Source organism: Aphis gossypii, chromosome 3, assembly GCF_020184175.1.
Source record: "Aphis gossypii isolate Hap1 chromosome 3, ASM2018417v2, whole genome shotgun sequence".
Taxonomy (NCBI): Eukaryota; Metazoa; Arthropoda; class Insecta; order Hemiptera; family Aphididae; genus Aphis; species Aphis gossypii.
The window spans coordinates 18,175,450-18,436,837 of NC_065532.1; the positions used below are offsets into that span (position 1 = coordinate 18,175,450).

Consider the following 261,388-nt stretch of genomic DNA (forward strand, 5'->3'; position numbering starts at 1 on the left):
AAGGTGTTGAACTAGCTATCAATTCAAATCCTAAATATCTTGGCGACTAACGTATTCCTAGATAGATCACTAACATATAAAGTACACTGTAAAAAAATAAATAAGAAAATAAATACAAGAAATGGATTATTACGTAAGCTAATATTGGATCTGGTTGGGGTGCCGAACCTCGTGCATTAAGAGTTACAGCCTTAGCACCCTGCTTTTCAATCGGAGATTTTGCATGTCCGTCATTGTGCATGTACGCAAAATAAGATAGATACAGCTTTAAATGAAACATGCCGCTTAATCACTGACTGTCTAAAAAATACACCAGTAAACAAACTATGTACTCTATCCGGTATAGCTCCACCCAAAATTCGACGATCCGTACAAGTTGACTGGGAACGTACTAAAATTATTAATGACAGGTACCCAATACATAATACATGGAACACAAGGAAATACATACTGACTTAAGTCAAGAAATAGTTCTATAAAAAGGACAAAATGCATTATGAGAACCAGGCGCGTACACAAAAAAATATTTTGGGGGGGGTTTTGGTTTTAAATTTTTATTCTTATGTAATCTAACCTAAGGTTATAAATAATAAAACTTATTTCCTGAAATTTCGGGGGGGGGGGGTTTGAACCCCTAAAACCCCCCCTTGTGTACGCGCCTGATGAGAACCCCCAAAGAATAGAGAATCGAGAGATGGAGAGAAAAAATTGGAAATGAAACAGCGTTGATATAATGCCAACAGAAGACTTAACACCTGAACACAATAATAAATCGATAGTATGGAGAAACTTAAACCACCTACGAACCAAAATGGGACGATGTAAAACCAATCTAACTAATCTTATTTTTTATTTAAACAAAAACATGAATATTTAAATTTTTATTGTTGTCATAATAATTACTAAAATACTTCTAGCTGAACTAAATACCTATACTACCTACCTATACACATATTCAACTCATATTTTTTTTAGTCGAACTGAATGATTATAATACCTACACCGTGTTCTCTAGAGAAAATTCTGTAGTGGCTTAAGGAAGAGATGGATCAAAACTGGACTTAATTTGAAAACAAATATGGAAAACTAGGAAAACGACACATTAGTTGGAGATTACGGACCAACTAGTAAAGGACCATTGGTAGTGGAATCTAGGGGATTGATGGACACGCTGTGCAAAATGAAACGCGTCAACTCGTTTACGTCTCTCGATTCGGACGAATGAAACAACAGCTGAACAGCCAACAATCGTTTACATACAAAGAAGAAGTCAAGTTTGACTGAATAATGGTAAATACCGTATTTTACGAAAATTCGGTTGTGGCGTAAGGTACAAGGATTTGAGTTTTAATACATTTGACAGAATGTCAAATAGTGAAGACGGTATAGTCATTCAGTTCGACGTCTGATCCTACAGTAGTTGACGCCATTTACGACGGCGCCATCGCAGCAACACAGCTTTCATGACGTGTTACTGAGAATTCTCCTCCCTACTATTGACATTAAAGATCTACGTTTTGGTGATGTTTCTGCTTCTGGTGTAACTACTTCCGTTGTTAGTGCTTCTGATGTTACTGGTTCTGGTTTTAGTGTTTTACTGCTTTTAATATTTCTGTTTCTAACGTTACTGGATCTGATTTGAGTATTTGACTTTATCTGTTATTACTACTTCTTATTATTCCAGATATCATTTTAATGGTATTGACTATTGATAACTTACTGTAGTACATCTACCGTCTGGGTTGTGAGTGGTCTAAACAATATTTAATTCGTACGGGTATAAACATATTACATTAAATATCGCCAAGACCATAAAAAAACTGCATTACGATTTTTTTAGCCACTCTATTTTTTTTTCCATTGAATATAATACCTATGTATAAAATATCCGTTCCAACTTCATAATATGACATTTTTTCTATTTTTAATTGTTTACACTCAATTCGTCAAAATATTACAATCTAATAAATAATATATTATGTATTTATAGAAGTTTATTATATATATATATTTTATAGTTTGTAAAATGGAGACATTACACATTTACACGTAATACCTCAAATATAATAAACGAATACAATCAATACAATCGGTATTTATATATAATACATTATGATGATAAGATTTTTTAAATTTGATTTTGTTGTAAAACATGTATATTATTTATGTTTTATTGTGTAGAGCACATGATAATCATTATTTATATCATTTTAATTTATAAATGGACATTTATGAGTTAACAACCTACACTTTAGTAAGAAAGTATAGTGATAATAAAGTAGTAATAATAAGCTATGTTGTATGAATCAAGTTACGTATGGACAGAATGACTGCGCTCCACACAAATGAATGAGTGATTATCTCTTGAAAAATGACAATATCATAATTTTGTTTTGCATTTCATTGTATAAAATGGTGGGGATTTTCAAACAAAGTTAGTGATGGGTTAAAAATAAAAACATTTCTTTGCACCATCAGAAATTGAAGGAAATTTACGCCACTGATATTCTCCATCTATATACACTATATAACAATACAGTATTCTTGCCTTCTTAGTCTTGCAGAATATTTAAATATTATAATTAGCTAAAATTAAATTTTAAAACAAATAATAAATACTATAATTTTTACCCAGTAAATCATATTTTTAAATTATACATTGGAAAATAAAACTTCCTTTTTTTTTTCATTTTTTATACTAAAAACTGAAAACTCAAGATTCAAATAAAATTGATTTTAGAAACCTTTTTTTCCAATTTTAATCTAGTTAAATAAAATAAAATTAATAAGTTCATGTACAAGTTTGATATGAACAACAAATGTTAATGTATAAATTTATAATATTGAAATGAGATTTAAATTTTGTAAATAAAATGTATACAATTATTATCTCATTTTAGAATAAAGATTCATGTATAGCTATATTTTAAGCATTTTTTGACACAAATATACAGGTCATAATAAATTCAATATACTATTAATTCATTAATTAACCAACTTTAATTTATAAAAATAATTTACCGCTATCCAATTTCTTTAAATCTAATTCAAAATCTTTAAGGGTTGACTTGGTTTACTACACACAAGTTAAACCCTTAGTTAAACTGTCTTCTTCTTTATTCACTAATCTTGGAAATCTTGGATTAATAATATTTTATAAAAATATAGATATTAAAAGAAAATTTACATAACTCATTAAAACTACTAACTTTTTTAAAATAAATTATAAAATTAACTAATATTAATTAATAATTATATTAATATTAATAGTTGATCATTAGAAATATAAAGATCAATGGATTTGAGGTAGTATATTTTATTATATTGTAGGTATTCAAAAACACAATAAATATTTTTTTTAAGTATGTATATATTTTTTTGAACATTCAAACATTAATAATACTAAATTCCAAGAATTACTAATTTCTACCATGTCTAACCATTATATGTATGTTTAATCGGTCATATTACTTGTAATAAATAAGTTTAATAGTTTTTAAACTATACAAATCTTTCATGTTTTGTGATTGTATTAATGAAAACATTATGTAAACAGTAAACATAGAATGGAATGTAGTTTAATGATTGACCACTGACAAAATACACAAAAGACAATATTTGTGAGTTAACCCAGAATTTTGGTTGACAATAATAACTTTATGATAAACTTATATGACTTTGGTCTTTTATGAAGCAATAAAGTATCGGTAAACGAAGATAGCAAGCACTCCCATTGTCAAAGGCAGCAACCATGATTTCCAAAGACTAAAAAAAAAAAAACATGAATTACTATAATACAAAATATATATGTATTATTCATCATAATTTATAATAAATAGTTTAAAATAATGAGATAAGTATAAATATTGTCATGTCAACAAAATTAACATTATTTTTCTATTAAATATTTAGTGTAGGTATTAAAACAAACTATTACAATAAAATTCTTAACTACATTAAGTTAATAACACAAGAACCAATGTGAACACAAATAAACTTGTATTAAAAAAAATAAAACTAACATGTATATTATATACATCAAATATATTTTGATAACTTTTATCATTTTTTTTTCTTACATAATCATAAAATATTATAAAAAATAAATGCTAAGATATCAATATTATTAATTAATGAATAACACAGCAAATCAGACATAAATTGTTAATTCTTTTATAATATTATTGAACACATAATGTGCTAAGAAATATAAATTATTATGAATCAAAAATAAAGAATTTGAATAATTAATAGGTCAATAAAACTTCTAGAAAAATGTCAGTAACGACTATATTAATATGTCACAGCCAACAGGAAATGTTATTATTTTTTATTCTTATATTAACTTTGAGTTATTAGTGTTATTACTTATTACTAATATATGGTAAATGAACAAATCTGATACTACTTTTAAATTTAGTTCACACTCAAATAATACACATAAAATATAGTTGTGATTTAAATATAATTGTAGGCTAGTTAATATAATAAGAAATAATATACTTGAATATTGCATAATATTGCACTAATAATTTTTGCTCAAAATACTTTTAAAACAGTGGCAAGTAATATTAAAATTTATTTGACTAGCATAAATAAAATTTTTATAAGTACAATTTATAATTTATGTAAAAACATATACCTAAGTATTTTTAATTTTGTATACATATACTATGTCAAAGGCTTGTAAACAAGAGTACTATATTGAATTATTACTTATGCTCTAACGACTATGATTGTAAACAATTATTAGTTGTAAGTTATAACGTATTATTAACCATGTTGATGTAGAAATAAAAAGATATGTAATCAAAATATAATTGTTTATTTGTATGTCCCACATAGTAAAGACAATATAATAAAATAGTCATGGGTTTTGAATATAATATTTATAATAATATTCTTAATTTTAAAAAATTAATTATTATTCTATAAAAAAAAAATGTATAAAATTTGTATATAGAGAATGAACTACCAATTAATTTAATTTTAGCACTTATCACCTATAGCAGAAGCACTAAATATTATTAAGAGGACGCTATAGGTACCAGCATGTATTGTTTCTGTCTTATACATGCGTAACATAGTTAAAAACTGCTTTGCGCGGGACAACTACTCCCTCAATATTTATACCAAAATTACCCAAATTTTAAATCGCATTGAGAAGAACTTTACCAGTATTTTAGAGTTTTAATTTTTTTGATAACATGAATACAATTTAAGTTTTCGGTATGAGAACTTAAGGTTTTTTCATTTAATTATTAAAAATTATTGGTTACCACTATCAAAAAAATTAAAACGCTACAACACAGGTTAAGTTCTTCTCAATGCGATTTAAAATTTAGGTATAAATATCGAGAGTGTTAAGTATTCCAGCACAAAATAGTTTATTAACTATGTAACGCCTGTATAAGACAGAAACAACACATGCGGATATAGCGTCCTCTTAATTCAATTTAAAAGGTAGGTACATATATTTGTTAGAAAAAATTTAAGTAATAACTCAAACTTCAATTTAACTTGATTAAAGCAACAAATTATGTGGTTTGTTAACAATAAATTCAAACTATGTTAAGTAAGTTAATTTATACACCCATCAATATAATTTCCTTAAACATAACCTAAATGTCTTCTTATATTTCATTTTTAAACATATTTCTTAAAAAAAAAACTTAGTATAATAATACAAATTAATAAAATAATACCCAAACGAAAATTCATTTTCTTTACACATCGTACTAACCTAAAATCATCTCCAGATGCACTTGATGCTGCAGGTGGTGGTTTCTTCACGGGTTTCTTATTTTTTCTTTTATCCTCCTATAATTAATAAATTAATTGTTAATTTTCTGACATATATTAATTATTACAATTAAATTGTTTTATTTATTAAAATATTAGTTTTGAATAATGATTAATACAAAACTACAATTCAATAAATATGAAACAAATAAATAACTAGTTTCAAAAATATCAATACTAACAGCTAAAAAAATAAATCTTTTTAGATAATATTACATACCCAAAAATCAAATGTCAATGTATAAGATATAAATGTAACTATTTTTTTTTTATTTTTTGTAGTTTATTCAAATAAATAAATTTTAATAATATTAATGTTACTGTTTGTTTAATGAATACTATTTATATAAATGTAATACTTTTAATTAATTAATTTACCAAAATTAAATAATTTTGTTAGTAAAATTATTATATTGAAAATATAAATAACCAACCACTTTTTTATTCAAAAACATAGTAAGCTAATTTAGTAACACTAATAAATTATGGAATCTAACATTTTGCCAATCTACAGGTATTATGGAGAGTAAATTTAAGTCAGACATTTAAAAGTATGTAATTAGGTATTTTCAGATGTTATAATAATTTTAAATACAAAAAAAAAACGCTTAAGTAAGTTAGATTAGGTACATATAATTTCAAGAGTTCTGTTATAAAATAAACAATTAGATTTAAAATCAGAATTATTCTTTTCCTCATCACACTTATATATATATATATATATATATTGCAATATACAATGACACATACATAACTGTATTACTTATTGTTGTTTACATCAGTAGTAGGATAAATTACCTTTAATTTCAATACAATAAAAGTTTATTGACCCCTGTTTATCTCTAACAGACTTATTGGTAAAATTAGGAAGTATAGTACTTCAATTAATGACACCCAGGAATTCACTAAAAATTACAATCAGAAATCTATATTCATGAAATCAATATTACGATATTAAATTATTGTTAAGTCATCTCTGTTTTGCATCACCATAGAATATAACAAATCAAGTAAACACATTAACATACCAACATCATCAGCGATCCATAACCACATACAATTTGCCAGCTACCAAACACTGTTTGAAATCAAGATAAGAACTCATTAGTCACTATTAAAATGTGCAAGTTATCAAACAATGTTTGTCCTCGAAATTTAAAAAAATACTGTTTAGATACTGGGTGTAGGGTAAAAAATGTGCATACAAAGTGGAACCAAAATATTATCACAATCAGCACAATATCATTGATCAAATGTACGTATATTTAATCAATGACAATACCTATTCAATATTGCTATGACAAGAACACCTACTTCTATGAGTTCTCCGATCTTGTATTTTTGCATGACTTCGCGTGCGTCGCTCGAGTGTCCGACATCTTCAAACTCTTCGGTTGCATCCTTGCCGGCTTGTTCCAGCAGGACTTCTTCACCACCGGGATGCTATAAGCAAAAACAAAAACACAGATTAAACAATGGATTAATTATCAAAACCGACGGCTAGACGACGTGTACCCGGCGGAACACAACCGGGATGGACGTGACTACGACAACGGCGGTGGACGTACGTCATTTAGGAATTCTGTGACATCGTATATGCAATCGTCGATCACGATCCACGGATTGGTAGCGTTCGCATTTGCGGCAACCTCGGCCAACGAGTACTTTTTCACTTCTTTTTCGGTCATTGTGATTTAGGGGTAATTATCGCACAGCGGTGTGAGCTACGAAAGTGTGGAGCGCGAAACACGAACGCGTGACGGGCGAAAAAAACGAGAAATTAAAAAAAAAAAAAAAAAAGAACACTAACAACGCCTACAACGCCGACTGTAAGTAATAATATATTATTTTTATTCACGTTATCGAATACCGACGTCGGAATACACGGCGGACAAGACCTGGGTTAGTCGGCTAACGAACGAACGAACGGTGCTCTGGCCGCGTTATATCAATAGGTACGGATTGTAATAATTACGTAGTTAAAAAACGGGAACGGGCAATGAGCGACGACCAACGGTAATATTGACTGAAATAGACACGAGTACACGACGACCGGAGTACCGGACCGGTATTCGTAATTCGGTACACGGTAATGCGAATCGGTGGGAGTGGTAAAAACTACGAGTTGAGAGGTGATTGCGCCGACCACTGCCGCGAATCGACGTCGCAGCGGTTTGTTGGTGTATTCACGATTAATGATTATGACGTGCGCGGCTTATCGGCGGGCGATTGCGACTTTTATCATCGAAATTGATAAAAATAAAAAGATTGGTAATACCGTTGATTATAAACATTATTATAATATTATTATTTATTTTCAATTTTTCATAATCAATGATAAATACTCCCCGGACCCCTGTTACCGCGAAAAACGTACTAATTGTAATGTTAGGGTGTGTGATTTAATCCTTAAATCGAGAAAATCATTCACCAGTCACCGAGACGATCAGCAATATTAACATTAATTATCGTAATCGACAACAACAAAATAATAACTATAAATTATCCTTATTTATCTTATTTATCCGCGATGGTAATAGTATCACTGAATAGATGTATAGTTAAATCTATTCTGAGATACTGACATACTGTGATAGTGGCATCGTAGTAAGCTGATAGTTGTACTTGTATTTAATTCATAGACCATATATTACTAACCAGTAACCTTAGTATAAGCCATAAGTTTAGGTTATTTATTTAGTTAATAGTTATATAGTTGATAGTTGATACTGATTAGTGATTTTACTATTTTAGTAATTACACTATTACATTTATAATATTATACACTAATATACTATTAAATATAATATTATACAAATATACAATTAATTAATTATATCATAAGTCCATAACTATAAAAACCGTTATTAAACATTTTTTTTTAGGTCCATTCAATAGTAACTAGGTACCTATTACCTACACAACTAGAAATGGGCAGTATTAAATATATTTTGGCACATTAGGTATACCTATGTTAGTTGTAACTTCAACTTGTTACCATGAATCGAATCGAGTCGTATCGGTATAGTTATGTTTTTCTTTTTTTTCTGAATTTCTGTTGCATTGTTAATATTATTCTTATTGAATAGGTATTAATTAACCTGGTTTATACCGTTGACGAAAAACGTGTTTCTATTGTGCACCACAAAAATCTTACTAAAATATTATTTGATGAGTATATCTATATAGTTAATTACATTATATTATTAAGAATAATAATACTTATAACTTATAAGTTATAAGTATACAATGCCATTGCCGAGTCAACAACTCGGGACAACTGCGCAGTGCGCACTCGTTTCGATCCCCTCCAAACCCACCGCCGACAATAGGGTTGCCCTTGACTTCCTCGAACTAATGAATGATGAATGATGATGCGATTTAAGTATTTAACTGATTTCAGACTTCACTTCTTCAGTAGTCACTAGACAGTACGAAATATGGTACGTTAATGAATTTATGTTTTACATTTGTGAAAGAAACTTTATCAGTTATCACTTAGGTACGAGTTGCTATACAATGTACCCATACTATTATAATATTTAAGTATTTGTGTACAATAATTATAGTTAGGTAGATACTTAATCAGTACTTATTAAACATAATAAAATGTATAAATTAAAAATTAATATTTTTTCATGAATCAGTTATAATCAACATTCATGTGTTGAAAAGTAAAAAGTAACCTATGGGTTATGAGTTATGACATAAAAGATCTTACTGAATCTATTGACGAATTATTATTACATAAGAGTCATACGTTTTAGACCTTTGATTTTATAAATTAGATATATTTATTAATTATAGCTGATTTTACACAGCGTTTCCAGTTGCAAATGTAATAATTAATAATACCAGTGAATTGAGTAAATTAATTATTCTGTCTTAAAGTTTAAACTCCGTTAAATATAAACTTGACCACCCCCGATCAAGCATCTAAACTCTGTAAAAAATTCCATCAAAAACTATATTGATAATCATTCAAATTTTCTCATATAAAATGTATCCTCTACAGAAAATATGTTTATTTGTAGAGTGATATTAATGGATATTTTCTCTAATCATTTGATCCTCAGGATCTTCTTATAATTATTTTTGTTATGACATTTAATTATTGTATTACCTATTACCTAACCTTATTGTATTACCTAAAGATTTTGCAAATTCAATAAAAAATATGAACTATAGGTACAATATATGTATATTTTTAACACTTTCATTGGAATGATTTCAACTAAAAATAAAATGGGGGTCAGCGAAATATTAAGTATATCTAATTGAGCAAATGAAAATTGTGGGCTTACGCTTACTAAAAAGTAAAAAGTAAAAGGTGTAGAAATACTAAAGAAAATCTACACGATTGAGCATAATAAATGCTGCAATGTTGCCGTTTGAATAATAATTAATATGTGTTCATTATTGGAATGAACTTGAATATTTGATATTATGTAAAACAACTCTGGGTCTATATTATACAACATATTAATTAAAAAAATTACAATAATATTATATGGTTATTTAATTAAAAAAACGATTGCATGGGTATACACTACGTAATAATGACTCATTATTCCATTCAAGAATAATAATAGTAAATATATAAACTAGATAATTTTGTATTGCTAAGTTAAAAATATACTTAGTTAGAGAAAAATCATGTTTTATTTTTTTATTCTAAAAAAATAATAAATTTTCAATATTTTTTAAATTTAAATACTAGTTGAAAACTTTTATTTATTATTATAAACTCTAATTTTATTTAGGTAATTGTAATTTTATAGTACCTACTTATAACTTATTACGGTATTGCATAGTGAGGCAACGTTTAAAAATATCTATGCGACTATGCTCAATCGTATTGCTAAAAAAAAGTATGCCCAATTATAACTTCACTTTCCCACATTCCTCAGCTCATCTTATCTTTAAATTGATAGTTAATAGTTGTCTATATAACTAATTAACTACTATATTGTTTATTTGTTTAAAATTAGATTTTTAAATATTCGAAGTTTCAGAAATCTATTCTACTTAGTATAAAAAAATTTGAAATACATGTTGTTGTTCAAAAAAGTGCAAAACTTAAAAGTTAAATGTAAAAGTAGTTGTTATTAATTTACGTCATTCTTACATTTTATATAATAATTATGTTTCAATAACATCCATGTATCCTTAATTGAATTGTGCGTTAACTGGTCCACTTAAATGGTTAACAATCCTACCTTGGAAAAAAATTTGTTATAATATATCATCGCTCCAAACTAATCCTCTCAGACACGGCAGACACGGATTAAATATTGTACATGGAAATCGGTTAGTGGATTTAAAGGTTGTGATTTGGAATATAACGAGTATGTTTAGAACTAGTGCCTACCAAAACTGGGTTATTTATGTATAAAGGACATGTATCGTAAATATAATAATATAGCTAAACTGTATTGCTATAAAGATTAGATGGACGAAGGTAGGAAAAATACAGGTCTTGTATTATGTTATTTACTTTTCAGAACTGAAAGATAGATAATAGACGTAATTTCGGAATTTTTTTGACAATACCTACATGAAAATATAAAGCTATATTATATGCATATGAAATATGAATTCAACATAATAATATCAGATTCAATAACAGTTTTAAGTCTATTAAAATTTGTTAAAAAATAAATATTGATATAGGTACTATACCTAATACCTATGTCCTATATACATAATTATAATATATTCTGATACACAGTAATAGGTACGTTCTTGTAATACATCCCATGACGCAATATTAAAATTACATAATTAACTATATTTTTTTTTGTTTAAATAAACTTGAAAATGCAAATATTTTTTATTACAATTCCATGTATCAATGATGAAGGATAGTATACTAATCACTAATATAGTACCACTGTACTTACCTATCTAATATGTATGATAATAACTATAGTTTTAGTGTAAAAAACCATAATATAAATCTAAACATCTTGATCTAGAAATGATATGCAAACTGAAATCTTTATAAAATAAAATACTTGTATATAAATTATGTTTAATTTCAAAAAATATACTCTAAATATTTCAATAGTTTTAACTTAAAAATAAGATATTATATTATATATTGTAAGCTAAAAATCTAGAGTATAAAATAATAAATTTATAGACGATGTTTAATTTCAAATTAACTGGCATAATACATCAATGTATTTTTATAAAGGTATAAATTATATAGCTATCAGGTACCTATACTTTTAAGTAACCAAGTTTGATTCGTGAAGGTCAAATACCAAGGCTATACTTAATTGCTTAAATACGGTGTTTTTAATTATTTTAAGTTATAACGTATTAACTTTATAATTTATATATCTATGTTATACCTATACTAATGATACCTATGAGTCTAGTTATTATATTATCAATCATTTATTTTTTGATTTACTTATATTAAAATATTTTTGTACTTACGTTAGCATGACTAATTATTAGAAATTTATATTAGAAAAATTCCATCATTTGTAAATGCAGATACGATTTTTTCTGGAGGGGAGGGTTAAAATATATTTATGATACAAATTACAAGTTGTTAGTACTAAACGTCATTTTTATTTTGTTCTAACCAATATGAAAAAGATAAGCTTATCAGAGTGTGTTTGAGAGCTGGACTAATTTATGGCAACTATATTATTCTGTAGCTTGAAATCAAGCGATTGAGTTTCATTTTATGGACAAACTGACGAATTTGTACAAGGGAGATGACATATATGCAATACACTTATGCAAGAACTATCTAATAGGAAAGACTTACAGCGTAAGAACTAATTTAAATGTTATCAAAACATTTTTATGTCGTCTATATCTTATGTATTTAAAGTTATAAAATATTATTATTTATTATTTAATAATAAATATTTTTGTTTATAAAATAAATAAACCATGATTTTTTATTAAAAGCAATTTTATATTTTTGTTTAGGTTTTACAAAGGAACTGCGTATTTCAGTTAAAGATTTCTGTTTTTTTTGGGGGGGGGGCTTACAAACTCCCTGTAACTACGCCACTGCCTATATGACATAATAGTATTATAATAATTAATAATATAAATTATAATTTATAATGTATCTGAAGTTTTATGAAAAAAATAGTTTAACATATATTATAATATTGGTATATTAAATAATAGACTATAAACAAGTTATTAAATATAAGTCTGACATTATATTTTATCTATGATCTTTATTTACAAAAATTTTACCAAAAGTAAAAAATTTGTTAATTTATACTTATTGTATTAATAATTACATTTTGTTAATAAATGTTATAGTTTTGACAAATATTGCGCCTAATACCATTCACATTAATAAGTTGTATACATATATAAATATAATAGTTAGGTATAGGTACTTTTAAATAAATATTTTTAAAATTTCATTGTGTAGGTATAGAAACTATAATAATTTAAGTAATGATCATACAATAGCTGTTTCGACTTTTCGAGTATTTATAAAAAATATTTTTCGAATAATAATAAATATCGCTTAAAGAAAAATCATTCTCTATTTTAAGTGTGAGTATATCCAATGTTGTCAAAATGTATAGTAATCACTAATCACTCATAAAAAATTTATAGGATGATTTTATAACAACAATTTTTAATTATTATGAAAAATTGTGTTACATTTTAAAAATGTATAAGTGCAAATTAAAAGTTTTATTAAATTTTAATTAGGTTCAGTAATTTATCATATTATGTGTCATTTTGATGCATTTACCTAAGCTTTAAACGCTTATGAAAAAAAATTGTAATTACATACTTCGAATATTTTTTAGTTGTGTTAAAAAAACTAACTACAAAAACAAAATTGATTTTGTTAAAAATTAGTTTTATATTTATTTTTCGATTAATTTTTAGCTTTTTCCGATTATTTTGAAAATTATGATTAGTTTATAATATTGTCTCACCAAAAGACTAACTAGACCCAATTTTTTTACCGGAAACTATCCTCGAAGTTGGAGACTGAATACCAACCACATCGTTGTATAGCCAATATATTTATCGATCTACTATCAGAATTTCAGAATTTAAAATATTATTACAAAATATGAGCGATGAACATATTAATTTGTATTATTAGTTCATTTCATTATCTGTTCATTCATGATCCATATTTGTATACGTATATCATAATAAATACTATATCATCAGTTAGGTACCCTTGATGATAGACGATAGTCGATAAATTATAGTATGAATGATCGATTGTTGTTACACCGCTGATACAATACCTAAGTTAAATCAATTGATAAAATTTATTTTCATAAATTGCAAACATGGATTAAATAGATAGGTATTAATACATTAGTGATAAAAATTATGTATAATGGTAAAATTTAAAATATTTTAGTATACGTTAAGCATTTCATTATTTCAATATACATTTTATTTTTAAGTGTATAGTCTAATCGACTATGGATAATTTAAACACTTAATAAATGATAATTTAATTACCTAAGACGTTCAATTTTTTTTTATAAGTACCTGCAGTATTATACCACATTATTATACAATCTTATAAATTACAGCTTATTAGAGCTTCTTATAACTATATAAACAAACATCTAACAATAATTTTAAATAATAGAATAATGGATATTAATGTATAATAATTAATAACCAAAAATCAATCAAATATTGTATTTTAGATATTGTTTTAATATATAATTAATTTTTAATTCTTAAAACAATGTATAGATAATACATACATACAGTTGGATTGCTTACCACGCAAGCACATAGGTAAAATAATAACTTGAAGGTTGTACCACATAAAACCGTATGGCATGTATATGTTATTTATTATTCAGTTAATTCAAATTAATTATGTATTAATATTAAATACTAAATAGTAATAGCTTAATATTTCAGCCCAAGGATTTTGGAATTTATAATATTTAACTACTTTAATAAAAGTACGGTTTAAACAATGACAATGATATTTTGGTCAATAATAAATTATCAACGAGTACTTATATTGTACATACAGTCCATACAGAACATTATTATTAAAGAATTTATTCCATAAATACTGAAATATTTAATTTTATTAATTAAAAATATTAGTATGAAATATTAAGTAACAAAATTTATGAACTTTGTGGAAAAGAAAGTAGTTTCTTTTTCAAATAGCGAAAAATTAAAACATTTCTAAGCACGTTTATTGACTAGATGTAGGTACAATAATATTCTATCACTTGTATTTATTTTGAAACTGCAGTGTAATATATTTAATAAAATCAAATAATAACAATAATAATACTGTTATTATAGTGTCACCTTAAGTAATATGTGATATAAAACCTTTTTTCATATATATTATTTATATACGTATTTAGAACTATAATAACAATAACAATTATATTATATTTTTACCATATAAATACATATATAATATGTAACCTAATATAATAACTCACCTCATCTTTTGAAGACAATTTTCCTATTTTTAAATCGTTCATTAATTTATAAGCTTCATCTGAGTGTCCTATACTATCGAAACACACTGTTGCATCTGTTCCTGCTGCTTCAACAAGAACTTCTTCACCTCCTGGGTGCTAAAATTATAATTTAATCATGATTATATTAATTTTTTTAATAATACTAGTATCATTAAAAAAACCTATTATATTATAAACTTAAAGATAAATTTAACGAATTCATAATTTTTAAAAAAAGTAAGAAGACGCTATACCCACATGTGCAGTTGTCTTTACCTTATACATACACGCGTAAGATAGATAAAAACTGTTTTGCGCAAGATAACTTTACTCCATTGATATTTATATCAAAATTACCAAAATTATAAATTGCATTCGGAAGAACTTTACCTATATCATAGCGTTTTAATTGTTTTGAAAGTATTAACCAATAACTATTAATAATTAAACAAAAAAACTTAAAGTTCTCAAACTGATAACTTTAGTTGTATTAATGTTTGTACAGTGCAGTCATTATTGCAACTATTTATATCAGCGTTTCTCAAACTGAGGACCGCGACCCATTGGTGGACAACAAGTCAATTTTTAGTTGGTCGTAAGAATTTTATTAATTTATTGTATAATATTATAATATTTATAATATATTCTAAGATATTTATATGATGTGTTATACTGTATAAACATAAACTATATATTATATTATAAGGTGCTAAATGCTAATATCAATCACAGCTACAGGAAACAAGTACACTCTACGCATACATTACAAAGCTATACATTTTATGATAAAAAGTAAAAAAAAAATTTTGATTTTTTAGAGCTACTTTCTGTAAAAGTGAAATAATATGGATTATGATAGCTTTTAGGGTTAAATTTGGGTTGTGGACCTAAAAAGATTGAAAACCACACTGATTTATATTATAAGTGTCTACACCAATAAAGTATCACTAATATTTCTATTTAAAATATTATGAATATTTACCGTAATTTAAATTAATTTGTAATAAATGTTAGTCATAATTTTGAAGATATCTACTTAAGATATAGGTATATCGTATATACGTAGACAACACTTACAGTTATATAATAAGTATCAGTTTCTAACTCGTTGTGTTACTTTCAACATTATATATAAAAAAATAACATGACATAAATTTATCATGAATTTAAATTTAAGTGTCTACTCGGTTTAATAACAATATATTTTTTTATTAGTATCTATAACATTTTGCTATAACTATATTTTTAATGAATAATTATTAATTAATCATTTGTTAACTTGTTGATCAATAATAAATTATTAGTTCACGTTAATTATAATAGCTATAAATATATATTACAGCATACTACAGTAATATTAATTTTAACTTATAAGCATAAACAATTTATTCGTATTAAGCACGAACTACTACATGTAGTAGTTCGTGGTATTAAGCTTTTAAGTGCAACAGATATCAAACAAAGAGATCATAATATGAAAGCAAAGACTTTTCAAAAATCAAAATAAGATTACCTAATCGTAGTACTTATATATAATTTGAATTATTTTTATTATTGCCTATTCTATTAATAATAGTTAGAGCAATTTTACAATAATATACGTAATTTACTTACTATAAATATATAATAATAATAATAAATAGATAAATAGGTAATTCAAAAATAAACCATTGCATACGAAAACCATTCTGAGTTGAGACTAAGTTGGCTTTTTTATATCTTTGAATATTTTATATTAGTAATATAATTATTATAATTGTCTATTAGTAACTATAGGGCGTTTTACTCCTTGCTTTTTTCACTTAACCACCACTCTTCGGCCCCAGTATACTCCCGAGGGCTATACTCTGCGATACAAAGGTTTTCATTTTGTAATTTAATAACTATTATTTAAAAGATATAAAAATAAAAAGGTTGGCAAGTGAGGACTTACTATATACTCTGTTATACGCTGGATGATCAGTAGGTATTATGATTATTTAAAAAATAGCATTACGCTGTTCAATCATAAAAACTACATATTATAAAAATACATTAATACACCGGTGATTATAATTTATATTTTATATGGCTGGTTTATCAATTATATATAATTTTAAATTCTGAACGAAGTGATGAATGTATTATGATTTTACAATGATGTGTTTTTTTTTGTGTGTCTGTGTACAGCATAACTAGTCGAAATAATGTTTTATTAATTTCAAACTTTGGGGGTGATTTCCGATGGCAAAGTGAATATCCTTGGTGCATTATAGAAGTCAAAAGTAAACATTTTCCAATAGTTTTCAAAAAAATCGAGAAAAACAAAAAAAAAGTGACGGAAAAACGGACATTTTTACCAAATCGATTTTTTTATATAGTTGTAACTCAAAAATTAATCACTGTAAATACTAAATTTTCACCAAATGTTTATGTTAGTGTTATCTAAATACAGTTAAATTTTGACTTTTTTTGAGTTATTTATAGACCACTGAAATTTTCGATTTTTATGCGAATTTTTTTTTGAAGTGTCGGTAAAAAAATTTTGGATGACCAAAAAAACTTGAAAATTTTAAACAAGGTTCCTTACGAGTTTTTATTATTGTAGCTAAAAAAATTTTTTTTTATAAGCGTTTATAATTCAAATTTTTACGCAATCTGCAGTCGAAAACGCGAAAATTTGCAAGTAAATTTGAAGCTGAAAAATCATAAAATTGTTTGTGTTAATAACTAAGGATTAAAAATACAACACTAAGTTTTCCTTCAAGTATCTATAGAGGAAACTCGAAGCATCATTATAGGAAAAATTTTAAGTGTGTTTGAATTTTAAATTTTTAAGAAATATCGTAACGATAACGATTTATCCTCAAACGATTTTAAATATTTGTTATTATTCAAAAAATATAAACTTGAATATTTACTACTATTTAAACTTGAAAATTTCACCAGTTATTTAGATTTGGCATTTTCTTTACATAATTTTAAAAATATTTTGACTTTTTCCGAGCTATTTATAGACAACTGAAATTTTCAATTTTTCTGAAAATTTTTTTTTGAAAAGTCGATAAAATTTTTTTGGCCCAATAAAAATACTTGAAAATTTAATACAAAGTTTATCGTAAGTTACTCTTATAGCGATTTAAAAATTATAAGAATACATAGGCACATTTTTTTTTTATTAGCATTTGAAGTTCAAATATTGACAAAAATTCGTCAAAATCATGAATATTTGCAAATTATTTTGTAGGTATAATTCATAAAAATTTTTACATAAGTAGCTAAGAGTTGAAAATTTAATACAAGATTTTTCATTAGTTTAGCTTACAATAATTATAAAAGAACTTAAATTTTGGTGTATTCAGGTCATTAAAACATAAACCACCTTTTACACCAACCACTGAAAATTATATCCTACGCTGACAAATCATCTTCGTTCAGAATCGTTTTTCGTATACAATAATGATAACCATCATTAGATTCAAATTTAACACTCCTATAATATATAATAGTGATCCACACGGTACCTATAATGTACAGCAGAGCGGTAAACCACTTACCCGCTTTTTTTTTCTTGTTCGTTGTATCTAAATTTCGTTATTATATATTTTACCATCGGTATCTACAAAGCTACCATCGACTCGCATAAAATGCATTCAATATAGGATTCTCGGTCGGTTTATTATTATTATTTTTTTCTAAATGTTTTATATTGTTGTGGGAAATTATAATTTGCATAATTTATAGTAATTTTGTGTTTTTATTTGATCAGTAATTTCGCCAGGTAGGTATCTATTGTGCATAGTTAATTTTATATATCTATAAGACTATGATTTTATTATATTTTATTTTGATAACATTAATAAGTATAATATAAATTGAACATTCTTGTTTTGTGCATTTAAATTGTATACATTTATTATATTGATTGTGATGCTGTTAATATTCAAATTATTTTATACATTATTGATGGTGCTTAAGAATAATTTCAATTTATTGTATTGGTTAAATAAATTTTAATTAAATTCAATTTATTACATCTATTTTGTTAATAGCTACTTATGTCCATATTTTTTCTTCAAAAATCTAACCTATTATATTTTACAATTAAAAATGAATACTATATTAATATTACTCAGCGCTGTAATAGTTGATTGGAATATAAATAATTATAATAAGTAATGATATTGTATAAAAACCAACAAATACAATACACCATGTATTATATAATTTATTATAATCAATAGGTTAATAAATAATATTTATAATAAGATCATGTTTTAAATACGATATTTATAGGTATACATATAAAGTTATATCTTTATTACTTTTAGTCAATTCTTTATAAAATTGTCACTGCAATTATTACAGATACGATGTTTATAATTCTAATGTATAATATAATACCTACCTAATTATACATCGTAAAATTATAGTGTTGTAAATTATGCATACAATTTGTTTTATAATATACGTAATAATAGGTTGGCATATACCTATATAACTATTTATTTATTAAAACGATTTAAAATCTATATACATAAAAGTATATAAGAAGTAAATTTGATTATTAATATTGATGCATAAATGGCAGGCACTCAGTGGTGTCATTTGATTTAAGTATCTAATAATATTTTATAATTTAGCGATTTCCAAATAATATGATAGTATGTGAGTATATGAATTTATGATTAATATGTAGTAGTCAGTACTCACCACTGTAATGAAATTGGTAATATTATATACATTTCCATGAATGCTGATCCAAGCATCACTAGTTGTTTTATGATTGGATACTGTGTTAGGAGTGTAACAATGTATAGACATATTTGCAATATTCTTATTATCAAACGTAACTTTATAATGACTGTGTATATATTATATATACCTATATTATATACTTATCTAACAAATTTGTTAAAACATTAAAATTTAACTATACATTTAAACAACATATTATATTACACATTTAGAAATCGAATTTGCCGTGTGGTACTATAGCTACCTACTAACAAGTATTTCATGTTAACATCAAATCATTTGAATACAATGTACGAGTTTAGGAAGTGTCGATCCTCTAAACAAAGCATAGAATATACATAAAATTATGTGTATGTGCGCTGAAATATTTACTATACGTAGTACCTATATAGAGTAGATTAGTAAGCTTAATGTATATATTCTGGTACCTAATAATTATCATGTTAGCCGTTGAGTCGATATTAAACTATTTGAACCGATATGATTAATTAATCACGGATTATATAATAACCATAGCCAAAAAAAATAAATAAAAGTATAAAGATATATTTGGTGATAAGGAATTTTAATAAAATATTATTAATATCTATAAATTGATTTATTATTATTATTATTATTATTATAGTTTTATAGTGATATTTTTATTCCATTCGTTTTAATATAAGATTGAACGGTTTGAAATAAATAAAGTTAATAATTTCAAATTTGTACTACGCTGTGCCTATATCATATGCGTATATTTATTAATATTCACTGAATATTATTCAGCTTTATTCAATATTCTTATAATTAATATTATTTTTATTCGTTAAGAGAGTATAGGTCTTGGTCCCATGTTTATAAGTCGACTCGCTTAATTTATACCAATATCATCCTTTACTTTATTTATATATAATTTGTGTATTTAAATATTAAAAATTAACAACAAAAAACACACTATAACTCAATAATTTAACATAATTCTTTGTTATTAAAACAGTCAATTTGATATGTCAATTGGAAATTAAAGTTAGGTACATCACTTATATATAGTATATACTATATACACGTCAGTTTTTGAATTAATAGTGATCAACTATAAAAATAACTAATAACTAGTTACCTATCAATTTAAATTTAACTTAAAATCAATATACCACCTAAATAATATACCTATCATTAATGTTTGAAAGACTATAGTACCTAGTATCTAGTATCTACTTATTAAGCATGGACATTGGGTTTATACCATACTGTCTTGTATTGAATGCTACATGCTTGTACATAGCTTATAAATAATAAATACTATTCATAATCAATGTTACTAACTACAAGGCTACGTGGGTTTGTGCTTATCATAATAACTTGGGCGTATGTTTGGTTATCGATTCTAAAATTATAAGGAATGAACTTTATATACATAATATGTATATAATATATTATAAATAAAAAAATAGTTTTTGTAATCAATAATCAAATAATATCTACAACTTTGTATATTATACAATACAATTAACATACCTATCTAATTTTAATATTTTCGTTATGAAAATAATTCATAAAGTATTTTAAAAACAATTTGTTCTTACCTCTAAAGTAGGTTTACAGGAAACTTACTATACTTGTACAGACATGTATAATCGCATATACGCATATAATAAGTTCATCAAAAATATCTGTACCACTGTATATGTTCTATGCCTGTATAATAAATAATATAAAGTTTAAACAAAAACATAGATATAGTAGATAGGCCGGTAGTTTATTATTCAATATCGAAACATAAATTGTATAGTACCAATGAATATTGTATAGTATGTTTTATAAAGTTTTTTATAATTACATAAACAGGCGATAGCGTAGTTATACTTTAAATTTTTAAGTTAATCTTATGAATTTTAATACAATATACCTATGTAGGTACCATGTATGACTATACTATTTATTGAAATTCTAAAAATGAGACATTGTAGGTATAACATTAAAATAGCGATCATCATACATAGTAATCTTGGGGCATGGTTTAAAATTGAATTGCTACTTATAGATATAAGTATGGATACGTTTCAAATGTGATTCAGTGTTTGAAATAACCACAATAATATATTAATACCAGTAACACCAAGTTAGTTAGCATCACGGCTTTAGGATCCTATCTAAAGCCGTGGTTAGCATAGTTGATTAAGTATACGATCGATATAAAATAAAAATTTGATTTTACTGATATTAGATCTTATTAAGATACTTACATCTAAATTATAATGTACCATGTACTTACGGGCTACGATATTACAATACCTACTCATAAAGTCATAAATATATTTTAATTTACGCAGACATATTTTACGTACTTATAATAATATTCTTATTCATTTTGCAGTAAGTTCGTTAAAATAATTATAAATTAATTTAATAAACTTAAATACTCAATAATTAAATAACCTTTGTAAACTTGATTTCTAACATTGAACATAATTTATTAATTCTCTTATTTATTTACAACTATAAATGTTCGAAAAAAATAGTAAATCTAGGGTCCATTGACATATTAATAATAACAAAATTGACCTGTAGGCTGTAGGTATAATACACCTAACGCTAATAAAATTGAATATATTTGGGGGTGTAGTTGACGAGAGGTCTAAAGGGTTTTGCTAATTTTTTTGTATCACTGTGTCCCGCGGGGATCGAAATGGCAAAAGGACGAAACAGTACGCAACAGTCAGTGTTTACCATTTTGAATATTAATAAAAGCCAAAGAGGTTATAGAGGAAACGAGATCACAAAGTGGGTGACGTCACCGGGGTCAGAAAACAACTGATTGATACTTGCTAGGCAAAATAAAATAAAAAAAAAATTGTTTAAAACAGAAATATATTTCTGATACATATATAATTATTATTTTTTTTTTCAAAATACGCTCACTGGGCCACCACCGTCCATCACCGATCATAACGCCTAGAAAACAACAAACGAATAACAATAACAATCGACGTGCTCGTACGTTGTCTGACGAGTGCGATATCGAAAAAAAATTAAAATTTTATAAGTTCAAGATACCTACATTTTTATCAAAATTGTATTGCTGTTGAATTTTATTGGAATTAGCTGTTGCGATGGACTCGGATGAGGATGCATTAAACGATATAGACTCAGGAAATGAATCTAGCGGAGATGATGTGGATTTTGCTATGGAAGTTGATGTGCGGCACGAGCGTGAAAAAAACCAAGATGTTGATGATTTTCCTTTTGAAGTTTTGTCCACAGACAATATCGTACAACACATGATTGATTGCATCAAAGACGTGAATACTGTGCTTCAAGTAAGCATAATGACAGTTTATTTTAATAAATGCAATACATGACCTTGTTTTAAAGAACTATAATTGTATATACTTAATATATTTATATATATATGTATATACCTTTATAAGATTAGTATTAGATAACTTTTACAATTATAGTTTTAAAGATACAATTTCTGTATAACATAATATATATTCCATTAATTTTAGATGCCTGCTACAACTACTCGCATTTTGTTGAATCATTTTAAATGGGACAAAGAAAAGTTAATGGAACGGTTTTATGATGGTGACCAGGATAAATTATTCTCTGAAGCTAGAGTAATAAATCCATTTAAAAGAACTCAACCGATTATACAGAGGGTAATGAATTATTTTTTTGAATAATGTTTTAACAATGCATTTTAGATTACTTAACTCGTTCGACGCCAATTTGACATACGTGCGTAAAAGTGGTCCATTTACATTACAAAGTAATGAATAGCTGACATAAATTTCAAATGTATATGGCTTTAACCTTCTTTTTAAAGTCATATTACTAGACAGACTACTGCATATCAATGTGTTGACACTAAACTACAGATGCCCATTTAATCTTGTCAATTATGTGTTGACATTGGCGTCGAACGCGTTAATACACCGTTCTTGGTATTGAATTTTTCAGTCATATTCTTTATTATTGACTATTGTATACTTTAGTATTTTAGTATTATTTTGATACTTTTTGGTTATCATATTCCTTCAGCCAATTGAATGCTTCAAAAATTTTCATTCTATTTCCATGGTATTAACTTAAGTTTGTCATTACTTTTTATTATGTGTGTATCTTATGAAGGGATATAAGTTGTTATTTTCAATTATAATTTGTATTTAATAAATTTTTACATAATTTATTACTTGAGTAAATATACAATTAATAATTTTGTTTTTTTGACAACACAGAAATTCAGTTATGTAGGAATTTAACATAGACTGAGTTCCTAATTGTTCTTTACTATGTTCTTTAGTCGATCTTCATGTACGTTTATTTGTATGTGCTCCACTAATCAAATCTACAGAATTATATTTGTAATCCATTTGTATGTATTAAAATAAATATTTAACAGATTGGAGTACAATAACGGATTCAATGTTTTTGCCAGTTGCCAATTGGCCTATTTACTGTTGGAATACGATTATCAAAAAGTATCTATTATTTAATTTTATTGTTAACACGTTTTAATTAGCTTATTGTATGCTATAATATACTCATGTTATTAGTTATTAAGATAATATTATGTTTTTTGAATTAAAAAAAAATTATGATGTCTTCCAATTTTACTTGTTTATTGTTGTCATTGTATAGTATATAATTTATTATATAGAAGTGAATGGCATTTAAATTGTATTACAGTAAATAAATTTAAAAAAAAAATACAATTTTTTAAAGATCATTTCATTGTTTTATTGTAAGTATAAAATGCTAGTATTAAATACTTTAGACAATGGCTCATTAAATTAATTTTTAATAATTAAAAATAATGTTTTTAAGTTAGGATAGGTATGCATTTGGCATAACATAATATATAAACTGCAATAATGATAACTTCATTGACAAATAGGTATCTATCATAAATTAAAATTTTTAAACTAATCCAACAGTCATTACTCATTAGTGATTGTATGATACATTTTATGTGGTGCAATCAAGGGGTGGTAATAGAGTAGTATATTTTTAGTGTAATTATATTATTGTAATGTTATATACTGTTAAACAAATTTGATTTAATTTAATTGGTTATAGTAGCTTGACTAATCATTACTTTTTGTTTTGTACGTATTTTCTTACAGCCAACATCTACACGCAGTAGAGGTACTCCTGGAATGGAAGATTGTGCTATTTGCTTTGTAAGGCTTCCAAATAATGTAAGTTAAATATTAAGTTTTATTCAAAGCATTATGTAACATTTTTATTTTTTATTTTTTTTGTTCTTGTAGATGATGACAGGATTAGAATGTAATCATCGATTCTGTACTCAATGTTGGACAGAATATTTAACAACAAAAATTATTGAAGAAGGTGTTGGTCAAACAATTGCATGCGCAGCAAGTGGTTGTGATATATTAGTAGATGATGCTACTGTTATGCGATTAGTCAGAGATCCAAAAGTTCGAATGAAATATCAACATCTAATTACTAATAGTTTTGTTGAAGTAAGTTATTTCATCTCTATACATTTAATCTTCTGTACCTTTAAACATTTTAATTTTGTTGTTTTAAAATAGTGTAACAGATTATTACGTTGGTGTCCATCACCCGACTGCAATAATGTTATTAAAGCCCAGTATATTGATTCAAAACCAGTGATGTGTCGATGTTTGCATGTATTTTGTTTTGTGTGTGGAGAAAATTGGCATGATCCTGTTAAATGTAATTTATTAAGGAAATGGATCAAAAAGTGTGATGATGATTCAGAAACTTCAAATTGGATTGCAGCTAATACTAAAGTAATCTTTTTAACAATTATTTTGCCAATTTTAGATTCTAAGTGACCTATGATTATTTTATTTGTCTAAATTATTTAGTCAAGATTTTATTGGGATATTGCAGGTCATTATTAAGTTTTTTTAAACTATTTGAAACTACCATCATATATTGTTAAAAAATCATAAAAGGTGTCTATTTGATAGCTTAAACGCATTTAATTTATAATTTTTTTTTAAAAAATTTTCAAAGTTAATTTAAATCTCTCTTTTTATTTATTTTGATAATATCTATTAATAGTTATAGGCATTTAACTAAATATAAACATAGAAGTTAAAGGTTAGATTTTATTTTATAAAAATTTAAAATAATATATTTTTTTAAATACGTTTAGTTGAATAATACATTTATAATTTCTCTTTAGATTACTAATTAAACTATCATTTACCTATAAATTGTTTTTTTTTTACTACCAAATATTTACATAATACAAATGATATATTTGAATGAAATATTTTTGATGGGCCATTCCTTTAAGACATTCATATCATAAACCTTTAATATTACATATATATAATATAAATTAAGATGTTTAACCAAGTTAATATAGTTATTTTTAGGGGTTTCAATAAATTATTAATATAAAACACTGTTATCTAATTTATAAGACTTTTAAAAAGTATTATATGTTGTATACCTACTCTGTGTATGTGAGTGTATGTGAGAAACATCACATGGCAACTGATTTTCGTCTAGTTAAATCAGACCATACCACAACCTTAATCCCTAAGTAAATTAATTTTTGATGTAAAATTTTATTTCTGTTAATCTGCCACAGATAAATGTCTTATGCAAACTAACCAATTGTTGAAATAATAAAGTGACATTCTTAATAGTGCATCACTTGCTGTATATCACTCATACCTATTACTACTGCTGAAGTTACTCTTATATGAAATGAAGAATAGTAAAAACAAATACTGTTTATTTTAATTGTATTTAATGCTGGATAACAGTCTGTTTTAAATTTTAAAATGTAAATGGATTTAAAACATATTGTAATATTGATTTTATCATTTATAAATGACCAGGCTATAAATTACAAAGTAGCTCTTTTAACTATCAAACTATCTCTACAACTTTTAAATTTGTATATATTTTAGTTTTTCACATCAAATAATACTTAGAGACTTTTTATTCTGTATTATACTTTCTTTTATTTTACTAACTTATAATATTTATCAGTCATGTTAATGTTGCATCTATTGTTCTTGCTAAATCCAAGTAGTAATATTGTCATTGTTAATGTTTGTACATTATTAAAATGCTAAAATATGTCAATTTATTTAAAATTGATTAATCTTTAATTTAAACTTAAATTTTATAATTTAAATTTATATAAGTTACTATTTATTATTATTATCAAATTGATTATAAGTATTTTTGTCATATTTTTAGGAGTGTCCTAAATGTAATGTAACTATAGAAAAAGATGGTGGTTGCAACCATATGGTTTGTAAAAATCAAAATTGCAAAACTGACTTTTGTTGGGTATGCCTTGGTCCATGGGAACCACACGGATCTTCATGGTAAAATTAAGAAAAAATAACTTTTTTTAACTTGTCTATTAGTATTATTATAGTAATTTTAATATTTTGTAGGTATAACTGTAATCGGTATGATGAAGAAGAAGCTAAAGCTGCCAGAGATGCTCAAGAAAGATCTAGAGCTGCATTACAGAGGTATCTTTTCTATTGTAACCGTTACATGAATCATATGCAATCACTGAAGTTTGAACACAAACTTTATGCTAGTGTTAAAGAAAAAATGGAAGAAATGCAACAACATAACATGTCATGGATTGAGGTATTAATTAAATTAAAATATATAATATTGTTTTTTTATTTTAAATATCTATTATAATTATCCTATTAAATTATATAAACCAAAATAATTCCTATAAATTACATTTTAGGTACAATTTTTAAAAAAAGCTGTTGATATATTATGTCAATGTAGACAAACACTTATGTACACTTATGTATTTGCATACTATTTAAAGAAAAATAACCAATCAGTTCTTTTTGAGGTAAATCTTATTAATTATATTGATTTAACAATCTAATTATTGTCACTAAATTTTAGTATTTTTATTACATTAGGATAACCAACGAGACTTGGAAAGTGCTACTGAAACTCTGTCAGAATATTTAGAAAGAGATATCACTTCAGAAAATTTAGCTGACATCAAGCAGAAAGTTCAAGATAAATATCGGTAATAAACATTTTTTTTTTTTAATTAAGATGATTTTCAAATATTAGTAAATTCTAAGAAATTGTATTATGTGTTATATTAGACAATGATGGTTAAATTCTAAATATTAAATTAACTATAAAAAATTTAAAAAAAACTTGTAAGTTAGATGTTAGTAAATCATTTTAAATTTTAAATTTTATCACCTAATATATTAGGGAACGGTTATGACTGTGAAATAAAGCATCAGTGTTGTCGAGCACTATCGCATCCTGTACCAGCTGTTCTCTAGTAATGAAGGCAATAAAAACTTACTACTTCCTCTTCTCTAGTAACACGCAATAGTTATGCAAACTGCTTTGACCATGATTGAAAAAAAAAGAATCCTGGTTTGATTTTAATATTTTGTATGTTCTTTGATCACCAAAAATGATTCTAAAAGTATATAACTCATAAAAAAGTAGTTCATAAGTTTCATAAGTAATTCATAAAATATAAGCTTTTGTTTAATTAAATAAATATATATTTCATGAAATTCACGAATTCTTAATTATTTATAATTAATTTATCCTTTTAAACTTCAATTTTCGTTTATTTTTTACCTATCACTTTTTTACCAAAATACTAATATAACCAATAGAAAACTTAAACTAATTTTATTATTTTTAGTTACTGCGAAAGTCGGCGAAAAGTGTTGTTAGAGCACGTTCATGAAGGTTATGAGAAAGACTGGTGGGATTACACAGAAAAGTTGTGAACTAGTCACATATATCTGTGATATAAAATTAAGTATACATACAAAATACAACACATTTACACAAACATGTTTAAAAAAATTTTAACTACCATAAATCATATATTATATATTATATATATATTTATGTTTATGTACTAATAATTATAAGTCAAAAATTTAAAAATACTGAACAACTTAAGCTTTATTTACTATGTAATTTTTTAGTAATTAATACATTTGTAATTTATGTGTAGCATTGTCCTCGCTGTATATCTTATATTATGAATATTATTATTAATTTTATTTTTAATTTTAACTTAAGGTTTTTTGGCCTTATTTCCATTGTTTCAATATTGTTGTCGAGAAAAAAAATCATGTGTATGACATAATCTTTTTAATCATAAGTTTTATCCTTGATAGAATAATTTACATCTTTAAAAATTGCTCATTATTCTATATAAATATTATATAACTAATAAAAATAACTAAAATCTAGTATCTAATAAAAATAAATTGTATATCAGGAAACCTAGGACTTGCATTGTCCAATTAAAATACATTTTTCTCGAAACAGTTAAAATTAAACTTAAAAATATATTTTCAGGGTACTCACTACTGTGATAATATAGATTTGAATTGGAAAGAAGTGTACTTGTATTAGTATTCTTAAAGTCTTGTTAGTATTTTGATTTTTTCATGTTAATTTAAATTAAATTTAAAAAAAAAAAAAAAATGTTTTATTTTGTGTTATTTTGTGATAGCTTGGGCTTTACATTTTATTTTCAATTTTTCTTTTTGTTTACCCAATTTATAACTGAATTTAATGTTGTACAAGGTATAGTGTGTTATTATATATAGTGGGTATTCTATTAAAAAACACCAAGTGACATTTTCTTAACTTAATGAGTCCAAATTTAAATTTAATTTGAAGTGTTTTTTAATAACATATATACTGCAGTAGGTATTAACATTTGAAATATAAAAGATTGTTTTGTAAAATGAAATATTACTTGATATTTTTTAGTTGAACGCTCACAATATATAATATTTTTATCACTGTTTCCTACCTGCTTCCAATATATTTAATGTATGAAATGTCATTATAGATTTGTGTAATAATATATATTGTAGAATATAAAATATTTATTCACGTGTATAGAAAATAACTTACAACTAAAATTAGTATTGTATTTTTGATGGTGCATTGAAACAATGTTTTCCATTTAAAAAAAAATTAAAATTTTCTATTGGATATAAATAATTTATTTATTTTTATTCTAAAAAATGATTACAAATATATTTGTGTTGTGTTAAATGTAAATTATTGTATTCAACTGATAAAATTCTAATTTTTAATTAAATGTTATTAATTCAGATTATAAGTACATAAACCTTTTATTGTGCTTTATGTGTTTATTTAAATGATGGCTAATTTTATGATATTTTTTTCATTGATTATATAAAATATAGTATATACCATATGGTAAATTATGATTTATTTTTCATTTAGATTTTTAAATCATAGTTCTTATTGTTAGTTTATTGTATTCATAAGTATATACACCAGTGTATAGATAATATGATTCTCATTCTATTTTAGTTAAAAATATTTTTTTTTAGTTTATATACCAGAGTATTTTTTTATATTCTTTCAGTTTATAAAAAAAAATTATCCTAAATTCTGAAAATACATTTTAACATTTTTTATATCATTGGTCCTACTTTAATATTATTTATGTTCAAAATTGTGATACAATTTTTGAGATAAATTAGCTTGTCTTCCAAATATCCTTTTATGTGTATTTAAGTGTTGTAATAACTAACAATGTTTTTCAATTTAATTTTAAGATCATAGAAATTTTAAATTACATTATTACATGAAACTTTATTTTAAAAACATGACAAAGTTGTATTATTAAGTATCTACTTTAAATTGAAATAATTGGAATTGCTTTAATACATTATAATATAACATAGGGGTATTCAAACTATGTTGCAATTCAAGGGATATCATAAGTTAAAGTATTTGTTTGAGAAGCAGTGGCACAACAAAAGAGAAAAAATAATAGTGATAATTGCGTTTAATATATTGTTTTGTTCCAAACTTTTAATTTTACTTTTCTATATACTAATATAATTATATTTGTATCTGATACAATTGATGTATTTATTGTATTTTGTTATTAATTATAAATAATAAAATACTTTCTTTTTGTATCCTTAATAATTAAAGAGTAAACAAAATGTGAAAATAGGAACAAATTCTAGGATTAAAAAGTTTGAATACCTCTGATTTAACTAATAACTATATATATTTATAGTGCTAGTGTGTTTAATTTGTAAAAGTACTTAAAATTCTTTATATACTATGAACGATTATTTTGGTAGATTCAGATTAAATATTATTTTAAATTATAAAGTTTTAAGTAATAATGGATTATGTCTTATGACATTTATTTTGTCCCGTGTTTGGTTATATTTTTTATTGTATATATATTTATGTATGATTAAATCGGGATTTTAAATTGACTTTTTTCAATAATCCCAAAATATTTTTTTTCTTAAATTCAAACTATTTTATGACTGAATTTCTGTTATTAATATTTTGTTTAATGCATTTCAAAGTATTATACATCTTAGATAATATGAATGTATTAATTTTACAACATTGTGTTTTTATTTTTGTGGTATGGCTTACCTATGTGTGTAAGTAATAACACGATAAGCTGTAGATAAAATGCTTTGATTTTCAGCTTTAAAAGTGGTTGTTGGTAGCTTATTGGATCTAGTTTGTACTTTAATGAGGTAAAAATTAAATATTTATTTTCTAGTGCTTTTTTATAATTTGGAATAAAATTAAGGAAATTAAATTTCAAATTGGAAAAATTAGAATTTGTATGCATTCCCAATTGTTGACAAAATCGATAAAATTAATAATCACAAATACTTGAAATGCTCAGCAAATGTTTCTATTAGCATTTTCTATTTATAATGATATCTTCAAAACATAGTAACTCTTTTTGAACTGTTTGAAGAAATGAAAAATTTCTGTCATTTCTATTTTAAATTTTGAAAAAACGTCTATACTTTATTATTAACTAAAGATTAATATTTTGAAAATATTAATGCGAGTCATGAGATACCTACGATATTTTCTAACATTAAACTATACCTATCCATATCAGAAGAAATATACCTATACTAATATTATTAGGCTCCATAAGATTTTGTGTGAAGACTGTTTTATCTTTGCTGAGATTATTGTTATCGTGTATTCGTCATTGATTTTAGTGATTTTACAATGATCTGTGTTTTTTTTTGTCTGTGTACTGCATAACTAGTCGAAATAATGCTTCAATTTCGGGGGTGGTTTCCGATGGCAAAATGAATATCCTTGGTGCATTAAAGAGGTAAAAAGTACCTAACCATTTTTTAAAAAAATCGAGAAAAACAAAAAAAAAAATTGACGAAAAAACAGAAATTTTTACGCAAAACCAGTTTTCGACCTAATCGATTTTTTTATATGGTTGTAATTCAAAAACTAATCACTGTAAGTACTTAAAATGTTCACCAAATATTTATATTATCGTTATTAATACATGGCTAATTTTTCAAAATATAAGTTCAAATATTGACAAAAGTTCATCAAAATCAAGAATATTTGCAAATTATTTTGTAGGTATAATTCATAAAATTTTTTGTATAAGTATAGCTAAAAGTTGAAAATTTAATACAAGATTTTCCATAAGTTTAGCTTGCAATAATTATAAAAGAACTTAAATTTTGGTATATCCACTATTCACACCATCAAAACACAAACAACCTTTTTCACCAACCACTGGAAATTTTATCCTAGGCTGACTATATAGGCTCTCTAGTCTCTACTCTTTAGCTACTACTTTAACTGCAAATCGGGAGATCCCTCGTCCCCTCCAGTCATAACCGACGATACCGCAATCGCCGTTGCACCATGAGATATACTCTATAGTGAATAGTCTATATAAATATATTATACTGCAATTGCACGTCCTGACGTCATAATAGGTATAATATAATATCTTTACAAATATTGTGCATGCATCGATGGATCGCAAACGAATGGTGTAGGGATTGTGATTTTTTGTAGTCCACAGTCCACACCTCCACACTTCATTTTTTCTCACCAAAAGAACATTATCGTCTTAAATCAGGTAAAATTTTTTATAAATTATAATATTATTCTAATTATAGTTAGTGCTTCATAGTTTTACTAAGTACTGCGTTTGAGTACGCCGTACATACACATCTCGAAATGCTTAAGCACTTATTACGCTATATAATATTATTTGAAATAATAAATCGTAGATACATTATAATTAAAACGCGAATTTGTATAGATTTGCATTTTTTTATTTTTTGCTAAATTTTTTCATGCATAGGTATTAAAGATTTTTAGCATATATTTAGTTGGTTTTTTAATATATATGAATTGGTGGTCTAATAATAATATTTTATGTTGCATAATGTCACAATGCACACATTACTTTTGCCATTTAAGGTAGGGTTGACTTTTTATTTTTTTAGAACATTTATAAAATTAATATTTAGAATTATTTAGTAAGAATTTTAAAGATTTATTTTTAATGAATTTTGACGTTTCGTTCATAATTATGTGTCAAAATTAAGAAGCTATTTACATTTGAATTTTGTATTTAATTTCTAAAATGCCATCAAATCACGACAATAAAAAAAAAACGACACATAATACTATAATATTAAGTATGATTGTACATTGTACTATGCTATTATTGGAACGGTTTTTAATTTTTATCTTCTCAATAATTTTACTTAGTCTTAATTATTTATTTTATAATAAAAAATTATAAACACAGATCATACAGTACTAGAGTAGATAAATAGGCAATAGCTAATATTATACCGAATTGTTGTAAATATTATTTTATACAGCATATACAATAATTATTATTTCAATTTTTATACAAATATATTTTTCAATTTAAATAATAATTAATAACTTACCTACTTTCATTTTTTTTTTTTTTAATCATCTGAAAATTAGACATACCATTTCTAAACACTAAATAAAAAAAATATAAAAACATTGATCTAAAAAACGTATATGATTTAAAATGAATATGTCCATTTTAAAATGTATATGAATATAACAATACCAATTCATATCAATTATCAATAACATATCATTGTCATATTCAGTGGTGTAATAATATATTATAAATAATTCTTGAAAAAATTTACGTCTTTAAAGTAGATACAAATTGAAATTGTTGCATTTCTGTTTTAGCTTTTAGGTAAGAATATTAGGACATTAGGTATACAATACTTAATATTTTTTCATATAAATTTAGAAAATACCACGGGTGGCAAGAAATAAGAATCTGATATACCTATTCTATACCATGGTCCATTATCAATCGATAGAACCGCATAGATAACAGTTGTCGGAATACTGACAAAAACTTACTGTTCACTGTATGTTCACTCGAGTTCTTGTAAGTTGTAAGCTTGTAAATTGTGATCTTGTCTATGGTGAACTTTACCGAATAAGCTTTGATGAGCGGTTAATTAGTAATTATTAATAAGTTTATTTTATCCACACTATTTTTTATTAGTTACCTCTTTTTGAATTAATCCATATTGGCGAAGTATAGTTTAATGAAATAAATGTAACTTCGTTGTATGAATAATAATAATAATAATAATAAAAAAAGAATTAAAAATATTAAATGTTCTTTAAAATACTTGTAAATTGTCGATTTTTGATAAACGTCTCTCCTCAAGTTTGATTTTGAAAATAATCGAATAAGTACTTTATTTCATACGTAAAGATAGCTAACAGGTATGTTCTCACAGTAATTTATATATTTTTTTTTTTGAAAAAATTAATTCCTTTGTTTGTCGAAACAGAATTGATTATAATTTCTTACATATATATATTGTACTTTTAATTAAAGCACATAATAATAATATTGTTAGTCAGTTGAAAATAAGAAAAAACATTTTCTATTTACTATTAACTAGTAAAATAATTTGTTATTAGCTGTATTTTCCACAATTATAACAACTTAAGAGATTACTAAATATCATTTATTATTCTTGTCTTCCTTTTGGTATTTTTTATTATTCAAACAAATAACTAATAACTTTATTTAAACTTATTATAAAATTGACTATCTAGCAGCTAGTATTTAATCTAAACGTCCAAAAAGTTAACATTGTTAATATAAATCTTGCTGTATGGTAATTAAAAACTATTTAATTTCAACTGTAAAGCTAAAAACTAAATTGTTGAAAATTTTTTAATTATATAAACTGATGTAATGATTAACTAAAATTTTTATTATGTTTTTAGATTAATTTAATAATGGAGATATTAGCTTGTCGACGACCTGTTCTAGTGAGCATTTTAAAGAATCGGAAACTTATAAAAAGGTGTAATACATACAGCCATACTCAACAAAGAAGTATAAGCAATATTATGCTACGTAGAATGGACAGGAATCCAATATTTAAAATAAATAATCCACAGTTATCAAGACATTTTGCGATGATGCGTGTTTTAAGTTCAGTTCTAAAATTACGATATTTAGTTATTGGCAGTGCTGTTGGTGGTGGTGTATCTGTTTCAAAGGTATTGAATACATAATTAAATTTACTATTACCAATTATCATTGTTGTTTATTCATTATTGGCATGGAATGGCCGGCGCACACTGTCATAGCTCTGTCATAGGCAGGCATCTTTTCTTGGTCAAGTACCTGTCTAGAGAGTGAGGCACTGCCACCTTCTTACTCAGAAGGCAATGGCAAACCATTGCACAATAAAAACCTTCCCTAGTATATAACAGTTCAAATATCCAATTGACTATTGTCAAACTAACCTATAACACCTAAACTTATGGTTGTTACGCCTAAAGGAAAAAATTACGAGATTGCTATAATTTGTAAATTGTATGTAATATTATAGAAGTACCAAGAATGGAAAGATTCATTACCCGATTTAAGTTGGCTTGATGATATTTTTCCCAACAATAATGTAGCCAATACTATTCAAACATCATTGAAATCAATTATGGATACTATGCAGGATATTGATTTTGGTAAGACCTTAAAACTGATGTTTTGTGGAAGAACTTAAATTTGTTAAAATCTGAGATAATCTAGTGTTTAGACTGTACAAACAGTTCATATTGTATGTTATAGACTCTTCAAAATCTAATGAAAAATTGGGAAAATTAAAGGTCTGGCTTGATTCTCATATTGACCAAGCATTTAAGGCTGCAGAAATAACTGAATCAGATGACCAATGTGAGTTTTTATCTGCAAGAAAATGACAAATTACTATCATAATTTTCAATATGTCTAATAGCTTGTTAGTGTTTGTGAAAAATAAGGTATTTTTATTCCCCTTGCTTTATTTATTTATTTTTAAAAATTTGCTGTACAAAATTATGCACTTAATCAAATTTAAAATCAAGTAACTGCTTCTAATTAATACATTTATAAGTATGAAGTTAAGTTATTTATAATTGAATTTGAGAAAATGTGCATGTTCATTTGAATTACATTAAATTCTTATAATATTTCATTTTTGTGACTTATTTAAGTTCTTCCATTTGCAGTTGTATTTTCTCTTTGTTTCATTTATTAGAAATTTTTTTTTTAATACTTTATTTACTGCATCCCATATTTATTCTTTTTTAATATATATATATACATATATGTATAATATGTAATTTTACTACGACTGTCTTGATATAATATGAAATGTGTGTCAATATAAAATATTTTATATAATATATAAAAATTCCAATTAATGTTAGATTAGTTACATTTAGTACCTATATATATTATATATGTATATATTCTATTTAAAACAAAAATAGAAAACATTTTTAAACATACCATTCTTTATTTATTATATTTAGCTAAAATTGTTGAAGATATATCTCCCATTGTTACTAAAGCTGCAACACCAGACTCTAAAGATTACAAACAGAAATTGGGTTAGTAGATGTTGTTAAAACACTTATGATTTGTCAAAATTTTACAATATATTGTTTTAATTAATTAAATTTATTATTTTAGAAATGTCACAACAAGAACTTATAGAAATACAGTTAAAGTATCAAAAAGAATTGGAAAAACTAGAAAAGGAAAATAAAGAATTGCGAAAAATACTTTTACTTGCAAAAAATCATAAAATGAATATGAGAAAAGTTAAAGTAACTATCAAAAACAATTCCGATTAGTTTTGTTGTTTATCTAAAACAGTTATGTAAAAAATTATACTTTTTTTATTTAGAAATCATTAATAGATATGTATTCTGAACTACTTGATGAATTGAATGATTACGATTCAAATTATCAAACTCAAGACCATTTACCCAGAGTTATTGTAATTGGTGATCAGAGTTCTGGAAAAACATCAGTATTAGAAATGATAGCACAAGCAAGAATTTTTCCTAGGTAATATAAAACATTTATAAAATTATTTTTATACAAACATTTTACATTGCTATCTTATTGCATTTTTAGGGGTGCTGGAGAAATGATGACCAGAGCACCTGTTAAAGTTACTCTAAGCGAAGGTCCATATCATGTAGCACAATTTAAAGACAGTGCTAGAGAATTTGATTTAACTAAAGAATCTGAGTTAGCTGAACTCAGAAAAGAAGTAAGAGTTTTTGTGTAATTTATTATTATATCATACTAATTATTAATTTTTGGCTAATGCAATCCTAAACTTTTTAAAAAGGTAGAAGTAAGAATGAAAAACACTGTAAGCCGTGGAAATTCTGTGAGTAATGAAGTTATTTCTATGACTGTCCGTGGTCCTGGTCTTCAACGAATGGTACTTGTCGATCTACCTGGCATCATTAGTGTAAGTTACACTAGTCTCTATTTATTGATCAATTATTTATTTATTACGCATTATATTTATTAGAGTGTAACTCAAGGCATGGCACCTGATACGCGAGAATGTATTCGTCAGATGACTACAGCACACATGTCTAATCCAAATGCAATCATTCTCTGTGTTCAAGACGGGTCTGTAGATGCAGAGAGAAGTAATGTTACAGATTTGGTATCTCAAATTGATCCACAAGGTCGACGTACTATTTTAGTTTTAACTAAAGTTGATTTGGCTGAAAAAAATATGGCCAACGCAGACCGTGTATGTAAAAAGATTTTTGTTATCTGAATTTAAATATATTTTCAGTGTTCTTGCTAAAATTTGTTTTTTTTTTTTTTTTAATTTTATAGGTTAATAAAATTCTTAGTGGTAGTCTATTTCCTATGAAAGCATTGGGATACTTTGCTGTTATAACCGGTAAAGGCAGTCAAAATGATAGTATTGATAGTATAAAAGAATATGAAGAGAAGTTTTTTAGGAATTCAAAGCTATTCAGGTAGAATTTATAATACTTTTGAAGAATTTATTGTTACTGATTTTTGTTCTTGTCTTATAGAGATTCCATTGGCATTTCATCACAATTGACAACACGCAACTTGAGTATGGCTGTTTCTGATTGTTTTTGGAAAATGGTTCGTGAAACAGTAGAACAACAAGCAGATTCTTTTAAAGCGACTAGATATAATTTGGAGACAGAATGGAAAAATAATTTTCCAAGGTTATTGATAAAAATATTGTAACTCTCATAAGTCAAACTAAAAATATGAATTTTTTACATTGACTTCACTTTAGATATTTAGAACTTGACAGGGACGAGTTGTTTGAAAAGGCTCGGGGTGAAGTCTTAAATGAAGTAGTAAATCTTAGTCTTGTGTCTGTCAAGGATTGGGAAGAAAAACTCAATGCTGAACTTTGGAACGGCATTTCTCATTATATAATTGAAAATGTCTACTTGCCTGCAGGTTATTCAGTGAATCAAACCAATAGTACCGGTAATAATAATAATAACAATAATAAAACTAAAAATTGTTAAACTTTATTTTATGTTATTGTATAGCAAGTTTCAATACAATGGTTGATATTAAATTGAAGCAGTGGGCAGAGGAGCAATTACCCAGAAAATCAATTAACATAGGTTGGGTTGTGTTGAAAGATATGTTTAAAACAATGTTTGAAGAAAATCAAAACCAAAAACTTCAAGCATCCGATGAAATTTTAGAAACTTTAAAAACTGCTGTTATTGATGAAGCATTGACAAGGCATTCTTGGGAAGACAAGGTAAAGTATTATTGTTAATTTGTGACTTTTCAAAGGATGAATGAGAAAATTTAAATATTTTTCATAGGCATTAGAAATGCTACGAGTGATACAATTGAACACTTTAGAAGATAGGTGTATAAAAGATAAACATAACTGGGATCAAGCAGCCCAATTCCTTACTAGTACTTTGGAACATAATTTAAAAGTAAAAAATTGGTTTCTTATTATTTTTGATGCCTTACAACGATGTTATTTGATAATTTTCTATAGGTAACTGATGACTTATTAAAAGAAATGGCTGGCCCTTCTAACTATGAGAAATGGTTTTACTGGCAAAGTTCTACAGCTGAGCAAACTAAAAGAAATAATATTAAATACGAACTGGAAAATTTATTGCGCTCGAATCCTGTAATTAAATTATTTATTTATATTATATTTGTAACAAAATGTTTTTTTCTTATGCCACATTATTGTGTTTAGAACCATAGTAATTTGTTAAGTAAAGATGAACAAATAACCATAAGCAACAATTTGAAACAGAAAAATGGAACACCTTATGAACTTGATGATATATGGCAAACGTGGTATTTAGTGTATAGGCGTCATTATTTCAAAACAGCTCTAGAAAATGCACAAAATATTAAAAAACAATTTTACCACTATCAAGAAACAAATGGAGTACAGGTAAACACTTGAAAATATAACATTATTTATGTGTGTTATTAAAAGTAAAAATAAATTAATGAATGAAAAAAAATTTTAAAATTTATATAAAATAATAAAAATAAATAAAAATAAAAAAATAAAATATAAATATATAATATATTTTATTTTTTTAAAATTTAAAATGGTGAATATTTATATAAAAATTTTATAAAGTGTCATACTCTATCTAGAATGAGATTGTATCCCGTTCGCGACAAGTTTTTGTCAGCAGTGATCAGAAAATGCTCATCCATTGCCCCTATTGAATCTACCATCTGTATGTCTGTTTGTGATGCTCATTTGTATAAGTTGACCACTGGGGTATAATCTCATTCTAGATAGAATATTCTATTAAATAATTAAAAATATTGAAGACTTAGATTAAAACAATATGATAATTGACCACATTGCATAAAAATATTTCTTATTCGCTGTGCAGATATGTAAAGTGTGATTTTCCTTAAGATATGCTACATGTATATAAAATGTAATTTTATAATACAAAAATATGTTATGTGTGCAATATGTTTAGAATGAATATTATGATATTGAAATGTTTTGGAGAATAACACGTATGATCAAAGTAACGGCCAACGTCTTAAGACAACAAATTACAAACAGAGAATGTATATTTTAAATTTTAGTTTACTTAACATGAAAAAGTTAAATTATTCATATTAATTTTATTTATTTTTTACACTAGTGAGACGTTTACATAAGGAATTAAAAGAAGTTTTGGATGAGTACAGCCAAAATAATGAGATCAAATGCAAACTGTTGACTGGTCGCCGAGTAACTCTAGTCGAAGAACTCAGTGAGTGCATTAAGCTATTTTAAAGTTTAGAATATTTTTTTTATGAGGTTTTTTATACTTTAGATAAAGTTAAACAAATCCAAGAAAAACTAGAAGATTTCATTCAAGCATTGAATAAAGAAAAATAATAATTTAATGTTGACTTAATATAATTCTGTTTTAAATTCGTGTTGTACATTGTTTATTTCCTAATTAGTTAGTGACATTTAAAATTATCGTGTTATTATATTCCAATTTGTATAAAACTGATTATTATTTCGTAGATACATACATATAAATATATTCAATAGTTGATTGATGTACTGATAATACTATAAAACATTTATTGCATGCTGTTTTTGTATATATTTGTAAGTTTGTAATACAAGCAAAAATCTCTTCAATAATTTTATGTTAACAATATGATTAAGCATACATTTGGGCAATAATTCATATTAGTATTAGTAGATAATTAAGAATTATTTAATGTAAAGATTTTTTTTTCCATGCAATCTCATATAAATTATTATAATTATGTATGATAAATTTCAAATAGTCAGTAGAATATAATAGGTTATAACTTATTATAGTCATATTTTCATTTGGGTAGGAAACATCAAACTTTTAGTGTTTTCTTTATGTCTTATAGTGTAAGAAATAAATGGCTTTTAGGCTTTTAACTGGTATATTATGATAGAAAATCTTAGTACCAATATTATACTGATGAGAATTAAGAGGACACCGTACCCATTTGTATTATCTCAGTTTTTCATACATACAACATAACATAATTGCGTTAAGTAAAATTAATTTTGTCATTGGCTTTAATATTAGAGCAATCCCAATTATTAAAAATAATATAATATTATTATTTAAGCCTTAGATTCTAAGGGTTAGGTAACTCCATAGATTTTTATTAGTTTAATAATTTTAAAGTTACAACTTCAAAACGTTTATAATAACTCACTTTTAAATTATTAATTTAATAAAAGCCTAAGAGATGATGGAGGTCACCCGTGGCCGAGTGGTTTGAACTAATGTTCTGGGCTTGATTTCGAGGTAGCCAAAGGGCATTTTTGTGTGTGCTGGCATCAGAACTCCGGAGCAAGCCGGCCAGTAATTACTAATACCCCCACTGGGCCAACTCCTTGGGTAGTTAAACTTGTCTAGTTCTTAACACCTTGACATGTGAAATGGGTCCAGTTCCCAATAAGTATGATGTCACTTGGAAGGTAAAAAGGAGGATGTAAAACAGTTGATATATATATTTTTTTATAAAAGCGTATGAGATGCCTTAGGTAATATTCTTATCATTAATTTTAACCTAACAGATATTACTCCAATATTAATACTAACATAAAATGGATTCTGCTTAACACTAATTTGCTATTGTTGTATGTATACAAGCCAAAGACAACACATATGTATGGATGCTTTTTAACAATTATTTCCTTCAAAACTAAAGACACATGATGATTTTTAAAGAACTTGAAAGTTTGGTTTTGCAAACGAATTCTTAAGAAACAGAATGACCTAATAATAAACTCATTTATCTTTTTATTATATCTGTTCTGACCATGAATTGTCTAGGTTTGAGTTCTAGGTTCCCTATGCATACCCTTTTAAATTTTTTTTTACTTTTCATTCGTGATGTTTTGTATGGTTATGGATGCTTATTATTATTAAAATATAAATTAACATAAACAATTTGGGGGTACTAAGCACACCAAGGAATTAAACCTTCATTGTATTTAGTACATTATTTAGATTTGTAAAAAATGTAATGATTAAATGAATACACGTGTCGAGTGACATGCATGAAATAGTTTCAGACCACTATGATTTGTGAACTACATAAGATATAGATCTCTTATCCCTAATTTTTATTATTATAAAATAAAAACTAAAAAAATTATACTAAAAATCAATTGGAGAAATAAATAGTGTATAGTTTATTAAACACAATAATAAAGCTAAACATTAGTTACATCCATATTTAATTCAATTTCAAAATGGACTTATATATACATATATATATTTATTTTTTAATGCACTGAGGACATTGTAATGGTATATTATTTATAATCTATAAAATTTGACTATAACATAAATTAAAAGACTAGTTACATTTATAACTTACATAATGGATTTAAATATAAATATTAAATAGTAATAAATACAAATTAATTAAAATCAAATAATATATTTTTAAATAAGAATATTATGAATTAGAATAAAAATCAATGATTTACATTTAAAAGTAGCAGGTGCAAAAAGAAAAAATATATTAAAAATTAAAATTGTACACAACTCACAAAATTGTTATGCCAATTATGATATTTATTATTAATATTAAAAGCTTTGACACAGTGATACATACAATTAATTATTGATGGAGAAGTGATAGTTTTAGAATATATCTGTTTAAAATTGTATAAATTAATTTCATGTTGTATTATCAGATAAGGAAACATTAGTAGTACTTCATATTATTAAATAATATAGTAACAAATAGATGGGTAATTACTAATACAAATAGTAAGCCTTCATTAGCAAAATAAATATTAATTGAGAGGAAATGAAGGTGAAAAATAAAATATACAAAAGTCAGTATGACACTATGATAAATTTTTGTTTTCTACTAAATATTTTATTTACATTAAACCAATGTATTGCTTTAAAAGATTGATTTTCATGGACCTTCACCGTAATATAAACGAACAATATATTATGATAAGAAAAATCAACGGTGTTACTTAACTAAAATTTTATAAATGTCTAATTTGTACAGTTTAATAGCAATTCAAATAGTGTTATTCATCAGAAAACAAATGTTTTGTTTTAACATTTATAATAAAAATTCAAATGGCTTAAGAATATGAATTAAATTACATTTGTTTTATTAAATTTATACATTTATATTTCCAATATCAAAAATATATTGGTATTCAAATTTAAAAAAAAGTATTTCTTACATTCTATTATTGTAACATAAATTGTACATTCTTTGTTTTGTTAATGTAAAATTCTTATTAGCAACGTTTCCATTTTCTCTGTTCATAAACTGAAACAATCCAAACACAAAAATGTTAATCAAAATGATAAAAATAATGTAGATACAAGTCAGTCCATTTCATCTAGGCAGTTATTGACTGCCATGCCCACGCCCCTGCCAAGATGAAACAGATCCTAAATTAATGCCGCACATAAAATCCCTCGAGTTTTGCACCAAAAGGGTGAATTATTCAATTGTTCAGACTAGAAGACATAATACAAACTAATATTAAACATAAAATAAGGGAAGTTTAAACATGCTAATAATGTCATGTAAACATAATATAAGCAAATCGAGATTTTTGAGAATAAAAAAAAATTAATGGTAGGAACATACCTACGGTTGGATATAGTGTTGGGCCGATGTCGATCTGCCAATAGGATAAGATACCAAAGGCTGCGAGTTAGTTGGCTGCGGCAGGGGCGGCGGGCCAGATCCAGATACAACAGGTGGTATCTGAATTGGAGCCATGGAGACGGTAGCTATGGACACGGGTGTGCCGGCCGCAGCCACCGCCGCCAAGCTGACTGGGACTGTGGTCACGGTGCGTATAGCGCTCACCATTTGCTGGGTGCTGCGTAGGGGCGCTTGTTCATTTATGCGCAGCTGTGCATTTTGCTCCAACAAAAATTCGTTAGTCGCTTGCAATTCCTCATTGCGCTTTTTCAACTCAGCCACACGCTTGCGCAACATTTCCACCTCATCTTGCAACAGCCAATAAGGCTGTTGATGCACAGGCCCAGGTGGCGCGGAAAAGTCCATGTCGCGATTGGGGAATGGGCGCCCTAGCGGCATTCTGTTGTCAAATTCGTAGCGCCTACGCTTGGGATCGGGCTCTTCATCAAAATCAAAGCGTCTGCGGAACAACTCATTACCGAAGTTAGGTGGCATCGCTGGCTGGGGTGAATTGAAAGGACCATTAGGACCTCTAACAGGTACATCAAGTGGTTGATCTACATGACGAAATTTACAATGAGCTTGGCTACGATGGCAATTGCCTTTTAAATAATCTTTACAAATAGGTATATCATCAGAAGGAGGCGCACCAGTTATTTCAATTGTTCTCAACACTTCTGGTGCCATACGTCCGGTCCGATTATAATACTCCTCATCCTCTCGAGAACAATGAATGAAACGGCAGTCATGTCGACTACACTTGCCATTTTGAAAGTCATGGCAAAATACATATTTGCGCTTATCCTCTTCGACAGGAGGATGAAAAAATTTGCAAGATTTGCCTCTATTGCACACATTGCGCATGAAATCACGACATACATTGTCATTTGTTTCTGATTCCTGATCCTTTTTCCCCTTCATCCCTGCGATTTCAGACTATTATACAATTTTGTATGCACTTAGCATTTCAAAATCTAAAATTTGGTTTAATACAGCATATCATAACTATTTAAATTTAATTATATTATTTAAATAATGACAATTATTATAGAATTAGTCTAATTAATATTTTTAGAAAATTATGGAAACAAAATTAATAAACATACCAGAAAGTATTTGAAGTTTAAGCATTTCATATCAAGATGGTCAACGAAAGAAAAAAAACAATTCGTAATAAGTCTAAATCTTGAACATTTTTGCAAGCATTATAAATACCAATTACCTACCCAACTTCAGTAAATCATTGCCAAATAATAATTATTAACACAGTTAATAGGTATAATATATACTCGCTGCGTAAATACTCAATTTATCGGCGCAAATTACGCGCAGTGCCAATGGAAAATTCGATGGCCGGGTAATGCGCGTGCGACGTTGGCAGTTCATAAAATCTAAAATATGTATGTGAAAATATATTTGAACGACCGGCGTTGGACAGTTGTAGATATCGCCCAAATGTCCACTAAAACTAAAGACAAGGTCTCTAACAATTGAAGCGGCTTAGCGCGAAATGTCGTAAACGACAATTAGGGAAAGTATTGTGCATAATAATAATAATAATGGAACATTGTAATAGTTGTTAATACTTTACCTTTTGAGGATTATTTTTACAAAAATTAAACCAAAGTTCCAATTAATTATAACAATGTACAAACACTATTATTACTGTACTCAGATCAACTCTATTCTTTTTCTATATAATATAGAAAACTATGTAATTAATTTATAGGTAACTTAGTGACAGTTAATACGGTTAACTCGAATATCAAAACTTGAATGTTTACTTAAGCTCAATTAGTGTTTTTACAATACAAAAGTATAGCGTATATTTTTTATACCACTTTTAGTAATAATAATAATTAATATTATATTAAACTCAAAATGGAAAAATAATCAATGACCTTTGGGGCGTGGCTTAGTAAGATGTAAACATTTAGAGTTTTTGTTCCAAGTAGTCCTGGAGGAAAAACGAAGATTTTTTTAATTCGTTTAAAATAATATTTACCTATATATTGTATCTGTGATATTAACTATTTATCTTGTTCTTCTTTTAAATAATGCGAAATATATAGGTAAGACTAAAGTGATTTATTACAGTGGCGGCGCGAGGTAAAATTTATATGTGGGCGAAGTAGACGAGGCCCTTTTTTTAAATTTTTTTAATACACATTTAAGTAACAATAGTTATTTAATAAATATTAAGATTTACAATTTTTTAAAACAATAAACTCTAATTATTAACCTTTTATTTGCAAAGTAGTCAATATAATTTTATTTATACATAATTATAAAATTAAATACATATTTTTTTAAATTAATAATACTGTTAGAAGTTTCATTTTTTTTTTATTTACAAGAAATGGACTTTTCAGCTTTTTGCTTCACTAAATGTTTTAAGTATATCTTCGTAATTTAAATTATTTGCAATTTTCGTTTCAATGGACAAAACTGCTAATGCTGAGAGTCTTTCCTGTGTCATTGTATTTCGTAGGTAATTTTTAATTATTTTAAGCTTCGAAAAACTTCTCTCTGCTGAAGCTGTACTGACAGGAATAGTAAGCATAATTCTGACTGTTATATAAACATTTGGATATATTTCTTGTAAATTATTTTCTATTATGTATTTGATGAGTTGTTTTGCATCCTCAATAAAGTCTGGTAGACTTGAAATTATGAGTTGTAATTCTTCGTATAATTCAAATGATTGAATGTCGCTCTTTTCACCCTCTTGAAGAACTGTACCTAAATCACAACAATGCTTATAAATATCTTCTTTGGAAATGGATCTTAAAATATTCATATCATAAATAAAACCAAAATATTCAAAGTATTCATTCAATGATTTAAATCTCCATTTAATGTCATGTAGAATTCCATCAATCATGCTGTTAAAAAAGTCAACTCTAAACTTTTCTTCACCATTCTCTATAGGTTCATCAGTGTGTTCACTGTTCATACCTAAACATTTTTTTCAATATATTTAATCTTGAGATTGAAAATAAACTAGCCATCTGCGATGTTGAATTTCGCCATTACTTAATTTTCTTGTATAGTGGAAGTTAGAAAAATGTCTCTTATTACTGTCTAAAAGATAATTTTCATCGCAAATATCTAGCATCTGTTGTGGACCATGTTGAACTAAATCGTGACGCTGTGAACCTGATAACGGAAACACCCATTTCCCTGGGTCTAAACTCATTAATGGTTCACTTAAAACAATTTCTGGTTTGTGCATCTCTAAATCGCTAATATTATTTATATTAGAGTTAACACAAAGAGTAATGTAATAACGCAAAAATAAAGAAATTAAAAATAAGAATAAGTAAAAATAATATTAATAGTAAAGGTAAAAATATTAATATGTTGATTAATATTTTTATTTTTATGAAAAGTAATTGTTTGATTTAAGCGAAGTAGTTTAAATAAATTGTATCGGCAATCACAAGGGACACAAGCCTTGAATGATTGCCTCAAATATATTTATAAGTTATTAGAAATTTATCGATTATTTTAGCCTATGTTTTATCACTTTAAATTTGCGGAATCACCTTCCTCCTGATGGTCGGAGGGTTCTCGAGGTCGTGCTTCGAGAACGATCAAGTAAACTCTATAATACTATTATTATTTAAAGATGGATGCGCATGCACCTTACCTTGTCCGCAGCTGTCTATGGTTGCAGTCGACGTAACAAGGATAGAGTTTATTGAATTTTTTAGCACTCAAAAAAGAAATAACTAAACACTTTAACAAATTTCGTTATAGAAAAAAGAAACAGTAAAGTTGTCGTAGGCAATGTCCTTTGAGTGGTTGCGTGTAAGTCTGCTGTGCTCCTGCACTTGTCTGTTTTAGTGGTGCTCGTGCACTTATATGACGTTTTGGATGTGCTCGTGCACTTCTCGCTATGGAGGGTGCTCATGCACTGATGAGAGGAGACGATTTAGGCCAGGTCCGCCAGAGCCATCGGCGGCCCGATCAAAGGTGTCGGTGTCCCCAAAGAAAATTGTCTTTTTCCCTGGTGAAAGCGACCCTGACCGGACCATCCCCCGTCTCCGGCGGCACATGAAAGAAGTTGCATGTGTTGCGCTGTACCGTTATAATCCCGTACAGTGTCCTGTACGAGACTAGATAATAGGAATCGTTCCAATCACCAGTGACTTGATTTATTGGGGTTATTTTAGATTTTATTACATGCGTGCGACAACTCGACCGTTATATATTTTATTAAATGAAAATAACGACTTTACAAAAATCATGATATGTAGAATTGAGCATATCATTACAGTAATTTCTTTATTTTCAAAAGTATTTATTGGCGGAGAAGTTTCAAGATCAGACTTAGTTTCAACTTCTTTTGTCAATTCTTCATTGTATTTTGAAATTTTATTGGATAAATTTCCTTCATTTAAATCCATTTTGGCATTAGGTTCGTCTAAGTCTGTAGTTGTTGATGTACTGGTTTTGTTTAGAAATTTCATCATACTAGTACTCATAGCTTGGTTCACTTGCATCATTTCAGCTTTTCTCTTTCTTTTGGAAGCACCAGATTCCCATTTCTTCCGACCAGTATTCTCTGTCTCTACTAGATCCAGACATGATACCTACATATGGATAGTTAATTATATTTTAATAATAAATTATTATGTAATATTTATAAAATTATGTATGAGAAGTGTTAAATACAAATAATATTCGATTACAAATTATAATTATTTACTAGTTCTTAAAGTTTTAACTAATACTTCCAATACAACATACTAAAATATATTATTTCCATACTTCCCTATTATAAAAAATTATTATTATATATCTATTTTGTCACAATAAATCGTTTTCCATGCTGGTTATGTTATTTTCATATTATAATAAAATCATTTTATAACTAATATCATAAAACAAAAAAAAAAACAATGGAAAATGTAAACACAATTAATAAAGTTTTATACTTACAACTTAGGTACGTGTGGTATGATTTTTGCTTCGTTAAATATTATTAAATTGAATATAATTTTCGGTAATCGATCGATACAGAAACGAGGATAAAACACAACCAATTGAACTAACAACAACAGTCAAAATTAAATTACGTTATCGAGTGTAGATAAAATCGGTTCGCTGAATCGGTCAGTCTGGCCCCGATAACGCGGTTTATATATTAATTATTGAATAGTCGCGGTCGTTTGCCGATCGGCAACCAACAAAACGCATAGTGTGATCTGGTACTTTTAGTAATGACTAAATATGACGAAATATAACATTTATGCTTATGATTTTTTTTTTTACAATAAAATAATTTCATGGATACAAAAATTTTTGTATAGATACTTCTCCCATATTTTTCTATGGTTAATTATTATAAGTCCCTTTGGAACTCGAGGCCGTGAGCAATGGTCCACTCCGCCCACGCCTAGCGCCGCCAATGAGTGATTATCATAATTCAATTAATTTTGCACCGGTGGAAATTTAATACGTTAAAACTGTAAAGAGTTAAGATCGATAAGCCAAAGTGAAATAAGCCGAATATACTTAATCAAAAGCCTACTATAGACTATAAGTATGTATTATACATACGGACTGGGATACAATCGGCCCACTACCTATTCTGAAAAAAAAATCGCTCCTATAATTAGAAAACAAATTCAAAAAGCAACTATTTATTAACACATATAACATTAACATATAAATATTAATTATAACCAGAGCATATATTAATGCAATATAAAAATATAACATTAAAAAAAAAAATTGAAAATTGAGTGTATTATTATAAAAACCACAACGATTACCTATAATCTACGTGTAAAAAATATACATATAAAAAAAGAAGTCCTGACTGATTGATTCGCAGTAGTCAAAGTACATTAAACACTGTGTGTAGCTTAAGACTGAAATTGTTCACGGTAAGGGATGGCAATAAGAAAGGATTCTCCGAAATTCGCATTTTAAAGAGGGGTTCACACAGGTATTTGTCGGCTGACGAAAAAACAAATATTGTCTTGTTTGTATATAGGGTTGTCACTGGTTACAGAAAACAAAATAGTAGTCACACGATTGGATACAATAAATTTTAGACCTGTACTCTACGTTCGGTCAAAACCACTGTCATCGCCACTGCCGTCCAAACGACTTTGAATTAAAAATCATACACGTTTCAACCACGTTTGAGACAGAGAGTAAATCCGAATTAAATATTATTTATTAATCTGTAGCGAGCAACACCACCGCCACCGCCCCTTGCGGGTTCGATGTAGATAGTAAGACGGTATAATATAATAACATGTGTTCGATTTGTGATGTAGGTCGCTGCGTACAGTATTATTTTTTTACGTCGCGTTTCCCGGGAGACGCAGTGTTGTTTACCTGACACGAAATTTGGACCAATCTTCGTATATCTATATCGTATAATTTATAATTATAATTATAATTTATAATTTCGTATAATCAACATCATGCACTCAATGGACGACTTCGGATCAATATTAAAGATGATCGTGGACGAGTCGGTACAGTTCGCTGTGGCCGCAGCGAGCTTGTTAAATGTGTTATGGTCCGCGGTGATCGTCACCGCAATTCTGACAGAGAATATCCTCAACGTGGCCATTGAAGCCACGACGGACGAACCCTGTCGCCAACCAAAAACGTCGGTCCGGTTGACTGTGATAACCATCTTCGCGTTGGGGCTGTGGTGGACGTACTTCGGTATCGTGGTCGGTCCCGTGTGTTCTGTGATCGGTCGACCCTCGGCCTCGATAATCCGAAAATTGCTCAGGGCCGCCTGTGCAGTGGTCTTCGGATGACGTCCAGTAATTGAATAATTTTAAATCCTTTTAATCTATAAAAAAATATTTATTTATTAGAATATTTTCTACGAAGTTTTTTAAATAATAAAACAAGGAAATTAAATTTATTAAATTTATTTTTATTTTTAATCAAATCGTTTAAAAATATGGTCGATTATTTCTTGTCTGTCTATATTCTAAATACTTATATCTGATAAAATATAATGATTATAATATACCTAATATATTATATTTCCGTTGTATGTTATTTTGTTTAAATAGTTACGTAATATTTTTAGACTTGTGCCAAGTAATACGTACGTATTATATTGTATCTACTACTTATATTAAAACAATTTATACTGTTTCATTGACTTGGAGGTAGGTAGGTATTCAATTATGTTTAAATCGCCGAACTCGTGCGGACATCATCTGGTTTCAATAAAACAACTATATTCAAAGAAAACAGACAAGAAATAATCGACCATATTTTTAATAGTACAGTCAAATTAGACGAAAAAAGAGGTTCAGGCGTTCAGCTAGGAAAAATTCCCACTATAGCTGAATTTTGGTACACATCTTTTATACATTGTTGTTGACTTATCTAATATATCTCAGTCCGCGGTGTAGATCATGGCTAAATAACATGGTATGTTGTCAAAATCATAGATATTAAAGAATGAATAGGCCATCGCTATATTAATCGTATAGAGGGAAGTGTGCCGGAATGGGGAAGAGAGAAAGACAGATTTTATCAATGCCTCTCACTCTAGCAGAGGTCTTATCATAAATTATATTTTGTGAACTTACATATTACACTAATATTATAATATTGACAAATAATGAAATAACAAATAAAGCTATATCTTATACTGATCTATGAAATAAACACTGAGATAGATAAGAATATACTGGAGCGCGGACTCGCCACTCGCCTATGCTCGTATCAAGGTGTATTGATCAATACACCTTGGCTCGTATGTTACGAAAAACGAGCCGACGTATTTTTCGTTACCCCCACTCCTTTATGGCAAGAAATTGAACTGCCATACCAATAACATTGAAAGACTACACATTTTAACTTGACACAATTCTGGGATAAATGGTCGTATTACGTTAACTTTGATATCAAAATTTTTGTTTATATGTATACTTCAAACTTGTATTTACAAAAAATAAAAACTCTGAACATTTTTATTTATTTTTGTAATAACTCAGGTTTTTTGAGTGGGAATCTAGATAATAAAATTAGAGTTTTAATTGGAAACTAATTTATATTTTATTACAGCAGTTATAGAATCTATTAATTGCAATAAACAGCATTATTTTAAATTAAAAAATTAAAAATATATTTATCAAGACTACCTACATTAAATTAAAAATATAATAATTAGATAATATATTATTCACCTATGGAATTGAATAGATTTTAATACAAAACCATTTTTATATGGAAATTAACTTAAAGTCTCAATTACCTTATATAATTAATAAAATGTTATTAGTAAATACACAAAACAAAAATAGTGAATACTATGCATGAGATAAGCGTATTAGATTTTATAATAGTAGTCTAATATCTCTAATAGTTAGCCATAGGCAGGGCCGCAGCTACACATTATTCTAGGAAGGGCAAGCTCTAATTTTGCCGCCTCTCTTTCCATCACTCAGCCCCAATAATTTACATATTTTGCCGCCCCTAAAAATTTGCCGCCCGGGGCAAAATACCCCCCTAGCCCCCCCCCCCTAGCTGCGGCCCTGGTCATAGGTACACAACATCAGAAAACAATGCCTTTATTATGATAATTATTTTTATTTATTTCAATTATTTGAAATTTTTTACCACCATTTAAACATTTTTTAAAATTATATACAAATGACATCTATTTTATTTTATGTTATTTTTATTATGATTAATCTCTTATAGATACTTCAAATGTATATTTTATACCTATAGTTTAAAATATTTGGTGTATTATTTTATTAAATATTATTATGATATAAAAGTATAATATACAAATTATTAAACGAATATTTTATATAAAATATATTATAAATACCTATGTCAAAAAAGGGTTACATAATTAAATTGATATAAAGGTACATTATAAAATTTAAAAAAAATGTATTTAGTTGGTACTGGGCTTTTTTTTCCATGATTCATTATAAATAATATAAATTATAATATGGTATCGCATGACGAGGATTATACTATTTATACTACAGCGTGGGCAATTTTGTTTTTAATAAAAATGTTGTTCAGAGTTTTTATTTTTATTTTTTGTAAATACAAGTTTGAAGTACACATAAAAACAAAAATTTTGATACCAAAGTTAACGTAATACGACCATTTATCCCAGAGTTGTGTCAAGTTAAAATGTGTAGTCTTTCAATGTTATTGGTATGGAAGTTCAATTTCACAATTCCAATTTCAAGTTCAATGTTTGCGCTCCTGTATATTATTTTCTATCTCAGTCGTGGAAATAAATGAAATTATTAATCCTATTAATCCTAATTCTGTTATCTATTTGTGTTAAGACGTCCTGTCGTTCTCTATAACCTCAAAATATTTTTTAATTCATGCCCGTATGATAAGCACACAGATATATAAAAATATATCTGTGGATAAGCACAAATGGCCTATCCATTCTTTAATATCTATGGTCAAAATCACGATGTAGAGAACATCGAGATGTATATTATACTATATAGTTTATATATCCCGATGGTAGAGAAGAGAAGAGAAGGTGATAACACTCCGTGAAAAAAGTGGCTTATTATTTTCCGACGGCACTATTTTAGTTAACACGAATACCACCAGGCACCGCCACAGTACTCGAAGGCCGGTTACGTTAATTATTTCCTATTAAGGTGCATTGAAAATGAACTTTATAATATAATAATATTGTTCAAATTTCATAATTCATATGAAATATGAATATATCATACTAGCAAGTTGAAATAAATAAAAATATTATATATGTATAGACACGAATTAATAAAATAAATATTTAATAGACTAAACAAAATGTATGAACATTTTTAAATTTAAATTAGATAATTACTAAATAGTTCCACAATATATTATTATAATACGGTACTAATAATTTTGTTTAAACTATGATAAATTATTTGTACATGCAATACCTAATTTTAAGTTATTTTCAAGATATTGATATTAATGCTTTAAATATTATAATTTAAAATAAAAATTATTAATAATATTATATTATATTATTAATTATAGTTACTATAAATAATAAATAACTATTATTATTTATTATGTTAATTCAATTTTAATCTTTTGTAAAAATATATAATATTATTTATATTTGCATAGTTTGTAAAAAATACTACCCAAATCAGGATATAATTTATAAGTCATAAGTTATAGGACTCATAACGCTCATTACTACATGGATAATAAACATTTACTTAAAAATGTTTTATGCACATGAGAATTGTACACAATTGAGACAAATGAAACATTTACAATTTAAATTAAAAACAAAATAAATATATTATAAGTAAAGCTAAAAAATTACATTAAAAACTAGGTATTTGACATTTTGTTGTATGAACTATTATAGGATATTGAACTGTTAAATATTTGGGAAAGGAAGATTCCACGTAAAGACAAAAAGAATTGTAGTAAGGATTTTGTTTGTGCACTTCATTTTCAATTAAATGATATTGAAATTATTACCTTTGTAATGATTTGTGTATTGTTAAATACAATATTGCTATACTTTCCAACTGTCGACAACTAGGCAATTAAATAAAATATTTCATATACCTACCAATAAATATGCATATAATAATATTTTAGATATATTGAAATATTTATGAAGAGGTATCAATACAACGTAAGTATTAAATTAGAAGTAAATATAATAAAGTAAGTATATTATATAAATAGTTTTGAGTTTCTTGCAAAATATAGAAATTATTACCTTTGTAATGAGTTGTATACCTACCTACTGTTAAATGCAATATTGCTATAATTTCCAACTGTCAACTTATATATATATAGGCAGTTGAATAAAATGTTTCATATACCATTATAATATATGTATAGGCACACACAGGTATTTTTTATCTTAAATGAAATATTTATTTATTTATACATTACGATTTAATGAAAATAATGCATTATTGCATAGTGGTTATAATGCTAAATTATTGAAATATTAAATAACAACCGGCCTTCGATGCTTGTGGTGCCCCCTGTGGATATTATTTAAACTAAAAAATTGCCGTCGAAAAATAAGCCACTTTTTTTCTTTCAATCAAGTCGAGTGTTATCACCTTCTCTTCTCTACATCGTGGTCAAAATCATAAACTAAGATAATATGGACTGGTAACGATCTATTCTGGTCGGCGGGTGGTAGTGGTGCGGTCACGTTTTAGTACGTAGTTTCTTAGGTGGGGGAATTTAACGGGCCCCAGCGATCCTAGGATTGTTTATCGTAACTAATACAAATCCGACGTCAGACCACCGGACGGTGGTCGTGGTTTAAGTTTTTCAAATATTCAATTTCAAACTGGTTGTCTAACTGTAATAAAATTTCGAAATTAATAGGTACCTATGTATATTGTAACATTAGTATAATGTTTATTGTGTATTTCATATTAAATAACATAAAATAGCAAATTATTCTTCAACTTCATTAGATAAAAATACTTAAATAAATACAAAAGTCAAAAAGTTAATATTAAAAATTTTAAACTTATATTTTATTCTGTCATATACATAAATAAATAGGTGTTAGGTACCTATTTGTTAAAATTTATGTTTAACAAATTATAGTAATCATAGATTTAATGTTTAACTAATTTTTATTTTTTTTTCAAGAAACTGCTTTTTTTTAAGATCTCTATTTTGTAATGCTGTGTGTTGTCTCATTCTCATCGTTATATAATATGTTATAATATATGTCATGATTTCTGTTTTATGTTCAGAACATGGGAACCCAGTTAAATGTCCATTTTTCAATAACACATCATCAACATAGTTTTGAAAAACATGTTGACTATAAGAATATTTTTCAAAAGAATCCTCAATTGCTAAATTTAGTTTAAAAAAACCTTGGTTGGGATGTATCAAACCTCCTTTAGATTTAATATTAGTTAAAGTTGCCTCAGATATTGTTGAAGAGTTCCCTGCTAAATATATAAGTATAATGTAAGTTTGTGTGTATACCCATTTTAAAATTGTTTTTATTTACATTAGCTTAATATCTAACCTTTAAGAATTGCCATTATACAATTATTGCATTTTGTATGGTTTGATATTTTTCGACTTACATATCCACATAATATATAATAAATTATACACTCTTTTACAGATGATTTACAGTAATCATGGTCAAAAATGTCATCAGCCTCCCACATATCACTATTTACAATATCATCAATTCTAGAAGACAATTTTTGAAGTTTTGTGAATCTCAATGATTTCATTGATTTTTTAATTCGCCCATTTTACCAGAGACACCAAGCTCACTCCACAACCTTCTGTTTGTTGAACTTGCATCATTTACTACACCATCAATCTTTGCTCCTGTATTCTCAAGAAGAGCTATAGCTTTTATTACCAATTGAGTAAGTACAACACCTAAAATTATCCCCATGATTTTGATATGACTAATGTACAACTGTTATTTTTCTGTTTTAGTTACCTTTTACTGATCCTTTTGATGCAAATACTGCAATTGGCTGAGTGATATTGGAGCCCAAGCTCTGGAACATCAATACTAGGCCGTGGTCAGCTTTTAGACCAGAATTTAAATTTGAATTATCTTCACTAAAATCCTCTAATCCACAATAAGTTAAGGTTTTGGTGTCAACATTAACACTTTCACGTAAAAACATTTCATCAAAAAGAAGAACTCTGTGTTTTTCAGTATCACTTAAAAGACTCATTTTAGTTTTGAACAATTTAAAAAATTTATCATCAAAGCCACAATTCGATTTGACCATTGTTAAATAGTTACGTGATAAGTTAAGAATGCCCTCGATGCGAGTAATCAACGTGAGGAACTCCTCGTAAGTCAACACTTGTTGACCGATAACATGTTTAAGGTGATTTTTAACGTTTTTGATTCCGGCCTCCCAAATGCCGCCGAAATGTGGCGCGGCAGGCGGGTTGAAGTGCCACGTACAAGATAAATGCGACGACAGACGGTCTTGGGCCTTGGTATCGCGAAACAAGGTTCTAAGCTGCCGCGCGGCGCCGACGTAATTCGTGCCGCAATCCGAGTAAATATTTGACGGAATACCACGTCGCGCGACGAACCGATGATCTAGAGCCGCGAGGAAAGCGTCGGTGCTGAGATCGGTTACAATTTCGAGGTGGACGGCCTTAACGGTCATATAAACAAATAATGCTAGGTACACTTTAACCGATTGCGCATTTCGGCGTGGATGCTCTTTAACGAGGAACGGTCCCCCGTAGTCCATGCCGACGTGTGAAAATGGTCGATGACGCTGCACGTGATAAGATGGTAGATGGGCCATAATCGGTTGAGGGCGGACAGCTTTATGACGGGTACACGGGACGCACGCAAAAATAACACGTCGAATTGCGGCGCGACCCGACAAGATCCAAAACTTTTGACACAACATTGATAGTACCAATTTTGATCCGCCGTGCAAAAATGACAAATGGTAGTGGCGAATGATCAACTCGGTGAGGCGTGAGGACCGCGGTAACAAAATCGGATGCTTCGCATCGTAACTGATGCCGGAAAAACGCAAGCGGCCTCCTACTCGTACAATATAGTTGTCGTCGATGTATGGTGCTAATTGTGCCAAATAAGGTGGCGTTATCATAGATTTGTTTTTTAACGCTTTAATCAGATCCGAAAAATAGTGTTGTTGTGTACGCTGTACGACGATTGACAAAGAGCGTTTTCGCTCGGCAAACGTAATAGGACCGACGCGGAGCGGTTGTCGTCGTAGACGATGAGACAGATAACGCGAGACGTAACATAGTACTCGTAACATTTTTTCGAATGACGAAAAGCGACTAATGAAATCCAATGATGACGGATGAACGTTGACGGCTAACGTCGCGACGGTATTTGGCCGAGTTTCGGGCAATTGGCTCGGGGCGAGCGTGGCAAATTTGAACGACGGCCATTGGTCTTCAGAAAGTCGTATGAACTCCGGACCGTTCCAATAGATAGACGAAGACAGCATTGATTTTGGCAAGAGTCCACGGGAGGCTGGATCTGCGGGATTGTCGATCGTTGATACGTAATTCCAGTGGCAATCCGGTAGTAAATGACGTATTTTGGCGACCCGATTGGTCACAAAAATTTTAAAATGTTTTGGATCCGATATTAGCCACGACAAAACAACTGACGAGTCCGACCACGCTCGCAGACGAGATATAGACACCTCGGTAGACAACACAGATCGAACGTGGTGAAGTGTCTGAGCCAACAGCAGGGCGCCGCATAGTTCCAATCGAGGTATGGACAGCGATTCGTCGGCGGCGGAGCTCTTCAGGGGGGCAACCTTGGTTTTACAGGTGATGATTTTGACGGAGATATCACCAGCGGCATTGACGAACCGGAGATACACGACCGCTGCATATCCTTTCATCGATGCGTCCGCGAAACCCAAAAGCTGAACGTCCTGATGATGGATAACGTCGATGTGACACCAAATAATTAAAAATATCTTTTAGCTAGGGTATGTTCATTACATTTTGAAACCACAGATTATGTAAAACCACAAATTCAAATAGTTCTTGGTTATTGTTTGCGCCGAAGCCGCTCCTGCGATTAGTGCGGTCGGCGGCAATGACTCGCGGGGTGCTGGGATAGGGAAGGGTACCCAAGATATTACAATAATAATAATAATAAATGAAGTATAATATTTACAATAATAACACATACATACAATAGTACAATCGTCCCGTCCGCTCGCCGCCTTGCGCTGTGGTCGCACTAAACCGCGTGTGAGGACTGCGGACAACGCGTTTTATTGTTAAGTCGTTGTTCCGCCTTTGTTCCTTTTCGGCCCTACACCTTGTGTGGCTGTCCCCGGCACCGGACATTTTTTTGGCTTTCGTTTGTCTGCCTTCTGCGAGCTGGCGAACAGGACATACACTTGGACTCGCTCGCCGTCTATGTACCTGAGGCTTTGTCCAACCAACCCGGCGTGCACTAGATGGGTAGCCATATCGCCACTTGTCGGCATCTCAGTGAAGAAACTTACGCGTGCAGGGCCGGATGAACTATTCTAACGTCCACAGCTGTGAACTCGCGGTGTGTATCGGCGGTGCCATATTGGAGCCAGGTCGTATTCGTTGTTTCTTGTGTTAATATTATTTATATATAGAAATATTGTGTTAGCGACAATTTGTTTGTTTCTTTTTTATTTTTTATTATACTCTAACTGTACTGATATTATCTGTAAGGGCCGAGGTACAGTGTGCCCTGGATTGGTCACACTGCACCTCGCGCCCACGTTACCGGCACGGACCGCGACGTCGAGCCGTCCAAAAGTCAGTCTTATTTTTGTAAAGGTCCGGCGACGCCGTCATCGCCGCTGCGTACCTCCGTACAACCGTTTGAACAGATTCTTACTCGTATCGAAACGAGTCCGTTTGTACTTTAGATTGTGTTATTTTTAAGTGACCGGTGACGCCGTTTACCGACACCGTGTCCTCCGGGAAACCGTTTTAAATGTTATAACAAATATAATAATTATATTTGTTTATTCTATCCGAACTAAATAGCTTGTTTTATTTATCTATTTATCCTGACCAGTCTCTGTTCTCCTTTGGGAATTATTTTTCTAACAATTGTCTATTGTGTATCTTACTGGGGCGCCTCTGATTGTACTATTGTATGTATGTGTTATTATTGTAAATATTATACTTCATTTATTATTATTATTATTGTAATATCTTGGGTACCCTTCCCTATCCCAGCACCCCGCGAGTCATTGCCGCCGACCGCACTAATCGCAGGAGCGGCTTCGGCGCAAACAATAACCAAGAACTATTTGAATTTGTGGTTTTACATAATCTGTGGTTTCAAAATGTAATGAACATACCCTAGCTAAAAGATATTTTTAATTATTTGGTGTCACATCGACGTTATCCATCATCAGGACGTTCAGCTTTTGGGTTTCGCGGACGCATCGATGAAAGGATATGCAGCGGTCGTGTATCTCCGGTTCGTCAATGCCGCTGGTGATATCTCCGTCAAAATCATCACCTGTAAAACCAAGGTTGCCCCCCTGAAGAGCTCCGCCGCCGACGAATCGCTGTCCATACCTCGATTGGAACTATGCGGCGCCCTGCTGTTGGCTCAGACACTTCACCACGTTCGATCTGTGTTGTCTACCGAGGTGTCTATATCTCGTCTGCGAGCGTGGTCGGACTCGTCAGTTGTTTTGTCGTGGCTAATATCGGATCCAAAACATTTTAAAATTTTTGTGACCAATCGGGTCGCCAAAATACGTCATTTACTACCGGATTGCCACTGGAATTACGTATCAACGATCGACAATCCCGCAGATCCAGCCTCCCGTGGACTCTTGCCAAAATCAATGCTGTCTTCGTCTATCTATTGGAACGGTCCGGAGTTCATACGACTTTCTGAAGACCAATGGCCGTCGTTCAAATTTGCCACGCTCGCCCCGAGCCAATTGCCCGAAACTCGGCCAAATACCGTCGCGACGTTAGCCGTCAACGTTCATCCGTCATCATTGGATTTCATTAGTCGCTTTTCGTCATTCGAAAAAATGTTACGAGTACTATGTTACGTCTCGCGTTATCTGTCTCATCGTCTACGACGACAACCGCTCCGCGTCGGTCCTATTACGTTTGCCGAGCGAAAACGCTCTTTGTCAATCGTCGTACAGCGTACACAACAACACTATTTTTCGGATCTGATTAAAGCGTTAAAAAACAAATCTATGATAACGCCACCTTATTTGGCACAATTAGCACCATACATCGACGACAACTATATTGTACGAGTAGGAGGCCGCTTGCGTTTTTCCGGCATCAGTTACGATGCGAAGCATCCGATTTTGTTACCGCGGTCCTCACGCCTCACCGAGTTGATCATTCGCCACTACCATTTGTCATTTTTGCACGGCGGATCAAAATTGGTACTATCAATGTTGTGTCAAAAGTTTTGGATCTTGTCGGGTCGCGCCGCAATTCGACGTGTTATTTTTGCGTGCGTCCCGTGTACCCGTCATAAAGCTGTCCGCCCTCAACCGATTATGGCCCATCTACCATCTTATCACGTGCAGCGTCATCGACCATTTTCACACGTCGGCATGGACTACGGGGGACCGTTCCTCGTTAAAGAGCATCCACGCCGAAATGCGCAATCGGTTAAAGTGTACCTAGCATTATTTGTTTATATGACCGTTAAGGCCGTCCACCTCGAAATTGTAACCGATCTCAGCACCGACGCTTTCCTCGCGGCTCTAGATCATCGGTTCGTCGCGCGACGTGGTATTCCGTCAAATATTTACTCGGATTGCGGCACGAATTACGTCGGCGCCGCGCGGCAGCTTAGAACCTTGTTTCGCGATACCAAGGCCCAAGACCGTCTGTCGTCGCATTTATCTTGTACGTGGCACTTCAACCCGCCTGCCGCGCCACATTTCGGCGGCATTTGGGAGGCCGGAATCAAAAGCGTTAAAAATCACCTTAAACATGTTATCGGTCAACAAGTGTTGACTTACGAGGAGTTCCTCACGTTGATTACTCGCATCGAGGGCATTCTTAACTTATCACGTAACTATTTAACAATGGTCAAATCGAATTGTGGCTTTGATGATAAATTTTTTAAATTGTTCAAAACTAAAATGAGTCTTTTAAGTGATACTGAAAAACACAGAGTTCTTCTTTTTGATGAAATGTTTTTACGTGAAAGTGTTAATGTTGACACCAAAACCTTAACTTATTGTGGATTAGAGGATTTTAGTGAAGATAATTCAAATTTAAATTCTGGTCTAAAAGCTGACCACGGCCTAGTATTGATGTTCCAGAGCTTGGGCTCCAATATCACTCAGCCAATTGCAGTATTTGCATCAAAAGGATCAGTAAAAGGTAACTAAAACAGAAAAATAACAGTTGTACATTAGTCATATCAAAATCATGGGGATAATTGTAGGTGTTGTACTTACTCAATTGGTAATAAAAGCTATAGCTCTTCTTGAGAATGCAGGAGCAAAGATGTTAAGTATTATTAATATGAATAATAACATAAACGTGTGTTTGTATTCTTTTATTGTCGACAATATAAATCGTAATGAAGTACATTATATTTCTACTCTAATGATCGATGGACAGTCCCCACCGATCGTAATGTGATATTTATGCTTACAATTAATATAAATGTTTATAGTATAAAATATTATAAATGCTGAATATGCAACAACTCTTTCCTTAAAAAAAAATTAGAATTAATTAAAAAATATATATAAAGTATTTGTATATTAATTAATAGCTATGTTAGTATTATTTTTGTATATAAATGATTTAATTACATTAGTCATAATCACTTGGAGAATATCGCTGAGGCGGTTTCCTAGATCTAATTGGTCTGGGTGTTTTATATATTATTGTAGGGTCTGGATTTTGATTTGCACACACTGTTTCGGCATTTTCAATATTTTCGTTTATATTTCTAGTGGGTGTAAGTGAAATAGAATTACTCGCTGGTGTCAGTGATTTATCAATAAGTAATTGATCATTATGTCTTTTCCAAATAGTTCAATCATCGAGCTCATGTGTATTGCAACTAATGGATTTAATAATTTTACCTTTTTGCCATTTATTGTTATTATTTCTACAATGTGTCCCGGGGCGAAGTGACCGGCCGCCGTCATATGAAAGTATACCTAAAATGACGAAGAAATAACCTTTAAAGTGGGGGTCTAACTCTTTTTTTTTTTGAGTTATGGGCAATTTAAGTTTTTTTAAACCAAACAAAAACTACCACGGATTTTTTTATGTTTCTCCGAAACTTTTCAACATTTTAACATAATTTTTTTTTTGTTTTAAATCTATTTAATTGTCCTTTCAACCAACATACGCAGTTAAAATCACAAAAGATCTGTAATGTTTAGCTGCGTATAACTCTGCGATTATGAAAGATATAAAAACCAAACTTATGAGGTAATCAAGCTATTATTCTGTAGAATAATACACAACCAAAATAACCCATACTAAATATTGAATTATTTTGAGTAATACGAGATTTATTTTTAAAAATTCCAACTTTTGATAAAAAAATTTAATTTTTTCAATTTAATAATAATTATTTACATAAGTTTGGTTTAACTGCGTATGTTGGTTGAAAGGACAATTAAATAGCTTTAAAACAAAAAAAAAATTATGTTAAAATGTTGAAAAGTTTCGGAGAAACATAAAAAAATCCGTGGTAGTTTTTGTTTGGTTTAAAAAAACTTAAATTGCCCATAACTCAAAAAAAAAAAGAGTTAGACCCCCACTTTAAAGGTTATTTCTTCGTCATTTTAGGTATACTTTCATATGACGGCGGCTGGTCACTTCGCCCCGGGACACATTGTATAATCTCTAGCTAAGACATTATCGCCTGTATTAAATGATACGGTCCTATTACCACCATTGTTTATTTGTGATATTTGTCGTTCAATGACTACTTCACTTGTATTTGGAATTAATTTGTCAAATTGTAAACGTGTTGACCTACCTAACATTAGCTGAGCTGGTGTTTCTTGTGTTGTCGAATGAGGTGTATTGCGGTACATTAAAAGAAATTTATTTTATTGGGATTGTGCAGTTGAGCATTTTTTAAAGAAATTTTTTATTGTTTTGACTTCCGATTCCGCACTACCGTTTGATTCCGGGTGGAATGGTGCGCCAGTCATGTGTCTTATGCCTAGATTTTTGCAATATGCTTGAAATTCAAAACCTACGAAACATTTTGCGCCGTCTGATGTAATTGTTTTTGGGATGCCAAATCGTGCTATAGTTTCTGACAATTTTTGAATAACAATATTCGCTGTCATTGAATTTACTTGAAATACTTCTAACCATTTTGTGGTTGCGTCAACAATGATAAAGAAATATTTATTTTGGAATGGTCCGAGAAAATCGCAATGCACTCTAGTCCACGGTTTTTCTGGCCATTTCCACGGTGATATAATATATTTGGGTGGATTCTGTCTGACATTAGTAGGTATATTTTGTACGTTCTATCCAAGTTTTTTAGCGGTGGCAAGGGGCGAATTCTACATAAATTGGTTTTGTTTACCGTGGGTACACAAAATGTTCATTTTATCCACGTGAGTAAAAATTACTCATTTTTTAAATAAATAAGAATTTTGATTAGGTTAATAATCTGTTTTTATTTTTTGTTAGTTTACAATAGCCAATTACAATTACAATTTACATTTTTCTTTAAATATTTTAATATATATAATTTACACAAGTTTTCTTACTTCTCTAGTAAAAGGTACATATTCAACAATTCGGTCATGAATTAATAAACAATATGCAGATACACCCAAAAGTGGTTTTGATGCCTCAATCTCCAATTGCACATCTACTGATGAGGCTGTACCTGAATCACTCTGTTTTGAAGTATCGATAACTACTATGGGGGCATTTTCTAGGAAAGTTGAAGGACTCAACAGCGGATTGCGTATTATTTTTTCGTAGTAGGATTCTTGAAATGATGTATACATATCATATAATATTGAAAAATTGTTTTTATTAAAATCAAAATTTAAATTATCATACGGATAAGCTATTGAATTGAGAAATACTTTCACGTTTGTTAGGTCACATTTATCAAATACACTGCAATCTTTTGTTATTTGATTTTTTCGACCTTTTTGTAAACCAACTATAATAAATCGTGGTTTTTCTAATTTTGAGGCAGTTTTTAAGTTCCATACAGCTTTGGTGGTGGTTCCCAGTTCGGGATACTCAAATGTTTCAAATGATCTAAAAGGAATAAACAAACTTTTTTCTTTTTCTACAAGTTTAAATAATTTTAATCTTTCTTCATCGTCAACGGTGATATGTGGTACCTTCCACACTATTTTATTTAAATCGACTGCACCTGTGGTGACACTTCCTTCGCTTTTTACATTTATGGCATTTAAATCACTATGACGTCTTCGCGTTAATATTAGTTCTTATCTAGAATTAACTAATATTTTTTTAAAATCTTCAAATATACCTAACCAATATTTCAGTGGAATAGATGCACTAAAATCACCCACATTTTTCGTTGACCTTGTATCATTTTTAAAAGTCCAACCTGCATTTTCATAACAATAATAGTCAACTGGGGTACCTGATAGATATCCTTTCAATGAGCTAGTGATACCAAGAACACGTGTACTATCTACTTCTATACCATTGATTTCTAACCGTATTTGTTCAAAGAGATATGAAAAACCATTATTAGAAAGTACCACTTTACCAGCTTCTGATATTTTTCCCTCCAGATATAAAAAGCTTTCATGTAGATACGGATAAACATCTGTTTGTTGAATTGATATACGTATTTCATCGTTATTTTTAAACGAGGTAGTATACGGGGTATATGAGTGAAATTCAATTTTTGTAATTTTAGAATCTGTTTCATACTGTGAACTGATATCTAAAATATCACTCTCAGGCATTTTGTTTTAATGTATATCCTAAAGCTTGTAAAATTTTTTTATTTTCAATAGTTAATTTTAGATTCTGAACGGAGTGAAGATGTATTGATTTTACAATGATGTATGTTTTTTTTTTGTTTTTTTTTTTGTGTCTGTGTACAGCATAACTAGTCGAAAAAATGCTCCAATTTCAAACTATGAGGGTGGTTTCCGATGTAAAATTGAATATCCTTGGTGCATTATAGAGGTAAAAAGTTAACATTTTCCAACGGTTTTCAAAAAAATCGAGAAAAACAAAAAAAAAAATGACGGAAAAACGGCAATTTTTACGCAAAACCAGTTTTCGACCAAATAGATTTTTTTTATGGTTGTAATTCAAAAACTAATCACTGAAAATACTTGAAATTTTCACCAAATGTTAATGTCAGTGGTATCTGTATATAGTTAAATTTTCAAAAAATGTTGACTTTTTTTGTGTTATTTATAGACCACTGAAATTTTCAATTTTTTTGAGAAATTTTTTTAAAGTGTCGATAAAAAATTTTTGGATGACCAAAAAGTTTTGAAAATTTAATACAAGGTTCCTTATGAGTTGTTTTTATTATAGCTAAAAAAAATTAAAAATCGTTAGTCACAATTTTTTTTTATAAGCGTTTTTAGTTCAAATTTTTACAAAATCTGTCGAAAACGCGAAAATTTGCAAGTAATTTTGAAGTTGAAAAATCATAAAATTTTTTTCTTTTATAACTAAATTTTGAAAATTTGGTACAAGGTTCTCCATACATTTTTCTTCAAATATCTGTAAAAAAAACTCTACCGGATTCAGACAAAAAATTTTTATGAGTGTTTGAAATTTAAATTTTTACAAAACCGCGTTAAATAACGGTTTAGCCTCAAACGATTTTTGATATTTGTTATAATTCAAAAAGTATAAGTCGTAGATACTTGAAAATTTTACCAGTTATTTAGATTGGCATTTTATTTACTTGATTTAATTTTCAAAATATTTTGAGTTTTTTTGAGCTATTTATAGACAACTGAAATTTTCAATTTTTCTGAAAAATTTATTTTGAAGGGTCGATAACATTTTTTTGGCCCTTTCAAAATACTTGAAAATTTTATACAAAGTTCCTCATATGTTATTCTTATAGTGATTAAAAAATTATAAGAATACATAGGCACAATTTTTTTTTATTAGCATTTGAAGTTCAAATTTTGACGAAAATTCGTCAAAAGCATGAATATTTGTAAATTATTTGAAGTTGAAAAATCATAACATTTTTTGTGTTTATAACTAAGGATTAAAAATACAACACTAAGTTTTCCATAAGTTTACCTTCAAGTATCTATAGAGAAAACTCGAAGCATCATTATAGGAAAAATTTTAAGTGCGTTTGAATTTTAAATTTTAACGAAATAGCGTAACGATAACGATTTATCCTCAAACGATTTTAAATATTTGTTATTATTCAAAAAGTATAAGTCTTAGATACTTGAAAATTTTACCAGTTATTAAGATAAGCGTTTTCTTTACGTGATTTAATTTTCAAAATATTTTGACTTTTTTTGAGCTATTTATAGACAACTGAAATTTTCAATTTTTCTGAAAATTGTTTTTTTATGTGTCGATAAAATCTTTTTGGCCTTATCAAAATACTTGAAAATTTAATGCAAAGTTCCTCATAAGTTATTATTATAGTGATTAAAAAATTATAAGAATACATAGGCACAATTTTTTTTTTATTAGCATTTGAAGTTCCAATATTGACAACAATTCGTCAAAACCATGAATATTTGCAAATTATTTTGTAGGTATATTTCATAAAAATTTTTATATAAGTAGCTAAGAGTTGAAGATTTAATACAAGGTTTTTCATAAGTTTAACTTACAATTATTATAAAAGAACTTAAATTTTGTTGTATTCAGGCCATTAAAACATAAACCACCTTTTTCACCAACCACTAGAAATTATATCCTAGGCTGACAAATTATCTTCGTTCAGAATCGTTTTTCGTATACAATGATAACTATCATTGGATTCAAATTTAACACTCCTATAATATATAATAATGATCCATACGGCACCTAATGTACAGCAGAGCTTATGCAATGCTTTTTATTAGCATTTGAAGTTCAAATTTTGACAAAAACTCGTCAAAATCATGAATATTTGCAAATTATTTTGTAGTTCAAAATTCATAAAATTGTTTGTATAGGTAGCTAAGAGTAGAAAATTTAATAAAAGATTTCCCATAAGTTTTGCTTCAAAAAGCTATAGAGAAAATTTTAAGAGTCATTATAGGAAAGGTTATGATTTTTCAACTTCAAAATTACTTGCAAATTTTCGCGTTTTCGACAGATTTTGTAAAAATTTGAACTAAAAACGCTTATAAAAAAAAATTGTGACTAACGATTTTTAATTTTTTTTAGCTATAATAAAAACAACTCATAAGGAACCTTGTATTAAATTTTCAAAACTTTTTGGTCATCCAAAAGAGGTGTGGTTAAAAATGTGTTGTTGTTTTTTAAGGTTAAATTATAAAAAATATATTCTGTGAATTAAATGTAAAAAAGTTTTGAAAAATAGACAAAAATGTATAAATAAAAATATTAAAAAAATGTATGTATAAAAATATTAAAAAAAAATTATAGAATAGGTAAATTTTTGATGCACAATTTTTTTATATAATCTATGGTAGTTATTTTATTTGATGAAAATTCTCGGATAATGTTTTCAATGAGCTCCCGTTTTTTTGTTGGTTTTGGTGTATTTACACCACTTCGAGCTTTAATTTGTGTTTCGGATTGTATTCCGGTTAGAATGTCAATAACCTTAAAAATATTAGGATGAGCAGAATTAAATTCGTTGTTGAATCTGCTGTGGAATGATTCACAGCCATTTCGGTCAAAGCAAGGGAAGATGAACATTCAGCCCACATTTCAGGAGGAAAACGACTATCTGACATCATATAATTTTCAAAAATATAGTCGAACACTTTGTCTACTTTATCGTCTATCGGTTTGATAGCCATTAAATCATCTGTAAAACAGTTCAATACTTCTGACGGTGGTAGGTAAGGAACGCCAAATAAATATTTTAGAGATTTTCTTATTTCAGAATCTTTGTTTCTAAATTCTGATGCAAGTCCAACTGACTGAATCTTCCGCCACCAACTTTTACCCAAATGGAATCTACATCCCTTTATTTTTACCGATGGCCAACTTTTTCGTATTGCAAAATGAATAGCCTCTTCAAAATCTGCGAAAACAACTTGTGGGTCAATGTAATCACACAATGCTGAAAAAGCTTTTCCGTAGGTAACCGAGGTTTTATTAGGCAAAAAACAGTAAATCAGGGGAAGATAGTATCCGTTATGTAAAACATGGATGGTAAACATTTGGCAAAAAAATTTTGGACAACACTTAAAAGCGCCATCAACATAAATACTACGGCTATTCTTGAGAATGTTCAAGTTAGTGTTACATGTAAGAATAACAATATTTGATGTTGTATCATTATGAAATAAAAAATTCTCGCCTGTCAAAGTCTTAATACCAATTTTATCTAAAGCATCCTGCGCTTCCTCTGTCGATTTAGGTAATTTTGGTAGTAATTTTGAACGTGCATAATATACTGTCTTACGAATAGCATTGACATCTTGTGTGGTCAAAACATGTAAATCATTAGGTACAAGTTCACATCGGAGAAGTTTCGCGGGCCTTTTGTGCAAATTTTCTTGCGCTTTACGCTTTAAGCTATTGCTAATCTCCCTCCTCCTTAAAACACTGACATCTAATTGCTCATGGTTATGGTCCAGATGTTCATCGTACTTTTCACCAATACTTTTTTGCTTAAAATAAGCCTTACAGCTACGTGTTGTACATTTCCAACGCGTTAGAAAAACTAAAAAACAACTTTTCCTTAAAAAACAACAACACATTTTTAACCACACCTCTTTAGAGACAGTCCTAAGTCTGTATGAAGTGGGAAGGAATTTGTGTTGTAAAAAACAAGATAATACCCGGATTTTACCTGATAGTAAAACTTTTTTCGATGGGAGCCGTTTGGGTGTTGACTTGTTCGTAAAACCTTTTTCGACAGGAGCCGTTTGGGAATTGACCTTTTTGAAAACGGGTGCCGTTTAGGAAAGTCGGGAGCCGTATGGGCTATCCTGACCAGTCTCTGTTCTCCTTTGGGAATTGTTTTTCTAACAATTGTCTATTGTGTATCTTACTGGGGCGCCTCTGATTGTATTATTGTATGTATGTGTTATTATTGTAAATATTATACTTCATTTATTATTATTATTGTAATATCTTGGGTACCCTTCCCTATCCCAGCACCCCGCGAGTCGTTACCGCCGACCGCACTAATCGCAGGAGCGGCTTCGGCGCAAACAATAACCAAGAACTATTTGAATTTGTGGTTTTACATAATCTGTGGTTTCAAAATGTAATGAACATACCCTAGCTAAAAGATATTTTTAATTATTTACCTTTTTCTATAGAAATGAAACATAATATTAATCATTGTTTGTGATTATTATATGTATTTTATATGCAGTTGCTCTTTAATTAATTATAAGTTTCTATGTTTTCTTACCCCCTTTAACATTTATCTGATCTCCTTTTCCACATAAATCAATCCATTTCTTTTGTAACTCTTTATCTTTAGGAAAGCTAAGGAGACGTGGTGTGGGAATAGTTTTTTGGAACGCTTTAATACGACTACCACTCTTACAACCTTTGACGGAACACTGAGGCATATTTAAACAATATTAAATAAATAAAACTAAATATTAGTTTAATAATAAGAATATATTATTACAATTTACAACATTAGAATATTAAATTAAACACAAATAATAAAATATGCAAATTGTATACGTAAACAATTCATAATAACCGAACGTAGAGTACAGGTCTAAAATTTATTGTATCCAATCGTGTGACAACTATTTTGTTTTCTGTAACCAGTGACAACCCTATATACAAACAAGACAATATTTGTTTTTTCGTCAGCCGACAAATACCTGTGTGAACCCCTCTTTAAAATGCGAATTTCGGAGAATCCTTTCTTATTGCCATCCCTTACCGTGAACAATTTCAGTCTTAAGCTACACACAGTGTTTAATGTACTTTGACTACTGCGAATCAATCAGTCAGGACTTCTTTTTTTATATGTATATTTTTTACACGTAGATTATAGGTAATCGTTGTGGTTTTTATAATAATACACTCAATTTTCAATTTTTTTTTTTAATGTTATATTTTTATATTGCATTAATTGGATTACTTTTTTAATTAAAATTTCTATAATCAATGGACACACTAAACAAACAAAAAATAATATTTGTTTTTCGTTAAAAAATAAATCCCTGTATGAGTTCCTCTATAAAATGCAAAATTTGAGGTGCTAATCGCCACTGTGTTAGTTTTATTATCATACATATTATATTACATTTGTGTGCGCCAATCGCCAAAAAACATTCTTATATATTTGTATTATATTATATTGTTTTATAGGCGCTAATCGTCACCTATTTTTTTATATTTATTATTGTATTGTTTATAGGTGCTAATCACCTTATTTATTATTTTTGTGTATTATTTCAATTATTAATTTCGTGTGTGTGTGTGTGTGTGCAATTATTATATAGGTGTTTTTAGGTAGCGGCTGGCCAGCAGTGCACCGACAATTCTGTGAGTTATTATTACCATTATTTTTTATACATTATTGTTACAGCTCTAATAGCTGATTATTATCATTATTTATCATAATCTTATTATACATTATTATTTTATTATTGGTTGTGCCGAACCGGCAATCTTTATATTACATTTTTATACATATTTTTACTTGTTGGGCCAAAAGGGCCGTAAATTTTATTATTATATTATATCTTTTACCACACCTACAATTGCGTTACCATTTTTGTAGAGTTACCTATCCGTTTTAGAATTTAAGTTTTACACACACACAATAATACACACTTGCACACACCACTGCACACTAGCACTCTTTGGTCTTGCTCGGCGACCCCGTCCACTTCCTTAGAGTCGCTATACACACATACACACACATACACAGGACGGTCGGTGTGCAGCGCACGAAGTATTTTGGTGACCGGGCGCGCGTATTAGCATTATATGCTCCCGGCCCGTTCAATTACCAAATTATATAATAATTAGTTTGTAGGCATAATTTATTATTTACTTATTTAATTTATTTTACGCTGTATAGAGAAACTGAGAATTTTGGAAAACCAGTATTATGTGGAGATGTTTCAAGCCAGAAAAAAATCTTACGTAGGTAGGTATGCCGTAAGGACAATTATTGAGATGAAAATTAAATTACATTATAATCAATCTTATTGCCTATTGGTTATATTTCTTGTTTAGTTCCGGGATCAAACGTCCATAGAGGATCGTGCTGTAAACACAGCGCTATTAAGACGAGCTATTGAACAGCTCAATGAGAATAATGACATATTGAGATGTCTCAGAAGCATGGGGCAAGCCAATGCTAATTACTTAAGACGCCAAATCGGTCCACCTCCATCACCATAGCCTTCATCCCAGTGGCGTAATTGAGAATGTTTCATGGGGGGGGGATCAAAATAAATTTGTATGGCAAATTATAATAATTAATTTGACATAATAATTATTGAATAAACTGCAGTGACTGCAATTAAATTTTAATACAATTTTTAACTGGTGTTTATTTAATTTTGCATAATTTTAGCGCGAGTTGTAATGCTAATTATAATAAGTGTACAAAATACGTCATACATATTTAAATATTTTGTACGATTTTAAAATATTTAATTCCGGGTCTAATAATGTTAAGTATTTTAAATAATTTAAAATTATATACTAACGTCAGATCCAGCCTACTTTTAAAAAAAATTCAATAGAGAACTATTACTGATTAGTTGATGGTAATTTTCTTTTTTTTTGCTCCATTTTGCTTTTAGCGTACCTATACAAATATAACTGACACTGTGACTATTAGAAAATGACACTGTGTTACCATATAATCTGTTCTAAATTAAGTACAATGTGTGGCAAGGCACCCAATGTTTATTAGTAGATAATAATTAAAATGAATCAGACCTTATATTTTGAAATCATGCTTGCAGCGGCTTATCGTTAAGACGTTAACGGGTAAACATTTATAATAACCGGGTAATATTTAAGGTATACACAACTAAACATTTTTTTTTTTTTTTTTAGTTTCGTAATAATTTATAAGTTTGTATTTGAAATATTTGTAGGTATAAGACAATATATAATTAATACAGCTCATGGGGGGATCTATCCCCCATAACCCCCCCGTAATTACGCCCCTGCTTCATCCTATATTTGTTTACATTATTTTTTCAAATTAATATTTTTTGACGGTTTAATTGACAAAGACAAACAACCAACAATTATTATTTTAAATTTTTACACAATTTATATTTTTTGACGATTTATTTGACAAACAACGTAAACGACCACATAATTGATACATTTTTTTATTTATTAAAATATTCAGTGCTTAGAACAAAAGGAAACATATACTTACAGCTAGCACCTTCATTAGTAGTTTTGTAGGTTATAAGTTATAACTTATATTCACAGGGCCGGTGCAAGCAAATTTTTATATGTAGGCAAAAATCAAAATTTCCGCCTCTTGTTTTATTATTTTTTCTTATATGCCGCCTCTATATATAAATATAAATTTTGCCGCCGCAGGCTTGTGCCTACGTTGCCTACGCCTATAACCGACCCTGTATATTCATGAACATTAGAGTAAGGACACCGATTATAGCCGACTGTACTGAAAAAACTTGGTCTCGAGACCCAAATTTGTAGCTTCTACCAGAGCGCGCTACAAAGCAGTAGTCATACTGTTGTAACATTGGGAGCATAGGAAATTACGTGATATTTTGTTATTTTATCCTAAACTATTCAATTTGTGAACAAGTATTATAAAATATAATTTAAAGAGCAAATTTGTTTTAATAAAAACAATACAAATTTACATAAAAAGGTCTTTAATATATTAATTATTTGAAATAATAATAGTATATCTAGGACTAGGTACTCTAATGTATTTTTTCCTAATATATGATTTTATTATAATTATTATAATGTATTATTTTATTTAAGATTTTTCTTATTTTTATATAACTTGGTTAAAAATTTACAATAATTTATAATGTTATAATAGTTGATCATTTATAATTACTAAAGAAGAAAATTTAATTCAAAACTTCAAACAATAGCGTGAAAAAAATAATACTAACATCATAACTACATTTATTTTTCAAAACCAAAAGCTGTTTTTATAGGTTTATTTGGAAAATTTAGGTTCATATTCTAATTCTTTTACTTAATACATTTTCACCCTTGAGTATAAGGTCTATGGTTCTGAGACGGTTTTGATCATTGATTAACTAATCACACCTAAATCGCCAACCGGCAACCGTACAACCATGAACTACTACACAGAAGTGTACCACTACATTCTAATAATATTGATACACATAAAGTATCAGATGATTTCAATAAAATATTGAATGATATGAACAGTATTTTAGTTCCATTTAATTGGTCAAGGATTCTCCCTGCTAACAAAAAAATGGTCATATTTAGCAAAGTATTTATAAATAAAGACGTAGAACTACCTTATTTTGAAAGATGTGTACACGAAGATATGACAATTTATTGAATGCAGGTATTTAAATAAAATTATAAATAATTATTCAATTTTGAATCAGTCAAATATGAGAGAACTAAATAATATTCAAAATCTGATTTATAATTTTGATTTGGCTAACATGTGTAGTGGTGTAAAAATACCTGAAGACAGAAAGTACTTAACAAAGACAACTTACAAAGATACATCGGATAGTTTCAGATACGTTAATTGCTCATTAATTTTAAATACAACAGTATCAAATCCAATTGATCTTAAGGCAATTAACAAAAATAAAAAACCAAAAAGTTGTAAATTTTGTAAAAAAATATTGAATTTGATAAAAGAAAAAAAAACTAGTTCACCAAGGTTAAAACGAATACACATCCAAGTTACTCCTAGCAAAAAGTTAAAATTAAAAGCCCTTCATAACCGCAATAAACTTAATACAGAGTAAAAAAAAAGAATTCAAAACAAATTATCTAAAATACTCATTGAATTTAAGGAATATGATACAATAGTTGAAAAATTAATCAAAAACAACACTCCTCCAAATCACTTGTCTAAAAGAAATATTTGCTGCAGCAGAAAAAAAAGGGCCCTAAAGGAAATAGGTATACTGAGGATTGGATAATGTTGTGTATGCTAGGTACTCCATATCAGGTCTCCATCTTCCCTCATTTATGAGAGAAAATATATTACTCCCCGTGCCATGTATCGGGTCCATTAGAAATTATCTGCAATTAATTAAAACATCTTGTGGTCATTAATAATCGTAGACCCATAAGTAAAACATTGTTGGAAAGGTGATAATTGTTTCTATGTTTTGTTGGAATCAGATATTTAAAATTGTTTTTTTTTTTTTTAAATCTATGCATAATTGAATATTTATAAAACATTATTTTGTTAGGTATGCCATAATGCTTACTTGTTAATTCTATCTTCAGAAATCTGTTTCCAACTAAACATATTATATTATATATAAATAAAAATAACACTCCCACGATAACGTCCGCTTCCGTAATCCCGTATGGCCTAGAATATAATTATTACAATATTCAATAATAATAATATTATTTTAATATTTATTATTTATTTAAATGTTGACTACTTATATCATGCCAAATATTGTGTAGTTTAATAAACCTCTAGAGCGCAGCAAAGCACCTGTTCCGGTTTGCTCCGTAATAAAAGCATTTTTGTAAGTATGTGTTTTCAGTTGAGTTGCAAGGGCCTGGTTTAAACACAGAACGGTACAACTGGCAAGTATTAAGTATGGTAATAAGTAATACCTAAGTAAGTGTCTATGTGCTAAGTATGTAGTATACTGGTCTATGCCGTATAAGGCTTATATGAATCATAGGTAATAAAATTATTATTTTTGATAGGACTCGACATTATCAGATCCAGACTCTCTATGGACCATAAAAACGTATAAGATACATGGAAATCAAGTGCTAGTGCCACAGAGTAATAATGTAAATAACAATAATATTACTCTATGGTGCTAGCAGACTTTTAGTACTGAAAAAAACAAAACACTTAAGATAAAGCTTTTTTAAAATTTATGTATTAATTTAAAATTATTGTAACAATTAACAGCAACTGAAGTTAGTCTAAATATGAAAATTTCAATTACATTTAAATAAAGTTTAAGAAGTAGCAATTTTTTTTCCACTTATTGAGTTAATCTTTTCTAAAGTATTACTCAATAATGAACCTTTTTCTTGTTTGAATTTAAACATGTGTAGTAAAATATGTTCTACTATTTCAGGAGCAGTTTTATTTTGTCCATAATAATCTATAAATTCACCTTCTGGATTAACCAAGTACATAATGATTGTATGATCAACCTGAAATTATGAATACAATTATAAATGTATAACTAATTCTAAAAATATAATAATTAAATATGTGATCATAAACTCACAATATAATCATTATCGACGTCTTTTTTTCCAGGGCTATAATAAACTCTATATCTTTTACACACTTGCTGAATTTGATCTGATGTACCACTTAAACCAATGAATTTTGGAGAAAACTCCTTAATATATTTATCTACTACTTGAGGAGTATCTCTGTCTGGATCTACAGTGATGAAAATGCCTTGAATACCTGTATTCATATCTTCTTTTTCTGAAAAATTGCAAACATTACTATGGTAAAGTTATCATTAAAATAATGTTTAATTTTATCATATAGTTACCAAGATCATCTATAACTAACGCCATTTTTTCTAATTCATCAGGACATATATCTGGACAATGACTGAAACCAAAATAGATGAGCATCCATTTCCCCAAAAATTTTTCACTTTTTACAACATTGTTGGATCCATCAATTAACTCAAATGGACCCCCAATTTGTGCTTTTCCTAACTGACGTTTTCTTTCTCGTCTTTGTTCTGAAAATATAAATATTTTTTTTTTAAACATTTTACTTGAGTTATAAACAGATAACATAATATTAAATAATGATATAATTTTAACTTAATCAATAAATACTTTATAAATAAAGAATAGAAATGTAGGTATTATATTTTTATTTTATTTAATAAAAATACAAGTAGCTGGCACAATGACAGAAAATACATGAAACTATCTTTAACATTTAAAATACTATAAAAAACAAAAATATAAATATCACCAAGTACAAACAAGAATATTTAAATTTAAGTTATATTTATGCAAAGTTTTCAAATTGTTTTGGAAATAAGTAAATGTTTCCAAACTTTTAAAAATAAAATATTAAATACAATTGTAATCAAAACATAAGTTTGTATGCAAGTTAAAAATTATCAACACTTACTTTCTTCTTGTTCTTCTTTAAGATATAATAAGTATGAGACCATACCAGCTCCTAAAACACCAGTAATTCCAACAGTTTTCCATGTAACTGGACTATCTTTTCCAAATATGGTTTTTTTACGTTTGGGAAATTCAACAGGTTTATTTAATCCTCCTGACACATTACTAAAGTTGAATTTTGAAATTTGATTAATTTGGAACTATAAAGAAAATAATTACATTTAAGAATATTTAAAAACATAATTAATTAATTAGAAATTAGATTTTACTATTCAAATATTTGAAACTATGGAAAATAACAAAACAAGATAAAAACAAATAAATAATAGAACAAATATATTTTACTCGTTGAAAAATCCTTCTGGAACAAAATGACATGACTATTAGAAATTTTTAAATAAAGAAATATAAATACTGTGAAAACTTATTTAAATACTTGAATCGAATTTTATGATTTTGAACTTCGTAAAAAGATCGTATTAACACATTTAGAGAATAATTTTGTTAGGTCCGTTTTTTTGAATGAATGTAGTAAAGTTTAATTAATTACAACATATTAAGAGCCATTAGAAGTAAACAAAAGTCAAAAACTCGAAAATAAACTTTATATAATTAAGAGTTAAGGACTCGAGGTTAGACAATTTTTTGTCCACAAACCACGAATGGCACGAATAATAAATATTACCTATTATCACTTAACAAGACTAGACAAGACAGATAAGACTTGCTTATCACTAAAAGAACACCCGTGGATTAGAGGATTTTATATTTTTTATCAATATCTTAATAATTATACCATAGAATAAAGATTAGACGCCGACGGCCGGCACGCCGCATTCGCCATTCGGGGCTCGGGTACGGCACGATCATTTAAAATCGTTTGTTAACCCCTATTTATGTTACATACTATGTCGAAATGTTCCTCGTCATGACATTGCGATAATACAATATTTTTTATAATTAAATTTACATTATCTTAAAATTTAAATAATTATACTGTTTATTATTATATAGTAACAAAAATACTTTGCGGCATAACAGATCACTTACTATAATTATCTTTATAAAAGCGAGTAAAATAAATTAAATATTAATGTTGTACCTGTTCAGCAATAGAACAGTATAATAGAAGAGTGACTATACATAATTAATCATATCTAAATGTTGTGAAAAGGTAATGTTCTTTCAAAATCTATTTGATTTTATGATCATCATTTAGCATTATGCTGAAAGCGAAGTTTAATATACAAGTTTTTGAAAGTTTTTGAATGTTGTCATATTGTAGTGTTAGAAATGTTATGTCTAATATTAAGTTGACTCAATTGTATTTAATATATATAAAATATAACTCATTTTAGGATATGGATTGTGAGCTTACAATTTGAGAAGACTGGTTTTAATTCTTCCAATTTTCTAATTTTGCTGTAGAAATAATGCGCAAGATTTGTTACAGACTCCAAATAATATAATTATTACTCAACCTATTAAATTAATAAGTCTTCTTTTAGAATGAAAATTCTTTACTGTTGATTATTAGTTAATTTTAATTACGTGTTCCTTAACATTTTTAATTTCATTTAAGAATTGTGCTGAATGAATAAGATATTGTTTGTATAATGTTTATCAAGCAGCACATGATGTTAAAGTTGGTTCAGGTCATAAGGTCATTAACATAGGATACTATGATGTTGCCAATGGTGTGTTGGATGATTTAACTACAACAAAAATATAGGTAATATGATTATAATATAAAATCATAAAAGTTTTGTTCATAAATACAGTTAAGGCAATAAAAATACAATTGATTTAATAAATGAGACAAAACTATTTATTTACATAATTTTAAATTGTACAATACAATGAATTGATTTAATAGGTACAAAATATTATTTTAAATGTTTTACATATCCATATAGTTAATGAGAATTTGTAAATGATTTATTCGTGTAACATCAGTTTTCAGAATTATTTTGTTTCATTCCAAGATAATATCCTGAAACATATTAATAACAGACATAAATAAATTATAATTGTTCTACTATAACGGATTGCTTGAGTAGTAAATACTTAAGTCAAAATATATGGTAAATATTAAGTATTTTTAATAGTATTTTGTAATGTTGGTCATTGGGAAAATATTTTTAAATAAGAAATTAATACTTATTGTAATTACATTTTTAAATTTTAGATTCTGAGTGAAGCAAGAAATGTATTGGTTTTACAATGTTTATTTCTTTTTCTTTTTTTATTTTGGAAATACTTTCTTTTCCTAAACTTGCTCAAAAGTCAAAAGTATCTATCTAATGTAGCATCTTTTCTTAAAGGTAATCTTAATAGGTTCTTGAGCTAGTATTTTAAAGAGATCATTTTTAAATTTTCGAAACGATACTCAAAATAAAAGCAGTTAAAGGAGAAAAAACATACGATTTCACGATTTTATAATATTAAATAATTATGGACAGTATTTTCTACCAAAAGTATTGCTTCAAATGAAAAATGACAAGAGACATTTTTTGTTGGATTTTGTTCCTAACGGTTTAAAGTCTGGAAAATTTTAGCTATTTTTGAGCTATTTAAAGACATTTTAATTTTGGGAGTTTTTTTGTTGTTGTGATTTAGTTAAAAACATCCGTAAAAACTTGAAATTTGGGTTGCTTACTTATAATATAAGCCTTACCTAGACATGGTAAAGTTTTCAAAACATTTGCGGGACTTGAGATTTTTTTAGAATTATATAAATATTTTTGATAAGTACCTACTAATTTTGTATTTTAGATGTACCTATTTATTTATATTGTTATATAACAAATTATAGATTGTTAATAATGTAATACTATCCAGCAAGCTTCACTCAGAATTGTTTTTATTAGCAATGGTATACTGTTGCTCACAGATAAAAATTAAATAACCTTGTGTATCCCACCTTCCCAACTTCTCACTTAAACCAGTTACTGCACATTCAGAATTTTTTTTTTTTGGTACTTAAACCAAGCATTTTTGTTGGTATGTAAGTTAAAGTATACTTAAAGAATTTTAATAAAATAAAAGAATCGTAAAAGATGTAGGATAGAATAAATTTATTTTTAGATTAACTTAACATATTTTTTAAAATGTAGCAAAATTTTCAATAATTTGTTTAATGAGAATAAAATACTAATCTAATAATCAAACTATTCCAACAATTTTAAGTGTTAATATTAAATAATGCCTTGTTTTTATAAAACAGTTTTATAGTTTATAAATAGCACTTAATTCTTATCAATAATTGAATGATTATATTAAGTAAAAGTGAAAAATAAAGAAGTAGGTAATTAATAAAAATCAAAGAGTATCTGCACTGCATGCAGATACATAGGTACATGTATATGTCTTGTTATAGCAACCGGTTGCTATATATAATACCGTCTCGACTGGTAACATTCTCTGTGCCCCATAAATTAACAGAATGACCCTCAGCCATAAGACATATACATGCCAAAACTAATAATTAATAATAATAAATTAACAAACCAACCAGTATGAAATCCACTCATATAATATGACATGAGCATTGATGTGAGAGCTTCTCTTTCAGTTTTAGGTAAATTTTTTATACTGTCTGGTGGTGGTGGGGGTGGTGGAAATAGTACTTCTGTACCCTTAAAATAAATAAAAACATTTAAGTCACTTAGCAAATAATGTTACTATATGATTTTTTATGTTTTTCTAATTATTTTTTTTTCAATACAAATTTTAAGACAATTATTAAAAGGATTTATAAATTAAATATATCATACCTCAAATCCGTTTGTTGGTTCAGTTTGATAATTCTTATTAGCATTAGTCTATAAAAGTTAAAATAATATACAATTACATAATGTTCAATCGATATTAAACTGATTAATTATGCCCTATGTACCGTTGTTGTAGTTATTAAAATTGAGAAAAATATAATGAATTATGCTAATAGAAAGCCTAATTCATTATATTTTACCTAAATAACAAACATCCTAAAAATATTTTAATATTAAATTTTATGGATAAAGTGTTTATAATACCAAACCTAAGTACCTAGGGTAACTTTAGACCGGACCCTAACTTATAAATCCCACAAAGAAAGATTATTTTATAAACTTAAAAAATAAATTATTTACAACCAGTCATAACCAATTGGAAAGCTGATGCGGGAACATAAAAGAATGTAGTACTTAAACTATTCTGTTTAGTTGCTAAATTATCTAGTGCGGATACATAGTGCATGAGCAAAGAAAGTTTAAAAAACTCCATTTTAAAATGCTAAACCCTTATTTGAGTTAGGACTGATGACATACTAAAAGAGGGGAATACTAAATATGTAAGTGGAAATCAATATGGGATAAACAAAACATAGTAAATAAAGACCCTTGTTCAATTACATAAATTCTACTGGGTCTACACAATTAATTATTCAATGAATGGATTTTGCACAAATCATAGATGTGCCTAATCCCTTAAAAAATGGAAATTAAAATTCAGAAAAATGGGATAATGAAGCTGGTAGGCAAATAATCTTGGATATCCCTGTGGAGTATAGCTTACACTAAATCAAAAGGAGCTTGTAAGACCTTCATAACTTGAACCCATATTTGGTCACATGGCTCAAAAAACTCTGAATTCAAAATTTATTATTCACATTTTACAATATAATTTTATTGAGTAGTTACCAACAATAACAAATACTCCTATCTAATTTTATCGTATTTTATCAACTATGAATATATGTATATATTTATATTGTAAAATAAAGATTATATAATATTTAACTTACTTTTTTCTTTGGTCTGGTTTTTACACTAGACTCGACGCTTTCCTAAATTATTAAGCATCAACACATTAAGTAATTAAATGATAAAATACAATTTAATGTTATGTTTATTAATATGATCAAGTTAAATATGTTATTTGTATTTTTTTTTAAATGTTGTAGGTAATATATATTATAATTAATATATAATTATCAAAAAATTAGTTCTAAAATAACTTAATGAAAGGTGTAATGAGAAATGTACTAATTTTGGAATACAAATGATTTACATATTTTGTTCTTTAGTTGAAATATGAAATATATAAAATTACCTTAAGATTTATACATATTTAAGTAATAATAATAACAAAAGAAAACAAGTAACTAAAATTGTCAATAAAACACACATTTGAATTTTAGAGTTTGCAAATTGTCAGTACTTAAAAATTTAATAAGATGGTATAAGAGAATATTGTCCCTTATGTGCTATCATTGTTTTAGTTATACATAGCATGTTATTTTTAAAGAAAAAAACATAATTGACATAATAGATACTATTTTTAAATTAAAATTAGATAATTAATTCAAAATTTGAGTAAATAAATTCACTCAAATATTAAAATAGAGTAAATAATAATAAATAATTGAGTAAAATGATTTATTCTTATAGATATAGATTGTAAGAAGACAACATTTTATGTAAACGTTTTCTATAAGATATTAAGCAACTTGTAACCTACCTATAAAATAAATTAATAGACTCGGGAAAATTAAATAATATAAGCAAGTTAAAAATATCATATATTAACAAAATTAAATCTAAACAGGTATACATTTTAATAATACATATTATATAAATATTTTTGAAATATAAATAATTACTTTGTCGTTTAAACTCAGCTCTGACATTGAATCAATAGGGGGTAGTTTTGCCTTGGCCTTCTTTTTCACTTTTTCATACTGTCTGTCATAACTATTGATGAGATCTGAATCATCAACATCGGTGACCTATAAAAGTCACAGAAATATAAATTATGGTGATTATACAGTAGGGAAACTTTGTAATATTCAATCCACTTACTGAATTTCTGTTAAATAGTTGAGTATTTTGGCTTTCAGACATGATTTATTGCAAGCGTTTAATGTGATAGGTACTACACACAATATTGAAAGTCAGAATGAAAATGAACAATGAAACTATTTTCAAATATTATTTAAACGAAATTGTAGTATTTTGCTGTTATCAACCGGCAGTGATGTACTAATAATAATATCAAGTGGTCTTATACGGTAGAAAGATGGTATCTGCATAACCTACAAATAATTGATAAAGTCTTGGTTAAGTGAAGTATGTTGTACTTATTTCTGTAAGTCTGTCTTCTGTGGTATTCACTATTCAGTATTTCAGTCTTTACTACTATAACTGAGTGTTGTTGAGTAAACTTTGAACCGTATTTATATGTTAATATTATATTATTAAGGAAATAAATAGTTTTTATAAATTTACTTTTCAAAATGGAAAAACTAGTCAAAGTTAAGAAACCTACTGAAGAGGAATTAATTCATAACACTTTTAATGCCTTACGAACGGAACAAAGACAGCTAGCGACAAAATTATCAGAAATTGAGCTTGATCTCAATGAACATAGGTTTGTCAATTTATTATAATATTATATTATACTTTTTTTTTTTAACATAATATATTGGTTATAAATATTATAATATATTAATTTTGTTTTAGTATTGTTATCGACACTCTAAACAAGTTGGATGATGAAAGAAAATGTTTCAGACTGATAGGTGGAGTGTTAGTTGAAAGGAAGATTTGTGATGTTCTACCTACACTAATTAAAAATAGAGGAGAAGTTAGTTTTATATATATTTACAAAGTTCTAGTTTTATATTTTCAGCTATTAATATTTTTTTATTATAAATTAAAAAAAAAATAATCTTTATGAACATGGACTTACAATTATTTGATAATATAATGTTTTTTGAAAAGAAGCTCAGTATTTAAATAATTAATCATAATTTATTAATATCTTGAAAAATATTTTATTAATATAAAGAAAATGAATATTTATTATTGAATGAGTTTACTTGATGAATCATAATCCCAAAATATAGACAATTTATAATTACAGTTTTTAATGTTAACACTTAAAACTTTGTTATTTAGTAATTCTTACTCTTTAACTTAATTATACACCATGTTTTTTTTAATTTAAACTGGATTAAATTCATATATTCATAATCATTGTAAAATATAGTAAAAGATTTGTAGTTATTTTAAAATTATTTATTAATGCATTTTTAGTTTTTTTTTATAAATTTCTCATTAATCATCATTAATTTTAAGTTACATTTAAACAATAGCCAATTAATAGTTAACAAAAATGGGCTGTAATAAATTAATTAGTTATTAAATCTGATAATAATTTAATAATATTTATGATAATTATTCATTGACTTAAATTTGTTTTAGATGGGTAAAATTGTGAAAACATTGAATGAACAATTAACTAAAAAAGGAATTGAAATCAATGATTTCAAGAATAAACATAACATACAGGTTAGAGGTGGAATTACCCCGATATCAGAGGAGGTAGAAAGTCAAAGCGATGAAAAAAAAGCTGATCATGGTGGCTCAGTAATTGTTAATAATGTTTAATTTTACTATAATATTTTAATGCACTTCTTATTTTACATATAACTACTTTTTGGTGAGTGTATTGTAAAATATATTGCCTTATGTAACACTCAAAATACTCAAATTAATTTTTAAGTAAAAAAAAAAATGAAGAATTCACCTAATTTTGATTTATTCATTTTTGTATTAATAAAAGTTATTATAAGTTTATTAATAAACATTAACATTTTAACTAGTTCAGTTTTTGATTCTTGTATTATAATTTTCTTTTTAGAATATAGAATGATATATTGTATACTATAGAAGCACATTTATCTTCATTGATCATACAATGTAAATATTTAAACATAATCGTTAAAATATTTTTTATACAAATATACTACTTTAGATTCTATATTAATTATCATTTTTTTATTAGAGTGGTCAGTGGCCTAGACAGGAATTTTTATTAGGGGCCTAGGATATATACATATACCCCAAAAAACTAACTACATCAGTATCTTTGTTCATAAGAGAGATATATATTTTTGCTTAGAACAGACAAAATTTAATAATAATGGCAATTAGTGACTAATTCAGGGTGGTTAGGGGGTTCTAATCCCCCCCTCAGTAAAAGTAATTAAAAATAATTATAATTTGTAAATAATTTTCTGATAAGACTTGTCCTTTGTAGCCTATTTAGATTAAACTTAATGATCAATTGATGTGGCGCTCGGTGTCCAAAAGTCACCACTACACGTCAAAAATAAATATCTTCATGTTTCAGCTTTTATAATCAGTGTTGTAAAATAGTAATATATGTTTCATGTATGATTATAATAAAAATAATTCCCTTTTTTTTCAATCTTCCCCCTCCTCATCACCAAAATCAAATCTAGATATATGCCACTGATAGAAATAAATAAATTTAGAATGAGATACAAAATTTATTATTTAATAATAGATTATTACATTAATATCATATTATGTTATTATATGTTGTAAACATTATAATTATACTTGCATGAAAAATAAATGATTAGTGTGATCATGATGCAATTGGAATTCCGAATTGATATGTATTTTCACTGTTACTTATTTTTTATCACAAATATTGACAACATTATTACATGCTCCATAAATTTATAAATTATATATATATATATATAGTAATGGAATTACTATGTCTATATTTTTTTTATATCACATGTATTTATAATTCATAATAATGATAATGAATTATTGTATTTTAGGTGACTTCAAAGTTCAAAGTATATTTTATTTTATTCTTTTAGCGTGCATGATAATATAAGGTGATTATTTCAAAAACTATTAACATTTTTAAAAATATTTCTTTTATATATAAGCATGTGCACAAGAGACAGGTAAGGCACCTTGCTCCATTGTGAGGTTTTTCACCCCCGAGATCTTGTCAAAGTATTTAATATTTAAAAAAAATATTTTCTATGTGTTTTATGTGAGCAAAATAGGTACTAAAATAATATTGTACTTTATTATACATAATTTTATAATGTCTAACAGTAAGACAGCTTCAGCAATAGTTACTGGATTATTTTTGAAAATAATGGGTGTGCTTTAATGCCATATAGGCAAACAAGTATAGCTATACATAACTTAATTTCAAATTTGAAAATGAAATTTAAACTTCAAAAGTTATTATTATTATATTTAATGTAATTTCTTATTTTTAAAAAGGTCATTGAAATATATTATGATATTTTTATGTTTAAATGTATAATAGTTTAATCAATGTATTTATTATACTTAATTTGGTATAATATAACTAAATAACTACATAACTACATATATATTTTTGTGTGAGAATTAATTTCAAAAATCATCATCGTTATCTTACCTCAAAGTCATAGTTGAAAAAAATTATGAGAAGTCCTGACCTCTGAAGCTCCAAGCTATTGCAGTTAGTGCTTCCTCTTCTGTTTAAAGGATTGTGTATTTTATGTAATTTATACTAAAATAGAACAAAATTTTCTTTGAAAAATATATTTTTAATATTTTTATAGTTATAATTTTTAAATCACAATATACATTTTTATTTTCATATTCTGGAGCAAAATATTTTTTAGAATATGTTCTTTGTGTCAATACAACTTATACAATTTTATTAACATGAATAAATATAATATTTAGAAATAAAACTAATAATAAGAGTTAAAATTGTTTATTTAAAAGTATAAAAATATTATTTTATAATTTAAGTATATATTTTGAAGTAAATATTTAAAGATAAGATACTAATATTTTCATTCAATATAATATTTTTAATATGGTAATGTGTTTTGTCCCAATCAATTTGATAGATTGCTATTAAATTGTTATTTTTGTTATTTAATAATTTATATAATTCTTAAAAATTAAAAATATTATAACACAGCAATCAAAATGAGCACTCTATGTTTATTTCTGTTGTATGATTAGTTTTCACATTTCCTATAAGTTATAAGTAATTATAATTTATAGTTTATATTTATGTTAAAATAATGTGAAAAATAATAATTTTACGGCATTATGAATAGGCAATTTAGATACATAACTGCAGTAGGTCCGTTTTTTGGATATTGTATTTAAAATTTAAAAGAATTTATTATTATCCGTTTAATTATATTTAAGTATGATTATCAATATAAATAATAGATGTATAGTATAACTAAGCATAAGATTAGTCAATTTAATATATAATTTATATGTATAGCTATAACATACCTAATATAGTAACTGGTAATATGCCTATTGCCTAGGAGACAAACGAATTAATACAATTTTAGGTACCTAGTACTTTTATAATATTAAGAATAAAATGACTTGAATAGTTATTTTTGGTATGATAAAAAACTTAACTGACCTTAAAGTTAATATTTTAATGGAAATATATTATCCGGAAAGATTCTTCTTATAAATCGAAATAATATTACATCGAACTTAATAAATAGCTTAAAAAATACATAGTTAAAATCGTGTATACGGATAATTAGATACCTATATTATAGGTAAATGTTGATTTATTATAAAATATAAATTCTGATAGGTCCATCGGTTTTTGCGGTGACCACGGCGGTCGGGTGTGATGTGAACGCGTTTGACTATCGTTGAAATCCAGTGAGGTCTTATAAATCAGCGGGGTTTATTATTCGACCGCGGTAATTAATCTGCTGAGGGGTATCGTGGACATTATAAACAATATTGAGTATGAACCGCGCGGGTTTACAGCTGCTATATACGCATTAAGGCGGGTTCACAACTTCCCGTGTCGTGTCGTGTTCAAAAGTTGAGCTCAGCCCAGCTCTCGGTAGATCAAAATATTGACACATGGTTATAAACGAATGATACTATTGATACCATAATTACAACGGCCAATCAGAATACGATACAAGAACGGACAACGGACGACGTAGCTGTAAACCTGGCTTAACGGACAACAATATATAGATATATTATTATACTTTATTTAATAAATTTTATTAGCGATTTGTGACTTGTTGTGGGTTACCACTTTAGTCGATTATTCATGACAGTGTACATAAATATTTACCTACCTATAATGTTTATGAAAAACAGCAAACGATCGTCGTCTGCAGCCGTCTAATCTACATCATGTATATAATTATTACAATGAAAATATGTTCGTTTCGACGTCGCCATTTGCGTGAGTACAATAATATAATTATGCGTACATGCGTGTATATTAATATATATATAATATATATAGATATTATATAGGTACGGTGGGAATCACGAACTTTTTGAAATCGTGTCAGGGGCACACATTAAAATTATATTTATTATGGATAGGTATCTAATAAATATACACGCATCGATTTCAAAATGTTTTGTAATATAATTCACCATGATAAATTTATATTATGTACTTAACTACAAGTATTAGATATTTTTATAAGTTCAACATAATATTTTACATTTGTTATTCATATTATATATTACATATTATTAGGCGCTTATTGGTATACGATAATAATTATAAATTTATGACTTTTTTCAAGAATATATTTTATTTTATGTATACTGAATTTTTCAAAAGTCAAATAAATGATATGGCAACGTTGCACGTAAATTCATTCTCAATCGTATTGTTTTTTGGGGTCTGCGGTATAAGTTCTTTGTTAATTTTAAGTGTTCTCAATCGTTCGGCCAAAAAGGTATAACGTTCTCAATCGTTCGATTTACATAGCCATATTATATTGTATCAAATATCAATTAAAATGTAAGGCATATTTGGTGATGCCAATAATTATCGATGAGATGACTATCATGTGGTAGTGATAGGTGGTGGTCATGAAATTCAAATAGGTACGCTGCCTGTATAATATATACAGGATGTTCACCAATTAAGGGAACACTGAATTTTTCGGCCGGATTTTCTTAGAATAAATCGATATTTTTTTTTACAAATTGTTGGTATATAAATACACTTTTTTTTTAAATTTTGGTCTGCGCACGCTCAATAAAAACTTTTTTTTTTGAATAGCAACACCTAATTTGAATGGTATTCGGATAGTCCTATTTTTTTTAAGAAATTTTGATGAAGGTAGCAACTATGGTTCTAAATTCAAAATTGACTGAATAAAAGCCATGTCAATTTTAATAAATATAATACATTTCTAAAAAAAAAACGTACAAATATTCAAAAACTAACCAATAAGAACTAATTTTAAATGATTTTATAAATTTTTTGAAATAACAAAAAAAAAATGTATTATTTATTAAAATTGACATAGCTCTTATTCAGTCAATTTTGAATTTAGAACCATTGTTGATACATCATAATTGCTTAAAAAAATAGGACTATTCGAATATGGTGTTCAAAGTAGGTGTTGCTATTTAAAAAAAAAAGTTTTTACTGAGCATGCGCAGACCAAAATTTCAAGAAATTTTGAAAAGTATCAAAAAATGTGTATTTAAATACCACCAGTTTGTAAAAAAAAATCGATTTATTCCAAAAAAATCCGGCCGAGAAATTCAGTGTTCTCTAAATTGGTGAACACACTGTATATTATAAATTTATAACATTATAACTACTATTTATAACTACTGTTTTTAAGAAAAATAAAATATTATTATGTACATTGTACAAACATATATTTTCGCACAATTCATTATAGATTCATATCTATATATATACGCCGGTACACATGTACCTATATTATATTATTATTATCCATACTATAAACTCTATACCTCGATAATTTAACAAATTTCTACGTAATATTTACATACCTGCAGTGTAGGTAATAAGTACCTATGTGATATATTTCAGACATTTTCAGAAGTCTATAATTTTTAAAGTGTTATCTCAACAAAATAATGCTGATAATATTATGTAAACCACGATTATAAAGAACTTATAATCGTGATGTAAACAAATTTCACGGAATAAAATATGCACTTGTTGTATATTATAGGCACTTACACGGCTATACGTATAGATAGCGTGCCGCGGTCAATTTCGAGAATGAATTCCAACCACCGTGCCGTCAAATTAGTGAATAATTGCTACGTATTCGGAGTAAGTGTTTGATTTATAAATAATTAACAACATTTCTCGGCTTTGCCCGTGTGCAGTTTTGAATACAGCTATTTTAAATTTTTAAATATTTATATAATGATATATAACTATATAAATACTATAATTTTTATAATTAAATAACTTAACCTACTTATAAAAAAATCGAAAAATTATTCAATTTTATTGCGATATCAGAAACTTGGTACATAGATAATATATAATTTATAAATTTCTGTTGAACAGACGGTTCTTATATATATATATAAGAATAACTTTTAAGCCTTAAAGATTAAGGCCCATTTATAAATTGAACGTAATAATATAATGAATATAATATATACCTATTGCAATGATGTTAGGTAGGTATAGGTATACCTACTTATACCTATTGCAATGATGTTAGGTAGGTATAGGTATACCTACTTATACATATATCATTACGGTAATCAAATTCATCAACTCTATTTTACAAAAAGCAAAAATAAATAAATAAACTCAATTAAAATAAATTTATTAATTAATTAATTTTGTTTTAATTAGTATTAGTTAGGTACAATAATTGTCGTGTTTATATCTGGGAAACAATATTGGTATAAAATATAAATACTATAAAAGTAGTGATGTATACCTACCTATATCAGAGGTGGCCAAACTTTTTTTGGTCTGCACGATCTACTAAAGATATACTTTACCTTTGAGGATCGACTTCCATAGATATTTTTTTTTATTATTGAATAACTATAATTATTAAGAAGCATATAGGACACGTGGCCCTAAAAATAAATTCTTACATGATTAACTTTAAAATTGTTCGCGATCGACTGTTTGGCTGCCCCTTGGTATAATACATAATATATATTATGTTATACTATATACTGTATAGTATAATATGAATTATGAATATTGAATAGTGAATACCTTATACCTATGTCCTATATGTATACTCTCACACGCGCGGTGCGTCCGATATGTTCCAGGCGCGGTTATATATACCTACCTACGTTTAATAGATATATTAATATATTATACCTGTATTTTGGGATCCATAACCATAATCAACATTTTAGTGACCCAAAAATAAAAATATTTCAGATAAAAAAAAATTTTATTTATAAATTTATTTTTTATTTTTTTAAAATACAGAAATAAAAATGTTATTTGTGTAAATAATTTTTTCTTGATTTTTGGGAAGCAAACTAATTATATTGCAGCGGGTATTAATTATCTCCAAAACATCACTCTCTGTACACAAAACCATAAAACTATTTAAATTTTCTTGAGAACTGCTTGTTCTATATAGGTACTTGTTTTTTATACGAGCTAATTTGGAGAATGCTCTTTCAGCCAAACAATTTGCAATATGAATGGTATAGTTTATATATAGGAAACGTTAATGTATTAGGTATATATATAATAATATAATATGATATAAATTTATATCATTGCAAATCTTTGTATTTTGTCTTATAATAATATAATATATATATTATATACCAGTGTACATGTTTCTTTTGATTTACAAAATATACAGCTATTATTATTACTATATCCAAATATTTCTGATTTAATAAAAAAAAAACGTACTATTGGACACGGGCCTACTATTTTTTAATAGATATCCATTGTGGGCGATGGCCTCCTCTGCACCCCCTTAATCCGGACTTGCATATATACCTATAATATATTTTATTGTCATAAATTATTTGATCAGTGATCGTATACAACATTTTATACAATTCATATTTTTAATAGTTTTCTGTTTTCTATCAAATAATTGTTGACAAAAATGATAATTATATATACCTATTAGGTATTATTTCATATTTGTTTGTATTATACGATACCTAGGTAAGGTCGTACTATATATAGATGCATGAGCTTATATTTTTAATAATTTTCCATGTGTTGTATACATACCTATAAAGACTTAAAGTATTTTATCTAATAAATAATATATATTGTTATATTATCAATTTTTCGTTTTTGACAGAAAACGGCCATCCCCATCAATTTATGTAGGTACTTACCTATATTATTTTAATATACTATATTATAGTAAAACGAACGAACTGTATATAGGTACATATATGCACTGCAGTATTATAATATGAGTATCTGAGTACCTATCTCTCTCTCTATATACATATATACCTATACGCATATATACACCAATATAGGTATTATATATTATACCTGCACACTCTATACCGAACTTAAGACACTGCTGTTGCTGATGCGGTCCGCAGGGATGGGATTTTTTTTTCATTTCGATATTGTTTATATTCTGGTGCGATGGTTTGTTCAGGGTATGTGTAATACTCGTAATACATGTGCAGCAGGGTATATACGCGTACACGACGTATATATTACGTATAAATAATGAAATAAAAAAATAAAAAATGAAACATACGAGTATTATTATTATATTGTTACACACGGCGACGATCGACGTCCGCGTACGGTGGTCGCGGCGTGTGCGCTCGTCGTCGCCGCGGCCGAACCGAACGTATAGACGGCGACGGCCACAACGGCGGCGGCGGCGGCGGCGGCGTATAGAATAATAATAATAATATTATAATATAGGTGTGGTTGAGCGCTACCGAACACGGTTTTTGTTTGTGGAAATCCCCACCCGAGTGTATCAATCACTGCGCCGAGCCGTCCGCCGCCGCTGTAACCTATACGGGGCTGTACGGGATACGCCCGCTCCGGATTGGCCGTGGCCATGGCGACGGGCGGCTAATCATGGGCGGGGCGACGGACCAAGGGCGGGTGCGCGGTACCGGGAACGGAAGTTGGGAGTCGGGACGCGGGATAGCGATAAACGGGAGGAGGGCGTCACCGCCGCCGCGGGACCGGGGTGGGGGCCCCCGGCGGGCGGGCGAAACCTTCTCGAGCGGCTCCTCTCGCCCCGCCGCCGCCGTTGCCGCCGCCACTGTCGCGCACCAGTAGTATTCGGCCGGTCAACGATATTCCGATGATCTGACGCAAACGATATCCCCCCGAACCGACACTAACACGCGCGCGCACGCATCCACGCGCACGCACGCAAGCACGCACGCACGCACCAACGTATCGTTTCGTATCATACACACCGCCGTTCGGCCGTATACAGTCTACACGTACGTCGCCGCGACGACCGCACTACGTCCGTTCGTTGTAGGTATAATATACCTACTACACAGTCACTATATATTATTATAAAATATCATATACGTTAATATTATTATTATATACCTACCCGTCCGCTCGCACTGTATACGCTTACGTTCGCCGCCGTAATAATAATCATCGTACGTATATTACTCGATCGTATATATTGTCGCGTTGAATCTGTAAAAAAAAAATACGTTTCGACCGCGTTTAACCGCCGCGTATAGTATAATATACACACCCGCACGAGTCGATACACTTAAACTATAAAGTGCCGCCTGCTACGTTTGCGGTGTGCGTTCCTGTCGCGCGGGACACTGCTGCAGGACATAATTCTACCGTCGTCGTGCGAGACTGCGATTGTATCGTTTTACGCGCCGCAGCGGCATAATCGTCGTCGTCGTCGTCGCCGTCGTCGCCGCGGCTCATCCGCACAATATTCCGTCGGTTCCGTGACTGGCGCGTGGCATGTAGAGCGATGGCACTGGGCATATCTTCGACGCCCACCGACTCGTCGTCGGGCCGGGGATCGCCGGTGAGCCCGATCAGCAGCCCCGTGACCCCGCTGGCCACGCGGCTCGCGCCCATGCCACCCATGGTTCCCAACCCCATGTTCGGGTTGCCCATGCTAAACTTCAGCGTGTCGCAGGTGGCCAGCGTGTGCGAGACGCTCGAGGAGAGCGGAGACATCGAACGGCTGGCCCGGTTCCTGTGGTCGCTGCCGGTCGCCCATCCCAACATTGTCGAGCTAAACAAGAGCGAGGCCGTGCTCCGGGCCCGGGCCATCGTGTCGTTCCACAGCGGCAACTATCGCGACATGTACACCATACTCGAACACCACAAGTTCACCAAGGACTCGCACGGCAAGCTGCAGGCCATGTGGCTGGAGGCCCATTACCAGGAGGCCGAGAAGCTGCGCGGCCGGCCCCTGGGCCCGGTCGACAAGTACCGCGTCCGCAAGAAGTTCCCGCTGCCCCGGACCATTTGGGACGGCGAGCAGAAGACCCACTGCTTCAAGGAGCGCACCCGAAGTCTGCTCCGCGAGTGGTACCTCCAGGACCCGTACCCGAATCCCACCAAGAAGAAGGAACTGGCCCAGGCTACCGGACTGACGCCCACGCAGGTGGGCAATTGGTTCAAAAACCGTAGACAACGCGACCGAGCGGCGGCAGCCAAAAACAGGTAAGACTTTTTTTTTTATTTATTTACACTCGTATAATATTCATATAGTAGGTATTGTATATACGCAATAAATGAACCGTTCCTTGTTATCACGATACAATAGTTATACATATATATAGGTAGTATTATAATAGTGATAAATGTTATTAGATTATGAATATATAGGTATATTATACAGGAATAACTCTCATAATTATACATTTTATTACGATAAATATTTATATATATATATGATATATACTTATTATAGAATTTATTTTTAAGAACTACGGCCATCTCCGCTCGTTGATTATTATATATAGACAGATAAAAAAATGTGCAGATTATAATACCTATTATAATAATACGCGATTCGTATTTATTTATTTGGAAAATTATATATTATATTGGTAGGTAGGTATAGATATTATTGGTAGTAAAAGTAAAAATATTTAACAATCGATACCATCAATTCTATACGTATATAACATAATATAGATAAATTACTAATAGGTATATGGTACTTCATTAATATAATATTATACATTAAATTTTATTTTAAAAAACCCTAATATAAATAACTTACTTATATTTGATGCGATAAATAGGTATTATTACCAATATAAATTTATACCTGACATTATTATTACTCATACGTAAAATAATTTTAAAAAGTTTTGATTAAATAAACCTATTCTATTAATTCGTAAAGTATATTAGTATATACTATATAATATAATAATAATTATTATATAGTTATTATAATTAGTTTTGAAAATTTGTCAGAAAATCATAATCCCCGATAAAAAAAATGTATTTTTTTTTTAATAATAATGATTCTTATAATATATATAAAAAAAGTATAAAACATTTAACTTATTTATTCAAAAGTCATATAAATACAGGTATATATTAAATTATGAAAATACTTACATATATACGAGTATCAATAAACATATTAATTTTTATAAATTTCCGAGAATCTTATTCAATGAATTTTTATATTGTTGTTTTTTTCTTTTATGACAATTAATGTTTTATAAATTTAAAATTCGAATTAAAAAATTTTTAAATCAAATAACAGTATTATAATTGGTATATTTATAAATGTATTTTGTTTGATAAACATTTTTGGACCGATTTATTTTCATTAAATGTAATTGATTATAACATACCTAGCTATAGGACCTATGTAAATTATGGTATTTAGTGTATTGTTTTATACGTTTCAAGCTTTCAACTATATATAATAATTATTATTTAAATTTCAAAGCTAAATATTTTTTAACAAATAATTTATACTTAAGACAGATTTATATAGACATGCAGAAGACATGTTATATTAAATAAAAATTATATTAATAAAGTATAGGTATATAACGTATAAATAATATAAAATATATTTGACTATTTGAATTATATATACAATATTTAAGTACATCGTAAAATTATAGCCATTTAAAAAGTATAAAATTACATATTATATATTCATAGACGTGCGCAGACATTTTTGTAGGAGATGTCAATATAGCTAGGTGTATTTAAAAATAGATACATTTTTAGGAGGTAAATATAAGTACATAAATAATAAAAAAAAATTTAAATTCATTTTTACACAACTATAAATATTAGAAAATAATAATCAAATCATATTATATGTACTAAAAAAATATAATTTTAACTTCGAATTTTTTAACTATAAAAAAATTAAAAATTAAAAAAAGAAAATTCAAACTGAATTTTATCACAATAATATTATAATATGAATTTAATTTACGTACGTAAGATTTTATTATAGTAAGTTCTAATTTACGGTTAAAAGGATGTACATTTTTATAAACTTATAATCATTATAACAACTTCATAATTTATTTGTGATAAGTACTCTATAATATCATCATTGCATTCAAATTTGTCTTGCTTTATGTCTTTGATTTCATGTGTTACTTCTTAATTTTGTTTTTACCAATCTTAGCTTTGGTAAAAAGCTTTTTCACAAAAACAACATATGACAGAAATGGTAGTAAAAAGTTTCAACGCTTTATGTACTATGTACCTACATTTACAAAATTAGTGTTGATGTGATATTCAATTTTTCAACTCCAAACTCCCATTTATCATTATCACTAAAATGTATTTGATGAAAATCACGATTAAAGATATTATCTATAGCCGTGATGAAAATTAAAATAATTAAAAAAAAAACGTAAGCTTAACTGTAAAATTTCATTTGATTTCTGTTCATAACAATGTTTATAAAATATCTCACTTTAAAAAGTAAAGTATAGAAAACAGTTCTGTAGGCTGCAGCTAGGGACGTTATAGGTACCTATATATAATGGCATACCCGACTTCCCCCTGTGATTATATTATAATGTAAACTATATTACATACTTACATAATTATAATTTTATTGTACAATATAATGTATATTATTGTATAATATAATAGCTGGTATTAAAGTATAATATACGAGTATTACAACATTTAGTTATATCTATAAGCGAATATACCTACTACATATTATACTTGTTATATATTATATATAATATATTATACTTAATGTTTTTTGCATTTATTTTGAAAATTAAATTTTGGAATATTGACCATATAATTAAGTATTTAAGTGTATTTAATAGTTATACCTGCAGTACCTAGTGCAGTTTTATTATTTAGGTACTATATTATAATATAGCATTATTATTATGTACTAATAATAGGCCATAATAATAATACACGTGCCTATTTAATAATATTCTGTCATTTTTTTATAAGTCAACCCGTTCCTATTCATATATATGTATGTATATGTATCTGTATAGTGTGTACCTATATAAACTCATATAGACGTAATATTCTTATTCAATATTCATTGTATATTTACATTATATATACGATAGTCACGTTAAGATTGACCAAACATAAAAAATAAGAAAAGTAAACTGGTTTTTATTTTTATGAACGAATGCGAAGTTTTTTTTTTAAGAATGAGTGCAGAGAAGGCTGCAGGTGGTAGGTAGGTAGGTACATTCAATATTATAGGATACGATTTATAATAATACATTATAATAAGATGTGCAATCGTGAGATAAATTAATAACAATATTATATGAATTGATACGATAACTTTTAGCTCCAGTAAGTACTACGCGAGTATATAAATTATATTATTGTACTTGACTATCGCGAGTATATCGACTATACAATGTTAAATGATAATTTAAAATCCTAGCTTTGGTAGAGCCGGTATAAATGAATAATTGACTGATGAATGTATTATACTATATGGCTACATCACCAATCGTCTAAGTAGATGTCCGTTATTTTGACATATTTTATCCGATTCCTTATAGTTCGACTCGAGCCGTTCTCATAATATTTGCGACCTATAACTATGCAGTGTACAATATTTAATAATACAACTAGTAAAATATACTACCTATAATAGTTTAATATATAATACTGTAGTTACCACACATACACACACACGTAATGATTGAATGTAAAAACTACCAAGTCATACTCGAATATATATAATATATATGTATTAATTATCACTCAATTAATAATGTTACCGTACATGTATAATTTGTAAATATCAATCGTGTGTGTTTCATTATCGACTACTCAATTCATATAGGTAGGTATATTATATTATATTGAACATTGCAATACTACGTGTAATAATATATAATATTACATAATAAAATCTTGCATATACCAGGGAGGATTGAACGACTGTCATGTACAAATTACATCGAACCTGTTATGCGCGCACCGACCGAAAATAAGCGCTTTCGTTAATTGACACACCACATTTCACCTTACAAGAATATTATATAGTTATTACTATCTACCAATATAAATAATATCTAAATATATACCATATGTCCATATATATGTGTGTGTACCTACACATATACACTTATTTATGTACGTATACCATATAATTTTACCGAGACATTCGACGCGTGGACTTAGGTATATTTTAATATTTGTCATTTTTGTTTCACTTAATTTTTGAGAATATTTATATTTTTATTCGTAAAAAAGCGTTTGACGGGTAGTCTGAGCAGCTAAAATTGGAATAATGATGTATTCCATTGATTATATTATTGTAGTATATGAGGTTGAGTATATGTGAAAAGATTTTAATATTTTAATTTTTACAATAATATATTTATTATTGTACCATCTTTATTGTACGCATTATATTATGTTATCCCGATCGTACATGTAGATAATATTATCCGATCCGCGTATCACGGACCACGGCTGGCGTATGAAGTATAATACAAGTCGGTTCAACGGGGCGAAGGTTCCCTACATAATAATATTATTATTATAATATATATATACCTATAGGTACAGAGTGGGTGCAAATAACTGACGCGTGCACATGTTTTACCTATAATTTTATAGACATATCGCACTCTATAAGGATTATAGAGTAGTTATAATACGTTCGTTTTTACGGATATCTATCGTTCATCACTCAATATGATATTATAAATGATATTAATAATATACGCAGACACGCAGTGACATAATATACGTCGATTCATTCGGCTTGTACGTAGTATAATATATATATATATATTTAACAATAATAATAACAGTTTAGCAATAACGCATGAAGTATATAATTAATTTTCCAACGACGCGATAAAGTCGTAAATATACGATTTAAACTGTCGTCGTTCGGAGAAACGTGTAGAGATGAGACTAGACTAAATAAATTATGTACCTATCTAAAATTTATTTAAGGGATATACGTACAAACAGTTGTTATAGGGCTACTATTTCGTTTCCTGTTCTCGACGATTAATATATTTAATAGGTCTACTTTCTACTTTCTAGATATAGGATAGGATAGGATTCTATTTATTTACGATCGAATAGTGCTCCTTTAAAAATTGTTTTATTTATATTTTCGAATTCAGCAGACGTTGATTTTTTACTTTATTCTGCATGTAACAAGGTTGAAATGGCATATATAATGTACATCACGTTTGTATGTCTCTAGTGTAATATATAATATATATTTTATGTAATACTTAAAACGATTACGAATTGTGATTATTATCCAGTAGTTATCTCTTTATATATAATTATACGAATATACCTACATAAATAATATCGATATACTCTACATTAAAAGACATATTTATATATGTGATTTTAAAACAGATATATATACTGCTGTACCTATGCCTATTATCTGCAGTAGATACCTAACCTATACATATTATATTATAATACATAATGTTCGCGTGATTTACAATCGTCACGAGTCTCAAATGACTTGAAATGCTCGCGCGCGTGCTGTTGTTATTTCATTGCAATACCTGTATATTATTATAATTGATCCATTCATTTCAATTTTCAGATGCTAATAAAAGCGCGTAAGATATTATGTTTATACTTTTATTTTTATAGGTACCTATATATGTACCTACCTAATATTGAGTTCTAAAAGACTAAATATATTTGGGTTAAATACTTGAATATATATAATATATATGTATATTGTATATAGTATACGCATATAGACTAATATAATAGAGTAACAGCGATATCTATTGTAGCGTATTTATATGTTTATATTATATATTATTGCGTATATTCTTAAGCCTCCTGTGATGTAAACCGCGTAATATTACATTCACTATACACTACACTACATTACAACTACACTAAATGTTTATATACTGAAAGTATAAGTTATTTTTAATTTAAATTGTTTTATTCAGTTATCATTTTTATAAGTAGTAAAAAAACATAAACTTTTCATCATTTTTTTTATTTTTTAGACTGTCTTGGTAAAATAGCAAATTTACATCTTATCTACATATAATTTATCAATCAAATTTAATATAATATACTTCATTATTACATATAACGTGTAGTGGGTATGTGTACAATGTATATAGATACTTATATTGTCTAAATAAGTGTTTATATACGTAACACTAAACAGTGCAGTAGTAAACATATATATATATATATGATCGGAAAGCTTTAAAACTATTTTCATGGGTGTTCCAGTGGTAGGTACACATTATGTTGACTGTTTCCTGTATAATATATATACACATATACCTACCTACCTATAATATATATTGTTTTGTTTGAAACATACAATTCAAAACATCATATAAAAGCTTTCTTCTTATGTGTATATTATTATACCGTGCATACACTTATATATATATATATATATATATATATATATGTAAAATAAAGTGTATTTGTATATTTAGGTATATATAAGTACATTTACGAGTGAGTTGTTTACCCACGTGAATTTGGGAGAAAAATGTAGATGTATATGTAGGACGTATATATAGGTTCATGTATACATCTACGCGGGCAATGATGTATGTAACTATAATACCGCTCTTGCTCCCGCTGCAGTGTATACCTATAATATAATATTTTTGTTGATGGTTGTTGTCTGTGTATAATAATATTATATACCTACTGTACAACATATAATATATATTATAATGTTTGCGTGTGTATATAATGTGTACGACCGTGGACCTACACCACGACGAAATACAAACATAAGGCGACCAAAAGAGGACACATTTTTGACGAATGACGACCGTGAGAATCGTGTATACCACTTTTATTATATATGCCAACGATGATGATGACATTCAATACCATAATATATTATTATTATTATTATGCGAGTGTGTGTGTGTGGTGTCATGTGTGCGCATACGCCACCTTTTGTTTTATACATATATATAATTTATATAGTTATATTATATGTTATAATATGTACATACCCCATCGTATACGTGCGACCCAGTGGCTGCCGCTGCCATCACCGTCGCTTCTGAACCTATATTGATTTCACGCGCGTATAGAATGTATTTATTTGGACGATCGTCTTCTCTACACGTGATATAACAACAACAATAATAATAATAATAATTTTGGGCAGTATTTTCGAAAAAAAAAATAAAATAAAAACAAAACACGCGAGATGTGATACGAGTTAGACGAATGCGACATGATTATATATTATATACATAGAATAATAATATAGGTATAATATTTAACTCCGTATATTATACATAAATAGGAAATCTAATTACGTATAAATAATCAAACCTAGTTATAGAGCGAACCGCTGAATGTATAGGTATAAAATAATGTATATTTTATAATTCGCTTATTATACAGTTATTACAATCTTATATGATCATGCGTGAGCATATTATTATATCATTATATAGGTACACATAGCTTATAGGTTATTATATTTGAAGAATATCAACCGTTCTGTGATAAAAAAATCGCTATTACTATAATATACCTATGTTCTGAAAAATCATATAAATACATATGTAACCGTGTAGGCTTATCTAAATCATATTGACTTATAAGTATATAATATAATATGTATAATATACGCGCACGATAGCCGTAAATGCGCGTACTCATATACCTAGTATATTATGTTTAATCGAAAAATCTCATATAATATATATATATATAGGTACCTATACCGTGTATTATATACCATAATATTATACATTTTTAGGTGCCGCAGACGTACGCACGCTGTGCGCGTTACTCGATCTCGTTCTATACAGATATTTATATGCGCGTATACCCTGTAATTTTTGCCTAGGCCATTGTCCGTGCGCGCGCGCGTTATCACCGCGGATCAAACGGTGGTACAACAGTAGCAGCTGCCCTCGGGTGTCAAATTCTGCGACCATTATCAAAAATAACACGTGAACGCGCGTATATATTCGTATTATATTATGTTCGTACTATTTTACTACGCGAGTATACATACATAACCTACCAATATATATAATATATAATAATAATACGTATATAATCCGGACGCACACACACACTCAATAAGTATATATATTATATTAAATAAAGGTATAATACCCTCTCGTTTACATTGACATGTGGTATATAAATGTATTTTTGTGAGTGTGTGTGCGTGCACTGTATATATATACATATAGGTACGACGAACGCGTATATATAGTACACATTATACATATAGGTGTGTATATAATATGTATAATGCATACTGCGAAAAAAATTCGATGAGAAAATGCGATTAGATAAAAAAAAAAAATAACAATTCAATATAATGTATATAACATATTATATATATACCCTTGTGCAACTTTATATTATACGTATTAACCCTTTTTATAATGTCAACGATAGTCTATTATATTATATGGGTATCACCTATTATTTATTGTTATATTATCATATTATATGTTATACATATTATAGGTATATTATAAAAATTATTCTGCAGTTAAATCTTATAATAAACGCCTTATGACGCCTATATTTAGTTTCTATTGTCGAAATCGTTACGAAATTTATAATATTATATACCTAATACCTATTAAGTATATTATTATATTATTGTAATAAATACAATATTATATTGTTGCTGACACGATAATTATGTATACTTAAATATTACCGATAGATAAAACGTACGCGATAAAATATCGTTTATAATATCATCGAAAGAGTTTTATTAAGCGCTTATACACGCGGATTATGCTGCAGTTATATAATAGATGCATTGTATACAGACATACTCGATTCGGCAAATTTGTATTTGTTTCATAAATTTGATTTGGAAAAAGTAGATTAATCTCATGAAATAAAGTTTATCGTTGTCGGTTTTGATTTTGAAATTAAAACAAAATCTTTAAGTGTTAAAAATAAGTCGTGCAATATAATAATTTTAAGAATAAGTGATATTATTTATTTTAAGCGTATTTTCGAAAAATGAAGATTTATTCGGTTATAAGTAAAAGTTCATGAGTGGAAATTTTGAAATACTTAAATTCATAATAAAATCGTTAAACTATTAAATTTAGTATACTTATTATAAATTATAAATAAATATATTATTGATAATACAATATTATATTATAATATAATGAACATTTTGTATGATATTAATTTTGAAGTTAGAGGATGAGTAGTTACAGACTTCGCTCGATCTTAATTTATACTAAATTCGTAATACATAACTCATACTTTCGCGATCTCCACTTATTATTAGCTTTAGTGTTAGAAACACACCATATTTTATAAATTACAAAAAAAAACTATAATAAAATACGTTTAAAATCTTTTTCCGTCCATCTGGTTTGGACAAAGTTGATTTGACGAATTAAATTTTAAAATATACTTAATGTGTATAATAAATAATGATAATACAGATACCTACGTGATTCGTGCTTTTATACTATATACGTATCGATGTCTCCGAAAGCGGAGCGGTATACAATAAAGATAGGTACTCCCATTTAATCTGTATCGAAGTATAGTATTACACAGAAATCTACATAAACTTGTTTATTCATTAATATATGCGCGTGTCTATATAGTTATACAACTCACGCACAAAAATCAAAAATACGAAAACGGGCCTAGGAGAAATTTGGGATCTCGCGTATAGCTCTGGGTTAATTATCAAATAAAATAATATTAATAATTATAATAATTTCATGCTAATGTTATAAAAATGAGAAAATATGGCTTAATATGTTCGTGGTCGTCGTAATATAATATATAGCTAAACCTGTCAATAGGTACTCTGTGTAATACTCTAATGCGGCGTCTTTAGTCTTAAGGTTAGTAAATTATCGTTGTGACGAGGCGGTAAAGATAATAATAACGCTAGTTATTAATTATTATTACCTATATTGTGCTGTAGGGTGAATGTTATTATATTGACATAGTGTTATTATGGTTTCGATGTTTTAAAAATCAATTTTTATATTGTATAAACATATAAATGGGTAAATTTAATGTAAAATAATTAACCAAATAAATGTACACGGATCATTATTTGCTATTCATGTATACGAAAACCCTCGTATTATCATAATATATATACTAGAAAGGTCATTTAGCCAGTCAATGATTTGTAGATTTTATACTAATAAATATATAATATTAATTTGTGCACCCGCTTAAAAAAAGCCAAACAAAAAACAAATTGCGCAGGCTTGTCACCTCATATGTAAAATGACAAACCAGATCGATGAACTCGATGGAGAAAAAAAGTTCGCCACGCGCGACGCGTTTATTATTATTTATTATTGCGTCGTCCGAACAGTGATCTGCCAAGTGTCGACGTTCAATGCATATAATAATAAACGTGAATGTTGTAAATAATATTGCGCAACCATTTTGTCGAATTAATTCCGGAATTTTGCGCTCGTGCAAAACGGCTGCTGTAGCAGCAGGCGTAGGTATACGGTTACGCCGGCGGCGGCGGTGAGTCTGTCGATCGCGAGCACTCAGCCGGTCTTTAACGCGCGATAATAATAATAATAATAATATCAATGATGAATGATAAATAATATAAATCATATATGTTTTGCCGTCATAAGAATATATGTAGGTATATAGTATATAATTCAACTAGAATGTTACCCTCTTTTTTTCTTCAAAATGCAGTTCTTCTAAATTTTTTTTTGAGAATTTTTAAAAAGGCATTTAATGTTTAAATTATTGATATACTTTTTGTACTACTAATGGAATGTCCTGTGGAAATGGAAATATGAACTTGTGTTTTTAAAATGAGAACTTCTTTTGTTTATATAATAGTAAATTATTTAGTGCATCTGCAAAATAAAAATTCAAACGAGCAGTTTTTGAGTTACCTAAATATTTTAAATTAAGGATAATAATATTATAATAGGTTCACGGTAATAATGGGTTTAAACTGTTTAAAGGATATGGGGACTTTGGTAAATTTAAATTTTAGTAATTATTATTAATTGATCAACATTATTTTATAATTTTTATAATCCATGATATACATATTATATACTATAGATTCAATATGTTACAACAATTTTTGTAAAACTATTTTAAATAACTATTATCCTCTAGCATACAGTCATTTTAATAACAGAGAAACTAAATTCGTTTTAATTTTAAATTGATAGGTAGATTAACATTTTCAAAATAAACAAACGTGCCTACTGCTTATAATATAATGTCGTGTATTATACCTACAAGTAAAAATGACGAGGGGCTCAAACATGGTCCGAGTGTATTTAAAAATTCCAAAAATCAAAATATTCGAATAAATTTACTATTAAAGGAAAAACAAACTGGGGTTGAGCATATAGAATATGCAGGGCGAATCGACTTGTATATAATATACCTATTATAGGGCGTATCGGCGACGACAAGCGCGGACGTATAATATAGCACATGTGGGCCAACTACACAATGTACATAATATGTATTAGGTATAGGTAGTATAGGTACTTCTATAATATAGTGGTAGGTACCTACGTCGTCGCATCGTATATACCGCCGACGATGTCACCGCCGCGGGACCGGGTATCCGGTTACGACCAGCACCGCGCGCACGCAACAAGTCTATCTCGTTTACACGGCTCATTGATTCGGGTTTTCCATTATAGTATAATATTATACTTATGCCGTGTGTTCGACGCACGGCGGCGCGGGCGATACACGGCGACGCAACGGTATTATTGATCCCAGCGCGCGTTTGCTGAAAAAATAAAAACCGGTTGGCTTTGTGTCTCGGGCGGTACGCCGCCGCCGCAAAGTCGTCGTAACCCTATACGCGCGAGCGCGCGCTTATCTATATACATATTATAATAATATATAATATTATATTATATATCATTATAACCGGCGTGCGGTGTCGCAATGACGACAATAATAATATTATTATATTATCGAGATGACCTCGATTTCTCGGCAACAGCATGCACTTGCGGTAGTCGCAGTAAAAAAATAAACCCATACGTTCGTCGTTCCAAAAGGGTTATGGCATAGCCGATGTAATATAAACGAGCCTATATGTATCGTCGTGAATACGCGTACCTACCCCTAGCTCTTTCAGTCGTCTCTTCGTGCACCGCGTTTTATTCGGACATTCAAAGGCACCGAAAATATTATAGGTAATAGGTATACATCGCTTTTTCTAATTCGAGTTACTGCAGGGCGAAAATCAGTTACTTTTGAGACGTTTAACAAGCATATATTATAATTCTTAATCAAATTTTCGTTTCCTCGTGCGATTTTTAAGACTGTATAATATTTTGAACGACACCGCGCTACGGGTGCAGCGTACAGCCATTTGCAAAAACTCAAGTACATATTAAAAAAAAAAAATGTCACTTTTTAGTGCCTTTTAAATTTTTAATTGATGAACGCCCCCACGATGTATAAAAATATACTAGCAGCAGTTGACTTTGCAGTGACGCGTTGTCGTCGCCCATGACAGATGTGTTACGTCTTACGTCAAAATGTAAATATATGCGCTACGTATAGTATATACTTAATATTTATATGTATAATATTATCACGAAAAGCGTAAAAAGGGGCCAAGTGAGCATAATATATATTTAGGTAGTTGAGTATAGTATATGTCGTGTCTCCGTTGCATAGACAGACCTCGTCGTTGGTGGGCGAACGCGTGGTATATCGTACCTGCTAACCTAACCTATACCCGTACTAAATGCGACGGGTGTCATCCCGCGTGGTACACATATTTATATATAAGTATACAATATACATAATATAAATATATGTGTACGAAAACGTTGTTTTAATAGTGACAGCCGCACGCCCCCACAACCGGATAGAAATATAAAAAAATAAACGTTCTATAGATAGCTTGCGTGCATATTTTTTCAACATATAAATGTACAACATTTTAAGTGCACGTGATGCGGTCTATGACGGTCGATGTCCAAAAGTGCGTGATGTGTATTAATTATATTATAGCAGTGCATATTCGGAACTCGTAGAACTCTCAATCATCTATTACCAATCAAAGTAATCGTTTATTGAAAAATGTATTATGATTTTTAAAGACCCGCGTTGATCTATGTGCTCCTTCCCAAATTACATTTTCACCAAACACTTGTGAGGTACCAAATCGTGTGCAGGGTTTTGCCGATACCCTGAACGAAATTGTCACCACAGCTGATTTCTTCAGCTGTAGATAACAATATTGTTTTATATTAAAGTTTATAAACGTCCTATAAAGTATAAATGCAGCGTGATACTATCGTCGTATGTATAATTGCGTAAACGCGAGAAGAGCACATAATATTATAATATATTAATATGTATTATGTATATACGCACTCTAATATAATATATTATATTTCATGTGATCTCGGCGTGTCACGTTATATACTTACTTATAATATTATGTAGGTATTTCTCTCGTGCACCATTCCATTGATACGGTTGTCGGTGGCGGCGACGGCGGTATACATTTCAACACTCTGCATCGTCCGTCACCTGGACAGAACTATTATTATGCATATTATATCGGTGTATAATATATATTATGTATATCATATTCTACTCTCCAAGTGTACTCGTGTATAGGTCATATATACGTATACTAAGAGTGTAATCACTCTCAGCTGGAGGTCGCGGGTGTAATAATACATAGGCATCTAAGTATGTAAGTATAATATACATGCAGTCGTAGTCGGCGGCCAGTAATTAGCCAGAACCGACGATCGGAAGAGCGCACCTCACGCTGTGCCAAACCCGTTGTAGATTCGTCCGACGACACACACACACACTCATTATAATAGTATAATATAATGCTATATTTACGGGTATGTATGTGTGTGTGTGTGTGTGTGTGTATAATATATATATAGTCATATTATAGGGGTTGATGTAGTACGCTATCACATTACACTCCGACAACAATAATCCGTGTTCCTGCGAGTAGGTAGGTATATAATATACCTATAGGCAGCCTCCTGCTGCAGCTCAATATTATTTAGACTTCATAGTTTATTTTATTATACCCCATATAGGTTATAACTTATAATATACTCATTACATTTAAGACCGCGGGAAAAGGTACGATGATAGTCGATTGGTTACCGACAGCGTGCCGAATAAATTTAATAAACAATATTATATTATGTATACAATATTAGAATCACATATTCGCAATTCGCATGTATAAGTATATTGAGTAATATATGGTTACATATCGTGGGCTTGTCAAAGCAACGTCGCTCAAGTGATGTAGTTATTGTTAATATTTTATATTTTTATCCATGTTTAATGACTATATAATAACGTAAAATAATTAGGTAATATTAACATATTGTACTATATCAATCAAGTCTGATTACGCAATTGGCTATTGGTTAATATTATATTCTTCATTCTGATCACGGATAATTGAAATTGGTCCTTTGCTATGTTGCGGGCCCTATGCGTTCGAGCCGTTCGAGGATTCGAAAATTTCAATAATAAAAATCGATGTTTATATAATACACACATTTTTATTCAAAGCGAAAATAATGAAAAGAAATCGAACTGTCATAATTGATATAATTATTAATTTCCTGTATCATCCGCGTATAAACAAATAATTTATTATAGTAATAATAATTTTATTTAATATTCCCATGATAGTCATCGTTTCCTCGAGTCATTTGATTTCTTCCTGCATATTCGGAACTCTATTGCGTTGCCGCGTAGGACGCGATTATAGAACCGTCGGAAAATCAGAATAACCTTCATACCCTCTCCAATACACGAAACCTTGTCGCCTAAAAGTCTAGCAGAATTATGTATACACCACACGATAGTATATATAGTAAATAAGTATTTTGTTGTCTTATGTCGGAGGTATTGTCAACGTTACCGCATTATTTTGGTTACAAAAATAACCCACTAATATAATGTTATAAATTATAATATGATTGTACTTATAGGATTATCATTCATTATTTTTTATAAACCTAATTATATAGCATCTTTTTTATAAATTTTTTAAGTAATAATATCACTTATTTGTATAAAAACAAACAATTAGGTTATGGTTTCGATTGTGAAGTGTACATTTTTCTCTTCTCACCCCCTATAGTATTTTATATCCAGTTACGCCACTGAACCTGTACGCATTATACCTATATGTTTTCGACCGCGATCTTTGCAACGAGATTGTCACGTTGTGGGCGCCGCAGACTTCCGTTTCGGCGGCGGCGGTCTGACTGCTGCTGTGGGCCATCTTGACAATGGCCTGCGGCGGAGGAGTTCGCAGCCGCCACCGCACGGATGAGTTTCTGGTGGCGGCGTTTCGGGTTACACACACGACGCACACACTTCTCGTCGGACCGGGTCCATCTGGTTTGCGGTCATCGCGGCGGTATACCTACGTATAATATAATACACTAATACAGCTTTTGTACCGGGGCGCATCACAGATGTATGTGTAGGTTATAATACACTATCGACGCGTATTTTTATACATATAACGACGACAAAAAAAAGTAGGTAGGTAGGTACATAATATATATTATAATATTTTATCGTTTGGAAGACGAACAAAAACCTCGTGTCGAAATATAGGGGACTTTATCGATGGTCGACGAACGATATAATATATTGTATTATATTGTATACGTCTGTGTGATGTTATGTAAGTAGGTATTATAGGTATATAATATTATAGTATATAAGTAGATGAATAATAATTCGCGTACGTATATATATATTTTATTATATAGCCGATAGTTGGTTAGCCGCACGTTCTGTTATACGATATTATAATACATATATATAATATTATATTGTATTGGTCGGCGGTCGCGGTGCGTCGTCTTTGCCCCGGTCGCCGTCGTTAGCCATTACTAGTGGACCGTGCGCTATAATATATTGTATAGCATCTCGCGTGCTTGTTCGCCGCATATTATTATTATCCAACGCCAAATAGACGACAACTCATTTCCTAAGTTTTTTTATTATATAAACTATTTTACGTCTCTAACCCAACCAAATATACACGTTTAATATAATACATTTTTTTCATTCATGGTTTGCTCGACTTCGCATCACGTGGACCGCGGTATCGTTTATCTATGCATATTATTATAATACACACTCTCTCTCACACACACACACACACACCTGTTTGAGTTAAGCTGACACACAGCGCATATTCGTGGTGGTCTGTCGCGTATGTCTATATATATAACATATATATATATACCTTGGCCCCTAGAGCGGTCAATATATGGGTTTTTGCTGTACATGCATATCTATACTCAATACGTGTGTGAGTTGTGTATATAATACGCGCTAAGGTTTATACATACATATGTATGTATATAATGTATAAATTATAATATATTTGTATTGTACGCCATTGACGTTTTTTTCGCCAATTTACATTAATCAGGATTATATCGTTTAAAATATCACGTTAGACTTCTTATACATATGGTATATTAGTATATTAGTATCTATAGATGAATAATAAGAGATTAGTTTAAAACCGGCCTACGCTCAAAACCCGTAAAATTATTGTAAGGTAATAATTGATTGAATGTAGGTAAACGTGTGCATAAAAAATTGTCTTGATTTCTATATATTATATTATATGTATACAATTATTTATATAATTATATTACATAGATTGTCTGAGAAAGTTTTAACAGTTAGTATATAAAGTTACACACGCGCGTTTATATTTTATTAACATGATGCGATAAATATATCAATGCCAATAATGCTAATTATTGCCTTTATTATTTTTTCCGTTGTATACCGTTTGTCACGTTTCATTTGTAAGTTATTGTGCTATGCGTAAACTGATTGAAGTGCATAATATTCTTGCTAATTATAATTATAGATATGGATATGTGTTTATCTTTGTGTCATCAACACTCGGAAATGGAAAAATGTTTCATAACACGCTTTATAGTTTATAGTATAGTTATTATCAATCTTCATATTTATACTAATGTATCTAATTTAAAATATGAAATTGAATCACATTATAATACATTTTGTAGAAATCTGAATCTGATTAATACAAAAAATTTATTTTTCGTAATTCGTATAAATATGATTCAGAGGGAGGGAAGTTTAAATCCCCCCTGGATACGCCATTTTTTATGTGTATATTATAATCCACCCAAGGATAAGGACGCAGACGCACAGCAAACAAATCAAATACCCGCTTAATCGTTGATAATAATCATTTATTGTTGTCGTCGTGTGATATTTATTGTTGATAATAAAATGTATTATTATACTGCACACGACTACCGAACGATGGCAAGGGAGACGACGGTGATCGGTGGGCGGGATGGGCAAATGGCCTGCACTCGACGGCGGCCGATCAGGAGGATATTATCACTCTTGTACTCCCCGTCGAATCCGTCGCGCCAAGTCATTTACTGCCAGTAAATTACTGCAGGAACGATGTGCGAAGGCGGCGATAGTGACTATACGACGACGATGAACTGATTATATATTGTATAAATAATTTTGGCCGCCGCACCGTTTCGAGTGTTTGTCAAACAGACGACACTGTCAAATTTTAATTGAGAGTCGTCTGCATTATGTCTTTGTATAATGTGTTTATTATTATTATTATCACATCGAGTTTGGACTTATGCCCTTTAGCAGTCGACGGGTTTTTAGCGGTGACGACCACGTCATTATATATTTAGTCGATTTACACACATGGGTCAATAATCACATGAATCAGTCTCTCCACAATATAGGGTTGCTTTTTAGTATTATTTATATTATTTACAAATATACCTATATACTTTTTATTGCTAAGATGCGTATAGCACACATTCGTCGTAAATACCTTTATAATTTAATTGTTTTGAATATTTTTTTATTGATTTACTCATACTAAATACTAATATTATTACATTCAAATACTGTACCTACACCACATATTACCTATACTTATGTTGTACAATATTACACGTGTATATATATGTATTTATATAATGTGTAATGTGTAACATTTGAAAGTTTATATAACGATTGTATTGAAATATTATGAATATACCTACTTTCGAGTTATCACCAATCTAATGTATTCATATTAACTGTGGGTAGAGAGCCAATTTTGAGTTTAGTATATAGTATATTATAACCTTATATAAGGCCCACGGTTTGTCATTCCTTGGTTTAGGTCTATTTAGGGTAAGAGTGTTGTATTATATTTAAGTACTATATTCATTATACATAATGTATAGTTTTACGAGGTTTTGACATATTATATTATCCATAAATATAATAGTATAATACTAAATTATAGTTTATAGTGTCGATGAAAATCCCATTAAAAGTCAACTGGGGCGCATGTTATATAATATTGCAGTCAGAATTTTAAAGAAAACATCAAAAGCCCTTAAACTGTAAACCCCTCGCTGTGACCGACACGCGCACTTATTACTTATCCGTGGCAGGCACCTTTGATGCCCGCTGGCTGCTTTAAAGTAGTTTTAATTCTTATTTTGGGTCTTTCTATAAATTTCGTAGAATGCGCTTTTCCTTCGCCGCCGCTGATTTTAATCGATCATACGCAATTTAACTAGGTACCTATAAGTATAAGTATATAATATATATATATAATATTTATATACTCTAGAAACATAAAAATATATTTATCTATATCCAATGTTTTTAATCTTTAAGAAATCACTCGTTTAGGCTTCAAAGTCAGTAATACTCCAGTATTTTTAAATACTCGAAGCGTTGGTGATATGATATAATTATAATTATAAGTTAAACATGAGTAAACGACATATGATTAACATTAGGTATTCTGTGCGTTACAATAACAAATTAGAAGTTTGATGCTTTTTTCATGTGAAAATTATCAAAATTATTAGACTAAATGCATTATAAAATTTATTATTTTATTAATTAAAAAATTAAAAATTATCACCCTACCTATATACCTACTTATTTAATATAATAATATAACGTTTAGTTGGAAATAATAAGGAGCAAAATAAATACGTTTTAATTTGTTTTCACTGTGTAGTGAGCGAATGTCGAACAAACGTCGTGCTAATAATGGATATTATTAGATGTAGAATACGACATTTATTGCAGTCTTATAAAATATACATCATGTTGCACGCAGTACGCGAAGAAAAAGGAAATTGTCACTGTGGTGTATAGTTATAATATATACACGACATTTTTTTTTATATCCTTTTCAAACCTTTATAAATCAATTTTTACGACCACGATGACGCGCGCCTATACACTGCAAGATCGCGGCGCGTTGCTATGGCGAAACATCGTGAGCGCTTCCACCCCTTTTACATGTAAGAAAATACGAATATACATACTTAGCTCTTTTATCGTCATCGTCTCGCATATATAGGTGCAACTGAATTAACACAAAAGCAATGATTTCTGAATTTTCCAGTCGTAAAACAGTTATAATTTTTCCCATCATGTTTTATAATATTATGCGCTACCTAGGACCACTTCTATATATGAAAAAACCTTGGTGCCACAATGCACATGTCACATACCACCACGTTATATGTTGGGGGTATATTATTATTTATTATTATGAATATTCTGTATACTGAAGGGTTGAAGTATAGATAATTTACAATTTAAATTTATACAAATTATTATAAATTACACCATTTTTAAGTAGATACTGATAGATTAAATAATAATAAAGTATATATGTATGTACTATGTACTCTGGTGGAAGATAATAGCAGAGGTTAGAGACTCTGTAATTAAATACAGCACTTTTCACTTTATTTTTTCTAAAAATCTTGGGCATTTAATCATTCAATTTATAAGCTTATATATTATATAAATCGTATCTACATCGTAGACATTATACACCTATTTGGTAATGTTTAAATTCCAAATACAGTAGGTACCCACTTCACTAATAGTCAACAGAATACAATTTTATATACCCAAGTAATGATATATACTAGGGATAATCTTCTGAATTTTCTCGATTCCGTCTAATCCCAACAATCTATAATAACGAATGGACTAATACAAAGAAATAACTTTAAAACGTTTACAGCTAATACTGGTATTGGAGAAATCCCAACAGTTGCGATCAATATACATTTTAAGGTTTCTAATATTTTACCATAAATAGAGTTTATATACTGAGCGTTTCATATTGCATATTATGTGTAAGTAATTACGTATGTAGGTGCTGCGAGTCGTCCACATAAATATTACAACAACAGTTTGTGATTTAAGTTTTATTTTTCTTCGTATTTATCGCCCTGTATTTTACTATACTTTGTATAATATAGCTTGTGATCAGTTTTCCAAACACCATCGTTTATTGTTTGTGGCGACGCAGGTGCGGTTTCCGGATTATATAGTGTATACGCGCATATTACACATAATATACATTATACACACATATATATATAAATTATTACTATTATACTGCCGCAGGTTCGACGTGAGATTCATAAATAATAATAATATCCTTTAGATATTATATATGCAAATTTGACACAATGGCGGTGCGTACATATGTATACATATATCTACATAATATAAATTTCATATAATATGGCGACGAATGCGGTCGCGAGAGTTACGGGATGTATATAATATGAAGTATATGTATTATAACATATAGTGTACTGCACACCAGCACACAACACAAGTATTACTAATATTTTTGTTGCATCTATGTATGCATTATATAGTTAAGCGTACATCCTATATTATATAAGACATGTTTGTTTAATATATAAACAAATATATATATTTATATAATATGTATATAGGTACCTACCCATATAATTTTAGTATTATTTTTCATTTTTTTTACCGGCATATAACGAAACGAGAACGAACCGCGGGTTAAGGGAATGGCGATTACGTGATGGGATGTATCGGGGGGTAGTACGTATAACTCACCGCCTGTTATGCGCGTGATATTACAAAATGTATGTGTATGTACACACGCACACATATTTATATATGCTATACTTATACATTATGTACATGTATATGTGTACCAAGTAGACCGTTACCCCGTACAGTGTACGAGGGGCGTGACTATTGTGTCATCCCCGTCACACTGATTACGGCAGCAACGACAATAATAATTATTGCACCCCGTCTTGTGGTATATATAGTGTAAGGTAGTTATAGTATGGACGGGCGGTCGACCGGATAACGATAATAATAATATTATATATTATATATGTATATATATGATGTGTATTACAATGTAATCATCGCATATAACAATTTATAATACAACGTGCCTATCTATGTGTATAATCGTCGGGGAAACTCACGGGGTACATTTTGTACATATGCGCATAAATAATATACGGAGTGATCCATTTAACCTAAGACATTTGTTATTTCAGAAGACACTAATAATGCTTTTTTAAATATTTCTTTTACATCGTTGCACGTCGTTATTAAACAACATTTATGAAAACAATAATGTGTATTTTTTGTTATTTTTGTTATTTTTATCATTATTATTTTTTAAGTTTTTTCTCGAATGCAACACATTTTTAGTTTTATATTCCGAAATATTAAGAGTATTTCAATGTATAAATTTCAAATTTTGAACAAGACGTCAAGACGTATAAAATAATATAATATACTTTTTTAATTATATAAGTGTTAGAAGTTTATATGAGCTGAGTAGTAGAAAAAAATTTTACGGGTTACTTCTGTATTGGTACTAAACTCCGCTTACTAAATTTTTAAAATTTAACGATAAAAATATTATAACGTTTGATATAATGATACTGTCTTGCGTTAGTTGAATCACCTGGTGTAATACTCCTGTGTGTATATATTATTTAGAACAAAATAATATAATGCATTTTTCGGATTATATCAAATCGGTTGTGGTCCGTCGCATTCGTAAATTATCGTTGAAATATATTATGTACCTTTTTATATACCCATATTACAATCGGTGTTCGAAATTATTCGAGGGGAACAACGCAGTCGACATAATAATATATTACCTATAGGCTATAGGTATACAATATAGAGACGCGTATCGTACACACACGAATTACTTATTTATATCGAAACTATTTTGCGATTTTGACATTATTAATAAAATTTCAAACGACCTCATTCATATAGATATATAGTGTATAGTATAGTTAGTATATAATATAGTTATCACGCGTGGTATGAATTTACGGTGAAAGCGTATGCACGCGGTTATTATTATTGAATGTATATTATTATGTATAGCGCCACAGTTGTAGATATTATTTTGGCGTTAATATAATTTATTACACACACGCGCATTGCGATTAAATATATGTGCAAACATATAACAGTTTTGCAATGAGATATATTTGATCTAAATACTCATGTTTATCGTTGTCAATCTATTTTTTCCGTCCTACATAAAAAAATTAATTAATTGTGCTGGTGTTCGACATTTTCGGTAGGTAACATAATTGCATTGTTAACTATATTGTTGTTATTATTGTGAAGTATCGTGTTAGCACTGTTATCTAATTATACTGAAATACAATATGTGTACATATCGTTAGCCGAATGACAATCCGTTTTGGTTAAAAGAATGAAAACTTACGCCACTTATGAGGATAATAATATATATGATTTTAAGTATATGACTTTCAGTACATCGTACATGGTTGTGCGCGCATGGGTTATGATATATGGTACTGTATAAATAAAATAGTTCATACACTCAGACAAAAAAGGTTTAATGACCTAGATATATACATATTATGTCGTGTAATAATATTATTATTATTATTAATAATAATAATAGTAATGCAATACGTACAAGTATATTATTTAAACTTTATATATTATATACTGTTGTGCATTGAATGTAATGCAACGGAAGAGGGATCCTATTTGCTTTATAATAATAGTTGGGTGCATGAGTATTACTTATTTGTAAAATAATGACGAGTGACTTAAAAGAGAAAAAAACCTTCACCGTAGTCATACATTTCGTCTAAAAGTGGCAAAGTGCATTATATCCTGTACAGATTATATAGTATTTGTGAAATTTGAGTACCTATCACATGCATTAAGCATCTCGTACAACAGTAAATAATAATAATATGTGTCAACCATTTGACTTTGAAACAAAATAAATTCACTCCTCGCGCGTTTATATATACGTAAACGATCGTCAATGTTAACATTAACGCAAGCACAGACGTATATGTTAGTCATTACCTTATTATACATAGTAAAAATGAGTCATTGCGAAAATGTGTGACAATCCATAATACACTCGTACTTTTAATTTTTAGAATAAGAACAATTTATGCAATATAATTATAGCTCGGTGTAGATACTTCAAATTATATTTATGACAAATGATTTTATATCGTAGTATAACTTTATTATTCGATGGTCATTAACATTATTTGTCTACAAGTATGAGAATTATCGAGATTTTATAGCGTTGAAACACGTTAATATAACCGTCTGAAATAGCACTATCTAATTTTATTGGACTTTATTTTTACGTGGATAGAACTTTTTTTAAAAAACTTTCTTTAATATCAAAGCATTTTGATTGTGAACTTTTTCTCGAGTACAAATTTTGTTCTCAATTTATTGGACATTATTGAAGTACTTTTCCAAATTTTGTTAAAATTAATTTTTGTTTATAGAGCTTTTCTTTATTTTTGTGATTCATTTTATAATAGTATAACATAACATTCTAATAAATTAGTCTTGGCAAGGCGGCCTTCGAGATTATCTAATTGATATTTTTGAATAACGATAATATTACCCATACCTATATGTATATTATATATAGTCAATGAAGTAAATGATCGGTAGCAGAAGATTATTGATTTTCGAGTCCGAGTCTATTATATCCTATAGGTAATGAGTAACAATTTGTTGCAAGAATTTAGTACAAAAAATTGTGCAGTATTCGCGTAGCTCGTGTAGGTGCAGTAGTATATATACACATATTATATATTACACGATGATCGACGTATACGTATATAATGTATATTATACAGAATGAGCCTAGGTGTTATAATATTAATGCCCTCAGCAGTGATGTAAGGTCGATATTGGAGAAAACGCTGCGGCTCGTCCTGTGCATGCAGTATATATACATTACCTACAACGATTGCAATAATTTAATCGTTTTGTTTATAGTATAATATAGGTATATAGATACGTCATTCGCACGTGTCTATCGCGGTTTTCGTGACCATTTAGTCGCCGGCTATCTGTACATTCGTAGACGTTTCGTGTTTTTGACGATTTTTAATTAAACATTTTTATACTTTTATTATATCTATAATATGTGTAACAAACACACGATTACTATTATATGAAGGTACCTATATAGAGATGTGTTTGCCCGCCTAAGTATCGATTGGAATTGATGTGCAGTGTTCAAGTGTTAAGTAATATTTTAAATTTGTTATACCCCTTGTAGCGGTAAGCCGCGGCCGGACGACCACGGCGAGATAAATGATGTTATATCGAAGAGGTGACAAAGAGAAAAATTACTCAGAGACTGTATTAGGGCCCGGCGGCAGCGGCAAATACAGATGTTATAGACGGGGAAAAAAACCATCCAAAACTGTTAAAAAAAAATAATAATAATAATGAACGACGATCCCAACACCTCGGTGGCAATAATAATATTGCTGTACGGTAATGTCCGCCCGTTGATGAACAACAATCAGTCAACCCGTGAGCGCGCACCGTCGTGGCGGCACAGCTCCTCACACATACGGACATCATCGCGCGCTTCGTGATGATGATATTATGTGTCATGACTGCTCGGCCGACAGAGCTCATCGCTCAGTCCAACACCCTTCGGGTAATTGAGTCGTCACAACCCGAACGACTATACGATTCATTATTTTGGTAGTTTTTTATTACCGATTTGTTTACGGTGTTAAAAAAACCATATAGGTATAGGTATAGAAAGGTATATACGAAAATTAATAATCCCTCGCGGGGTGTGGTGTCCAGATGTCTGCTATTAATATATATATTATATCTACGACTATATTACTATAAATTATTATTGTTAGTTAGAGGGGAAAAAAAATTAAGCGGTGGCGATGTACAGGGTGGCCCACCCTGCATGTTTTTCCGTTTTCCAATAGGGTTAAACAGGAAATCGGAAAATACGGTGACCTGCCTGTATGTTTGCAGTATATAATATACTTAATACTTATATATATATATATATATTATATATGTGTGTGTGTGGATATTATAATGTAGCGCACTTGTATTAACTGGCACGCGTGGGCGTTTCATTAAAAGCCGGTGACGATACTATAAATAGGTATATAACGTCTTTTGCTTCGAAATCGTTTTTTTTTACTGCATTTAACTTTTTTACACATTATATTACATGACATTATCCAAGAAATAATATTAATCGAAACATTTCTGTGACGAAAGTCAATTGAATATAAAATAAGTTGCGTACCTATATAGTATATATACGTACTTATAATAATGATTGTAAAACCAACCGTATACAAAGTAATCCAACACCGTTTAACTACACGTTAAATCAAGTTTTCTTTTTGATTACCGAGCCTTTTAATAGAACACCCGTAATGGCTTATAATATATGAGCAGATGGTTTGTATATATTATTACCGTCTGCTGTCAGAGAAGTGAATTTCGTGTACCAATAGTTATTATTATATTCCAACCGCCACCGCCAAAACGACAAATATATGGGTAAACGACGAGACTGTGCATGTGAACTTTATCTGTCACCTTTCCTGTACCTACGTAAATGAATAAAACCCTTTCTTTTGAGCCGCGTAAAACTCAGCTGACAAGGCGAAGGCGACGTTGGGGCGTAAGACTATATATTAAATGCGCGCACCCTCACACTGTATATAGTATATACACGCGTACACCTACGGTGTTGGTGCAGATTGCCAACGCCTGTTATCACATTTCTCATTTTCTGGTAGCCCTCCTAATGATATCTAATACACAATTCTCTTTGTAACAAAACTCTCTTTTGTGCGCCGCCCGCCCGCGTGTTTGTATCGAGAAACCTAATTATAGCGGTCCACGCGCGCGATCTCCCGTTACCCGATTTCCCGAGCGATCTTTCCGCGCGCTCACCCTATTATATATTATACGCACGCACACTAATCATCGTCTATACATATTATATACCTTTACGTCCGCGGACGTCATCTAATCTCGTCGACTCTTTGGGCAGAAACGCTTTGTCTCCACGGGTATAGGTATATATACGAGTAGTTGAGTATATAATTATTTCTGTAGTTCATATACGTATATATATAATGTATATTATACAAACAGATACGACGAATACGCCCCGATTATTATGCGTGTATTTGTATTATTTGTTAATATTATAGAAATAAATTTTAATAATTATCCACGCGAGTCGTATGCGCGGTCACGTTTTAATAACTTTGAAATACTTACATATAGTGCAGTGACACACTATAATGTATAGCCGCGAATTACTATTATGATTTCCGTTTGGACGGGTGTGCGGAGAACCGACCGAATATGATACCTTTAAAGGAGTATTATATTGATTATAATGTTTATAACATTATATAGGTGCTTATAACCTATACATGTTAAAGAGCTGTAGGTACATTCCAGTTTCAAATTTGGAATTATATTTTTGGCTAAATTGGTCTGATAAAACGGCTATATAGTTGATATTAGATTTTCCTATTGTTACAGCTAATCCACATCATATATTATTCTGGCTATATGAATTATGTACACCATAGTATGAAATGACTATTTTCATACAAAATATAAATTATTCGTATAGGTCATAGGAGCTGGCAATCGTTGATAGTTACTCGGTAGCGATATTATTTAAAAATAATAATAATATGAATATTATAAGAAAAATTGGATTGAAATAAAATACTCGTATATTAAATGAGTATTTACTATTTTTAACTTTTTTTAATTGACGTTTGATGATCAAAAATTTGTTTAATGAAAAGAAAAATGTTTTTTTTTATACTCGATTAAGATATATTTTGGACCAAATAAAGTGTAAATTTGTGTCTGCGTGTTACTCAACTGCAGTAAATCTGTAATACTTCTATGTTCGCCTATTAGTATTATTTGACGTGGAAATCACTAAGACAAAACACACACCATTCGTTTGCCACAAGGACAAGGGGGAAAGTGGGGATCGAATTGCCTTTAAAAATATCTTAGAATCTTATGTCTATTTACAGAGTTAAATAATTATGTTAAATTTTATTCGTGAAAATATCGATTTTAAAATGTGTATAATGATTAACTAATTTAAGATTTTACAAAGATTAGTGATTATAGACTTTAAAAAACGACTATAAATTTGAATATCATAGATTAATATTGCTATAACAGCAACTGCCGTTGTTTTCTTTTGATTTGTCTTGACTTTACTGACCACTCCATTACTTCATTTCACAATTGAAAATGATGATCACACAAGAAGAAACGCGTGCAAAGAAAAATATTTTTAAACAAACTATACTTTAGACCGACTTGCCACAATGCCACAGAGACATTTCCGAGTTAATTACAATGTACATATTATGTATATTGTATATAATATCCATAAATATTTATACATAACATGTACATAGTGTCTGTGGAGCGGTGTTATCGCGTAGACGGACACACGTGTGCAACGCGTTATCATTTGCCCGGGACTGATTTAGTCGGTGCGTGCCGGAATCGTAAACTTTTTATAGACACACAATATAATTATATGTACTTATACCTATTTTATAAGGTCTATGGCCGGAACGAAATGCTCTGCCCAAGAATGCTCGCATAACAGTCGTATAATAGCGTTCCTATACACCGATCTGTAATATCATGTAATAGAAACTGTTTATGACGGCATTTTGAGTTTCAATTTTTTTTTTTTTGCGTTTATTCGATAAAGCTAAAGTCTGCGAGTCGCACTTTCTCTATAATAATAATAATAATGATAACAATGTGAAGGTATAAATTATAATTCGACGACAGACGGTGATATTCTAGATGCTTGTATACATGTAGACTGTGGCTTGTTGCTCCGTTGTCATTCAGGCGCGTAGAAAAATAAAATCGTTTACACATTATTACGCCGTCACTGAGCTTTCGTTTCTTTGTCTCGTTTTAAACGCGCGGCTCCCTTTTTTTATGTATATGTATATAAATATAATATACAAACGGGGTCGAGGCAAGGGGAAAAAAAGTATGGTAGGAAATTAAACGAACGGCGATTTGTTTGCACGCGAAATTCAAATCCAATTTCTGCGCTCACGAGGGCGGCCGAGCTGTATCTATGTATGTATATATACACACCAAGCTCGACACAGCGGCGTTGTATTATATAATATACACAAACGGCCGTTGATCAGGTTGGTTTTCGGTCCTTTATATATACTCTGGGTGTATTACTACTACTGAAGCCGAACAATATTGTACACGCTTTGGATTACTTTTGCTGATCTTCTTTGCCGGAGGGAATAACGAAAAAGGCGAACGCGCGTATTATACGATTATTATTATTATTAGAATCGTATGTATATAATATAATAATACAATATATATAATATATACGTCATGACAGCCGATGGTAATCGAATTCTTTTCGTCTCTCGTCCGCACACGCGCCCGTTGGGATAATATTGCAGTCGTCGATCGACGGTTTAACAAATTAGTATTAGTTGACCCGAATTTCTCGATTTTCGTCTATTATTTCTCTCTCTCTCTGTTTATGTTTATATATATGTATGTATGTATGTATGTGTGTGTGTGTGTGTGTGTGTGTGTGTGTGTGTGTGTGTGTGTGTGTGTGTGTGTGGAGTATAGATACTTTGACAACGGAGACGGATGGGTGTTATTGTATATACGCTATGTCGCGGATTGCGATCATTAGTCGACCGGCTTCGATCATATTATATAATTATGTAGGTATAATAAATAATGATAATCATATAATAGTATAACGAAACGATATAATATATTGTATGCGCGGCAATTTCTCGCGTCGGACCTGCAAATGAACACGAGCACGCCATCGTTGTTGTATGTACACCGAATGTGCATGTATAGTGTATATCTGTTATTAATAATATTGTTATATACATTATACACGCGCGTCTCTCGAAACCACTCACTTCGTAATTATTCTCTCTCATAGTATCTACTCTCGAACACGTGTATCACATCAAATTCACTTGTAGACTTGTGCAGGTATATAGTTTCTGCCTTCGATGCGCGTTATCCATACTACCAGTAAAAAATAAAATGCTAGACTCGACGTAATTTTTTGATTTTCATCTTTATTTAATGCAATACACTAATAATGCTACATTGCAGTATAGCACACATAATCTATACCGAGTATATTATATACGTCATTTGTTTCGCTGTCGACGATTCTGTAACCGGTGGCTCAAAATATTATACACTTTTCTTTAAATTAAGTCATTATACAGATATACAGTATATATCGTCTCGTAAGCCTCCATAATATATTAATCATTTTGGTAAAGTCCATTGGAGCGCGCGTAATTTGTCAATTAAATGTTATAGGTGCCGCCAACCATCATACAAGTATTATAAAACGTATCGGTGTACAATATATATGGTATATATATTATATACGTGTATATTATATTTTCTTTTTTATTCGAACCGTCAAAACAAAACCGGTTGGCAGGACCACCTTATCCGACAAACCTTGTGAACACTAATGTGAAATTATATTTGTTAATCGATGCAGTAAATATACCCTTCTGAACCGTTCAGTCAAAAAAGGTAAAAAACTCATTAAAATCGAACAACGTTTCGGAGGTAAATAATATGACTCATTTAATAATAATGAAATGAAATCTTTTAATTAACGGCCATTAATTATAAGTACAAGGTATAGAAGTAAGAGAACGAAAACTCGACTACACCTATATTATCTTTTGCGTAGATAATCAGAACGAATATAATAATTATGCGATTTTGATGATCAAAATACATATTATAATAATATCAATTTATACATACGAGAAACGGAATTACGCATTTTTAACGCGAGCGGGTTGTGTATTGCGCGACACACACACCAGGAGTTAATACTTCGTGATTTTCTATAAGGGGTTGCACACAATATACCATATTAGCCGGTTATTATATATATTATATTGAATAGAGGGAATAATTTCGATATAACATTATAACGTAACATACTGTATTTGCATAAAATTATGACAAATACGGCATTATTCCACCGCTGTTGACTTACATATTATGTATATTATACAATACGCATAATATTATTCCACTATATGACTCCGTATAGAAAATATGTATAATAAAAACGATTGCTCATAAAATAATTATGTATCGTTTGAAAACTCCTCGGCCCTTGGGCGCTGTATGTATATATAGGTATTATACATTATATGTAAATCATAACCGAATACTCGAAAAACGAAATAATCTTTGGTTTTAATAGTATTATAATAAAAGTTTAATATCATATAATTTATACTCGCACATATTTTCGTGTGAATTAATTTATCGTTATACGTTATCAATGGATGATGAATTTTTTCCTATAACACAAACCGGCTATATATTATACAGCATTATCATTAACATATATTAGTTGTTGTGGTTGATAAATAGTACAGGTATTAAGTATATTATTATATATGAACTGCAGCAATCCTTTACTCGACAAATCGTTTTCATATTATGTATATGATACTTTAATTATATCACATGACGTATAGGTAACATAGTTTTAGATAATATTATTCGTATATATTTATAATATAACATATTATTAATCAATTTTTAGCATAATTTTCTATAGGTCGTATATTATAGAGCTTAACAATAAACCTACATTTTTAATTAATAAAATATAAAAAATAAATATTTTTTTTTGAGATAAGCACATAAAAACACTGTCTTTTTACTTTTTAGCATATTTTAGGATTTCCTGGAATAATTGAGAATGATATTTGGCTTATGTGTACTATAAGAGGGTTACTCGCCGTTTTTAATATTGTGCGTTAGAGATTAAGTTATAGTCTGACGCTTTGCAGTTATTTAGTGACAGTATAGGTATTTTGAAATCTAGGTAAAGAGTATTATTTAAAAATTAAAATGTATAGGTAGAATGAAGCATTTAAATTTTAAGATTATTGCTTGAGGTCTTTGGATTGGGATTTTTGAACACAGTTGTTTTTGGGAATTTTGATTTTGATCTTTCGTTGAATACTGTAAGATCAATTTTTTTTTGGCAGTAGATATCATTTATAGAATAATAATTTTCACGTTGTTTGAAAATAAAACACGATAAGATTTATTTCGGTATAAAAAATATTGAAAATATGACTCAATATGACCCTATACCTATATTATTATACAATAATGTAAGTATCAATAATAATTGTCGCTCGAGCTTCGCAATAATGTTCGTTTATACCCTATATAACAATAGCCTATTTATATATAGACATAGACAATGCCGAAAGGCCGATTGTACGCTTAGTTTTGCCGACAGCGAAAAGGGGTGAACACTTAATTGTTTTGTCATTGCTGCAGTAGTGACGGTAGTGATGGTGTGGCGGCCCGGGGTAATAATCGACCGACTTATACGGACAATATTATACAGAATCGAGGAAAAGAGACGGAAATAAAGACGACTCGGAGAATAATGTCTAAATTAAAATCAATAACGCAGAAAGACCATTTTCGTAACGATGACTGTACAATAATAATAATATATATTGTATATTAAATATCTCTTCGTGCCGTTCGAAATACGGCCGTGGAATCGTTTTCGAGTTTTCGTTTTTGTGTGTAATCATAATACGCTGTATACTTTTAAATCAGGGAATATTGAATTTGAAATGATTCGACTGGAAAGTCGACTCTGCCGTAGCCGGGGGACAAAAGACGCGGTGATGAATCTCGTGACTTGGAACAAATTTAAGGACAATGTAAAAATAAAAAAACCGGGCATAAAGAAAATGAAATAAAAAACGAGATGAAATAATACGAGGGGAACAATATGCATGTGAATCTTGCGTATTGTTGATTTGAATAACGAGTATTATGTGGAGAAATAAATTGGTTATTTATTTTGCTCTCCTTTGCTGAGCGCGCACAAAGTCAATTTCGCCGCTACTCCCCCAAAAGTAACTCTTTTGATCTCAGAACCATATGGGAATTTCCCAATCGAATGTACTTCGTCGCGAACGCGTATAAAGTGTGTGCATATGTGTATCTACTCGTAAAATCTGGATTTTCTAAATAAATCTATACATACGGTTACTTTCGATCGTGGAATTATTATTGTCGTCAGTGAAAAATAAATTTCAAAAATATGTGATTTACCTATATAGAAACTTTATTTTATCGCCTTGCAGACCACGTGTTTGTTACAGTAAAATATGTACAAATTAAAATATTATACATTTATATTTATAATATTAGTCAGGTATTATCAATTATTATTATTAAAATTGTTTTCAGATATTTAATTAAATTTAAATATGAATGTAATGTGTACAATTTACAGTGCCTATAACATAACTTTATAATATAATTTTACACATACTCATAATATTACTGATATGTATAATAGAATAGACGTGTGGTCTAAAACCGTTTACATACACTAAATATTATATTTATAAAGATATATTCATATATTATTCTACTCGTATTGCGGTATATCGTATGACAATAAGATTGCAAAATATCGGACCCCGCAACAGTGTATTATATCAAAACAGTATCAAATACACAGATCTAACGAAACAGTTTTACCTTTTATGGCCCATATATATTTTATGTATACACGATATAATTGTTTGCGTGCGCCGAAATAATAAGTAGACCACCACACTGCGGAGGCGGAACAATAGTCAACGTTCCTATATATATATATTATATATATAAATATACAGATTTAAGATCGATTAGATATATTATTATTAGATATATATATCTATGGATACGAACAGTTTCACTTTGTGCAGCAGAGTGTACAAAATGTCATTTGTGGTCCGAACAAAATAAGGTAAAAATGCAACGTTTAAAGTCTAAACAATATGTACCTACCTCGCGGACGTTGTTATATTGTTTATCTGGCCTCGAAGATCGGTAAAATATTATTGAGAACATAATACGGCCGTGGCGGTGTTTTGCCGGGATACAGAAAACTGGTTTTCTTCTTCAAACGACGATGTCGAGGGCCGGAAGTATTATGTCAGGTCCAGTTTTGATCAAACACACAACAAAGCGAATATATATTATATACATACATGTATGTATATATAATATTATTGTACGGCAAGCCAGATGAAACAACAGTGGAAAAAAAATATCGAATTACGATGACGGCGTAACATCGCAAAAATATGGTTCCTCTCCCTCGCCCACAATTCACCAGCACACTAACTCTCTCTTGATGTAGTGCGTATATAATATATTATTATATTAGGTATAGGTTTATATATATATATATTATATCATCTTCTTTGGCATATTGCACATTGGAGATCTACAAAATTGAAGAGCGAAAATCAAACGCGCGTAAATTTCGATTTGTCCCGCGAACAATGTGGCGCCGCGTCTGCTCCGATATATTATATTATTGTCTCTTTCAATATAATATATATATATATTTATGTGTGTGTGTGCTTATCGGGAACCTCTTGACCAAAAAGCTAAAAGGCGCCTGTACTACACGGCCAAAAACAACATAGACTGTTTCTTTATACACACACACACACACACACACATATATATTCGAGTGTGTGTGTGTGTGTGTGTGTGTGTGTGTATATGTGAGTGTATTTATTTTTCCCTCGCTGAGACCACCCTAAAAACACACACACACACATACACACATAGAGCGATGCTACCCTTGATACAAAACAAACTGTACGTACACACGACTCTTTTTACGTCTTTTTATCGGCGCATACGATGATGATGATGATGGGACCCTACTCGCCGACGCTGCGTACAGCGCTCGCGATGCGATGACTTTTCATGTGCGTTTCGGAGGGAAGTAGAATTTGTTTACGTGAGAACCGTGGGAGTAACTCCCGGGCTCGGCGCTTTTTACATGTTGAACGGCGGCGTATGTAATATGTACATAAAAATCGAATGGTCCGCGTGCGTTGTATATCGTGTTACAGCTGGCACCGCGTCGTCGACGATCGCAACGACAACGCGGAAGAGGGATTTTCGACGCAAATTACACATTTCGTACATAGGAAGTAATGTAATTTGGACTTTGACGATGTTTCGTATGCGCTCCGGCTTTTAACTGACCATGAAATCGACTCCCCATCGTAACCAGCTCGCATGATCTGCTGCAACCAGTATTATGTTCAGGTACAATATAGCTATATTTAAATAGATAAAATGATCGTATATTTGCGTATATATATGTATATTATATTTAAATAAATTATAAAATCGGGATTCAAGTGCCATCTGAGGTAGAAATTATAGCAATTTTGATAAATTTTTGCATAGTCGTTTAAATTAATTATATATTTCTATCTAGATTCTAGAAAAAATTTTCGTTGAGATATCTTATATCTATACCTACCTATAGATGAAAAAAAAATAACTTAACACTATACATTGTATGTAATTCCAGCAGATGTATAAATGTATAATGCGTCGGCCTTCAATTAATATCTATATCTTGTATTTTCCTTGCAGTCGTATACTACATGTAGGTATAATACTTATTTAAAAAAAAAAATCGATTTTATCACGCCATCGTCGCAGTCACTGTTATAAATCGACACTGTCCAGTCTCGTTTGTTATAGGTACTCGTATATTCTATAAAGACACTCAATTACCTTTTATGGTTATTATTATGACTTATAGTGCGTTGAAATTGATTATAACAAATAAATAAATCGCACGATACTGCCGCATGTTTACACCGTACTTTCGTTTTTAGTGTTATATTTGAAAGTATACGCATAAAAGGCATGTTATATTTTATTAACGTAGGTATATGAAACATTATTATTTTATTTTTATTATTGGCAATCGTCTGATTTTAAAGTGGGTTTGATGTTAATACAATATCATGACGGTATAAAAATCAGCTGCTGCAGTTATACGCCTACAGCATATAATATATTATATACGTAGATAGTATACCCTAGGTATATATTATAGTTGTACATATAATTAATTTCCACTTGACTCGGTATACGAAATTAAAAGGAAAAAAAACTTCTTAAACTTGCGCCATTAAATGCGCTTGTTATCTCTGCAGAGGGGAGTTAAGAACTCGAAATTGTTTTCTAATGACGATCGTCTTCTATTCACATCCCGCTTCTTCGAACGTGGGTTCGTTTCGGTTTTTATTTTATTTATTTATTTATTTTTTTTGTTTTGAAAAGTCTCTTTATTTCTGGACGGACTACAACTGGCGCCTGTTATTCGCGCAAGTCATCGGGTTTATACAAAAATAAATATTGGTTTCACCCGGCTTATACACACACGTATACATACTACATAGGTATATAATATAATGTTATATATCCTCGGTTCTCTGCCGAAACCGGCTACGTCATTATGGTATAAAATATATATATGAAATAAATAACGGATACGTTCTGAATTTGAAGTACGTATTATAACACGAGTTATAATATATACGTAATAATATATTGTATAATTTAAGTAATGGTACCTATACATAAACATAATACGGGGCTCGACTCGCGTATATATCGCATAGGTAATTGAGTTATTTTTAACTGTGTATGTGTTAAAGTTAAAAACAAAATAAAAACTTGAACGAAATGAAGTTTGCGATGTATATATAACGTGTAGGTACCTATATACACGGGCGAGTGTGGGCGAAGAAAAATTGTTTGACAACTCCTTGGATTATTTGTGCCTTCGTCGCGCGTTACAATAATACGTGTAGCCGTGTAGGGGAAAATACACTGACAAATGACGAGAATGACTACGACAACGACTCGTACGTGTATGTGCGTATAGTATAATAGTAATAATAGTAATAATATTATAATATTATATTTACCACTGCAACACGCTAGAAAATCGTCAATGTCATCGTCGTTAAATAAACATGGCACCGGTAGTAATATAGTAGTCATAGCAGTGATGGTGTAGTAGTACGTATATAGTACCTATATATATACTATATAGCGTTGGCGAGTCGGAGTCATTAAATTGTCAAGTGTTTTTTTGGTGGGCGGGTACTTGGGGGGCTTGCTCGTCGTCGTCGTTGTCGTAGTTGTCGTATAGTTGCCACCGCGCCGTGTCGGAGTGAAGGCTACAGCAGTACACGGAAACGCTTATTATATATATACGTATACAATACACGCCTACCAGGATCGAGGCGGGAATGAAGAGGTAACCGAAAGTAAAAAAAAAAAAATACGAAATTAATAACAACGATATAATGATATAATAATAACGAAAAGGAATGAAAGAAAGGAAGGACGGAAGAAAAACAGGAAGGAATGAAAAAGAAAATAATATGTATTAAAATTCATATTTTCCAATTACTGCTGCGCAAAAGCGGCCAATATTAATCTCGAGTAAAAATCACATTATACGGTATATAATATATACATATACATGCGAGTATCTATAAAAAATGAATACTCACATATTATACGGTACCTATTAATATTGTATGCGCATTATGCGAACACATTGTGTAATTTATCAATTATCATCATCATATGGTATTATAACGATGCACTCGTGTCGTTGGTTTTCATAAATTATATAATCGGCGACAGCAGCGACGGTCGTTATAATAATATACATTATAAATTATTATTGTACCTACCTATACAAAAATGGAACAAATCAAAATGTGACTTTGATTGCCGCTATACATAGTGTTGTGAAAAGAAGCGGAACAATTATTATTAAAAAAAAAAAAAAAAAAAAAAAAAAATGAAAAATGAAAAATATACCATATTTTCCTCCCTCACGATACTTGCGCATTTGCTGCAGGGTCGTCAAGGGATTTGTACTTTATTTTTGTTATTTCAAATACCCTCGAGGTATGCTCACACACACAGACGTGCAATATACTTGCTGTGTATATAATATATATACGTATATACATTCAAGTTGAGCTACAGTGTCCGGCGACCTGCAGAATATTACGTGCGGCGATCAGTGATAAAACGGTTTTTCTTTGTTCGATTCGGGTAAAAAAAATAGCCGAAGATGCGGTACTATATTGTGTGTGTATACTGTATATATAGAGAGAGAAAAGTAAGTAGCTACGTACCTACACGGTTTATACGCACACAGATATATAGAGAGCGATGGTAAAGGAAACTCTATTCGTGTCATTAAGGCAATCGATTTCAATCTATTTTGTTATACTTTGAAGACCGCAACATCTTTTATCTATTTATATATTTTCTTCGGACGCTCTTTAAGCCCGACTACACCGTATAATAATATGTATACTCGTACCTATATTCACTAACTCTATACTGCAGCACCGATCTATATATATATATATATTATTAGTATATTATTATATGCCGGAGCAGTGTATATAGTATGTGTCCTGCTGTCGACGCCGTCGTCGATAATGTCGAGACTGTCGTGCATTATGTGTTTTTGTATTCTCTGAGTAAATAGAGCGCGAAACGGGCCAAGGGGTTACGCGCATCGTCGTCGGCGGGGGGAAGTGTTTTTGTACGGCCGATTAGGCGTACGGCGATTAAAGGGCGAGGGTGAACGCATTCAAAAGACCGTTAACTGGATAAAAGAGAGTGTACGAAAACATAATAATAATAACAATATTTATTATATACACTATAACACTGTATTATATACCTATACAGTACATAATATTATATTATATGCGTGTGTTTTATGTGTATTATACATTTAAACTGTATAGAGCTGATTGTGACAGAGAGTGAGAGAAAACCGTGATTTGACAAATACGCGCGTGTCGCGTAGTGTGTCTGCGGGAAAATTCAACGGCGACGACAGTGCATATCATTCCGCTTAATATAGATACGCGTGTTATATAGTATACATTCTTAGTACGTATGATATTATATTATGTCGGCGGCACCGGTTTTGGGTTATGATTTCGAAAATCCTTTCTACCCCTGTCCGCAGATGGTTTACCGCACGATCGTGCTTAATGCGTGTATCAATAAAGATATTATAATAAATAAATAAATATAGATCCGCGCAATGACGGTGATGTAACGCCAATAATGGACATCTCTCGATTTTAATATGTAAATGATTATAATTTATAATATATATTATGCGCTTGAAACTGACAGTGCAGGACAATAATAATTTATATTATAAATGAATAATACATTTTATTGATTGTTATTACAGCTGCTGCAAATGATGATAAAATAATAACCCGCATACCACATAACAATAATTTGTGTACACACGCGTTCTCGTTGTACATACATAACATATAATATTACTTTTTATACGCGTTCTGCAGGCGATCGTTTAGTATGTATTGACTGTTTGTAATTTGGACAATTTGGTACATCATACGATATATTATGCTTATTGCTTATATAATAATATAAGGTCAAGAGTCAACACTGACTTATGGGTGGGCCGTGGGCGACCATTCGATTTTCAGCGAATCTTATTTGTTTTTTTGATTGGAAATATAACTCGCCTTATCCTTAAATCTCTCTATTGAGACTTATATGAAATACGATTTTAGATTCTGAGTTTAGCGGAAGAACGTATTGATGTTACAATAATTATGTGTATTTTTATTTTTGTGCCTGATAATACTTTCTAGTAGACAAATACTCCTCTGACCATTGACTTCGATGAGGGTTTCTGATAGAAAATTGAATTTAGTTGGTATTTTTGGGATGTATACGTAGGTATAGTTTTTAAAATAATGGGAAAAAACTAAAGTAAATATTAATATATTAAAATTCGGTTTTACAGTACAATTTTATGTTTATTTTTATTGATGTTTTATACCGAATACTTAATCATAATAATAAAAAAAGGGGAAAATGTTAGGGAGACATAAATTGAGTCTAGGAAGGGAATTATCTCATTTCACACTGTGCTTTTATTGTGGCGGCTATAAACTTACTAAAAACAATATAATATTTTGTCTAACTTATAATAATGTACGCGCGTTCTGTGTTATAGTGTGTAGTGTGTACTTATTATATTATATATACACAACTGCAATAACTTGCAAACCGATTGGCGATTATATAGCTTAGACAATCGTTACACGGTACCTATTATAAGCGCGATCGTTATTGAGGATAGCTCTATCGATTTCAGAATCGATACGCGTGCGTATGCCGTAATTTAATATATATTATTATTAGAATATAATAAATAGGTACACCGTACTATATAATATATACTTATGTATGGAAATAAAAATCGAGACTCACGTGAACGGGTGGCGGCCGAATTGATTGATATCAACATCAACAATAATAATAATAATGATGCGTGGGCTTTTTTTTTTTTTTTTAAACTGTAGCGATTGTATTCGCATTAAACGTGATTAGTGTGTGTATTCGGCGGCAGTGGCGGCGACATCGGGTAGCGTTGAGGGGGCGGCGACGACGGTGTGAACAGGGGACGACATCCTTTCAAACAAAATCACCGTCGCCTTTTGTGCCCCGCTATATACACACTTCCTGTTTATTATAATACGGACGTTCGTATCCGCGAAAAAATTTAATGGGTTATTGACGTCCACCGCGTTGTCGTCGCCGCCACCACCAGGTCCGTCCGCATCCATAATATAGCGACGGCGGCGGTGTGAAAACGACATATTCGCCTGCGAAACGGCGTACACACATAAGTTATTATAAGCCGATTTCGGTCATGAAACACAATATAATAATATGTATAGTATCGTGCGACCGCCAAACTAAAACATATTGTGTAGGTACACGTCACTATATATACGTATAAGCAAACGGATAATTATTTAACGCTTCTTTTAACATATTTTGATGAGAAATACAATTATTATGGACAAATAACAAAAAAGAAATTTTAAAAGTATATCAAAGTATATCTATTGATATTGCAAAATCATAATATATATGACAGAATTCATCAAATTATGTTGAAGTGAAGTAGTTTAAGGTGACGAAAAAACACTAAAATACAACTTATTTAAACTCTAAAACAGGCGAGTAAAAACGTAAATTATGAATAAAGTTGATTTAAAATTCCAAAAAAAAAAATTGATCAAAAATAGTATCGCCGATTATGATGGAATTTATGTTCGTTTATCAAAATTCAAAAGTTATTAGTGCAAGTCGAGTTAGTACAATATATATTATATTATATACCTACTTTTACGCCGGGTAAAAAAATTTTACTAATGGATTTACACGCACTTGTATATATATTTATATATATATATATATATATGTATACACAATAAAACAAAAAAAAGGTATAAAATCTGTGGTATTTACAATATTGTTCCTGCAATGACGATATAGGACGACATACAACGCGGGTCATAAATGTCCATTAAAATATTAAATCCCTCCCCGCACGGAGACTACGCGGGCACTACGCGCGGTATAAAAATTATTTTCCGTCGAATCTCTTTCTATATTTAAAAAAAAAACACATAATCTGCACTATAGCCCTCTCTAATACGTATATATGCTGTAGATACGGTTTTTACTATACGGTCGCATATTGTGTTTATATACTATACCTACCAACAAATCGATATAAAAATATAAAATAGAGTATACACGATAATAATTAATAATGACCATACAAAAATATATATAAATAATATACTTATGTTATTTATTTGTAATTTTTTTTTGTTTTTTGTTTTCGTGCCGCACGCAGGATGCAACAGCAGCAGTTCGCCGCCCAGTTGGCGCATTCGGGCGGCCGGCACTTGAACCTCCGGCGGTCCATGTCGCCGGGCGCGGCCAGCACCACCGGGTCCGAGTCGAGCATCAGCCTGGGCGCCCCGTCGCCGGGCCCGCCGTCCATGCCGCCGCTGCCGCTCCAGTCGCTGCCGCCCCCGCCGCTCCAGCTGACCGGCGACCCGCCCCGCATCGGCCTCACCAACCCGTCGCCGTGCACGTTACCGCAACCGCTGGCGCTGCACAGGCCGTTCACGTGATACAGCCCGCCTCACCCGCCGATCACCGCCGGCTGGTGACGCGCCTTCCGCCGACGACGCGCACGGTTTGATTTGTTCGTTTTTTGGTCGTTTCGTTATTTTCTCTCTCTCTCTGCAGTGGCGTCTCATCGCTTTACGACGACGATGACGACAACAACAATAATAATAATAATAATAATATCATAGTCCGACGTCGTCTTAATGCGATGACGACGATGTTGCCATTTGCCGTACAACGCGTTTACAACATCTTAGGCGATATCGTGTCGAAACCTGCAGCTGCAGCACAGATATTATAACACAATAACTAGACAGTCCGACTAAACGCGGCACGACAAGTCGTATGCGATTTCCACGCCCGATGACGTCCGTCATTTGTCGTCGTCGTATATTATAATAATATACCTATATAGACACTCCGTATTTTATCATTATAAACGGTGATGGCGTGGCGAACTCGATGAAAAGACTTCAGATGTTTTAATCATAATATTACGCTGCTCCCACCAAACACTTGACGAACATAGGCGATCACGGGTTTATATGATAAACTACTATATAATAATAATGAAAACAATGTTTAGTTTAGTTAGTCAACTATAACAGCGATCTGCCACTCATCCGGTTCGCTAAGAGGCGGCTCTTGGTTACCTATCGTCTCCGCCACGCCACCATCACCATCACCACCATCGATATAGGTATCTAATCTATATAAGTATCATAAAATAACTTTACATCAACTATAGTCTTATTGGTACCCTTGTCGTAGTAAAATGTTTTTATTTTACTATTAAATTCAATTTGCAGACTATCATTATTCATTATAGTTATACATATATGTAATTGCTATTACAATATTAGGTATGACTTTGTGATCATAAAGCTGAAAAAAAAATTCTAAGCGTAATATATTTTCTATAATTCGATAAATAATTATACCTGTAGATATATAGAGCAAATTACTGTATGGCAAATATATGTAATTAAGTTACTTTATTTAAAAAAAAAGTTTTAACGATACAACCACAATTCGGTAGTTGTCAAACGATGGATGTCAGGCAGATATTATAATTTAAAGAGTTTCGACTGTCTAGTTATAAATTTGTGGTCGATAAAATTATTGGTCGACTTGCGTACGAGATTGCCGAAAACCAAAATCGAAAATTTTTTAGCGGTATACCCCTTTACCCACCATTTTATATACATAATATTATTATTATACATTTATTATTATTATTATGATTATTACTATTATTATTATGATTATTAAATTATTATTATTATTATTATAATAATTATACCTACATGTTGTAACACGCGTTGTACCGTATTTGTAAAAATAAAAACATTTTTGTCTTTTTACAAACTATACAATATTATAATAGATTAATCATTGTATTTTTTTGTCGGACGATACGATCGATGATATAATTATACGTCAGATACGTATGATTTAAATCTGTATAAATATATATTATATAAACGCCCTTCGACTATTCGTTTTATATACTTTAGAGTCTTTGTCTGCAGTGTATATACCTATATTATATGTATGTATATAAAAATATTTACATATTATAACGATGACTTTGTTTCGAAACGATATCAATGTATGATAATAATTCTAGCGTGTAGAATTGCCGAGAGACTTCGCACTTTAAATTATATTATTATACTTTGTACCCCGATCATATAATATTATTATGAAAATATATTATAATCACAGAAAAAATGAATGACCCCGTGTATTGTAACCCTCGATAGGTACATTAATATATTTATACCTACCCTGTTAGGACGCTTATATTATACCTATATAATATGTATATATATTATATATATATATATATATAAATGATTACTATTTAGTTTATAGAATTTTGTAAATAGAAATTAATTTTAGTTCGTTTAAACGGTGCAATTAATATTATATAATTTACATAAATATATTGTACAAAAACTATTCTTTATATTATTATTATTATTATTATTATTATATTATATACATACACGTAGAAACTGATATATAGGTATATATATACATGCGAGAAACATATTATGTAACTTTTTTTTTCAATGTGTTTAACGTAATAATCAAACTTATTATAATATAATATTATATATGATATAAAATTATTATAATGTAATAAGGCTCATATGGTTATTATACGAATCATACGTAGTTTTATTTATTTGTGCTATTTCTCGATGATTTTGTGCGACGCGTAGTAAATAATATTATTGTATCGATTTACTGCGATCACACTGCAACGGAGCTGTTTATTAAAACAAAACCGAAATATATATTATTATTAATTGTTTGTTAATTATGTCTTTATTTTATTTTTTTATATCCATTCCGCTCGTGCAATGTGCACACACTCCGAAACCTCTCCGCCAAACAATCGCCTAGTCGATCGCTGCGCTGTAGTCCTAATTATTATTAGATATAGATTTTAATTTTGATTCAAAATGGACCCTTTATATAATAAGTCATTCTAAATAAAAAAAACCTATTCTTTTTATAACATATTTTTCGTATACTTTGATGTAAATGCATTTTCTTATGATCGTTTGATGCATTTGGTGAACATTCCGAGCGAAGCCATGAATAAAAACTTTTTTTTAAGTGTTTTATGTTTTTAATACACAATTTGGTGGATAAAAATACATTTATGTATTTTGAATTTTTTACTACACAAAAATGCGCTCCTCAGTATTATAAAATATACTGTTTCTTGTGATAGAAAATTTGACAACTTGTGATTTTTACTATAATATGTACTATGATTGTTGAATGTTGTACTATATTAGTAGTATACCTATTACTTATTGTGTGGTCGTCGCTCGGTGTGTATCGTGTAGGAAACCGCACTGCATGCACGCGGACACAAAGCAGCGTTTGTGTCTTGTGAGTGACACTCCTGGAGATAATTCATCGAATTCCTGGTGATACGTGATTTATCCGAAAACGAACGGATTACACTGGATGAATAATAATAATATTGTATTTGGACGCACATATATCACTCGTCCAAATTATACGCATGTCGTATGATATTACATTATTATAACATTATAGAGTGGCTTTATTCGTTATTATTATTGTTATTATTGTTACTATATTATATTATTCTAATATTGTTATTCTTTTTTTCGGGATTTCTCAGCAAGCTGTCAGTTTAAGGAACATTACAATATTTATGGGCTACCTATGCGGTCTGCTACAGGTAGGCAAAACATAAAAATAGGTATATAATAATATAATAGCACACAATATAATAATAATATATATCATTACTATTATTATTATTAAGATAGAATAACGGTCAAACGGAAACAAATATATATAGTACGCACCTGTCACCTGCGTGGTCGGCGTGCAGCGCAAATACTCGCAACACATTATTGTAAGTACGTGTAGAAGCACATATAAATCGAGGTTTTCGATACGATCGAATTAAAGTGAATGTATTGAAAAATAAAAGGGATTAAATAAAATAATTTGATAAAGGTCGTTGATGGAACATAATCGTATAACATTATTATTACCTATTATTATTATTGTAAGCGTGTTTGGTGTTTATATAATATGAGGCGCCAATATGAATCTGTTGTATCCATAAGACCATGTCGTCAAGTATACCTTTGGATACACGTACCTATATAGCAAGTAAGTATTTTGTAAAATTGAACATCGCATATTTGATCAATGAGAACAAAAGGTATTTAGTTTGTTAAATTGAGCTTTACATTAGGTTTACATTAGGAGTAGGAAATAAGTATTCGATTAATATGAACTTTTGAAACAAGATACGAGAGCGATACCATATAGTCTAAATAATATTCCCATATATTTATTTATTCATTTTGTTATATTTGAAATATCATACTACCTATATGTATATTATATTTGATTGATGTAATTTGTTTTTGTTCGAATTCGTTTGGTTTGACAATTTTATTCGCTGATTTCCTGTTTAAGAGCTTATTTAATTATAATTTATTTTTAATTCGTATATAAATATATATATTCGATTTTGCAAGTCAGTTTTTTGTTATGATTATAATTAAATCAATGTATTTTTTTTATTTTAAACATGCTAAATCAATATTTTTTTAACTAAGGCAGCTATATTGGGGTAATACGTCATAAATCATTTTAAGAACTTCTATGCTTATAATATATACCTGCATTGTTCGTTTGCACATTTCTCACCATTTATTGAATACAGAAGATGTTATACACACGAGTACCTAGGTACTAGCTAGTAGCCAGATAATATTGGGTTGTTTGAACGTGATAAAATAGCAGTTACAACTAACATGACATAACAACCTAATCTATTAGCAGAGCCTCAGAGGTAAATACCTATAATATTTGTTTTTTTACAAACTGTAGGTATACTTTCGAACGAGTTATCGTTTCGACAATATTCAAAGAACGGTTAACTTACAATTTCCGTATTTGATAACTAATTTTTAATTACCTAGGTATGCGTTAAATGGATGGAAAATAGAGGAGTTCTGTGGATTATAGAGAGCTATAATAATATTATGGTACAATAGTACAATGTATATAATTTCTTCCGTTTGACAATAAATCGTTGATTGAAATAAACTGAAGGAACAGGTACTGCGACTGTACCTACTCAATTTCCAAATTGTTTCAGAAACTACGTAGATATATAAGTAATGTATGAATACAACTCACTAAAAAAATAACTTTTAGGAATCTAAAATACGTTCACTTTATATTATTATGTAGAACGTTGTATACTATCTTGTAATTAAAATATGATTGCATCAGGCCACTTCATAGCTATAATACTTTCTCGTTTCGAACTTGTTATTAACAATACCTAAATTTGACGACCGCGGTTATTGCAGTCAAATTTTACTCCCAGAGAATGTTAACGTGCCGGGTAATAGTAACATTTTCCTCGGATACCTATATAGCCGAGACATACCAATGATCGTATGATAATTTTACCAATCTCTCTGGTAAGATTATCCCAGGAGTAAGGAATATGATTTTCTTAGATGTACATATTTAATTCCCCCTCAATAGAGTGTTCTGTTAAAGATTTTTTAATACTATTCAACATTTACATTACCGCAAATAATTTGTTAAATTATAAAAATTATCTTAGAAGTTTTTCCATCGTTTTGATCCTATATATGTGATAGTATACGGGTGGATTTTACGGCAGAAAAAAAAACAAAATGTGAGATAGATAGATAGAGAAAGAGAGAGAGAAAGAGAGAGAGAGATACTAAGAAAATAATAATAATATATACGTATATAAATTAAGTAGTTTCTACGAAGAGATCGTGCAACATATATACGCGTATACATAAAAAAATCTGTATTTATATATAGTTAAGCGACGTCGTTTAATGGGCTTTTAACGGATTTCGTTTCGGGTCGACGTCGTTGTTATTTTTCCGATTTTTTTTCTCGTTCCCCGTTATTATTATTTCTCTTTAATACGGATTAACCGCGTGTTAACGGCTGCTGCTGCTGCCGCTACCGCCGCCGCTGCCGCCGCCGCCACCACATCCGCAACAGTCGTGTGTGTATGTATACATGCGTTCGGCACTTATTTAAAGGGCGAGCGTAATATTATAATACCATCGGTGGCTGCTTATACATACATATTATACGACGCGTATTATGTGCATATACGTGTATAATATTATATATTGTACAGCAAGCTAGTCGGTGTATTTATAATGCGCGTACATTTCTCGTGCGCGCAAAAACAACAATCTATATATACTGTATAAAGCTGTGGTGTTAAAAAAAAAAATTCAGCGAGAGGTGTGAATTCCATTATCGATACACACATACACAAACACACACACCCACCCACACCCACACACACACACACATACTCTGCATATATATACAGAGTGATTCATCAAGCACGCTCACCCCTTTTCACCCTTTAAATTATAATATATATGCAGTTATTCTGCAGTATATTAGCTGATTTTTGGGATTTTTTTAATTCCATAAAAATCATCATATTATTCAATTTCTTTCAGATTTTTTGCACTACTTTACAAGCGTTTCTTGGAGAAACAAACTTTTGTGTTTCGCGAACGAGAACCCTCTTTTTATACTGTATAAATTATTTTGTATATCGTTTTTTTGAGCATTTTCGTGTATTTAAATTAAAATTCCAACGTGTAATTTTTAATTGTTAAACCTTACAGTATACTGTAAATGATGAGCCCATAATAATGTGTTTGGATGATTTGGGGGCTATGGTGATTTAAAAATGTTTGAAATTAATATCAATTTATCTGCAATATTTATAATTTATAAAAATCATCCAAGTGATATAAATACTAGATTTAAAATCCATCTAGTAGTCTAGTACCCTTTATATTCAGAATCTTATAGTTTGTATTAAACGATGATAAGTGAAGTGCCAGTCGCGTAGTGTATGTTCTATTTTAAGGCAGTAAATGGATGTCTCTTCACGTTTTCTTGTTTTGTTATCTTCGGAGTATGAATAAGGACCATAGATAGGCAGGTTCATTGAATTATTGTTTGGTCCTTTGACTGAAAGTTTGTGTCGCATTCTTCTTCTAACTGGTATAGTGTGTGCACGCATCCATTTAAATTGTTTTTTTAACGTCCGTGGATAAATGGACTGATTATTATAGCTCGTTTGTTGACATAAATGTCCTGCTAGTAGCTGATGATCTGTCCATTTTGTATAATGTGTTTGCCAGTGAATTTAAAACTAATGTAAGTGTTTTTTTATTTTCCTGTCGAAATAAGAACAATTGTAATGGACGTTAAAATAATTTGACTTTCAATCGGCTACAATTTTATGCTTTTTACTAAGCTGTACGTTGACGGATCACGTCATCGGTCATCTTTTACGAACAAAAAGTGAACCCGTATTGCGGAGAACACGGCCAGTCGAAGTGTTTCAGGGCCCTGACCAAGATTTTAACAATCAAAACAATATAAATATACGTAAAGTATTTTATTTCTTAAAATAATTTAAATTTCATAACTTAATATTAATTTAATATTTGATATTTCTACAGAACCTTTATACTTTAATATTGTACTCATAAGAACTATAGTTTAATTCTAACTCCATAGTCCATGTATTAAAATATGGATCGAAGCCATACAGATAGATAATGATCAATTTAAGCTAAACATTTTTGCTATTTTTGATTTAAAAAAAAAATTGTCTTTTTTCATCTATTTACATCCATCATTCTAATATGATTTTGAGATTTTCGAGAAACTCAAACACGACAATTTTCCTCGATTTTTAAAAAAATACAATCACAGCTGGTACACGTAAATTATTGTAGGGAGAATTGACATTTAAAGGGTATGTAGGTAGGTGTATATATTGTGCACACGGCGGCGTGTATAGGCTTCCCATTTATTATTAAGTCATAATATTATTATTTGCTGATATAAGCTTATATAGACATAAACACGTATAAATACACACTCGCATATATGTATTTACGGTTTACGCGGGTCGACGCGATGGCGACGGCGTACGTGTGAAATAAGAGCTGCCGACAAGCGGCGCCAAAATCCTACAAAATCCCTCCTCCCCCCTTCGTCCGCCACCTTACCAGCTGTTTCACGCGTTGTAGCTTTTAGCCGGCCGACCGCAAAAGCCTTTTGCATCACCCTATCCCTCGACCACATAAATATCACCCCGTCCGGTACCGTCAGCGGGCATTTTGAAACTATATATAATATGTATGTATATATTATATTATATACAATATACATACCTACACTGTAGCTGTATTTATATATAAATAAATATAATGCCAATGCGCATGAGCGCCAGTTGCGGTTCGAAATCACTTAAAGGCCAATGAGTTTCACTACCTTTTATGTGTGTACAGTATGCATAATATGTATTTTGTCGCCTCTTTGTCATCACACCTACTCCACTGCAATAATGGCGTTAGCGTTATTCGAGTGCAACAACCGAGTCGCCCACGCCAGATAACATAATATATTATTATTAAAAGTTCTATTTATATATATTAACATTTCCGATGTCATTATAATATTTAACAAAATACGTAAACGTTAAAAGCTGTACTAATATTCATTTTATATTTGATTCGAATAATCACACTAGTTGATACCCAACAGCTATGACCACTACACGTTTACAATTCAGTTAACTTTATGGTACCTATATAATGCAGGGCGCGTACACCTAGTTTTTGTCCTCATAGAATCAGTCAACCGCCAACTATTAATATAATATACGGAGCGATTTTCTAACTTAAAACATTTATTTTATCAGAAAACTTACTAACTTTTTTGAAAATATTTATTTTACATTATTTTAAGTCGTTGCTATACAACATATTTGGAAAGAAACATAATATCAAGTATTTTTTGGATCTATGAAAATCAAACTTTGTACGAGTAACTTATGAGTTATAAATATTCAAAGTTTATTAGATGAGAGGATAGTAGTGATACAAAATTTTTTGGAATACTCTTATTGCATACCACTTTTCCCTCGACTTTTATAAACTTTGAACACTTATAAATCATAATCTGTTCGTCCAAAGTTCAAGTTTTATGTACCAAAATACTCTATAAATTATTTTGATTAGAAAAAATAATTTTAAAAGTATGTTGTAATAATTAAAAAAAAAATGATAACGATAAAAAATAATAAAAACTAAAAATATCGTAAAAAAATATTTTTTAAAACATTAATAGATTTTTTTAATTAAGAGTGTTTAAGCACATTAAATAAATCACTCAGCTTAGCAATATACTGTTTGGTCTCTTCTTTAAACTTTTAAACGTAATCTTTACATTCCTATATATTTAAATACTTTATAAACTATAACGGATATAGTCATATAGTTATCAGAAATTAAACTTTTAAAAAATATACTTACACTAATCAACTTTTTCATAAATCGACCTTTACTTCAGCTAATCTATTAAAAAACAAAACAACCTTTTTCTTTTCTTTTTTAACTTTTCACTATGATTGCAGGTAAATCATTAGACGTAATACGTTCAAATGATTTTTGGATCACTATTCTTTGTTTAATAATAATTATAATACCTAAAGCAATAATGTTCTAAAATCATATTTGCAAAAAAAAATTGTCATAAATTTATAGAATATAAATCATGGTTAATTAATGTAACTATATAATATGGGAGTTTTGTCAAAAAAAAAAAAAACCACCACCTATACTACTTGGTATACTTAAATCATTATAACAGTGTTACGAATATCGGAATATGTTAGATATAGCTAAAGTAATAACATGCGTGTGGTTTTCTGAAATAGGATGATTTGTAGGACACTACTCAAATAAATGCAAATTGTATATTATTTAAATAACTACTATTGGTATGCTCTTTTTTTCATTACATAGGTATATATTATTATGCTCCTAATTTTGTGCAAATCATGTTTTTTTATTAGCTGTTTTACTTATTTCCGTGGTATATCTACTAGCGTAATATTGTTCATTTTTCATTATGTTTATTAAATTTTATTGAAAAAAAACCAAATTTCAGTTTTTATTTTTATTTCTTTATAGTAAGTGATCTATATACACATACCTAGCTAATCTTCTGTAGCGGTTGTACATATTAAAATATAATTTATACTTTGAGAGGAGTGTATTTGAAGAAGGGGATTTTTAATGTCCTATATAAATAACAAAAATTGCCTTTAAATATTACACCTAATAGTATAACAACATTTTAAAAATTGCCTTTAAAAAATTGTTTTTACTATAATGCTCAATACAAATTATTGAAAAAAGCTATTTGTATTATTTAAATTTAAATATAACTTACTACAATTGACACATCATACATTTATAAGTATTTAGTATATATATTATATCTGCGCTGCAATTGATAAAAACTTAGTTTGTCAGACCATTGTGCAGTCAGCGCTTTTGACCTATTCGTATAAAATCCATAAAAATAAAAATAAATTTAAAAAAATTCAAATTGCAAGTTTCATTTTTAAGTTCTTCATCGATGTATGAAACATGTTTTGTGCTTGAATAGCAACGTTTTAGAACGTCCAAAAAAACAAAATGTTTTTATTTGCATTTAAATCCGCACTCCGATAGTAATATTATAATAAGCGGTTGATCCCTGCAGTATAAAATGACGCCGATGTCGCGGTGGTGGTAGCGGCGCGTGACGTCTATATATAATATAATCGCGAAGTAATCCCTCGACCTTTATTATATAAACGGCGACGATTTCGCGATGAATTTAATTCGATTCGTATCTTTTCCGTTACTTTGTCGCGCGGTGAATATGATTTTCCACGAGGTTTAACAACACAATCGATACATCCCTCCCTCATACGCATTCGATATAAATATAAAATTACACTTTTATACTCGTATAGTCGTATATATTTTTGGTAGAAACTATTTTACTTACTTTCAATACATGACCTAAATTGCATTCTTTACTTCTACATGATTCATCTTTATGTATATTAGTTTCTATAGAATATTAGCAAAGGATGCAACACCTATAAATTAAAAATTCCATTATACCTAACATTAGCATTTATTGTGTAATATATCATTCGCACGTATAATAAAAGAATACCATATTGTATGTTTATGTTATAATTATTAATACAAGTATTAATAATAGGTATGATTAGATATATAGCTACTTTATATATAATAGGTATATTATATTATTTTGTTGGTTAATCACAAGTGGTATTTTCTCGACCATATTATAAAGGTAAATATTACTTAAGGCCGCCGCCGTTTAATACGTAATTGTATATAAATATAATACGTAGGTATTATATCATACGTATATAAGTACCCATAATATTATATCTGATTTAAATATTTCTTTTACGTTTTTAACCGTCGAGAATTTCAATTTACAAATAATTGTTCGTTTAATTTTTTTTTTTTTTGGTGGGAAGGGAGAATTATACAATACAATGAGGTAATAGCAATAACAGATAACAATATTTGATACTAATGGAATGTATACGACGATAAAAAAAAAAAATAATAAAAAAAACTATATAATTTGGGCACAAACAAAACTGCAGTTGCAACAATTCGGTATATTTACGGCGGGCGATTCGCATTTTTATCTTGGGTTTGACCTCTTAAATTTATTACGGTATTTTTGACTTACGTATCTACGGCGGACGTCAATAATAGGTACTAATAATATTTAGTAACACTAAATATTGTGTCACGATTATAATCATCTGTCGTGACGTATCCTGAAAAAGTTGAGCTCGGCTCGACTATGTAGTCCGCTGGTATAGTGTACCTCGACTAGTATAACAGCTAATCAGAGTACGATAAATACCATTTAATACGACTGGTGACATAGCTATGATTCCGGCTTTACTCTCAAACGAAAAACGCAAAATTTTCCGTCGATTGTAAGTATAGTCGAAGAATAACAGTAAATGGATATTTATTAATTTCAGCCAAACCATTTCGCGTGCAGTATTGCAATATGTGACGTAGTGACGACATATATTTACGAGACGAGTCATAAAATCGAAATAATAAAACACAGAAACCAATTTTCTGATCATTTCTTTCTTACAAATATCATCACGATCAATTTCCACCAATTAGGTTAGTATTATATAACAATCACTTTTTTAGTTACAATATTTTTAATTCTCACTGTCTTATTGTTAGAATTTATATATTTTATAAGACGTGTTTATTTTTACATTACAAAGCGACTACTGTACACCTATTAATTATTTTAATTTAACAAAATTTTAAAAGTGGCAATAATACGGAGCAGCCGGCCGATTTTTTTCGCTCAGAACGTATAAAATATGTCTTTATAGCGCACACTGCGGTATAATGGCGTATACTTATACTATAAACTCATCTACATAGACACGTAATATATTGTGGTGTATGTGTCACGCCGTCACTATTATAGAACACGGCAAATCGTGTTTTTTTCCATGCGTATAAATTGCATACAATGTTTGAATTCGACAAATCCGTTCGACACGGTTGACGTATTATCATAAAATATAATATTGTTTTTCGTGTGTCGGTCTTCTTGACGACAGCGGAACGGCAGAGCGGCGGTGGTAATTCGAACGGACGTTATTTGCAACGCGCACACGACTCGTTTGATATTTAATTCGCAGTTCAGTGTAAGGTTCGCGCGCCAAGACGAGTATTTTTGTGCAGAAAATCGTTTGGCTTCGTTCACGGCGAATCGATTTTCGCGGTGGATGACCGCGAATTATTATCACAATATTATTATTAGATTTATGCATCGTAACGAGGAGATAAGGCCTTGACAGAGATTATTTCCATCGAATGTAGCATATAAAGTGTATATGACGTGTATAATAATAATATAATATGTACCTACACATTTTTTATATACATTATTACTAAACAATAACATTAATGATTCCTTATTCTACTTGGTCAAATTACTTTTGAAATAAAAATTCATAATGTCCGTAATAATAATCTTTTTTACATTCCACAACTTTCAAAAAATTTATGTATATTTCGCTTGCTTATTATAATTAAAATTGTCTTATCTGTTGGTAATAGATTAAATAACATAAATCAGCGTTTAAATATAGTATCTACCTATACAAAAATGAATATCATATTAATTTTATTACTTAATAATTGTGTTTTCTTAACATATTCCTTTTGTTACATTGACTTAAGATTAGACATTTAAAATGTAATGTTATAATTAATACTATGACGTTATAAATTATAAATCATTGTACTAATCATTGTGTCTAACTTATTTTGTGCTCTGAACAGCTGTCCGTTTTTAATCGATCAAATAAATATATGAAAGCGGGTAGCATGGAATACTGCCGTTGTGGGACCATCGATCTTTGGTTGTAAGTATAACTATTTACTATATAGTACCTATTATAAGAAGAAAATATATAATATATAACGGATTTCGTTTATGATGTATAATTGGTTGCTATCTTTACATCGTGAGACTGTAAAGTGATGAACCGAATTTATTGCGTTCGCTCGAGTCTAAATAGCATAGACCTTATAAATACAGATATGTACTAGGTGTTCAATAAGTTGGAAACTTTTAATTACTGTATGCATATTTTAATACCTACATATAGATTATAGAACCATAAAAGATAACACTAATATTCATTATTTTATAATGTGAAATATTTAATAACCTTTTTAGTTAAATCATATTATCGTTTAGCACTCTCCATCAGACTTATGAACGTTTCCAAACTTATTAAACACTCTGTATAGCTTATAGACTTAATCCCCGTATCGGAATAGATAAAAGGGATGGAATATGGTGAGTCTTAGAGCATTAACTTAGATATTATTTCTACACAGATTGTTTATAAACAGATCGTAACGCTATAATATATATATATTTATAAATTAGTTTCTTGTATTATATTCTCTAACAATTCATTTTAACGATTTATTTTAATAAGATGTGTTGTACAGTGAGACAAAAATACTAATGTATTTCTACATTGCCCTAGTTATCGATTATTAAAACATTTAGTTTGATTGTGATAATTACCTACCATTAAATTATTATATGACTTCAGCTATACCTGTACTATTAATATATAGATGCAGCGTAGGCGCATAATGTATTTATGTGTCTAACCACACAATATTTGATTTCTAGATCCGTTCCTGCTTAATATCGGATAAATAATATGTATTTGTATAACTATTATAATAAAATCCTTCATGAAGTCTTATACTTACGTAAATATGTATACGCTTGTTGCTTTCGCATAACTAATTTCGCGGTACACGACATACGAGATATGCGAGTACATATAGTCTCCACCGCGAACACTCGTCAAGTCTTAGTAGCGTGCTATATGGCGATGGTTCGACTGGAAATTCCATTATTGAATTTGATAATATATATACGTTATTATGTTATACGCTTACATGCCTTATAATCGTGTATTGGTGCGCACGCGGTCCTGCTGCGTCGTGACATATCTCAATCGCACCTCTTGCTAGTATAAAATATTTACTCGAATACCTTCAATATGTATATTATATTATTATACACAAGACGTCCATATAAGATAATAATATACACTGCACGCGTTACGTACGCTTATCCGGACGTTTTCAATATAACATACAGGACGATTCACTTGCAAACATATATGATGTTCACTCCAATTTTTTCCTTGTACTTATATTATAATGATGGAACATTTAAATTTTGATTTTTACGATATTTTAAGTATATTGACCTCGTTTTTAATCATATAAATGTTTCATTTATTTAAGAAGTGAGTTCTTTGGCGATACAAATGCCATTTTTCAAAAGAGCTTTCGAACTTTTTTTACTGAACATTATTGAGAAAATGATTTCTTTTTTTTTTTGTTAACGTTAATGTATCCAAATCGAAAAATAAGGATAATAGTAATTTAAAATGGCTTTGCAAAAACATAAAATCGACTAAAATTTGTGTCCAGTGTATACTATAGTCATGATGGCTAGTACAGGCACAGTTCGTCGTTAGTATATCGGTGTTTGTAATTAACTTCCGACTGGCTAAAGAAAAAATCAAGGTGAGCGTGCTCGGTGAATCGCCCTGTATATTTTATCATATAAGGGTAGATGATGCGATGCGAGAACATATATATCACTTTGTGGTCTTGCGATGTAAGTTTGTATACAACGTATCTATAAGACGTACAATGTATAATATTATATTGTTTGGTCGAGCCATCGACATATTGGCGTTAATAATAATAATAATAATAACGCATCTCGCGACACCCTCCGACGATCCATTTCGGTTCGATAAACTATATATATTATATTATATGCGATGTGTTTACAGCACACACTGTGCGTCTTTATACCCATTATAATATATAATATTATACTTGATGAGATCGTTCCGCGGATTTTATCACTTATGGGCGAGTGGCACACGTGAGGGTGATGATTATGATGATGATAATAATAATAATAATAATAATATATAACATTTTAGTAAGCGTGTGTTGTAGATGAAGTGGTTTTTCGGTCGTCGACATCATACAATAGGACGTGTTTTTCTTGTCACTCGTTGAACACATACACACACACACACACACACACACACTGTTACACGCGCGCGTCAGACGCACACACAACGACGAGTCGTATAATATAATGTGAACATTGTCGCCGCCTAGAGGAATGATAATCCGATGGATTTTCGCTCTCGCGTAAGAAATGCGTCTTTTATATATATAATATTGTGTGTGTGTATATAATATAATATACGCTCGTTGCACCTCACAGGCATGCTGTTCGACGTCGTCGTGAATTACTTAACGCGTAATAGTAATGTGCTGCTACAGTATTATATCGTAATAATAAGGCGATGAGGTGCATTTTTTACATAAACCTTATACTTATTGACTGGACCGTTGTGTAATCGAATCGGATCCGCGATAGAGGAAAGTATACGCTAATAAGCTATAATAACTATAAAAATAATATATATTATAAAAGCATACAAGCATGTAATTTGTTAAAATCCTATAATACTATCATTAAAATAATTATTCGGTAATCTTGGTTACCAAAAAGTTAAAAATTTGAAGGCTCAATTTCACTGTCTTCACTCAAAACCTTTTTTATCATATACAGTGAATTATAACATAATTTTTAAATTCTAATTTAATACATCCATTACAGTGATCAACTCAATGACAAGAAGTATACCTACGTATACTAGCTCGATATCTAAACTGTACAGTTTACACTCTATTACACAGTGTACAGCAGAGTGGTTAATGATAATTTTTCACTTTTGAATCTCCCTCTTACAAAAAAAAAGTAAGTACAAACTATATTACATTTTCAATCATCAGTTTCTAATCGAAACATTATTTTTACTAAAAAACTAAACTAAAAAATTTAGATAAAAATATTTTAAAAAAATCACCTTTCGTTGTAAAATCAAATTACTTAGTTAAGAATTTAAATAACTGTAAAATCGACTTCTAATGTAAAGCTGATTTTTAACTAAACTGTTGGTTCTGTTGGACGTAAATTTACTACGTGGGTCAGGCGGGTCAGCGATAAAGAGAGGAATAGATAGTGCGCTGATATCCTTTTGAATTTTATTATATTTGTTATATATTGTCTAGAATAATAGATGGAACATTCTTATTGCTGCACAACATTGTATAAAATATAAAGGTACCTATTATATTTACATTTTCTATAATGGTGTTTTTTTTTATAGTTAAGCATTAAATTTCGTAAAAGCGTATTTAACTTTCCTACTCGTCCCTCTTCGCCGGTGAATGTTAATACTTTATACTCTATAATATGATGATTCTATATTTCTTATATTACAGTAAATTGGATGACTACAGCATTCAATAACGATCATCGGATGATGGACGTACGTAATACGTATTATTAAAATTACTTCTCTCATTATAATATATACATATCTAAATATATATTATATATATGTATGTACAATAATATTATATTTCCCATCTTGTGACAAGCTTTCATTGCCAATACAAATATGACAGTGGTTTATTTCTTGTGGTCCGAAACGGGCTTTTTTCTGGACTGAGTGTCTAAGTCGAATGAACGATCAGCATCAAAACAGTTGATACGAGTCAGTAGTGTATATATATTAGTAAATAGACGGGCATCAGGCCAAAATATTTTTCTTTATAGATTATATTATATAATCTATAATTCGGACGATTCGTTATAATGATATCAAATAACCCAAATGTATATGTTATTGATAGCATGCTGAGCAAATTAATTTTAATGTACACATATTTTTGTTTTAATTATTTAAATAAACTCGTGGAAATAATGTTCATTGGACACTAGGCAGGTTAGTCGTATTGGGTGATATCGACAAAATAAAATTACATAATAATATAAAAATATATAACGATGCATACATGATCATATAAATGCTATACTTAATACTATATTATTTATATGATACGGTAAGGTGATAGGCAGATAGTTATTTATCTCGAAAAGTAGATTTGTGGTGACAACGTATTTGAAACGTAAATTGAGGTAGAGTATAAGATAAATAAATAAAATTCTTATTGATACATGATCAATAATGCAGATTTCACAAGCTATGGGATTTACAAATACCGTTTGTAGTTAACGAATTAGCAACTATATAGATACTACAAAAATGCCATTCCAAACTCTACCTAATCGTAATCCCCTATTATTTTTCTCGTATATCACTAATAATTACTATCTATAACAATCCGACGAGAAGGCTATAAAAATAAAATAACTATGAGACATTATTGAATAAAATTAAAAGAAAATAAGGATTTGTAAAACGTAAGAGGTATACCTACTGCCTTTGATGAACGGTTTCCTCGCTCACGCCATGCAATATATTATTTTATTATCATATTAACTTATTGTGTTTATCTTTTAATAGACTGCGAATAAAGATTTATTTAATAATAATAAAAAATATACGAAGTAGAAATGTTTTATGCCTAATAGTTTCTCGTGGATAATAAATAATATATTCTGGATATACATTATACATATATATATATTATATAAGCTGATTGCGTGAGATACAACATTATTTGTTTGAATGCGTGTGTTTAATTTACTATGCGTTGAACCCCTTGAAACATACGTGAGCCTTCAGGTTTATATGTTGGAAATGCGCTTGAGACGTGTGTTTTGTATGCACAAATTTCCATAAGCAACCAATGACGTTTTGTTTGTCTGGTTGTACCCATACAACGCACTCGAACACCAAACAGAACCCAATTACATTTTTTGAACGATCATCCTACAATCCTCCGCAAGTTTATTATAAACAAGTCAAAACATTGTACATAGACATCAGTGGAAAATTCCGGAATAAATAATATTATCTCATGAACGTTGAAAAAAACCATAATGAAAAATAAAAATACCCAGGTAGTTGACTAACTATATACATCACACGCTATATATATATATATAGGGTATACCTTTAGAATATTATATATAAACTGCATGTAATGGACAAGACAATCTAAATTATGTACCTATAGCAAAACGGGCCATTCGATTTAAAATAAATATAATAATATCAATTTGACAAACATAAATATTACAATAATGAAAAATATTAAACAATAACTAGTAAGCAATTTGTTTTGAATAATATAGGTAGGTACATTGCCACAACATAGATACAACAGTCCTTGCTAAAAAACCACAAAACCAAATACAAAAATCAGATATCAAATATATTAATACATATCCACTTCAATATTTGGGAATTGTTGTGCCTATACATAGGATGTTGGTACCTTATGGCTTATACCTATATATTCAATCATTAATCAAACAAAATATGTATATATATTATATACTATTTATTACTATCGATCAGTACACGGTGCTTACGCCTAATAGGTATAAATACTCATAATACAATCGGTAAGTTATGCATGTATTTTAACTATTAATACGGTAACAGGAGTTATACTATAATTATATGTCCTGCATATGCAACAGCAATAACAGCAATCATTATCATTGTATTTTCCAGTGACGTTCCTGCAATATACGCTAATTTCGAAATATTCAAAGGACGATAATGATATACATTATCCATATTTACCTGTTATACAAGAATGACCCACACAACATATCCCTGTTGCATTGTCGGGGTAATTGAACAAGTAACTAATAATATCATATATATATTTATAATTAATATACAATCGAGTTGCAAAAATTCGAAAAACTTGAGAACTCCTTTTATTTTTTTAGTCCCCTTAAAATTCTCGTAACACTTGTACAACGTATTACATAATTTTTCACGTTAACTCGAAAATAAAATTGTGATAAATAGTTAAGTTAAATTCATATTACCTACAAATAAGTAACTATATGTATATAATTATATAAATATATCAAATATTAGTGATCCTAAAATTATGAAAATTATGAATCACAGAGAAAAACATAAGATACTATATTTTAACCAAATAATGTAACCATTAAAAACTAGTTGTTATTAATTGTCGAATCTTCTTGACATTTATATGGTTTTTGGAATAATAATAGTTTAAAATTAGTATGTTACCTACATGTTTATCACTTATTTATTCACGGAGGAGAACTGCGTAGCTAAAAAATTAGAGAGGGTACAATAATTTATTCACCAAAATCAAAACCGTATAACCTAATCGTTTATTTTACACAAGTATTAAAACTCTACAGTTTATGGCTTTGAAAAAAAAATCGTAGGTTCTCGATATCTTAAAACAAATTAAATACATAAAAGTTCAATACAAAAATATGTGTTAGGTACCTACTTGTTTAAAAAAAAAAACAATGTCATAATTTATGAAATATTATTATTGGTTTTTTTGTATCCCAAATAATAAAATAACGTTAAAAATATGTCAGCATAATATTATAATATGATATATAACAACATGAGAATTATTGGAAAATACCCAAATGTAAATAGGTATCTATTGTTTTTTTAAATTTATTTATTTAAATTATGACAATTTACAGTCTGCTCAGGAAGACATACAATACGCACAATCAGTAAGCGTGCAGATGCGAGAGAAGGAGCTGTCAGCTAGGAAGGTAAGTACATATACGTACTTTATATACAATAATTTAAGGAAAAAATATTTTTATCTTAATCGTAGATATATGTTAAGTTTATCGCATTCTTTCTTAAATTTTGAAAACGTGTAGTGAAGACTCTTGTGGTTGGAAAATCTTTTTTGAGTGGAGGAAAGGTTGGATAAAATCGAACCTTGTCTACCATACTCTAAAATCACACCACTGCGGAGTGATTTTATCGGCGATTGCAGGTTTTTCCACCGTGGAAAATTATACATTATAAATTATATACACGCGATCTTTGTATAGTACGTTAAACAGGGTTGAGGTAACGTTTTCAACGTATATTCGTATAGTAATAATAATAATATTATATTAAATATAATACCTATATACGTTTATACGGCATAATATTATATATATTATATTGTGACGAACGGTATTCGACGAACAGAATATATTATATAGATAGAGAGAGAGAGCCCTGCAAAGCGAGTGAACCGCGCTCGCGATATAATAAAATATATGTATAGACTTTCCGCGGTCCCGTGACTGGTGTATGCGCAGGGTGTATAATAATAATAATATTATATATTTTCCGTCGAGGTTTTCGCTATTGATCCACGCGGTGGCTGGCGACCGCAGCGCGTATTTATATTATATATACATTGTATATACTATATATCTACACATAATCGCGAACACGGCTCTTTCGTCCGCCGCCGCTTCTTCTCATATTCGTCGTCCTATAGTCGTCGTCTTCTTCTTCTTCTTCTTCGTCTTCGTCATTTTCTTCCTTTTCTTCGCCACCGCCGCCAACTATAGAACCGCGGTATATAGGTACGCAGTATAATCTCGCCGGTTCCGTTTTTTCCCGGACCAATCAAGCGGAAAAACCACGCCCATCGCGCACACGGTGCACTTTTTTTTGCTGTTTTTATATTTTCTTTTCCCATTTGTATACATACAGTACGCACACGTCACACACACACACACACACACACTCGTGTGAACATTCTTTTTCGCGTTATAATTCCGCGTGTATAGGTACACGCGTATTCGATCTGTGAGCAACATATAGCTTCCGTGTGGTCCAAATATATGACGTAAATATATTGTAGGTATATTATATAATAATAGGTAGCGTATAGGTACCATCTATACGATATACGATAAGTGATAGAAATTCTCTTCAGTAAAACAATATAATATTATCACGACCAAATGCAGACGTATTTCGAGTATACACTAGTATGTATAGTTTATGGTTTATACTGTACGCGTATATTGTATAGATACAGTAAACAATATGCAAAGGCGATCCATTTAACGCAATAGGTGTGTACTCACATAATATTGTTTCAAAAAATCGTATAAATATATTGTATCTAATTATGAAATGTAGTACTATAATATCGTTAAAAACGAGCGATTAATATACATTGCGAGTATGATATATCTCACCAATAAGCCCTCAACATTATATATGTATTATGTAAATTGTAAAGTGAAAAAAAATATTGAGGTGTGGCGTTTTACTAAATCTGAACTAATATAATCGCCGTACAATAATAATAATGTTAAAAATATTATATTATCGCCGTTTTTTTCGTAACAGATCCAAAAATGTGCGAATATTAGTTAGAATAAAAAAAAAATATATTTATATAAATCGCAAAAACAAATACCGTTTCGAAGTTCGAACGATAAAAACCTATTTGTTTTTTCTTACGAGTATTTTTAAATATTACTTATTATTTAACAAGCATATCTGGTAGTTGGGACATCGGTGGCTTTTGTTAAAACGGGCATTTCGAAGTCTACTGGGGAAAAATTTAATCAGAGAAGTGGTTTTTATTCGCCTTTGTTATAGAGTACCTACTACAAAATTAAGAACGCGATGATGTACGCGTGAAATGTGCGTTGTTGTCAAAGAACTGCGTGCTGTGATAAACGTTCTTCGTTTTACAATTGTGCGTATTTATTATTTTTTTTAGGTATGAATGGTTTTTGCAGCTTTGATGAAAGTTTTAATAAAAGAATAAACTAACTTTTATCCTAATAAATTAAAAAAACATTTTTAAAAACTATTATCCTTATTCTATTCGGTTTCACAGACCGGAAATGTCTTTAAACTTGCAGAACCTGAAAATTAATTGAAGAACTTTTAAAATTTAATTTAATTAAACGTACTTATACGCTAGTACGATCTTAACAATAAACTGTATACAATAATAAAAACATTTTTTTTAGAAGTCTTAATGATTTTACTATATTATATTTTGGTACTGACCTCAAATTATTTGAATACTCATCCATTTATTGATATTTCTATACAAATCACAATTTTCTCTTGCACACACTGCTTAAAAAGTATGTTTATTCTATTCACATAAATATTATTTTTCAATAAAATTCAAATAATAACCAATAATTCCAGTGCAATTATAACGGACGTAAAAGCATAATATGAATACTTATTTTTTTGGGGTTTTGAAAACTTAAACGATGTGACGACTATAATATAATATTATATATTTATACCATAGGTACAGCAAAATATACTTAATATTAAATACAGAAATATATTTTTCGTTTATAAATTATTCATAGCGCTATGATGGTCATCAGTCATCACTAATCACTATAAATTAAATACTCCATTGGGTAGCAAAAAAAAAATTGTAGGTATTTTGTTTAATTTTTGAAAGTGGAAAAATTTGCCACCCACTAATATCTAAATTCTGTGATCCTATATGGCTATATATACCTAATAACACTTTATAATGTTTATATTTAAATACAGTTGTATAGTTTCATGTCATTACAATACTGTCAATATTTAAACTCGAATTTTTGATTTAAAAAAAGTTAAACAAAAACTGCACATTTTTCACAGAATAATAATTAGGTATTTTGTCTATATCGGCATATCGCGAGAACAAAAAATCATTTTGACTTTGATATTTTTATTTTTTACTATAATTCATGAGATACTGCTAAAAATAAACAAACCGCTTTCGTCAAAATGCATTAATGATAAAATATATCGAATACGATCAATATGCGTTTTTAAATTTCAAAATTGTTATGATCTATAGTAAACCGATGCACTATTATTACTTAAAACATGTACGGGTTAGTGAGAATATCCCTCGATAACCCTTAGAAACGCCTGTGAACTGAGAGTGTAACTCAAGTACGTATCACACGCGCCTATTTTACGTATATCATATTGTGTTTATGTCATGTCTATACATGTATACTGTGTGTGCATGCTGTATATTGTTGAAAACGATTGTACCTGTATAATATTATAAATGAGTAGGAAAACCGCATACAAGTTCGTGTCGATTCGATGGGAAATACTTAAAAACGTCGCGCGGTGGTTTTGGGGGCGTGAGGTGCTCGTTAATTTGTTTGGAGAGGATCCCACCGCCGCCGCCGCCGAATCGTGAAGCTCACCATAAATATTTAGATTTGTACGTGATGTACGACGCGCGGCAAACACGCAGCAGCACTCGGGGCAGTCGGTCGGACGAGAAGTGAAAACGGGGAAAAAAAAGAAAAGAACAACGGCCGCGGAGTGTGAGAGACGGAGGCAGAGAGAGAGAGAGAGAGAAGAGAAATGACTACCTAGCGAGTTCTCATTCGTCATCGTCGCGTCTCCTGTAGCACTCCGTGCTACCGTCATCCCCGTCGTTCGTCGCACGCGTGTACTTTTATATACCTATATATTATTATTATTATTTTAAGTACACAACCGTGGTATGCCGTGGTATACCGTGCGTGTGCGTGTCGTTTTATATTATGCTTTTATAGACACGATAATAATATTATAATACACTCCATGACTTCCGACGATTTTTTTTTTTTTTTGTGTGTGTTTGCAGTGTTTATAGGTAGGTAAGTACTGTTGTACTACTGTGTATCGTGTATGTATATCGTGTACCCGACTCCGCACTCGAAAGTATATTGTACGTTATAACGATGATTGTTTTTCGTTCACAACAACATTTCATAACAACAATAAATATATTATACAACGTTTATTAGACTCTCAGACATCGAGTATATATTGTGTGTGTTTGCGCGGGCTGCAGTATTTATATATTATTATTATTATTATTATCATCATCATCACTTCGAGTACCGAGCGTGATAAACATACATTCGGCTCTCTGGACGGCCCGTCGACAAACAAAACGGATGTGTGTGATGCGATGGATTTTTGTGTTTATAGTCTTATCGGACTTTCGTACACGATTTATATACATAGGTATACGCCGAATTTATGTACACCTTTCACACTTTTTTTCATTTTTTTCCTCTCTCACTCTTATGCTTGCGAATAACTAAGTTCAAACGAAGGTGCGTATTCACGAGTCACGACACAATAGGTACATATTATTATTATAATAATATAACCCGCGAACTGTCCTATGTATCAGGTCGATCAGTAATATACCTACGTGCAGTAAAATCGTCAATAAACAATTGGCAGAATGTTGATTTATTATCCGTCGATTCACATATTATGACTTATGATACTATATTTATTTATGTACAAGTTAGCGTGTACGTAAAAAGAGATCGGTACGGCACCACGGCGGCCGACCACCCGGACGGTCGATAATTTTAATATGTAAACGCTTCCGGTGCATCGACAAACATCACTATACAGCACTGTACGTCTTTATATATATACGTCGAATCGATTTATCTCACCAGTCATCATCATATTATATTTTCTCGTTTTAACGACCGTCAACGATCCACGCGATTGCTTCGCGTTGATTATTCGAGACAGGTGACCTATATTATTTCGTGAAAAAAAATATTTAACTGCAGATATAAATATAGACACCGAGATAACGCACGTTCCGCCGCGCCGGTCACCGACACTCGTCCCGAACACACCACACTATTCAGATCTTAAGAACATTTTTCTTGAAAAATGTAATACCTAAATGGCCGTTAACGACACGCTATTATATTACTCGAGGGCAGCCAATTTAGTAATATCTACGGGAGTTGCTGGAGAAACTTTGTCCCCATTTAGAATGAAATGATGACATATTTCAAAATATCTCCACCCACGTATTGTGTATATAGCGTGGCATTACCGTGGATTTTGTAAGACCATATTCCGAGAATTCCTAACGACACTATTTACTAAAGAAAATCAATTTCCTTACGACAGATGGTGGATAGGGGGGGGGGCGAAAAACGTTTCCCTAACGCCTAACCCCCCTAGGAGATAAATTATGACCCCATCATAATGTCTTGCGAATGTTTTTCACTATGGTGTGACATTATTATGGGAATTTGTGAGACCGTATTCCCAGACATACTATAATAAGAGTACAACACGTACCTACGTGTCAATTATTATAATAATGTCAGTTTAGTATTCCGCGATTTCCCGGGAAACGAATAATAATCGGGAAAATAAATAACTCGAGTAGAAAAACTATATTTATATCTATATAATATAGTGTACGAGCATAGTAAAAACACGCATAATATTATAAACGATATATTTTGTCACGGTTTCGTATAAACAATGATGATAATCATAAAAATTAAAGACCATTTCGTCACGCTCATCATTAAAATCGGCGTTCATAAATATACGTTATATAAATATACTCATTCGCACGCTAAATAACGACGAAGAATATTATACGAGAGACAGCGCAGCGATGATAATAATATATATATATGTATATAATAACCGCAATAATAATATTATAATAAATAATAATAATCATTTCGGCTCACGCAAGCGAGAGACACTGACTGCGCTGTGACGGCGTGCGACAAGAATTTCAAGACCTGTCGACGATTTTCTCTTGAATATTTCTCGTCGCCACGTTTCGAAAGAATAATAACGACGATAATAAAGAAAACGAAATCTCGATTCCATTATATTACACGTACTTAATATACCTATATTAAAACGTCAGACACATTTTTGCGGCATTTCTTATGTGTACATTTATAAATATTATACAGAGTGATTATCCGAGTATACGCTCAGTGCTCACCGACTTTTTTTCTCTATTTTTTCAGTTATTCAAAATCTGATTTTTGAAATTTTAAAATATATTTTGAAACCATATTTTTAAATTCGTGAGATATTTTTACTCGAGGAATGTCCTATGTATGGAGATACAAACTTCTGTTTTTCAAACAACACTGTTAATACCTCTCTTCTGCTGATAATAAGTAATGATAATTTTGATGTATTTTAACGAAACTAAATTAAAATTTGAACGAGTATTTGTGAGTTATTTAACATCATAGGATAATAGTAAACTCGTGATAATAAGTTTTGAAAATAAGAGAGCTATGGCGTTTTGAAAAATGTTGTAATTATGTACATCAAAATTTATAAATTATGAAAATGGTCCAAGTACAGTAAGTACTAAATTTAATATTATAATATTATCTATTTTATATTTTTGTAAAACCATTTTAAGGAATTATATGTAAACATAATATAATTAATAACTAAAAAACTACTCTTTAAATTTAAAAAAAAAAAATGTACTAATTATTAGTAATACTGACATATATTAAAAAAAGGCATTCATGTGTAGTCACGGAATTTTCGCACCACAGCAAAAAAGTATACATTGCGTAAAAATCACTACAAAATACTGACCGTATATGTCGGTATACCTATAATATTATTAGATTTATAACACATACCTATCGGAGTTTTATTTTTATTTTGGGTGGATCAAAAAATACTTTTTACAAAAGATAGGTGCGAATGCACTCTCTTCACCGCCTCACAATAATGACGGGGATCCGATGTACAATACATTTACTGCACAATATGACATTTTATATATTTTTAATATTATATTTTCGCACCCGACGACGACATTCTTCTGTCTCCCATCAACAAACCCCTCCACACACCCAAGTACCATATAATACTTTACTATATATATAAATATATATACTACTTCACCGTTTGCCGGCGAAATGTTCACAGTGGGACGTCTTCTAACGTTTACTATACGCGCATACATAAACACAATATAATATATGTATAATATTATATTGTGTGTCCACAAGTGCTCAATATTATTATTGTACATGTATATAATATTATCAATGAACTCGGCGGCGGGCGTGTCCACGCGGCGTGTTGTTTGTGAAAGTCTATATTATGGCGAGCAACAGCGGTGGCGTACACGTACGTATTATTATTATTATTATTATTATTATTATGTAGACCTTTGTGCGACCGGATACGAGGTCGCGAGGGCTTCGCGTATTGTTGATACTTATTGTTCCTGTTTCAGTTTAAACGCCTAAACGCTACTGTGTTTGTAACTCTCTCATACATACGTACACTGCAGTTTTATGCCCATGTACTATACTATATATGTACATGTGTGCTGGTGTTAGTGCTCAAGCGTAAGTTGTATATTATATATTATTATACGTCATGTATAACTGGTGTAGTAGAATATTGTAAATATTTGTGTGATGTTTTTAATATATAAGTAGGTTCACTAACAGGTATATGTATGTATAATGTATATATTGTATACACGCCGCGGTGGACACTCGCGAAAAATGTCCACCTTGCGCACGTAGTGAACGTATTATTATATAGGCGGTTTAGGGCCTTAGGTATATTATTTATTAATATACAATCGTATTATACCTATCACACATCAATAGATATATTTATATATTCACCTCGTGTTTTCCTTGAGTAATGACTTTTGGAATTTTTAAGTATATTTAAAGACCCTATTTCAATATTATTTGAGAATTTAGGTATTATTTATTATAAGAAGTGTGATATAAACTTATGTTTTTCAAATGAAAACCCACTTTTTTATTGTAAATAGTTTAGTGAATATTTATTTTGTTTTTTTGACAATTTGTATGCACATAAGTACTTAAATTCAAATTTTAAACGAGTCATTTCTCATTTACTAAAATGTTTATGTACAGATACTAAGAACAATATAGTCTTTAAAAATGTTGATGGATTCATAATAATTAGTAAAATTTTATATTTTTTTTTAAAATTTTATATTTTTCTAAGCCCCCATAACTTCCAAACCCATCATCATGGTTTGTAAACCTCCATATTAGTTAGTACACGATAATGTTAAATAACAAAAAATACTCGTTCAAATTTCGATTTCGATGTAATAAAGCGTTTAAAAAACAATAGCTGATAATGATTTATATAATAACTTAAGGGAAAAGGGGGTTGTCTTTAAAGAGAAAAATTAATAGGCAGCCTGCTCGGTGAAAACTAAAAACTATATAATGAAAACGAAAACAGTTTTGGCACATTTATGTATGTATTATTGTGTGCTTTAGTTTCATTGAAAATATTTCAACGTGATGGTTTGTCAATGGCCAAAATCGTTTCATTGATATACGCGTATTTAGGTACCTTTATATATATATATATTATATAGAAAAGGAAAAACCGCGCGTAACATAATATTACATTATATATTATAGCATAATATACAATACATGCATTAGAATTTTAGACGTCGCGTTGTGCTATTGCTGCAGTGTATGCACAGTAATTCGAATCGTTTGCCCTTATATATATTCATTTTATGCTATTATAATATTATATATTGTTATATTGCGAAAGACCGAAAACACGGACTCGATGCCGTCACATTTGCGACAATAATAATATAATATTATAAAGAGCGACGTTTTTCTTTTTTTTCTTTTTTAACCGACTGCAGCGTTATATGTCTTATATGTACCTGTGGTTATAGTACTATATATAACATATATATATTATACCTATTAAGATTTAAGAGGTATATTCTAATATATATATAAATTAACTAATAGGTAGTTCTTATTTTCTCAACAAATATTTTTTTAAGCTAACTATATAGCCTTTAATACATAATAGGTTTAATAGGAACCTCCTATTCACAATTGTACTACACCGTAAAAAAAAATATTTTCCGTGTTATATATTATATATATAATTGTATACATAATTATACTTGATCTCATAAATCTTTTCTTATTCATCAAACGGATTTAAATTTAACTAAAATAGAAAAAGTTGTTTAGAAGTATAAACATTTATACTTATATATAATAAAATAATGTTAGACAATAATAAAATTATATTCAACTTACGTTGACATTAAATAGATTGTTTCTGCTCAGAATCATTTTTCGTATGCAAATATACGTACAAAAAACATGTTTATATCATTGATATTATTATAAAACTTTCCGACATTTTGGGAAATTCTTAGAACAATAGTATATATTTTATACTATGTATATTTAGAATCAAATAATTGTTGATAGGTCTGGTAACCTGCAGGTTATTACGATATATAGTATAATAGTTATCCAAGGATGGATTTCTCTATTCTTTTCTGTAGTTATACCTGGGGGTTTAAACATTTGTGCAAGGGATTTTTTTTTGTCGATAAAAATATATGTTTGATTTACACACATAGAATAATTATTAATATATTTTAAATATTACTTATTACTGTATATAATATGGAAATAATAAATTGTATATTTGAGTTAGTCCGTGTTGCTAATGGTCGTCGAATTGACTTCCGTGTGTCAATAATAAATAATAATTTTGACGGAGTAAAAAAGTGTCGAGTGTGTATATTTTGTGCTGGTCAATTTTGTAGTGTGTATTTAGTGCATAGTTTATACATAGATATCTATATAGGAAGTAACAAATATTATAATATATATTTATATATTATTATTGCGACCATTGCGGTTATGTTGTTTCAAAAAGGGACAAACAGGGAAACAGACGAGTAGATGTCGTATATACTTTATACATATAACACAAGAACGACTACCTATAATAGAGTATATTATTATTATTATTATTATTACTGATACAGCATATTATTATAATAGAGAGGGTGCGCGGTGATTTAAACATATTTTTTTTATATTATAAGTTTACATAATATTATGTGTATCTAAAATTATATATTATATAAAAGAGAGGGACGTTAAAAATGTATTCCTATCCCCTATAATATATATTTATGGGGTAATAATATTAGGGTGCCTGCGTTTTCATATAATACTATTCATAGTACATACATTAAACTGTACATATTAATACTTAATAATATTTTAGTTACATCACTAAATCGCATATTATATTGGATTGTCAGCCATACGTCATATGATTGTATCCCATGTGTAATTATGTTGCACAATCTACTTATAATTGTGTAATATTAACTATATATATAACAGCAGTATGTGTCGAAGTTTATAACAATGAGCAGCAAATTATAATATGCAAAATTACAAACTAAGTATTATATCTATCACAAAACAAATTTAACTACAACGAAGCGTTTATTTTGAAGTCGATTTTTTTACATATCGTTTGCCTTATTAATATCATCATGTCATCGATATTATTATGCAACTGATTTTTTTTTTAAATATAATCGTATAGTAAGTTGATATCCCAGTTAAATGTTATCTCTCTCCCAAAACCTGCGTAGTATTATATTAATTTCATATAATATTCGACAGCGATAGGTATAACTTCCAAAATAATATAAACAGATACCTATATAGAATAATAAAATGAATTAAAAATTATAATGCCATTGATCACTATACATAATATAATATTAACATGATAACCCACTACACAGTTTCTCATTATTCAGAATGAAACACTATATGTCTGTATATTATATTGAATAGAAGTATTGAATATAAACAACTCTATAACACATACATAACATATAATATATTATACTATGTAAATTATAATATTATACTCGTGTAGCATTTTAACAATACTATTTTCAGTTTCTGATCCAATATAATGTTGGTCTATGAAAGATTTAAGTCGATTCTTGATAATGCAACTCGAGTTACGCGTTTCCTATTTCAAAAGAATATAATATACTAATATATAGTGTAACACATATATGCATATTATAATACATATATTTTATGATACAATATTATAATTATATGTATACCTACATAGATCTCTCATCAATTTTGAGGAAATCGTGATTTACAATGATCATGTCGATGTTAATATTATATTTCTACGATATACAGGTTAATAGGTGATTCGCCAAGCACTCTCATGATTTCCTTGTACTGTTTAAGAATTGCCTTGTTACAATATAAACTTTTCAAATGAAATCGCCCTAGCTTCTTACTGTATAAACTATTAAATGGATGATTTTTTTGAAAATATATAGATGTACCTATCTAATTCCTAAATTATCCTCACTATTTTTCGATCGAATTAAATTACACAACTGCATATTTGAATTTGGTTTATGGTACGTCAACATTTTCAGAAAATTTATCTCGTTAAGTATCAATTAATAATAAAAAAGGTGAGGTAGTTTTCATTTGAAAAACATAATTTTTATATGTCCACAAGACACTCTTTAGGTATAGTAAGAAAAACTTCGAGTGTTTTAAAATATGATCTTTAAGTATACTTAATAATTCCATCAAACAGAATTTGAATTAATTTATTATTAAATTAAAAATGTGGAGTGAGCGCATACTTGCGATGAATCATTATCCTATAATATGGTATATTATCTGTACAGACGTAAAGCGTATGTAGGCAGTAGGCACTGCAGTGGTTTAAAAGATTTATTTAAATATTTATATTTTTGTTGTTAATAATATTTATACTATATACATATGTATAATGATGTAGTCAAAACTTCCGTTAACGCCTTATTACATGTATATATAGGCGAATACCGTTTACCTTAAGTATGCGCACAAACGCAGTCCGAATGTGTATACAAACGCGTATATTTGCCGTTTATATATACTTATAAACAGATAGACGTCCATACAGATGCAGTGTTTTGAAAGTCGTTTTGAGTGCGCACTCGGAAACGTTTCTCGATCGATTCTCGAGTGTTGTAATGGCGGCGAAATGAAGTAAACCTACCAAGTGAACATCATGTTCCTATTTATTTGATTTGACCACTTCACACGCAACTTTAATAATAATTGAAGTAGCATGCGTCCTAGGGAATCTTGAAGTTTGTTTATGATTCCGCGTGAACATCTGCACGAACCGTCCAACGAGCCGCGCCATATAGGTATACCTACCTGTATTATATATATTAATATTATATATGGCTAAAACATGCTAAACCTACCTACATGTATGTATGGTTATATACCTACATACCGAGTGATTCATTTAACGTAAGACATTCATTATTTAAAAAACTGTATGATCGTTTATGAAAATACTATTTTAATTTTACATAATGCCAAGCTGTTAATTAACAATATTTGTTTTGTATATTTTTTATATTAAAAATATATTTTGTCAATCAAAAGAATAAAACGTATTTAAAAATAATAATAATGAAAAAAATATAATTTCTTTTCCAAAAGAATGTTGTTTTGTGATGACTCAACATTATGTAAAAGAAATATTTTCAAAAATGTTTGTGTCTTCTTAATTAAATAAGAGTGTTTTACTTTAAATGAATCATCCCATAATATATTTTATTAAATATGCTGCAAGCCATGGTGTAATGGTGTACACTATACAGAGTATATCACAACTTTACGTTGTGCAATTGCATTTACTATTTAAAAATAACACGCCACTCACCGTAAACTCTATATAATAAATGGTCATGTTATATATGTAGTCAGGTAGGTATATAATAGGTATACTAGCTGCAAGTCATTTAACTAAATATGATACGAACAGTATATGAAATGGGTTCATATAAATTGTTATTGTGGCCTATTATATATAATTGTCATGTATATTAATATTGTCCTTAAATATTCTTTTTAAATTTTTTTAAAATTAATTGTTTTAATACTAGAGCTTCCAAACCATTCTATTCGATATTTTCAAACAAAAATTATATCCTAAGCTCCCCTGCAGCTACTCTAATATAATATATTATGTACACGAAACCCCCTAATGCGGTTGCTGGTAGTAATCCATATATATTTTTATTATATTTTGATAGTTCTTAATTGTCTTTATTGTTCTGTTGTTTTATTTTTAGATTTTCTCATTATATTCAATTGAATATGATACCTAAATAATATTGATTGTTTTATTGTATAATGTTTAGGTATAATAAATTCTACTCTACAGTGAGTTCACGATTATGTCATAGGAATATTATAGATATCGAATAGATAATTTAAATAAGACATCTAAGTGAGACTCAACGTGCATATTTTGTACGGCACTATATATAAATTCAAACATTTTAAAACGTGTTAATGTTAAATTATTATTGGTTTGTAGAATATTGTGTAAATATATTACCAACTATTACAACACGAGATAAATACATTAGTATAGATTGCTACTTACAAGTGATGTTTTTGTATAATACGAGTTGTACAAAACGTTTATAGATGTATAATATAATAATATTGGTACTCGTATATTCTAGTGTTCGGTGTATGTTTTGTACGATATTCTATTTTCAGTTTTCACGGAAATCGCGTTTTCCGACCGCGATTGTGCAACGCGTTTTAAAATCAAAACAACATGGTGACGGCACATTGTTCGCGGTCGGAGCGTTTTAAATTGCTGGGTGGGGCTTTAAATTATTATTTATTACCGCGATCAGTCGCCAACAGGCGATATATTATACACTATATAGTATAAAAGAAAACACGCTTTTTGAGCGTCATTTGACGTATGACTTGTTCGGGTGCGGAGAATTTTACCAACCATGCAACACAATATAATATTATTACAACGTGTAACTGTGTGTAAATGTGCGTTGCAGCATATTATACTTAATACTCATACAGTTATATGTACAGATATCAGTGACGAACTATGAAAAAAATTCGGCCCGGGAAAACCGTATAGTTGGACCAATATCGGATTTGTTTCGTCGTGGATGTAGGTACCTATTAACTATTTAGTGAAGATTTTATAGGGTATAAATACACGATTATTTTGAAACTTTATAGAAAATGTTCCTCTAAACGTTGTCATACATTTTTAAAAACGTCAATAATATCTTCAACATAAATATTATTAAATACATCGGTACTTATTTATCAACAGCCATAAACTGGAATGCAGTTAATTTATTTATCGGTGTGTACTCATACTATATATTATTATGTCACACAAAATTATTAAATTTTTGATCGGAACAGGAAGTAGAATTTGTTTTATTTTTCATTGATCGAGTATCCCGTCGCTGTGCTTTTTTACTCGGCACTCAATCCATATATATACTCGCCTTTTGGTCTTACAAAAACATAGTGTTTTTATAGCGAAAAGTGGAAAAACGTCGTGGCTTTGCATACATTTAAAATATACGCGATACGTATATACTGTACCAGTCGTCGTGGTGCAGACTAGAGCACTTTATTATATATTTATATATAATATACTGTGCCGTACACGTAGTAGTTGTTCTCGTTTTCTTGTACTCTAACTCGTATACATATTTATAATATTCGTGTTACTTGTGTGCACGGCAATCTCATGTTGAATGACAATATTATAATATACCGAACACTGCTGTCGCTCGTGTGAGCGTGTATGCTTTTACTATATGTAGGTATATATATATATAGCAGACGGACATGCTCGTGACGGGACATTATAATATACATATATGTGTGTGTAACTATTATCAGATCAGATTTCTTCGAACGGGCGCGTTATGATGGCGGTCACGCATGAACACCTATGGGTATGTATAATATTATATTTATATATAGGTAGGTAGGTAGGTACTTCGCGCAGACGACCGCGGATAAACACATTTGCCTGACCACACGACAACAATGCGTGTGTATAATATTATTATAATATATATTGTGTATGTGTGTGTGTGTAAGTACGAGGATGGTTGACAAAAAAAAAAAAAAAAAAAAGCATCGATAGAAGAGGCGCGAGGGAATATATTATAAGAAAGGTGTCGCGTATATAGGATAATAAATACACACACATACACACACATATACCAGCTATATTATATATACGCGCGTGTAACAATATATATAATATTATAAAGGACATTGGCATTTATGTTAAAAAGCCCCGCGCGCCTGCACGGCACCGACGGGGCGAGCGAGAGAGAGAGAGATTAAATCCCGCGAGGCGACCAAAATACCCGGTAGCTTAATCGTTAAAAGGTGTTGTCTCGGAACACATTTATATATATAGGTACACACACGCATACGAATTTTACACGTATATATACACATAATATACGTCTCCGTGACAAGGGTCGTATACATATTTAACCGTGAATTCTACTGGTCCTCCGCGCGCACACATATTATAATATTATATAGTTCTCTTTTATACGCACACACACGCGCAAGCACGCTCGCCGGCATTATATACACACGCCGTAGTCTATTATGTCAGCCACATGCTGAGACCGCCATTGTCACCGGGTTTCGTTCCCCCGTCAACACTAATCTCTAAATACTATTTAAAAATGTCCATTTCCAGGATGCAGTTTGTGTGTGCGGTTTATATATATATACACACCGTATACATAACGCTCGTACTTACAATATATATATGGTATTATAGTATTATATAGATTCGGTGCAGTATATATATATATATATAGGTATATCCATATACCTATTATATACGTATAGGTACGCGAAAGAATATTTCTCTCTCTCTCGCACACACTCGTTTTTTTTTTACTCTCCGACTCAAACACACCCCTCCCTCCCACCGTCTCGATCCACCGTTCCTCGCGCGGGGGGTTTTTTCCCCTTTTTTTTTTATGTGCGCGGAGTGTGTTGTGACAAAATAAATACACGCGGTTGCGGTTAATAATGAGAACGGTATAGATCGGCGGCGGCGGTCCTTAATAGCCTTATTTTCGTAACGGGGCGTATTAAATATAATAATATAAAAAAAAATAATAGTAATAATAATAAATAAATAAATAATAATATAATGTACACCGGCGCGACCGCGACGTGCGGTTGTTTCGATTTGTTGTTGTGCGCTCGTGAGACCGACACCTAATGTATTTAATGGCTGCGCGGGCTTAAAACATTTGTAAAAAAAAAAAAATAAAATAAAGGGTGTACGGAAAAACGACAACACATTTCTTTTAGCTCTCTCCGCCTCCCGACGTATACGCGTGCATGTGTGTGTAGCGTTTGTACAAACACACGAGAGCTGCAAGAAAATCGGATTGTCGTGTGTGTGTTTTTATACGAAATGCGCACAAAAGGATAGGACGAGAGAAATTCATCGGCGAAATTACTTTTTCCCATGTGCTTCGGTTCCCATATACACGCACGCACGCACGCGCACTCGCCATATGTATTATATGTATACCGAGGGATCTGATCAATGCTCGTTGAAAGTTGCGGAGGCGATGCTGATACAATGTATAATAATAATATATAAAAGACGTCCCAGCCGCGTGTTTACTGCGCTGTAGGTCGTATACGCGATCGTATAATATATATAGTAGTATTATTACACGGCGAGTTTTGCTTAACGCGATCATCGTTATAATATAGGGCTTATAGAATCCGAAACGAAATCCTACGCCGCATATAAACCAAATTAGGTACCTACGTTATCGTTAAGTCGTTATAATGTTATATGTTAAACTGCAGGTCTTTTGTTAAAATTATACGCGCCATATCGGATAACCGAATCGATTTTATCGTTTTTAATATAATATTTGACAAATCTGTAGAGCAGATTATGACAACGAGTAGACGACTAATTCGATGTGTATAATGTATATATAGGTGCGTGGCAGAATGGCACTGTGGCATTAGGATAGTATGGAAATTATATCACGTGACAATAGTAAAATATTAATAATTATATTGCAAAAATTTTATTTTAAAAATGTTCGTTAATTTTGCAATAAATATATCTGATAAATGATATAACTGTGGACAAATATTCAAATGAATTGTGACACGCTAAAATAATTTAGACTAAAGATATTTAAAAATTAAATAAATTAAAAATTAGAAAATTAGAGTAGGGCCGATCCAATAATATTATATTCTTCAAATCCGATGTAGAAAAATAAACTAATATTATTTCATAAAATGTACCAGTTTTGGCAAAAGGCTTAATGAGTTTTGGGTCAAAAAATCTGTTATTTATAATATAACTTATTATAATATGATCAAAGTAATAACAGTTAGTGGAATACGTTTATTAGCTATATATACCTACTAAATATAGGAAGATATTTAAATACTTAGTATTTGAATGTATGTTATATAAGTATATAACATAGATCAAGTATTAGATATACCTAATATTAAAAAACTCTAAAAATGCAGGAATATAATAATTGTATATTATTATATTTTCTGATTGAAGAATGAAAAATAAGGTACGTATTTGATATTATACAAACTATTTTATATTTAAAATTTCAATTTTCGTAATAATAATTGTATGTACATATATTTTACAGGGCGGGGCTATACACAAGTCGAGACATTTTGTGGATGGGTTCGCCATGCGTAGTTAGCCTATCCTTGGTGCAAGTGTTAACGTGAGTAAAAAAAATAAAACTACGTTCTAAAGTAAAGGTTAGGTTAGGTATGTATATAATTTAATAAAAAATTAAATGATTATATTATAATAGATATATTAGACAGCGTTAGGGTACTTTTTTTATCGTATAATTTATATCTTATGTGTGTGTGTGTGTGTGTGTGGTGTATACATTCGCGTATAGGGCTGCATTTAGGGGTTGCATGCGGGAAGCCTTGGACCACTCATTTTTAAGGGCACAGAATATTAATTAATCACATAGTACAAATTTATTTACTAAAATATTTTTGTGTTTTCTGTGAATTATTTAAACTTGATATTGAAATATTTTCACGATAATAAGATAATGATACAGTCATATTTAAAACATTATATCATATATTAAAAAGAAACTAAAATTAACTTTAAGAAACTTTAAAAGTATAGGTATTTCTTTTAAAAAAAATGTATAATTGAAAAAAGTAAAATTAAGGACTTTCAGTTTTTATTTTGTTTATAACGACCATGAAATTTAAGTAGAAGTGTTGGGCGATTTAATTTTTTCCTGGGGCGCAAGAGGTCTAAATGTGGTACCGCTCGCGTGTGTATAGAAGAACATTTTTATAATCTCACCGATTTTCTTCCTGGGGCGCAATCGATGGTTATTATTACTATATTGAAGTCTTAAAGGGTGTAACGACAGCAATAATATACGTGGTGATGGGGTGATTTGTTTAAAAGGACCCATGTGTATTGTCTTTGTCTTCTATTTTTATTAGGATACATTTTTTATATATGTTTACTTTTTATATTTTATAATTTTATAAAAATATGTATAGATTGAGCCGATCTAATAATTTTATAAAATTTTATATTTTTGGATTTTTGTCCATTAATAATTATCATCGTAATAGTTGCAAGCTATAATGTTATAGTTTTTTTTTTGCACATTCTTGCGTATTTTAGATTTGATGATTATATATTGTACATTTCGATTGAAACATAGAAATTAAATTATTAAATTATATAGGTACTTAAAATATTCTAATTCTAAAAGATAATAGAAAATAGTATTTTTTAGTGAGTAGAAAGTTTTAAAGATAAATGTTGTCGACTACAAATTTATGTACAGTAAATCCATATCAATTTTATAGTTTTTAAGTGAACTATATAATATCACTCATAAATCATAATAATTGTTAAACAATTTCGCTAAAAAAAACATTATTTATTTTACATCAAATAGTTACCTAATTAACCTAATTAAGGTGTTAAATTTATTTAAAATTATTTTTATGCTTAATAAATTAATGATAATAATTATCTAAAATGTGGTTTTATTGAGTATAAGTACAACATATTTTACTATTACTTATTAAAAAAAAAAATTTTTGTATATATTTTATTAAATATTTTCATTATTTTTACTATTTAGGTAATATATATTATAGATGTCATATTGATGTGACGCTTTTGGTACATAAATATCTGCAATGCTCTACATAGTTAAGAATTTTAATATTTTTTAATATTTATAAATTATAAAATTGAATATTTTGCAAAAATTAAAATTTTTGTAAATATTTTCCTCGTTTTTTATTGTAATCACTAGTAATGGTCCAATAGAAATCGAATGACTTATGTTATTTTTTTCTTATTATTATTACGATTTCGGTACAAAAGTTTATATTATATGTAATGGTTGATTTTTTTTATATTGATAAATATTTTTCGATGTGTACAACTGATGTTAAAAATTACGATTAACATCAAACATGCATATTATAATCGTTTTAAACGCGGAGTGTAGGTCACCTGGACGACATCGCTGTACCTATACCTATAATAGTATATAAAGTACTATATTGAACAGATGTTGTTTTCAAACAATTGTCGACAATATAATATGTTATAATATAAATAATGATATTTTTACGGTCCAAATCGTATTCTTCTTGTCTTTACAGACACACACACACACGCGACTAAACACATATTTATTTTATCGAAAAATCGACACGGTTTTAACATAATAACATAATATATGTATATAATTTATTTATTATACATTAATATTGTTACACGCATAATATTAGAAGGTCGTCGGAGTATACAATATTATGTACTTGCCTACCCGTATAATATATAGTGTATTACCCATGTATATAATATAAAAGGTTTTCGAAAATCTCACTCGCTCTCATTATCCATCTCCCTCTCTCACTGTCTGTCTATACAGTCTGTATCTACGACTTGTGCACCGTGCACGTCATATAAATATACATATACATATACTTGGTCAAATTAATGTGTACATTTTAATACCATTATTGTTATTATATTTGTGTTGCGTTACACTTCACGCGAGATATTCATGAATAATCCCGCGCCGTCTGTATCCTTGATGCACTCTATAGTCATTTACTCATATATTTTTTTTTTTTTTTTTATCACCATTGATCCATCTATTTTACCGGTTTCCGTCATCTGTGCTGCACGACGGACGACGACGACCATTCATATTATTTTATACATTTCTATATATATACCTACATACGTAGGTACATTTATGATTATTATATCTTATATTGTATATACATACCTGCAGCTCGTATCATTATTTTATATTATTATTATCATCTCGTTTCATCTGCTTCTGCTGTCCTAACCTATGCCATTCGCTTCTGGCGCACTGCACCGATCACTGTAAACAAAATGACCCACTCCATTATTATTATACACCATCGAACTACTATTATCTTATCCGATCTGATATGTACTGACGTATTTCGTACATAATAATATGTAAGCGCGCCATGCGCCCGTTTTGTAGGTACCTACGTATAATATCTTTTTCGATTCATTCTTATTCGAGTAATGTGTGTAATGCATAGACCAAAAAAACGGTATTTTGTGTACCTATACATAATATATTATTAAAAAAAAATGGGAAACGCGTGCGAAAAAAACCACATTTTGTCGTGAAATAATAATTGGTTCATTGAAACTGGCAACCGTCAAAACTTGAGCACACACAATATATTGTAATATAATAGACAAACTCACACATTTAAAAGTCTCAATGTGTTTACAGGTTAAAATTAATATTATCTGTGTTTTCTCGTGATTATTATGTGTATTGTATAGTATTATGTATAATATTACAATAATTTCAAAAATTTCATAATTCGAAAATTTAAATATCTTAAAAACCCCATACGAAAACACAGATAATTTTATTACTTAATTTTTATGTTATTTAATAGTTTGATTGCTCTTATATTAAAGGGTACTACACAAAATTGGATCTGTTGAAAACAAATTTACTATGCTGTACGGTCTGTAAGACTATACACTTGTATAAGACGGAGACATCATACTTATATACGTTTTGGCATCCTATAGGTAAAAATATTTTATTATTTATAATTGATTATTACTTAATAGTCAAATTTTATTTTGCGTAAGCTACGATATTTTTTATTAATCGTTTAAGTCGGAATTATTTTGGTAATAATAATAATCTACTATGTAATGTTGCAGATACTGCAGACCAATGTTTACTATTATTATCATTAATATGCACCTATGATATTTATACATCTCAACAATGGCACACTTAAATGCGTAAGTATAAAATAAATTTATAACTATAAAAAAATCTTTATCATTTTAATGGATAATAATCTGTAGTATTTAAAGCACCGCATTTGTAACGTAAAACTCGCATATGTCCTGATTTAACAATGTTTATTAATAACAATATTTATTTATATACGATTTTTATTTTTTACCATAGGTACACGATCCATATTCGTGGTGTATAATGTATATATAAATAATTTGTAGTATAATATTAATAGATAAGTGTGTAGTGTGTGTAATATTATATAGTATAACAGCCGAAAAGCTTTTGACGTCGTTGACGGTCGTATTCCTACGCTCAGATCCCATCGATAGTTGGGGGGGGGAAGAGTATAGGTAGGAGACAGGAGTTATTACGAAATTACGAATGATGATCGGTAGATAAAATATTATATATATTGGGATGCTCGCCGCGATACTCTAAAGCATGTACATTATGTATAGTTATACATGTTATACACACATAATCACGGTTAATATTGATTTCTGGCCAAAACACTACTCGAAAATGCGTGGGGTTATCTCGATGTATAGAATGAAACGCTTGGCCACCGGCCAATATACCCATAATAAACCGATGATCCGACACACGGGCGAGAGTCGTCCGTTCGAAACGGAAATCGCTTTTTTGCACAGTATACACATTAAAGTATAGTAATAACTAATAATTAATAAAATAACTGATAATATTATAATACTTATGATAATGATGAGGAAATACGATTACGGATTAATAAACTGAGAAAATATGAAACTAGCCGTACTGTGAAAAACTATCAGGTCCGATTAATAATTACCTATCTAATAACCAAAAAAAAACGAATCATAGAAAATTATACAAGGTTTTAGTAAGATACGAATGTGCAGTGGCGAAGCCAGGGGGGCTTATGGATTATAAGCCCCCTCAAAAAAAAATATATATATATATGAATAAATGAATATTTTTGTGGCTACGCAACTGAGTATGTGAAACGAGGTGAACGAATAAAAACCGATAATTCTAGAAAAAAGTTTCTCATTTGCATTTTTATGAGCCGAAAAAAATTCCAAACATTAGGAGATGGAGAATACTGAATACGAACGAATAATGAAATGAAATCACTTTTGGAGTAAAACACATACTATACAAATACTTAAAGAAAAGAAAATGAGCTGGTTGGGACACGTATGAAAAACTAACGACATAATAAAAGGGCTGCATCCGAATTGCGTGCCAAAAAAATGAGCAGTTTTGGTCAACATCCGAATTGCGTGCGCAGTTTTTATATGACAGGGTGGAGTTGCGTGCGAGTATTTTTTGGGACATATCCAAATTGCGCGCGTTAAAGTTTGAGTAAACGACCGGTTTTTTAATCGGTTTGAAAGATCGTCGACCTTTACATATTATGCTGTAAAAGTACTAATATAAATATAACTATATAGTAAATTCAATATAGGTACCTACTGTATCTTGGGTTTTCTCCAGCGAATGGGACTAGATTAGTAAATGGCGATTAGATATGAGTACATGGATATAATATGATAAGTATATTATAACGATTTTAGAATATTGAGTAATTTGTGATTTTCGAAAATCAGTTAGCATCCAGAAAGGTTAAGCGACAAACGATAAAAATGGAAGTTAGTGTAATGTATAGTGAAAAAAAAAAAAAATTATTTATAATTAATGGCTATAAATTTCATTTCAATAAATTTTTAAATAATAATATTCAAAGATGGGCATGTACAAAACGAATGTGTAGGTAAAGCTTATTTTAAATTAAATGAAAATAGTGATAATTTTTTTAGTGTTTTAATTCATGACCACGAAAATGATAATGTAAATATTTTAACTCGACAAAAGGTAAGCAATAATTTAAAACGAAAAGCTCTGGACGATCCATGTGAAAAACCGTCTAAAATTTTACATTGAGAATTACGTGAAGGAGATATTGATACTTTAACTACTACAGACACCATGCGCATAAGAAAGAATATTCACTATGCACGTTCAAGTATAATTCCTAAATTGCCTAAAAATTTAGAAGACCTTCATTTGGCTCTCACAAATTTAGGTGAAATTAAAACAAATCGTGATGAAATATTTCTGCTTATAAATAATTCAGAAAAAAATATTGTAGCGTTTTCAACACAAACAAATTTAAAATATTTAACTGAATGTGACGTTTTATATGTTGATGGTACTTTTAAAAGTTGCCCTAAACCATTTTATCAATTATTCATTATTCATGGAGCTAAAAATTCAAATTATACTCCACTAGTATTTTTTTTATTAACAGGAAAAACTACAGAAATATATAAGAATGCGTTTTCCAATTTAATAAATAAAATGTGCGAACTGAATTTAACTTTTACACCACGTATAATTTACGCTGAAATTTTTAAAACTGTTTTTTTTTTTTTTATTATCATTATTGTGATTTTTGAACTTAAGAATTTAATTGTCGATCTTAACTTTATTTTTTACTGTTATTTATTAAATTAATACTGTATTTTTGATCCTCTCTCCACCATAAGCTCTAAAAAATAAAATTTAGTTGTATATTAGTATATAATTAATTTATTACTCAGTAAGTAATAAGCATGATTTTTAAAATAAATGGTTACTTATTTCATTTCAGTATGTTACTCATGTAGGTACTTCTGTTGCAACTATAATATTCTTTCTATGCATAGGGCACACATAGTAATTTATGGTTAGAATTTTATATTTTTCTAAATAGAGCAAAAAAAAAGGAAATCCAAAAGAAGCCTATACCACCCGTAAGTATTAAAATTTAAAATTTATTGATTTATTTTTTAAACAATTTGAATTAGTCCATATTTAATATTATAAAAAAATTTAAAAAAATGATATAAATATAAAATGGTGTGGGGGGGGGGCACGCAATTCGGCTCAGTCGCGAAAAAACTACGCACGCAACTCAACCTAGATAATGATTTTCGCACGCAATTCGGAAACACCGAATAAAAGACACACTGAATTGGAAACCACTAAAAGTCCACTAGGCAAGCCGAAGACGGACTAAATCAGGATTTCCGGATAATACTTGAAGTGAATAACACAAAAGAAGTTGTCAACGATTAATATGAAGTTATCTCTGTATATGAAGAGCAATGGTGGACTTAAGAGGTGAAAAAAAGAAGAAGAAAAATAGTAAGTACGTGCATTATTACAATACAAAAATGACAAGTTATTAGTTAATTGTTTGACTACAATTCCATCATATTTTATCGACTGAAGTCGTTGATATCAAACGTGTGTGTAATGTATATTATGGTATTTCTATATTCCTAGCCTTCTTTAGAAACAAGAAAATATCTGTGATTCTAATCGTTTTTATTGAAAAATGTTTGGTTTATATTTTTTCATTTTGAAAATAAAATGTATAGACACAATATTAATAATTGTGATATTGTATATAGATAGTCTTGTATTAACTTCATTTTTCGGCGTTCTATAAATTTGTCAATTACAAGACATATAGTGACAACCCTCTGCGAGACTTTGATCGACAAAATATACTTTTGAACACAATAAAAAAGGAGTATATACGGGAACGATACTCCAAGTCGTTTAGACCTCGAAAATTTAATACCAGAACCGCTACTGACACGCACGTTATAAAGATGACCACCCCGTTCGTTGCGGAAACGTGCCCCCGAGCCTAAGTCCGGCATTTGTGTTCGGCGTTTTGTTAACGTATATAACCACAATCATTTTCCCGGATCGTCCGAGCACAATACGCACGCTGTACGATTCGTATAATATAAACACCAGGACGTGCAAATATACGCACTTCATTATATATTGTTATAACACGAGCGAGCTATACCCGGGCTGGGGCCGGACGGTCGCGCGGGAGTGAATGGGTTGACCAGCAGCACCGCCGCAGAAGCGCGTCGTATTGTATTTTGGGATAATATAATAATAATAATAATAAAATATAATATAATAATCACATTATTGTCACGACGTCCGCCGGATATTGATCGTGACCAAATCTGTCAGCATTTTCGTCGACCGCAGAGAGAGTGAGTGAGTGAGAGGGATTAAAAATGTATATATTTTACTGTGTATGCGTGTGAGAGGGCCAGTGCGTAGGAAGACGAATGTGCGGTTTTGATGGGATTTCGGGAGCCACAAAACGATGTTTTGACAATAAACGAGTTTTGCAAACGGTACGTGACCGTCCCTAAAGGAACGCGTCGTACATCCTGTGCTAGTCGATACGAGTATTTTTCCCGGAACGGCGATGGGTCGATTATTATGCTCGTGTATACATATTATTGTAAAAAGTAGGTAGGAACGACTATTATTATTTTTCGGACGGATGAATAAATAATATAATAACACGACCCGTAGGTCAGATAGTAGGTTGGTTAGTGGTCTACATGCGGATTGTTTGTATATTTAGGCTTGTGTAGTGATTTTGACCGCGCTAGACCCGTGTCGACAACGACAGTGTTGTTATCATTATTATTATTATATTGTACGTTAAATTTACACCGTATAAGGTTTTTTTTTGTCGCGTACACGATTACAATGATAATAATATACTAATAATACGCGTCCTCTCTAGACGAGTTGTCTCTGTGGAAATGTCGGAAATGTACACTGCACAATTCCCCGAGATACACAATAAATACGCACCACACACGTTTTTGCAAACGCGTTCTATATAATATGTACATTATTATGATATTATATGATTCACACACGCGTGTGAAATATATTATCTAAATAGCACAGCTGCGCTGTGGTCGCGAATAATACTATAATAAAATGTAGAAAGGAAAAAAGACGGACGTGTATAATATTTTTGACGACGAATCCGATACCCGTCGAACGTTTTCCCGCATTACTACCTATTATTATAATACATTGTCCCACAAATACAAGTTTACGTGTATTTACGTACAATAAATTATACTCTCAGGCGTGGACCGCAATAAAAATAAAACACGGCATGAATTAATATCTGCGTAAAGTGCATATTTTAATTGGAATGGTAAATTTTCCTAAGGGTGAATCACAAAGGCGTAAATGTACAAATAAAGAAACTATTAAATGTTTGATGTACCTATATCTAAACATAAACAGGGTGATTCACCGAGCATGCCACCCTTTTTTATCTTCAATTACGCAATTATTCATGATTTGATATTTAAAATTTTTAAATATATACTTTGAGACCCGTGTATTTTAAAATTCTCGAGATTTTTTGCATTTTGTGTCCTGTGGAGATATAATATTTCAAATGAAAACCACCTTTTATAAATAGTTAATTTAATGGATAATTTTCTTAATACTTTCCTATTGTGTCGAGATGTCAAAATCAAAGTTCGAACTAGAAGATTTTGAGTTACTTGACTTAGTTTATTAAGAATTATAGGTTTATAAAAAAGAGTTTGGAAGATACAGGAGAAATTGTGAATTAAAAATTGTAGTAATTAATATTAATCAATTAACTTTTAAAATTTTTAAAAATGGACCAAGTATAATACAAATACTAAATCCAATATTATATTAAGTACCTATATAATATTTTTGTAAAAACAAACCATTTGTATAAGGACTATTATATTCGAAGTATAAATCGTTTTATAACAGAGGAATTAGGAACCTACATAAACGTTTTAAAAAAAATAATTTTCTAAGTAGCTTATATTAAAAAAGTAAAATTCTCATTTGAAAAACAAAAGTTCATATCATCATAGAACACCCTTAAAGTAAGTAAAACAAAACAATTTCAAGAATTTGAAAATATTGTCTTTATAAGTAATTCATATTGGGTATTATGTAATATGTATATATTTTATAAAACTAAAATATATAAAATTAGAATTTGAATAAATTTATTATTAAATGAAAAAGTAAGGCCATCATCCTTGCATTCACAAAGTTTAACCGAATTTTAAAGGTTTTCGAAAACTCACTATAAGCAATATACATTCGTTGACATTTTCATTTCGTATTGAACGAATGTAACAAATAACAAAAAAAAAAAAAACAAACGGCGATATTTCTATAATAGAATAAAGCCGTAATCTGTTTACAACAATATTTCGTGGAGGACTGTGCGTGCAGTTTGCTCCGCTCAAAAGGTTTTGGGCTGTCGTAAAGTAGATTATAACACATGAACGTGCCATGTGATTTTAACGCGAAATCTTCCAATAAAAATATTATCTATATAGGACCTACCGTACGGAAATAATACAAACCATACGTAAGTACCCGCCTGTATGCTATAATATGAACTTTACGTTTTATTTTTTCACGAAATATTATATTTACGAAATCCGATTACCGTTCGTTTATATCTTATATTATGGTATTTTTATTGTATACGTGTCGGCAATAATAATCATAATAATAAAGACAGTATAGATTTTTTGATTTTATCTTAGTGATTATAGTGTTGAATCGTTGTGCGTTGACTAAAATTTCGGAATTATAATTGTTTACAATATATTATTACCAACCCACGCGTATATTATGATTCGAGATATTGTAATATATCTACCTATATCACTTAATATAAATTAAGTTATAAAATTATTTCCAAAATGTAAAAATTATTTTATTTTTTAAAATATGTGTTTAAAAATAATATTTATTGTTATCTAGGTCTTTCAAAGTAAATTGTACTTAATACTTTGAACTTGTGGTGAATTGCAATATTCTTATACTATATTATATTTTTGTAATAATTAACCATAATTTATAATTCATAATCATATGTTTTTATTGTGTTTTTTTTAGTTATTATTGTAATGGCATTTTTTTGTTTTTAGTTGATTAGGTTTATGTATTGTTAAGTAATAAGTATTCTATAAAATATTAATTTTATTAAATTGCTATCATTTTAAAATCGATGTATGGTGTGTAAGAAAAAGGAGGTTTTACCTCGAAACGGCACATTAACATTTTTAATGATGCATCAGTTTTTCCAAAATTATGTAGGTACTTGAACTGAGTTGAACATACAGCTATCTGTTTATTAGAGTGTTTCATAATACCAATATAGAAATTAATTAAATCTCAGTTTTACTAAATTGTATGATAATTATAATAATAGCATTTATGAATAAACGTTGACAAACCGAACGTATAATATAATAATTTGTTGAATTGCGTTGAATTACGTTATAGGTATAGGTACTTACGATTGAGTATAACATAACAATATAATATTATTTAACCAGTATAAGTGATTACCTCGCAATATAGGTAAGTATATATATATTTTTTCAGATTATGTTGCAGTGTTATAACAATGTGATATTCAGCCTCGCGGAATGGAAATGGAATTATATTGGTCGTCAGAAAGCGGATAAGTTACACACGCACACCCGTCCGCCAATAACGGGTGTTTCCACAAGAGAAAAATAATTGTATAAACATAATATAATACCTACCTATATATATTGTATTATAATATAATGGGCATAGTTATAACTCATAAATATTATATATATATATGATATGACAGTAGAAGAAAAAAATTTGATATTTTCAATAATATATTATATTAGATGTATAGGAGGACGTCAATAACAAAGCTCTAATTACACGAACCTATATATATATATGTATATATAAATGTACATTGGGTAAATTAGTCAGCAGTCGGCGGCGGTCGACTTGTTGAAGGTTTCGAATCATCGTTGTATGGACCCAAAAGTGCGTGCATAAGGGTGTTTTTTTTTTGGTTGTTGTTGGTTTTTTTTTTTATGAAACGTCCACAACAACAATGGAATCGGATGAGCATAAACGTTTTTATGAAGATAATTCGATCGGGCGTACATTTGCAGCGTAACCCGATATCCAACAAAAAGTATTAACTTCCGATGCGGGAGATGGAAATTTATTGGACAACAAAACGAAAAAAAAAAAATAAAAATAACAAAAAAAAAAAGTTCGTGATTGAGATTTGGGTTCGGTATTAAAGAGGGGACCGCAATTATTGACCTATTAAAATATCATAAATAAATAATGTGGGTGCTTCAGGGGTGATGATGTACTATAGTAGTGTGCATCGCAGTGTAAACGAAAAGCGTGAAAAACATGATGTCCACGCCGAAGCCATGATCGTATTATACAGGTATATATAATATAATATAATATATAAATATATTATTACCTATCATGTTAAAATAATTTATAGTATTAACTCTGTTCGATTCTCATACGTTTTAAACGTCATGTCTATAATAACACAATGAGGCATTGTAATGTAATGCAACGATAAGGCAACTTCACACTGCACCGCGATTTTAGGGAAAATATCATTTTTACATTCATGTTTAACTGTGATGAAGTAATTCATGTGTTTGTACTGATAATAAGTGATAACTGGTTTAACATAATACGCTTTGAGTATGATTGGATTGTATTTTCCGGTACACGGAACACACTATAGTCACTATGATATTATATGGACGTCTACGATCGTATGACGTCTATGATAACATGACATAGTGGTATACCGCTTACTAACCGCCAAGATTCCAGCCAGTTGTAGCCTTAAATTGTTTTTTCGAAAACCATTGTTTAAGTTATCACGGTGAAGTGTGAAGTCGCTTTTAAACGTTCGTCACAAATTGAAACAAATGAATATATCAATATTATAATAAAACGAAAGATGATTTTGGATTCAGCCGTGTACTGTATTGCGATGGTACATAGCTTAAACACACAGTATACCTAAGTCAGATTGAACTAAAGAATGCGAACTGGCCGACGTTGTAAAGCGATGCCGTTTTCCTAAAACACTTATATTTATTAGGAAATAGTATATTTTAGCGATATTTTGAAAATCGTAATACGTAATGTTATATTCTAATATAAGAATATGGACGATTTAGTGTACGCTGAATTCACGTCCAGCCACTGTAGTACATATGTTTGTTTTACCAACCGATGTCACGAGATGTTTCATCCGATGACATGGGTTATTTTTATCCAGCGTATATAGTATAGATATACCTGTATACAAAATAGAAGTGATTCCCATCTCGCATTTATATAATATTATGTTTCTATAATTCTAACGTCCGATTTAATTCACGAAAAAAGCGTTCCCAATGAAATTTTTCTGCAGTTATTAGGTACTACAATAATAGATATACATATTAATATTATTATGGATTTTTTTTTTAATAATTAAATTTTTTTTCTTCAAACTTCTATAAAATCACACTGTCACGAGATGCAGTCTTGCAATGTTGTGCGCTGCTGTAATGCACTTTTTTTTTATCCGACGCGTGAGTTCGTTACGAGCCGAACAAGGTTACAATGTACATAATATTATACATGTATACGAGTATGATAATTTTGTATGCAAACTTACTATTAGCGTCTCGCCGGGATTATACTAGTCGAAGCGTATTTGACATATGTCATTTTATCGTCGCTAGAGAGACCGGCGAACCAACATCATCGCTAAGTTCTCGATAACGAAAATCAAAATCGAAAAACTCAACCGTATTATTATGTATAGTTTGTTAACATTTTTATTTGATTCCATGTATAATTCTAGGTATAATACAGTGGCGTGACTGGAGAAAGAACTACGGGTGTTGGAAAAATAACTTCTTCACGAAAGCCGAGATCATATAACCAGTTGAACGTTTGGTTTTACACAAGTCTAAAAGTTCATTTTATGGGTTTGAGACAAATCGTAGCAGGTACCCATATCATTTAAACGTCAATGTGTTATACTATACATATTTTGTACAACTGTAGGACGATGAGCGTGAAATAAAACGCAACGCTATTACCAAGGAATAAAAATACTTCTATAATAATCTTTCAAATCTATGTGTTAAATGTATTGCATTCTTTCTTTATTTTAGAAGATTTAAAGATATTGTTGGCATACTTAAGAAGGGAGGAAGCATATAACACCTTTGCGCCCCTTGTCACCTATTATACGCCACTGCTATAATAATCTATTAATAGTATACGCGCAGCTGATTTATACGCACGCTGCAAACGCCGGGGCTGCAGCAAGTCCGGATTTTGTGAGTGAATATTATTATGTACTTCGTATAATTCGGTTTATTCGTTTATTTATTTTATTAACAATAGCACAATGATATTATAATATATATTATTATTATTATTATTATATTAAACTCGAAAGCGCATTATGTATTAAGTCGTCTCGTATACGCGCTACTTGTGACCTATATACCTATATCATAATATTATACGAAATACGAACGGAATGAAATTAGCAATAAAATATCATACAAAACACACACACACACACAATATCCATATTAATAATAATAATAATAATAAACAATAATAACAGTGTATACACTATACAGTAATATAGTAACAATAATATGGCTAAACGATATATTATTATATTGTACAAATACGTTTGTTCGTATATTTTGACAGCTTGTGCGCACGTCTTCACATAGCTATATTTCCTATTCAACCCTTTCGAGTGCTGGGTGCCAGATGCACGTATATATTATATACCACAGTAGTAGTAGTAACAGCAGCGACCAAGTACTGTATTACAATAATATTATACATAATATACGTATACGGTTTCAACCCCATCACAATCGTATAAACGATTATTATTATTATACATCAACTATATATTATATATTATATTGTGATGTGCAATGACCGGTGCACACGTCGTATACGTACAAAACAAACATCGGCCGTTTATCACACATAATAATAAATAATATATACAATTTTGTAACAATGATAAACAATACCGCGTTGAATCGATATTAACGGTGAAATGTAATTCGGCGGACAATGAAATAATTAGCCCCGTTCGCCGTGTTTTCGTTTCGTCCCGCGTCATTATTATTATCTTTATAAATATTATCATTATCATATTATTATTATCGTTGTTGTTATTGTTATCATACTGTCAAACCAAACACGCGACGAGAATAATAATATATTAAATCGCTTTGTATAATACATAATAATATTATATTCTGCTCTTACAGATAATATATATTATATATTATATAAAGCTTCGCGTTGGTCAAAACCGCGTGCCCACAAGTATAATACGTACATCTCTGTACAATGTATATTATTATAATCGACAGAGGTGTACATCATTATGCAAAATATTGTTGTTACTGCAACGTATATACCTACACCTGATAATAATGAATATTATCTGTCGATATTATCGTTCCGATTTTTTTTTTTATAAAAATATTCCACGTTCCGAGTGCCAGATTATAACGGTTTTATACCGGCTATTATCAAACTTTTAACTGTGCTGAGTGCACACCAATACTAGACGTACTCGCTCTTTTTCGCATTGGAGTTGTTCGTTAATTCTGTTCAGTGTTCGTGGATATTAAACGTATTCGATATTTGGTTTGACCACGATGTATATTGTTCAAAATATTATAAATTATAATGTATATAGCGATTCGCATTGTTACAAAATAAAAACTAATAAAGTGATAGAAAAACTTTATAAGTAGTTAAAAACGGGCACGGCACAAGGTCAGACTTACGATTTTTGTAGTCAACTACTAAGTACTGTACAAACACAAGAGGACCCTCGTTTATTTTTATTAACTTTTAACATAAAGTTATTATTGGTCAACAATTACATGATTATATGACTATGCGGACTATACATAGTTTGGTAATTGGGGTATAATAAATAAAATTAAAAAAATGTTATGATATAATTATTATATAGAGCGAGTAAATATAACCTAAGCATTTATCTAAAATGGACGTTGGTAATTTAATTAACGGATTAATGAAGCGTTTCAAATCGTTGATAAAGCGGTTTTTTTTTTTGGGGGGGGGGGAAGAGCTATTGCAAGAAATAAAAACTATACGTCAACTAATCGAAATAGATGAACAGTTAACACACCTCTATTCGCAATGATATTGTATTCGATACCTGATTTTACGTGTGTAATTTCTTTTAGTTACAAATAAACAGCACCCGAGAGGAACAACTTCTAACAAAATGTCGACTTTTTCTCGATAGATGTTCAGTTTATAGTATCTTTTTAAAAATGGACAACCTGTAAAGCAGTATAATATATTCACAGAAACTCGCCAGATATCAAATATTTATCTATTAGGTAAATATATTCAAATTCTGTTGTATCTAATTAATCCTACATAGTAATTATTATTTACTTGTAGCAACTACTTTTTATTGAAATTGTCTTTATTAATTATAAATTATTAAAAACTAGAAAATCATTCATATAGTATTTAGATTGTATATTAAAAACACATGATATTAATATGTATTATAAATACCTACTATAATCAATAGTGTTATAAAGTCTTTATCCATACAAAGAGGTAATATAAATACAAATATTTCATTATGTATGAAATTTAACACAAATTATTAAAAGAACGAATATATTTTAAAATTAGTAAATCAATTAAATAAATCAATAATTATCTGCTGAAATGTATGTATTATATATTTATATATATAGTCATTTAGATACTTAAATACTTATAATATTATAATAATTGTGTTGTGAATTTGTAACTAAACACATTTTTACATCAAATGAAAACATTTTATAACTATTATTATATACATTATGGGTAATTTATATTTACCATAATATATCTATTATACTACTAGTGGTATATAAATATCTCAACATTTCAATATGCACAAAATACATTAGTGGAAATTAACCTTTAATAAAACAGCAAATAATAGCGATGCACTTGCTAATTGTTGTACAGGATTATAATACGCACAAATACATTTTATGTTTAACTCTTATAGTTTATAATTATTAATCATACATGTAAAACTTTATATAAATACTTATTGTTTATTTGTTTAAAATTTTTAAATGTATTTTGTTGTGTATAGTATCGCTACCGTAGAAGAGAACCATAGCAACATATAATTCCCTCCATGTTGATGAGTTATATTTAATCACAGTATATAGGTCAGATTATCGCCATCACAGATAATACAACAAGTTTTCAATACAAAATTATTGATATTATTATTAATACTTATTTTTAATTTATCAAAGTATAACAATTAATCTGTTCCTTTAAATTCAAAATTAAGGATTACACTAATACATTGCTATCCATTTAACTTATTCTAATAACAAAACGTAAATCTTCCTTTATTTTTAGTATAAAAATAAATCTTATTACGCAGTATCTATCTTCCAAATTAACCTTAATCAAAACCGTAATCAAAAAATAATTATAAAATTAATTTTTTCCATCATATTTTGTACTAATAATCTTAGCTCTGCAGTTAGTAGGATAGATTTATATTTTTAAGGCCAGGTTTTCATATAGCTAAAACAACTGTTTGTTTTTAACTGATTAGATTTACAATATATTCATCCAAGGATTAGGTACTTAAGAAATGTATTCAGTAAATCACATATAATTTATTTATTTTCTGTTTTAATGTTTAATGTCGTTCGTCGTTAGAGCTAGATTCATTATATACTTGCTACTAATGTTTTGTTTATTTCGTTTATTTATTTTTCTTTACATTTTCCATTAATAATTGTGTGCATGTGCATTTGTATAGCTACTCAAGTAATAAGTACAGTAAGGACTGCAATAAATATTCCGTAATAGGTAAATATAAAATGAGGTATATACAATATACATATAGTTACACATTAAAAATGTTTGAAATAATTAAATTAAGATGCGCTTAAATCGACGTGTATGAAAAATTCAAAAATAGTTACAATAAGTCTACAAAATATAAAAATAATATATATTATAAAATATCTATCGTTACTTCAAGCCATATAGAAATAATTTATTATTATACATATTATGTGTATCTAACTGTATTGTGTTTAGCACAATCAACTATAAAAAGTTATAACTTAAAAATGTTATTTTTTAATTTTAAGATCAGTTGAAATCACGATTATCGAATATACGATCTGCCGGCGATAATGGTTAGCCTGTATGCTGTATTGTATTGTTTTACTGCTAAGCTGAAAATGAAAAAAAAATTTTAATTAATGGAAAAGAAGCGACTTTCAGGACTTTATTGGAATTTGAATTACGTGTAAGAGATGATTTAAGAAAAATTCAAAGTCGATGTTTTGAAGTTTATAAAGGGAACAATTCAACTTTACATTCAATAATTCAACTAAAAGCGAAACTTGGCTCCACAAGTTATATTCATTTCTTCAAGTGTATAAAATATGATATTTTCATTAAATGACAGTGTGCAGTCAGAGCATAGGAATTGCTTTCAAGATATTTGTTGTACACAGGTAATTATATATATATATTTTTAAAAATTTGGTTATTTAAAAAATGTTTTCTATATTTTACATAATGGCAGACTAAAAGATTTAACACGCACGTATAGTAAGACCTATTTAATTGATTTTTAAAGGACATACGCCTACTATTGTTTTTTTTGTAATAATCATATTTATTTGACAATGGTTTATAAAACCTTTTAATTTAGGCTATAATTTTAATATTGTTTCGATGTCTTATATTAAACCATAAAAATATTTTAAAATGTATATATTTTTTCTTTTTAAATTAAAATGTATTGGTAAACTTAAAACTACATATATTAAATATCAAGAAAACGGACAAACCGATTTTAAAATTAATTTAGTTATACATTTATATATTACACAAGCATTTATTACATTCGTGAGTAAATGTACGAAACAAAAACGTAAATGTCCTATGGCCACTGGATAATCGTTAATCATCAATATTGTTGTTAAATGTATAAATAATTGAAACAGGTACCTATAGTTAGAATAACGGATTAAATTATATAATATGCAGGGAATAATCCCCCTTATATAAGTCACTTTAGTCTAGGTAAATACTAAATAGTTATACGTATAAACAAAATTGAATAAAACGATGTAATGAATGAATTCACGGTACATTATAATTATATAGGTGGGTATACTGCAAAAATGAAACTAAACTTCGGTAGAGGTATAACTATGTGCCAGTGTAGAAGAACAATGCTCGTCGAAATTCTCGTGTATGCGGTGCGCATTATTATATTGTTATTTATATATAATAATAAATACTACGAGTGATATACACCGCGGGGGAGTGGAGTATAGATAAGAGTATATACATATATACTATATATTCGAACAATTAGAATGGCATTTACTATAAGTCATTTCCTGTTGGTATTTTTTTTTTTTTCATAGTTTCTCATGGTGTCATTGGTGAAGGGCTATTTTAATAATAGAATAACGACCGTGACGGTAATAATAATAATACGCCGAACAAATATACATGGTATATACGTATAAAATTTTATAATTCGATACAAAAGGCCAAATTTGATTGTAATACCCACAAAAGGGGTTAGACGGGCGCAGACGGCGCGCGCCTGTGTTAGTGTTGATAACAATATGTAATGAGGTTCACGAGAGCGTAAATATAATGAATCGTTAGATGATGAGTTGTCGAATCGCGGCTGCAGGAAGGTACATATAATATACATACCTGTATACTATATACTAGCACATACGTATAATACATACATTATAACATATACAGGGCGATTCGCCGAGCACGCGCGCTCACCGGCTTATTTTTCCAGTAGATAATAATATTTCTGCTTATTTTATCGAAATCCGAACCAGTAGTTTTCAAATTATTACTATTTCTCTATATTAAGGATAAAAATAATGAGATTGAATATAAATGAGGGGTGGTGGGAGGCTACAGCGAATTGAAAATTTAAAAAAATGTATATTCATTATTAACAACATTTATGACTTGAAGAATTAATATGTTCCAACTTCCAAGTGTATGTGATCTATACAGTATAGTTCCAATATTACACATATTTTATATTTTTGTAAAACCATTTTTAAGGATTATTATTATTCTTGGTACAAACATGATAGGTAAATCGAGAAACCAATCGTTCGAATACAACAAATTTCCATAAAAAATCATGCACACGTTAATAAAATAAAAAAAAAAAAAAACCGGGAATTCTATAATTATTTGATAAACGGAAGTTTGTATATTACTACGCAAGACATTACTCTAGTGAAAAATCTCAAGAATTTGAATAAATTCAATATTAGACTTGAGCATGCTCGATGAATCATTCTGTATATAGGTACACACAAATATAGGTATGCCTATATTATATATTGTACATGTATATAGCATTGCTCGCTCATCAACCACGTCGTAGATACACACGACTGTATACATCTATGTAATATATTATATATATACGCGCCGAAGTCGGTATATAAGATTTCCCCCTCGCCCGTCCGGAGTTCCGCGCCCGGTCACGATCTGGCCTCCTCGATAACCCCTAATTATCCGGTAGCTCTTTCGGTTACCACCAACAACATCATAATCGTCGGAGGCCCCGTCACCGCCACCGCCGCCGCCACACGAACGTCGTAATTTGTCCATTTACCATTTTACAACCGTAGGCAGCAGCCGATCGACCGACCGACTTCTCGACGGAATATTATTATTATTAATGCCACCGCCGCCGCCGCCGCCGCGATGTTAATGTTATATAATAACACATTATATTATTATTATATGTATATATATAGTTATGTGCGTTATTAAAGTCGACTTGCCGTCATGCGTGGAAAAAAAGCTAAAAGAATCGTTTTATCGTGCAATGTACGTATAGGTACCTATACACATTTAAATATACCTAATAAATGTATTATTGGAGTGTCGAAACTACTGCTGTGAGTCGCAGATGAAATTTGTCATGTAGAGCTTTTTCTTTCTTTCTCATGTACCTACGTTTATTGATGTAAAATGTAAAAAATACGATTTAATAAATAAACGTATATGTTTTAAAAATATTACAATATAGTAGGTATATGAAAACGGTGTACTTACGTTAGAAAAAGATAAATACTACGCCGATTACCGGAAATATGTTTATTTTTGAATCGCCACACGACAGATATACCCCATGACATTTATTATTATTTTAATAAATAATATTTTAAGATTGTTTTCGTATATATTGTGAAATATATTTAAACATATAAGTTAAGATTATATTATGTTCTAAAATATATAATATGTTCATAAACAATATGACACTTCAGAATTTCTAAAATTTAACACTCAAGTTTGACTTTCTAAAAACCTGATTATAATATACAATAAATCAATATTATTGAAACTCTATAGGGCCTTCCACAAATTGTTTGTACTGCAGAGGCCTTGAATCCTATCACGCACATTTTTTTATAAAATACAAATTTTAAATTATGGTATTTTAGAAAAAATATTTATTTCAAAATCAGTTCTCAACAAATCTTTGGTATAAGATGACAAACAAAAAAATATTGTACTGAAATATAAATAAAATGTATACAGGTAACCTTATTAAGTTTTTAGCACTATTGGTAAACTCCCTTTCTAAGTATTAAGCGCATTCACGGATACACAGATTTGTTACTTTATTGTTTTGAACGTCACGACAAAACCGTATTGAAAACGCGAATTAGATACGTTATCAACACCTTTACCTTACCAGTAACCACCTAGGTATATATCAATAGACATACTATATATGTACATAAGATATTATATATTATTTTATCGCAACTCCAAAACTGTAATGCTCGTAGACACGTTTGATTAATGATTATAATGTATCACAAAAAGAATATCTCGTCTATATTACTTATTATGTTATATGGTTCATAACTTATGAATATTAAAATTACGGTTGATTTAATTTTAAATTTTAATACTTCCATTAAATTACAAATTGAGATCAATAATAGTTTTAATCAAAATTACTAAATTTATATATAATATGGAACAATGGTATTTGTAAATTTTCAACAACAAATCGACTCTATATACTGTATATTTACAATATATTGCATTTTTTTTTTATTATGAGATTAATAAAGTTAATAAATAAATAATATATTATAATACGAACTAAGTAGAAATATTACTTATTTATACTTCTAGAATGATACGGTCGAGATATCTTATGATTTTCCAGAAACTGGAAATGAATCAAATAATTCTAGTTTTAGTAAAAACGCAACTTTTAATATTTTGAAGTTATATAAAGTCGAAGTGAAAAAATTACAAATATTTATAAATTATTATTAAATAAATTAATAAACAATAATCTTATTGATTTAATAAATGATTTTGATTTAACTTTCAGATGCATCGTTTTGAAGAACGTTGGAAAAGACGGTGGGAGATCAGAAATTGAAAATCAAAAATAAAAATAAGTGTGATGATATACAGCTTTTAAAATTAGAAATGATAAACATTAGAGACCATTTAAACACGTTGAACACAAATATCAACGAAATGAAAACAAAAACGATGTTTGTCGCAATCACTTGGTTGAAAACTTTTTACCACAACTGAATTTAGTATTTCTTCAGTAATCGGTATTCTAAAATATCCTTTCTCAGTCTTCACTGCCGCCTTAGATGTGTTTGCCAACATCCCTTGAACCTCTCCCCTAAATGTCGGTACACAAAAAATGTACACAAAATGTCGGTCTTTATAGTCAAAGGTGGTGGAGGAGGTAGATTCGTAGATGCCGAGGACGATGTTGATGTGTTAAGCGGGCCTGACACAACACCTCCCGCACCGAAGTTCAAACATGTAGACATTTGCAATCTCTGATAGGAGTAAGTAATTCATTTTAATTATATGGGTAGTATTTTTTGTCAATTCTTCTATAAATACTCATACGATTCAAAGATCATTAGTAATTATGTATTATAATTATCTGATATTTTTCTAATTACTTTCGAGGACTCCAATACGATTTTTCTGTTTACCAAACTTACTATTGAGTATTTCGATGGTTCCTAAACGATCATTGATCAAAAATATATTTAATTATTTATTAAAAATTATATTACTTTATTATATCAATAATTATAATATTACTGTCTATAAATACCTATCATTTTTGTTTTCATTTCGTTGGTATCTGTGTTCAATGCGTTCAAATGGTCTTTAATGGTTATAATTTCTAGTTGTAAAAAGTAAATATCATCACAATTATTTTTATTTTCGATTTTAAATTTCTGCTCTTCCGCCGTCTTTTAAAGTTTCTGAATTGTCCTATATAGATCACAATGCATATCCGTTACTTTGTAGGTTTGTTCTAATTTCATCAAGCAACGTTCTTCAAAACGATTACCATATTATAATTATATTGTACATTTTTATATAATAAAATATTACAACTGTTCAAATATTGATTAGATAAATACTTAGAAGGTTAGGTGAAATGTCTATAACGAACGACAACTGTTTGTATAGTGATTTGTGTATATAATAATATGATATTATATTACCATAGCGTTGTTATGCTTCGATTTTTAAGCCAAATAAAATTTAACAAACAAATTATTATTTAATTTGTCAAGTTTTTAGTTTACATTAAGTAACTGCAGTCTATGACTATTAGTCAGTCCATCATTAAAAAAAATTAACCCGAATTTTTTAACCGATTACTGTTTAAGATATTTATAACACAACCAATTATCTGAGTCTAAAAATCGAAAAGTTTGAAAAAAGGAGTACGAAAAACTTGTAAATAAGCAGTAATAGTCTATGAGTCAAAAATAAAAATTGCTAATTTCAAAAATGATCCTACATTATGTTATTATTATGAAGTATAATATTATATGTTATATGCACGTGTAAAGTTATATATAGTAAATAAATCATAAAGCATTAACTATTACACGATAAAATATAATCTATAGAGCAGAACAATAATACTCATATACATATATATATATATGTAGTTCGTTTTGACGACTAAATAGGATTTAAACCATTTCCGAGCGTGAGCTCTCCTTGGTACAATAAAGACCGTGTATGTGTGTGTGTGTGTAGATCAAACCTAATTCGATTGTGAAACGAGACCTGAAAACCATTCTTTTGATACTGGTAATTCTCATTTTCGTTACAAAATCATGTAAATTCTAAGTCTCTTTTACGCAGTATATAATGCGCTACACACTATAATATGTATATAATACGGTCGGCCGCGCTGGTGCGTATCTGCAGCACTGCATCAGCGTACATACACATAATATTATAAACGTATAAACGTATACAGCTGCGTATTTCGGTGTTTGTATTATTATTATTTTTTACACTTTCCCGCCGTCACGTCGTGGTGTGTATAGTATTCCTCGTGTCTAAACTGCAGCGGCAGTAGCAGTCGTCTCGCTGCGGAGCGTTATTATTTTTTTACTGTTATTGTTGCGATGACATATATATATATATATAAATGCACGTACTTATTCCGATAAGACCACGAGTGTATATATATATATGCGTACTATGTATACACGCGCGAATGTATATAGTGTACCATGGAGAATTACACTCCGACGACGGGGATTGTCGGGCGGCGGGGGCGTCGGAAGAAAAATACAAAAAAGTTAAAAACAATAATAATGCGACGTGGATGGCACACACCCCGCACCGATCGCGATCGGTCGGTCGGTCGCGGTTAAAGCCGACGGCATATGACGGCGCGGCGGCGGTGGCGTTGGCGGCGGCAGTCGCGGGGGTGGTGTGTACACATTAGGGCGCGCGCCGTATTGTAATCGGCCGACGGTGTTTGCGCAGAGATTAAGGACGACGCCCTGAGAGTGGGGATGGAAGAGTGTTTGTGTAGGGGTCGTGTTCACGCGGGGGTGGTACCGAAAGCTCTTAGGAGCACCGCCATCTGGTGTCAGAAACGCGCCGATGTCCCTGAGAGGATTATTTCTGCGAACCGTGTTTTCGTTTCTGGCTGCCGGAGGGACGCGTGAGTAGGATAAAATATCTCTCTCTCTATACTTATATATATATGCATAATATAAGTATTATTATATTATACACAGTGTTGAATCCCAAAAGGATTGCGGTGGTCCATTATGTATTAGTATATAGAGTGTGTGTATAATGTTCCAAAGTGCGTAGGTAGGTACTATATACCTTAAGTATATACTGTCTGACCACTATATATAGCTGCAGTTGTTTACTACTTATATAATATGTATAGTAAGCATGCGTATATATACTTACAAAATTATAATACATCGATGTATCATGATGGTTATATAACTTATAAGTACTTATAACCAAGTCTCAGACAGTGGTCCGTTTAAGGAGCGAGGATCAATTCTTGTCACCCGCTTTTGGTGCATGGATCATGGTTTTTATTTATACATTAATATAATTGTATATTATAATATCTAAAGTAATAAAATCAACAAATTAACATTAGAAACAAAAAGGTGGGCAAATGATGAGCACCGCCTCTTGTAAACAGCTGCAGCTGTATCAAGCGAGCCAAGGTAATAGATGTTGTAATTTTAATTTTGTGGTTCATTTTATAACGTAGGATATTCATTATATTCAAAAACTATTAACGTTTAGAACGTACTCAATTTTTTACTTAAGTTATTTTAGTCATAAAAAACAATTTTTTTCAAAAAAAAATATACATTTTAAACATTTTTTTTTTTGCAGAATATTTTTTGGAGTATTTAAATTATATAATTAATAATCGGTTTTTAGACCAGTAGAACAAATTTTAAACACTTACTCATACAACTATAACATGTAAAAAGTTATATTGGTCCGAAATTTGATTTTTATTGCTCAAGATTTTCCGAATAATAGTCTGCTTCGGAATATGAAGTTAACACTTTATTTGTTATTATGTTATTAGTAAAGTATTTTTTTTTCAGAAAAGTAAGGACCCAAAAACAATGCAAAAGAAATATTTTCAAAAACACTTTAGTGTTTTCTGAAATAATAGTAAATGGTGGTTGTCTTACACTCTTGCTTTAAATGGGATCACCCCGTTTTCACGACAGTCGAGGCGCATTATTGCCATTATTGCAGTGTACCAGCGACAGGAAACGTTCGACTATAGTCCGCGTCCGTGGTGTCAATAAGACACGTTTGACCTCTTGTCCGCTCCCGACATAATATATAGTTATATAATAATATATAATAAGATGTCATCGGCCAGGATTCCCGAGGTGTAATTGTGTCGGCAAAGCTCAGGAGACAATAATTTTTTTTTTAGGTGGAACATATATTATGAGTGAATGTGTCATCATCGCGTAATAATAATATATATTATAATATTCGTGTAAAAATTGGTATACGACAACGGTCACTGTTCACAATGGTTGCCCGAAGTGTCGCGATTCAGTATCATATATAGTAGTATGTATACTACGCATTATATATTACATAGATACAGGTTAAGTCCTGTACCTTAACCTGCAATCTATATTCTCTATACCTGCGTAGTACCTATAATGATAATTATGTGTAATGTGCCGCGTGTTTCCATTCTCCATTTTGTTTTACCATATTTTTTTATTTACAAAAAATATGAAATCGTCGTCGCGACTGGTTATTTGATCGCGTGTTACTAGGTCGAGGATACACCCGCCATAATCATAAATTCATAACATATTATTATGGTCGGCACAATATTTTTGTTATACCTATACCAGCTATATAGTATTTACGAATTTACGATATGCACGAATGCCTATAACAATTCAAATGATCGAACGGCATAGTATAATTATTTCCGAATTTAGTTACATACTCTTAACACTAAGAAATTTAAGATTAAATATATTTATTAAAAATTGTTTACAATAAAAATAAATGTGAATGTATAATAATAATAAATAAAAAAATGTAAAAACCCAGAATATGCGTACATTAAATTATTATTGTTTTCGTTATCGGATTGTTTATTAAATGATTTAAATGTATTAAACGTACCAATAGATTATTATCGATCTGCATATAGCCTGCAGTACCTATACGGGACAGTAATACAGTATGCCTATAACATCGATATCGATCATTTCAAAGTTTAAAATTTAGTGTTGTAATTTGAAACTGCTTGTATGAAGTATGCACCGATCAATTCAGTGGATGTACAGAGTCGTTTTCTATGTATAAAAATATTGCGTCGGACTGCAATCTAGAGTCGGTTTCACTACTACAAATCTAAAGAAATACATGGTAATTAATTATTTTTTGAATTTAAATTAATTTTTTATTATTTTTTATAATTAGTTCATGTAAATTTTTGTCTTTTGGTCATGCTTTTTTTTGCTTTTTTAAAAAATAAATATGTTTTTTTTTGTTTTTTTTTTTTTTTTTTTAACAATCGTGTTTTTTGTCAGTTGCTTAGGTATTATGTTTTAAAATCTGACCCCTACTTATAATCTATAATATATGTATATATAATTTAACCAAATTTTTAACACGGGTAATTATAATAAAAAAATATAGATGCATTGTGTATATGGTTTAGATTAGATAATGAATTTTACATATATTTAAACGTAAACAACTGACACATATATGACATAATATCATGTTTTTACTATATATCTCAAAATCGTATTAATAAAAGACATTGCATGCAATATACACGTATATAGGTAGATAACTTTAATAGTTAATTTTTTTTTAGGTATTATAGTTGTCTGTCTACTCTTTAACAGTATAGGTATACCTATTATATTATGCGTCGACAAATTAGCTGGACGTTTTAAAAAAATAGTGTTATGGCTTTGTCATCCGTATAAATAGAACTGCGGTGAGTTATTTCTGCATGTACGTTCACTTAAATACATACTATATGAATATATATATATATACATCTATATGGCGATATATACCTTTATATAGGTACCTAAACAATACATATTAAATGCAACCGAAAGCGTGCAATTTTTTTCAAACGAGTAGATGTATATTATAATAATATATCATATATGCATGGCGTGTATAGTGTATACCTACTATTATGCTAGAAATCGTTGACCTAAAATTGTACGAGTGAAAAAAGTGAATATTTTAAAATCATGTAAAATTGCTCGTTTAATCTCTGTTTACGCGTTTAACGTTCATAAAATTCACCGTAAATCAACATTATAAATCCAGTTTACACACACAAACACGCGAGTACATACGAATACGCTTGTATAATACACATTTTTTTTCGTAAACTCGATGAATTATCTCGTAAATTCTTTGATCGAATACGCCGAGCGCGTATAACTTTTTTTTAGAAATATTTTCGTAACGGTTAACGAACTATATATGTATGATACGCGTATAATATACATCATATATTGTAATATTATACATTTGTGATGTAATTATTATAAGTTTGTACAAAAATCCGATAAAATATAATAATTCTATAATCTCGAGAATAACGTGCGCTATTAATATTGTTCATCGTAATAATATATTATTGAGTCGGCACTGCAGTCGTAATGAATAAAATATATAGTTTTAATATTGTGTCACTATCTCACGGAATCGCCATAATGGACGTTCTCTCGTTTGAAAAAGGTCGGTGTATAAAACTATTACACGCGTTACGATATTTCAAATAGCGTATAAAGAAAAAGAAAGAAATAATCGCACGATAGGCCGCTACGCGCGTACTCGAGCGGGATTCGATTTTGATGCCTGTATACATTAATTATCATAACTACTTACACGACCGGAACTCGTCTGACGATCTCGTGTCATTGTTTTTCTCATCAAATTAGTTTTGATACATACTAAATATACGTGATACGCTCTCGGAGTAAAGTTCGAAGTTTGGTTTATTGACATTTATATATAATTTATAATAATATATAATCGTGTTTGACGCGGTTCGTCGAATTGCGATCGAAATGGTTTCTCCGAAGTCCCGCGACGAATACATAATATTCCTATACGTACATGTACATATTATCATATTATATACACGGTGTAACCCACATCAACATCAATATCATTATCTATAGCATTTGTGGTGATGGTAGTGTACTTAATGGAGCCAATTTTTTTTTAATTGTTTATTTTCGAGTTACATCAAAAAAAAAAAAAAAATCGATTTTGTCGACAATTCGCGTGAAAATTCCTCTTTTACTTGGATTTTTTGTTTATTTTTCCCTAAATATAAAAATAAGTACTGGAAATTTTTAAATTTTCAGACCTCTGCAGTTAAATATCAGTTAACACAAACTAGATCCAAAACCACCGCAACATTATTGAAAATTGAAGTATTTTTTCGACAACTCATCCGTCATCGTATACTGATCTAGAAAAAAAGAGAACACATCGTCATCGTAGTGAAATCATCGATACATTCATCGTTTCGTTCAGAATCTATAATACATTATACTTATACATAATACCCGACTGATAGATAAAGTATTATTATATTGTACGCTTTCGATTTTAATAATGCATACATATTATGTGTATATTTCAGTCGTCGGTGCTCTAGTTAATTTTATGGCAGTGGAATAAGACGTAGACGAAACAAGGATAGGTATGAAGGAAGGCACACCGTACCACTATCCTCCCAAATGGCGTCTCAGTAGAGAAAAATCGCTTTCACCGAATAAGGGAATATACGGGTGTACAATGCTGCGGCAGCGACGGGCAAATGTGCAAGCGGCGGAGCTCTCGAGTGTTTTTCTCGGATCAATACCTGTTGAAAAGTTTCGACTATTTCGAGGAATTTACGTCGCGTCGTGTTATTCACGGCGCACTCGGTTGTGTATAGTGTATATAGCGTATATATAATATTATATATATTATGTTATGTTATGTTATATATGTGTTTGCGTGTGCGTGCGAGACAGATAGACACACGTGAAGCTGGAAAACGTATAGGTCGTATGTATAAAGATGAGAGGTAGAGCGAGAGAAAAGTGAACGAGCGAAACGGAGGAAAAAAGAGATTTACACGAACTGCGAAAACATTATCGCGCTTTGTAGCGCTTGCACTGATAATTTACCAAGAAATCAGTTTCCAGTCAAAACGAGTGGGTACGGCTGTGTATACTGTATATGTATGTATATATATATATATATATATATATATATTTACCTCGCGTATATGAAAATCAAAAGTTGTTTCCTTTTCCCTTTTATCCACCGCCGAACTAAATTGTTTTTCTTTCGCCACCGCCGCGGCGCGGGTAAACCGTTTTCCACCCTCCGACTTCGGAACTTATCGCACTCGTCTTTCCGCGTCGAAAATTAAATAACGACGTCCTGCACACCCACCGCCGTTCAATCCTCGAACAAAGTACCTCTCTCACTGTAAATATATATATATAAACACACATAAATAATGTATAACAGGACTCGGAAGGATTTATATATATATAAAGTATTCACCTATAAAAGGGTCTATTCACATGTCATATGGTCGAGCTATAGGTCCATGACGGATTTTTGGAGTCCTGTACAAGAGGGTTAGCTGCATGTCCTTCTGAATCTTAACGCTATAAATCCGGAAAATATTGAATTTTAAAATGTTTATCCTTCAAGTTTGTTTATTATATAATTTATAATGTATATCTAATCGAGAGAATGCTCTATCATAGTACAATACACCTACATATAGGTTACCTATATTGTAATAAACATTTTCATACTTAAAGTGTTTGTGTATAATATATCAATACAATTTAAACATTTGTAACTTTATAGGTTATTAGGTTTCAATATGACAGTTGGTCGTCGCTAAACGTGTGGAGCAAATAATATATACCTATAATAAATATTAAATAATATAGGTATATTATATTTGGCCACGATTTTCCGTTTATTTATTTATTTTTTAAATGATATCGTCAGTCAAATGCATATAATATTTCATGCGTATAAACTCGCGCCGAATAAGTTTAACTTCAGTACCTACATATAATCGGCTAGGCGATAGAACTATTAGTAGGTAGTAGTAGTAGTGTATTATTATATAATTCGCTATCTGTCTGTTACATTTTCACAGAAAAATTTCTGTACTGGATCTTATGGTGTTAGCTTCAACTCTGAGAAAAGATACATAGAACAAACGTTTTTTAATCAACCCATGTAATAATGAGATGAAATCGAATAACCACTCTAATATGATTGAAAGTCAATTGCGCGAATAGAAATTCAAAATTTTGATGATAATTTTGTGTTAATTTTTGTATACGAGTAGGCGTCGTTTAAGAAGGATTTTTAAAAATTCAATCCCTAATAACTTCTTTACTCATCATCATAATAAAACTGTACCGACACGAGAGTGAAGCCCAATGAAATTTATTATAATATAACTGTTTTACTTTTGCATCGCTTGCACGGCGCGTAAATGTCGAGACGTCGAGTACCTACATCGTGTAGTACGTGATGTTTTTATAAACCGGATGCACAAAACGCAATCGCTCAGCACTAAATTGTATAATCATAATTACATATTATAGACGTATGCACGTATCGCGTATATGCACCTTTACGGGTGCAGTGACATTGCAACGATGTGTGCGAAATAACTGAAAATTGCATGTATAGCCTATATGCAATTCTGGCCTGTGTTGTCAACAAATTTTGCTTAAAACTACACTATATAATATCCATTCGTCATCCGTGTAAAATGTTTACAAAGTCTTTACATGTGTGCATGATATTTCTAAGGAATCTATACATAAATATGATTTTATATATGAGTTCGTGTATTGTTTTTACACTGACGAATCCAAAAAACTCGAACATACGTCTCTTTAACCGTTATTATATGCGTCTAACACTTTATATGGGTCGCGTCACTTTGACAAAGCTTAGGAAGTGTTGTGTCCACACGAATAAACCCCTTGTATAACATAATAATATATAACCCTTTTACACGTATACACATAGATATCGTACACAGTGGACACTGTGCAATTGCCTGCAAGTAACTGTTATAATATATAATATATTATGATGTTTGTGAGTATGGCGAGCGTGTGAGGTGTATAACGCCCGAAACGGTTTTTCTCCCTCTCGCCCGCGGTCCGTTAATTATAGATGTTTAGGAATTATTTTCGAAGATTTGGCGGTGGGCGCGGCGGGAGGAGAGTGGGCCCGGGAGTGTCTCTCGCCGTCGCAGGAGCGCGCAGGATCCGGCGGAGAAAAACCGCCCGCGCGGCGATCTAACGGCTTCATTAGTAGGTAATAATAAGCGACTCGGCTGCGGCGGCGGCGGATTTACGCTATTAGTTTGCGCGGCGCGAGCTCCGACGACGTGCTGCACACACACAGCTCATTACCACAACGAAAATTGTCTATTAAATCTATAACAAGTCACGCGGTAATGAGAATAATATACACTGGCGACGGCGGGAAGGGTGAGGGAGGGTACAGGTATGATTAAGCTATCGGTCACAAGGCCTGTTAGCGTTTGTGCGAGTATACCGTGTTATATAACCCGTTGCGCGTTAGTATGATATATACGCGTCTTCTCTATATAATATAAGCTAATCCGAGAGATGGAAAGAAAAAAAAAACGCCGCCGCCGCCGCACTGCCTCGGTCGGTTGTTATTATTATTACTATTGTTGTTGTCCGCGGCCGACGTCTATTTATCACGCGCCGCGCGCTATATCGTTATTATGAGTATTATTATTATAATAATAATATTGTGTGGTATAAACGCGCGTGCGTGTTGGTAGTGTAAAATACAACGCTATTTCACGTTATTATATCGGCCGACAAATCGTACGCCGCCGAAAATCGGCCGTTCTCGCCGTCAACCGACAGTACTTAATATAATGTTGTTACTCCTATTAGGAGGTATATATTAGGTGCCTCAGCTCATAATATTATATTATCGTCATAACGCGCGCCAGGGACTCACTATGCACGACTGGCTAGTGGCATCACATCGCGAATCTTCGCTCTTACCTTATCGTTTATTAATAATATTATAATATATTTTGGAAGTGGCCATTATATTTTTGCGTTTTACATTTTTTACATTTTACATTTTTTGGACGTTTTACATAATATTTTGTCTCGTAATACGACGCGAGTTAAGCGTTATTTTAAATACTTATAATATTTTCAATTGTTAATCGATCATATAATACATATATATATAATTCACTGTTTGCAGTTCTTGGCTGACAAGTTTTGTGATAAACCTCGACACTCTACGTATTATATTTTGTTTGTTTTGTGTAGTTGTTGTTAGCTTCGACATAATATTATCTTTAAGGTGAAATAACTTATTATCAAACCAGTGTACCTATATATGAGCTATTAGGTAAATACTCGTCGGACGCTAAATAATCGTATTTCAATATTGTATTATTCATCGTCTCTGGCATGTACAATATCGTAATAATAATAATATGACGTACGCGGTCCACCGAATACGCCGTCGCACCCGAGAGACCGCATAATAAGTCGTTGTTCAATAATTATTATTATCGTTATTGACAGCAATAATGTGATTTTTTTCGGTAGGCACCTCATATTGTGATTTGTGAGCCCGCAGTCGTCCGCCTCTACGCCAAGTCCATACGTCTTGTTCTTTCGGTACGCGTATTATTATAATAATATCATTATTACCACTAATATACCAGACGTTAAGTGCATTTTTTTCTACTTATAGATGTGTGTGTGTGTGTATTTGGGCGACAGCGCGGTGGCCCGCGGTATCGATTTGTCTTGGGAAAACGTTTTCGGACGCCTTTCTCTTGCCGCCTCGGCCGTCCGGACGTCGTCACTGCAGCACGGCGTGGTTGTGATCCCTCGGGGCTGCTCACGCTTTTCCAGCCGTTTGTGGCGAGCGTCAACGACGCACAATTTTATCGGTTTATATTTATTTTTTTAATAACGACGTATTACCCACTAGTAATATTTCAACTGTTTCGACAAGCCACTGTTTAATACGCCGTCAACAATTGGTTTTACGCGGCAACGGAAGGTGTATAATATAGTGCACAAGATTTTTTTTTTCCACATTGTTATATTCAGCAAAAATACTGGGGATTTTTTTTTTTGGTAATATGATTTTGTCAAAAATGTCGACGACCGATGTAATTTTTCCTTCACCAATATGAATAAATAAGTATATAGGTACAGAATTCAGTTATTAAAAATTGCAAAGACATTTAGATTTTGTATTATAAATTTAAAAAAATTATATATAATTTTACTGATAATATGTATATGTGTTACGATTGTTATTATTAAGTTAATTTGAGTATTTGATCATTTACCACCAATAATTTGATTTTATACATCCCCCCCCCTTCAAAATATCCAAATACGCCCTATGCAAGAGAATAATAAGATATAAATTTTAATTATTAATATAACTATTATTATACATGATGTAATAATGATTTTTACAACAATATTAATAGGTACGCATAATAATTTAACGTAAAAAAATTTCTGACATTAGAAATGAGAGACATATTGCCTACCTAAAATTAATAATTAATACTGATGTAGGTATACCACCTATAAGTATTTTGAGTATTGGTTTCGTGATAATTAGTTTTTAATGACTTCTATTAGGAACGTACGAGACTTGGTGCACGTGGTAAATACTTTGTCGGCGTCGTTGTACAGATAATTATTATGATTTCCCTTTCTTATTTTCAGATTAACGCTGCAACAGTAAACAATAATTAATAAACTAAAAGTATAATTAATTTTATTCAAAATACACGAAACTGTATAATTCAGTTTTTTTAAAACTTTTTTCGCACTTTTAACAAGACTGATTAAATGTTTAACAACGATTTTCAACCGTTTTCCCAAATAAATTACAACGGTGCATACACAATTATGTGCTAACACATTAATATTCAAAAGCTTATGTACACACAATGTTGTCGTTTTAAACTCCCAGTGAATATTACTTCCTTTAAAATATTGTTCCACGAGTTCATTATGTATTATCATTTATCATATACTCTACAGTAGCGGGAACAACTCAGCTATATAAATCTACCTACAGCAATTATTATAATAATATATATTTCGGTAATATTTGTTTGTAGGTATTCGTTTTTTAGTTAAACAATAATACATTTTTAGAAAATTAATTTTCGTCGAGTTTTGCCAGTTTTGGTCACTTTAATGAACGATAATAATAATATATATTTTATAATTGATTTAACTTTTAAGTTTTCAATTGTTTGTTTGCAGTATAATATACTTTATAGGGACAATGTACATTTGTATATTATAATATTTAGTTCGATACTTTTATTGAAAGCAGATAATGTGTTAAGTGTAAAACAATGTTTCCCAAACTTTTTTTATTCTACGAGCCTCTTTTACGTTTTTAAAAATCTTATCCTCTCCTTAATTAAAAAAAAAAAATGATGATATTTGTCATAATTCAGTATACTTCAATACATTAAATTAATCGTTATTTTAATTTTACTACAATATTATATTTAATTCAATTATTGCAGTCAGTCAGTGTCGATTGATTTTATATCATGTGTAAAGCTATTATGCCCCCTCCTCGATAAAAAAAATCTGAACTTTTAATAAGTCGGGAGAACTCTTGTTTAAAACTTAAATTATTTTTATGACGATAATGTACGTTATTCTTTTAAAACGATAATATTCCATATACAGACTATATGGGTTTGTCTTGTATTTTATGTATACAAGTCGTTTGATTTTTGGATTCAAAGCTGTATAATATATACCTAAGGGCTAAGTGCGTTTGTACAATATATGCAACGATAAATCAGCTATTTTACCGGTCTTTTTAATATACATACAATAAATATCCGTATGCTGAATTACTACAGTGTAGATAATGTGTATAATATTGTAACGATTGAGCACTACCGCCGCAAAGTATCTAATATAATATAGCTTATATATAATTTACAATACGCATTCGACTATATATATATATAGCGAGTGCGACGGATGACGTTCTCGACGAGGAGCGAAGCGGCGGACGCTGCGGAAGAAGAGGATTTAGTGCGAATTCAATATTGAAATTATCATTCGTCACGAGCCGTATCTCCCTCCAGCTTCGTCCGTCCGTCCGCCCGCCGATCGTCCCCGCTTTCGGTTCATCAAACGACATGATGGCCCTCCGCTCCTCTCGCCGACGACGACGCCCCCGCACATCGGGTCGACATCACGCACACACACACGCGCTAGCGTACTTACAAATAATCCGTTTACCCCGAGAGAGAGACGGGGCAATATATACGTATATATAGGGGTCGTGTGGGTGCGCGGGGCTCGCGCAAACACGCCGCGCCGCTCATTTGCCATGCTAAACAGCGTTTTGCCGTCGTCGCAGTAGGTATACATGTATACAGTCGATCGCCGCCCGTCCACGCAATTACCCTCCTTCATCGCTTAACAACCTAATATATCTCGTGTTTACTCTGGTAATCAAGGCATTGCGGTTCGACTGCGACTATACCGCCGCCGCCACTGCCACCACTATACCACTATACCACCGTACATGTTATGTATATATAATATTAACTCCGCACGGACGGTCGGCCTTTTTTTTTTTTTTTCGTTGCCTTTTCTCGCGTGTGCCACTGCTGTCGACTATATGACTTTTCCGAAAACAGCGCCGACTCCCGCGCTCATCGTCATATACATCCCCTCGCGCCGGCGACGACTACGGCGGCAGCGGCGGCGGCGGCGGGTTTTGTGTGCTCTGAATAATTTATCACTTATTTACCTTGGGCACGTATTTTATATGCGTAAACGCCCGAGAATTATACGCTCGTAAATACACGACCGCCGGCGTGTGTGTACACCGTCTTTTACAGACTACGACGGCGACGTCGACGGACGAGGGTTAAATAAGGATGATGACGGGCTAACGCGAAAGTCTTGATGGGGTGGTGGGCGCGTATTTGTGACCGCTCCGGCGGGCGCGCGGAGGGCGACGAGTGGAATGAAATTATCATCTCTTGTGTTCGGCGACGATGGTGGTGGTGGCTATACAACGGTATAATATAGATCTGTCTCGTTTGCGTGCTGCCGGCGGGGTGGATGATCCGAAAAGAAAAGCGGCGGGAAAAACGGTAACCGATTATTTTTGACTTTTGTGTGTATATAAAGTATATATATATATAGTATATACTAGTAATAATATGGGTACGTAGATTTACATATATACGCACGACTGCTAAATCTTTTATGGAATCTACCCTTTCTTTATACGACGTATATATATATAAGTACAATGAGGTTTATATTATAATCATCGCGTGTAATGAACCTGCGCAAACGATGCCGGCGGACGCGTTCGAAAATAATTATACCCTAAATAATATACCCTCGAAATCCATTCAAATTATATACGAACAGAAAGTTTTAAAATGTACAATTTGGCAAAATCGACTATCCTGCAGCACGCTAATATCGAGTCGGTCTTGCAAGCTGCACGTTTAACGTATATATTATATAAATATATAAGTATATACACGTATTTCGCACGCGACCTACAGCCTCTACGCCTCACCACCGCCGCCACTGAGATCGATCCTTTTTCGCCACTATATATAGTGCTGCTGCTGCAATTTCCTTCCGTTCCAGACGCGCGTACTCCTCTCTCTCACTCTCTCTTCCGTCTGTGATCACGTTCGCGTATCGCGATAGGGAAACTTCGTTTATGTATATAATATTATAATATATATTATATACCATTGACTGCATTGCGGTACTCGTATAATTTCCTCGTGTTGGATTACCTAAAAACGATTTAAGCCGATCAGCACCGCATGTTCTGTATACAAGACAAACATAGAGAAAAACCCAACTGCCGATCAAATAATTTGACTCTATTATATCCATGCTTATTATAATTTAATTATTAATTTTTTCTTATTGAAATGGTAGTATAACCAACTGTTCGGTAATAATATTTTGACCGTAAAAAACGTTTGGTCTTAATACATTTTTTTTCAACAATAAACAATTTTCACTCGGTATGATTGAAGTATAAAAAAATAACAACATTTTTTTTTAAATAATATCACTCAATAAATATGTATTTTATTAGTCTTAAACGTGTTATGAAGCACAAGCAGTATTGGTTTAGTTTGGAAATGTTCCTCTCTTTTAATTTGTAATAATCACTCATTTTCCAAAATAAACTTTCACACAAGTATAGAGTATATTGTATAATATAATATATTGAATTTTATTAGGAATGAGTCACTTTTTAAAAATTCAAATGATTACTATGTCGGTAAGCACTATGCAACGAGTTTTAAACTCTACTCTGGTAATTGGTAACTTATTTTTATTTTTTTAAATAATTAAGTTTTAAACCCTTTATTTCAATAAATTATACTATTATGTACAATGAAATAAAAATATTTTAGGGTGCCGTTAAAATTTGACCGACCTTTATAAAAACCATCCCCGCTATAGGTATACCGTTTACATATAAATATATAAAAAGCTGCAGGTATCCATAATTAATAATACCTATATCACCGTCACCGTCTTCATCATCATCATCATCATTACATTACAGATGATTCCTCGGCCGACTCTCGTCGACAAATCGTTTCCGGTAATTTCTCACGATGCGTACAAACAATACACGTCGAGACTCGAGAGACTTCTTCACACGTAAACACACACGACGTTCAATTAAAACGTCATGTGACCCACCCGAGACCTCTGACCCGTCGTCGTCGTCACGTCGTTCAAGTGCAGTACACACACACACACACACACACACCCATATATGTATACAATATAATATGTGTAGGTACCTATCCCGGGTCGAAAGCATAATGCAATATAATATCTGTGATAATATAATAATTTAATATTATGATAAACGATTCGATATATAAAACCTATGTATAAATATATTATAATAATATTATATAGTATACCGCACCACGCGGTGTATATAAATAACGGCCACACGGCTTTAACGGGTCAAGGTCAGCTCCGATCGGGCTCAAGCGATATCGTACGGCATCAATGGTTCTACACAACTTTGAGTCTGCGGTCTGGGTGGCACGACACGCGTTCGACGACAATAATTAATGTGTATCTTATACCCTGCAATAATATTATATTATTAATATTAAACTCCAGGCAAGCATTGACAGTTATATATGTAAAACGGTATACAGACATTACAGCTGAGACTACACATAATAGGCGTACACGATGAGGTACGTCGAAGTGGTTGAAGGTACGTACTGTTTACACATCATTATATTTAATATTAGATAAGCACACGTATTATTTAAATAAAACGTTAACCTATTATTCAACACAATTAACGCGTTTCTAATATTATAATAAATTGCACACACGAGACTGTCGAGACTGGATTAAATGTAACTAGAAAGTTTGTATTAACCCCTTTCTAATGTTTGACATCATCACTGGCCGAATACTGAATTTCATATACCATTTTATAATATAGATTCAGTGGTTATAAAATACGTCATAGTGCATAATGTATCGAATTTGACAGTGTATAAATATTTTACAGGCATTAATGATTATAAAATAATTCAAAATAGAGCTATATCAGTAAATTGGTCTTTATGAAGCCTATTTTGGTTCATTCACATAGATCTTATATAGTATGTTCCTTTAATAATACTCTATTGTTCCCTCGTTCGATTCAATTTAGAATACTGCCCTCTTATCTGGATAAATAAAATAAACAAACTAACAAAATACTATGCTAAAAACTGTTCAGAAGTATTGTTTGGGTTTTATTTATTTTAAATTCAATGACCATTTGTAGACTTCTCAATGGTTCTTTTAATAATAATTTCTTAAATTGCTTTCGTTTTTCCTTACTACGTTTTTCCTTTCTTCATAATTCGATATACTATAGGTTCCATTGTTTGTCTTGCAATGCTGTCTTTAATTCGTTATAAAATTAATTGCGCTAACACTAGAGATCTCAAACCGTCTTATATCCAATACTTGCAAATCAAAATTATATTTTAAGCTCTCCTGCAGCTAACCTCTCTGCAGGCAATTCCTATGTTTTTGATTATATATTTAATAGCCTCGCTATTATATGTATTTAATACGTATACATTTATGGTATTTTCCTTATGTATTCGATTTAATATTGTAATTTATAGCTAATAATGATAAATTATTGCACTACGTTTGTCGTATTCGATTCTCTGATTTCTATATATATATAACCATGTTATTGGCCGAGCATTGAATGTTCAAAGAAATAAAATAATATAATAATATGCGCTTTATCCTCACGGGCCAATTTACGCCACTGCAACTGCGCGTAACGGAACACGGTCGAGTGCAGAGGCGAACGATTTCCATCTTCAATACTGCACGCACCGCATTCTAACCTCCGTAGTATATAACACAATATTATATACGAACACAAGTCGAAACAATATCATTAAAACGTGTATAGCTGTACACACAATATACGTATTACGTACACGCCGAGCAGCGAACAACGAACGTACGCTTATAATAATATATACGTCCGTCGTCGTCGTCGTCTTCGGTCCGACTTGCGAGTGTATAACATAATCGACGGGGGCACATAGGTGTTAACTGCGTTAAAAACGCGCGCCGATGATTTATTACTCGCACACGCGTTGTAATAATATTATCATGTGTATACCTATAATAATAATAATAATAATAATAATAATATAATCATATTATTATATTTCGTATACCTATCTACGTACGTACATAATATACAAACCATATTATTATATTAACGACTGTGATAGATAGGTACAGTATTATATTATCAACGTTATCATTGTGTGTATCGCCCGCTCGCCGCAGCATGCGATGACCACGAGCGGTCCGCCGCATGACGCCGCCGGGGCGCACGTTCCTCTGGCGAGAATATGGCTGCGATATATTATTATATATTATCGTAATAATATTATTTGAAAAAAAAAAAAGTGTACAGCCGATGTACCTATACAAAAACATTTACGAAGCCCACGCTCGAGGTGCGCGCGCACGCGGATACGCGTGTACCCGGGCAGGAGACGAGATTGGCATCGATATCTCCGTCTCCGAGTATGGGTATAGATTGTCCTGTACAGGCATAATAATACAAAGTTGTGTTATAATAACATATTATGTATTATTATATTGTGTGCGCGCGTGTGTCACAAGAATTATCCTGTCCACGTCTTGTCGTCGTACATTGTACATAATAAAATTATACACACTGCAGGATGGGCAATGTGGACGTGTGCAATGCGCATTGACAAATGGTTTGGGATGAGAACAGTTGATAAAAAAATAAATCTTATAGTTTATTATATTATTGTTGTACTCGCTATTCTGTCGTTCGTGGCAGGACGTCGGCGCCACGTGCTCGCGACAAGGAAATATAACGACGTCGCCGGACATATTATTATCTACAATTTACACACGCGCACTTCCTATATGATACGTAGTTGTATCGCCACGTTGGCCGAGTTCTGTATTTGGAGTCCTAAAAAAGGAATATTTTACAGGTAGTGAATTCGTCCGGTGACTTGTATCCCGTTCGGGAATTGATGATCGCTATACAATTGATATGTTAATGTTCTATTGTATCCCATCACTAAAATCGATGTTCAACTTAATAAATCGATATAGTTATCGTTTTTTTGATTCATATTTGAGATTTTGAACGGATGTAACAACGTATTGATTGTATTACAAGATTTTACAATGATGTGTGTATTTTTTTTTGTATATGTATAATACACACTCTGTAGTCGATAAAATGCTTTGATTTTAAACTTTGAGGGTAGTTTTACATAGAAAGTTGAATCTAGTTTGAACTTTAAAGATGTTGAAATTAAAAATAAAAAATACTTTTTTACAATCGGAAAAAACAAATAAAAAATTAAGGAAAAACGAAAATTTTTACACTAAACCAATTTTTGACTAAACTGATTTCTTTATTTTGTTATAACTAAAAAATGAATAATATTATATATAATATATTATATTATTATAATTATATATTATACATAATTATTGTTTTAACTTGAATTTTTCACTACATGTTTCTATTAATTTTCAAAAATGTTGAGCTATTTACAGACAGTTTAAATTTAAAATTTTAGATTCTGAACGAACTACGAAGTGATGAATGTATTGATTTTAAAATGGTGTGTTTTTTTTTTTTTTTTTTTTTGTTTTTGTGTCTGTGTACAGCATAACTAGTCGAAATAATGCTCCAATTTCAAACTATGGGGGTGGTTTCCGATGTAAAAGTGAATATCCTTGGTGCATTATAGAGGTAAAAAGTTAACATTTTCCAACAGTTTTCAAAAAAATCGAGAAAAACAAAAAAAAAATGACGGAAAAACGGCAATTTTTACGCAAAACCAGTTTTCGACCAAATCGATTTTTTTTTATGGTTGTAATTCAAAAACTAATCACTGAAAATACTTGAAATTTTCACCAAATGTTAATGTCAGTGATATCCGTATATAGTTAAATTTTCAAAAATTTTTGACTTTTTTTGAGTTATTTATAGACCACTGAAATTTTCGATTTTTTTGAGAAATTTTTTTTATAGTGTCGATAAAAAATTTTTGGATGACCAAAAAGTTTTGAAAATTTAATACAAAGTTCCTTATGAGTTGTTTTTAATGTAGCTAAAAAAAATTAAAAATCGTTAGTCACAATTTTTTTTTATAAGCGTTTTTAGTTCAAATTTTTACGAAATCTGTCGAAAACGCGAAAATTTGCAAGTAATTTTGAAGTTGAAAAATCATAAAATTTTTTTCTTTTATAACTAAGTTTTGAAAATTTGGTATAAGGTTCTCCATACATTTTTCTTCAAATATCTGTAAAAAAAACTCTACCGGATTCAGATAAAAAATTTTTATGAGTGTTTGAAATTTAAATTTTTACAAAAACCGCGTTAAATAACGGTTTAGCGTCAAACGATTTTTGATATTTGTTATTATTCAAAAAGTATAAGTCGTAGATACTTGAAAATTTTACCAGTTATTAAGATTCGCGTTTTCTTTACGTGATTTAATTTCAAAATATTTTGACTTTTTTTGAGCTATTTATAGACAACTGAAATTTTCAATTTTTCTGAAAAAATATTTTTGAAGTGTCGATAAAATTTTTTTGGCCCTATCAAAATATTTGAAAATTTAATACAAAGTTCCTCATAAGTTATTCTTATAGTGATTAAAAAATTATAAGAATACATAGGCACAATTTTTTTTTATTAGCATTTGAAGTTAAAATTTTGATGAAAATTCGTCAAAACCACGAATATTTGCAAATTATTTTGTAGGTATATTTCATAAAAATTTTTGTATAAGTAGCTAACAGTTGAAAATTTAATACAAGGTTTTTCATAAGTTTAGCTTACAATTATTATAAAAGAACTTACATTTTGTTGTATTCAGGCCATTAAAACATAAACCACCTTTTTTCACCAACCACTAGAAATTATATCCTAGGCTGACAAATCATCTTCGTTCAGAATCGTTTTTCGTATACAATGATAACTATCTGTTTCGACTTGTTGTGGACTGTATTAATTAGGATATTGTTAAATTAATTAAAATGCACTTTTAATATATTGACTGTATAATAATAAGATATAATGTGAGTCACTCGCACTAGCGTGTTCATCATGTGACAATGTAATTGCGACTGAACTCGGATAGTGCAGAAAAGATAGTCGATAAGATTATTAGATTATTACAGAGACTACAGATATAACAATAATCATTGTAGACATATAAATATTACAAAATACAATTGAAAAGACATAATACAAAATGACCAATATCTGGTGATTGAAGCCTTAACATACCGGCCGCCTTGGAACGATTCGTTTCAAAAAAAAAAAAAATAATAATAATAAAATAAATAAATAAATAAACGAATAAATAATAATAATACAATAAATATAAATACAATTATACAATATAATAAGAATGTTTTATAATATGTTGAAAATTTGAAATATCAACAAACAAATAAAATAAATAAATAATAATATAATTCGAATAATTTAATAATTAAATACATATGACATAATATTTTACAAATAAATGGAATTTACAATAGATATATTTTATTAATTATTGTCAAAAGGTAATGGACATAATTTGCGGATGCTTCTTTTACATTCCCAACCTTGACCAGCTACCGTAGCTACTCTGATTTCGCCATCACCTCCTTGATGTACTTCTTTGACTCTAGCCATACGCCATTGGAGGGGGGGTAAGTTATCTTCGCGTACCAAGACTACTGTGCCTACTTTGATTGACCTGCCTTTGTTCTGCTTCCACTTCTTAGTCTCCTGAAGTTGATTCAAATATTGTTTTGACCATTGTGACCATATTTGTTGTGTTAAACGCGACATTTGTTGCCATCTATTTAAGCGGTTGGTAGATGTATTACTTAAGTCAGGTTCAGGAATAGCGATAAGCGATTCACCGATTAAAAAATGCCCTGGTGTGAGATATGATAAATCTGACGGATCTGTTGAGAGAGGTGTTATTGGTCTAGAATTTAGACACGCTTCAATTCGTATTAAAATTGTATTTAATTCTTCGTACGTTAAGGATGCATTACCTAATGTTCGATAAAGATGATGTTTGATTGATTTAATAGCAGCCTCCCATAGACCGCCGAAGTTAGGGGAACGTGGTGGTATAAAATGCCATTTTATTCCGATATCGGCTGTGGCATTATTAAATATGGATTGATTTTTTTCTGAATATAGTAGATCATAAATTTCACGTAAACGATTATTGGCGCCAACAAAATTTGTAGCATTATCGGAATAGATATCAGAAACAATACCTCGTCGACTTACAAATCTACGCAATGCGTTTAGGAATGACTCTGTTGTAAGATCGCCGACTAATTCAATATGAATGGCCTTTGTTGCAAAGCAAATAAAACGCATATGTAACCTTTAATAAGCGGAGAATTACGCCGTAGACTAGTTTTAATCATTAGAGGACCTGCATAATCTATACCACATTTTGAAAAGGGCCGACTTATTGTTACGCGATCTTTAGGTAAGTCGCCCATTATCGGTTGAAATACAACTGGCTTTAATTTAAAACATGGTATGCATTTATGTACAACGCTCCGCGCGATATGTCTGCCGTTTATAGGCCAATATGTTGTGCGAACAGCAGCTAAAAGGGCTTGAGGGCCACCATGCATAATTTTACGATGCTCGTATTCAAATATTAATCTGGTAAATACACTTCGATGCGGTAATAATATCGGATTACGTTGGAAAGTATTTAATGCGATAGCATTTCTTAATCGACCGCCTACACGTAAAATACCGGTTTCATCTATATATGGACGTAGTTGACAAAGATTGCTTTTACTCGGTATCGATATTTTATTTTGTATACATTGTATTTCGTGTGACCAGTGTTGTAGTTGTACTATTTTAATCAAAACAATACGAGCCTTTGTGTATTCTTCTGCCGTTATTGCGCGAATTAATTTACCTTTGACAATCGTGTTTTTATCAAATTTGTATAATTTTACGTTGTGAATAAATCGATAGATGAGTGCAACGACTCTGATTAATTTCGATAGCGACGAAAATCGATTTATTATAAAATCGTCGTAATGTGCTGCTGAATGTAATGTCGTAGTTGTTCGCCTTTGCTCAGGTATGTTATCTGCTGCAGCAAAATGTGCACGATCAAATGTTGGCCAATTAATTGCTTTAGACTTTAGCCAGTCAGGTCCACTCCACCATAGAACGTCATCATATAATTGTTGCGGTGTGCAACCTCGCGATATTATATCAGCTGGGTTAGATATAGTTGTTACATGTCCCCATTCCGATATATTTGTGAGGTCTTGGATCTCTCCGACACGATGAGCTACAAAGGTACTCCATTTGGTTGATGATGATGATATCCATGAAAGAGCAATAGAAGAGTCCGTCCAATAATATTTTCTCTCGATTTCAATATTAAGTTTGGGAACAAATTTGTTTGCCAAACGAGCTAATAATAAAACAGCACATAATTCTAGTCGAGGCAATGAAATAGCTTTTAGAGGCGCTACTCTGGATTTAGCGCATAATAATTGAATATCGCATTCGCCCGTGCTTGAAACTGATCTTATATAAATACATGCTCCGTAAGCTTTAATTGAGGCGTCAGCAAAACCATGTATTTGGACACTAATAACGTCTTTGTATTTAATAATCTTGCGAGGTATTTTTAATTGATTTACGTATTGCAAATTTGATTTAAAATTAACCCAATCATTAGCATGTATTTCTGGTAATGGTTCATCCCAATCTAAATGTAATTGCCATAATGATTGCATAATTAATTTTGCTTGTGTAACTACCGGACCGATAAGACCTAATGGATCAAATATCGTTGCTATTGTTGACAATACGTTTCGTTTAGTAATACGCGTATTATCCGTCGTGAGGTCATTAACCTTATATTGAAAAATATCTAGTGAGGTGTTCCAATATAAACCCAATATTTTTATTATACTACAGTGTTCATTATCGAGTACCTGCATGTGTACATTATCGATATTAGATATATTAGATAATAATTCGGGTTCGTTTGAAGTCCACTTTCTTAGTTCAAAACCCGCATGTTTTAATACATTTATTAATTGATCGCGTAATAATACGGCGTCTGATATAGTTGCTGCGCCGCCGAGGTAATCATCTACGCAAAAATCTGTTTTAATTGCATTGCATGCTACTGGATACGTGTGCATTTCTTCATCTGCTAATTTTGTCAAACATGCAGTTGACAAATATGACGCCGGGGTTGTACCATAGGTAACAGTTTTGAGCTGATAAATCTTAATTGGCTGGTTAACCTCTTCACGCCAGATTATCATTTGATAATACCTATGCTTAGGCTCGATCCATATTTGCCTATACATTTTCGATATATCAGCTGACAATGCATATTGATGAGTACGGAATCTAGCTAATATGCAAACTAATTCTTGTTGTATATTTGGTCCCTTTAATAGGACATCATTAAGACTTAATTCTGATGTAGTTTTGCAAGATCCGTCGAAAACGACACGTAGTTTAGTGGTTAAACTGCTTTCTTTTACTACAGCGTGGTGTGGTAAAAAATAATTTTGGTTTTTATTAATATCGATATTTTCAACAACTTCCATATGTCCTAAATCTAGGTATTCACGCATAAATTTTATGTAATCGGATTTAAGTTGGGAATTTGAACTTAGTCGCTTTTCTAAAGCGAATAATCGTCGTAATGCTGTAGTATATGAATCGCCTAAATTAATAAAGGTATCTTTAAACGGTAATTGTACAATAAATCTTCCATCAGGACCTCTAGTTGTTGTTTTCTCAAAATAATTACGACACGTCTTTTCTTCAAGTGTGTAAGTCTCTTGTGTGCAACATTCTTCTAGGCGCCAAAATTTTGCAATTTGTTCTTCAATTTTTTTGTTTATTTGTACGCTTGATGAAAATAATGATACACAATTTTTGTTTGGTTTATTTTTGTTCACTTGTCCCGATACTATCCATCCTAATTTTGTTTTCTGATATATAGGACCATTAATTGACGGTCGCCGTTGCTCATTACAAATTATTTCGTAGAATAAACACGCACCGATAATAATATCAATTCTTTGTGGTATTACAAACGACGGATCGGCTAATTCAATGTCCGGAATAATTAACGATGATGGATTAATTGGTATCACTGGAATATTATTTGTAAGTTTTGATAAGACAATACATTCGACGTCTGTTTGATAATCTGATACGCGTGATTTTAATTGTATAGTAATAGACGATGTGGCTACGTGTTTAGATCCCTCTATACCAATTACCGAACAGTTAATAGGTGTCCGCTTTATGCCTAAACTTTGTGCAATTTCTTCACGTATAAAATTATTTTCCGATCCAGAGTCTAATAATGCTCGACATAAAATACTAACACCCGCTTTATTGATTACACGCACTACGGCTGTCGATAACAATATTTGACCATGATTTATTTGGGACGTATGGGCACTAATTGTTGTACTAGGTTCATCATTATCTTGATTAACGATATTATTTATTTCTGCGGTGTCATTAATAGTTTCTATGTGATTTGAGTTTGATTTAAAAGTGAGATGTAACAATGAGTTATGAGGTTTATTACATTTAGGACATGGACGCATATTGCATTTTTTATTAAAATGTTGTCTTAAACAAATTTTGCATAATTTTAAATCACTTACACGTTTAATTCTGTCGGAAATTGATAATGCTAAAAATGTTGGACATTTATAGATTGCGTGATTTAGCTTACATATATAACATTTTGCTACTGCTGTAGTTGTTGCTGTAAATATTGACGTAGATTTTTTAAATTGTTGTTGACGACTATTAATTTGTTTTGAGGCTTCTACTGCTTCTAATACACGCACTCTTTTTTCTAAAAATTGTAGTAATTGTTGAACCACAGGTACTTCATTTGTTTCGGTAGTCTGAGTTTCCCATTCTTTAACAGTATATGGATCTAGTTTTATGACAATAACATGTATTAATAAGCATCCCCACGTTTTTGGATCTTGACCTAGTGATTCAAGCGCATTCATATGACCGTGTATCGAATCTATTAGTTGTCGTAATTTTAGTGCCGACTCTTTGTACACCGGCTCTAAATCGAACATGGATTTTATATGATTTTGAATTAGAAATCGCTTATTGCTATATCTATTTACTAACGTTTTCCATGCTGTTTCATAATTTTCAGCTGTTGTTTCTAATGACTTGATTACTTGAAGAGCATTTCCTTCAAGTGATGACTTTAAATAAAAGAATTTTTGAACGTTCATTAATGATGTATTAGTATGTATAAGAGCTAAGAACATATCGTGAAATGATGTCCAATTTTCATAATTTCCCGAAAACACTGGTACATTTAAGGGGGCTAGTTTTACAATCGAGGATGGTTGTTGAGACCCTGAGGTCTGTGTAGATTCACGCGAACTTTGGCGACCACCATTATCTAACTGTAATTGGCTTGTATTCTGTCTTGCATTATATTGTTTGTTGTTAATACAGGTCGTGGCTAATGTTAATGCTTCGAAATATAAATTTTCTACTTCACATTCATACGCTGTGTTTTCCTGTGTGTCTTGTAGCTCAGTAACTGCCGCCTGTATTTGACGAAAGTCTTGCCAAGATTCTTCTAGCTTATCTTTCCTTGCTATTATCATGTTTACATCTACGTTATCAAGTGGTGTTTTCAAAAATGTGACACATCTTGTTATCTGGCCTTTCACTTGACCGCGACGACTAATCAAAGCACTGATCTCTGCCATCTTTTCTTATCTTTATAAAGAAATTAAACTGCAATATCGACGTTGGTATATCTTTCTTTTTATAATTTTATTACTCGAAAAAACCCTAATAATTCCTTACACTTTTAATTTTGGTATTATCGTCCCGCTTGAATTTTGCGCTTTATATACTTAAAATAACTATATACTAATATAAAATTATAAAATTTAAGAAAGATCTCACCCGAATAGACTTCAATTTTTGATTCCTGAACTTATTGACATCACCACTGGCACTTAATATTAGCAACTTACGTTACACAGGAATGTAAAGAGAGAGAAAAAAAAAAAATTAAATAAATAAATTAGGTATATGTTATTTTTGTTCAAAAAAGAAATAATGTATAGTTATATCCAAAAATTAAAATTAATTTCACTTGGCGGAAATACACGGTAATTTAGTTACTTTACTAGGTTAAAGCTATAAATTTACACGTGATTACTGCTTAGACACAAATGAGTGCACTTTTTATTGATCTTTGATGGCAATGACTGGTTGCTCATCCGGATCGTAGGACCAATGTTTCGACTTGTTGTGGACTGTATTAATTAGGATATTGTTAAATTAATTAAAATGCACTTTTAATATATTGACTGTATAATAATAAGATATAATGTGAGTCACTCGCACTAGCGTGTTCATCATGTGACAATGTAATTGCGACTGAACTCGGATAGTGCAGAAAAGATAATCGATAAGATTATTAGATTATTACAGAGACTACAGATATAACAATAATCATTGTAGACATATAAATATTACAAAATACAATTGAAAAGACATAATACAAAATGACCAATATCTGGTGATTGAAGCCTTAACACTATCATTGGATTCAAATTTAACACTACTATAATATATAATAATGATCTATACGGCACCTAATGTACAGCAGAGCGGTACTCACTTGCCCGCTTTTTTTTTATTTAATTTTTATAATTATTGATAAAAATATATGAAAGTGTTAAAATTCTTTAAAATCTCGAAAAATACAAGTTATTTTATAGTTATATAATGTACCTACATAAGCAATTTCTATATTTATAATTAATATATGAAAAATTAAATACAAGGTTCTTTATAAGATTTTAATAAATTTTGACTGCTAGTGACGACAAATGTTAAATAACTATAATAATTAATGATTAAAGCCACATAAGTACATATGACATAAAACATTTTCGAAAATTAGTTTAGTGGTCATCTAGTCGTTATTCTTTGGACATCTATCTTATAATAATTGGTTGTTTTGCATATGATAAATCGTATATATATTATGCACTATAAATTGTGTATAATAACCTATGAATACTTGTAGATGACGATATTACAGGAGGATGAAATGCAATAACAAACTACTCTTATGATTATCTACGATTTAAACAATTGTATAAGAATATTGTAATCGACATTAACGGAGAATAGTAAAGGGAGATAGCTTATATGTTATAATATATTAACTACATACTGTATAGTATAATTAGGGTACCTAAGCATCTGTGAATTGTACATTTCTATGCACATAATATGCTTAGTCTATATAAGGGGTGAAATCTTGTAGGTAACAATGAATCCATTTGTATAAAATTACATTGAAATTCAAAAGTGCGATTTGTATTCTGCCGGTAAAATGAATCTACGTATATTAGGTACTAACCTGAAACATTTGTTTAATTTTTTTTAACATATAATTTTACATTTGTTTTAAAAAATTACAATTGTAACGTAGAGAGTTAACATGAATTAAAATGCAGGGAATATAAGTGAATAATAATAATAAAAAAAAAAATGTCAGATAATATTATTGTTATGTACAGTTATTTTTTGTTAAATCATCATTAATAAATATAGTATTTTAGAGCAAACACAATGGCAATAAAAAATTCCTGTAAAATTACTAAAATTATCATCGAATAAATGCATTTTTAATTGTGAGCTTATAAAAATAATACCGCTTTTGTAATAGTAAAATTATGTATATGCACTGCTGCAGGTACCTATTGGATAATGATGGATAGTGTTAACGATAAAAAAAATAAAATTCAATTAATGAAATAAACAAAACCATTATAATTTATATGAACAAAACGAACTTTCATAAAACGAAAAAACCAATACCTGTTCTAAAATTTACAAAATAATACATTTGGAGGGCGAACGAGCATCACTGCTCGATAACACGAAAATTTTGTATTTATTTTATCGCCGACTTAAAGATATCGGAATATTAAATTTCAGTGCGTGGTTTCAATCAAAACCGTATGGCTTATTTTGTTTTTTTTGTTCGCCCGGCCGGATAATCGCTGTGAATTCCTAATAAAGTAATCTGCTTACGTATGCCTCCCTTCCGGCGGACTGCAAAAGAAACGCTGAAATCGGGCACACTCGAATCTACAGCCGCGGCAGTCGACCAATCTGCTGTATTTATATAGGAACATACTCGCGATACGTCCGTATTATTATTATTAATAATAATAATATATATTAATAATATGTTCTGTATGCGACTGGGCGCGAATCGTGACGCTTCGCAGCGCGATCTCGTCCGTCGGTCGGTATATATAATATTATAATACGACTAGGTCGTGATGGACAATTTAACGCGCGTTATTTACGGTCTTTAATCGCTTCGCCGCCGCCGCCGCCGCCGCCGGTCCATTGGGTTCGCGTGTGCGCGAGTATTGAATGGCTTATAATTGTTATTTACGGTCCGGACGGTGAGCGATGCTGCGGGAGGAGATCCGAAAAATAAATAAACGTTCGGCGCTGCTGTACAAACATATACACACGGCACACGCGCGTGCGACGCCGCCGCGCCGCGACCGGACAATCGTACGTCTTATTACGGCCAATTAGAGATCTCTTTGTGCCGGGCGCGTATTCGAAAACGTTTTATTATTATTAAATATGTATCGGAATGTCGGCGGTGTTGGGTGCGGGTAAATGTTCTCGTCGTATATTATACGCGCGGCGGTGTACACGGCGAACGAGAACAATATATAATAATATATTTGTGTGGAGGAGAAAAAAAAAATGTAAAAAATGAGACATATTATATTATTATCGTGACTCGAGACTTTGACCGGCCATTGTCGAGACCGTGAAAACGGATTAGCTCTATACGTGTGTGTATACGTCGCTTTAGCCCCTCTATACCCTGCGATTTTCGTCCCCCTTCGCCGCGTACTCTACGACGGAAACCGATTTTTCTTTTTCTCTCTCTCTCTCGTCATAACCGTCGGGTGCGTAATTTTTCTCGAACACGTTCATATTAACGTAGACGATTTGTTATAGTTCGACACGAATATAATAACAATAATAATAGGAGGAGAACAACTCACCGGCTGCACGGCGTACTCATCACAAACAGCGGTGGCGGCGACGACGTCGGAGCATAAATAACGCGGTCACGATTAAACGATTCTGACAGATTGTTATATTATGTATTTATAACATAATTGTTGGGGATGATATTGTTTTCCCAGCTAACTATGCGATATTCCTTTTATAATAGGTATTACAAATACCTATACACAGGTTTCACGTGTTTTTGAATCGAGTTAAAGAATTTTATCTTCCGTTTTATGACAGTTTTAAATTTCAAATGATTATTGATTTATTTTTCAAAGTATTTTACGGTTAACACTAAAATATGGTTTTCCCGTAATGGTTCTAAGGCGTTCACTTTTTTTTCGATATTACACCAAAATCAGTTGAGAATATAGACCTATTATGTTATTCAGTAGAGTAAAAGATATACCTAATAATGTATGATTGATAATAGTTATTTTTCCTGATTAAAAGCTCACATAAAAGAATTGAAAGAGAGCCACTGTCACTTTTTTTTTCAAAACTCGTATAAAATTATTTGATTTTGAAACCCTCTTTTAGGACATTTCATTTCCAAAACTAAATCGGGCCAAGTATGTTATATTATAGACAATAATATTACACTATATACCTATAATGTCGGCTGCTATTACCACACGCTGCGGTGTGGTACGGCTTAGGTATTCGATGCATTACAATTATATATACACGACGACGGTCGTTCGTTTTGCGCGATGAATATAAAACTACGACAGCGGTAAATACAAACAACAATATAAATAAACAACGTAAACGAAAACGGAGTGGTACGATTCGACGGAATCGATAGACGAGAGGGCGAGATAATAATAATTAGACTCGTACACGACGCAGCTTTAGTCGTCGCCGCGCCATCGTTCATCGGCACATTGTGAACTATTGTACGTATACGTCGCCGATGTTGTTATTACGACGACGACGACGACGCAGCCGTGACGTGAAGTGTGTATAACTTATTATATTATACTTGTACGACTTACGACAATAACGAGCAAAAAAAAAAAAAATAAACATCACAAGCTCGCGTTCGGAACGCGTATATAGTTATTATTGGTATCCGCGGTATGTACGCCTATGTGTATATACGTCTAAATTATTAACGTTTTGTCAGATTCCCGCTGCAGCAGTATGGGACGTCTATTATGTGACGTTTTATACACGTACACAATGATAATAATAATATAATATATTATTATGTGTATCTAACGCGCTGCGGTCTCAAAGTGAATAATCGTTTACCATTTGTATTACTGCAACAGCGTTATAACAACATACGGCGTATATAGCGTACAGCACACAACACACCGTACTAATCGCATCGCATACCAGTGCAGTTGCACGCAAGTATTATAATTTATAATAATATATTTTATACATATATATATGTATATTGTGTAAAGGAATAATTATGATCGTAGATGTATGTTCGTTTACACTTAAAACGTGAACGTCATCGCCGTCGTTACACAAACGCATCCGAATATAAAGATGAGTGTACCGTACGCGCGTATAGTTATATAGAATATTATTACTCGCAGCCACGTTTGATGCCGTTCGTCTTATACGCCTGGTACAATGGCACGACCGATTGCAAACGGTTTAGTGCAAAAATCAACGGATGTGAGAAAAACAATTTGAAGTAATATAATAAATTATCGATACACGCGTTATAATGGCGTATAGGCCGATTCTATACCGCATGTTCAAAAATATATTCTACGCTTCTATGTATAGCTTTGTCAGAGCGATTTCCTTGAGGTTTCAGTCTTGCAGTGTTTTTCATAAAGCGATTGTTAAGTATTAACATTCGTGTAATATCTTCCTATACTTACACTTATCAACAGTTATTTTATTTGATGAAATATTCCAAATAAATAATGATAGGCGAATAATACGAGTACATGTAATAACGCTAATAACCAAACAAATAACATTCCTATAATCGAAGTTTGTATAATATAAGTTATAAAATCGATGCGTTTTTACTTAGAATTCGGTTCCCATGTGACCTGTGCGTACTTGGCGAAATTATCCGAATACTAATTTATTAGGCCATTCCCACTACTCCTGCATTTCATAAGTGCATGTTATAATATATTTCTTTAACTTGTATTACTTTACCTACAATCATACAATCCACGGGTAGCTGTCGCATAACTATAATATCAAAATACTGAAATTATTCGTACAAATCATTTTGCAGACACACGGCAAATACACGATTCCTGAGAACTCGGTTTGGTAATTATCTCGATAAATAATTTTACAGTTTTCACTTTTATTTAGTAAATAAGTAAATGCACCTACCTACCTATAATACTGTGAACTGTATAAACCATATTATAATCCGAACGATGATGTGTTAATATATATATGTCATAGTTTTTAATTGTGTGCTAATTTTTTTTTAATGCAACATTTTTTTATTATTTTTTTCTTTTTGTGTATACATTTTAAACCGGGTTATGCAGCGTTACTTAATTTTTTGTAATATCTTTAACTCTATATAATGGCATCTGGAAAAAAAATGAATACCTATTATAAAAACAAATAAAAAAGGACAAATCTTAATATTATTACAGATGAACTATGAAGTGAAAAAAATTAGGACAAGGTAGTTACACAGGTGTATTTTAGTGTCATCTGTTATCGTAGTTTAGACTATACGACATGGTATATTTAGTTAAACAAAACGAAGTATATTAAACTACATTAAAATAAAAACTATCATCGTCGCATTATGATGTTACATTACAACTGCAATAAATTTAAGTATGTATTAAAATTATATAATATGTCATAATATTAAATGAGATACTGGGATAATGGATTCACGACGGTAGTGTACCTGAATGGCCTATTCAAAACGCCCGCGCCACTCGAACGTCATTTTATCAATGACTCCTTATTTAAACATTACAGACCATATTCAATAGAGCAATATGCATTATTGATTCAATCATAAATCTAAAAAGTCATAAAAACATCTGGGGCATCATTAATAAAATCCCTGAACATTTAACTACCTAAATAATAAGTATAAATAAGGGAAACTATATTTTAACACAAAATATAATAATTTATATAATTAAAATAAAATTAATGGCTAGCAATGATATCATATTATGTTCGATACAAAAATTGCATTCCATTGTATTACTATTTATTATGAATTTCGAATTCATTGCAAGTTGCTCATGTTCAAAATGTGGTACAAGAGTATATTGTATATTTAATTATATACTTATCTGAATATTATTCATAAATGTGAAATTAGTTTTTTACTAACAAATCGTTTTAGAAAAAGTTCAGTACCAATTTCAATAAAATAAATTGTATCTATAGACTTCTTGAGACTCAGAGAGTATTTAAATCTACTTTTTTTAATTTCTATATAATATATAGATTGCTATAAGGTTCGACTCACACATTTTTGGCTCCCTCAAATCGAATAATTTTTTGTTTATATAATATAAAGTTGCCATTGGATACAACAATAAAGTTAAAATATATAATATATATATATATAATAAATAAATAAATAAATAAATTATCTGAAAGGGATTTAAAAACAACAATAATATTAAATGTATTGTTTGTTATTCAAATGTACAACAAAAGGCAATGTACTTATGTTTTTGTTGTTTATAGACTCAAAAACTACTTGACAGATTTTAACGAAAGTTTCGGAAATTGTTTTTAGAGAAATGAGGAAAGTTTAGAAAGTAGTTTGAATCACTTTCCGAAATATATAAAGTGTTATATCAAATCCACCATACACAGTTGGTATATCACGTTCGAATTAGTTTACAAAGCGAGCTACACCACCGACGTCAACAGGTGCGTGAATTAATAGGTATACTAAAATAGAGATACACTAATACTGTGCCGTATTTTATAACCGCTCATTTTAATCGCACAAATTATAGTTATATAATATAATAAATATAAAAACCTTCTTCAAAATATATAAATATAATACAATACTATCATTCGAAAATGTGGAATATTGTATTACACCAATTCTACTCAAACCTTTTTTTTTTTTTTTTTTTAATTATTTTAGTCTAACAATCAATTGTAACTTATAAGTTATGACAATACAATAGTATTTTGTGTGTGATATGTGCGAGCGCTCATGTCGAAACAAAATTTTTATGGCATTCGGATAACGGCGCGTTTGTCATATTATATTATTATATTATTATACATCGTTTCTTCGGAAGATGTTTAGACGAAAACATATAGAAAATTTAAAACTGAAAATAAAGAACCAGCACAATACAAATTTAATTACGCGAAGACTGTGCACGGCAGAGCGAGTGGCGAACGCGGTTAAAATTGAAATCGATTTCTCTTTGGACGCACCGACCATAATACAATATATATATATATATTATATGTAATCATATCGGTCGTACCTATATTTAATATATTTTTTATTATACAGTGTGATTCTGCTAGCATACTTACCACTTTTTTTTCAATAATTTATGTACTCAAATCTTATTTTTGAATTTTTAAAAACGCCTTTAAGGGCCATATTTATAAATTCTTAAGATTTTCTGTACATCTAAGGCATACCGTATGGAAATACAAATTTTTGTTTTCAAATGATACCTCCCTTTTATACTGTTGATTATTTAGCAGATTATTTTCTGAAAATTAAGCGTATCAAAATCAAAGTTTAAGCAGTAGTTTTAGATTTGTTTATTTTTTTATATTTAAGTAAGTAGATCCATTATACTAGGTTTAGAAGATATCGAATCATGGTGATTTGAAAATTATGGTAATTAATATATTAATCTATTAACATTGATAATTTGTAAAAATGGGGCAAGCAAAATATTAATACCTACTACATCCAATATTACATCTATCTTATGTTTTGTAAAACTGTCTTAGGACTATTATCCTTAGTGTATAAAGTTAAATACCGCAAAATTTACTCGTTCGAATGGGACGTTTAAAAAAAAAATATCTACTGATCAATTTCCTGTAAGAAATTAGGAATTTTATTTGAAAATAATAAGTTGTAAGTTTGTAACGCCATATCACATATTATATAATATATTCATTATTCATGTTAATGAATGTAAAAATTACAAAAAATCTCAATAATTTGCAATAATGATGGTATTTAATTAGTATATTTAAAAATGTTATAAATTATCTAAATTTAAATAAATATGCGTATTATTATAAAGAGAAAATAACGATGCTTGGCGAATCACTCTGTATAGCTGGTATACACGTCAGCGACGGATGCGGCACTCGGTCGAGACAATATGCAATTCCGTAAAACCGCAAATCGTAATAATAATATACGCGACCGTGATGATGAAGACGATGATGATGACGACGATAATAATAATAACAATATAATAACAATAACCGGCCTCGCGAAGATTTCAAACGACCGCGACGTGCGCACGCGGTCGAAGAGGAGAACGCGCGAACAAGACATAATATTCTAACGACGAGACGCGAGGCGTATAATGTACAATACTATATATATATACATTTTACATATCGTTATTTAGAATATTATGTATACATGTATAAAAAGACGTGTGTACCTCTGGTCTCGCGCGCGAAAACCGAAACGATTATGGCATATATCATATGTATTCCCGTAGAGATTTTAACTGTCCATTGTGGCCGGGTACTTATACATACTCATATTGTAGGATATTATATATATTATTATACTGCAGCGTGTGATAATAATATTATAGTCGCGCCGACCGTCGTTAGACCAACTATTATGTATTATATATCTATATATATATAGCGTGTGTGGAATGAAATGAGAATTTTTTACGGTTAGACTGCAAAGCGCGTACAACAGTGTAAAATAAAAAATACCCGAGATTCGGAGAAAAAAAATCGAAAAGTCATCGCGAAACTGATTTCTTCGCTGTCCTCGTCATACGCGAGTATTTAAAGTGACGCGAGTCTGACACGGCTGGCACAATGGGACACATTATATATAATATATACTATGTATATGGGTACCTACTACTTCTAAATTATTATATATTATACATTTATATGCGCAAATACGACGTATTACTTATATAATAATATACATTTTTATGTGTACAATAGTCGACTGTCCGAAATGTATAATATATGTACGCTTTACCTTGGCAAAATAATTTGAAAAGTCATAATACTATTATGGTAAGTATCATTTTTTACGAAAAATAATTCTGAAAGGAGATGATTGGTCAGCCTAGGATATATTTTTCACTGGGTGGTTTATATTTTAACGACCTGAATAGCCTAAAATTAAATCATGTACACAAATTGCTGATTCAAACAACTGTTGTTAACTTATATCTAAAATTATTTGATAGTAAACCGTTATTTTAAGTGTGCATTTTTGATTTCGTAAAGTTTAAGCTTTAGATTTAATTGTTTTCATTGGCCAATGCCTAACTAAGCAAAACTTATGGAAAATCTTGAATTAAATTTTTAATTCTTAGCTAATTATACAAAATTGTTTATAAATTTTAAACTACGAGTACCTACATATTTTAATAATGATGTTGAAAAATACGTTGATTAATTTTAAGAGATTATCTTTTTATCATATGAACCTATTTCCATAATTTTACAGTATTAATTATAGTAAATAATATAATATATATATATATATACAATATACATATACTATACTAATTAAATACTAATAATAATATAATTAACTACCAAAAATACTTCTCTAGTTTATTATAAAAATGCGACTTGAATTTAAATTGAACAAACCACATTAGATAATATACAGTCGAACAGTTGTGATAGGCACTACACTAGAAACTTATTTTAATCTGTAGAGCGATAGATCTCCAAATTTCTTATTGGGTGTAAACCATTTCAACTCAAATAATAGATATAAACGCAATATAAAATAATAAGTGATTAAAATATAAAAAACAATGTTATTTTTTATGTGCACAAAAAAATTTATATTTTAATATAACAAAGGTAATAATTTTTATAACAAAACAAATAGAGGTATAAGATAACCAAAAAACACTTAAAAAACTATTGTGACAGGTCCAGATGGAAAAGAAAAATTCGTGATGTCTGCAGACTTATAATTTCGTGCACTTGGACGGGGAATAGCGGCGATGGCGGGCGATGACGGAAACTCGGGTGCAACGGCTGGGACGGATAGCGGCCGACCGCCCGTGCTCGGCCGACGGGATTCCGAGGCGAAAACTCGGTGAACCAGTGCGGTGATTCGTGTCCGATATGTCGTTTTCGCCCAGGTGCCCCGCCGGTCGAGTTCGAACTGCCGGCCGCCGATGCCGCACGACCGGATGCACCAGACAGGAAACGCTGCGGCCAGTTGCAAGCACGCCTTGCGACCGGTCGCAGCGTCGACCGCCGGTGCACGGTGTCGCGGACATCCGTTCCGCCGCCATCACTTACCCGAATCTGCGCCACTGCTGCCGCCGCCGTCGCTACTGTCCGACATCCGTCTTTCGGTTTTCTTCTACTTATTTCTATCTATCTGAACGTCTGTCAAAAAAAAACTCTGTCATCCTCTGCTAATCAATATCACGTAAATCTGGCTTTACACAGCAACAGCAACAGCAAACTGCCCTGAAGGTTCTTCGTACAGCACTCCGGATGACCGACATAAATCTACGTCTTTTTTGTTTTCGTTGCACCGTCTCATCGTCTAAGCCAAAAATACGGGCTACTTCTCGATCGTCATCGTCATACGGAGGCTCCTGTACCGGCTCTGGTTTTATGGGTCGGAACCAATAAGGCCCCGGCGTTATTGATCGTACTTCCTCAAGACGACCCACCATCTCCAAATTCGCATCTCCTGCAAGAGCTTCACTATCTATATATTCCGCCGGCGCGTCCAGGTCGATTTCCACGGCTTTAACCTCAGTTATAAACGGTTCTGTGGAGAGCGCCGGCGTGAATAGTGTATCTCCTGCACTAACTATCTCCAAATTTGCATCTCCTGCAGGAACTTCACTGTCTGCAGATGCTATGTATTCCGCCGGCGTGAATAGTGTATCTCCTGCATCAGCCATCTCCAAATTCGCATCTCCTGCAAGAGCTTCACTATCTATATATTCCGCCGGCGCGTCCAGGTCGATTTCCACGGCTTTATCCTCAGTTGTAAACGGTTCTGTGGAGAGCGCCGGCGTGACTAGTGTTTCTCCTGCACTAACTATCTCCGAATTTGCATCTCCTGCAGGAACTTCACTGTCTGCAGATACTATATATTCCGCCGACGCGTCCAGATCGATTTCCACGGCTTTATTCTCAGCTGTTAACGATTCTGTGGAGAGCGCCGGCGTGAATAGTGTTTCTCCTGTACTCACCTGCAACTCCAAATTTGCATTTCCTGCAGGAGTTTCATTATCTGCAGATATAAGACGTTCTGCCGGCGCTTCGGGATCGGTTTCCGCGGAAAGCGCCGGCGTTATTGTCTGTTCCTCCAGAGAAGTGGATTGATTTGAAGTTTCAGCAACTTGCAGTTCATCCGCACAATCACTATCATTATTGTCGAATGTAGACAATGAAGTATTCGGCGATATGTTTGCCATAATTTACTTGTTTTGTTTAAGTACGATAAATACAAAAAAATTAATGAAGAATATTTCTTGCAATCCGTCTTAAAGTATGAAAGGTAGTCAACTGAAATAAAATTTGTTTTCGCGATGATACACTTTTTAGAATATTATCTCCTTGACAACAATTAAAAATGATATAATAAAATACTATAAACAGCCAATGAGCGTAATAAAACTCTTAAATTAAATACTATTTTTTTTTAAATTTAATAATATATTGTTTTTGAACATTTTATTGGAAAAATGTAATTTGTATTTTGTGTTATAAAATGTTGAATCTATTCACTCGTATAATAACCATTTCTTCTCAAACTGTAAATATTATTTGTTGTAATTTAAAAACAAATAACTATAAATACTTACAGTTTTCATAAAAATGTTTGTATAAGTAGCTAAGAGTTGAAAATTTAATACAAGATTTTCCATAAGTTTAAGTTACAATAATTATAAAAGAACTTAAATTTTGGTGTATTCAAGCCATTAAAACATAAACCACCTTTTTTACTAACCACTGGAAATTATGTCCTAGACTAACAAATCATCTTCGTTCAGAATCGTTTTTCCTATACAATGATAAATATTATTGGATTAAAATTTAACATTCCTATAATATAAAATATTCGTAGTGATCCACGCGGCACCTAATGTACAACAGAGCGGTACCCACTTACCCGCTTTTTCAATTATTCCAGCTATGAATTTTTTTATATGTTTATTATGCTATTGTAATAAAAAAAAAATGTAAATAACCAAAATGCGGATATTAAATTATTATTGTTTTCGTTATCGACTTGTTTATTAAATGTATTAAACATATTATATAGATTATCGATCTGCATATATAGCCTGCAGTACATATATGGACAGTTCCTATGCCTATAACATCGATATCGACCATTTCAAAATTTAAGATTTAGTGTTGTAATTTGAAATCTATTGTATGAAGTATGCACCGATCACTTCAGTGGATGTAAAAAGTTTGTTTTCTATGTATAAAAATATTCTCTCGGACAATAGTCAGATTCACTTCTGCAAATCTATGGAAATACATGGTAGTTAATTCTTTTTTTAATTTAAATTAACAATATATACTATAATATATAATTATTATCATAATACTTTTACATTATTATTATTATTATCATTATTACAGTTGATTTTTTCGCATATCCTAGTAATTCAACTATTACCTAGACTTTTTCTAAAAAAACGAAAAATTATTTTCTTAAATTCACTGTATGTCAGTATTATTATACCAATAGGTAATTCGATTGGTTGCCATACAAATTAATAATAATATACCTATAACAAATAATAAAATAGATAATACACACACATTGCCTCCCATTTATCGTGTACCTCACTACACACATACTTAAAAAATTAGTATATTTTTTACACGTGCTGACTACTGTACGCATTTCAATACATTTTTATGACGTTATAATATGTTCGCTAACTTCTGATTAAAATAACTTTAATATCATGCCGGTGCAGGTATTGAAAATTTGAACATAGAATATGAAGTGATGTGTATCATATAGGTACATACGCAGTATAATAATATGTAATATAAAGGATCGTATCTACTTTTACGCTTGATACTATATTATATTGTATGTGAGTAAATTTACTATATAAAACTATTAGAGAAGAGTTTGTGTTACAGAGAAATAGGACGAGTACGCCTATTGTATAGGTATATAATATATAATATTCTGTCTGTCCTTCATAATAATACGAGCTTAGAATATTATAATATTATAATATAAACGCGTATTTTAATAATATTATTTAACTAAAAATACCACGGCGTCTCCCGTCCGAATAATATAATAATAATAATAATAATAATATAATATATGTAATGTGTATACAATGCGGCGATGCAGAAGACGAAGACGATCACATGACGGTGATCAAGCAGTGACGAACCCGAAATAGATGTACAGTGAGTATATAACATAACATAATATAATATTATATACAGTGGTAGGTAGATAGATATGTAGGTAGGTACCTATATGTATAAGGGAAATGACATTGCGTTTTTATTTTCTCATATTTTTTTTCTTTTCACCGTCTTATTTCGTGAACTCCTCCGTCGCGGCGCGTACACAATAGACGAATACGCCGCGATTATTATAATATAACAATATATATAATATGTTTATATATATATATATTAATAAGTTATAGCTCGTTATACGCGCAACGGGTTATTATAAATTATATATTCTGCGACGACCCACACGCGGTTGCTGGTCCAATTAGAACGTCAGCCGAACCGCGGACACTACTGCAGTAGTAGTTGTACACAATATCTTAACGTCAATTATTATAATATACAACGGAGTACAAACACAAGTTTTATAAGAATATATTATTATTATGTGCAGAGGTGGATTTCAAATCCAAAATCGATTAAAAAATGATATATTTACAGGTAGTTTTGAGTAATTGTATTTGAAAAATTGATAAAAAAAAAAAGAAGAAATGTGATGGTTGTTCTATAATAGCAACGGTTATTCCAAAGCGGGTACCCGTGCAGTTCGATATTTTTGCATTGATACTAATTAATATTGATATAATGATATTAATGTGTTTGTGGGGCAACCTTAGATAACGTAATTTATTAACGTTTAGAGAATTTTTAGTTTTTGAATTTTACATTCATTGATTTCCAAATCCATTTTTTAAAGGGTTTGGTTTCAAAATCTTTTATACGATTACATATTTTGGATAAGAATTTTGACTAGCTCTGATTATATTATGATATAATATTATGTGTGAGTTTAATATTTATGTACCTTATTATAAACCATGTGAATATTATTGTCTAACAATATCATACACGATTATATAATAGGTACTTCAATAAAATATAATATAACGATGATTAAATAATATTTTAATTTTTCACCGTCTTTATCGTGCGCATCTATATTAGGGGCTTTTAAGGGGATGTAAGTCGAAATGATTAGGTGACTGATGAGGAAATGAGACATTTAGTTTTCGATTCAATAACCTTTTTTTACAACCCTCTTTTTAATAAAATTGTATTCAAGAAGCACGATTCGTGTTTGTTTGTTTGTTTTTTTTTTTTTTAATGTACAGTTTATCATTAAAATCATCGTACTTTATATAAATGGTTCACTGCAATTAATTAATACTAATTAAATTATTTAGTATTAGTTAGTAGAATTTAAGCGAAAAGTTCAACCAATATATTTTTTTATTATATATTTATTTGTTTTATAGTCGATGATTGTTATACGTTATACACTTATACCTATACTAATACTTGTTAGTTTTTAATAATTTAATATTTCAATTAGCTTAATTTATTGTGGCATAGAGAAACTTTTATTATCAAATTAGGAATATCTAATCGTTTATATTTTATCATTTATTTCAATTTTTTAATATTTAATAGGTAGACATCTATACTAGTCCTATAGTGATTAAAACAAAAAATAATATTACTTTATAAATTTGCGAATAAATCTAAGCCTATTTGAGATTGTCATCTATACATTTAATGTTTATATTTTAGTCATATAGTTTAAAATATACAATCAGCTCATTCCACTGAAAATATAAAAGTAAAAAAGAATAATTTGAACTTTTGCTCAGAGATTGGAGTTTGGGACGCATGTTTTGTGTTCCCCTATAGCTTTTCCTGTTTTATGAGATTTTCAAAGAAGAAATGTATAGGTAATATAATATATGATGTTCAATATCGAGCGTTCAAGAAGTGAAATGTGCTAATGATGCCAACAAAACGTACCGACCCGTATCAAACTCTGACTTGATACTATATGATATACTCTGTCCGCCTGAGAGAACGCAAACTGGTCACTGCTCAGTTATCTATTGCTGAGCACTCCTACCACTATACAGTCGGTACTTAACTCCTCCGTATCCGAATTACGTGTTGAATTTTGTTCCTTGAAAATCTCAAAGGATGATTTTATTATTGTGCTATATAAATATTTATTTGAGTGCTGTACTAGGAGAAACACTTTTCATCACTCGCCGACTTTAAAATACTGTAGGTGTTGAAATATCAAAAATATTGCTTATCCATCGATATTACTTTAATTATTATCGGGCCAAAGAATATAGCGTGATAGATACAGAAAATAATAGGTACCTACTAGGAAACACACCCAAAATCGAACATAATATTGAAGAGCTCAATAATAAAAAGAAATCCGATAAGTAAGGGTTTTATTAATTTTGATGTGTTTATTAAAACGTTTGCTTGCACAATAAACTGTTAAGGCCATTCGACCGTTATTTTTTCCAAGCGTTAACGGTGCGCGTACCTATGTCGACGTGCGTAGCTTTTAAGTAATAATATGAAAAAGCTTATATTTGGTTTCCACATAATATATTTCGGTTGAAGTGATTAAACTTTCAAGCATTTACCGCTTTCGTTTTAACGAAATTGAATAATATATTAAATATTTAAACGTGAAAATTGTACATTTACGAACGTATAGAAGTGCGTATAATACATGATGGGTAAATAATATAGCTCTATTTGGCTATACTCGTATAGGTACATGTACATATATAATATTATATTTCTATACATATACAACACGTACATGTTCGAGTGACTTCTTTTTTTCATAACCAATCCATATACAGACGTATAAGTAATTGAATTATTGTTAAGTCGCGAAGCGTCTACAAAACACGTCATACGAATCGAGTTAAGGTACGCGATTCGCCAAAAAAAATATATCACACTCGCTATAATATATTATGTATAGTAAATTCTTCCCATTTAAAGCCCAAAGACATATAATATAATATTATTGTGTGTGTGTGTGTGTGTGTGTGTGCGCGCGCTCGCGTATAAGTACAATACACCTGTGAACAAACAAAAAAATCAAGAAAACAAACAAACAAACATATATAGACAGACAGATAGGCAAACGGACGGACGGAATACAATGCGATTGTATATTACGCTTCTATTTGTGCATATTGTACATATAAACTATGTTTTATTTAAGTCGTATCGATAGAGCCGCCACTTCAAACGCGCCAACCAGTGCGTTTCGCGTTTATTTTGTCAGTGACTATTAAGTACAGTACATATATACATAGGTATGTATACGTAATATAATAATAATATAATATACTAATATAGGTGCATACCAAAACTCGTCGAATAAAAAACGCGCATCGCGTTCGGAACTCTCAACTAAATCAAAGTCCTCGACTGCGACGGACTGCTCAGTGTGCTGTCAAATTTCCATCAATCAATAATAATATAATAGGTTAGGTTTGTATATTATATGTACATATAAAGTATACATTTTTCTTAAATGGAACCACGCCCACGGTTTTGTGCCATTTAATAAACCGTTGTAACCTAACGATATTTTTTTGTTACCTATATTTAATTATTTTAAGGAGAATTGTCTTGTTCACAAAATATCGTGTTTAAACAACTCGTGAATTATCTATAATATACCGGCGACGCCTTAATTTGGGTCACCATACCTATATAGCAGAGGTTTGGAACCGTTGTCCTATACACATGCATTAAGAAAAAAAAATAATATATAATATGCATATTACTATACAAGTTTAAAAAATATATGCGAATGTTACTATCGTCTTCCTACATACAGCAGAACACATAATATTATAACGTGTAAGTTTCTATACATATATGTTGGAATATTTAATAATATAAGGTCGTACAGTCGTCTTCAAAAATTAATAATTATTCTAATCAACGTAAAAATACATACGCTGATAATATATAGATCTGTTAAATTGTTAAATAATATTTTATGTACGGTTTTAAAAACCTATAAATATGCGTCTTTGAATTCATAAAATATAAATATCGTATTACATCATTTTTACCTTTCTAACAATGGTTATCGTGTAGGAACTTACTATCTATCCCCCTTGATTATACACATCTGTCTACACTCGTATAATATTGTATCGCCTCTATTTATACTGTAAAACGAGCGGCACCGTATGCCACAAAATCCGATAAAAGAGAATGTATAGGAAAGAGTTAAGTGGTGTTTAATGAAAAAATGATGTGCGAATATTCTTGTTACAGCTTTGGAGGAACAGATAACGTTCCAGCCATTACTATGTTGACGGACAACGCGTACGCAATAATAACTCGTATAAAATATATTAATATATAAATTCGATTTACACATTATAGGCGCCTCCGTTGAATAGAAAAAATTCGTTTTCCCGCAGCAAACGTCGCGTGTAGTCAACTCGCGGGCATGTAACATATAATTATAATATCTAAGTATAGTATCAAATCTTTTAGGCGCGGCGACGACCTGCAGACGATATAATAATATATATATATATTATTAATACGCGTATAATATATAATATATTGTAATATACGTATAAGCATACGCGTGTGGCGTACGATATTACCTATTATATTATATTGTAACGAGCGAGGCAAATTAGTGCGTCAATCACATTTCGAACGATACGGCCCGGAAAAATCGTATATACATATTATATTATTATATTAATATTATATACGTATACGGTTTATAGATAATGATGTCTGAGCGGCGACGATGATTTATTACAGGTCGTATATACAGAGGCGTCGGCGGCTATCTGTGTACGCGCGCGCGCTGAGACGATCCGAGTAGAGGTAGATGGTTATAGGTAGGTATAGACCACAGAGTGTTATTGTTATACGTGTATACCTTTATCGTATTGTGTACAGAGTGCACGACTCGGGTGAGCCGAACATAACGCTTTCGACCCCGTCCAAACGACGTGCGTATCACTGCTGCAGCAGTCGAGTCCCGCGGCGGCGTGCTCAAAATGTACCTACATCCGATTAGGTCGGGAAAAAAATAAACACTTTATTACAGACCGGAATCCGTCACGGCGGGCGATACGTTGACAATAATTATCATGGTATAGGATATACAATACCTATATAGTATTAAATTCTTAACGATTGATACAATTAATAATATAATATTTTATTAATGTTTAAGTACCTATAGGTATATATTATTATACACACATATATTACGATGTATTTTAATATTTTTTTATTGTTGTAGTTGTCTGCAAAAAATAACATCATCAATATACCGACTGCCAGCGATCACGCGATACTATACGGCGACTGAACGATTGTATTCGTATACCTATATGCAAATATATATAGTCATATCATCCGAAACTGTACTCACATTTCCAATACTGTCCACGATTTAACTCTGGTCGAGAAGTAAAAAAATACCGATTTCTGATCCAGTGTAATGAATCGTTGTCTTTAAAAAAAAAAAAAACAATAGTTTTTATCACTGTAAGACACTCGTAATAGGTAGTAATAGAATGAAAAATCTAAATAATTGAAAATGTGACAGGTATATATTTTATGCTTAAAAATCAAAGTTCAAACAAACGATGCCTATAATATTATAAAATTAAAAAAGAGACATGCTTGATGAATCGTCCTGTATATAATATACACACGTCATCACCTATACAGTGTATTATAACTCGCGAGCTTACGTGTATAATATTATAATATATGTGTGCGAGCGCACACGCTTGTGTGTGTACGTAGGTATAGTACCTATATACGCGTCCTGTTTGATATATGAAAGGAGCAAACATTCTTTTTTTCACCACGCAACTTAAGGTAGCTACTCTTTTTTCTATAGATAGGTACACATATATTATTATTATACTGTCTATTTTACAAATCTAACCTACCGTATCGTTGTTGTAGCGTGATGACCAAAGTCCTTTTTATAGTATACCGAAGAGTATAATTTAATATATTGTGCGCGCGCGTGCAGTGTTGTAAATATAATATAATATACCTACAATGCCTAGTAATCACATCTCGTGTACATATGGAAGACAGAGAAATGAGATACAGAAACGTGTAGGTAAATAGAATTGTATACGATGATACAAACTGCGGGTAGGTATAGTATTACTTTCTTTATATTTTTATTTTTTTTGTCAGACGCCTATATTTTATTTTTATAATTCGAAATCATTTATAATGTGCAGTATATATATTATACTATATATTATTTATAAATTGACTTAAAAAATCGCAACTCTTACTACAGCCGATGGTTTATTTTAATATCAATATGCCATGCACATTGACGAAAGTAAAATATGTGATTCGGTATAATTTATCTTCCAATCAGAATTCCATCTTCTTCATCGTTTAAGAAAAAAAATTATATTTTTCACAGTTTCCAGTTTGCATTATACTGTTTATCATTTGAACCTATAACGTTTTACTCATTTTAAAATAAATATGTTTAAAAAAAATAACACATTATTTTTATTGATTATCATTTTCAGCAAAATTAACTGTTTTTGCATACAAATAATGGTCATAAACTTTCCACATTGTATCTATCAAAGTAGTTTTTATAAATCCATCAATTCAACTTTTACCATTAAAGTTTATTAAAAATATATCTTTACGGGATTATTGCTTAAAAAGTAAATATAATACCTACTCGTAAAATTACGTACGTAACATAATATAATGAGAAGTCATATTTTATTTTTATAAATTATAATATTTTTGTTTCAATTAACACAAATTGATTTTGAGTCTGCGTGTTTTGAACACCACATGTGCCACGAACGTCATTTACCGAAACCTTTTTTGTCACCTAGTTGAAAATCACTATATTCTACGCATCGACACGTCGTATAAACCGTTCCAGAAATTTGGAATGATGCAGCTGCCACAGCCTATACGGGCCACAATGTTGTACATCAAAATAATATATTATCGTCTGTTTGTGACACGTCTTCCAAGTCATTTTTGTCATTTTCTCAAGACTACTTCATAATACACCGACAGTATTATATATATGTATACATTATTACTGTTATCGGAGAAACGAGATCTCGTCGCATAAACTCGCGTACATATCCATTGTGACGAACATGTCAATGACGCATTGTGTAAACAAACAACGACCATAAATGTCCCAACCGCGAGTATAGGTACTCTTGTAGAATATATATATATATTATACCTAAGAATCGTATAGTACTTTAGTAAACACTTACTCGAACGCCCTCGGTCTGTACATAAATACGCATTGTATTTACTATAATATGTACCTATACACTCGCGATGTATAAATTTATTATTGTTCTATTTCGCTGTTTGTAAATAACGCTCACAATTTATTATTGTCAAAGTATCATGTGCGTGCACGCAATTGTACCTATAGTACAGTTGCTGCAGATATAGGTATTCTGCACACGTATATAGAAATACTTAAAACATTCAAATCTGTAGAAACTCGCTGCATGGTCGATGACGAGAAAGCGTAACGCCAAAACACATCACGCCACTCGAAATTATTTGTCTTGGAAATTATTATCATTTTCAATATTATATACTTGGGTCAGTTCCGTCGACTCCCGGGATTTAAATTTTATTTTGAAATTGCAGAGTATTTACTCAGGTATATAGTAGTATGATAAATTGTTAATTATGTAACATCACATGACATTTGATTTTCGTAACTTAAATTTTGTCTTGCAAATTTATTGATTTAATAAATGCGGATTTTTAAGTTTACGTTTTTGATTCGACGGTTTAAGAATCTGTTGTTTATCACTTTTTAATATGTACCTGTTATCAATCTTCATGGTATAACAATATGCCGATCGCCGATAACATATAAATTATACTAACATGTCGACTGGCTTTTAATGTAATGATTTGTCTTAAGTGTGACAACGGCATGAATATAGAATGCATCCTGACCATCCATTTAAAAATATCCACGTGATACGTTCTTGAAGAAAGTTTTGTACCTCTTCGATACCACTCTTGCTGTTATCTATCATTAATCAAAAGGTAACCATTTAAATTTGCACATAATATAATATATGATTGATACTCGCTATATATAACGACCATCTACATCTTTGAATCTTTTTGAGTTTTCTAATCGTTTCTGTAATTTGTTTTCTTACAGCTTTTTCACGCATAAAAAATCTGAAAAAGCTATAGTGAAATATTATCATATACGCCAAATGATACTTAAAACGTCCCACAGACGGCTACAAAGCGCACATATACCCTGCGGTACGAGTTGACGATATAATCGTATGATATAAGGACTTCGTCTTATATTCAACTAACGATTTATATATGTATATAATGTGCATGAATGTGTGTATAATATACGAGTGGGTGGGTGCAATTCATCGTGCAACATTCGACCGCGGCAGTGCTGCAATGCGCATATATATATAACAAACACGTCGAATGTTCACGAATATTATAAATTATAATATAATATAGTCCTACCATATTATGGTAGTGTTGGCGGTGAACGGATGGGCCGGAGAGTTATCGTGGTCGGAGGGTATTGGAAATTAGCTTTCCATTCACGAGCAGAAGCCGAGACGGCGTGCAAATTGTTTAAACGGCTGCCGCCGCCGCCGCTTTTGACCTCGTCCGAACTGCAGCGTAATCACGTCACCGCAGCCGAACGATATCCGCGCGGTTGTTTTTGACATCTATATAATATTATATACATTGTCTGAAAACTGTCTAAACGCGTATATATCTTCGTCTACAATGCACTCTCTGTTTATGTACCCTTCCAGGTTTCCGAAAAACAAAAATGATGCTGCTCAGAAAAACATATTACACTGCACAGCTAGTATCATTATTGATTATTATTATATTATCTTACACCACCACGGAAAACATGATATTGTGCTTCACGAATTATACGAATTAGACATTAATCATCACAGTGACATACCTGAGAATTTTCAATGGCGGCGATTGGTGGCTAAACATATAAAATTAAAATTAGGTGCCGTAACAATTTTTTTTTTTAATTTAAGTTTTACAGCGAGTTTTTTATTTTTTTTGGTAACTCCTTACTTAAAAGATTAAATTTTGCTTCATGAAATGCAGTTATTAATCAGTTAATTCTTCTTATACCCACTTTAAATTATTTTTCTTAATATAGACTCCAGAGACTGCATAGATTTAAAACATATTTTCTTTTCAGCAAATCATTATTACTTATAAAAATAATAATTGAAAATATATTATTTATGTTATATATATATGCATTGTAAAATGTAATTGTAAATTGTCAGAGTGTTGAATGCACTATTTATGAATTTTAATAGGGATAAAATAACGTACATAAATATTATTTTATATACAAATAGTTCTATAGGAAATTACTGCAATCTCACACAAACACATTAATTTCAAATTTTCAAACAATACCGCATAGATAAACCAGTGTGGAGTAAAAAGAGACGTTGGTGCCGCGTGATCTATTAAAATATTAACCTAAAATCAAAATAATTAATAATGTCTATCTTTCACGATGGTCTCTCATTTTGTTATCTTTCTAAAATTTTCAAGGCGTTTCTAAGAGTCATTTAGAGTAGTATTTTATTATATTACGCTCATACAAATCTAATGTGTTAATATAATATTAGTTATATCACTTTTATCCATACATATAGCATATTCAATGGCATTTCATTTTTTTAGACTGGGCGTTTATATATTATATGCTAATAAGTAATAAAAAGCGACAAATGGGATTCTGTTTAAAACGCAAATGCAGTGCACTAACACTTTACGTGTTTACGTATCTACGTTGGTGTTTCAATCAAAGACAATATAAATACCTATATAATGCGTATAGAATAAGAGAAATCCAATAATTATATACGCTGCAGTGCATTAAAGTCACTTTTCATCGATATTCGTACGGCCTATTTTATATTTTATTATATTCAGAAACGAGTTCCTTAACAGCCGCACCTGTCGCGTTGTTATACCTTTATAAAAGCTTTACCATATACTTGCCTTCAAACGTGTAATTTTGGTTTGATCTCGCCCAACAGTCGTACATAAGAAATAGAAAGACTGCAAATTGTATAACTCAGTTGTTTGTTAATATATTGCTAATTAATAACTATAACGTATAATATGTGCAGATATTATGTACTTATACAATCACTCTACGTGTATATTGTATATACTTCACTAGAAACATATTTGAATTAATTTATATGATACCACATTTGAGTTTTAAATCTGATACACGGTTACTATCTATTCTTTCTACTGATATATATCGAGTAAGAATTACCGTTTTCTATATAATTTGGTTTTATCGATTATCTACTAAGAGAAATATTGATATTTTTTCATTTTCTATCTCTCAAAGAACAAACTAGATTGACTTTTCTATTATAAAATATGTTTAAGTTGAAAATTTACTAAGCATTTTTATTGTTCTAAAAGGTGATGTTAGACACACAAAAAAAACCCACAGCATTATAAAATCAGTTTATTCATCGAACCACTCAGAATTTATAATGATTAAAAATAAAACTTATTATATAATGGTATTTTTAATTTAACAAAAAATAATAAAATTATATATCTAAAATGCTATGCATAACATACATTTAAAAGATCATAGTAATAATGTAATTATACTACTTTGAATCTAAACAAATTCCTCAAACAATAAAAAGAATTAAGCATATAAATTATATAGACATTTCGATCAATACCTGTATATGTTTAAGTCAAATATTAGCATTTCTACGATCTATATTAATATTACCTCGTCGCCGTAGATATGTATTTATTGATACAAATGCGTCTGCACTCGATATTAGCACTCGAATGCCATTAAAACTTCTTTCGATTTCTCGAACCATTAGAAAATTAAATCAGTCTACCTGCGTCCATCCAAGTGTGTTCAAGTGTCATTTTCGTGGGCTTATAGAGGACCAGGAAGGATCAGGGAATCAATTAAAAGAATGCCCCAATTCAATAGCTATAAACTGTTTAATAATAATAATAATCAATAACTAAGACTAAAGTAGTGTCACTTAAGATCGGTTAGACTATAAAAAGAAAAAAATCAAAGATTCCATACTTCCATCGAGTGCAGTAAATCATCCAAATTTCTTTACGTACGTATATATTATATAATAATTTACGTGAGTGTATATATCATTACCTACTGTATAATATATAAAAATAGGCGCACAACTTCAGTGATAGTATCATGATACGCACTACTACTTTAAAGCAGATACCAATATATCAATTGTGACCGCCCATATAATATAATATCTCGGTGTACAATCAAACATCGTGTAAAGAAAAAATAAAAACAAAAAAATCTGACCCGTTCAAAAGTGTGAAGGATAACGCGGTTATTATAATACAATATTCCCGATCTTCGAGTAAAATATTTCCGTACCCATTTAATATACAATATAATATACAGCGTGCAACGCGGGTCCAGAGATCGGTCTTCGGAGCTACGTCGCAGTGAGAGCACCTATACCTTGTGTATATAGGTACCTACGGTTCTCATTGATTCTCCAGACGCGCTCCGTACAAACAATACGTACCATCGTAATATATTTTTTACAAGTTATAAACACACGCTCAATGTTATTATATATACGCACAGTTATGATTATATAGGTGTTTCCTATACCGTAATTATTATCGGCGGGTTATGATATATGAATACGATCTCCCGGCGGCGGCGGCGTGTTGTTATTATTAATTACCCCGTAATTAATACGTCGTAAATAAACGATTCAAATACGTATGTATAATAATACGTACGCGACGTGTATAATATATAATATTAATACGTATATTATACACATATGATAAATATACGTAAGTATACGCTATCGGTGTATGTTATCCGACTTCGTGAATCACACCTATATGTATGGTATTATATATACGAGTATATATATATATTATATATGTGTGTGTGTGTGTATACCTACACCTAAGCCGGTCTAGATATTTTGATAGTATATCATTTATATATATGGCGTATAAATAATATTATAATATGTAAATGGGATTGCTTCTCGCAATTATAAGAGATACATTACAAGTTTTTTTTTAAAAAATAGTAACATTTGATATTTATTTTTAACTGTTATGTATTGTAATCAAGATTTTTTTTTTTTAAATATTGAGAGTTAAAAAAATTATATTATAATACTTTTTTTTTATATAATCCGGAGTAAAACGTAGTGTACCAATCGCTTGAGACTTGTTACTGCTTATTTTGTTTTATAATCTATCATACCGATATTGAAGTAATACATATATATATATATAAGGCTTTATAATAAGGTTAAAGAATTATTAAGTTTTAAAGCTTATCTTTTGAAAATTCAATATGAACTACAAGATTATATACATTGATATTCAATAAATTAAGTTGACAGTTTGTCCGTGAATTAATGATATTATACTTACGTACCTATATCTGAAAAAAGGAAATAATACAAGTAAGTACGTTTGACTGACCACAAAAATATTTTTTATAAATTAATTTTGTTTAAAATACCGGCGATGCTGCATAGTGCATATACTATTAAAAAATGCATAATATACGAGTATATATAGGTATATTATATAATATAATATTTAAATCTAATAGCCAGTACTGCAATTATTACTATATATTGTATTTTAATTTATACATAAATATAATATATTAAATTCAAATTATGTAATAATCGGTGTATATTATCAATTAATATAAACTAACATTTTTGAATAAGTACACATGCCCAATTATGATTACGTCACTTAACCGTCCTATAACCTGCTAACTGTATTTACAAAGATATATTAAATATAATTTGGAAAAATAAAAGTTTTTGTTTCATCAAATATTGCTGCTACGGTGCTCTCCCACGACTAGTTTCCGGGTTACTGTATACGCACTAACTATAATAATATAATGTTCTGGAAGCACTCGGAAATGAGTAAATTAAACGTTTCTCGTACACAAACTTTAATGACGGTGTCTTTTTTTTTTGACAGTAATCATTTTTATTGCTATTGTCCCGTAGTTAAAAATAAATGTGGTACTCGAAACGTACCCGAAACGTGCAACGTCAAGACCAAAACGCAATATAATTTATTTCCATTATATATCCGTTTGTAATTTATTTATATCACACAATTGTAGAGTAATGATGGTAAAATATTGATAAAAATATTTTACTCTAAGTGTAGCTGTTACGTTTAACATTATAGTGGATATTTGTAGCCAAAGAGTAATATAAATTTTCGTACATAATTACAGGAGAAAGAAGCGTTAGACTAGAATATTATTATTGAAATTACTGCAGCATGCGGGTATATTCACCAAGTAAGTTTACTCTCATTTTTTTTCATTTAATGATGAATTTATTCAAATTTTGAATTTTAAATATTTTTTTTTTAAGAAAAAACGATTTCATAAAAAATATAGCACTATAAGTAAGAAAACAGACTATTCTATAAATTGTGTTTCACATAATTTATGTAGAAATATTGCGAATGTTATTCAATTATTTCAATCTATTTTAATGTTCATACCGGTTTGATTGCTGTATTGCTATCTACTTATGCGCTACTAAATAAAACCGAAGTAGTCTGTAGGGTCCCATCGGATTTTTAGAAAATAACTAAGAGTGCCGCGAGTCAAAAAAGGTCGGAAACCTGCCTAAAGTAGTACAAAAAGTCTCAAGAATTTTAAAATATGGTCGTCTATTTAAACATTTTGTAAATTAGATTTTGATAATTGCATTAATGAAGAAAAAAGGGGATGGAGCTTGCTTGATAAATCATTTGGTGTATACCTATATTATTATATTATTATATATATAGGGGCAACGGAAGAATATTGGTTGTGTTTATTTAAACGTCAAGTCTCGTGAGTTCCTACGACATTAAAGTACCACGTGTCAGGAAGGAAATACGATAACGAAATGAAAAAAAAAATATTAAAAAATTAATAAGAAAAAGCAATAACCTGGAAAAAAATTTGACTACTGCGTGACAGGAAATTAAAGATAGTTAATATTGTCAGTAAGTTATCTATATACAATTAAATAGTTATTTTTATAAAATATATTATACATTTAGACAGCGATCGAAATATAGTTTAGCTCGTGTATAAAATTATATAATAATTTGATGTACCACAAAACTTGTCAGAAGAGATCACTTTTGCATTATCATCATTTGATCTGTAAACATTATTAATAAAAAAAAAAAACGAAAAACTCTTAATGTATACCTCGATTGGTGTACTATATAGAAGGATAATTTAGTAATGGACATCGGCTAGAAATATCATAATAAAACCTTGCGAATGGGCTTTATTGATTTTCATCTATAGTGATTATCACTCTTCTATTCGTTTCTGTTCAATACTAACATTTATATACAGATATAAACGCTCATATTTTGCTATGTCATATTATCATAATTATATTAAAAATATTAATGTTATTACGATAATAATTTAAGTCGTGTAATTATTGAAAATATCGTGGCAGGTACAATCGTGTCATCGTTACATAAAAAGTAAAAAAGTGTTAGATTTTTAATAACTGGATTAAAAAAAGGGTCGAGTATTATGCTTGGTGAATCGCCCTGTATATTAATATATTATACGCATATACACAATTGACTAATTTCTGCACTCGAGTTCTATTATCCCTACCTTCTTGCAGGACAACCGAAGTAATGATATAATATTAATGTTTTCAGGAGGAGGTGTATCGGCACAATTTCAATTTTCGATAGCTAATTCAATTTTCAAACACGCATTACATTTAAGTCCGCACCTGTAGCAGAAATTTGAAGTGACTAATTTGAGAGCGTTGAATGGATATTTGACTTGGCCCCTCCACCAACCTACCCCACCAAAATCGATCTCACCCTGTGTTATTTTATAAAAAAAAAAAATACACGCGTGTATGTAGGTATACCTTAGAGTGTTATTGCGGTGCTGTATATATTAAACGCACAGTTATAGTTGACGTCTCGCTGCACTCGAGTTCGATCCCTCCCCGCCCGTCTTGCAACCTTTAGGGCGGTCAAAATAATAATAATAATAATATATTGTTTTCGGAGGTATATAACGCGATTATCGGCTTGCTCACGCGCGAGGGTGCATCGACGCCGCGCGAACAAGACAAGTGGGCTTTTAGTCGTTCGACAACAAAACAAACAGAAACGACAAGCGACTTCTTTACACCCGCGCGCGGTAAACACACCCACGGCATACAGAGTGAGTTTATTTTTATCGGAAAACGTCATAGAGTCGGCTACATCGTGGAGGACGTTTCGGATGACGTATAAATAATATACTTAAACACGCAAAATTAATTGATTATGGGTTTACTTTAATAATGCAATACTCGCAATAACGTATTGCGAGTCATTATCCTAAGGCTAAGATAGGTCATTTTCATAATATGCCTTCTTCGGTCGACACTATATACCGTAACAGTGTATTAATATTTTAATGTTATTTGAACGATTGTACTTGTAAGATGGCACTTGTACCACTGATATTATATTATGTATATAAATATATAACTAGTGCCACAACTATACGGACATAGGTATATTATAATATATATAGTGTAAGCGGTGCGACGTCTGATGAGCTTCAAATGTATGATTCGAGATCTAAGTTTTTGTATAATTGTTGGCACTACACGTTTTTAACGAAGTCTAATGTGATACTTAAAAATACTTAATCATAATGAAAAATAGTTTATTCCAATATAATATACAATGAAATACAGTACTCGCCATTTATAGCAATATTATTATATTATATTCGTGTATAACATTGGATATTATTAAATATTATGAGTATATATCGGCGTACAAGAACATATTATTATTTCGTATATAAGTATATATTATTAAATATAATATAAAATATAATATAATATAATACTACCGTTCTTAAAAAAAAAATCATATTTTTATACGAATTCGTATAGGTACAGAAGAATAATGGACTTAAACCTACCTATCCGGTTTCACGTCTATAGGTCAAGGCAAATACGAAAAACAAACGTGGTCGCGATATTATTATTAAACGATCGTTCAGTATTTTGGTTTGCAAGCGGTTTCCATAGGTATCTACTCGAATTCGACAATAACAATAATACACTTTAAGAGTACACTCTTATCACAACACCGTTGTTGAACAAATTTAAAATGTATTAAAATGTTTTAGTAGCGGACCACGTAGTCATGTCGCAATCGTTTGATCATGTGCTCGACGAAGAATTCGACAACTACGAAAACCCGAGACGGCACTCCCCGTGTCGGACGACGTCGGGTCGCCGCGAGTCCCGGACTCGACGCCGTCCGCCGGCTGGACCCGACGATTGCGTTGATACGAAACTCACGTCAAGCGAGGCGAACGTGCTTCTCGTCGTGTTGATGGTCGGACTCGCGGCCGGAATCGTGTGGCTGATTTACGACCAGGTATACGATAGCAATACCGACCGCGTCAGGCCGTGGGCTGCGTATCCAACGCGATCAAATAAACAACTGAAAAAAATGCAAAAACCTTCGTATCTAAAGAGATTGTGGCGCGTGATCTGGCCGTCGAATCGTACCCGACCCGGTTGGTACCTAAACTATCAGCAAGGGGATGGGTGCTCCGACTGCTGCAGCAATCGGAAAACGGTCTGTTGAACCGTTTAACGACGTTCATATCTGCAGTCGATTCCGTCTCGGCGATTTATGTACCTAACAATAAGTTTCAAAAACCGTCGCGGTGTTTCGATCGCTCGCTGAATAAAATCCATTTCGAGCTTTTTAGCGTTTCCGAATTGTTCGCATTCTCGAGATTTTTTCTGAACATAACTATTTACTGTTATTGCCATTGGAAAAAGCGCAGTGGACGCGTTGGCCGTCTGCAGATGACGCTTGTGTACAAGCGTAGTTTACACGATGCTATAGCTTACTATTTGATGGTAAAAAATCATTGTCTAAATGAGTGTGCTATTAAACTATAATAAACTATAGTAACGCTAGTAAATTAGCACCGTGTAAACCACGCTTAAGCCAGCGCTTCCGTTGCTAGTTCCCGGATGGGCGATCACCAGGGAATTTAAGCAAAACACGCGCCATGACCCATAATCGTATCGAGATAAAAATAGTAGGTACCTAGTTAAAATATGTCCTAACTCCTAACATAAGAAAAAACTGTAGCTTTTGTATACTAGCAACTGTTGATTTAATCGTTTTAAAATATTTAATACCCGATTGCATTTCCGTTTTGGACACCTTGAGTTGGATGCGATACGATATTAATATCTAATCGCATTCTAACTGAAACTCCGTGTTTCCCTACTTAATAAGTCGTATTAACACTATTCGATTTACCGCACCCGAAACAAACTATTAATATAGCGACGCAGTGCTTAACGTTATTCGCTGAAGTCCGATAACCCAATTCCTATAAATTAATATACTCTATTTACGAGCTTACAACAACGGCTTAAGCTCGCGTCACTAGAGGGTAGGTATCGATTGGTACTTTTGCTATCCCCCTAAAAAATCCTTAAATAAAAAAAAAAGCAATCTAAATGGAATTGAAATAATATAGTAACCAAATAATAAATAACAATTATTTAAGAAGAGTGCTATTACTATAAAAACGTAATTGAAATCAGTATATACTTCCTCTAAATCAAAAGTGTATACAAAATGTACAATTTTCATTATAAAAATGTTAAAACTTATAATTCAAGTTTAAACATTAACAATATTTAAATCGTATGAAGTTATCTGTATACTTGAATATAAAGGGTGATGTAAAAGAGTAGTCGTTTTAGTGAGCAAACAATTTTTTTTTAATTTCGAAAACAAACAGAATGCAAATTATATGATGTAGGTGGTGGATTTTTCGGTATTCCAGAACGCAGTTCATAGCATGTAATACTTAATAATATAATAATATGTTATTATATAAATATGCCTATGGTGGCGACGCGGTGAATATTCGTCGGATTTTGTGGAAAAATAATGTAAGCCGACAGGACGGGGCCGTCGATTGAAAGCGGACGTGTCTGAGAGACGTAGCGTACGTGTCTCGAGCAATAGCCGATTTGTGTATATACATAATAATATTAAGTACAGAATGACCCTTTGTGTGACGCTCTTGTACGGGAGACCTAACCGTACACACAACAATATATATATATATGTATATATATATATATTAAAGGGTGCGGTGTATGTGCGTGCGGGCGTTATCCCGAAATTGATTCTGGCACATTACAATTACCGCGGGCACGGTGAAGAATAAGCGGCCCTCCAGAAAATCGTCTGTCGTCGTCCATCAGTCCGTCCGCCGTCCCGGCGCCGTATTCGGTCCTTTTGTATATATTCATCACACTGAACGATATTGAATATAATATAATAATATTATAATGCGTTCGTGGAGGACGCTCGCGCACATTCGGTTTTTGCAATTTCCATCGGACCCCGTCCGCTGCACCATTCCGTCACGGAAGTCGAAAAGATTTTCCGAAATCCAATATATATATATATATACTTTTTATAATATTATTCGATGTAGGCTATATATGCGAAGAGTTGTCCGACACTTATATATGTAAGGAGCGGGAAAAAAAATAAAATTTAAACGTTTTCTCTCCCCGATTTCACATCATCGCCCCACCGACCCACTCGCCGATCGTCGCTTCCTATTCAGTCGGACAGCGCAAAACTCGCACTACCGCCCGTCGTCCAAGAAGCTATATAACCTTCGATCGCTTGTTGACACCCTCGTTTAACAGAAGCCTGCAGTAGAGAGTACGTTTTGTATGAAAATAATAATCGTATCTATAATATAATATATATTGTATATGTGTCCTGAGGACACTGTCCTCTATATACCAATAAAGTATACCTATATAAGTTATAGGCTATATAACGAGATTGGTCGCAAAATCTTGATAAACCTTTAAACGGTTATAAAATACTATTTTCTACTTTATTATTTCCTTGTTTTTTTTTTTAACTACAGCACACACACACTAACATACCAAAATCACTATTGGTCGGTATATTATAATTTTATAGAGCTGATTGAGTTATTATTATACAATATGTTCTATAATACATTGTATATAAAATGTCGCCATATTGACCTATATTTTCACACAATGTGGTCACGCAAGAGTAAATCAAAGTATTTATATGCGTATAGAAAAACGCCTCCTAATCTATATATTATATCGTATACTTAGGCACCCTTCTTTTGATCCATTCCCGCCGTAAGTGTGTGTGTGTGCGTTTGTTTAAAGTTTTCTTTTTTTAAAACTAAATGTCTATTTTGATTGATAGAACATCCTAATAATTCTAATTATGCACGAAAAGCTGAGATTGGGTGTTAACAATTAGGCTGGTAGTTAAAAAGTTAGTTGTATTTTAACTTCTTAGCTTACTATAATTATACTTTTAGGTTTTATTTAATCATAAATCGACGAATTAAATTTTTATTTTAAGAAGACGAGCTAGGTAGTTTGGACATCAACTACCGCAATGCTTTATAAGATTTTACTATAATATTATTTAGGTCTTTATAATCGCGTACACTGTAAAATGTAAACATTGTTAGTCATCATAGCTTATAAAGTTATAACCGACTTGGCTAGTATTTTACATAATATTATTATCTATTTATTGTTTTAAATAATACAACACGTATATCAGTACAATAATACTGTGTTTAACAACCTATAATATTATATTACACGAGTTTGCCGCTTAAACTAGAAAAAAAATTAATTAAGTGCACCATATATTATCGTTATTTGTGTTCTCGTATTGAAAATACCGTAGCTGGTAACAACGTTTTAGATACATACCTGTACGTGCACTTTACACGTGTTAATTTACACCTAAGCGTCGACGGACGGACGTCTCTATCTTGTATATTATGCACGATAATAATAATAATAATAATGTAATATATTATGTCGGTCGTCTAGCAGGTGGACCGGACACGGGAAATTAATGAAAAATTCGTATATAAGATAATATAATATAATATATAAAGTACAACGATATTATTATAGCTATATTACACGTACAGAAACGTTTTACCGGAAGACGTTAAGTGCAACACTATACAATGTTTATGTTTTTTTTTGTACAACAATTGTACACGCGTATATTTTTCATTTCTTTTAATTGAACTGTCTCTCCGGTTCCAGTCGATATGAAATAAAATATAATATATCGGCGACCTGCAGTCGTCTTCGGCTAAAATATTATAATGATATGAATTTAGAGGTGTAGTACCACCGTTTATGCGTTACCTATATTATATACTATATTACTCTTGTTGTTATTATTATTATTGCCATCTTTATAATAATATCGTCGTCGCACGTAGGCACATCGGATGTATAATATGACGCGCAGTGACGTTTATTACACGGCGGGGCGGAATGACCTAAATTCGTATTGCTATGTATATTTACTCTTCGTGCATTATAATATATATATTATATTATGGGCACTCATATGATATTATTATACGTTATTACACGCCGGGCATGCTATATATCATATTATGCGTCTCACTCTGATCGTCTCAGCATAAAATATATGTTGTGTTCGGGCGGAGACGAAGGACGTCGGATCGGTATAAATTCGCGCCGAACGTCTGTCGCGTGATTAAGAAATAACACACGTGTACATCTATATTATTATGTACAGGCGTACGTTATATTATTGTAATACGCGCTCGGCCGACCGAGTATTATTGATGGCCGTTTAACGTACATTTAATGGGCTCGTAAAAAGGCGTGTGAAAACTGTTCCGAGACGAACAACAGTCACCGTAATTTAATGTACAATGTATATTAGGTATACGCGATGGTTCGACGTCGTATATATATTAATCTCGTTTTTTTTTTCCGCGGGAAAACAAACAGAAACGACAGTGAGAAAAAAATCGTCGTGAATTCATTATACGGTAGGCCTTTAAGTCGAAAATTAACATCCTTTTAAGTAAGCCGGATGATTTTTTTTTTCATCGTTTTGCAGTGCAGAACTGCTGGAGATAATATGTTTATTATTTCACCATGTCATTAGAACATTATAGGTACCTACCTAAACACAGTTGACCAAATTGCGGATGCCGGATGTAATAGGTAATAATACCTATATATCATAGTTTAGATATCTTATATAGGCGTGTTTGTAAGTAGGTTATATGTACATAAACATCATACTGTATGTGTACAATGTACATGGATTGTATTTGTATGATTTGACGTGTAGTATGTATAATATATAATGCACGTGTAAATTAGGTAATTTTTGATTTTGATTTATTTATTCTTCAAAAAAACAATGGTTCCCGCTGAGCACGTTCGAGGTAATTGGGGTGGTGCGTATAAAATATTTCAATTAAAAAACATTTACGCGCTCAAAGAGAAAAATCAAGTACACAGATATACTTGTACTTACCCAGTAGTAACCGACTATATCATTAGGATATCGGGACTTTTTCTGGTAGGCGTTGGCGGGATAGTAGGCACTATATACATAGTCAGTACAAATAATAATTAGAAAGTCATACTTCCAATATTATAGTTGTGTGGAAAAAGTCGCATTGAACAATATAGTGGATTTGAAAACATTATTGGTTAGAAATAAAAAATGTTGTAATTTATAAAAACAATAATCACGATTTTAATCCAAACCGACCAAACATAACTATATTATAAATATTATAATGCACGTGTAATATTCGTCCGATTATTAATATAGTCAAATCGTTATTCCAAAACGTTCCTTTTTATTGTCATTGGCCGATCGATTGTACGAGTATATAATATGAACAGGCCCCCTCCGGCCTATCGCCGCCGTTGTGTCGGTTATCAATTTATTTTGGCAACAGCGAACACGACGAGCCCGGAGGGACCGGAACTGATGTGTGCACAATAATCCGCCGGTTGGTTAAACCGGAAGGGGGAAACGCGACCAGCGCACATGTACGTATATAATATATTATATACAAATATGCACACTTGTATATCTATATATTATACGAATGTCTGTACGTATATAATAATAATAGGATAAAAATAATATCTAATACGATATTCGTTTGTTATTCGGCTGTGTTATTAATGCGCTTGAAATCTGCAAAAGTCGACTTTCCGCTACGCGAAACATTCGTGTTATAATATTATATATACTAGCTTTTTGACGGGACGTTTTATCGTTGTTATGTTTTTTATTTTTATTCACTTATAATACGTATTATAGTACGGAGGGGAATTAACGATATTAATGGGGAAGAGATGACGAAGGTGCTACATATGGCGACCATATAATATAATATAGTATATAATAATTTAAATATGCGCTAGCCATCTGAGTGGGCGACGGGGCGTAGTGGGAATCCGCTAGCTCCGAAAATCCGAAACCGTTCCGGTCGCACTTAAAAATGGTAAAAATGAGATTAAACGATGAACACATCAATATAAATCGATTCAAATTTACACCTCACATGCACGCATAAACCTGAAGTAAATCGAGACTACAATTTGAAATTAACCGATGTATTATCGATTATTGTACACATTTTATTTTAAACAATATAATACCTAATGTAGTCGGATGTTTACTATTTTATGTACACGCTTAGTAGTGCGGACTAGTGACTATACTATGATTATTACCCACCATACAGTGACTGTATGTATTATATTTCAACTTTTAAGTAGTTACCCTGTTTTTCTCGTAGTTAAATAGACGATTCTAAGCAAATATCAATGTGTCGCCGACTGCACACATTGGACATGGTTTAAATCGTCGTAGAATACGGTGGATGGACATTAGACACCTTTATTTCTACTTTATGGCTGAATCATATTTAGGCGTACTATTTCGTCATATCCTGCCTCAATACATATTATATAATTATTAATTTATCTTATTTCTTTTTATATATTTTTAAATACAATACCTATTGAAATCATAAAATATCTTAGGTGTACAAATAATTTACTTTGTATCTATAAAGAATTCATTAATAAATTGTTTAAAATAACTAACAAATAGGGGTCGGATTTTAAAGCATTTGCTTCTGTTTTATAATATATATGAAATAGAAATCTAATTTTTATACATAAACTCGTTTCACTTCATTCGAATTCCAAATAAACCAATTTATTTTTGCTTTTATTTTTTAAGTAAAAGTTTTTTTTGCTTTTACAGTTATTCCAGTTGTGGATTTTTTTTATATGTTTATCATGCTATTTTAAATAAAAAAAAATAATTAATAAGAAATGTAAAAACCCAGAATGCGTACATTGAATTATTATTGTTTTCGTTATCAGCTTGTTTATATTAAATGTATTAAACTTATAGATTATATATCTGCATATAGCCTGCAGTACCTATACGAACAGTATACGTATAACATCGATATCGATCATTTCAAAATTTAAAATTTAGTGTTGTAATTTGAAACTTCTTGTATGAAGTATGCACCGATCACTTTAGTGGATATTGAGAGTTCGTTTTCTATGTATAAAAATATTTTGTCCGACAACAGAGTCAGTTTCACTATACTACAAATCTAAGGAAATACATGGTAGTTAATTCTTTTTTTAATTAAAATTAATTTTTCAAAATTTTTTATTCATTTTTATAACTAGATGATGTTAATTTTTGTTTTTTTTTTTTGCTTTTTTTAAAACAATCGTGCGCTTTTTGATAATAATGTTGTATAAACGTGTAGTGTACCCATGTATACTGTATACATATCAATTTTATTAGTGTCATCGTACAAAGTATAAGCTCGTTCGTGTAGCGATTATCTATGGGTAACGACAATAGTACAATACGAAAATAAATTTGACGGTTATTCTAAGTTTGGTTTTTTATGTTACATTTCTGTCTTAGCGAAAGTTTTACTGTACCTATTAATATAGTTGTTACTTGTTAATTGACCAATCTTATTTATACCTATTTAAAAAAAAATACCTGATCGACGTCGCGGCGTTTTCAGTTTATACACACATACGTACGTTATGCATCTTAATTCTAGATAATAATATTAAAACAATATCATTACAATTTTCAATCCTAAATTCCTAACATAAACACGGTTTAATTCTCCATAGCTGCATGAGTTGCGCATGTTACGAATGTGCCAACGCTTATCAGACACTTTAATGTCTAATATATAATTATACTTATATCCATAATAATAATATATTATATTCAATTGTATTAATAATATGATAATTATATATCCTATACGAATTCCTTCGAAACCTAAACGCCAATATACTGTTTATTATAAATCATGAATAATATTATGCTATTTAGCTATTAACCAGTTGTTGTAGTATGATGTACCTAATTAAACAATAATAAAAAAAATTACAACAAATAAAGGGACACACTAGGCCAGGGGTGGCAAATTGTTTTAACTCTAAAAATATGACCTTTTTTGCGGGATATGAAAAATGAAAAATTGTATATAGTAAAAACCAGGGATGGGGAACAACTTGTGGCTCGCGATAAAATTATCGTCATTTTATTGTATAATTAATGTATTAGTATAAAAAACGCAAACGAATCTATATCTAATAAAAATAATATGTAAATATGGCTCGGCGCGGTGCTGTGGTAACATGACTGCGAGAGTGAGAGTACCCAAGTATAATGTCCGCCGTCAATATAATATTATTAATATTATAATAAAAATATTTAAACTTTTCGAGTGCCGTGGATTTGCCACCCTTGCCTACAGAGGCGATTCGAACGAGTACGTCCGCGTTTTTAAAACATCGCGATTAATCACTCAAAATTAAACGTGCAGTTTTTTTTTTTTTTATTATTAGAAGTAAAGATTCAACATCACAGGTCATTAGCCTATAAATTATAACAATATTAGAAATAGTATATATAGGAAAACAAAGGTAAACTTACAAAAAGTATTTGAACTTGAAGACTATATGGAAAAAGATTTGTACATTATTAAAATTAGCTTATAAGATTAATTTTGGTTAGAAACGAAATAATTTTGGAGATGTTGTTTTCGTTGAGTGCTTCATCCAAATTAAGTGGTATTGCTAAGTTGTTCCTTATGTCCCGATATACTTGATGCGATCGATGATAATGTGTTGGACTGAATAAGGTTGGTGTGGCATTCGCCGCAAATGGCTGGTGGAACGTGCAGTTCTATATCGGTTGTATTCACACATATGAATGAAACGCGTTACGATTTTCAGCTATAATTAAACAATATTTTCTCAATGTAATTCCAATACACTTCCGGTTTTGCAATGGGTATACATACGAACAATTAAAAATCGCAACTTTTTTAAACCGCGGAAGCGCGCGAACGAATCGCATAATGATAATAATATAGTGTGTAAAATTATAAATAAAACTTACAATAAACCTAATATGAAACTTTCGTTGTAGGTAATACTAGGTATACTAATATTATTATTATCATACGTTATACGGGCGGTGTTTAATACCACGAACGGCCATTCAGTGTAGGGCGGGGAGGTACCGAGGGGGTGTCTCGCATTAGTAAAATAAGACGTAATGAAATAGGTATCTCGTTTGGACCGATAAGGTACGATGGGTAATGATAAAATATTATTATCATTCGATACGAAATACCGGTTTGGTATGGTCGGATCACACAACAGAATAATATAATATTGTGAACTGTCCCGATACCTCGTGTTAATTACATAATTTCACCTTTTTTGCGTGAAACTTATTTTGACTATGAACAAATTTGAAAATTTTACAACGGTACACGTCGTCTCTGAAATAATTGTTTATCGTATCATAATATAATATTATTATAATATCGTCATGAAACGCTTCGATAATGCCTGAATAACATATTATTTGCACGGTTCGAGGTGAAAACAAAATCGTCGTGTACGCAACGCGTACCTATTACTGTCATTATTATTACAGAAACTTCTCTTATCTATAATACGCGTTACCTTGAAATTGGATTTTACAGTATTGCTTTTCGATAAGCTTTCAGTGTTCACTCAACTGTTCAACAGTCGTCAAATCAAAACTCCGTTGGCGGGACAAGGCCGCGGTTTAGACAAAAATTATCGCAGTAAGTCTTACTATTATTATTATTATAAGTAAATATTGTTTAATACGTTATTTTTATTTCGTCTGCGTTAATAATATTATTGATGATCGTTACTCGTTAGTGATTATTGCTCATTAGTTATTACCAAAGACGGTCCTTAATGTCATTTCACTTCGTTGACGCGAAATCGGTGTTTTACTCGGTAAATTCATTAAACGCGACACGTGTAATACACTTCGGCGCGTGTCACGCACTTTTCGATAAT

The 261,388-nt window shown here is 30.3% G+C and overlaps 13 protein-coding genes and 2 long non-coding RNA genes across 28 annotated transcripts in view; 8 read left to right on the forward strand and 7 right to left on the reverse strand.

Annotated features, from left to right (window-relative positions):
* Positions 1-3,350: 3,350 nt before the first annotated feature.
* LOC114125432 (cytochrome b5) lies at positions 3,351-20,390 on the reverse strand. 2 transcript variants are annotated; one of them, XM_027989069.2, is made up of 5 exons: positions 19,968-20,390; positions 15,255-15,392; positions 7,117-7,245; positions 5,744-5,820; positions 3,351-3,765 (listed from the first exon to the last, which is right to left on the reverse strand). In XM_027989069.2, exons 1-5 carry the CDS (start codon positions 20,076-20,078, stop codon positions 3,687-3,689), a joined length of 534 nt encoding a protein of 177 aa, XP_027844870.1. In that variant the 5' UTR covers positions 20,079-20,390; the 3' UTR covers positions 3,351-3,686. The 2 variants fall into 2 exon arrangements, with proteins under 2 accessions (XP_027844870.1, XP_027844871.1); XM_027989070.2 differs by lacking the exons at positions 15,255-15,392; positions 19,968-20,390 and adding an exon at positions 7,371-7,983.
* A 2,436-nt stretch (positions 20,391-22,826) lies between these two features.
* LOC114125431 (E3 ubiquitin-protein ligase arih1) lies at positions 22,827-30,908 on the forward strand. Of its 2 annotated transcripts, XM_027989068.2 has the most exons (10): positions 22,827-23,314; positions 23,507-23,659; positions 25,127-25,201; positions 25,274-25,489; positions 25,562-25,783; positions 27,219-27,349; positions 27,422-27,626; positions 27,736-27,849; positions 27,923-28,035; positions 28,684-30,908. In XM_027989068.2, exons 1-10 carry the CDS (start codon positions 23,108-23,110, stop codon positions 28,769-28,771), a joined length of 1,524 nt encoding a protein of 507 aa, XP_027844869.1. In that variant the 5' UTR covers positions 22,827-23,107; the 3' UTR covers positions 28,772-30,908. The 2 variants fall into 2 exon arrangements, with proteins under 2 accessions (XP_027844869.1, XP_050059647.1); XM_050203690.1 differs by lacking the exons at positions 22,827-23,314; positions 23,507-23,659 and adding an exon at positions 24,409-24,481.
* Positions 30,909-34,221: 3,313 nt separating this feature from the next.
* Positions 34,222-40,750, forward strand: LOC114125440 (dynamin-like 120 kDa protein, mitochondrial). 2 transcript variants are annotated; one of them, XM_027989078.2, is made up of 20 exons: positions 34,222-34,607; positions 35,121-35,399; positions 35,735-35,867; positions 35,971-36,075; positions 36,696-36,773; positions 36,856-36,992; positions 37,073-37,236; positions 37,306-37,444; positions 37,526-37,651; positions 37,715-37,945; positions 38,035-38,180; positions 38,241-38,402; positions 38,477-38,676; positions 38,742-38,962; positions 39,030-39,149; positions 39,215-39,352; positions 39,425-39,628; positions 40,182-40,275; positions 40,353-40,463; positions 40,527-40,750. In XM_027989078.2, the coding sequence occupies exons 2-20, from the start codon at positions 35,133-35,135 to the stop codon at positions 40,589-40,591; spliced, it is 2,841 nt and encodes a 946-aa protein (XP_027844879.2). In that variant the 5' UTR covers positions 34,222-34,607; positions 35,121-35,132; the 3' UTR covers positions 40,592-40,750. The 2 variants fall into 2 exon arrangements, with proteins under 2 accessions (XP_027844879.2, XP_027844880.2); XM_027989079.2 differs by lacking the exon at positions 35,971-36,075 and having other exon boundaries at positions 34,223-34,607.
* A 1,879-nt stretch (positions 40,751-42,629) lies between these two features.
* LOC114125441 (zinc finger CCCH domain-containing protein 10-like) lies at positions 42,630-45,777 on the reverse strand. Of its 9 annotated transcripts, none has more exons than XM_050203077.1 (5): positions 45,485-45,774; positions 45,000-45,123; positions 44,544-44,816; positions 43,838-44,450; positions 43,517-43,700 (listed from the first exon to the last, which is right to left on the reverse strand). In XM_050203077.1, the coding sequence occupies exons 2-5, from the start codon at positions 45,022-45,024 to the stop codon at positions 43,688-43,690; spliced, it is 924 nt and encodes a 307-aa protein (XP_050059034.1). In that variant the 5' UTR covers positions 45,025-45,123; positions 45,485-45,774; the 3' UTR covers positions 43,517-43,687. The 9 variants fall into 9 exon arrangements, with proteins under 9 accessions (XP_027844892.1, XP_027844882.1, XP_050059034.1 ...); XM_050203076.1 differs by having other exon boundaries at positions 44,514-44,816; XM_027989091.2 differs by lacking the exon at positions 43,517-43,700 and adding an exon at positions 42,630-43,506 and having other exon boundaries at positions 44,059-44,816; positions 45,485-45,777.
* A 483-nt stretch (positions 45,778-46,260) lies between these two features.
* On the reverse strand, positions 46,261-47,102 carry LOC126551358 (uncharacterized). The gene has a single exon (XM_050204447.1). It carries the CDS (start codon positions 46,847-46,849, stop codon positions 46,262-46,264), a length of 588 nt encoding a protein of 195 aa, XP_050060404.1. The 5' UTR covers positions 46,850-47,102; the 3' UTR covers position 46,261.
* A 9,026-nt stretch (positions 47,103-56,128) lies between these two features.
* On the reverse strand, positions 56,129-58,880 carry LOC126550993 (uncharacterized). The gene is made up of 3 exons (XM_050203748.1): positions 58,707-58,880; positions 56,351-58,313; positions 56,129-56,286 (listed from the first exon to the last, which is right to left on the reverse strand). The coding sequence occupies exons 1-3, from the start codon at positions 58,878-58,880 to the stop codon at positions 56,129-56,131; spliced, it is 2,295 nt and encodes a 764-aa protein (XP_050059705.1).
* Positions 58,881-59,831: 951 nt separating this feature from the next.
* LOC114125425 (uncharacterized) lies at positions 59,832-61,769 on the forward strand. Its single transcript, XM_027989061.2, has one exon. The coding sequence runs from the start codon at positions 59,832-59,834 to the stop codon at positions 61,767-61,769; it is 1,938 nt and encodes a 645-aa protein (XP_027844862.2).
* Positions 61,770-70,446: 8,677 nt separating this feature from the next.
* On the forward strand, positions 70,447-72,018 carry LOC126550994 (uncharacterized). The gene is made up of 3 exons (XM_050203749.1): positions 70,447-70,474; positions 71,558-71,622; positions 71,716-72,018. Exons 1-3 carry the CDS (start codon positions 70,447-70,449, stop codon positions 71,881-71,883), a joined length of 261 nt encoding a protein of 86 aa, XP_050059706.1. The 3' UTR covers positions 71,884-72,018.
* Positions 72,019-75,547: 3,529 nt separating this feature from the next.
* On the reverse strand, positions 75,548-77,452 carry LOC114130371 (protein SCO1 homolog, mitochondrial). The gene is made up of 5 exons (XM_027995339.2): positions 77,155-77,452; positions 76,811-77,009; positions 76,209-76,406; positions 75,930-76,138; positions 75,548-75,852 (listed from the first exon to the last, which is right to left on the reverse strand). Exons 1-5 carry the CDS (start codon positions 77,185-77,187, stop codon positions 75,652-75,654), a joined length of 840 nt encoding a protein of 279 aa, XP_027851140.1. The 5' UTR covers positions 77,188-77,452; the 3' UTR covers positions 75,548-75,651.
* Positions 77,453-78,614: 1,162 nt separating this feature from the next.
* On the reverse strand, positions 78,615-86,190 carry LOC114130370 (uncharacterized). Of its 2 annotated transcripts, XM_027995337.2 has the most exons (7): positions 86,077-86,190; positions 82,653-82,885; positions 82,454-82,579; positions 81,596-81,637; positions 80,586-80,633; positions 80,324-80,447; positions 78,615-78,802 (listed from the first exon to the last, which is right to left on the reverse strand). In XM_027995337.2, exons 2-7 carry the CDS (start codon positions 82,692-82,694, stop codon positions 78,762-78,764), a joined length of 423 nt encoding a protein of 140 aa, XP_027851138.1. In that variant the 5' UTR covers positions 82,695-82,885; positions 86,077-86,190; the 3' UTR covers positions 78,615-78,761. The 2 variants fall into 2 exon arrangements, with proteins under 2 accessions (XP_027851138.1, XP_027851139.1); XM_027995338.2 differs by lacking the exon at positions 81,596-81,637.
* On the forward strand, positions 82,911-84,456 carry LOC114130369 (prefoldin subunit 2). Its single transcript, XM_027995336.2, has 3 exons — positions 82,911-83,220; positions 83,313-83,436; positions 84,057-84,456. Exons 1-3 carry the CDS (start codon positions 83,087-83,089, stop codon positions 84,240-84,242), a joined length of 444 nt encoding a protein of 147 aa, XP_027851137.1. The 5' UTR covers positions 82,911-83,086; the 3' UTR covers positions 84,243-84,456.
* A 6,507-nt stretch (positions 86,191-92,697) lies between the features above and the next one.
* On the forward strand, positions 92,698-137,419 carry LOC114130368 (homeobox protein SIX6). The gene is made up of 2 exons (XM_027995335.2): positions 92,698-94,095; positions 134,810-137,419. Exons 1-2 carry the CDS (start codon positions 93,392-93,394, stop codon positions 135,090-135,092), a joined length of 987 nt encoding a protein of 328 aa, XP_027851136.1. The 5' UTR covers positions 92,698-93,391; the 3' UTR covers positions 135,093-137,419.
* A 55,783-nt stretch (positions 137,420-193,202) lies between these two features.
* LOC126550892 (uncharacterized) lies at positions 193,203-195,244 on the reverse strand. Its single transcript, XR_007604950.1, has 2 exons — positions 194,887-195,244; positions 193,203-194,791 (listed from the first exon to the last, which is right to left on the reverse strand). It is a non-coding gene; the product is annotated as an uncharacterized LOC126550892 (long non-coding RNA).
* A 30,672-nt stretch (positions 195,245-225,916) lies between these two features.
* LOC126551389 (uncharacterized) lies at positions 225,917-228,433 on the forward strand. Its single transcript, XR_007605286.1, has 3 exons — positions 225,917-226,131; positions 227,075-227,264; positions 228,144-228,433. It is a non-coding gene; the product is annotated as an uncharacterized LOC126551389 (long non-coding RNA).
* Positions 228,434-260,742: 32,309 nt separating this feature from the next.
* Positions 260,743-261,388, forward strand: part of LOC126551212 (uncharacterized) — a 5,859-nt gene continuing 5,213 nt past the window's right edge. The window contains exon 1 of one of the 2 annotated variants that reach the window (XM_050204045.1): positions 260,743-261,144. The gene's annotated coding sequence lies outside the window, so the exon portion shown is untranslated. The remainder of the gene's footprint in view (positions 261,145-261,388) is intronic. The other variant, XR_007605076.1, reaches the window with a different exon arrangement.

Bases quoted from the DNA above. Each gene is read 5' to 3' on its own strand.
- LOC114125432 (XM_027989069.2), bottom strand. From the start codon at position 20,078: ATGTCTATACATTGTTACACTCCTAACACAGTATCCAATCATAAAACA. The intron at 15,393-19,967 runs GTGAGTACTGAC...TTATAATTTTAG, and splicing joins TTACCAATTTCATTACAGTG to CACCCAGGAGGTGAAGAAGT. The intron at 3,766-5,743 runs GTTAGTACGATG...TTTTTTTTTTAG, and splicing joins GCATCTGGAGATGATTTTAG to TCTTTGGAAATCATGGTTGC.
- LOC114125431 (XM_027989068.2), top strand. From the start codon at position 23,108: ATGGACTCGGATGAGGATGCATTAAACGATATAGACTCAGGAAATGAA. The intron at 23,315-23,506 runs GTAAGCATAATG...CATTAATTTTAG, and splicing joins ACGTGAATACTGTGCTTCAA to ATGCCTGCTACAACTACTCG. The intron at 27,850-27,922 runs GTAAATCTTATT...TTATTACATTAG, and splicing joins ACCAATCAGTTCTTTTTGAG to GATAACCAACGAGACTTGGA.
- LOC114125440 (XM_027989078.2), top strand. From the start codon at position 35,133: ATGGAGATATTAGCTTGTCGACGACCTGTTCTAGTGAGCATTTTAAAG. The intron at 37,445-37,525 runs GTAAGAGTTTTT...CTTTTTAAAAAG, and splicing joins TAGCTGAACTCAGAAAAGAA to GTAGAAGTAAGAATGAAAAA. The intron at 39,629-40,181 runs GTAAACACTTGA...CAATATGTTTAG, and splicing joins AAGAAACAAATGGAGTACAG to AATGAATATTATGATATTGA.
- LOC114125441 (XM_050203074.1), bottom strand. From the start codon at position 45,024: ATGCTTAAACTTCAAATACTTTCTG. The intron at 44,817-44,999 runs GTATGTTTATTA...CTGAAATCGCAG, and splicing joins TAAACTTCAAATACTTTCTG to GGATGAAGGGGAAAAAGGAT.
- LOC126551358 (XM_050204447.1), bottom strand. From the start codon at position 46,849: ATGAACAGTGAACACACTGATGAACCTATAGAGAATGGTGAAGAAAAG.
- LOC126550993 (XM_050203748.1), bottom strand. From the start codon at position 58,880: ATGCCGACAAGTGGCGATATGGCTACCCATCTAGTGCACGCCGGGTTG. The intron at 58,314-58,706 runs GTAGGGCCGAAA...ATCCATCATCAG, and splicing joins CGGGGACAGCCACACAAGGT to GACGTTCAGCTTTTGGGTTT. The intron at 56,287-56,350 runs GTAACTAAAACA...GGATAATTTTAG, and splicing joins ATCAAAAGGATCAGTAAAAG to GTGTTGTACTTACTCAATTG.
- LOC114125425 (XM_027989061.2), top strand. From the start codon at position 59,832: ATGAAAGGATATGCAGCGGTCGTGTATCTCCGGTTCGTCAATGCCGCT.
- LOC126550994 (XM_050203749.1), top strand. From the start codon at position 70,447: ATGTACTTTGACTACTGCGAATCAATCA. The intron at 70,475-71,557 runs GTCAGGACTTCT...TACGCTGTATAG, and splicing joins TGACTACTGCGAATCAATCA to AGAAACTGAGAATTTTGGAA. The intron at 71,623-71,715 runs GTAGGTAGGTAT...TTTCTTGTTTAG, and splicing joins AAGCCAGAAAAAAATCTTAC to TTCCGGGATCAAACGTCCAT.
- LOC114130371 (XM_027995339.2), bottom strand. From the start codon at position 77,187: ATGTCATTTTGTTCCAGAAGGATTTTTCAACGA. The intron at 77,010-77,154 runs GTAAAATATATT...TTTTCTTTATAG, and splicing joins CCAGAAGGATTTTTCAACGA to TTCCAAATTAATCAAATTTC. The intron at 76,139-76,208 runs GTAACTATATGA...GCAATTTTTCAG, and splicing joins GTTAGTTATAGATGATCTTG to AAAAAGAAGATATGAATACA.
- LOC114130370 (XM_027995337.2), bottom strand. From the start codon at position 82,694: ATGTCTGAAAGCCAAAATACTCAACTATTTAACAGAAATTCA. The intron at 82,580-82,652 runs GTAAGTGGATTG...TGACTTTTATAG, and splicing joins AACTATTTAACAGAAATTCA to GTCACCGATGTTGATGATTC. The intron at 78,803-80,323 runs GTTGGTTTGTTA...AATATGTTTCAG, and splicing joins TATGAGTGGATTTCATACTG to GATATTATCTTGGAATGAAA.
- LOC114130369 (XM_027995336.2), top strand. From the start codon at position 83,087: ATGGAAAAACTAGTCAAAGTTAAGAAACCTACTGAAGAGGAATTAATT. The intron at 83,221-83,312 runs GTTTGTCAATTT...ATTTTGTTTTAG, and splicing joins CTTGATCTCAATGAACATAG to TATTGTTATCGACACTCTAA. The intron at 83,437-84,056 runs GTTAGTTTTATA...AATTTGTTTTAG, and splicing joins TAATTAAAAATAGAGGAGAA to ATGGGTAAAATTGTGAAAAC.
- LOC114130368 (XM_027995335.2), top strand. From the start codon at position 93,392: ATGGCACTGGGCATATCTTCGACGCCCACCGACTCGTCGTCGGGCCGG. The intron at 94,096-134,809 runs GTAAGACTTTTT...TGCCGCACGCAG, and splicing joins GCGGCGGCAGCCAAAAACAG to GATGCAACAGCAGCAGTTCG.